At 39.9% G+C, this 268593-nt stretch overlaps 1 protein-coding gene across 2 annotated transcripts; it reads right to left on the bottom strand.

Annotated features, from left to right (window-relative positions):
- Positions 1-75023: 75023 nt before the first annotated feature.
- Positions 75024-265481, bottom strand: GPR158 (G protein-coupled receptor 158). 2 transcript variants are annotated; one of them, XM_077788579.1, is made up of 12 exons: positions 264499-265481; positions 250703-250808; positions 180853-180955; positions 173364-173581; positions 156400-156468; positions 128382-128491; positions 98853-99091; positions 87493-87631; positions 83541-83646; positions 81478-81624; positions 79882-80704; positions 75024-79755 (listed from the first exon to the last, which is right to left on the bottom strand). In XM_077788579.1, the coding sequence occupies exons 1-12, from the start codon at positions 265368-265370 to the stop codon at positions 79250-79252; spliced, it is 3438 nt and encodes a 1145-aa protein (XP_077644705.1). In that variant the 5' UTR covers positions 265371-265481; the 3' UTR covers positions 75024-79249. The 2 variants fall into 2 exon arrangements, with proteins under 2 accessions (XP_077644705.1, XP_021388787.2); XM_021533112.3 differs by having other exon boundaries at positions 75024-80704; positions 264499-265462.
- Positions 265482-268593: the final 3112 nt, after the last annotated feature.

Raw genomic sequence — 268593 nt, 5'->3', positions numbered from 1 at the left:
TTATCTGTGCTTATCAATGCAGTCAATTCAAATGTTAGTGAGATTTAAGAATTGTTTAAAACTTGGCTGGCTCATTCAGTGATACTCTTAAATTTCATAGTCTGTTTAATGTGGGTTAGAAAATCATATCAAATCATCAAGCTCATCTCATAAACCCTATAGAGAAAGAAATAATCACTAGAGAACCAATTTGATATCAGGTGACTATTGAATTAATTAGAACAAGAAAGATGAGTATAAAATTTCCACTAGAAATAATTTCTACATAAATCAATAATATCAGTAATACATTGATCATACAAGGAAGCTTGGTTTTATAAACTCCTGCACTGCATGTTGTTTCAGTTGAAAACTTAAAAGTGTTTTTTCAAGCAATTAAACAAATATTTTTGCTCCATGTCACAGAGTGTCATTAGAAAACACAAAGAAAAGTCTAATGCTGTCAATGATACAGTGAAGTGACTGTATAATTTTGAAATATGAATATAATACAAGCATGGGCTTTGAAACCATTTTAGTTAGGTCCTGTGTATGCCATCTTGAGTGCAGTGACATTTTCTGAGGACTTTGAACTCAGCAAGGAAGTATTTTGGCCACATATATAGGCATGGAAATATGTACTTACATTTTGGTAGTTTTTATAATTCTCTACTGAAAGAACAAGGAAGGAAAATACTGTCATTTTCTCATTTGAAGGAAAGGAATGGAAAGGGCAGACCAGAACAGACCAGAAACAGACAGATTTTTGAAAGTGTGATGATAAGAGAACTGCAGAGATGGATGATTTTTATTTTCACATTTAAAAATCAGATATTAAAATTATAATTGTGTAAATAAATTTATATTGTTCTGATACCAATGCAAAAGTGAAAACATAAATAAAACCCCCACCATTTTGAGTCAATCTGTCGGCTTTTTTTAGGCTAATGTTTTGGATTTTTAAAAAATTGTAAAAATGTACTGGGTTGCAGCCAGCCATTATATATTCACAGAACTGACAACTGGCACCTACCTGCCCACTTCTCATGTGGAATTGCCCATTCACCAGGCCACTGTACTCACAAAGCTCTTTTTTCCTGATGTGTCCCCAGCTCCTTCATATTAATCAGAGTGATTCATGTCATGTCAGGCCAGAAGAAACTCCTTGCTATCAAGTCCTGTATGTCTTGTGCAATACAGAGCTCTGGTGGATGTGCTGACCCTGGAGATGTGCTGTGTGGAGGCTGTGCCAGTGGAGGTCAGCTGCTTTAAAAACACATGGACATCTGAGGCTGAGAGGTTGGCCCTGAAGTGCTTCATGTTATTGTACAAAATACTCTTTAGAAGAAAAAAGAAAGATTGAATCTGCATTTATGCCTGCCCTTGATTTCTCAATTTGCCACTCTGTAAGTCCTGGACAGACAGGCCTCGCAGCAAATATGGCCTGCAGCAATAACCCACACTGTTGACAAACCGTGTCAGATGTGGCAGATCACAGAAAAAAGCTAATGTATGGACTGTGGTAGTAATCTGCTACTGAGAATATCTGCTCATGGCATTTGCAATTTAAAGATATCCTGGCTTCTGGGAACTTTCCTTTTTACACTCTTGAGTGCTCTCTCCTTTCACAAACTTTGGTGGTCACCCTCTATTTTGTCCTCTTCCTCTGAACTGTCAAATTGCCTTCAAAGAAACATTAACAAAAGTTCATCCAAGGGATTCAGCTCAGGATAATTCAGTCCCTTATGTCTAGGGCAGAGCATGTCAGTCCCAGCATTTTCATCCTCTACTCTGGTCATCCTATGGTCCATTTGAAACTTTGCACACTTTGCACCTCTTCATGTAATGTCTATTGTGTTCTTATTGCTGCTGAGAGGGTGATCATTAAACTTTAATTTCCAAGTATGACTTGCTCTGCTATGTGTATCTCCTCAAATCTCAGCAAATTACATCTTCCACCCCAGTTCAACTGGGGACACATCCAGTGGGGAGTGTGAGCCCCTCCTCCACGCGGGCTGGCTCTGCCCTTAGGGCAGTTACCAGATGGGCAACAGACTCGTGACACAGTTCAGGTGGTCTGTACTGTACCAGGGAGATACCCAGAGTCAAGAAGGAAAGGTCCACACCTGATGAGGATGACTGCTCAGAAAGGACAATGCAAACAACATGGGAATGGTGAGTTTGGACCATTGCAGAGAGAAAGGAGGGGCAAAAAAGGTAAGTGAAATGGCATGAGTGAAAACACTGACTTTCCCATGGAGTATGGAAATGTCATGGCTGATCCAGATAAAAGTTACAAATATTAATTAAAAAATAATCTGGGAAGCAACTTTGGGCAGAGTAAGAGGTTCCAAAGCTTTGCATCAGGTGATGATATCACTCTTGGTATGAACATATTTTTTCATTGGAAGGAAACACTGAGTATTTCATACTGACACTAAACCTGAGAACAGTTATTGCAGTACACTGGAACAGGCACAGAAACATGTAGGCAAAAACCCCTGTTAGTTTTATACAGTCAAATACTTAAAGTCTCTACTAGAAGCTGGTTGACTCCCTGGTTTTCACACAAGGCTTACCCACAGGCAGTGAATCAGGCTCAGTGTTTTGCAGTTGCATTCTACCTTTGAACTTGGTAATTCTCTCATCTCTTAATCTCCTTTTCTGTAGGAACTGGCAGCTTGCCTGGCTTTAAGCAGCAGCTCAGGCAATGATTTTGAATTTTTTGTGGTGGGCGGGTGTTTTGTTTTTGGTGGTTTTGGTGTTTTGGGTTTTTGGGGGTTTTTTTTTTAGTTTTTAGAGCACTGCTCGATCTTGAATTTTGGATCTCCCTACTGATATTAATTTGCAAATACAGGGAAGAAAACATGTTACAGTCAGTCCAGTCTGTCTCACAGACAGATGCAATTATTCCCCAGATTCCTATGAATTGTATGATTTCTTTGATTGGCATTTGGGAAAAACAACAGTGACAGCTATATATCACAGCTATCTATTATGGCATGCTGAACAGTTATTTCCAAGGATCACAGCTGATCCCTGGGATGTTGCATACAAGATTCAAGGTATCTGTCCTCTGATTAGATGTTGTGCTCTGCTTCCTCCTGCACAGAGGTGGCAGACACAGGTCAGATATGTCCATCACACATTTGGGCTGTCCTTCAGGTTCTCCCTCCATGTTATAGCATAAGTTTTTGATGGCAGGTTTTTAAGTGTATGTTTTGAGATGTAAGAGAAAATATGGAACATCTGTGAGTTAAATCATAATTGAGATCTTCCTTACTGAAGCCACCAGTTTTTGAACACTAAAGCAATGGGTTTTGTTAAGGAAGTTCATTTTTTTTTTTCCTCTTAGGCATCTGGGCTCATAATACTTTCCCCAGACTATTAGAAAATAAGGGGAGAAATCTTTTATCACACTTCTTCTGTGGCCTCTGAAGGACTTTGGCACATTGCTGCTGGATAAAATCTGTCTGCTTCCTGAAATACATCCTGACTTTGATGTGGTTCCTGATTCCATCCATCCAGTAAGGTACCTGATCATTTTCCAAGCAGTGCAGAGGAGAATTTTCAAGGGTATGAAGAACATCTACATCACTCCTGCAGTATCACATGAAGTACACTCTTAACAGAAATACTGTGGATGAAAATAGCATTGACTGTACGAAGTCAAAGTGCTTTTGACCTTGGGATTTACTTTCCTAGTCTTTAATGTTCCTGCTCCTTTAAAGTGATAAAACTATACAAAATCCTTCACTATTTTTTATTTCTCTTTTTTAACATAATCAGCCACATATCAATGGTGGACATAAAAGACATCAGGCTCACAGGAACTGAAACGTCAGCCTCATGGGAAGGTTTTTGTTGCTAACTCTTCATTATAGGAATTATGAATCGACAGCTTGAGGCTTGGGGATGATACAGAAGTTGCTTAGAAGGGAGAGATACAGCAGTTACTTAGTAAGAATTAGCTTGGATACTTGTCCACTTGGAAACTTGGAATTTTCATTGTGATTGATGAAGGTGTTGAACAAAACTAGTCCAGAAGTGGTCCACACTTGTCCTTATCTTAAAAAGGGACTGTGTTTAACAGTGCTTGCTTCTTGCTCCTTATTCAGCTTTCAATCTGTTAGAAGGCCTTCACTGCAATCCTTTCTTTAATATTTTTGGGCAACAAACCCAGGCAATACAAACTGTCCAGATGCTGGGACTGACAGGTGGATAGTGTGTTTGGTTCTAAAAAATGTGTGTCCTGTGGTGATGCATGTCTTGCCAAGTGCCAGGTAACCCCAGCACAGCAGGCACAGTAAAAGCTGTTATTTTTGTGGAGCTATGAAAGAGGGCCAGTGACACAACAGAGGAGACCTTCATTGAGAAGAAGAAAGCTTTATCTGCCATCCAGAAAAGGAGGGAAATGGGCAAAGAAAACTGTGGGGTTGGAAGATGCAGCACGTAAAGTGAGTTAGAAAAGCAGCTGCTGTCATTTACTGATGTGCAGGTCCCAGTCAGCCTCTCTGGCACTGTCTGAGGAACCCATAAGGAACAGTAGATGAGCAGGCTTTGTGCACTCTGTAATAAACAAAAATAGTTATTTAGAACAGTTTTCCTTTGAAAATTTCAAAGCCTTCATGCTGTGTCAGCTGCAATGGGACACCACCTTGAGATTGAGACATATCCTACCAACAAAGTGAACAATCCTCCAACATCCCTAATTCCAAATATTAGAGCTTTGATTTTTTTTGGCTATGCTAATTGCAGATAACATAAAGCAAGTCATCAGTGAGAGATGGCCTGAATACCCCTTCTCTGAAAAGGGTAAGCAGAGATCCAGCCAAATAGAGTGATTTTTTTGAAAGAAGCAGATTTAGAAGGATGCTGACATTGATAATTCTTTATCACACACATCTGCATAGATTGATAAAATATGAAAAATGGTGAAAAAAGAAGTCAAAGGCAAAAGTCTATGAGATTCATTAATCATGATAAGGAGTGGAAGGATATAAGACAAATGAAAAAGCACAGAATAATGACTTTGACACTTTATCATGTAAGACCGGTATATTATTTCATAGTAAGCAAAAAAAAAAAAAAAATGTAAAAAACAAAGAAAAGGTTTATATTAACGCAGTTGACTCCTTCTGGCATAAACTGTGAGGAGTGAAATAACTATTCCTGCAACAGAAAATGGGGCTTTTACTGGTGACTGGGTGGGCAACAGTGGAAAGGTCTCAGCACGTGCAGATATCAGTGATGTAATAGCCAAGAAAGACAGAGATACAGAAACCCATAAGAGTAAATATTGTTCTGTAGTTTCCATAGGGTAACTGTTGGCAGCCTAGAGAGGAGATTGAAATTATGTGTGGTTCAAAAGATGGGTGTTTCAAGAAAAAATATTAGTCAAGGCTTCGAAGAGTTGTGTGAGAGAAATAAAATTAACAAAAGGTGTGTATTAGAATACTCCTACACCTGTGAAGAAGTTTCCAATGGATTGGTACTTGTGCCCAGATGGCAGATTGCAAATTAAATTATGTGTTTTAAAGGTAGAAAGAGATCACCACTCCTTTAGTTATGACTTCTTGCATAATATAGCTGCAGACTTTCATTCAAGAAAACCTTTTTAAAAAAACTTTTTTAGTAGTCTTAGGATTTCAAATAATTGAGAAACCACTACCTTTCTGTTGCATAAACTTGAATTATTATCTGACGCATACCATGAAGGACACATACAAAATAAGAATGGCATGGATCTACTGGAAGAAGTGCAGAGAAGGGCCCCAAAGGCTTCCAGAGGCTGGGAGCACCTCTCCTATGAGGACAAGCTGAGAGAGTTGGGGATGTTGAGCCTGGAGATGAGTCCCAGGATATCCTACAGCAGCCTGCAAGTACCTATGAGGGGGCTATAAGGAAGATGGAGAGGGACCTTTTACAAGGGCATGTAGTGACTGGACAATGAGGAATGGCTTTAAACTGAAGGACAGTAGGTTTAGATTAGATATGAGGAAGAAATTCTGTACTGTAATGGTGGGGAAACACTGGACCAGGCTGTGGCTGCTCCATTCCTGGAAGTGTTCTAGGCCAGGCTGGATGAGGCTTTGATGACCTGGTCTAGTGGGAAGTGTCTCTGATTGTTGCAGGGAAGTTGAGCTAGGTAATCTATGAGGTCTTTTCCAACACAAACCATTCTGTGGTTCTTATCAAGTTGACATCATCCAGTTTTAATTTCTCACTAATAGAGGCATTGCCTCTATGTAATATGAAAGTTCTACTAAATAATTCTATTTTCTGAAAAAAATGAACCTGTGCTCATACCCTCCAGATGTTTACTGACAGGAGGCAAGTCATATTCAGTTGTATATGAAATTCAACAAAAACATTTCAAAAATATTAATGTTCCACATTGTTGTATTTGATAACTTAGTTGACAGTGTTCAGTTCCTGGAGATAAAATAGCTTTTCTCTCTTACTTTTTCTTTTTTTCTTATGTAAGTTCTCTCTTGGCCTCTTGTCCAGACTTTCCTTATAGAAAAAAAAACCAACCAAAAAAACCCAAAAAACACCCCCCCCCAAAAAAAAAAACCAAAAAAAAAAACCAAAAAAACCCCAGACCCAAAATAGTTTATTAGTTCATCATCCTGTCAATATATGGTGAAAACTTCCTTTTGTCAACATGTTTCTGGGTGACATTTCTCTCTGAGTCTGTAACAGTGCAACCAGCAAAACCTTCCTACCTAGGATGCATGAGTACACTTTCTATGCACAGAGGGTAAAGAGAGGGATGTCTAAAGTAAAGTAAACTAGGTTTCTAAATCTAATACTACTCTTTTTGCTTTTTCTGGAATCATCTTCTCCACAACTTGTTGCATCCATTAGAGTCGCAAGCAAACAAGTCAGCAAACATCTTTGCTCACTGATTATCTTCTCTGATTATCTTTCTCTTTAGAAACATGAACAACAGAAATATAAAATAATATAATATGATGGATATTATATATATATATATTATATATATAATATATATAATATATATATTATTATTATATATAATAATGATATAATATAATATAATATAATATAATATAATATAATATAATATAATATAATATTATATTATATTATATTATATTATATTATATTATATTATATTATATTATATTATATTATATTATATTATATATAAATATATAAATATAATATCTATGTTATATTACCCTGTACCAACCTTCTCTGCCTGCCCTGTCTTGCACAGAGCACAAGTGAACATGACTCTCAAATACACCTGCTATGCCATCACACCTCCCACTGACACCTAAGTGCTGAAACACACCTTCCTTCCCAGCCAGCACCACCTTTCTCCTTCCCTCTTCCTCCCTCATCTCTCTCTGCCCTGCACCACAGCTAACTCTGGCCCTAGCCCCTTCACACCTTGGTTCCTTGCTGCTGAAATTCCTCTTGAAAATGCAAGCCCTGGAGAAATTTAGTCAGTTAATAATAGTACTTACATAACTAAGTGGATTAAAGTTATATCTTTTTCCTATTAATGTCTTATTTATATTTGAAAAATACGTAGACCAATCAGAAAAGGAAACCTGCCAGTGATATGGCCTTGCTGGCAAGGCTATTCCTCTGCATATCCTCAGAGATTATAGGCAATTCCATAGAGGGGAGTTCAGATAAATCCTATCCCTCAAACAGGAATCACCTTGAAGGTCTAAATATCAAACAGATTTCTTTAGAAGACAGTCTCAGAATGAATCTCAGAATGCATAAGGAAGAACTTTCAAAAAGTGTATTAGAAGGAAAATATCTGTATTTGGATTACAGGTTAAGAACGCAGTTTATTATTCAGTGTAATTTAATTGCTTTGTTACTAGGGGACACCCAGTCACAAAAATGCCCCACAGCAGCTCTTTACAGGGGAAAGATATGAATATGAACATGCAGCTGAACTCTTCCATTTGCTGCTGGATGCCCAGATACTAGAAAAGGGAACCACAAACCCTGCTTGACACACAAGCCCCTTCTGGTAAAGGAAAGCCCTTGTTTATCTAAATACCCTTTTCTGGTAATTTGGAAGCAGCTGCTAACCACAAGTGTTTTAATTGCCATCACACTATTTCCATTACTAATTTTTGAATTGTTCCCATCTCTCTATGGATGTGTTGCAAATTATTATAATTTGTTATGATGGACAGCATTAGAATAGCATCTATTAGCACTTCTATAGATGAAAGACCTTCCTAATGTCTATTAGCAGCCCCTGCAGGTGATGACAATGATGGAGGGGAGGTACACCATCATACATCTACTATAAGCAGTAATTCAGCCGCTGAGTTCTGAATAGTTAGTTCTTTTTTTAATTTGTCTGGGTTTTTTCCCCCTTTTGTTTGTCTCTCTTCCAGACATAAATATTGAAATGTGTAAGTAAACTCAGTCATCCTAAAATCCCAATAGAAAGAGTCTGTAGTATTTTACTACATTCAAATTTATTTTAAAATCAAGCATTTTGCAGACAGTGAGCTCCTCATATACTTAATGCTAAATTTTGACAATTTGTTTCGAATATTAAAGGGAGCAAGTTAGGATTCTAAAAGGTAGCAGGAGGCCTATTACACAGTGGGTGGCAACACAGAGTGGCATAGGAGAGAGCTTCTCTACAACCTTAGTGACCCCTGCAAGCTGCAAAAATCAATAAGGGAATCCAACCAATTAAGGCGTACTGAGAAGTTTACAGGGGCTGAAAATGGAACTGAGGATACAGCCATTGATTTATTGTCATAGCGTGTTCCCAAATAATAGATTTATAATGCCATTGTTTGCCACTGGATTCTTTTTCTTCTTTAAAGTAATCAAATACCAGGCCCTCTTCTGATGCAGGTGCATTAGGTAATTATCCTTATGAAAGGTGCTTTTGTCCTCCTTGCTATTTAAAATACTTGAAGATTCACTTCGAACCAAAAAAAAAAGACTGGAAACAGCATATGGGTCAGCAGATGAGAGCATCATTCTCACTTCATTTCTGTGTGGGTGGAGGAAATGTAAATGCTTTTTAAAAAAAAAAAAAAAAGTGTTTCCTGCTATCACTCCTTTGATAGTGATAAATACTTTAGAGAGTATTCTCCTGAAAGTTGTTATGGTCTTGGATCCATGCAGAGGATGGCACTAAACCTTGCTCACTTCCATGACATGTCCATTCTCCTAAATGACCCAGCAAGTGTCACACCTAATCCCTCAGCTGTTCTGTGCTCCTGCTCCCTCACAAGACTCCTTTTTTCTTCTATGTACCCAAAAAAAAGGTGGTTTCACTCTGAACCAAAGGGAACATCCTGCAGCAAAGGAGGTGTGGGGCTTTCAGGACTCTCTAATTACAACAATACAGGACCCATGACTTACTGCAGGTGTACTGGTCCAGGGCACTGGCTGTCTGATGCTCATTTCAATGCACATCACTGGTACAGGGCTTCCCCTTCTCTGTGTGTTTGGCTTCACACTGCAGAAATCTGACTGCTTCAATTTTCATGTTAAATAGATAAACACTTGAATGAGGAGGCCCTTCCCTCGGTGTCACAGCTGTGCTATGCAGCAGTGACAGCTGCTTGCAATCAAGGTATGGAAGTCAGTACACAGGGCAGCTGCCTCAGTTTGCTTTGAAATACACCCATATTGTGGAGAAATGTTCCAGAATTATCTCATGTTTCAACCTCTCTGGCATCCCTCCTGGCTGTCCATTTCTTGGACAATGGAATGCTTCAGCACAGCACAGATACTTTCCTTAGAAGGGAATTAATTTATGTGCAGCCTTCCTTGTATCCCCAAACTTGAAGATTATATGAGATACAGCTGAGTAATTCAGGATCACTTTGGGAAATTAATGGTTCCATCATTTGCAAAAGTTTCTTTCTCCACTTTGTATTTCATTAGAAATGTCTAGTTCCACCAAAGAGGTAAGACACAATTGTGTGATCCATGTCTCACTACCCCCTTTACTCTGCTATATCATAAGGGACTCTGAACCTACATCAAAATGCAATTTCTACTCGAAACTTTTTCTGAACTCTGTTCCTTCTGCTGCCTTGCCCATGTCCTTTATCTTCCCAAACAAGATCTATCTGGGAATGCAATTTCTCTGTCTTGCTAACACAAGAACAGGGTGCATATCACACATCATAGCTGACAATCTTGGTACAGATAAATTTAATTATTTAATCCTCCTTTTAGGGAGAGGGGCTATGATGGTATTGGAGAAGCAACAGAATGAGGATAAAGGTAAGGCTGGGTTTCAGAATGAGGAAAGAGGAACAGTGAGAGGTCCTTAGCACAACTGCTCTGCTGCTGTGTGAAAGAGGGCAGTTAAGTGCTTCTGGGGAAATATATCCAGGTGTTTTGAAAGTAACTGCTTCTCTGCCAGTCTTGGCATCTTCCTTCCTCAATGCCAGCAGTTGCCATGCAGGGCTGGAGGGCTCAGCACAGTCAGAGCAGGCAGGAGGGCCATGGCTGGCTGACAGCCTCACACCAACCCAGGCAATTGCTTACCTTGTCTTTGTGGGTTCTGAAAGTTGCTCCTAAGGACACAGAAAGTGCACAAAATCAAACTTGTGTGTACGGAGATATCACCCTACATAATACAGTTTTCTCTAAAAATCAATCTGAACTGTTTGCAGACCCTTAAATTTTACCAAATACATGCAAATTCTGTTTTAAGGGTCTAGAAATCACTTTAAATTACTTTGGCTATTATGATGGAAAGTGCTGAAGATTACTTAGTTAATCTTTGCAAACACTTTAAAGATAAAAAGTGTCAATTGCATGCTACTAGTACCAATAAATATATCCTTACATTACTGATTTTAGTAGAGATACCTGCATTTCAGTTAAAGCTGAGAAAGTAAAGGAGAAGGAGCACCGTTGGGTGAATTGTTATCAATTGCATTCCACTGCTTTGCCTTTACAGTCAGCTGAGATTTTTTTTATTCATCTGTTTCCTGATTTAACTATGTGACTCCCCCAAAGCCAGGCATCATCACAATAAAATTCTGATGCATTTCCCTGACAAACTTATCCTTAAATTGCTTCTTTATAACTTACTGAAATATAACCATGCAGAGTCAGTTCACTGATCCCAGTGACACTGAGGAGTTTCAGCCTTGCTAGCAGCTAAGTGGCATTAATGCAATGCTGAATTTGGGAAGCAATTTATTTGCATGGAAGAGCTCATTGCTCAGCTGCAGTTTGAAGTCTGTGGAAATCCAGCAGCATCTACTGGATGTAGAGGCCCATAAGCTTTCTATTTTTTAGTTTTCACAGAAGAGCTAAAATAGTTGCCATATACTAAGTAGTTTCACACAGCCTTTGTCCAGCATTGGCATAATCCTGTTTATAAAAAGACAAATAAATTTGGTCATTTGTAACATATAAATGAACAGAAAAAAAATAAAGTATCCCACATTCTCCCAAACACACAAAAATAATTAAACCCACCTCTTGAAATACAAATATTTTACAAAAAATGGGGCTACTTCTTGTTAAAGCAGTTCAGGGTTGGTGATACTATACAAAATGAACAGGCATAGCATATTATACTTGGCTTGGTGATATCATACGAAATGAACAGGCATAGCATATTCCTGGTGATGAACTATTTACTTTTTTTTGCTAGATATTAATAGTGGTATACTTTTTTCCAATTAGAATGATAATAGCTATTCATTTAAAACTGTCTTAACATGACTGATGCAATTTCATATTGGCTAATAATATTCCTCCATTTGTTTCTCACCTATTTCTGTGTTGCCACTTAGTGAAGCGTGACCCTGCCAGATGTGCCTGCAGAACTGAAATGAGTGCACAGCAGCAGTGAAAGCCTTGCAAGCCCTTCAGCTAATTGACATTATTATGTGTGCAGGAGGATGCAGGAGTAACAGCAGAACAGCAGTTTGTTTCTTCACCAGACTTTCACTGCAAAGCACAGTCATGGTATTGACAAACTAAAAAGCCTTTGTCAGGAGATATTCCCACTGGTTTAGTGTGAACTTTTAAAGATTCAAATTCTTTATTGACAAGAGGATCTTAATCTTTACCATATTTACATGTTTTATTAGAATCCAAGCAATTGTCCTGGTTGGGATTATGCAATTTAACCTTATTTGGATACACATTTTGAAAGACAGGGCATAAGAATGATACTTTCCTCCTTCCACACACCCCTCCACATTCAAAGGCTACCTTATGGGAGAAAATGTCAAATAAGACACAATTTTTTTAAACCAGTATAACATACAATTGCCTAACTTAAGAGACTTTTAAAAATATCTTAGACAAATAGCTAGCTTTTACTTTACATTACAAATACCTGTGGATGCTGATGCTTAAGTCCAGAGGGATTATTCACTTTAGGCAGCAGCTCCTCACAGAGGCAGCCCTCAGTTCCAAGGCTGAGGTGGGTCTGAGTCCATGCCCATGTCTCAGAACTTTTTGGTAGCACCTGGAAAACAAATTTCTTTACTACACGCATTGCTTTGCTCCAGATATTTAGACCAATAATGCCTCAAGAATACCCCACTGGTGAACCAGCTGGGAAATTGTCTAGTCCCCTGTAGAGATAATGCATTGCCTTTACTCTTGCTGTGGTGCTCAGGGAAAAGAGTTTAATCCTCAGACTACTTCCTTTCTGCTCAATAACTTCATGTGTTTCATGTGGCATGGGCACCAAAGACCAGGAGTGCAGCAACAAACCAAGTCCAAACATGGCTGAGTGCCATGGAGAGGATGAGTTGGATGAGGCATTGGTTGGACATGGATGGGGCAGCCACAACAAGACAATCCTGCAGCAATCCAGGATGACCTGACTGCTACACAGATGCAAAGGTGAGCAGCTGAAGTGCAGCAAACGGAGCAGTTTTGAAATCAAACCTTTTTTAAGTAGGGAGAGTAATAATCTATGGAACAAAACTTTACATATAAAATATGCTGCCACCACTTGAAAATGTAAAATCTTGCATTTCTTTTTGAAATATTTGCCCTGCTTCCTCCAGCTTTTGCAGGTGCTATGATTGACATTAATGATGGGAAGTACTTTTCTCCTTTGCAATGTACAACAGCAAACACAGCAGTCTTGCCCTTACGATAGACTGGTCTGTCAGTCCTGTGACTCCTACCAGTTACATCTCAAAGTACTTTCAGTTTTTCATCTATCATTTTCCTGACATGAGGAATGAGTATATAACTTCTCTCTTTTTTGGCAGGGAGAGTGGCACGACAGAAGCAGTGGGTGCTGGGGGCCAATTTCCATGCTGCCCACAGCTGGTGGCCACTTTGAGCATTCTCCACTCAGGGCTGATCAAAGCACCTGAGATGTTCCTGCAAAGCCCAACTTCTGCTCTGTTTCATCCTAAAGGGAGACACTTTGCAGGCTCTCAGATTACCTGCATGGTAGTGATGATTAGCTTAAATTGCAGTCTCATGGTCAAACCACAGTGCTGATGGGGATACACAACCACTAACAGGGCACAGAAATGCCCCAGTCCAGGAGAAGCCTTGACTCTGATAATAATCAGCACTGGGTCCTCAAGAAGCAGGAAAAATCACATCTTGTGATTCCCATGGCCAATTGTGTGACACTTTGATATGGACTTTGTCTTAATCAGTTTTGAGATGATAGCAGGATCTGGCTAATCTCTAGGACTAATATGGTTTAAGTCAGTTATGTAAAAAGAAAAATATTTGCAACACTAGAAATGCTGAAACATACGGAATATTATTTCTAACAACCTGAAAGAAAAAGTTGCTAAATAACAGCTCTTGTCTTCTCTTTAGCAAGGCTATTCTTAGTCTTCATTTGTTTTCCAAATGACATTATTATTCAGTAAATAGAATGTGAAGCCAAGGAATTGAAATTGCTCAGTTCCTGGCAAAATTTATTCTCATCTTGCTCAATAATCATGATTATAATGATTTTATTCATAAGTCATATTAAGTTTTTCCCTATGGTAAAATTAAATGCAATGGAAATTGAATGATCTGTTCCCTAAATGCAAAACTAAAAGCAATACTTCTTGCTCCTACATGAAGCAGCTATATTTATGCTCTGGATAGTCAATGACTGAATCAGAAATAACTATTCTGATGAACACTGGTATTCAATTCTTCCTTTTCTTTTTGTTTCATAGTAGAAGAAAATGTCAGCCTAATAAATTAGAGCATTGATATCTCTATCTATGGAGACCCCAGAATGTCATAAAGATTGATACTAAATGGCTGGGTGCAGAGTAATCAATGCCATCTGGGAGATCAGAATCCAGAAGTCAAACATGACACTGAACAGATTGATTTGTGTCATGTTTTATTATAAAACATGTGCCATCAGCTCTTTACACTTCCATCAGACTGAAGGGGACCAACTTTAGGACTAAATTTGGTGTGAACATTGTGTTGAATTGGGATCTCCTATAAAACCAAAGGCTGGAAAAAATTTGCTGAGATTTTGGTTTAGTAGAAAGTAATTGGAGAGAAACTGAAAATCATGCACGCAAGAAAGTACCTGGGCCCTGAGGTTAGCATGCAAAATGAAAGCATCCTCTTGGTTCACTATTGGCTAGTGAAGATATACTGAGATGTGCCAGGACACCTTCTGAAGGAAGCAGGCTAACTGCATGAAAGCCAAATAGTCTTTTCCCATTGAAGTGAAGCAGATGATTTTTGGAAGAGTACGGCAAGAAGAGCACACTCACTTGGGGCTTGACACCATCCTAAACCTGGCAAAGAAAACAGAGAACAAGAAATAGGCAAAGCTGCAAAAACTTAAAAACCTGCAGCCTTGGGAGATGAGTGACTGATGTATTTGCAAAAGGCATTACAATGTTTTTGCTTATATTTTGCTGTATTTGCTTGGCATTTATGAAGGCTCAGTCTACTGTGTTTATACTTGTTACATACAGTAAACTGTGAAGATTTGAGGGAAGAAAACTTAATAAATCTGCTAAGACTCTATCTAAAAGATTCTGTCATAACAGTGGCAGCATTTACCTGAGATATCAGGAGCATTATTCTATAGAAGTGCTCCCATAAAATTTATGGTTGTGATTTCCAGCAGCTCACCAAACTTAAAACAAGTTTGATAATGGTTGAATATTGTATATTGATTTAATTGAAGCTATGGCATGTCCACAACACAAGTCTTGGAGAACAAATGTCCTCACCAGCATTTTGAAAGCAAAATTAGTAAAATGCTGAGCATAAAGAGGTTGTTTTGTCCTATCCAGGTGTTGTGGTTTAAACCCAGTCAACAACCATGCACACACGGCTGCTCACTCCCCCACCAGGGATCGGGGAGAGAATTGAGAGGGTAGGACCTGCAAAACTCAGGGTTAGCATAAAGACAGTTTAATAGGGAAAGCAAAATATGTGCACACAAACAAAACAAGGAACTAATTCACTTCTTCCCATGGGCAGGAAGGTTTGCAGCCATCTGCAGGAAAGCAGGGCCCCATCATGTGCAATGATTACTTGGGAAGAAAAATGCCATCATTTCAAATGTCCCCCTCTTCCTCCTTCTTCCTGACAGCTTCATATACTGAGCATGATGTCATGTGGTTTGGAATATCCCTTTGGTCAGTTTGGGTCACCTCTCCCAGCTGTGTCTTCTCCCATCTTCCCATTCACCCTTAACTTTCTTGCCAGTGTGCTCATGGGAAAAGCAGAAAAGGCCTTGGCTCTGTGTAAGCCCTGCTCAGCAATAACAAAAACTTCTCTGTATTATCAACTGTGTTCAGCACAAATCTAGAACACAGCCCTGTACTAGCTGCTGTGAAGAAAATTAACTCCACCCCATCCCAAACCAGCACACCATCTTAGCATAAGACAATAATAAAATTTTACTGGAGAGAAAAGCAATATAACTAGACTTGCTACATTGTGTCTGCCTCACAAAGCATATTTTCTGGTGTATGCTGAATTTTTCTAAAGTTTTGCCACAGAGATCCTTTTTAGGATTACTTTTTGATAGCTTGGGAAAATCTATGCCAATTTCCTTGGATAGTTTGAGACAGGAGGACTTATTAAGGTAGCACAGGAGCACACCACCACGTCACCTGATCTCCTATCAGTAAACACAGTGGACAGAAGCAGCTCTGGCAAGGCAGATGTGGGCCAGCCCCACCTGAAATGTGTGGGGCTAGGAGGCCACTTAACCCCTAGGGGCTGAAATGCCCAGGGTAGGCAAAAGGAAACAAGGGATCAAAACCATCAAAACCATCAAAACCACACTGGGCACTGAGCAGTCCTCCAAAAACAATAGCTTGGTTTGCTCAGGACTCTGTCTTTTGAACATAAACCTAAGCAAATAATGACATCTATTTCTTTATTAATATCTCTCTCTTGTTTAAAGTGCACTAGATATCAAGAATCCATGCCTGTCTAGTTTATGCTGAACTTATAGGCAAAGGAAAATGTGATCAGTGCAGAAACCATATTCTCCCAAATAACAGAACTAATCCTGTAATTCAACAAGAGCACCATGGAAGCAGCACATTTAAAATAAAAGGCTTTTATAAATGTATTTTCATGTATTTGCATGCATATGGGTACATAGTATGTGTAAAAGCTTATGCTTATTTACACCTGGCATGCCTGTGGTGTACCAGATAGTCCCTTGCAGGAAAGAATATGTCCTCTTTTTTTTTGCCATGAATTTACCTCTTGAACTACAGATGGAAGAACATTAAGATTTACAAAGCTATTACAACTGACATATTAAATTTCATGGGGATGTGTATTTTAATTGATAGCCATAAAAACAGTGCAGTAAAGGTTATATTGAAACTATATTTGGAAATCACTTTCATAACATCACTTAATTCCTCTAGAAGATATTTTTAATCAAAGAAAATCTCTGCTGATATTATTACATATATTTTATCTGAAAGTGACCCTATTTTGTCTTATAACCTTCTCTTATGCATGATTCAACAAGAATAGGAACTCATTTACTTCCCACAGATCCTTTTACTTCATATATCCTGCATAGATTTTCTATCCCCAAATAGACCAACGCAAGAATATAAATGCTAGCTATGATACACCAGAATCCCTGCTCAAAAAAGAGCTGGCATGTAATGGTGCAGCTGACTACAAAATGTTAGAAAACTGTGACAGAAGGCTGATTTTTTCCTCCTGTTTTTGTAAAATAAAGATTTTTTCCTCTTGTTTTCACCACTAAAAATAGAAGAATATAAAGGCTGTGCTTTTTAACTGTGTCATGTCTCTCCCCAGCTACCAGTGGAAGCCACATTTTGCCATCAGCACAGTCTGTCCCTCTCTGCTATCAGGCATCCGCAACCTGAATAAAGGTATTGTGAGAAACACCAATTTAAAAACCTCCCTAGGCTGTGTAAGAGCATCACCATTTCAGGGAAGTATAACAGCTTGGAGGGTGATTTGACTGGCAGTGATTGTTACTCTTTCAGTCTGTGTTTTCCCTCCTCCCATATTAAAACACAGTCTGTTCAGCTGTGCTTGGCTGTGGGAGGCTGGGGTTGCAAGGCTGCAGGGCTGTCTGTAAGGGTATCTGCAGGAGTGCCTGGGATGGAGGTTGTGGGGATGTCTACAAACATGGCACCTTTTCCCTTTTTTCAACATGACAGTTACCATATTCATTAAACAACTTACCCAGTAGTCAACAATGAACAAGTGTGTGTTAAGAAATGTATCCATATTGTTCATGGAAGCACAAGTGTTAGAAGCACTTACAAAAATGAGACAGGTGTGAAATGGGAGCCCTGGTAATGCTCATGTTGTTTTACCATCAGTGCTCTTGCACAGCATGTGCCCTAACCCACCTGTGCTCCAGATCCTGGTTTGAGACATCGGGCTGTGCTAGTGACACACATGTGCAAAAACATGAGTTTGCCAGTAAGCAAATTTAGGGAGAAAACATGGACAAAGCAAACTGCAACAACCTGGTAAGATCAGATAATTTCCAGGCAGCATCAATAGATCTAGACATTGACATACATGGTGTTGTGAATTTAGACACCCAAAAGTTCTTGGATAACTACTGGACAATGGGCTTGTCAAAGTAGTTCAGCTGAAAGGGAGGAAGAAAAATGGCTCTGGCCTGAATATGTTCATTGGTTTCAAGGTACAAAAAAGAGAATAAGTGACCAATTTTAACAGTAGAGGTGATTACGAGCAGGGTGAGTGATGCACCATAATCATAGACAACCTGGAAATGGAATGAGCAGGGAGGTGATGTGGTCTGCTGATGACACAGAGTTAATAAAAAAAAAAAAAAAAGCTAGGGCTGGTTGTTAAGAGCAGCAGAAGAACCTAAATGTGATGTTGGACTGGGCAAAAAAAAATTTAGGAAATTAGGTTGAATTCAGATAAATATAAAGCACAATGAAAACTTGTATGACCTGACAAGCAAAAACTTGGGCTATAAGTACCATATTAAAATTGCAAAGCCAAAGCTCAGCAGTCAAAGAAATGCACCCAACATGAAAAATTACAAGAAAGGAACAGAGAACAAACCAGCAAACATGGCTGTGTCTCTGTAGCAATGCATGATGTATTTGAATTTCACTTGTTTAGGTAGTTCTGGTCACAGGGAACATAATGGAACTGGAAGAAGTTTAGAAGAAGGGAAATAGGATGGTTATGGATAAAATGCAACTTCCATTTATTACACTAGAATGCATTTGCTTAACAGTAAAGGAAAGAGTTGCTCTCTAAGTGCACAAGTGTCCTGGACAAGGTGAACATAACAGTGAGGAAAAAGTAGATGGACTTCAGATGAAAAATTCACAGGCCCAAAGCAAATCAAATAAGGGGGCTTTTCCCCCATGATGTAGAGTAAAACTGCTATTCCCTGCTGCAGCATTATGTCTTCCAAGTGTCATTTCCACAGAACAAATGAGATAAATTCCACAAAGAAAAATCCACTGACAACGTGAAATATATATTTATTTGTCTCTCAAAAAGTTTCAGAGGTGTAATTTTTCAGAGGCTTGAATGGTAGAGCTTATTCCAAGCTTGCCCTGTGCTTTTACTGCTCTCTAGCTGCTGGGTAGTGCTCAGGGCAAGGCCCTGGGCTGCCTGTGGTTGTGATCTGGCCACTGCTACCACTCTTGTCAGAAAAATGTTGAACAATAAATACAGTTTCCCACGTTTTTCAGTAATTATTTAAATACAAATATAAGAAAATAATTTAAAAAGTGGTAAAGTGACCAATGTCTTACCATGCAGTAGTGGATCCTGTGGTAGTTGCTGTCCTCCTAGATTCTGTCTGGGAGATACATATCTATCTATATGTTTTGTTCATCTGTGGTAGGCTTGAACATGTTGACCAGTGGTCAGACTGACCAAACAGGGACTTTCTGTGAAGTTAACCTGCAGTGTTCAGCCTGACAAAGAGGTCAAAACTAGTATTTTATAACCAGCTCTGCAGCTCTTCTCTGCCAGCACAAAACTGATTGGAGCCTGGAGGACCATCATGCCCATATTAATTTACCAGCTAGGATAAATGAAAAAATTTTGCTTGTATAAGATAACCAAATTAAATAATTGCTGGCCTTTACGCTACTGTTTGCAGAAAGTGCACTGGGGCTTTGTTATTCGTCTGTTATTTCTTAGGATTAATTCAGATTAATCTGAAAGCTTCTGAAACCTTTACATAGTATTACAGAGATCACGCCAGTTCATCAGCAACTTTAGTCACAAGTTTTTTGACTGCATAACAAGTATATATTCTTCCACTAACCCCTTTGAGAACTGTACTTCCAGTGAATTAAACACATAGAGGCTGAAAGATTCTGAAAAGTAGAGATGAGGGGAAAAGAAAATAAACAAAATCGAGTGCCTGCTTACTGACTTCAGAAGCACATGATCTCCCTTTGGTCCCTGGTTAAAGGCCAGACAGTCTTGGTGAAAACACATCTGACTCAAAAGAGGAACCTGAGCATTGTACAGAAAGACACAAAGCATTGTGACACACCATTTGGGGGGAAGTGCATGGATTAGATATGAAGAAACAAGTGTTCTCCTGAGGCTGATGTTTTTAGTCATCTTCTGGAACCACATGCTGCATGGTATATTTAGCATATATGTTATCTTACAGTTCTGCATTCAAAAATCTTATAAAAACACATCCTACTAAATTCTGGTGTTCTTTGCTAGAAAATAATTATATCCACTTACAGTTGTTTCCTTGGTGTATGTCTTCTTTAAAGGTTTGTGGCTGACTAAAGCTTCCTTCTTCAAAAAACAGACATTGAGAAAACAGCACTGCCAAGAAATCCTAATCAAGATTTAGAACTGCCTGTTGCTATGGAAATAGCCATGGCATCCAATATGACTTCTGCTGGGCTAAAAATAGGTTGAAAAAACAAGAAAGTCTGGCCTGAGTAAAATAAAACAACAGAGTATGCAAATTGAGTGAATTACATCAACTATGCATTAATGGGGAAAATTTAGCCTTTATTAATTATACTTTCATTGGCTCATTTTTGTGTGCAGGCAGAGGAACTGACTCCCACCAGGCTAGGTGAGAGCAACATAGAGTACCCCAAGTACCCAAAATGAGTTCACTAATTTGCTGAGTACATGTTTAGTTGGTTATATCTGCTCTCACTCAACAGTGCTGACACTAAGGGTTGGGAAATCATGACTTAAGGCTGCAAAAAATAATGCAGTATTTGGAAAACAAAGGCTCCCTGCTCCAGGGCACTGTGTGAATGGGGACTGCAGTCAGGGCTCCTGATTATTCTCATGGATTGGCAGGGCCCCATAAGGTCTCAGCCCCACAGAAAGCCTGAAATTTCTACATCCCAAATTAAACCAGGTGCACTGCACAGGTATCTTCTCTGTCCCATCAAAGTCCAAGACATGTTGTCTGCATCTCCAGTCCACCCATCTGATACCCCCGCTGTGACAGTTCTGTCCTTTCAGCTCCATCACATCCCATCCATTGACTTAATTTTGAACTTCTATTATTCAACAGCTGTGCCACTCAAAGCATCATGCTGCAAGGAAAAATTGACCACAAGTTTAGGAGTAGCAGATGCTGATCCTGAGTCTATTGCAACATCAATTCTTGAGACTCTTGAGGCCTTCTTTTGTTTAGTTTGGTCCCTAGTTAAAAGATTACTGAAGTTGAAAATACAAATTATAATTTGTGCCTTGCAGGTGAATCAGGATGATTTGAACCTCTTTCTGGTTCTGGGTCTGGATATTTTCCACTCCAGGTAAATTTCATCACTTTGACAATGCTCAAGAATGTGGAATCGATTTAAAGATGAAAGCTCAGATGATGGAACAGGAGCTGAATGGCTCATGCCAAGGATTATGTGTAGCACATCCATTTTGGGGCTGTTCATAGACATATGGAGATTATGGGTACAATGGTGACTGAATTCTTTATGGAAGTGGCTTTACAACACTTCCACATGCTGGGCAGGATTGCCTAGCACAGGTATAGTGCAACTGCATGTACAAAGTGCAAATTCTGCTTTTCTGTCTCCCCTGCACATGAATATCTGATTTTAGACCTGAGCAATCATCTGGCTGCTGCAAAACCTTGCTGCAAAACTATATGCTTTTGGGGAAAAATGTGATATTTGATGTACAACATGGAAAAACCCATATTATACAGGGTGCTTAAACCTGGTGCTGGGAGGTGGATCTTGGAAATCTTTGGACTGTTCATTATGAATCCAAATCTTAATATCCAGCTGATCCAATGCAGCTCTTTCTAAGCCATCTAATGCCAGTGATGACTACAGTGGACTAGTTTTAAAAACTAGAACAAATTTTTCTAGTTATTTCAACTGAAATGTTCACCTTTTAATTTAACCTGATATGGCCTCAGGATCAAAAAATAAACAGAAAGCGTTAAGTCCGATGTTGGTAGAAGGACATGCTCTAAAAGCCCGATTATCCAGATGGAACAGATAAATCTGTTACTCTTTCTCTAAATATCAACACTGCATAATTAGCAGCTGCTAAAATAATGGAAGCCAATTGAAGAAAAACATGGTATAATCTACATTCATTTATTAAATACCTTATGTTTCCAAACAGAGCTTTTCATATTTGCTGCAAAACTTGGTAGCTTCATGCTTTACACAACTGAGCAAAGATGACAGCACTGAAATGAGCTATTACTATTTCCATCAGGAAGATATGGGGAACTAGTCTGTGTCTTTGAGGTGAAAATATATATTCATCAAATAGAAAAGCTTTAAAAAGCAGCACTATCTAAGATATCAGCATCCCGTCTCCCTTGGAGACAGCTAAACCCCATATTTATCTAAATTATCTTGGTAATATGACAGAGTGATTGCTCACTAATGGTCAGTAACAGTTTTCTTTGTCATTTTCCTAGTCATTACCTCCTCAGAATGAACTCCAGAATAAACTGCTGATGCATCGTGACTAGAATATAAAGCTTACCATCACAACAGAAACCATTTCTATTAAACTCACAAACCTGTACATTGGACTTCTGACATTTTCATTTACAAAAAATAATACCGCTCTGTTACAAACTCTAGAGATGAGCTCTAGATGAGCCTAGAGATATCTTATTCTTAAAACAGAAGTAAAGTAATATTTATTTTGCACAGCTGTCTTCTATTATCTTTCTTTTCTCCTCACAGCTATTCATGCATGGGAGCCACATTCTCTGCAAAGAGCACAGCTCAAACCAGGCTAGCTTTGTAGGTACTGTATTTCACAGCCTGTTCAGCTGCATGCTTTAATTTGGATGTTTAAGTCTATCTGCCCTTTTTCAGGAGCTGGAAAGAATCACTGATTACACAGTCTGCCCGAATCTCATTTTCCCTGCTGAGTCTGAGAAAAGCCCTCACAGAAGGCTTGTGCACGTGGCAGCTCCTTGACTCCTTCTTCTCCACTCAAAGACTGGAAATTTTCAGTGCTGACATCCATTGTCTTTATTTCAAATTAAATGGAGCTGATTTTTTGAGCTGCCAAGATGGAGGGGACAAAAAACTCACTCAGAAGGAGCCAAAGTGCTGCCCTAGGAAGCTGCCTGACTTTGACATAGTGCATCAGCCTAGAAAAACAACATTAGGGTGACCATAAAGCAGGATTGTATCTTTCCCAGTGCTACAACAAATGGATGTGTACTGATCCTTCAGGGTGTCCTAAAAGCCAAAGTGCTGGGGAAATGCTGTGGAGCTCTTTCTACACTGCACTATCTGACTTTCTTTTCTACAAGAGACAATCCTGTCTGTTTGATGAGCAAATGGTCACTGGCATCATGGGCAGCCACAGAATGACAGAGGTACTTCCTCCTGTGTGCTGTCAAATACTCTTCTAACCTTGCAAAAAAATTACACAAATAAGCTATGTGTATAAAAAGCTTCCAATACTACTTATAAGCTCTGATGTAATTAGGAGGGAGAGAATCACAGCACACTCTGACTCCTAAGGAAGTGGGACCCACCTAGAAAGTCTGATATTTCTAAGTCATTAGGGCACAAGGAATCAAAGAGATCAAATTTTTATTTCTCTTATAATAGGCTACCAAGCCGCATGATTTCCCTTGAAGTAAAGAAAATTCTGTTTATCTTTGCTCCAGTGCTTTGGGGGTAGGAGCATTTGTGATGTTATCAGGCAGCACTTTTTGGAAAAGCTTGGATGCATTAATCACTGCCTATTCTTGGGGGTCAACTATGAAAGGCACCTCAGGAAGTTCTATGCCTTCTTTTTCTTTTGCAAACGATGCACCTGTGGATTAGCTAAACTGAGGACATGACCTGAACTCCATGGTCATGAACTCCAACACTCTGTCTGACCTGAGCCCACGGTCAAGCTGACCTCCTCCATGGTCCCAACCTGAACTCCATGGTCAAGCTAGGTTAGCAGAGAGCTCAGGGAGGAGCAGCCCTGGGCTGGGCTTCCCTGCTGAGCCACATCCTGGGGCTGAGCAATGCTCCCCTCAACAGGGTTTGGGCTTCATCGTGACAGTGGATGATGCAAAACACTTCCTGCCAGCAGCTTTCAGGCACAACTTTGCAAGAAACACAGATATATTCTTTCTTTTTTAAAGGGAGGGGAAAGACATGAATCTGAAGTCTGACCATGATTAGATTTTTCAAGTCCAGGTTGCTTCATTCCTATTGCCTTCTCTAGAACCCAGTGATGAAGATTTGTGTATTTCTGTCTATGTGCAAAGAGTAAATCTCCTTGGCAGGCAGCGTATTTACCTGATAGGGCAATGAAGGACTGGCACAGAAAAGAAACATTTTTCCCTGACAAAGTCTTGGTGCATCTCTGTTCAACTTCTGCTTTCTTATTTTCAAAAAGCCATCTACCATCTGAGTGCAAGCAGTCTCCTTGAGGGCTAAGAAGCAAAAAGGTGAATTTTTCACTTGCTGTGAATGGGCCATGAGGATAGGACTAGGAAGTTGTCCTGAGCCTTATGTGTCCTGCTCCCATGGAGAGAGGGAGTTATGCCTTCAGCATCTACAGGAAGAATTCCCACTATACCATGGATTAGCATGAATTTGTTATCTATTAATCTGAAACTAGATTAATTTTCCAGATGTAGGGTAAGAAACACAATAGGAACCTGAGAGTGTAAGATCCAATAGGCTGAGCTGGACAAAAGCTCAAGTGAGCTCATTGCCATATCTCCAGTACCCAGTATTGCATAAGTATCCACATTGGGCATTTTGTGGCAGCAGCTGATCCCACAGTTTCTTTATGGATTCTGCAGCAAATTGCTTCATCTTTTGAGACTTGCTGGAAATGTCATTTAATGTCCTTTAGTTGATTTTTCGTGAGAAACAGTCACTACCTTTTCACCTTCTCTATATGTGTCTCTCCCAAGTCAGGAGTTTTAATCTGATCTTATATGGAACATATTCCCACAGACAAGATTTGAATGCTAAACAACTAATTTGCAAATCAAGTAACGTAATGAAATGTTTTTAAATAAAGCTAATACGCCTCAGAAGAATACGTATTTTAAGATGGAGATCAGTTCAGATTGCACTGAGATATGTAAGATTATTTCCCCGTTTGATCCTTTGCTCTTGGGACAAATTAAAACATTCAAATATTTGAAAATATATATATTGCAATAAAGAAGCAGTAAAAATATCAGCAGGAACTACCTAAGTAGGTGTGGGAGAAGTGAGAGGAGGCAGGAGGAAAGGGAGTAGGAGTTTAACCTAGCATAGAAAATTCCCTCCCCAAAATAATTTGAATGCAAAAGGAAATTAATCTATTCTATAATTTCCCATTATAATGAATTATTTTTGCTTCAGGCTGCCAATCGTTTCTGCTGACAAGGACTCCAAACCTTCAGATATCTTGCATCATGCTATATTGCATGAACTAAAATTAAATGCAAAAGATGGTTAAAAATAGATATTGAAAATTTTGCTAAATTTATCAGCTAGAAAAGTGGCAAGGGCTATTTTATAAGAAAATAATTTCATTCTCCAAGGTGATTCAGTCTATCTTTCATGACTGTGTCTAAGAAATAAGCAGACTATGTCAGCAAAATAGCTCTTTTCAAAATGTGCAGTAGATCTGCAGACAGATGTTTTGGTCCTTAAGGGGATTTTAATTCATGTTTGCACAACCCTGAACCCAAGTTTTCAGGTGGCCTTGCCTGAGGGGAAAAACAAGGTAGAGGAAATAGGAACACATGAAAGAAATTCCATTATCCCAACTTGGTGAAGGGAGAAGTCTCATAAGAAACCAGCCCCATGCCTGGGATATTCCCTGCTGGTGACACCAGGGTGCCAAAGGGGATTATCACCCAGAAACAAAGGCTGGGGTACCTCAGGGCATCCCCTCTGGCAGTGAGAGCACCCAGTAATCACTGCTGATCACATGTGGGGTGCTTCCCTTACCAGCAGGGCTCTGAAGTGGACAAAATATAGCCTAAATTTCATCATCATCATCATCATCATCATCATCATCATCATCATCATCATCATTATTATTAATGTATTTACAGGGAGACAGAAGTTTTAGGAAAAGAAGTTTTATTATTTTAAAAAGGAATGGAAGGTCTTTTTGACCTTAAATGACATGCACAATTCTCTAATCCTCTCAGAAGCAGCCTCGTCACGCCACACAAACCATTTAGAGGAACTCCAGGCCACTCTAAAATCGGGGGGCATATGATTAGCATTAAACCAAAAAGCATTTTAATCCTGATGCAAGATTAAAAGGGTGCTGAAAAACAAAGTGGTGTTCCTGTTTCCCTCTGAACAAAATATTTCATAGCAACAGGAAGGTCTAGAGAAGAAAAACCTGCACATTGAGGAAGATGAGCATATGGCTGGAGGACTTTTCAGCTTTTATCTATCCATCTGTTAATTCCAGGGCAGTTGCTCCAAATCTGCATCAGTATCACTGGAAACCACCTCTGGTCTCCAGCCATCAGACCTTGCTCAGTTCTCAAATGGCTTATCTGTAACTCCCTAATAGAGAGGCTTACAAATAAGTGGCTCAGCTTGGTAAAAGCCATTTTATAAGCTGCCTACTACAATACAAAGCTTCCTTCTTTGATTAAAAGGTACTAAATTTATGGGAAGACAGCAGTGATGCACCTTCCTGACACTTACTGAGAACAAACTGATTTATGGGAGTAAAGAATCCAATAAAAATGCATAGATTGAGTCAAAACCTTTTTGGCAGAGCTAAAAAATATGCTTTTAGATATTTGTAAATGATGAACTGCTTCATGGACTTAGAGACATAAACTGAACACTTTTAAATATCTCTCCCTACTTAAAATCTGTAAACATGGGGCTTAAATTATCCTATTTAATTACAACACCTGGCTGACCATCAACATCCTGGGTTATCTCTTGGTGCAATGGGATCAGAAGTGCTCTGAAAGAGATTATTTCTTTACTCAGGACTGAGGGATCCAGGGTGATCAGGTTTCTATTTTTTAGAATGCACAAAAATACCTGAAACTCCTAAATCCAGACCATAGGCTGAAAATATAAGGAGGCATTACTGCTATGTTGTCATTCCTTTGTTATTTTATATGTTGAATTTGGTCTTGAACCAAGACTGGAGAGGGATTTGCCCTTACTATCCATCCATTTGTTCAATATCTACAATACATGCCATGATAAGAAACAAAATCCAGAGTGCTGTCCTAAGATGGAGCCCCTATATTTATTCTCTTATCCATTTTCCATTGCTTGTGTCAAATTTCCACTCCAGTTAGTGGAAATTATAGTACATTGATGGAAGATGATTCAAAGTCTGGAGAGAGAGGAGACAGAAAAATCAAAGGGAAACTTGCAGATTCAGCATCTTTATTACAATATAATAGTATCAGAGTGTATATTTTCTTTTGAAGACAATCCATTAACATGTCACTTGCTTTGGATTCTTGGATTTAAGAAAAAAGATCTTAACCAGCACTTGATGGAAAATGTGCTGCAGGAGAGCCTGGTGCTATGGTAACAGAGCTGCATGCCCATGTGAGCTGCGCTGAAGCAGGAAGCATCAAACACCAGCTCTGCTCCCATCGAGTTCCACTGGAAGAGCCTCTGTCGTTTCAAGCATCATGAAATCACTCCTTTTGTTTCTGTATCAATGCAGGATCATCTTTCTCCAGATAATTTCCTTTCAACATGAAGTTTTTAAGGGAGCGTGCATAGAAATGATGTCAGTTAAAACTGAAAATTTCTTTGACAACACCCCCTTTACTCAGGGTTGAACACCCAGATACCTACTTCTGCATCTTAGATTTACTCATGGTTCTATTACCCTACTTTGCAAATTGTTCATGAAATACAAGGATCTAAATGTGTATGCTGAAGATCTGAAAACAATAGACACACTTTGCCCTGTATTTACCAAGCAGCCAGTGGCCTTGCAAGTCTACATTTCTGAGGTCTGATTTCAGGCACCATAGTAGGTGTGTGCAGGCAGATAGCAATTCCTTCATATTGAACTTCAACAACCATTACTTGTTTCTGAAAATGTAAGCTGCTGACTATGTGCGTACAAGTGCTGGTGGGATCAGGGTGCAGTGGTGATTGAAAACAGGTATCTTTTAAACAGACCCAAATCCTTAAGGAAGATGCCTGACTTGAACTATAAACCTCTGCAGTTATTTCTTAATTTGCACTTACTTTAAGACCCTTGGATAGTTTAATTGATAACAAACAAACAAACAGACTAATTATGCTAATTTTAAATTGATTGCAAATGCAGCAGTAAAACTAATTATGCCTAATGTCCTAACTCGATAAATTGGTCACAACAGAGAAGAGAAGGAAGCTTTGTGTTTCTAGAGAGACACATGTGTGAGGTAGGCCTATCTTCACTTTAGGAGTTTAATTTAGCTGCTGTGTCCCCGGAACTCTAGGGCAGGGATTGTTGCCTCTCCCAGCTTCTGTATCCCATGGAGAAAGGTGTAGGTAAAGACCTGTCCCACCCCATGTGAGAGCCTCACTCCCTGCATTGATGGCTTGGGGAGTGCAGCCCAAAGAAACCTTCAGAGCAGGCAGCTGTTCCCTGTTCCCAGCCTGGCATGCTTCTCACTCATTCATGGGACCACGGAGTCTGGAAGCTGAGACCAGAGGACCGCAGAGCTGAGCAGGGGATAAAGCACAGCTATAACACACCTTGTTAAATAGAAACAACCACATGATTTTAAAATTGTCCTAGAGTAAGCCTGCTTTCATCTTTTACCAGACAAGACAATAATGCTCATTTTTCCCCTTTGAAAGAAGAAAAATGGAGACTGCAAATAGCACTGTAGCCCTTTAAAAAAAAATGAAGGCACAAACATTGAACAGATGTACTGAACAGCACTTCAGTAAAGACATCCAGGTACGTGAATACCAGACCCAGTGTGATGTTAAACACAGTTAAGAAACAGGATTAATCTCTCTCAGAGAGATTAATTTCTTTTTGCTTTCAAGTTGCTCCTCAGAATGTTGTGTCCAGAACTGCATACCACTCCGGGTGTTACTGCAACAGTTTCCTCACAAGTGAGGCATTCCTTGATAGCAAGTGTTTACACATTTAACACGCAATGCAGCAAGTATCAATGCAGAGGTGCAGAACAATAATAGGATATTGCTGGTCCAACTTCCTTCAAGTGTTTTTGAATGTTATTAGATCCTGGTGGGACTTGCCATTTGATAAAAGTTAGGCAAGTGCATGGATTACAGCAAGAAGTGGGCCCATGTCATGGTAAGACTACAGGACATCTTGAAGATATTTACAATGGCTTTCACCCTGCCTGTGTTTACAACAAGGTGCTACCCTTGCTGTCCTCTTCTCTCTCTCCTGCAGTGCTCAGGCAGCCATGGCTGTCCTGGCTCTGAGGAGTGGAAACCCAGAGGAGTCATTGCAGGCAGCAGCATGCAGCTACTTCAAAAACTCACTGAGAGACAGAGCAGCTGAAAGCAAGCTCCCATCAGTCAAATCTGTGTCTGATGTGCGGGTCTAAAAATAACCCTGCACCGTCTGTGAGAGGTGAGAGCCCATTACAGCGTCCACCTTGCCTTTGCTCAGTGTGTCCTCACAAGGCACAGAGCAGGATCACTGGAGCTGACCAGGGTGAGCCTGCCTATGCCCCCACGAGGAAAACAAGCAGCCATTGAAAAATGAAGGCAGATCCTTGTGTGGGGTGGTTCTGTGCAAATAGTTGTCCAGGCAGCAGCCTAAGGCAAATCAATATCTGTAATAAGGCTCATCATGCTCCAATAGCCGCTGCAATCTGCATAGGAAGACTCATGCTGGATGAAGGCGAAGTGTGTGTTCCTGAGGGAAAAGGCACTTAAGAGTAAATTCTCATTAAGTGAAAATTATTTGCTGATGGAAGATTAAGCCAGTTGGCAACTGGACAAAAGATGGGTGTATGTCAGGGAAAGAGCACATAATGCTTTCTAGTAGATTCAGCTGAGGTTTGTGGTGGCGATATTCAATGTAAGCTGCACTAAAAACTGCAGTTATGGTTTCAAGCATAACTGCTTTTTAATTCCTTTTTAAGAATTTTCCTAATATTTCCACAAAAGAAAGCCAAAACAGATCTATTGGAAAATAGCTGGAGAGACTATTTTTATATCTTTAATTAAATATTATAAGGAAGTACACTTCTGAGAAAAGAAAAAGTTATAGTATGGGGTTCTTTTCACAAATATGTATTAGGCTGTTAGAGATAAGAGCATTTATGATTTTCCATATAGATCTGATGAAACGGCTTCTTCATTTACATTTCAAGGAAGGAATTGAATGCAAGAAAAGAAAATAAGACGGAAGAAAAAGAAAGAAATCAAACGTGAAAGGAACATCATACAGCTACAAATATCTCCTAGAGTTACCCTGGAAAGAAGAGTGTTCACAGCTCGCTGTAGCTTCATGCCTGACAAACAGATTTTGACCATTTTACTCTGGGAACCAGAGCATGCATTATGGTTCAGGGATGAGGGGGAGGGTTTCAAATGCTTTTGTTACAGAGTATTGGCTTCACACCACTAGTTAATGGCTCTTTAGACGTGCCCTGGCAAATAACCCTTTCTCGCCAAAGCCGAGGAGTGGCACAGGCACGCAGACAGAGGCTGGCTCCGGGCGGTGTCCCTCGGCTGTCCCGCTGCGATGTCCGCGGCACTGCGCTCCCGCTGTGCCCGCCGGGGCTGCGGGCACAGCGGACGGGCAGATTTGCGCTCCCAGCGCCTCTCCGGGCACAGTCAGCAGCTGAAGGCCAGCGTGGGAAGGTGTCTGCCTCGGCCCTGCCTCCTGCCGCCGGATCTCGCAGCCATCCAGCCCTTCCCTCCCTTCCCAGCCAGCAGCAGGGAGAGGCAGCGAGCCCCAGCTGGAGCGGAGCGTGGCCGAGACAGAGTGAGTACGATGATTTAAACGGAGCGAGTTGGACAGTTGTCAATGGAAAGGAAATTAGTTGGAATCTAAAGCTAACTAAAAGAAACGACCCAGATTACTGACACCGTAAATTGGATTAAAATGAAATCCTACAGGAAAATCGATGGGAAGCGATAAGCAAGTCAGAATGACAGCAGAAAAGAGGCAGACGCTCCCTGAGAGCTTATTCAAGAGAACCAGTCAGAAATAGAAAAGAAAATTTAATTGAGCCAATCCAAATCTAAATGGTAGAAAAATAAGGGGGAATTGGAAGAGATTAGAGAGAAAGCCCGAAGAAAATATTTTTAAGAAGGTTATAAATCAGTACACAAAATAGAAAATGGGAGGGAAATTAAAGAAAGGGGAAAGGCAATTTTAATTATGTCTTAAAGTAAGTGAAATTACGTACCTGGGAGTAGGTTTTTCATTTGTTTACATGGAAGTAGACTTTAATTGACATGAAGATGTTTTTCTGAAAACTGGCTGCTTTTTTTTTACCTGTGTGTGTGCTGTTACAAAACCTCTGAAATGCATGTGTCCTCACTCCGTGCTCTGAAAAACACCAGTTTTTTTCTTTCTCTCTTTTCCTCTGCAGGTTCATCCCTTACAGAGGAGCTGCTCAAGGCAGTGGGCAGCTGGAGCTGCCTGCCTCCTGCCAGCCTCCCACGGTGGACAGGGAGCCTGTGCCAGCGTGAAAAGATTTACCTTTCCTTGGTTACACCTACAGTACCACTGGATGTCACTGTTGGTTCATAAAAGACAAAAAATCTCACTCTGATCTTTTTGACAGATAATATTTAGTACATAAATACATGCATCTCTTTCCCGCAAGTTTTCTGCACAAGGATTGAAATTACAGAAAGCCTGTGCAGCCCCCTTGATCTCACTCACATTTTGATTACTATTTTTATAGAGACTGTGTTTATGGGTCCTTTTGTGGCACTCCTAGAGGCATCTCTTCCATAAAGGATTGCTTTCTGCTGTGGTAGATGTAGAATGTGACAGAACTGCCACAATAAATTTCAGTTGTTTTGAGGTTTCTTTTCTTCCATTTATTTTATTTCCAGGGAATTATTTCAACTCACCTTGGCTGGACTGATTGCAGCAGTGTTGGGGCAGAGGTGTGAGCTGCCTATGAGCAGCAGCATCTGGTGCTGTCTGTGTGCAGCCCAGAGAGCTGGGCACTGCCAGGGTAGTGCTGCCCATAAATCAGGATTACCCTGGAGGTGTCTGCTTCCCTCCACTGTTACAGAGGGTGCAGAGACTGACCCTAAATCTCCTGCACCTACTGTAATGAGAGTCAGTGAGAAACTCGGACCCTATTCCTTACAGAGGAAAAAGCTCTTTTTTTTCTTCCCCTTTGGTTTCCTGGACTTGTATTTAGCTGGCCAAATGAAGACAAATAACTCTCTTTAGAGTCAGTGAAGAGAAACAGGCAATTCCAGGAAAGTGATTCATCCCGTCTGAAAGATCACTTTTAAGAGACAGGTGAGGCAGGTAAAGGCTTTTAGGCATCTATTTCTGCCAAGTAACACTGCAGAAACCTTCAATGAGCAGTCACACAAGAAGATTCCTACCCATTTTTCCTGGTATAGGCACTTCTACAGCAGTTTTTTTGTGAACCAGTAGACAGACCTTTTCTACATGATCTCCACTCCAGTATTAACAATCTTTGAGGCAACCTTCTACCCCTAATGCTGAATATGCCAGAAAGGGCACACGATGCCCAGTGACTCACCCCGAACTGCCCATCAGGAGCTCTGCTATCTCCATCCAGGGACTGGGAGTGAACCAGGAGAGCCCTCAATGGCCCTACTGAAACATGCCAGGAGCAGACCCAATTTGGCAATATGGACAGGGCACTGCTGTGCCCAGCAAGGCTTCTGGTGCTATTTCATAATCAGTGCTGCAGCTTAGGGGAAAAAAAGAAATCTGTTGGTGGCAGCTACATAGACTTCTGTTTCAGTCTTCAGCTCCCAGAGGTTTATCTGGTACACCGAGGAGAACAAAACTGCTGTTACATATGACAGGACACGAAATGCAATGCTGAGAAAGTGGTTCTCCATTTGCATGAAAATAGTTCAGCTCTGTAAACTGTTCTTCCTCTCACACCCATTTCAAGCAACAGCGTTATAGACTTCTTTAAGACATCACTGACCTTCCCCAGTATGACTGGTCCATGCAATGAGAGAGAGAAGCTGTGGACTTCTGTACAGAAGCAAAGTGTGAGAGTCCAGCTCCTCTTAAGGAGCTCTTAAGAGGTCATGCAAGTGTAAATAGGGTAAATAAGGAGAATAAGAAATTTCTGACAGTTGCCTGTATCACTTAATGGGAGAAAATCAAAAGAGACAAAGATTGAGAATAAATGCCTAATTATTCCAGTGAGGAGTTAACATATTTGGGGCTAAAGGTCATGAATACCAACTAAGAGAGATTTGCCAATTTTAAGTAAAAATTATGCTAAAACAACAAGGAGGAATAATGTGTGCTGTGCAAACTGAACAGGAGACTCAAGCCCCGGCTGTTTCTAGCAGCACTCTTTTAATTTCCTATCCATAAATAAAGGAGTGTGGAAAGATTGCTGTCATTTAATATAGCACAAGCAAAATGTCTGAATCATGCAAAGTTAGTTTCAGGAAATCGAAATGATAAGACATTTCTAAAAATAAAGCTTTATAGAATAACTGCTCTGAGAGGGGCTCCCCTGGGGTGTGATAGGCAATTCCTCCATTTCTCCACGGCACAAACCTCTGCCACCACCTGAGTCTTTGGGCTACTGACAGTGACCAAGGCAGGAAACTTGTCTCCCCAGTGTGTGCATAAGCACGCTAGCTGCATCTTCTAGGTCTTATTTTGACTGCCACCAGGAGGTTTGTAGCTGCCAGGCAGCCTCGGGCACTCCTCGGAGGTGCGCGGTGTCCCGGGGCTCCAGCCCGTGCTCCACGGGCGGCCGTGGGGCCGAGGCTGCTGCGCTGCCTGCCCGGCACAGCCCGGCAGGCAGAGCTGCAATCACATTACGTGCACAAAGTGAAGCAGAGTGCCCAGAGAGACGTGCGAGGTGTGGGGCGGGGTGAGGTCGCACCCCGCTGCCTCCTGCAGTGCTGCGCTGGTTGCATGTTGCCCCGCGGGTGCAGGGAGCTGAGTAACATCCCTGGACCATCACTCCGTCCCCAGCTCCGGGACTCCTCAGGACAGAGGGCAACACTAAAAATATCAGGTTTTCTATATTTGTCATTGTATGAATTTTCCCCTAATTTGATGCTATTATTCACATCACTCAAAATCTGACTAGTGATTTACAGAAGGTGGAACAAGCCTGATCCTTCTGGCATGCGTTTGCTTCCCAAGCTGTTTAATGGTTCCCGTCGTAGAGATCTAATCTGCTTCACGCTCGGGCACTTGGAGATTGTCACGGGCTGGGAGCCTTTGTTCCTCCACGCTCCGCAGCACGGGGAGGCTGGGAACAGGCACGGGCCCGTGGCTCAGCCGAGGCGGCAGCTCCTCCTCGCGGCTCCGAAAGGGGAGCCCCATTCCCGCTGGGAGCGCTTCGAGGCGGGGGAGCGGCACCGCGGGAGCGGGAAGCTGGCAGCATCCCTGTGCAGCATCCTTTTAGAAAGCTTTTTGCATCTGCTGTTATCTCCATGAGTCATATGTATGCAAATTAAACACGGCTGGTAGCAGCTAAATAGGTATTTCTTGCCAAAAATACTTTCTCTCGTGTTTGCAAACTGCATCAGATGCCGCAGAAGACATCCTCCAAAATGTGCTGACAGTCATACTAGTATCAGGCAAGAAGTTCCCATCCCTCCCCACTTTTTCTCTTTAATCTTTTTTTTTCCCTCTCCCCCTCCCCCCACCATGATTTTAGGTTTTTACTTTTACATTTCTAAGCAATTAATTTTTTGGCTCCCATATAAGATCAACAGGTGTGGAACGACTGATACGCTCCATCTGGTTGGTGCTGATAAGGTAATCCTGGGAGTCGAGGGCGATATCTCCAATAAGCTTAAACCGCAGCAGTCTAATCTATTTGCAAGGGAGAACAAGCCCGGCAGCCAATATTGTTATTTCACGGGAACAACTGGGCACAGACAGCGCTTTCACAGAGAGGTAGGAGGGTTTTCACCCTCCTATTTCTCCCCTGGGAGTGATGATTCACTCAGTGTTGTCGTACTCCCGCTTAGAAAAAGGAAAAGCTTTGCTTTGAAATTTGCCCCCCAGGCCCATGATTTCTGAATCAAATCATCGCTTTGCTTCTTTACATCCCACTCACGGGTCCTTATTTAATCTTCCCCAAGGCAATGGGAAACTGTTGGCTTTGGCTTGATAATAAATACTATTTTCTGTAACTTCCATAAAACTACGATAGCTGTTGAGTTCTGATGTGGGGTGTGATGAGAGCAACGGGGTGTGCTTGGGGTGCCCCCTGCAGACGAAGGGCACTGCCATCTCCGCTCAGGTTTGGGTTTGTGGTGACAGTCAGGGACTGTCACGACAGGCAGGCACACTGAGAACCGCGCTGCCTTCCCTTCGGGCGCTGCCCGAACCACGCAGTGTCGTGCCGACAGCATCACAGACCTACGCCTGCGCCTTTCCTGGCGCCCATTTAACGGGATTTCAGCCAACAACTTTGGGGTTTATTTATCGATGATTTCTGCTCTTAGCTCTCACTGTGTTCTTACCCTGTTCAAATACCTCCTCGAGTTTCCCCGGAGCCAAACTCCTGGCGGGGTCAGCATCCGAGCCGAGCCACGCCGCCGACAGCAGCCAGACAGCCGTGCCGCAGCTTCCCGGGGAGCCACGGCAACGAGCCCGTGCTCCTTCTCCGCCGGGCCGCGGGAAATGCAGAGGGGTTTTTAAGGCAGTGTGTTCTTAGAGAAAAAGCGGGCAGGGCTGTGGCAGACGCGTTTCCCGGCGCGCAGCACGGGGTGATGCCGACCCAAGGACGCGCCGGGGTGCGGAGCTGCCGCCCCGTGCTGGGCTCCGCGGTCCAGTCAGCAGCACCAGCAGCGTCCCCGCAAGCTCGGCGCTGATGGCGTCGGCGGGAGCCACGGCATCATTGCACCGCACAATTTTATCTTTGCTTCTGTCAGCCACAGCGACCTTACAGCACCTGATTTAGACAGCGCTCGTCTGTATCCGAGCGGGCAGCAGCCGGCATCAAGCCCTCAAACTGGGGGTGGGGGGGAAGGGGGGAGCATCCGGGTTCTCCTTCATGAATAGTTAAGCTTTTCCTGTTTTATACCTCGAGCTGCTACTGGTGTCAGACATTACCCCATCTGCTGGTGAGCAAAGAAAGAAGTTTGCAGCAACGAGGGAATTTCTACATCTTGTCCTCCCTATCATGGACAGGGTTGTCTCGGCCATTTCTGGTGCCCGAGGCTCCCCAAGGGCACTGGGAGCCTCGTCCTGCCAACCCACTGTGACAAATCCCTCTGCCTCCGCCTGCTGCTCGAAACCAAACACATTTTTCCTGCCCCCAAGGTTTATGTCATTCCTGGTTTTACCAGATGAAAAGTTATTAAACATACATAGCTGATTCTCCAGGGAGAGGTTCATCTCTGTCACCTCCCTTCTAAATTCCCAAGGACACAGAGACAAGACTTTCAGCTCCCAGGTAAGAAACAGGGTTGCCTCTGCCAGTGCTTTTAAAACTGACCCTTAAGAGAAGTGGCTCTTTCCCCTCCCTGTTGTCCTCCTAGCCAGCCACGGGCATCCCCAGCAGGAGGGCTCTAGCTGCACCCAACTCAGCATCCCAGTTTCCCATGACCCTGCTGACTCTGCCACCACTCATGTGCGAGTGCTCATACTGGATGCTCAGCTGAGCTGCTCCTGTTTGCAGCAGACAGCAAGTGAGGAAGCAGTGAGCTTCAGAAATTACATGGAACAGTTCACGTGATGCTCACACACGTGCCTTTTGGGACAAACACAGGACACCGAGGTGATGGGAGGGGTCTGTGTGCCATCAAGCCATCCCAGAATAAATGAATGAATAAAACCAGCATCCTGATTACTTCTGCACCTGGGTAGCTTTACTGGTCTTAATTACCTAGTGGAAGTGGGGGATCCATGTAAGCAAGAATCACATCAGTCATTGATATTTAGCTCTGGCTTCAGGTCCTCTCTATAGTGTTGCTTCTGTCGAAGTGAAGAATGAAACAAAGAGGGGAAAACCTAAATAGTGATTAATGAAGAACAGTCCTTTTTTAATCACAGCTTTCAATTCAGACTTTGTAATTTAAACTTCAGCAATTGTCTTCACAATTTTGGCATCTGCTCATCTCAGCCTACACACTATCTTTGAACTAACAGCACAGCTTATCTTTGCAATTAAGCATTCAATGTAGCAACAAATCTTCAATTTGGTGTGAGTCATTCAGCTGCTAAAGCAAACAATGTGTCACTAAACAAACCAGTTTCCTCCTGACCTCACAGGATGATAATAATGACTTGTGAAACCATCTTGAGATTTCCTTGGTATAATTTGCTGGTACTTTCTGACACATTCCTTTTCATAAATATAAATGGGTTCTGCATTAGAAACAAACAATTGAGAGTTGTTAATATCATGGAAATGTGAAAAACTTCCCTGAAAACCAGTTGCTAAAAAAGCAAAATAATTGTCTCCTAAGTAAGAGCTGTAAGTACAGGGTGAGCCAAAGTTACAACTGCATCAGCCTCAGTGGGTGCGTGGGGATCTGGACTCCTTTTATGGGGGTGGGCAGTGCTGGCTGGACAGGGTGGGCACTCCTGGTGAAAATAGGAGCCCATGCCTCCATATGCCTGCTGCTCTGCATCACAAATCTTGGTATTAGAATTAACAGAAGTAATCAATAATCTTCATCTCAGTGTAGTCAAGATGACATTTGGTGCCATAAAGTATTTAGAAAGTGCATTTCTGCACTCAATCAGAGAACAGCAATGCTGGGGCTGTTGTGATGTGCAGTCCCAGGGCAGGCTGGGCTCCCAAAACTGACACCACTATTTCATACAGGTGAAATTTCTGAGAGTCTGGATTTGGAGTCATGGTGGATGCAGGTGGTTGCTTACATATCCAGCACTGCCTCATTGCAGGATAGATGACAGTCCTCTGATTATTACCCACTGCTGATACTCCAGGCTGGCAGTGATGAGACTGAAAAGAGGAGTGTCAAGGCGATCAAAAGGGAGTTTAGGGCACTGGGTCAAGTGGTTGATAGGACAGGGGCACAGGTGGTGTTCTGCTCAGTCCCTTTGGTGGCAGAAAAAAAAAAATGAAAGAAATAGAACTCACATCATTAACAAGTGGCTCAAGGATTGGTGTCATCAGCAAAATTTTGGATTCTTTGATCATGGGGCAATGTTTACAGCATCTGCACTACTGGAATCAGATGGGATACATCTCTCTGTTAAGGGCAGAAGGTTTTTAGCTCATGAACTGGCAGACTTTGTTGAGTGGGCTTTAAGCTAGGTTTGAAGGGGGACGGGGATGCAGCTGGGCTCTCTGGAAGCAGGCCCAAGGATGGTAAGACTGTGTTAGGAGAGAAATCAGTAGCCCAGCTGAGGTGCATGTACACCAATGAACACAGCATGGGCAGCAAACAGGAAGAGCTGGAGGCCAGGGTGCAGCAGCAGAGCTATGATGTAGTTGCCATCACAGAGACATGGTGAGATGACTCACATAGTTGGAGCACTGCACTGGATGGCTACAAGCTCTTCAGAAGAGACAAAAAAGGGAGAAGAGGTGGAGGGATGGCCCTTTATATTAGGGGAGTTTTGGATGTCACAGGTATTGAAACTAATGACAATGAAGTTGAGTCCCTATGGGTAAGAATTAAGAAGGCCAACAAGGCTGACATCCTACTGGGAATCTGCTATCATCCACCCAACCAGGGTGAAGAGGTGGACAACTTATTCTATAAGCAACTGAACAATGTTTCAGGATCATCAGCCCTTGTTATTGTAGGTGACTTCAACCTACCAGACATCTGCTGGGAACTTAATACAGCAGAAAAACAGCAGTCTAAAAGGTTTTTAGTGTGTGGATGATAACTTTTTGTCACAACTGGTGGGCCAGACCACCAGGGGAGGGACTATGTTAGACCTGTTGTTCACAAATAGAGATAGACTGGTGGGTGATGTGGAGGTTGGAGGCTGCTTGGGGCACAGTGATAATGAAATTATAGAATTCTTGGTAATTGGTGAAATAAGGAGGAATATCAATAAGATCTCTACATTGAATGGAAGAGGGCAGACTTTGGCCTATTTCGGAGACTTATTCAGAGAGTCCCTTGGGAAACAGCCCTTGAAAACAAAGGGGTCCAGGAGAGATGGGTGTGCTTCAAAGCAGAGATCTTGAGGGCATAATAGCAGATTGTTCTTGTGTGCCAAAAGATGAGTTGATGAGGCAAACGTCCAGTCTGGATGAGCAATGAGGTTTTGAAGGAACTTAAAAATAAAAAAAAGATGTATCATCTTTGTAAGGAGAGACAGATTTCTCAGGAAGTATTTAAGGGAGGTGCTAGGGCATGTAGAAAAAAAATTAAGGAGGCCAAAGCTCAGTTTGAACTTAACCTGGCAACTTCTGTTAAAAATACTAAAAAAAGTTTTTACAGATATATTAATGGTAAAAAGAAGGGTATAACCAACCTCAGTTCCTTATTGGATGAGGCAGGCAACCTAATAACTAAAGATGAGGAAAAGACAGAAATGCTTAATGCCCTCTTTGCCTCAGTCTTTAGCGGTAAGGCAGCTTGTCCTCAGGGGTTGATAGGTGGTGCCAGGGAGCAGAATACCTCTTGTTATCCAAGAAGAGATAGTCAGAGAACCACTGGGACACTTGGATATTTATAAATCCATGGGACCAGATGGGATCCACCCTAGGGTGATGAGGGAGCTGGCAGATAAGTTGCGAAGCCACTCTCCATCATTTATCAAGAGTCATGGCTCACTGGTGAAGTCCCAGATGATTGGAAACTGGACAATGTGACACCCATTTACAAAAAAGGTAGGAAGGAGCTGCATCCAGCTGAGGTCAGTCATCAGTGGTGTCCCTCAGGGCTCTGTGCTGGGGCCAGTTCTGTTCAGTATTTTTATAGACGACATGGATGAGGACATCGAGTCCTTCATTAGTAAATTTGCAGAGGACACTGAGCTGGGAGCTTGTGTTGATCTATTGGAAGGAAGGAGGGCTCTGCAGAGAGACAGGTTGGATGGTTGGGCAGAGTCCAACAGCATGAAGGTTAATAAGTCCAAGTGCCCAGTTCTACATTTTGGCCACAAAAATCCCCTACAACGTTACAAGCTGGGGACAGTGTGGCTGGACAGTGCCCAGGCAGAAAGGGACCTGGGGATGCTGGTCGACAGCTGGCTGAACGTGAGCCAGCAGTGTGCCCAGTGTGCCCTGGTGGCCAAGAAGGCCAATGGCTCCTGGCCTGCATTAGGAATTGTGAACAGCAGGAGCAGGGAGGTCATTCTCCCCCTGTGCTCGGCACTGGTGAGACCACATCTTGAGTGCTGTGTCCAGTTCTGGCCCCTCAGTTTGGGAAGGACGTTGAGATGCTTGAGCACATCCAGAGGAGGGCAAAGAGGCTGGGGAGGGGCTTGAACACAAACCCTGTGAGGAATGACTGAGGGAGCTGGGGTTGTTTAGCCTGGAGAAGAGGAGGCTTAGGGTGACCTTATGGCTCTCTACAGCTTCCTGAAGGGAGGTTGTAGACAGGTGGGTGTTGCTCTCTTCCATTGGGCAGCACTGACAGAACATGAGGACACAGCCTCAAGCTACATCACGGAAGGTACAGGTTGGATATTAGGAAAAAAATTCACTGAAAGAATAATAAAGTACTGGAACTGTCTTCCCAGGGAGGTGGTGGAATCACCATCTCTGGATGTGTTTAAAAAAAGGCTGGACATGGCACTTGGTGCTATGGTCTAGTTGAGGTGTTAGGGCATAGGTTGGACTTGATGATCTTAAATGTCTCTTCCAACCTCATTATTCTGTGATTCTGTGAATCTGTGATTCTGTGACAGTCACTACAGAAAAGGCAATTACTTAGAGAGACCCTGAAAGGATGACAAATCTCATTTGTTTTGCTTATGTGGATTTTAAAAGCTTGGTTTTGCAAACCTGCACTTTCATTAGTAGCACTGACTTCACCGGCTTCACTTCAGCAACCCAGGCTTTTCTGGAACAGAGTCCCCTCCCAGTCATTCTGAGCCTGAAAATGCTGCAAAGTTTTTGAACCATCTCATTAACAGACAAAAATGAGAATGAGCTAACTCCCTTTACAGTGGAAGCATGATGGGTATTTTCAATTTTGTACCTACAGACTGCTCTTGCATTGTGTTTTTATGTCTGTCTTCACAACTGCAGTTATTTTTTAAAAGGTGAAAGCTGAAATACTTGTCAATCCTACATCTCCAAGAGCTGGTAGAAGCATGTTATGATAAAGACAGGTCACACAGCCATAGGACTGCTCCTGCCATGACACAAAGTCCTAAGGAAGTGGTACTACATGGATCACACCTTTCCCAAACACTTCAAAGAGATAATTGAAAGGCAGTTCCTTCCAAACTCATGTCAATATTTTTCAGTAGAAAACAAAGTAATTTCATCCAACCCCCTCCAGCCAAAATTAGTTCAACCATTATGCATAGCAGGTTTGGGTTGGGAGGGTGCTCCAAGCTTCACTGTGTACTCACCCAGGCCACCATGCCTGGTGTGGGACAGGGAATCATGAGCAGGTGGGTGGCTGGGCAGTGCACACCCTGACACCAAAATCACATCCTAGTTCAGGTTTTTTCCCTCCCTGCACATGTTTTATCCACCATCTCCTCCTGAATGTTTCTAGGAATGACCCCTGGTGGGAGAGCTAGCCTTGGGAATTTGGGGATTCACGAGCAGAACTTCATCAGAGACCACATGAGCGGCCTCTCTACTTCTAAAGAGACATAACTTTGTGAGGACACTGCCTCTGTGTGTCCCACCTCTGATATTCACTTTACAATTTACCTGCTGGAGAAAATAGAATGGCTGGGAGATTTCCTCGCAGAGCTATGGTTGTAGGCACAGGGTGCAAGTGAGCCTTCAAAGCAGTCCTTTAGCACTGCCAGAAGAAAAGTGGGTCAGACCTTGCAGCTTAAGTCATCTGGAACTTTGCCTTTGATTAAAGTGCTGCCATTACTGCTTACAGATTCCACCCCATGGGGGGGAGCTCCTCTTCCCTGGCTGCCTGCACAGAAACTGCTCTTGTGAGTTTATGAATCTTTTCAACTGATGCCCAAATGACATGCCAGGTGAGATGACACAAAAAGGACTTGCCTTTATGCTGCTGAACACAAGGAAGATCACCAGAGAGAAATGCCATGTCATCCAGGCAGCTTTACCTCCACGAAGTCTTGGCTTTGGCAGTGCATGATCCTGGGAGGTCCCTGTGGAAGCTACCAAGCACTGCAGAGCAGGGGAACAAGGTGAAGTCCCAGTCTCTTCAAGCATAAACAGATATTTCACCACAAATTTCCATGGCAGCTATGTAATATATTGACTCTTAATAAGAAAGGCTGTTAAGTGTCTGAGGGCAGTAAAATGCTGACAGGGAGATGTGTGGGATGTTGGAGCTGGTGGCAGGAACTGATGTCACAGTGAGTGATGAGCTAATAGATTACCTCATTTTCACATTTACAGGAGATGGATATGACAGCCTTAAAGAAAATAATTTCATCTGCTTTATGCAAAACAGCATTTTGCTCAGCCTGGCAGAGTTAGTACAATTTTACCTATCTGTTTATGTAGTGTTCTACCTATGCCAACTCATAAGTTTTCTGCTTTCCTTTAATATATTGTGTTCGTCTAAAGTGTCAGTTCCTAGAGATAAGGGGCATCCTTAGCATTCAGTTTCTGCTTTATTTTATACATTTAAGCCAAAAATAATTTTTTCAAATCCTCAACTTCAGTATTTGAGCTCCATTCTCATAATTTGGAGGATGAGACCATATGTTTCAATAGTTAACTTTCAAAATATTTATTGATGCTACAGAAAGGACTGAAGTGCTCAAATGTTGTGACTTACATGCCAAGTATGAGTTTTATGTCCTGGATGGCATATACAGCCTTGTGCAAGTGTTAGTTTATTTCTAACTAATCTGTACTAAGTAACTGCCATACCACTGGTAACTTTCCCTCCTTTGGAGTTTTTAATTATCCTAAAGTTCTGTTCATTTGGAAAGCACACATTAAGTCCAGTCAGCATTTGAATGAAGATGATAAGCCTGAGAGTACCCTCAAATATAACAATAATTTACAATTTTTATTTCTTACTCAGAATGAAATGAAGTTTTTGGTAAATCATGACCAGCCTATCATGATTATCTGAGTGGAAATCCAAAACTTATAAAACCTGTATTATTAGGTAATTTGAGTTAATTGCCCCTGTGCTGGCTGGATGGTCTCACAGCTGCTCAGAGGCAGTGCTGCCCTTGCCCCAGGGGACATGTCCATGGCTCGTGTGCAGTGTCACTCTCACAGCTCTGCTGGGTGCTGCAGCAGGTACAAGTGGTCTTTCAAACCTCACAGTTCACATCTCTTCCCACCTCGAGGGGAAGGAGAATTGGCACCTTCATGAGTGGTTATAACTGCAGTTGGCTCTGATTTCCTCCCTTTGCATCCATAAGCGTGAAGCAAAATGCCCTGGATATGGTGGACAGATAGATGCTGCTTAAATATCAGCAGATGCTGCCTAGTTTAAGAAGAGGAAGGTTGTTGAGCTTTGTGTGATTATCACCAGTCTCACTGCTCAGTCACATACACTGCTCACGTGTGTATGTGACTGAGCTGACAGGTTTGCTGTGATGCACCTTTGGCCAAAGAGTAAACAGGTAAGTGCCATCAGAACAGGGACAGCACACAGCAAGGGCAGTGCTCTTACACCTGCTGGTGGAGTACAAGAAGGAAACCAAAATGCATCAAAAATCTGTAATGTAGAGTTGCAAGGCACCCATGCTCACAGCTGGCACAGTTCAGGATGTTGAATCTCTCAGATTGGATACCCGTAAGGATAAGCAAATTGGTGATTACAGCACCTGATTTAGACTGTCACCATGCCACATGTCCTAGAACATTTAGTCACCTACTTTGCATTTGTACAGAGATGCACCAATTTTAGGAACAAACATTTAAGGTGGAGCTTTTTAAATTATTATTTTTAAATGAGGCACAGCACAGCAGACAGTATTTGTGTTTGGAGCTTTGACACGGCCTGTCAAAAGGAAAAGCTAACAAGGCTGGCTCCATCATAGTGGTAGCATAAAACATATTTAAGATATGAGATAGAATTTAATATCTTGGGGGGCTACTTTAAAAAGATGATCTAACAGCCAGTTAGTCTATTTTGCAGCTGGGATCACTTACACTCACTTGGCAACTGTGTTATGGCCACGCTGGCATCTCCTCAGTGTAGCAGCCTGCCTTCACTTTGTTTTTTTCTGCAGCTTTTTTGATGAGGAAACCAATTGCAATTTGGGTTGTGGGTACAGGTGCATCAAGGAGAAGGTCAGACAAGGAGAAGAACTCATCCTGTTGTCTTCTGACAGTCACTCACCATTGGGAGTAGGTTAATATGCACTGTGTGCAGGGTATCCCAGTGTCAGGTGAAGCAGTCATGATCAGACTTGTGCTGTGCAAGGGAGAAAACACATGGCATAGGCCTCTAGATTTCCTCGATGCACAAAGAAACTGCTGTATTTATTCTTATTTAAAGGGAAAATAAAGAAGCCCTACAGCTCTAAGAAGAGTTTCCTCATCTTTTATGATGTTGTTACATTAAGCTGTTCCAGTTATCCTCTCCTAAATTTGCAAGTAGCTCCATAATTAAGCTGGAAGTCAGTGACTTGGTTGTCTTTGACTACCTGGGTCTTTGCACATGGTTGAATTCAGCATGAGAGTAATCTATATCTGTATGCATTTATGTCTGTGAGCTAAGCTTGTGATCCACACTACAGCAGCAGAAGTCAAAAATGTTGGTGAAGCATAGGGTGTGACTGAGGCAGTCACAGATTTGGTTTCCCTGGCAGAGTGGGCTCCATCCCTCTCAGATTCCAAGAGCCAGACTACCCACAGCCATGCTGGTTAGCTGGGAATCTGGCCATGGGACTGGGTCAGGCACCTCTGCTCTCCCTCACCCTGATGCAGCTGAAATTAGTGGAGCCCAGATCTCACTGGCTACATCTACATTTCATTGTCTCAGACAAAAGCAGAATCCCACTCTGGATGATGTGTAGAGCTCTCCCTTCTCTGGAAACCTTGCAGGGCCTGGGTTTCACAAACACTGTACTGCTGTGCCTCCACCTGGGGCTGTAACCGACCAGCACCCCCCAAGGACCAAGACACTCCTGGACATTCCTGCTAACTTCCCTGGCTCAGAGGGGGCTTCTGGCATTGCACTGGTTAAATGAAGGCTTTGTGCTTGCCTGAGGCTGCATCTGAGCCTCAAGTGCAGTTATCTTGAACTGAGCATGCACATGATTAGCTGGGTAGCTTTAGCATATAGCAAGCAAAATCTTATGCTGAAAATAACTGGTTAACAGAATGATCTAAACATTAAACAGAGAAAACACTACTTAAGCAAAATTATGTAATTTTCAGTCTTTTGGTGAACTTTACCATCTACTGTGGTGTTTTCACAGGGAGTCACCCCCCTGCCTTCTGGGTTTTGTAGAATACTATATTTTTAGGAGCCTTCCAAAACTGTGTAATTAACAAAGTTTTCTCTTTCCCTGGCATTTGTTTAGCTTTATAGTCAGTAATCAACTGGCAGTGAAGTGGCCTGGACTCAATTTCTAAGTACTCCAATGGAAAGCACTCAATTGATACCAGTTGAAGACTCCATCTGGTCCCCAGGGAAGCCTGCAGTGCACTGCAGAGCAGTGGTGCTCACTCAGCAGCAAAGGGCTCCAGTGTGCACACAGCTGGACTGGGTGTGCATCTGCTGGGCCACCATGGGCCTGCTGCTGCTCACCCAGGAGCAGCAGCCATGCCCTCCCACTGGTGATCTGTGGCACTGGTGTGCTGTGATGGCATGAATGCCTGTCTGGCTCTGAGAAGACATGTAAAGCAGGAATGTTTTCTCCAAAAAGGTTCTATGGGTTGTACCTGATAGCAGGCAGCTTCCAATATGCACAACCTTATATCTGGGATGAGTGTCAGTTTTCAAGGCAATTTATATTTACTACCAGACTAGGCTAAATGCCTCCTAGCTAATTTGATTTAGTCTATCAGTAAATTTGCCTACACTCCTGAGGAAGTAATGCTGAGCTGGCCAGACTGGCTTCCTGCATGAAAAATCTCGATCCATATACTATCTCTCAGTTAGTGACTGTTCAGAGCAGTCAATGTGGGAAGATGTGGCATTGTTAGTTCCTCAGGGGCCATGCTAAGTTTTCAAAGGAAGAAAATGTCAATTTAATGTTGTCATTGACTGTTACAAGGGGGAGCTTGTACTGTAACAATTGATTAAATTCCAGTTTTGGATTAGGGGAGCAACCAATGGAGCAATTTCATTGCTTGTCTATTACAGAATGCCACAGGAGGGCAATCTGCAAATTGTAATTTGTGTTGAGTGATGGTAATAGAAGGGTAAATGATCATCCATAAATAGAGACTGTAGGTATCACAAATGTCCTCTCCATGTGTACTGATTTTGGCTGGGATGGAGTTTATTTCCTGTGTAGCAGTCCAGATTTGTGGACTGTGCTTTGTATTTGTGACCAAAACAGTGTTGACAATACACCAATGTTTTGGTTGTTTCTTAACAGTGCTTGCAAAAGTGTATAACTTCTATACCTGTTCTTTTTGTCATGCTCCTCCCTCAGCAGATATGCTGGCTGGGCTGGGAAAGAGCTGGGACAGCTCACCCTAACTGACCAGAGGAATACCTCATACTGAATTAAGTGGTTCTCAGCAATAAAATCAGGAGGTAAAAAACAATACAGGAGGGAGATTTGGTGCTTGCCTTCCCAAATAACCATTATGTGTGATGAAGCCTTCCTTTCTTGGAAATGAGAAGTTTGACTCTGGGATCTAGGTATCAGGTACAGGAATTTCTGGTCTGATAGAAAAAGATGTGCTCTGTATCTCAGAAGAATGCACTCACAAAGGCCTGTTTTTCAAACAAAACAAAACTTTTCATCTCCATCCACATCTACACCTCAAAAAGATGAAGTCAGAAAATGCATAGAAGCTCGAGCTCTTTAACCCTGCTGGCAACAGTGGGTGCTGGATGGATTTCTGTGCTGGGGTGTGAGTGAGCTCAAGCAGCAATGTCAAATGATGTTTGTACAGTGGCTTGTGGACACATTGTCATCTACTAGTTTCTGTGTCTTTCAAAGTAATTTCTTGGCAGTGTTAAAGATATTTCTTTACATTGTCACCAGTTTGTTAGCTTCTGTGAAAAAGCCAGGGAGTTGGATTTGATGTGGATTGTAGAAAGCACAGAACTGACTGTTTTTCTTCAAATCCCTGGCAGGACTGACTCTGCCAATGGGCAACATGGGCAAACATAGCAGGAGGAATGGCCAGAGTCCTGTCCTCTCCCACAGCCACACAGGCTCCTCTGCCTTCCCTCCTCACTCTCCCCCTGCCTTTGGACACAAGCTTATTTGTGTTTTCTCAAATATTAGGATGGATCTTTCTTTGAGTGGATCAAAATGTGAACAATTGCATCTATTTGAGAAAGTCTAGTTTCTGATGGGCCTAGTGTTAATCTTTTCAGAAATGAAAAAGATAGAAATATAATAGAGTCTGTCAGTACGGAGTATTCCTGCACTACTCTTGTTACAGGAATACTGTAGCCTGTTTTATGTTATATTAGAGAAAGACAAGAAATATTCTAGAGTCTTGAACTTCAAGCTGCTGTCTGCATCTGTGCAGTCATCCTTGGTACTTCTGTCATGTCCATGTCTGTTCCTGCACTGTTCTCTGTCTGTCCCTGGGATTTCTCCTGTGTAATTTAGGAAAGTTAAAATGCAAATATTTCAGCTTAAGTAATTACCTCAGTAAAAAATCAGTGGCTTAAGACAATCCTTAAGAATTCACTCCTACCTGAGGCAGGCATTTGCAGAGCACAGGTAGCTAACCCCTCACCACAGAGGCTTCCTGTTTTGAGGTGTGAGCCCAGAGTCTGGGGACCTGACAGATGCTTTGTCATTTAAAATATTTCAATCACAGCATCAGGAGGTGAAGTAACATTCCTGAAGGGAGGCAGAAGGCAAACCAAAACATATTGCCATCACCTTATGAGAGTGATGTCTACCTGTAATAACAAGAGTGAAAGAGGCAAGTTCACATGTTATTATGACAAAACCATGTCAGATTTCACTAGACTTTACCTTCTAAACCAGATTTTTTTGTTATTTGAATGTGGTTTTGTCCCACTACTGAAATGGGAAGGAGCAGAAGTGTCGCTGTCGAGGCAGGACAGGAATGAAAAGACTCTGACCAGAAGGCTGTTGAGAGTAAAACTCTGATTTATTCAAAATACACTGCTCTTTTATACAGAGCTTCATGAGGACCAACTTCATTGGTTCTGAAGTGAAAACAACCCACAGCATTGGTGCAAAGTGCTTGACGCACAGTGATAGAACTTAACTATAAACAATGTGAAAAACAAGAGAGATAAAAATTATTTACATTCTTCTCCAGGCCTTTCCCAGGCTTCTGCCTGGATAGAAACTCGTGTTTCTCTCTTTGACTGAATCTGAGTCCCACACAGAAGATGGCACATAACTGTATCATGATTTTCCCCAGATCCAGAGTAGAGATATTTCACATTTCAAATGTAAATTAAAGGGGCATCAGGGAGATGCTGCAGCTGCCAAAGGGATGTGTGGCATCCACATCCCTTCCCCTGGCAGGTGTTCTGTGATGCTCTCCCATGTCAGAGCAGAGGGAAAGCCTGCACTAGGCATCCAGGTAGGGCACAACTTGTTTTACTCACTTCTCTCCCCAAGGACCAATGGAGACTGATTTTAGGGAACACCTCACACCCTCCTGGGCAGTCACATACATCTACAGTGCTTGTCCTGTCACATAACTGCTTGTCTCTGTAGCTGTCATGTTGTGGAGTTTTAGTGGCCTTTTAAAATTGTTATATCCAAGTATTCGTGTTTGGTATCTGAATTTATAAGGATGAAATATGAAGATAAGAAATTGTGGTTTGGACTAATCTCAGTCTGGCCTCTTACTGAGCTCTCAGCTGAATGTCTCTTAGTGAAAGATTCCTTTCAACTCATTGAAAGAGGCTGTGATCTGCCTTGGCAACATCTCATTAGAATACCAAGAACAAGATCAACAGCTGTGCTGTGATTTCCATTCCTGTGCTGTGTCTGACATTTGCTCACTCCAGCCCTCCTGCCACCACACACTGGACTTCTGAAGGTCCCTTCAGCCTAAATGAGGCTCTGATTCTATGGCTGCTCAAGCACAGACTTCCAGGCACAGCTCTGCAGCTTGAGCTGAATTACTTTCAATGAGGACATTTGTTAAACACATCCTTTTAGGGTATGTCAATGCTTTCTGGTTTCTTTCCATAGACCTTTCCTTGAATAAAATATCTCACAATCTTTATTTTAGTTACATAAAAGATTTATGCACCTCTTTTTCTGAGATGAGTAAATAGAGGCATACTTTATGAAAACCAGAGAATGACGCTTAATATATTTCCTGTTTTGTATATTGAAATTAAATCTAGTAAGTATTTTTACATTTATTTTATCACTATATTGCTTTAGTGCATAGAAAATTTAGAGACCTTTGCCACTCGGTATCTAATTTCTTCCTTCCCAGAAACTAACATGTATTTCCATTGATCTTTCCTCACCACAAGAAAATAACTTATGCAATTTTAACCACATTTTGGTGTCTCTTTTTCATGATATGGTTTACAACAACTCAAGGTCAGGGGGCAATTTTTCATAGGGAGGCACATCGACTGAAGGAGGAAGAATCGGTATGCTTAGAACAATTTACTTTGCAATAAAGATTTGGAGTATAACTATGAGGGCAGATTGAAGGAAAATTAATATTCCTCATAAGTTTTCTGTGGAAACCCAACTTCAGAGGTGACTGGATGGACTTGTCCTAAGCCCACTTCTCTCCCTCAAAGCATGACTGAAATGCACATTGTCTCATGCTCTTTGCTCAAAGATGAAAACTTGAAACTCTAAGAAATACCATCTCCTGATCATCTGGAACCTCACTGAACTCTCTGGCTCCTTTTGCTTTCCTGGAGGCCAAAACTCACACTGCAAAGGTTGTGGGCTTCCCTGTCACCTCACACAGAGTTTTAGTTCCTCCTTGTGCACAGCTCAGCTGACAGCAGCCCTGCAGCTCTGCCAGGGCTGCCTCTGCCACCCAAACCTGTCCTTCTCCCTTTTATATAGCATTTTATATAGCATTAAAACATTCCCATTTTGCTAATTTCATAGTAAGTGCATGTTTTGAAACTGAGGCAGAAAGAGAATATAATAGCTATGAGAGAAACAGCTGCCACTATGAAAAACAGTGCCAAATCCACAGGTTGAATTTCAAATATGAAGAAAATATGTGTGACTCCAAGGGTTTTGGCCATGGGGAGGAGCAACGACTGCTGCTCCACTCTCCTGTGCTGTCGTTCCCACAGTGGGTGAATAAAAAAAAAATTAAAGACTTCATTTTAAGTCTTTTGTGTACATATTTTGCAGAGTGACTCCCAGCTGTTGCAGCCCTGCTGAATAACTGCTCACCCTGTAATAGCTGTCACTTATAAAATGCTCTAGCAATTCTCCCTTTGATCATAATGTTTTCAGTGATATTCTCTTCAAACAGTAGCTGCTACATACACTGATCATCTTAAAGAATACCTTTTTAGGCCTATTTTGTGCTTTTATAGTGTGGGGAAAGAAGGTGGCTCCAAATTTTACAGTATTTACACTGTGACATGTGGCACTGCCTCTTTTAGTTACTACTCTCCTGCTGTTAACTCCTGAATATTTAATTTTCCTCTTTGTCTGCTATCAGGAATAGGGCTGAAGTTTTTCTAGGACTCTGAGAAGTTTTTCTCCCCCTTATTCAGGAGCCATTTTCCATTTGCAGCTTGTATTTTGTCTCCTGCTCACCTGTCATTCCTGCAGCAAGGGTAAGGCATGGCCACCTGCACAACCTGAGAGGATCATGGGGTCCCCAGCAAGGTCTGGCACCTCAATGCCATCAGCATCCTGGCATCAAAACTTTGGCTATTTATTTAAAATTAAATCCCCCATTTTTCAATCCTGAATTTGTGCTCACTAACTTGTAGGCTAAATGCCCTCTTGGAGTAAGAGGATGAATATGGAAGTAATAAGGGGCTGATGTGTCCCAGCTGTTATAGCCCCATTTTCTCTGCTCTACTTTTCATTTCTTTACCCTGTGCATTTTGACAAAGACCAGCCTCTGCTTCTATGATGAGAGCCCCCAGAGCTGCACATAATGCTCAGATAGATACTGTTCCTTTTCCCTCTGCATCCACTTCTGTTTGAGAAGATGAATTTATGGGGGTAGAAAGTGTGGTGCTTGTAAGCCCATACCTTAGACCCATCCAAATAGTTAAATAGTCCCATCCTCCCACTGCCTACAACCAATATGACTTTATATCTCTTTGCAGACACATTATCCTGAATGTTAAACATTTGTGCTGTCATTCTTTACTTGGAGGATCTCAGAATGCACAAGAACATGAGTATAGATGCTGTGGTTTTGTTTTGTATGATGAAGTCCCTTGAGCCTCACATGCCTTGCACCCAAGCAGAGCCCAAGGAGTTCACAGAGTTGCTCACAAGATAAAAAGAAGAGTATTTTAAGCCCCCACCTTCATTTTTTTTGCCCTGTTCTTTACCCTTTGCTGTCCAGTGCTTGTAAACCCAGAAATATGCTGTGGTGACTTGTTCTTCCCATGCCCTGCCTGCTCAGAGGGGGCTGCCCCATGGGTGTGATGAGGTGTTGCCCACACAGTTCTCTGCACCAGGGCTGCTCTCAGTGCCTGTGCCTGCCCTCTGCAGCCTGGGCTAAGGGCAGCCCTCGGGGAGGCTGCTCCACTTACACTTTCATCACCTAAAACCGAGGTGTAAAACACCTGTCCTGGAAGCACAGGCAGTTCCTTTCATTCTGATTACCAAAATGTCTCCTGGAAATAACTGGGCAACACAGTAAAGAGGAGAGGCATAAATACTGTATAGCATCCTTATATATTAACTTATTTACCTTGCCTCTCTCTTTTCTACTGTTTTGTAACCATCATATAAATAGCAGAACTTTTCCTGTCACTGCCATCCGTATCTTTTACTTTATGTTGCAATAGACTTGGAAACCACTTGGGGGAACTTTTCCCATTGTAGTTAATTACAGGTAAAAGACTGTATTATCAAAAATACATACTGATCTGACTCAGCTGCTTTTATGATCGCTGCATATCACAGAAATCCATCAGACTTCACTAAGAAATGTCAAATGTTTAGGACATTGGCAGATAAAGCATTCTTTAGGTTTCTTACTCTGATCGTATAGTTTGAGAAAGTTTGATATGGAGTGAGTGCCTAATTAAGCATTGCACTGGCACTGAAAGACCTCTTTTAAATTCTTGAACCGTATCGGGACCTACGCAAATGGGGAAATATTATTTAGTTGCAAAACAGGAGTTGATGAACAGTTAGGGTAACGATAGAAACCGCCGGGCACAAATCAGCGCGGACCTTGCATGGTTCCCGCTGATTTTGCTTTATTAAATCCATGTTCGGGCGCTCCGGGACAGCACAAATCAGCGCGGACCTTGCATGGTTCCCGCTGATTTTGCTTTATGAAATCCATGTTCGGGCGCTCCGGGACAGCACAAATCAGCGCGGACCTTGCATGGTTCCCGCTGATTTTGCTTTATTAAATCCATGTTCGGGCGCTCCGGGACAGCACAAATCAATTCGGACCTTGCATGGTTCCCGCTGATTTTGCTTTATGAAATCCATGTTCGGGCGCTCCGGGACAGCACAAATCAGTGCGGACCTTGCATGGTTCCCGCTGATTTTGCTTTATTAAATCCATGTTCGGGCGCTCCGGGACAGCACAAATCAGTGCGGACCTTGCATGGTTCCCGCTGATTTTGCTTTATTAAATCCATGTTCGGGAGCTCCGGGACAGCACAAATCAGTGCGGACCTTGCATGGTTCCCGCTGATTTTGCTTTATGAAATCCATGTTCGGGAGCTCCGGGACAGCACAAATCAGTGCGGACCTTGCATGGTTCCCGCTGATTTTGCTTTATTAAATCCATGTTCGGGAGCTCCGGGACAGCACAAATCAGTGCGGACCTTGCATGGTTCCCGCTGATTTTGCTTTATTAAATCCATGTTCGGGCGCTCCGGGACAGCGGCGCGGAGCCGCCGCGGCGCCGCCAGGGGGCGCTCTGCCCGCGGCCAGCCCGGGACCGCTCCCGAAATCCCGGAATTCCTCCCGAAATCCCGGAATTCCTCCCGAAATCCCGGAGTTCCTGCCGGCGGGCGGCAGCGCCCGTCCTGCGGGACCGGGAGCGGGCTCCGCGCTGCCTTGGCGGGACGCGCCCCGTGCCCTCGCCGGCCGCCCTTGCCCCGGCCGCGCTCCCGCTCCCGGCGCCGCCGTGTCCAGCCCGGCTGCCGGAGCCCGGCGCTGCCCCCGTGCCTTTCACCCATCGCTGGCTTCTGCCCCTCCAATGTTCCCTCTCTCCTGCCCGCCCCGCTGCCCAGTCAGGCACCAGCCTCACAGCACTTCTCACGCTGGGGTTTTTTCCTCCAACACTCCAGCGCAGAAATCCAATACGCTTCTAACAACGGCAGGAATCAAAAATTACTCAGTATGAGGCCCAGTCGCATCCATTTATGGCACAAATTATGTCTAAATCCAGGAACAACCAATTTAAATGGTCAATTAAGGCCTTTGTGCATTTTTACAAATATCTAAATACTTTTACCTGTGGCAAACCATGGAAATATCTATGTATGTTCCAGTTAAATTAAACTCACTAACTGGTCCGTGGCTGAGGTTAAGCATGCAGCTGGTTGCTATCCAGGACTGGGGCCCTGATCTCTTCCTCTTCCTCTTCCTCTTCCTCTTCCTCTTCCTCTTCCTCTTCCTCTTCCTCTTCCTCTTCCTCTTCCTCTTCCTCTTCCTCTTCCTCTTCCTCTTCCTCTTCCTCTTCCTCTTCCTCTTCCTCTTCCTCTTCCTCTTCCTCTTCCTCTTCCTTCTCACCTCACGGGGCCATGATGGGAAATGCTAGCAGAATCTTTCTTTGTGAGGATGTTGAATTCTGTGGCAGAGGCGCCAGTGTCAGCCCCGGGGCCAGTGCCCAGCATGCAAGTGACTGGAAGAAACGGATGGATCTGTGTGGGAAAGAAAAACAGAGAGGAGATTCAAGGTGAGGAGAAGGGAAGGGAAGGGAAGGGAAGGGAAGGGAAGGGAAGGGAAGGGAAGGGAAGGGAAGGGAAGGGAAGGGAAGGGAAGGGAAGGGAAGGGAAGGGAAGGGAAGGGAAGGGAAGGGAAGGGAAGGGAAGGGAAGGGAAGGGAAGGGAAGGGAAGGGAAGGGAAGGGAAGGGAAAGAAGAGAGAAGAGAAGAGAAGAGAAGAGAAGAGAAGAGAAGAGAAGAGAAGAGAAGAGAAGAGAAGAGAAGAGAAGAGAAGAGAAGAGAAGAGAAGAGAAGAGAAGAGAAGAGAAGAGTAGTGTCTCTTCCTAGACCTGTGAATATCTTCCAAGAGCCTTGTCAGACGGTACCAGAGGGACCACCAAAGTCTGTTTCTCCCTCCTGTACCCCCCAGGGACAGAACAGACCTGCAAACAGGTGCAAGGAGTAATAGTCACAGAGGATTTTGTTGTACGTCTTTGCTATAAGGATTGACTCTCCAGCATTGAAAACGGAAGACTACTAAATGCAACACATATATACAAAGATAAATCCAGTGTTTAGTTTTCATTTTCCTTTTTAGGTAAAGGAAGTCTGATGTTCACTTGCACTAATCATTGCTTCCCTGGGAATTGTGTACCTGCAGTGTAGCTGAGACATTTCATGGTCTTTTGTTAGTGAACCTGAGGCACACTGTTGTGCCTAAGTGCTGTTGAATAATCTGAGGGTGTTGTGTCAGCTTTTTAAAGGCAGAAGAGCATTTCTTTAGGCTGTGATGAAAGGCTTTAAACCACAGTCACTGATGCAAAAGAGACTTACTAGACCTCACTGACAGCCACAAGTGGGGGAAAAGCTCCCCAGAGGGAGCAGGGTGGAGGCTGGGCATCAGCAAGCACACACATCATTTTAGAGTAGGGAAGGTTGGAGAGCTGGGGGGAGGAGTATCTGTCACTTTGCTGCTATTTTAGCACTCAGCATCCAACAGCCAAGCTGATCAGAAGCAATCAGGACAGGGGTGTGATGGACTAAACTGCTGCTTCTGTGGAAAGTGGATTTCATCTGGGTCTCCCACCTGCCTGGCTGTGGGAGATGCTCTGAGAGAGGGACATGCATGCAATCACCACAGAATATTTGGCCCTCCAGACTACTGCTTTCCTTGCTGAAGCCATGGCAGCATTCTTCTTTGCACTTCCCACAACAGAGACAGCACTCCCCAGGAAGGGGGAACGCTACCAGGAATGCCCTGTGGTGCCACCTTTTGAACCATGACCAGTGCTGATGGTCCTTTCCTCTGGCTTCTTCTTCCAAGACTATATATATATTAATATATAAAAATATGATTATATGTACACGCATATATATAGATACATAAATATGTTTTTGTGGTCTCTGTCAGGTCATTGGATAAACCTCAAAGAGTCAGGGCAAAGCTGAGCTTACAAAGCCCACCCCACCTTGGTGGAAGGTCATGATTGGGTTTAGTAGAAATTTGCACTATAAAGACTTGTTTTTGACTGGACCATCAGGAGATTTCTCCCCAGGAAAAACAACAGATTGGCACTTGGTATCTCCCTGGTATGACTTTACATAGTTAACAGGAATCAAAAGGAGCTCAGAGTCCCAGAGCTGTCTAACCAGCTCTTGCCAGGATTCCAGTTTGCTCAGCAGCACTGGGAGAGCTGTAAAGAAACTCCTCAGCTTCTGACTGGGACATCTTGAGCTTGAGGATTTATATCACCCTTTGAAATGTTTGAGTCACAGCAAACATTATTTCTATTATGACAAATTTTTGAATAGAGATTGAAATGATAATTTTTCTTCTTGCTGTAGGAGTACACATTTTCCTTTGCCTCCTAGTCTAGAGGCTTAGGGTTGCCTGGTTACTCTGACTCAGAAACTCTGTAAGGTGTCTCTTGGTGAAAAAGCAGATACAATTTGGCAATTAGAGAAGCTTGATTTGTCATCTAAATGTAGAAATCCTTAGGAAAAAATAACCATTTGAGGAGCAGTTGCACAGAATCCACAGTGAAAAAACTCTCAGAATGTACATTGGTACCGAACATTGCTGGTTTGCTTGTTGTAGATCATGAAGGTCGTTAATAATATATGCAATAATTAGGAATGTTTTTCAGTGTTCAATTAATAGAATCCTGTTCTTAGCATATATGAATTGCAAATGTGATCAGAAAAGCATTTTTTGTTGGAGAATTTCCCCATGGACTAGTGCTATAAAAAGACTCAATTCAGCCAGCAATCTGTTCATCTCAGGCTGGAGTTAAAGGTACATGATACATTCAGGTGAGGGCCCCAGTACAGCCAGCACAGCCAGCTAAAGCATGTCTTATCTGCTTGAGTGTGGACATGGCTACATATATATTTTTATACAGAATATATATGTATATATTATATCTGTGTGCCTATAAATGTGTGCAGATATTCAGATATTCTTACAATTTTGCATTCATGCTGATTTGGAAATTTGTGATTGTAGGAATGATTTTACTTTGTGAAATTGCTTTAGAACTGAAGTCATGTTGTTTCAACAGTTGTTTCATAGATGCCCTTTAGTTGTATGGATTTTGATGCATCAGAAAACTTCAAGAACAAGGAAGGTTACTTAATGGTCAGGAAGGTGAGAATGTTTGATGAAAAAGTCAGATCTGTGGACCAGCAGTTTTGCTATCTAGGGACCAGAAAGGCTCAGCTAGTGTAAACTCTAAAAGGTCAGAATTTGATTTAATGAACTGAACTTTCAAGGCAAGCAGCGTTTTTCATACAGGATATCCCCTCAGGCTTGCTTTATTCAGCGAGCAAAAAATGCAGAACAAATAGACTGACAAAAATGTCCTGGTTTGTATATTTTGCATGTTTTTAATCAAGTGTCACCACTATACACTTACGGTTAAATGTTGGATACCTCATGCTGTATTTAGTAGGGGTAGGGCATTACCTGTTTGCTTTATAGCCTTACGTTGTGCTCAGTGCTGTGTCCCACATCACCAGGATCTGAATCATTGTCTGCACCACGTCTGCTCACAGTCTCACTTTGGACACGGCCCAGTTGCAGTGGGCTTAAACACCTCCATGCTGTCGGGATCTCCCACTCCTCAGTTTGCTTTTTTCAGCTCTTAAAATCTAATGGCTGTAGTAGGGAAACAGAAAGCCACAGGTGTCTGTCCTTATTATTAACAAATAGGGATAACTCAGGAAAAACATACATCACCCAGGGTTATTTTCAGAGGTATATAACTCACTGTAACAATCATTTAAAAAGTGAAATGGTGAAACTGTTAGGTAGTCATGGTATCAGGAAGTTCTTGCCAGAACTTTGGTAAAGAAAAATGGTGGCTCTCTTATGAAAGGTTTTAGGTTTGGGTTGTTTATTTGTTTTGGTTTCTCTGTTTGTTTGTTGTTTTTTTTTATTTTCGTGGGGTTTTTTGGTTGGTTTTTTTTTTGTTTTTGTTTTTACCAGAGTCAATTGTAGTTAATGAAAGAATCGGAATACATACATTTTCAGCCAGGCACAAGGTAAACCTACAACATTCTCTACAGAAATGGTATGGAATCTGCTGACTAAGTACTGTGGGAAAAGTACAAAAAAATGAGATCATTTGCAGAGAATAACACTGCCCTCCAAAAATGTTGACATTAAAATATAAGATGTGGAGAACAGTTCAGGAAGCCTTACTGCAGCAAAATTAAGTGAGCAATGAGGTGGGACATGCCTTGCTGAGAGTGGTGGTTGGCAGGAATAATTGGAGTTTGTGTTAATCTGAATTAGTTCTGCCAGTTAAAAACTAGGCTTGCAGTGCAGGTGCTTTTGGGGGATCACGGCTGGCCTGTGGCAGCTCCTCTGCTACGCTCCTGAGGGGCCCTCCAGGCTCCACAAGCTCCCAGCAGGACAGGCAGGGCCCCAAGCTTGGCAGTGGCTTTCCCACTGCTCAGCATGCAGTGGCAGCAGGGAAGGGAACAGGGAAAATTAGATTAGGAAGAATCATAGAATGGAAAAGAAAATGGCATAAGAGATTGCACTGGGAGTTTGCTTTTGCAGATCACAAATTGTCAATCTGTGACCAGAAAAATTAAAATCTGGTCACCATGACAAAGCAGGATTTAACAACGGGAGAGTGAACATCAGGATACAGAAATTGTGAGTGGGGGCTACCTGCTGACAGGCTGCTCATTCTGTAATGACCCATGAAAGCAACAACCTATTTGTGTTCTCCCTCTAGGATTCTCCACTTGGTTCCCTTCTGAGAACTTTCAGTCAGAGGCGTATTTATGTTTCTATATTAAGGTTCACTCATGTTAAACATTATTATTCCAATCACTATTATAGTTTTGACTGGTATAACTTATGTTCTATTTTCTGAAGATAATATCCCTGTTAACTCTTGGAATCACAAAATAGAAGGAATTTCATCAACCTATTTTGTACGTTTTTACTGACCTCATGTGTGCAATATAATTTGTCTATACAGATAGTTTATTTAGGAGGACTTAAAAGAGAAAACTGCAAATCAGAGATACATTATGTTTTTATTCCTGTCTGTAAAAACTATTTATTTATTTATTAAGAATTACATATCTTGAGTGAGAAAATTGTCTCACATCTTTTACCGGTCATGTTTTGACTCTACAGTAATTGCCATAGTAAAGAGAGACATTGCATTTCCAGGTTGTCTTTCTCCAGCAAGTGACCCAAACATGGTATTTATAGAATTTTGGTGCTCCCTATTGAAGGAGAGGAAGGAAGCTATAACACCCAAATGGAAAGCCCAAGGATAAGAAGGATCTGTTTCTATCCCAAATTTCTCAGAGCACCAAGTGCTTTTTTGTAACATGGTGCTTTGTATCATGGTGCTCCAGGACAATTTGTTTAACAAAACCACCTGAAATATACACAAACCCCATACAGAAAAAAAAAAAAAATCAGATTCAAACTTGGATATAAAGAAAACACAGTAGAGAGGAGGCTGACTTCTCAAGCCCTGATGGACTGGCAGTCTCCCATCCGAATGAAGTAAATTACTGTATTATTTTAAAAATTATAAATGATAAAAAATACACTTGCTTCAGTGTTGGCCTAAACTGCAGCCCTTGGAACAATTAGGCTGGTGGCAAGCTGCTCTTTCCTGCATACCTGATTTAATTTTAATACAAGAAAAGGGATTTTATTATTGCTCCTTCTTGCCTAATGAATAATCTAAGTTTTTCACATCTTTGGATGGAAACATGCTGGGATGATTTTTTTTCCCTAGTTTATGCCCACTGTTAATGCATTCACATATGAATGCATTCACAGCCTCACAGGGGGTAACATTAGTTGAGGCTCAGAGAAAGAATAAATAAATTAGTAAGAGACAGCTGTAAATACACAGCCATATACATAGCCGTAAGGTTCTGGCCTCATAATTGGAGATCCTTTTTAAGATTTTTCCACAGCCTGGTACCCTTCTGGCTTCCTACTGTGAATTAGTTTACCCTTTTTTAAAAGTCACTTTGTTACCTATCTGGTGCATAATATTAATGATGTTCTCAGCAAATGAGGAGAATTATAAACACCAGTGATGATGGAGAAATAATCAAGGATCAGGAAGTTTCTAATGGGAAAATGGAGCCTCCCACAGAGAATTCTGCTTAAAATATCATCTTTTACTAATTGGTATAGTCACTGGTATTGGAGATATTGTTGTTTTGCACCTGATTTAAACAGAGTTCAATGAATACTTTAATCAGACTAGGAATCTGAAGTGTTTACTGTGTTTTTTTCCTGAAAGAATGTTGTAAAGAGTATTTTAGACATGCTGAAAACTCAGCAGCTAACCCAGTGATGCCCCAGCTGTGTGGGAAAGGGCTGGAACAGTGCAGTTTCATATTGTTAGGTGGCCTAGATACTCACCCAGGTATATCCATCTCTGCATGAAGGAAAGATTTTGATGATTGCCTGAATTGTTACTTCCCAGAGACCAGTGCTACTGGAAAAGGAGGAGGAAAAGAGAAGAATTAACTCACCTGTACAGTGAAGGAGTCCTTATGAAACCTGCAGTGGGGTGGGCCTGGATTTATAAGATTTCTGAAATGTAGCAAAGTCCAGGCTGAGTTTCCCAGGCTCCTGTAAAGGATTAAGGGCACATTGCAGTGGATTTTCTTGTGTGTGAAGCTGTGAATGCAGAGTGACAATATTCACACAGGACCTCTGGGACCCTGGAATCCATTCCTGACAAAAAGTAGGCTGCATGTATGTGTTGCTGCATGTAGGAGTTAGCTGCTTCTCTGCCGTGGAAATATCCTCCTCAAAGTTATTTTTATATAGCCACTCTTTCTCTCAGTATGTGCAAAGCCTAAAGTTTTAATTGCCTCTGATGTTTGAGCCTTTAGGATTCATGGTTTTATGGTCCTCCTTGCAGCTATTTATTTCATATAAATTCATGTAAACAAAAGCTGATCTTTTTCCAATTAATAAAATCCCTTCATTTAAGTAAGGAAACTAAAGATACACATTTCTATCAAGGAACTATTTATTTCAAATGTCTTCCTGCATTATTACTTAAGGATGTAGGAGGAGGAGGAGGAGGAGGAGGAGGAGGAGGAGAGGGAAGGAATGCATTATCTTGATTCAACCACAGAGGTGCAAAACCTAAGTGAAGCCGCCCCTCCAGCTCCCTTCCTAGCAAACAATGGTTCTTGAACACAGTTTTAAGATCACTTTTTCATCTTATTGTTGACCTTTTCAGCATTGTTGACTTCCTCAGCACTAAGTTTGAGGAAGAGAAGTAATGCCACACAGAGATCTGGCTGAGTGGGAGATGGCAGCAATAGCTACAGGAAGCTTTTTTATGCCTTTCTGAAAGCAGCGTATCAAAGGGTAAAAGCTAAGCTACAGAGGCTGCTTATTGTGCCAGGACAATAGCACAGACACCCTCACTTGAAGATGGTTAAGGATTATTTTTCGTGAAGCCTTTCATACAGCTGCTGGAAAATGCCATCCCATTGAATGTTTTGATGACAATGTACTGCTGTACCTTTCCTCAGCAGGAGCTTCTTGAATTCATAATGTACACGTGGTCAAACAAGAGATGGCAACGCTTCAGGGTGTTGCCATGATTTCCAAGATGCAATCACTCTTCCCAGATTTTTTTAAATTAAGCTTGAAAAAAAAACCAAACAAATAAGCAATAATGATACTCTCCATAGAACAGGGTTTTTATTTCTGCAGCTCTCCTTAGTCCATCCCTAATGGCAACACACTGTGTGTCCACTCAAAGTACAGATATCTCAGAGAAGCTCTGTCAGAAAGAAGTTGGATTGCTGTTGCTAGAGGGGCTGAGCTGGGGTTTCCAAGGTATTTTAGCTATGCATTGCTTTACTTTCAAAAATGCTCATGTTTTAGATTTCAAAAAGAGGATGGATCCATAAGCTGCTACAGGTTTTCTTGTAACTTAAACATTTTAGTTCTCTTCAGGCTGCTGCCACATATAATGAACCTTAACCATGTTCAGTACAATCCTAATTTTTTTAATCCTATATTGCCAGCATCAATCAAGACTAGCACTGCAATACTACAGTCATCTACAATAATAATGCACAAATATGCATGCATTTTGTACACTGGTAACCTCTGAATGGGAAGGTTAACACCGTCAGAACCTTCGTCTACTCTGGAAAAAAACCACTGCCAGATATGACCAAATAAACTGAGACAGAAACTCCTCTCATGCTAGAGTACATTGGAGTAGATAGGCTTCTTTTTACATTAAAGGATTTCTAGAACAAGGCTGATGTTTCAGAGCTTCTTGATATTTCAGTCTCTTGTCTAAAGGTCTGCCTGCAAAAAGCAGCAGTTCACTCCATAGTGACTCACTTTAGTGGATAGAAAACCTCCCCAACATCACTTCATTCTGAGTCACAGTTTTCCAAAGTAGCATTTATTCAATGTACATGGACTGACTGTCATTTCACTTGATCAATTAAATTCTGAAGCATTGCGTAAACATCTCTGAAGAAAGGTGCAGCCTGATGGATTTGCAGCTACAGTGGTGATGGGATACATCTGCATAATAAGAAAGTACCAGCCTCCTGCTTTTAGAATTTTGGTTAGATTTAAAAAAAATAACTGCTGTTTTATGTCAGGGTCTTTAGGCAGTGCCTAGGAGATAAATCAGGGATAGCTGGATATAGTTGTGTATGATTCTATGTCTGCCTATCTGTGTATTTAAATGCGCATATACACACACACACACACACATACATGTATATACATTATATATATAAACACATGCACAATCTATTTTCCCACATAAATTGCTGAGCATTTTGGTTGCCTATTCATGAAAGTATGGTACAAAGGAGCTTGAAGACTCTTGGCAGAGAGTTGTGACCCACTGCTGGCCACCTATTGTCAATTCTCCCAAATGGATTCTGGCTGAAATCAAAGCAGCCTTCATGGGGCAGCAGAGCACAGCACAAAGCCCGGGGTGGCCAGGAGGCAGGTGGTGAGGGACTGCAGGCACAGGGACAGCACGAAGAATAAGGACTTCACTCACCTACTGATAGCAAACTAATTGCATTGGTGCAAACTTGAGACTCCCACAAACTTCTGTGAAGTGTTTCAAAATAAGATTAAAATGGATAATTATAATTCTGGAATATTGGGGGAAAAAATACAGTATACCCAGTAAAGTTCAATGAAATTTAGCAATTGCAGTTATTGACAAACCTGACATGCAAAGAAGTTTTTACTCATAATTATGTAGTAATCCTGCTTAACAGCATTCTGGGAAGAAAATGTGGCTTTCTAAGTAAACACAACAGTGGGGCTTTTACCCCAATTAACCTTTAGACTTGCACATGGTCAGCATTATTGCTTGAACTTGAACCGTGACATCCTTCATGTGCAAGAGAGAAATTAATACCATCACAGAATCATTTAGGTTGGAAAAGATACTCAGGATCAAGTCCAACTGTTGAACCAACACTGCCAAGTCCACCACTAAACCCTGTCCCTAAGCACCACATTTACACATCTCTTAAACACCTCTAGGAATGGTGACTCAACCACTTCCCTGGGCAGCCTGTTCCAGTGCTTGGCAAGACATTCTGGGGTGTGTTTTATTTGATGTCTTAGATATGGAGTTTTAGAGGAGACTAATTGTGTCCCAGACTCGACTTTATTGATTCTATGTCAGTAAAGGGGACCCAGGGAGACTCACAGAGATGCTGGCTCTTACTCAGATACTATTTTGGGGAGTCTTTGCAAAGTAAGTTGATGATACTTCCCAGGTTCCCACAGTTCCCTCCCTCATCCCTCCCACACATCTTTCATGGTGGAGTTCTCCATCTTGCTGCTTTTTTCCCCAACCCCTGCAGCACATGAAAATCATGGCTCCTCTTGGTTCCCAGCAGATTTGGCTGGAATGTGCTGTGAAGAGTGGTTCTCTCCGTGCCCCATTGTGATCTGTACAGCAGGTTTGACAGAAAGCTCCATTTCACCTGCCTGCACTGGGCTCAGCCCCTTCACCAGGCCATGATGCCAACCCCTCCTACATTAGGTGTGCTAAAGAGGTGAGAAGAGCTTCTCTGTGCACTGTGATGACAGAACACACCCCAGGCTGTGGAGTCCTGCTGCCATTCAGAAACATTTGGAGCCATTATTGTATTCCTTAATGAAGACACTGGCACAGGTGAGCTGTCCTTGCACATTTAAGCAGAGTTAAATAGAGGGTTTTAGGAAGAAAGTGTTTGGAAGGAGGTCAGTTCTTGTCTCTGTGTTGTGGCTCTGGTGTCTGTTTCTTGAGTCAGTGAGGTCATTGGGAGAATGTGGAATCATGATGCTCGACCGTGGTGCATTACTGATGCAAATAGTTACTACACTGATGATTGCTATGGACTGCAGCTATAATGCAGGGCAAACCTCAGCGTCCGTGCACAGAGAAATGTATGGATATTCATGTCTCAAAGAAAGAATGTTATTTTGTTGAGTGGTGTGGAAGCTTGGCTTCAACAGCAAGTAGACCAGCTATGTATCTTGGGAAGTGTGATCACACTGCATATATCACACTTGTGCTATGGCATATAAGTTTCTGAGGAAGAGAGAGAACTGAAATGGCTAAGTAGATGTGCTGATTTACCTCGGTGATAAGTGACATTTCGGGGGCAGAACAAAGGGGTGGTTGGATCTCTGAGTGGGTTGGAGTATGATGTACAATTTTTACCCTCACCATTGATACAGTGAATCTCAGCTACTCCTCATAACTTCACAGTAGCTGGCCAGCTTTCTGCCCTTGTTTGTGCATGGGGCATCTTTAAAGCCTCATCTCATATTAAGCATGACCTGCTACAACATTAGCATTATAATCCATATACTTCATGGATGTTCATTTTCACTTTCATATCAATTTTCAACCATGCAAATTATAACCCCAAATTCATCATATCCACATTTAATGGTTTCCAGTGCTGGAATGATAATGTACTACCTAACACTTCATACCTATGATTAATAGCCTTAATATTCATCTCACTATACACATACATTTTACTTGATACTGATAGTATGCTGACTCCCTTAATTTAGAGTGTTATTCCAATGTTTAAAAACTATATCAGTTTCAAGTGAAATTGCAATCCACACATTATTTAAATCATTTTAAGCTTCCAGTCACTTTACATGACATCATTTCAATTACATCTTTGATCAATATAGAGAACATTTAGTCATAAAAGAGAATGAGTTAGTCAGATGTACAGAGTTTTCAAGGTCACTGTATTGTTAATAAAACTTGTTAACTGACACAGGCATTAGTCATAAAGCTGAGTAAATGTAATGATTAAGACACTCACAGCTCCTCACCATTCTGTAATATCCTGTTTTCTAAAGAGAGAACTTTTATTGTGAGGCCTAATTTAAACCTACTTAAGTCAGTGGAAAAACTGCCTGTGGCTTTGCTGGGCTTCTATCAGACTGCCACTAAATAACAGAAGCACACTCATGAAAGGAGCAGACAACAGGCTGGTAACTCAGGCAGACTCCTACACATCAGCTCCTGGCACAGTCTTTAGCTGTAACGTTCATCTCAGCAAGACAGATGGAGCTTGACCAAGCTCTAGGTGGAACTGTAATTACATTTTATTCCTTCATACAACTCTTACTGCAGAAAGCACAACATTTTCCCTGCTGCAGAAAGAGTGCAATAATTACTGTTTGAACTTGTTGGGGGGTTTGGTGATCACCCAGTGGTAGGCTGGTGCCCACTCGCTGGGCACAGGGGACCAAATGAGGGTACACATACAACATGGAACCATACAAAGTGTGCAATAAACAGGGTGAGCAGTACCCAAATGGACAGACTTAAATTTAATGAAAACCCTATTCAGCTCCTGGGAGAGATTACAAAAGATAGACTCCTTTTTAATGATAAGAAGTGCATTATTTCTGTGTACATGACCACTCCGTACTGAATACTATCAGGTACAATGGGTTCTGTTTAAAGGTGAAGGATTTTTTTTTCTGGCCTGTGTCTATTCTGCATTACTCAGATGCCACCACTGATGTAAGATCAGGCATTTGAATTATCCTTGCCTGATGAAAAGTTGGGAGGCTGGAAAGAAGTCTAAGGCATTGGTAGTGTGCCAATATATACAATATAGGATGAATCACATCCTATGTGGGATCCCACATCTCACCTAGTATGAGACATCTTGGATATCTCTAAAGCTGAGATGATAATCATCCTAATCTCCCTCAGAAAATGGATAGATGGAAACTACCTCCCTTAGTCTTTAGTATGAAAGGAATTACACCACTGAATGCATGGAATATACTGAATAAATCTCCATTGACCATACAAGGACCAGAAGTAGAATCACCTACGTATAGGTTTCTACATGGGGAGATTTATTCAAGGCAGTCCCAAACACCCAAAAGCATCTGCTGCTGGATACTACAAGGCAAGAAAAAACATCAAGTTGCCAGTACACAATGCCACCAAAATGGACAGAATCCCTCCTTGGCAATGCCAAACCATGGCAATACACACCTGAAGAAGCTGAGTCTGCCACAGACACTGAGGGAGCACAAAATCCTTCAATGACATGGACTGTACACTGCAGTCCATGCCAAAGCTCCCTGTAGGGCTCTATGCAAGAGAAAATGTCCAGTTAAATGGACAGCTTGGTAACCACAAACATACTTACATGACATGTATAAAAGCTGTCTGCTGACTCCAAAAAGCAAGGCATTAAATTCACTGCAAAGTAGCAGGAAACAGGCAGTACCTCATCCAGAAAGCTGATCTGGTTGGGAGCAACAAGGCAGAGAAGTCTGGCATTACAGAGAGCTGGGAACAGCAGAGTGTGTGAACAGCATCACCAGAGCATCACACAGCAGAGGGACGACAGCAGCAAGGGCAAGGGACTCCTCCTTCTGGTAGTAACAGTAACAAAGGAGCATTCAATACTAAATCCAAGACACTCAAAGGATATATCTGGAAGGTACAGCTGAACAGCAGCAGAGACTTTGTCCTTCAGCATGATTAATTTAGCAGAACAACAGCCCCTGCTACAGCCAGCTGCCACTGAAATAGTTTTTTCTAAACAAAGCAAATCCTAATCCAGCATGGTTCAAAGAAGGGAAAATCATTGGTTTGGGAGCTGGACCTGAAAGACACAGCAGTCTGTGCACATGGCTACATTGCTGTCAGGAAAGCATTTAGAAAAAGGAATTCAATCCAAAATCAATACAAAAATCAGTCAATACAAAATTCTCTTAATAATCTGTAGTTTATGTAAGTAAACAAGTATGGAGCCTTCCTACATTATTGTAGAGTTCCTGGTTCATGAATCAATACGGATACATGCAGAATTTAACTTCGTCAGTAGAATAATTTTAATAATCTAAAATTATTTTTATCTCTTTTGTATTCTACTTTTCCCTGAAAAATACCCTTTATGGCTCTTTAACAATATCTTAATATGCAAATATAGCTGAAAAACTGAAGAATATTTTTTTAGTGTCAGTGATGTGTTCATTATACTCACGTGATAGTCATCCCTCTTCCTCTTTTGCTTTTGTCTTTGTCTTCACATAATCGTAGGCTGTAAAGACTAAAAAAAGAATAAAATTGGCACTTAATTTTGCATGTGCATTTTTGTACAGTTCCCAGCACAACCTAAATGTATGCAATGATGCTGTCACTCTTGCCTGTGCTGCTCAGGGAATTCAGGAGAACTGGGGAGGGAGGATGAGGCAGAGGGGGGTTTGCTCAGATGGGCAGCAGTGTCTGGAGCAAAACGTGTCCATGGGGAGAGGAGAATTCAGAGCAAATGTCAAGGTGATGGGTGATGAATGTTTGGGATATCAGAATGGAGCACATGGTTTTTGCTGGCAGAAATTATTTTGAAGCTGAAAGAACAGAAAAAAATAGGGGACTTTAACAAAGGCACAAGCACAGAGCTAGTGGAAAAGGCAGAGGAAAACTGTAACACTAAGTTTCTGTGTCTGATGGAAAACCTGAGAATAAAAGACAAGGACTCATGCAGGAGAGATGGGGAAAATAAGATTTTTGAGAACACCTTAAGGCTTCTAAGTGTCTCTTGCTTTCAGTTTCCTACTTGGAAGCAACAGGAGCTGACAAATGCCCCTGAAGGAGAAGAGCTCCAATCAGGCCAAGCAAGAGCTGGACATCAGGCACGTGAAAGGGGTTACAATAGAAATATGCAGATCTAGGAGACATCTGTGCATCTGAGCCAGTGTTGGTACAGGAGCTTGTGACCACTCTTTGCAAGAGAAGAAGGGGAGAAAATGCAGCCCTTGAGGAAGATCAGTAGAGAACTCTAGAAAGGAGGATCAGGAAATGCACCTAAAGCTGTCTTCAAGATCTGACTTACTATGCATGAAAGCTGTCACACTGACATGAAACACAAACAAACTGGCCACTTAAAACAGATTTGATCTCCACATTGTGCCACAACTTGCTTTTCTTCTGAGCAGAGTCAGCTCTGTTTAACATAGCCCAGCTATTTTAGTTAAGGATGTAAAGAGGAACAGACTTTGATATAATTAATTTGAGTTTACCTGGCTCCACAGAATTGAACAGCGGCGGAGACCTGCTGAAATTAAACAGACATACAGAACTGTACCAGATGTACCAGAGACACAAATACCCAAAATCCTCCTGGTGACATTTGGATAGTATTTGAAGAAGCAAAGAGTATTTTTAATTTGCTCTTCATGTGTACACAGGAATGCTGCAATAGCACCAGCAAGCTGTGCAGGTGGGCAGGGGGAATTCTGGAAAACTCCTGCAGTAGTGCTAAAACCAACAAATATTCATTTCCCACATCTAAACAACTCAGGAGACTGTATTCATTTTCATATAGGAAAAGGTCAGGGCACTTCAGCTTTGAGCTCATCTGGGTTTTATCTATTTTGCTAGGAAAAAATGCAAATTATTAATGAGCCAAGAAGAAATTTCATACAGTTTAAAATGGCTTTCAATAACCAAGTTCCATAGCCTGAAAGTTAATAATAACCTGCTTTGTGAATCACCTTTTACTGTCATTCAACACTATATACTCCTTTCTCATGTAGAAGTTGAGGAGCAGTATCATACATGGGTTTCTTAATGCTATCAAAAGTACCTGATGACTGTAAGAATTTATCTGCATCCTTTTTCCCATCAGTAGGGAGCAGTCACACAAAGAGGACACACAAAGGTCTTCCTCACACAAAGATGGAAAATCAAGGCATAGGGAGCCTGGGAGCCAGACCAGTACCTATGTAAAAAATGTGCCCCTTAATGTTTTGCCAAATATTACATTGGGAATTTATGGCTAGGCAGAAAAGTGGATGTGTGTGGCTTTGTCCTGGTTTCGGACAGGGATGAAGTATTTCACAAGGATGGCCTCAGTCTGTATGGTAGCATGTTTTTTTTTTTAAATAAAGTGGAATGTTTGAAGAAGATGAGGATAATAGTACTGCCATCTGCCCAGGACTTGAGCTGGGGAAAGTGATTAAAGGGAGCTGAAGGGAGCTGAACAGCCAGGAGAAAAAGCTGAAAAGAGCTTTAGTTTGCAGCACAATGCTTCTGGCCTCTGGCTGAAAAGAGAGCAGAAGCAAGCATAAGCTACTGCGACATTTTCAATGAAAAGACAAACCCTTTGTACTACCTGCAGGGTGACAAAGGGCAGTAAGCACCTGGTGGGACCACCAGCTGGAAAGTAGGGAAGTGAAGGGGCAGTGGCAGCTCTTGGAATGATGAATGCTTTTTTGTTCCTTAAGGGTATTGTATCAGGTGGATTGCTGACAGCATGTTTCTGTTTCCCTGGTATGAATACGAACCAGATCCTGACTTAACACAGGCCAGCTTATTCACTGGCCTAGTTTGTATGAGCCTGTGGACTCTCCATCACAGTCTGGCTGAAAAGGTGTTTATGCTGTCAAAAGTCTTCTTTCCTGTTTGGCTCTAATAACTCATTCCTGGTAACGCAAAATTAATTCTGGATATTGTCGTGTGTGGTCCTGTGTGTTGTTACCAACAGTTTCCCATGCCAAGAATTCACCTGGCTTCCCACCAGCTTGTTTCTCCAAGGGGCTGTACAAGGGAATGGACTCTATTGCTGATTTTGCAGATTTGTTATTGCCATTTGTAAAGATTCGTCCCGGCGTTCAAAACCAATAATCAACCAAGTTTTCAAAGAAGCCGTTGAATTCAGAGAGAACTGGAGACTAAATTCCTTCTCTGGTGACTTTGAAAATCAGTAATTTCTGAGAATTAACTTTTTGTTTGCCTCTCATTCAGTAACTGATAACCTCTTTGTCCCATAGGTCTTCTTTTGGGTCACATTAAGTTACAGTAGAAAATATGTTTTCCATGTGAGGAGACAAAAAAATGAGCAGAGAAAAGTGGAAGCTCTGCCTAAGCAGACCCTAAAATGCTGCAGTGGTTTTTTTGTGTATTTCCTTTTATAACCTACCTGCTTGACACTTCAAACATGCACACAATTTTTCAAGAAACAACATCCAAATAATTTACTTCTAGAGAAAGGCAATTTCCTGCAAGGTAAAAGCAGGAACAGCATAAAATAGTGTATAAAATCCAAAAATCATAAGCAGGCATGGAGCTTATATATATGTGGTTTCTGCATCCTCTGTTGAAATCCCTCTCCACTGGGTATTTTTGTTCTTAGTAAAAATTGAGTTTGGGGCAAGAACTACAAGATGCATACTTGTTTCAGCTGAAATCACAAGTATTTTAAATAGAAGGAATGTACACAGCAGTATTTGATCAATCATCAGAAATGTACAAGTTTCTCTAAGCTTCTTAATACTATAATAATTGGTTCTAAATGTGGAAGTAATAAAATAAAATCCTCATTGTTTTGTTCTGTTTTCTTCCTCAGAGAGGCCAAGGTTTTCACATTTTCACTCTCACATTTTTAACAAAATAATGAATTTGTAATTTTATCCCATCAATTTTTGATTGCTATCTGCCTGCCCATTATATTGAATTATAAAGTTGTTTTCAAGGAATTAAGAATACTATCTACATTTACAAGGCAATGAATAAAACACCAAAGCAAGTAGTTTAGCTTGTGTGTAAAAATTATTGTCATACATGGATGGGATAGCAAATCCAAAACCCAATCCCTACCTAGGTAATGACTGTTTGTAATATGACTTTGCAATTCTAGTTATAATGTAGACAACAAGCAGTTGCATGGAAAGGTCATGGAATTGCAATCTACAATTCTTCTTAAATCCTAGAAGGAAAAATGCATTTAAATGACACCTAGAAAGTAAAGAATGTAGCTTTATATTACCAATTCTTACTTACTGCAATTTTGTTGTTCATGAAAATTGAATAAATAATTAAAGTAATCAGAATAAAAATAATGAAATCTATATTTTAAAATATTTAACTATTTCTGAAGGAAAATTCCATGAATTGTAAAACTATTCTTTCTGACTTAAAACACAAATAATTTTGTGGGGATAATGCTGGTCTTTCAATGGAGCAGCTGAGATACAAATCAAGGTTATTACAAGTTCCTGTAAAAGAATAAAAAATCATCACAGTGACAACAAAACTCCTATAAACAAACCTAAATGTTGGGAACCAAAAGCATTAAACAGAATATAAACATAAAATACATTGCATACAGAGTATCACTAACCAATTTTGCTGGCTTACACAAATGCTATGCATTTGCCAAGCACTTCATAAAACATGATGTGGGAACAGAGCTGGACAGGTGCTTCTCCAGTGCTGCCATGATTTTCCTTTGATGATGTCTCCAAGATGACTGCTTTGGAACCCCACAGTTCTTACCCCCTGCAGATTAAACAAACTTTCATGACAAAGACATCATTATATGATGCTATTTTTAGCATGAAGTATGTCAAATAAACCTGGATTTTCTCTGTAGTGCTGCAGTCAGTCTAAACTCCCTGCCAACATCCTCTGTCACGCAGTACAACTAACTGCTCAGTCAGGCAGCCTCCACCCTGCCCCTGCCCCAACCCTGCAGTGTCCCAAGCCACCCCATGGGCACTGCCCTGTCACCTCTGCAGAGCAGCAGGGGAAAGGTACAGCAGGGAGCCACCACCAGGGGTGTTTGCCCAGCAGATCAGCCAAAACCAGGTTTTAAGGTCTACTCCATGATTCAGCATCACTTGCAAAGGGCACAGCAGGTGAACTGTAAGCAGAAGAGCAAGAGGTCACACATGTGGGCATGATAACCCACACTGTGGTGGGACCAGAGAAACATCTGCATTTGCTCTTCCTCTGAACATCTCCCCAGCAGCCAAGAAGCAAAGGCACAGGCAAGCCCTAACTTCACACACATTTTATACCCATAGATCCAAAAGACACCCAGCAGTTTGCATTTCATTAAGAGACTCCCATTATGCAGGCTTAGCAATTTTCTCTTTTAATTGCTTCTAAAAGCAGCTACTTGTCTACTGGAAAACCTTGCCTTCTGCAGCTACAAGGCTGCAGGAATGATTCTGTGCCTTCTATATAAGATATGTATATCTATATTGTACAGAAGATCATAAATGCACATTTCAAAAATATATATGGCTATTTTGGGTCCAATGTAATGTTTTTTTATGCTTTGACACAATGCAAAATCCAACCTAATTCATATATATCCAGAAATCTAAAATCCACTAATTTCCTGGTAAAATGTCCAGGGTTCGATTTGTTTGTACACTTTCAGTGACTAAAAGAACTAACTCATAAATAAATGAAACATAAAAAAAAAAGAAAGAAAACTCATCTGCATAGATGGAGAGACAGTGTTTAATCTTCCAGGAGTTAAAAGAACCAGAAGATTGAATAGTGCAACATGATGACAGCCTGCCAACCCAGTGAAATAATCACTATCTTTTACTAAATTTCAAGCATTTCTAAAGCGAATTTCTGAGTTGATGAAAAAGCTCCTACAGAATTGGAAAAAGTTGGCTTCAACCTGTCAAGAAATCCTATTTTATTGTAAAAAATCAGATTCAGCTTGAAATAACTTCTCTGCAGACAGGCAGGCAGACCTGTAAGCCTGAATCAAATCAACTGCCTTTTTTAAAAATTGCATTCACAAAACCCCCCAAAATTTAGAATTTATAAAATGATTCCTTCAGAATCCAATCCAGCACTGACATTAAAAAAATCCTCAAATCATAAGGGAAAAAATTACATTTTTAATAGGGTTTTTTTCAACTGTGCACCAGCTCAAGTACTTACTAAACACAGGCAGGAAAACTTCTTCCCAACCAGCTCTAAACAAAATTATTTTCCTCGTCACTTTATTACCATGGTAACTCTGGGCTGTGGGGTCAGAGAAAAAGCTAAATACCTTTTTATTTCAGCAGCTGGTGTTTGTTAGGAGAGCTTGCCCGGAGGTCTGTATGGTGTAAATGAATGTGTGTCCCGTGCTCCTGGGCAGGAGCTGGAGCTGCCTGGTATCTGCCTACAGGCTTCCAGAGGATGATTCTTTGTAGGATGACAGGATCATGCAGGAGGCCTCCACTCCAACCTGCTGCCCAAAGCTACAAGATCAGGGCTTTATCCAAGAAAAGCTCAGAGGATGGGAATGGCATAACCTTTGAGTAACCTTCTCCACTGTTTGACTTCTCATGGTGAAAAAGTTTTCTGAGTATTCATTCTGAGCCACTCTTGTTTAAGCCTATGCCTGTGTCTCTCTTCCTCCCACTGTGCACCACAGTGCAGTGCCCATCTGTGTTCTCCATACCCTGCCCCTCCCTGAGAGGTGACAATGGGACACCCCCCACGCCAGCCTCTCATGGCTGTGCAGGTGCAGCCACACTTTCAAGAAATATAACAGGAGAAGCAAGAGGGTGTGTGAAAATACATCTCTGGATGATTTCCAAAGCCACAGAACTGTGCAAATAATTTCCTTACTTCTTAAAACATCTTCTTAAAACCAGTGAAAACTTTAGAAGTGGGGTTCAAAAGGCACCCAGCACTTGAGAGAGCAAAGCTGCCCTCCAAGCTGAACACCCTGAGGTAGTACAGTGAAAAATCTCCAGGCCCTATTTTTCTGGTATCTGGACTTCTTGCTTTCAAAGCACTTGTATACAGCTCATTTAAAGAACCTAAGTAATTTCCTTCCTTTCTTTCCATCTCATGTTTCCATTACACCTGACAGCTTGACTCAGACTGGTTATCCAAAAGGCAGCTTTCTGACCCAGGAGACCCTGGGAAAGGTACATGTGAACACACACATATGCAGGAACCTACCTGGACTTGTACATCAATAATCAGTCATTAAAAATCACCAGGCTGACAACTGAAAATAAACTAAGTGAGCCTAAACTATCTGTATTTATGCAGATGTAAGAATGTACAGAGGTTGTGCTAGATGAAATGTTCATGCAGCACTATATTGAGCACTAGGTGATTAAGGTGAGAGAACTGGGTTGTCAGAATTGGGATTATGCAAAGAGAATTATACTATTTATCAGCCATCTAGAAGTTAGGGATTTAAGAGTTTTCTATCCACCATGTTCAGGGATCTTGATGGATTTGTCTTCCATGACCTCTCCAATGCTTTTTGAACCCATGATATGCAGAGCAATCTATTAAAATGAGCTCTACAATTTATTTATGACATATGCAGAAGAAAACTTCATTTATTTTAAGCTGCTGCATGATGGCCACCCTGGGTGTTCTATAGATCCTGCACAACAAAATCCAGAAAATTTCAGACTCCTAATTACCTTTGAATCATTCACGATTTTTTATAGCTCTCATCCCTCTTTCTGAGTCATCCCTCTCCCAAGGTAAAGAAGCTGTACTTACACAGCTGCCATTCTCTGTCTCTCATCCTTTTTGTTCCCATTCTTTGTATCTTTCCTATACCTGATAGACACATCTTTGAGATGAGGAATACAGGCATGTGCACCCATAGTATAGATGAGCTATAGGATTTTACAATGACATCGTAAAATGTGGTCTATTTATTTCCCCTTATTTTCTAACATTGTAGTTACCATTAAATTCAAAAGAATACAGAACGGACTCTACAATTTTGACCTCAAAATTGCAACCACTGAGAAAACAGAGCTATTTCTCTAACAAGAAATCCTAAACATACATATCTGTTCTGATGAAAATATAATGAAAAATCCAGAAAATTATAATGGCATTATCTGATCCTAGAAGCTGTAAAGTTAGTTACTTTACAATTTTGATGGGAAACCCATTCAGTTTGGATCAATAATGACTTCAGAAAATCACAACACAAAAGCCTGCTGACAGATTTAATATAAATGTGCTTTATTGCAGAGAAGTTACATTATTTACATGCTGCAACACATTACAACATAAATCTATCAAGTATTTCATGGTGGATGCTGTTGGTTGCCAGATAACATTGTCATAAGAACCACATTATAAAGTGAAGAGACTTACAGCTTTATATGCTCTACAACTTGGAGTAGCTAAAATTTTAAAAGTCAAAGGCAGTGTTTGCTCAGGCCTGCCTGTTGTCATATGCATGCAAAAGCCTAAGGAGAGCAAATATAAATGTCTTGTCTGGTTTCAGGTCTATGATGCCACCAAAGCTGATGATAAGTGTGTACTGATTTATATTTTAAAGCGCATAATCTTGCATAAATTATACAAGTCTAATAAGATTGGTATAAATCTAATTACTTATAAACCATGGCTTAGAAATGAAGGAGAAATGCAGCTTGCACATGCATTTAGAAGGACAACCTAGCAAATGTTTGTGACTTTTGTGTTTATTGTCTTTTCTCTTAACAGATCTGCTAGAGAACACATTTATACCATCTTTACTCTAGAGTTGCACTTCTCTTGGCTGAACAATGACAGTGAAATTCCAGAAAAAGACATCTAAGCAATCTAGTCAATATATGCTGGTGGAGAAAAATCTATGAAATACAAAACATATTTATGTCTAACTTAGTATGTCTTCATTAAGCAATGCTTCTAGCAGCATCATAGTGAAATAGGATAGTTGAGTGAAGTTTGGCCCCTCATTTTCTTAAATATGAAATAATTTAAGTCCTAATTGAATCTGTAGCCCAAAGATCAGTTGCTTAATAAACTGGGGAAAGCTTTTTTGTTTTCTAAAGGAAAGTTTTCCAATTGTGTCAGTCTTAGGGGGGGATGTGACTACAATGAGCCTAAAGAACCACAACAGACAGTTTTTAAGAAGTGAGGGAAAGGGTCAGGATGAAACAAATCTAAACCAAATGAGAATATACAAGCCAATGCCTTCTGTGGTTAACCAGCCATTGCTTTTTGCTTTCTGTGCAGATGGGCTGTTTTACACCAGCCAAGGAGTGGGCTTTGTTTCTGTGTTTCTAATGAAGTTATCTTTCCAAACAGAAAGAAAGGGAACAGAAACCGAGCAAGAAGAGATACACAGCGGTGGCACAGACACAGTCATGCACGAAGGGCTTGATCCTGCCAGGAACACAAGGGGCAGTGGTACTGTGGGGACACTTTGCCAATGTGGATCCCCTCGTCCTTGGTGCACAAAGCACCCTACAGGCTCCTGCAGAGCAGGGCATGGGCAGTGTGGCCTTGCTCAGCTCCGAGGTAAAGGATGGAGGGCCAGATGAGCAAGGGCACGAGGGCTGGTACCTGCTCCTTGCAACCACCTGTCTCCAAGAGGCAGTGAGTACATACAAAGACCTCCTTCCACAATCCCTTTGTGTATGTCCACTTCTAACTCACAGTGGGGCTCCCGTAAGTGAGCCAGGGCAGCCTGCCATAAGCTGGCCCCCCATCCCAATCCCAAAAACTACTGCTGAGACTGCAGAACTTCCCTTCAAGGATAGGAGAGGTGTAAGATTGTCACCTTTTCAGCAGGTTTAAAATTGTGTATTTCTCTGCACACAGGGTCAGTGTGCTCTGTTCCTAGGATAGACTTCTTCCCATGGAAATTTAGGGTTATTTTCTCTCAAAAAAGCTGATCAAGTCCCACTGAAGCTGACAAAACAAGTTACAGACAAATCCCATGAGTATCTGGGACTGGGAAGGGAGAATCTGAGCACACCAGGTCTTAATCTCAACTCTTTTCCACACCAAGGACAGAGCTGGATTTGGGCTGCACATAGGATGCCAGTGGCCCTGTGTGTGCAAAGTGAGTGCAGTGATGTCCAAAGCACACAGACTCTTATGCCTGACTCCCTTTCATGGGAGGAACAGGGATTCTGGATTGAAGGGTCCCAGTCAGATCTCCTAGACCATAATTATGCCCTACAAAAGGTGTGAGAGAGTCAGACAAGCCCAGGGTAGTAAAGACCTAAGTCAGCACATCCCCGTGGTGGAACTGAGCACTATCCTGGATAACCAGGTTGGCTGGGGCAGTTTAGTCACTTAATCTGGAGCTAATGAGCAGAATTTGTAAGTGAGGTAACATGTTTAGACAGCACCAAGACCTGAGTCAACTTGTCCCCAGCTGGCTCAGGTGCTGGCACATGTCAACGTTTGGGTTTAGCAGCGGCAGTAGGAAAATCAGATCCATCTTGATCTGTCAGTCTACACATGCCCATAATCTCCTCTCCTTTTTAGACAGAAAAATCCTCATGCCCAGGTTGTCTAAGTCCCTCTGCTCATTGCATTTTATCTTAAGCCACTTTTTCTATGATGCCACAAAAATCAGTTTATACTACATACGTGTATGTGCATGTGTGTATTAGATATGACATTTATATATATATATTAAACATATATAAATATCTATTTTTATATATTATATATATATTAAACAACACATTCTATTCAATCATCCACATTTCATGTTCTTCCACCAAATCCCATCACTTCTCTCAAATTGCACAAGTTCTTTAGGACTGAGCTGTCTTTGTTTTGGAGTACACTATGTATGGCCAATTCCTGTGAACAGCACTTTACTGGTACTGCATTGAAATGGCTGGGGCTGTTTAATTACTGCTGACACTCCTCAGAAGAGTTCAACATGTCCTCAGGCTCTGATGGTGAACTGTCACTAAGACTCATAGTTGTGAATGGGCCACCTATGAATTAAGCTCATATGCAGGATGAGGACTGTAGCTATTGATGAAAAGTAGCACTGTATCAAACAGTAACTTTTACTGTAAATGTACATATAAATTTAAAAAAACTCAAAGCATTTTGGACAGTTGGAGAGAGATGCCATCATTTCTGTTCCCAGTATCGCTTACATTTGCATATATGGGGGAAGAGTAATATTTTGGAGTTCTCACTCCAAGAGCCAATTTTTTGAGGTTTGCCAACAGGGATAAACAGTACAGTGTTGTTCCATAAATAAAGTACCTCCCAGAACTGTCTGGTTTTAGTAAAACAAGTGATCATTTCTGGGGTATAGTCATTGTCATTCTTGCTTGTCTTATTTAACAGGATAGGTTCAGTATGAAATACTGAACAAGATCATCGCCATCTATGTTTAAAGTAAGATTTCTCGTCTCTTAGATGATGTTTTTCAATTAGTAACAAAAAACCCAGGTAAGTTGTCCTACCAGTATAAACAGCTAAGACAACTGAATTTCCACTATTAACAAAGTCTATGAGCATTAACAGGGAAGTGCATAACTTACTGCATATAAAACCCCTGAATAATACTGTATCAAACTATAAATATAAATAACAGAGAGCAAACAAAAAAAAAAAATCAGTATATAAATTACAGGAAAGAAAAAAAAATAATCTCCAAAGCCCAAAAGAATTTCCCAGTATGAACTGTGGCTTCCATAGCCAGTGAAAGATTACTGCAATTCTATATATAAACAAAAAGGTCTACAGTAGGTATTTTAACTTGCAATTAGAAGACAGTATCTGCAGATTGCATAAATATGTTGTTGTGTCACATAATATCAAAGTTATTTGCAAAAATTATACAATCTGGAATGCTTTAATATGAGACACAACAATGTACTTAAACACACAGTAATAAGAAAATGAAAGCAATCATTTTATAAAATATTCTTGGGATGCATTGAGTTAGCAGTGCTATTTATATTAAATATGTAAAGTGAAAAATTGTCACTTTAATAAGCTGCTCATTGGTACCCCTTTTTGCCATCAGGACATTTTCTGTGTCCCACTTCTGCTGGATCTTTAAAGTCCCAAGGGCAAGTTACAGCCAGGTACGGCATCCAGAAATAATTTGGTTAAGATCTACACTGTGTGTTTGTTATCATCTTATTATTTTTTCTTTTAAAAGACAATTGATTTCACAAAGGCAGATTTCTTTCATTGACACAGTAAAATCCTTGGAGCAGGGACCATATTCTGGGCACTGCTAATCACATTGTTGGCACTCAAAATATGAGTAATAACAACAATAATGATAATTTACTTTGCTTAACTCCTACATATTTGTAGTGCTGATTCCCTTGATTTAAGTGATGCTCCTTAGGAATTTTCAGATCCTTATGGCCTAAGTCCCCTCTGTCTTTCCTGTTTTCTGTCTTCTCAATGTTGCTACTCTCCTCAGTCCAAAAGCCTCTTATTTTCGAGATGCTGCTGTTTTATTTGCACTTATAGCAGAGGTGTTCAATAAAGCTACACTTCTTTCTGCATTTGGTAAATCTGCTGTATCATACTCCCAAGGGCAGACTTCAGCTCGAGATGCTAAAGGTTGCTGTACGTAACTACTTGGCTTATGGGAGTTAGATGAAAGCACATTTCCCTCGGAAGAGGCAATTTTTTTCTGTTCAGCCAATTTATTGAGGTTTTCCTTTTCTGCTGTTTTCTGGGGCAGCTCGTCCCGCTCCCCAGCACGGGTATTAGGTGTATTCCTATTAACATTCTCACACTTCAGCCCAGGAGAAACCTGGGACTTGGAATTTGACTGATTTTTCTCATTTTCAAAGATCTGCTGCTCTTGTGTCTCCTGAGTGGCTGCTTCCACATTCTCTGAGCTCTTTTGATTTGACTGTTGGAACCCCTCAGGTGTCTTCAGCTTATGATGAGTCTTCCCCTTTGGCTGGGAAGGGTGGTTTTTCTCTGGCTCTGAGGAAGCAATAGACACATGTTTTTGAGCTTTAGAGTCAAAAGGCACAGGACCAGGAACTTGGTCATATATCTCCCAAGGACAAACTTCTCCTATGTTGAAATTGTCCTTGTGCGGAGACTTACCTGGGCCTGTGTCTGGATTTGCAGGTATTTGACTAACCCTTTGCTGTTTTATAATTCCAGATTTATGGGTTTTCTTTGCTTCCTCAGACTGGGTAGAGTTTTTCCGGTGGGAATCCTTATGTTCCCCTTTATCGGAGGCTGAGTGCTTTTTGCTTGCCTCCTTACCCTTCTGCTGAGATTTATGAGATTTAGTGCTTTCTTCTAGACTTTGTGTTTTACCTGTTAGTCCCAGAGTCTTTTCCTTGGCACTAGCAATAACACTGAGGGATTTTTGTAACACAGATGTTCTTGGATGCAGAGGCTTCTTATCGGCACTTAAATTATGTGCACTTACTGATTTGCACACTAAAGGGACCGATTCAGTAGAGACAGCTTCAACTTTTTCAGGAGCATTTTTGGTTAATTTGTTATCATTCAAGGAGTCCAGAAGTGTTTTCTCAGAAGCTATAACTTCTGCACTTTCTGTAGTTAAGCCATTTGGTTCTTCTGTTTGATCCCTAACATGATCGTAAGTGCTGTGGGACTTTTTTAAGGAAAATACTCTGTTTTTCGAAGTATCTTCTTTTGGCTTTGGAGAACTTGTGGAATCTGGTGGGTTTTTCTTCAGTGTGGCCAAGTTCTTCACAGCACTGTGCTCCATCAGGTCCTTCTCATCCCTGGAGCACTGCCTGGTGACTGTCTCAGGGATTTCTGTAATGCGCCGCATTATCGAGCGCCCCAAGCCCTTTTTAGAGCACCTTTTTTTCTGGAGATGTGGATTATTAGCAATCATCTTTTTCCTTTTATAGATTTCAAGCTGAGCATATAGTTTCTTCAACTCATCCTGCAAAGCAAATTGAATGGCAATACTAGTATTTATTTACACAGTGACTACAGTCAAACAAGCAGCTTGATAAATACAAGACACATTGCTCTAAAAAGGGCATTAAACTCATTTCACTGTCTTTTGTAATTCTTGAATATGCCATTTCTCCATCAACTTGAATCCCATTTTTTTCCACTTAAAAAGAATTCAACTCTCATGCACAAACAAGTTACTTTCCACAGCATGCACACTTCATACTCATTTATGCTGTTTCAGATTTCACAATGCTGTAGTGTATGATTTCCTGATGAACTCTACAGCTATTCTAACTCTATAGTGTTTTGTTCTTAGAACACAAGGCCTTTAATCATGTAAAATAAGAATAAAGTAATTTTCTCAATTAATCAAGTTTTTAAATTTTTATATATATCATTATAGTTATATATGCTTATGTATATGTTACATACAAATGACTAATTAAAATGAAGCCAAAAACTGTTTGCACTTCAAAATAATTCAGAGAATCTGTGTAAACTAAGTAACAGCTCTTGCTGACAATGATTCCTTCTCCTTAACCACCACTATGACTTTTACTACAACTAGTAATGCAGCATCTCTTCACACTAGTAAATTCTGAGACTTTACATGACCTGATACCACAATCATAAAAGATCTAAGCTGGTATTTTTCAGCTGATATCTGCAAAGAGAAACAAATGCATGCAAGTTGGAGTTTTCTTATAAGAAAAAGTGTTCTTGAAAACAAATGCTATTTAAATGAGTTCTATGTACCCGAATATCTTCAGGATCCAAACTATGTTCACTCCATGCTGAGTTGATACTGCTGTTCAGATAGGATCCAGACCGACCCATATCAAGCTCATCTTCATAAGCTTCTGTAGCTATATCATCTCTTGGGTTATTGCTTGAATGTGAAAACTGCAATAAGTATTCACAAAAAAAAAATGTTGCCATGAGTGCAAAAGTTTACTTCAACATCAGTGTAAGAGCTTACAACAATTTTTATGGTACAATGACCCTTGTATAGATTTGACTTGATTCTCAAACTCAAAACATTACTTAAACTTCATTGACTTTAGTAGTGTCCTATAGAGTCTCAGTATTGTATGGAAGGAACTCTTAATAATGATGGCATAACAGGATAAATCTTAAAGATTTGCATTATTTGATAGGTATTTGACCCTCTTCAAATGGCATTTCAATTAAACTGGCATGAAAATAGACTTTCAAACATTATTTCCAATAAGGCTGCTGAAACAGTAAGACACTATTTTATACAATATACATTTTAATAATCCTGCAAAAAGCAGTTGTCCTATTTTAGATCCTAACCCTGCAAATGAAGACATAAGGTGGGGAAAAAACTAACACAAAAAAAGAAAAAAAAAATAAAGGAAAGAAATGAATGAAAAAGTAGACAGCTATTTCCTTCTATGTTTCACCATATCCTTAAATCAGGAATTGGAGTGAGGTTGTCATTGTTGTTTTGTCCATATTGATTCACTCATCTGAATTTACTATTGTCCACATAGTCATCTGTCTTCAGGACTTTATGAAAAAAACTAAACCTTGTGAATCTTAATTGTCTGAATTCTTGGTGTGTTGGAAGAAAAGTCTGTGCAGTCTAACAGAGATAAAAAGCTAAAAATGAAAATGCTGGTCAGTAGTTATGAGTCAGCTTCAGAAAGGTCAACAAATTTTCTAGGCCAGTTTAATTAGATGTCTCTGAAGACATGTAATATATCTGAAGATATGTAATAAAGTATATGAATATAAAATAGAAGATATAATATTATTGCTAAAGTCCAGAAAAGTAATTTAAAATAAAACAAGGTTATGCAGTATTAAGGCTGCATCAATGGGTCCCTTGTTACAACTGTTCAATGTACATATATTTGACAGTCATCAGCATACCCTGTTCTGACACACAGGAAAAAGGCAGGCATGGCAGCCTCATTAACCTGAAAATTCAATCAACCCGAACTGCTTAATGCTTTTTCTTCATATGTAGCTTTCACCTTTACTGCTATTTTGACTCTTGAGCTTTTGATTTATATAATTAGTCATTTCAAGGCCCAATACAAAGTCATTCCTTTTGCTGGGGTACTGTCCTAAGGAAGTTCCACTCCATTCCTGGGCACTGTTGCTAGGGACAGGAGGAGCCACTTGCAGATCTCCTGCCCCTGGTGAGATGGCACTGGGGCTTCCAGGAGGTGTCTGGGCTGCAGCTCGGGGGCTGCCTGTGCTCTTCCCCAACTCCTGCCATCACCATCTCCTGTGCCCCAACACACCTCTCTTGGCACCCAGCACCGCTTCTGGCTCCCTGCCATGGCCACGTCTCCTCCCAGTGTGCAGCACTCCCTGCCAGTGCATGTCTCCTCCTGTCTGTCCAAGGCTCTGACTGGCAAAGGCTTCTCCTTTTTCAGCCTGGTTTAAATCCCTACCTCCCCATCTCATGGCTAGTCCAGCCTCCTGATCCCAGTGGTTCTATGCCCTTGCTTAAACTCTTTGTTCTCAGCTAACTCTAGCAGCAGCATGGTCATACAAATACCTAAAAAAAGAGTACAATTAGGCAGGATTCTTTCCTTCTTGTATTAATCATATCAACATTTTAAGTGCTTTAAACTCCTGGAATTTTGAAAGCTGAAATAATGAAACTTTGAAAATGTATACTTTTTAAAAATAAAAACAATACAACTTTCAAGGTAAAATAGCCAGATTTTACATCCTCCTTTTCTATCAGTTGCTGCTAGATTTACATATAAATGTGTCTGCATGACAACATTTATCTTCCTCTGTCTTGGCAAAAGAAAAGAGACAGCAGACTCAAATACCTTAGGGATCAGAAGTAGCCCAACAGTGACTGTCACAGTCAAATGTGTGTGTGCAAAGAACAGCATCAGCATCCAGTCAGACTGAAGTCTTGAAGAAAGAATGAATCTGAAAATAGAATTCGAGGTTGCAATTCATGCATTTCTCCAGTGCATTAGATTTAATATCTTTAGTATTCCTTAGGTTTCTTTTCACTGAATGGCCAAATACAACTGGTTTTGTTCTATACTGCTTTCATACAGACTAAAAATTACATCCACACACTTTCCATATATGCTAAACTTTCAAAACATCTCTGAAAAAAAAAATCAACAAACCAAAATATAAAAAGAAACAACAGACTTTAAATTATACTGCTTATTCCATATTTCTCACTCTATTGAGCTGTCTCTTTTTGTTTTGTGTATATTGTCACAGTTTCTTTGGCCTGAGTTACGGTAGCCTACATACATTAAGGAGCTGAAGGGATGGTTTTAGGTTAAGCACATGTGCTATGATGAATTGCAGTGCACTTTATAAACACAGGATGTCCACAGATCACAGCTATTGAGTGCAGCTGATAAGCCATTCAAGGAAGAAGTGAACTGAAATGCATTTTAGCAGGGAGCAGAGAAATGATCTTTATAGCAGGACCACACAGCTCACTGCTGCGGGATCCAAGAGCCGGTGAATGCTTGGAAATGAGTGGCTGAACTTCTCAAACAAAACGGTTCCTTGCTGAGCTTTCTAAAGGAGAGGTAGAAGAAGCAGTGCAGTTAAAGCTGAGGCATGCTTGGCTTGTCTGCTTTAGTGAGCTCCCAAAGACAGGAGCAGTAAGCAGTGCAACGGATGAGCGATGTGCTGCTGGCTTGCAATTTCCAGGTTTACAAAAATCATTCAGACAGAAATGACATTTGCAACTTATCCAAGTTCACAGATGCACATTTTGAAGAAGCTTTTGTTAACAGAAATAGTTTGGCATGAAACATTGGCTTACATGCTGTAATAATACAGTCATAATTACTTGTTTAATACTTTGTAAATGCAATGTTTTATGAACAGAACAAAATATTCCAATTAATTAATTCCTAGAGACTTCCTGTTTTGGGGCATGAGAGAACATGAGGTGGCTCAGGCCTGAGATTTAGCAAACTGAAGACATCTGCACTGATGAAGATGACATGAGAAATTGATGGATGTAACAAATAACAGAGCAAAAAGTGAACAAAAGTTATAGACAGTGCTATAAGGGATGGCAGGATTTCACAGGTGGTTAATAGGGAGTCATTTGAAAGATGGCCAGACTTCACAGGTAATGAAGGAGGGAGCAGAACTTGCAAGGTCAGTGGCACTGACCATATAAAATACATAAACAGCAGATAATATTGTGATTACCTAGACAATGGCATCACAGATGCCAAATTTGAGTACAGATGTAGGAAAACTGTGATCAATAGGAAAAAAAATAATGAGGGTGGGTTGTTTATTTGGAAGACAAGGACTGGGACAGATAGAGGATAAGGTAGGTGGGGGGGGGGGAAAAACATGGAAAGGAGGGGGGATAAAATGGCTAGTGACATGTAAGCAAGTTCTCACCGAGCTCTGTACCTGATGTATCTCCCATCTCCTCATTAAATCCTTGTTATGTGTGATACCACTCTCTGCATGGAGATCTGATGGATCTGGCCCCTGTGGCCAGCCAGGTGCTCTGTGACTGCCCCAGTGTGGATTTGCTCAACTTGCAATGGAGCCATCAGCAGCCAGATCCATCAGACAGACTGGAGAAAGCACTCACATCCTGATGACCACTGCATTTTGTTAACCTTCAAGAGATCCAATCCTCAGATTCTGTGAAGGGTTTTTTGCTTGCTTTATGCTGGAGACCTTGACTGATTAAGGTCTCTATGCCATACTATGCCTCTGAATGTAAAATCACAGTTTTAGTAGCCATTCAGACATAGCAAAGATGGGATTATATTTGAATGAGATTTTTTTCCATATTAATTTTGGGTTTCTCAGTAATATAAGAAAAAGAGAAATGCAGGAATTTAATACTATGATGATCTGAAGATAATCCAGAATCCTGTTTCTGAAATCAGAATACTTTCAAAGGAAAACAAAATGCAAACACTTCAAGGTTTTATTTAGTGCTCACATCAATCTTCTATGAGCTTTGGGAGTTTTCAAAATGGATAGCTGCCTTGTAGGTGTCCTTCAAGGCTCCAGTACTTTCAACTTCGTGACAATTCAGGTATGTCATATAAATCTAAGTTTTACATTTCTGCCCTTTCAGTTGCATCCAGAATTTGGCAGGGAAGATGGAAGAAAAAAAAAAAAAAAAAAAAAAAGGGGAAATGGATTAAGAGTTGTGCATGCAGAAATGGACATAATCTCAGGAGGGATCCTGGACATTTTTTTCAAACTTATCTATAAACACTACACAATACTTCTTCAACAAACCAGCATATATCAGACAGATGGGAAAGAATCAATACAAAATGTACATTAAAAAAAAAGAAAAGAAGGAAGAATAGGATCAGCAGACCTTAGGCTGCAGGCACAGGATTGTCAATAAGACAAACTGAAAGACTTAATCCCTTTGTGTCTCCTTCATAAGGAATGTATTAAAATGCCACATTTCTCCCTTTTCCCCTTTCTTTCATCCAAGGTTATTTGCCTCCTGTTCTATTGTTAAAAGAAACTTGCAGCCTACAAAAATACCTCTGAACTGTATCTTCTAATATGGCTCAAAACACAGTTTAGGAATATAAATTAATGAGGGAAAAGCTGACTGAGAAGCCATCATATTGGCTCTAATAAACTCAAAAGTATTGTAAATGAATTTTACATCTATCAGGAATGAAAAGGAAAATGCTGCCATCAAATAAAGATTTTAAACAATAACTTTGCAGATGTTTGTGTTAGGGAGTATAGATTTTGCGTGTATGTGGATGTTGAAATACAGGGTTAGGAGAAGGGGAAGGAAAAACAATGACATGCCCGAAAAATGCAGTGAACTGTGTAACAATGATAAGAGAAAAGAGCACCAGGAAGGAACAGAGATGAAGGATTTACTTTGCTGATGTTTACTCAGAAAAAACCATGAAAGAAAAAATCAAGCAGACAAGGAGAGATGTTAGTGCCAAGACAGACCAAAGAACAGAGAACGGTATTTGAAGACTGTCAATGAAGTAATGTAAAAAAAAAAAAAAAAAAAAATCTTAGTAGATAAAGTCTTTTAGGAGGCAAAAGAAAGTTTGAGAATGTCAGAAGAAAGTTTTAAGAGGTTTTACAGGATGAGATGAAACTCATGTTTTCTTGCTCTTTTGCATTTTCTAGGACCGATTCATTTCTATAGGGTACTCTGTAGGAAAGCCAGATTTAGTAAATTTTCATGTAGCCCTAGCAAAGACCCTTATTTATTTGTTACTACCCAAATAATTTAAAAGTATGAAATGCAAAGCTCATTATAGACTTCAGAAGAAACATGGGTTTTATATTACTAATACAGCATCATATGTGTAACAATTTTTTCATGTCAGCATATAAAACACTATGCTTCATGCCCAAACCAGTACAATTATCTTAATATATAGCTGCAGCTCACCAATCTGTTACACATCAGCAAAAGTTCATACAAACCAACATTCTTACCTGCTGTTTCTCTAGGGATACAAAACAGTGAGTGGTATGTAGAATGACTGAAGACATATAGTTGTTTTGCTAATTTATCATATATACTGAACTTTGATCTAAGAAAATATCATCTAACTATACTGGCAAAAACCCTAATTATAAAATTTCATATTCTTGGATCCCATATGAACAGTTTTAAGTTTAGTAAGGACTTAATTTGCAGAAACAAATATTTATAAGACCTTCCATTATGCATCCTATCCCATTCACCCACTCTAAGTTGCACCATATGAAACCTGAAAAATAAATGGTTAATTACTAGATCTACAGATCACTTGCCTAATTGTATGGAATATAGCAGAGATAATGAGCTCATTGTGAACTGCAACAGCCATATAACGTGGCTCATGAAATGCTGATGGGACTGTCCGCACTGCATAGCAGAGATAAACACCCCACAAGAGGAATAAAAATTCAGCTGTGAGAAGAACAAAAAGAAATAATTTGCAATTAGTTTTATAGATGGAAGGAAATTTGAAGCACTACAGTATCTTCTGTATGTGTGAGTATCTATGCAAAGACAATACATATGTATATAAGTACATACATAGACAGTCAAATTCTTTTGGATATTGTCACTGTACATGAGATATTTGGTTTTAAGTTTACTCACATCAGAAACTCTTGCGTTCATGGTATTTCAGTTTTTTAATTGACAAACTTTGAGACAATGTCTAAAAATGTCTTGCTTGCCTTTATAATTGGTACTACAGAAGTCTGACATCTCTTCAAATAACAAGTAGTTTTAATTGTAGCTCTGGTTCTTATTACATAGGCAGATATAGTGCTATGGCCAAACTTAATGCTTTTTAAGACAACACTTTCATTTCAAAGGTTTATAACTTAGATAAAACAAGATATTTTGTGTTAAAAAAAGTCCTCTGTTCAAGACAATTATTTCTGCTGGTACCCATAATATGACAAGTCACTTCTGAGGGTCTAATCCACTTAAAGCAATGATGTGTTTCTTTTAGGAGAAAAATGAGTGAAGGTAGAAAGGAGAAAAAGTAGGGTGTCTGGATCAGCCTGAACTATTCAGTTAGAGAATCTATCTGTACCTAGCAGTACACTGACTTCAGCTTCCAGTGGACAGCCTGATGTGACATCATTTTGACCTTGATATGAATGATTTCCTAAGCACCTCAAAAAAAACTCCCAGAAAAAAAAAAAAACCCTACAGCTCTGTCATGCAGTTATGAACAGAGCTGGTGCCAGTCCCTCTTGCCTTGCAGTCTGGGTTGACAGTGGCTGGAAGTGTTTGAGTGTCACCCAGTAATGTGCAGTTCCATGTTAGACCCCCTACACTGCCAGCACTGCTCCAGACCAGCTTCAGAAACTGTGATCCCATTGTTACTCATACACTGCTTTTGTCATGTTGAATTTTTGCGACAGAAACTACAATTAAATGCAGCATAATAGGAAAAAAATTATTATTCAGACTTCTTTTTGCCAATAATTTTTCTGTACTGTAACTAAATCTGGTGATCAGTGACATCACCCTGTGGAAGTGGTCAGCAAATAATTACTGGTCTGGTTTCACTAATGACACAAATGCTTGTGAACCCCACCATTAACAACAGACTAAAATCTAATGTCAGTACTGGATATCTCATTAGAACACGCCCTCCAGTTCCTCCACTTTTAGGAGTCCATGACTGCTGTAACTTACCTATAATATATTGTTATACCATTTTGAAACTTCTACTTTTGCTGTTAATTCCAGATAAAATGAATAAAGACAAGTCTGGATAAAATTAATACAGTCACATAGATCTCTCTGTGCAATGACAAGAGTTCAGTTTGAACTCAGAACAATACTTTGCAAACTTCTTAATGAAAAATACATGTCCTATCTCCAAGATCCTAATTTTACTAGAACACATCCTTCATAGACCCAGCAGTCTTACCAGTTACATAAACCCAAACATCTGAAGGGGCATAATCCATCCATATTGATGGTTTTGTGATCTTCCTCACCAAATCCCAACAATAATCAGCTTTTTGCTCTATTGACTAAGTTGATTTGAGGTCTTACTGAGTGTCAAAATGAAAAAAATCTTGGAATGAATCTTCTGAGACTGTGTGTCCCAGCCTGGTTTTGAGCTCAACAAAAGCACACATGCAGGTATGTTTTTCCCAAGTTACTCATACACTTGGGCAAACTGGCTGCTACTTCCATTTAATTTCTAGAAAATTAGCTATGCTATAAACAAAGTCTGTTCTGGTTTCTTAAAAACTCCTGCACAGAACAACTTACAAAGCTTTCTTGATCCTGAAGTCTTTCCTGACCAAGTGGAGTATGAATTCTGTTTCAATAAAATAAGAATAAAGGTGTTTTACAAATCTTAGCAGTCTGGGTTTTTTTCTTTAGGTAGTTGCCTCACATATGCAGAATCATGGCTCTTAAATGTATTGCTCTTCAAATGACTGTAATTGACTGCTTTAATCGCTCCCTAATGATTTAAAAGAAATTGAAAATCAGAAAATGGTTAGAATTAGGCTGCTAAAGCCAGATCAATATATCTTACTGTCCTGTCTTCTATGGAAATCCCTCATATGAACACTGTTCAACAGGGCTCCTCTAACATGCCAGACAATGCCTATTTCCTCACATTTTGCCTTTCATCCAAACTTCCCCTGCACCCCAACATGAGCAGCAGAACTGAATAGATGAGCTAATTGTGAAATAACAGGCACACTCCACAAAACTACCCATGGTCTGTTCTTCTTCCTCTTTCTCATCTGAAGCAAGAAGAGCCCCCACCTTTCTTTCTGACTGAAAAAATCAGTTACAAATGCTAATAGAAGCTGAGAGTTTGAAAAGGTTTAGCTTTCAAAGAAATAAAAAATCACATGTAAAATTTGCTGAAGGTATTCTTACTTGAACTAAATAGTGAGGGCCAAAATTTGCTTACTTTTAGAAGAAAACAATAAAATTGCTGTAATTTTGAATTAGTGGGTTTTGGTTTGGTTTTTTTTTTTTTTTTGCATGCAGAGCAAATGAAAAGGAAGAAACCATACGTCCATTAAAAAAAAAAAAAAAACAAAAAACAAAAACAAAAAAAACCCCAAAACAACAAAACACACAAAAAAAAACCTGCAAAAAACCCAAAACACCAAAGCCTTACAACCCAAACATTTTAATTAGCTAGGCTAAGTAGGAAGGCAGGTAACATCTGATCTCCAGATCTGATTAATTCTGAAAATTTCAGTTTTCAGTTTAACAATCATAGTTACAAGGAGTTCTTAAGACAAGAAGCAATTTCAAAGTATTATATATATGTATATACTGGAGCATAACAGTAATTGGTACCATTCAGTGCATAATGCTTTTAGAAAAGCTTTACATTTAGAGCAGAGTTGGCATTCCTGTCTGCAGATAATAATTAGTGACATCTGGTATGGAACACAAATATGGAAGAGCTCTTAAAACATAAGGTAAAATAACAGAGTTACTTTACTTGCTAAGTCCAACATTACCATAATTTCATCAGCAATGACAAAACAGACTGATAGAAAACCGATTTATTATCTAAACCACTAATTAAACAAATAAAATGTATCATGTAAAAGCTGTGTTTGGGGGGAAGTTAAGTTCCCATAATTAGTTACAGATGGTTAGTGCAATTTGCAACAATAATCTGAAGGTGTTATAAATTTTTGCTGTATTTTTTTCCTACGTGTCCTTTTTACATTCTCAATATAAAGTAAGGTAACATATTAATGTATGTACTGCAATGAATAACAGATATAACTAATGACTGAGATAGATAGATAGATAGATAGATAGATAGATAGATAGATAGATAGACAGACAGATAGGTAGATAGATAATTGAGTATATCTGGCCTCTATGCAGCAAAATTCTAATGTACAGTTCATCTCTCTCTTAGATTGTTTATGAGACACTAGTGACTGCTTTGCACCAGATATCTTAAGTAGTCAATTTCTGTGAAATGTGATATGAAATTCCTATTTTGCTTGCTGAATAATTTTCCACTAGAAGTCTGGTGTGGAAAAGTGACTAAAGGAGTATCTTAGCATACTGCATGCGTATCAAAAGCAAACTCAAGGCTCAAAACACATGATCTTGTTCCTATGATTTAGCACAAGGCTTATAAATTATCCCATTTCACATATTAAGCACAAAGCCCAGAAAACTTTCCTGTCCATTTCCAAAAAATATTATGGAAATTCCTAGGAGAGAGAGCTGTCAATTGTTCTCTGGACAGAAAATGCATAGTCAAAACAATAAAACATAAAAGAGCTCTGAAATAAACCTTGCAGTAGTTCCTCAATAATTGTCCAAAACAGGCATTCAGATTTGGGAGAAAATCTCTGATAGATAAGTGGTTAAAAAAAGGCACAGTTGCTTTAAAGGTATAAATGGGTGCAGATATGAATGGAAGGTAGGAGATGAAAATATAAAGTGACCTCAATATGTCATGTGCACAAATGAATTAGTCTTTAAATACCTCTCTTCTTAGTCACTACCTACTTCTTATCCACAGAACCTTTTATCTGGTCTTCGCATTATCTGATCAACCTGCTTAGTATATTTATTAGTGCTTAAAAATCAGGATTCTTCCTTGTCTTCATGATGCTGACTATATTTTTAGAAAATGAAGCAATTTGGAGCACTTAGCTTGATCATCCAATACACTGGGCCAGACTCGCCCAGTGCCACTGTTCTGTCACAACAAAGAGTGTGCCATGTCCACTCACTTGAGATCTTTTTAGGTCACTGCTCATATTCTGCATCTTCTGATAATGAAGGACAATGATATATATCCATAGTTCATGGTTCTGTATGATATATATCATAGTTCATAGTTCTGTATCTGCTTTACAGAAAAGGATGGACTTAGGGTTGTTATTACTGACTATATGAAACTTTCTCAAAAGATCTGGGTTAATGTATTTTCTAGGTTTTGCTAAACATGCACTGGTTTGTGTTGCTCTGAGCAGAAGCAAATCCCCACGTTAATCCATTGCTGCTTTCACTCCTGCTATGCAGATGTCTGTACTTCACCTAATCAAGGCTGCCTGATGAGGAAGGCTCTGCAATTTGTTGCAAATGACATTTGGATATCTAGTGAATGACAGGAAAGACTGCAAGGGGGAAAAGTGGTCTAGCACACATGCACAACTGACTTGTAACTCTGCTTGTGCCTCAGACTCATATTCTCATGTTCTATGAATACGAGAAAAAATTAGGTCCCCATTCAATCCAAACTTTGCAGAGATCATAATTTTTTGCAGAAGAGGGAGCTTTTTTTTTTTTTGCTATTTGGGTGCCACATACACATTTTTGCTGTGATTTGCAGTAAAAATAAGCATGCATGTATTTGTAGCCAGTGAGACCATACAAATGTTGCAAATATATTTGACTAAGCTCTGTAACTGAGCCAAAGGCATTGCAACATGGACAACTATATTAAATGGACCATATAACCCTAATCTCACTGTGCCTCAGCTCTGCCCGTGTAAAATGGGGATAATATCACCCTGCTATTCAGGACAACAGTGGAAATAAATTTTCCCGTATTTATAAAGAGCTTAAGTCCTGAACTGTGGATTTCCTTCCTGCCATGATCAGGAGAGGAATGTGAATTATTTCAGACTGTCCTGGTTGCTTCCCAGCCCTCCTACCCTGGCAGAAATGCCTTTTTGTTCATTCTCTTTTTCATGCCAGCCCCTTGGTGAAGATGGCTGTGGGCTCTCTGGAGCCAGAACACCCATTCCTGTGCTCACTTGCACTCTGCTCTCCAGGAGCTACTCGCAAAAAGAAGACAGCCCTGAAAGATTAAAGCAAATTTTCACAGCTCTGAATGGAGCTTTATGTCTGACCACACCTATTTGTTTAAAAAGCACCACCACAGGCCAAAACCAGGCCACTGCTCCTCAGGGATGGTGACATTAAAGCTGTGACTTGCCTAAGTTCAATTGGTATTCTGAACTCTACACTCTTGGTAAAATAGTACTGTTCCAACAATTATACCAATTTTTCCCCAGGTTTTAAACTCTAATTACTGATTACCACTCTACTTACATCTATAACACAGCTACCACAGCTAATCTATTTCTCTACCACACTTGACTACACTTTAAATCCCGTTTACTGAAGTGAAGTCAGCAATGGATCTGGAAGCGCAGCTCTTCCATCCGTTCATTCACTCAGGGTGCCAGCTGGAGCTGAGCATGCACCATTTTAAAACTGGAAAAAAACTGTGTCCTCAATTGCTCCTGTGCTGCCAGCCAACGCAATCTCTTTCTGCATCGCTGTGTCCAATCTCCCCACCTGGAGAGTTGTACCATGTCATAGGAGAAGCTTTTTCCTTCAGCTGAAAGGATTTTCATATATTTCAATGAACTGTGATTACAAGTCTTTAGTGTTGAGTTATTCCTAGCAAATTATAAATCACCAGAGGTTTATCTGTCTCCCACCATATCTCAGCATCATTTTAATTAGCTATGCACAGAAATAAAGAGAGCTATTTGTGGTAAAAGAATTGATGGTACCAGATCAGACTTTTTTTCCTCGCAGAACTTCCATGGCTTGTGGCTGTGAAGGCTGAGAGAGAAGAGTGGGGTCCTTGAGTTGGTGGGAGGCACAGCATACTTTGTCCCCACACCATCATGAGGCCTTGCAGGTCTACTCAAAGTGATGCAAGGGCCATGCAGACCATGGCATGTGGGTCCCATGGCTTCAGGGTGCCCTAGAGATGGCTTTTGCCAGCAGTGGAGAACATAACCACTGACTTGAGTGTGAGCAACAGACCTAGGAGCCCCACTGAACTAAACACATGCCAGTCTGAGGTCTCTAGGAGCTCCTCTCATTTCTGCACTTCTTTTAACCCTTATACTACAGCATTTTCTTACTTCCCCTGGAATTAAGGCTGTCCTGCCTCATGACTTCCATAGCTTGCTGTTGTTACTGAAGTCAGCTGGACACTTTTCTTGTCACTATGTGCCCCATCAACCTCTTCACTTGTGTGTGGATGAAAGAGGGAGAACTGGAGCAGATGAAAACCAACTGAGTATGGGGCCTCTTCTCTCATGTCTTAAAGAAGATGCAAGCAAATGCCAATGGCATCCAAGGTACTTAAAGTGTTGAAAAGATTTGGAGCAGTACCAGTAGTGGACTCCACCAAAAAGAGTGGTGCAAAGACAAGAGGAAGTCAGAATATTTTCCAGCCTCTCACAAACCACAGGGGACTTGCAGAAGCAACTAAATATGGCATTCACCAATACACAAACACATGGCCCAGGCAATACAAACATGGTTTCCCGAGCAGAAATATTTTGTAGAAATCATGCCTAAGTAAAGGGTATGGGATTTCCCTTACCATGTAACAGGTAACAAGAATAAGTAACATTAATGCAGAGGTTAATGCAACCCAAACTGCTAAACCTGGGGGTTCCAGCAGCACTCCCCATCTTTGGTGCTGTCCCTCATCCCCTTCCAGATTTACCTTATCCTAGAGATAAGTGCCATAAAACTGCACAGAGTGCTGGTGATGCAGACTGTGGAAGGACTGCTGAAGAGCTGTACAGGGTGGCAGGAGGAGTGGATTACAAGCAGAAAAGAGACAGAGCTGAAGGTACTTTGTAAAACACTGTTCTTTTTTCTATTTCTGCTGCAAACATTTTATACAACCCTGGCCTTATCACTTAAAATAAGCTTTTCACAAGTGATCACTATTTTTACATGATGTATTTTTTGAGTATCCAATGTGAGAAATGAAGCCAGATCCACACCAGTGCTGAATTCTAAGCATCTCCTGGCTGTGCTTTCCACAGAGGAGGCTATAAACAGTACTCTGAAAAAACAGTCCCTCAATGTCTCAAGACATACACTGAAAATGGATAATTTCAGCTTTAATCTTTGTACATTGATGCTAAGGGGAACATGTTTAAAAATGCCATTTGGAAATGAACAGTTCTTTATTCATTACATGCTCTGAACAACACACCCCAAATATGGCATATAGCCACATCAAATGGGCATAACAAAAAGAAATAATAATCACTCATTCACTGAATGCAGCAGAGGGCCTGTAGAAAATTTAATAAAAGTGTCTCATAAGGATGTATTACAATGTCCTAGCTCAAAACTGTACAGGCAATCTTGATGCCCAATTTGTCAGAGCCTGTCCTGGCACCTCATGCCCTCTTTAGATGCAAAGATTATGTATGTTAAATATCAACAAATGAACAGTGGTAGGGAGTTCTTCTGGGAACAATCCAAAAATACTAATTTTGTTCCTTTTCCTGGCTGAGAGCATGCAGTGATTATGAGGAAGTTTCATATTTTAAACTTTCCTGATGCCCAAGACCCAAAGCATGTCCTACACATGTGTGGGCCACAGCAGCAGCTCAGCGCAGTGGAGCGGCATTGTTCCTGCCAGCCAGAAATCAAACAGGTGCAGGGGAAATACATCTCCTTATATTTATATGTTTATATTTATATATTTAAATATAAATATAAATAAATACCTAAGATACCTGTCATTCACTTCTGGTTTAAATAAAAACTGAAAAACACACAGAGAATGTATGGGGGACTTTAGAAAGCTTGCCTATCCATTTGGGGAGAAACTGGCCCTCTTGAAGTCAGGAACATCCACCTGTCAACATTTCTCCTCTGCTTTTTGTATGTGCTTGTGCATGCATGTTGATCTCTCTGCCTGCCTTTGTCTCCTCCCTGGGGCTTTGTTCATTATTATATTGTCTCTTTTCCCAGTTTCTGGGAAGCTCTTCTATAACCTGGTATAATATTTGTTACACTTATAGGATGTTTTCCTCTCAGGATAAAGAATAGTAGTTTGATTTGTGATACTGCAAGCCCTTAGGTAGCAGAAGTTTATCACTTGGAGTTGTTTCTAAGTCAAAATCTGACTGTGACAGGTAGAGGTATAGAATATATTTAGGCCATAGGAAAAAGGCTTTGTGGGTGACTATTTTCAAGGCCTCAGGTCTTTCTTTGCAACCTCAGACTGTCAATCATGCCATGGCTTTTCAATGAGACAAATGCCCTGACCTTGAAAGGGATACAGAAACTACTTACACACAGGAAATAAAGGAATAAGGCAAGTAACAAACAAGCTACCCACAAGTATCCAACCCTAAGGAAAATACACAGTAATTTACAAACCCAAAGGAAAATACACAGTAGCTTACATTACATTATGTAGATAAAGTAAAATTTACTGAATGCTAATTTTTCTCATCAGCATATCACAGAGTACAGAGGCAATACTAGAAACAGTGATAGCCATTGTGTATAAGTCCCTACATCTCTCACAGAGACCATCCTCTTAGACTTAATGGAAATGTAAATATAAAACATTCACTGTAATAAAAGTCTCCGGAGATAGAGTCTAAGTAGCATGATTAGTATGGGAAATGCTTCATAAATCCCAATTCCAATAATCTCTAGTAGCATAAAGGATTCATCTCATTATAACTTTCTAGCAGAGCCTTGTTAATTCTCACTTCACTAATCTGTGACCTTGAAAATTTCCTGTCTGCATTTCAGTGAAGTGTTGACAGCCAAGTGAAATAGGGAAGTATTCCAGCAAGGGCTACAAGTGACAGAATATATTGCAAAACACTCACTAGATTTATATAAAATAATGTGCCTGAAAAAATTAAATTAAATAACAAGTCTTTAATAAATTACCATCAACCACTTTTATTTTAGCATTTGAAATCAAATAGCAAATCTTTTTACTTACTTATAATTTATTACATATTATATTTTGCAAGGTTGCTGCCATAGGAATAAAAGGAATTCTGTGCTAAGGATATTACTTCTGACACATTTCTGAGATGAACTATTTTAAGTTTGGGACTAGTTCCTATGGATTAAGATTTTCAGTCTGCTATTAGCAATAAAACTCTTGAACTCACATGCACACACAGATACACACATATAAATATATATATAGACCTCACAAGTTATCACAGTATTGTAGGTGTACATCTCCTGGTACCAATAATAGGACTGGATAGTTTACTGAAGAGTTGCATAATTCTGTTTATGGGGTAGTGTGGATAAGAAGACAAATTGACTGAACAAAAGAAATTCTGCCCTATTTTCCAGGCTTGAGAGCTCACTTTGCTTCTGCTACCCCTGAGCGTATTTTGAAACACATTAAAAACTCTTCTAAATGTAAATATACCTTAAAAAGCAATCCTTGCTTTTTTTCAAAACTTGGCAGATACCAACTTACATGATTTTTTTGCCAAAATATATGATTGATCAGAATTGGGTCTTAAGATCTGAATTATTAATCCCTACACCACCAGAATTATAAACCCCAGAGACTAAAAACATTTGTCGCCATTAGGCAAAAGCCACCACTATCAAAATATTAATAAAACTACACTGTCAAATGCACCAAAATTTTTATCCAAAATGGGTTAGTGCAGATGACATCAAGTGTTTCACATTTAATTCTTTTTTGTTAATTTTATGACATCTCTGGCAATGCTACTATTCCATTACTGCAAAAAGAACCAAAAAGGACCCAAACTGAGAAACATTTTAAAACATGCTCCTTTCTACTCTTTTCTGCATGGTTTACTAGTGAGCATATTGACAGATGGGGTACCCCTGTGCCTGACTGCCTCTGAGATCTTACAGAAAGGTGAGGAAAGCAGAGGACAGGGACACCTTGGAGCCATGGCAGCTCCTCTGTGAATCTGGCAGCAGTGTTTTGTCATACACTGACTTTCTGTATGCCAGACTCAGAGAAAACACTTCTGTCCATCTCATCTGCACTCTCATGTGGAGAAGCCACCATTACCTCTCCCTAATCCTCAGTAGCAGAGCTCTGTTGATGGGATGTCCATGAGAGACATAGGGAAAGGGAAGAAAAGTAGGAATTTATTTAATATTTCAAAACACTATAGTATTTGAGACAGTGGGTGGCCAGCCTGGGCTGTACAAGCAACACTGGCTCAAGGTGGAAGCACTGTGTGGGAGAAAGCACATCACACTGTTTCGCTGAACCCTGGCACAGGAACCCACTGCTTCTTACAGACTTAAGGAAACAATAATTAATCCTTTCTAGCTTTATACGGCTTCTGCAGGGTGTCATTATTACTCCTGCCTATTCCATGCACTGAAAGCACATCTAACAAATACATCAAGTTGGTGCATTTGATGTTCATTCCCTATTCCCTGTATTTTGATACCAATTTCTGTAAGGTTATGAATGAGTGGTGTTGGAATTTCTTTCCCTCCTCACACAAGAACTCTGGCCAGTTCTGTGGTGCAAAACCTTCATTAAATTAGTCACAATTTCTCACTTCAACAGTAGGAAACCATTGAAAAGCTCCAATAGTAGAAGAGCTACTCCTTCCTACTGCCTTCAAAGGTGAAATGTCTTGAGCACCCATCATTTTGCTACTACAATCCAAGTTACAAACCTTTGAAAGTCATTGAAGTGTTACCATATTTTGTTTTACTTCTCAGCCCATTTAAAAAACCTATATGCTGATATTTTACTGCTGTACTTCTCACATATTAGGCAGACTGACAAAACTTTAGGATATTCTAAAAGAAGAAAAATTAAAAGGCAACCAAGCTTTATTATAGAAATTAAAGACAAGCTAGAAAATTAACCTACCAACAGCCATCATGTAATCCCAGCGGTCTATGAGGCACATATTGAAGATCAGATGGTCAGATGTTTGCCCTTGACCAATGAGTGGAATGTTTCTCTCCAAATTTTGGGTTATTGCAGAAGTCCAGCCAATGAGAAACCAAAAGACTACCAGAAGAATAACAGACAGCATCCTCATCACTCTCCCACCTGTCATATATGGAATACGCTGAGCCGTTCGGGACAGGAATACCTTCAAAACCCTGAAAAATTCAGACAGTGCAGAATTGAGAAGAGCAGTAGTAGTGTCATAGGAATTAGACTTTCATTTTATTTCAGTACCAGATTATTTAAAAAACAAATCAACAGTCTTTACTGAGAGTACGTACATGAATGAAGTTTGGAACATTATTACTTTCATAGTAATCATATTTAAATGGAACTGATTGCTGCCCAGAGAATGTTACGTAGCAATAATAGAAAATATTAGCTATGCTTATGTTAGAGACACATTTACAGGCTGTCTTGTCAAGCTGTTTTGTACATTCCATCTCCCAGTGGAAGATTTCTGTTTTTGAAAGATGAAAGGTCATTCCATAAACAAGCAACCATGTATGTGAGATTTTATTCTGCTTTGATGCTGTCTGCTCATCAGCAATCCTGCTATTTCTGAAGAACAAATTAACACTTAGATTTTTTTTCCCACTGAGTTTGGTGCTGCTGAGACAATAAGCTACTCATTGTAGAAATAACTATAGAAGGCACTTTGCTAATTAAATGGGGTTTGATTTGTTTAGAGGCAACAACATGTTTTTTGAGCTAGGACAGAGCCAACATAAGAAAAGCCACACCACACATCAGCACTTATATAACAGCTATTGAATGAACATGTAACACCTTAAAAATAATTGCACTTACTATCAGGATAAATTTATTCCCACAAGAACTGTTCAAGGAAATAGCACCTGCATTTTCTATTCATCACCACCCACTAATGCAGAAAAAGTTCCTCTTAGGAGCATGAGAACAACCAAAATTTGAGGAAATCCCCTTGGGAAGAAGGAGTAGTTTGATTCTTCATGTAGCACAAAATATCTCTCTGCGCTGCCTGCACCATGGGATCTGCCAGAAGCATCTTCTGGGAGCACTGCAGTGCTCTTGCCTTGGCCCTGCTAAGCTAACAAGGATGAGCACTGAGGAAAGGCTGTCATGGAAGTTTTTATGTACTTTGACTGTTAGAAGCAGAAGAGCTGAAGTTTAAAGGCTATTTTAGACACTGGGGTGAGAACAGAATTCAACTGTTTCAGTGATTTTGTCCTCAAAACCACAGTGGTTCCTGACTCCTGAGCATGAGCATATATATGAAGAGACAAATTATCATTGAGGTTTCAGTATCATGATTATTTTTTTCCTAAAGTTTATTTATTAAATGCCCTTGTCAGCTCTTAAATTATTTCAGTGTACCAAGCATCAAGCCACCTCCCAAGGTCAACAACCAGGCCTGCCTTTCCAGCAATACAAAACCACACTTCAGATTAACATTTATGCTTATATTTTTCTGACAAAAGGCAGAAGCAGTGCTGCCTCTCAAACAACTTATAGAGCAGTGTCTTAAAGGCAGAAGCACAAAAGGTTTTCTACATCCATAACAATGAATCAGCATTTGCCTACAAACACAGCCTTCACAGTATGCATTAGGTGAAGTCAGAGATCTGAATATGTTCAACATTATTCAGCTGTTTCCCTCCCAACAGTCACTCCACAGGGAGTCACAGTTTTTGATCTTCCCATGTTTGATAGATGTTCTGCTCTCCCTTTACAGATGCTAAGTGCTTTATGTTGGAAGCAGACTCCCAAAGACTTCATCCAGGAGAGACAGAAAACTCTACAGATGCAAGGCAGGCTACTTCCCTCTGCATTGCTCAGCCACAGCACTACTGTTTCAGGGCAGCACTGGTGAACCCTCATTTTCTAAACACTAAATTCCTGATTTTTTTCTAAAATCTGGAAGCAAAGGCTTCCCTTCTCCCCGTTGTGAATGCTGGTCAATAGTTAGCTTCTCCAAAGGGAAGAAAAATGTATTATTTTTGTAATGAACTGGAAAATTTCACAGCTATAGTTTGTCATTTGAGAAAAATCTCATCACACATTTTTATGAATGTTGACTTATTAGAGAAATCACACAAACCAGCTGAGAACTATTAGAAACTTTTTGTATTTTGTCTCCAAATTAAATTCTTGATGAGTCTGCTGAAAGTCAACATGTGAGCCTATTTTGGGCATAATAAGGCAGAACCCATTAGATTTTTTTTCATTACTAGTTCATTAACTGCTGCCTGTGAGACAGCTTTCTAAGGGAGAGGTGTGGGCTGCTGTTACATTACTTACCTAAGCACAATGAAACAAATAATACTTTGCAATACAGCAATCAAACTCTCTCCAATTTAGATCAAATCACATTTCCTTTTTTGCCCTCTTTTTCACAAAAATAAACATCCCCCACCACAATAATTTCTATCTTGGACTCGTAGGCTTACATGTAAGCCAACCTTTATGCTTATTTTTTCAAACATACTTTTTCTGAAAAGCTGTGAAGAAAGTTGCATTAGATCAGTAATGTTGCAAATCTCCTTTTCAGAGGTTGTGGTATAAAAGCAGTCAAGCAGAACACAAGCTCCCAAGTTGCAATTTCCTCTTTCTCCTGCCACAATGAATCCAGAAGCCTCATTGCTCACCACCTCAACACTGACTTACATGCTCTGTCTGCTCTCATCTTCTATGTATTATTGAACATGTATCAAAGCAGAGACAACTGCCCAGGAGTTGCTCTCCCAAGAGCACACCATCTCACCAGACTGGAGGGTCATTATCTTTCCTGTACCTCTGACTCATGCAATCAAAGTTCACTGTAAAAAAGTTGAATTGCTGTAGTATGAGACCAGACTGCCTCAGCAACCACAGGGTGTTTGATTACTGGTACCTGGGTCATCCCTGGCACTGAAGCCAACTGGCAGAGAAAATACTATTATTCTCAGCATTACAATTCAGCAGGACAGAGGATGGAGTCCCAGTGCCCAGGAATGTTCTCAGATGATACTTAATTTATGAATATAGATGTAAGAGATTCAAGTTCCTGAGCAAATTAAAGTTTAATTATGAGTATCAAGTAAGACAAACCGGAGAGACTCCTCCTTCTGCCCTATCTACAGCCAAAATTACTGGCAGTGCCAGTCAGTGCTCTGGTAGAAGCTCAGGGGTCTGTTTGAGACATATGGTCTCTGATCTAAATGAAGAGAGCCATATTCCTCAGCACCTTCCAGCTATACTCCTACCTAAAACCACTCAGCATCTGCAATTCACTTTTCTGCACTGTTGTTGGATAATTGAACAATCATTTCCAGTGACATGTCATCAGCTCTGTTTACAGGCAGATCAGACAGAACAGTGCAATGTGTTTTACCTGCTTTTCTGGAAGACACAGCTGCCTTCAAGCAATGCTTTGACTCGCAGACAGCTACAGCCAGGATTAAAGCTGATATGCAATAGCCATCCCTTTTACAGAGTAAACAGAAGGTGCAGTTCAGGCTGAATGAGCTGTCTGGAGACCACAGCACATAATCCCAACTCTGCTGGCTGCACCATCAAGTCTAGGGAGAATTAAGCTACATGGTCTGAGGATTTTCTTTGGGGTGCTTGGCTCCATATAAATGGAGAAGGGGAAGGCTTGGCTGCAAACACTGAGAGCCAAGGGAAGCTCAGCAGCTGGGAAGGGAAGTGATGCTGCAAGAGGACTGGCTGGGATCACCAGCTTGGAAATATCAAGTGAAACATATGGCTGCTCCTGTAGTTATGAGCAGATGTAATGTGTAACCTTAGAAAAGAAATAAAATCATATTAAATTGTCATGTCATATCAACAAAAAGATGGCCCCCAAACTACCACTGACTGCATAAACAGCAGGAACTACAGGTGAGGGATCCTGCTTTGACAGCAATGACCTGGCACAGTTTGTTTATTTTTTATTTCTAGCATCTGTCATTTTGTGACTCAACTGAGTCATTCTGTCAAACTGCTCTGTTCCAGACTAGTGTTTTTTATTATGATACAAAAGTTACATCAGAAAGATAATGGGTCAAGCCCTTTGGAAGTATATTGCCCTCCTACAGCACAGGAATTTTGTCTTAACCTACTTTTCTGGACTAACACTGAATATGCCACTAGTTACTTTGAGTTAGTAAACTGATGTGATTCTACTAAAAGTGAAAAGGTACCAGTGGGACATGTATGGCACCATGTCAATACAAAAGAGTACCTACACTTCACACTTGACACACAGACACATACACATATACCGAGTGCAGGTGTCATTTCCACATCAGGAAAGATGACTGAATAAAGAGTATCAACACTTAAGGCCCAAAACTTCAAGAATTATATTTAGATAGACTCATACCATGAGTTACTGGCTCTCACTGGAAAGAATAAAACCCAACTGAGAAATGAGCAGCTTTCTAAACAACTTCCCAGCTGAAAGTGTCCAAATTAGTCATTGTCTGCTTCCCAAGTGATTTCTCAAGACCTCAGCACAGAACAAACTCAAAGTGCACCGCTGAAGAGAATAGTCTTATGGGATGATCTTTTCCTTTATTGATTCTGACCACACTGAACCTGAGCAAACCTGGACTGAGAGGCAGGCCAGGTCAACAGCAGGGCAAGATCCGCATCATATGCATCATGTCCTGTCCAGTGAAAATATACAACAACTGGAAAAATAAGTTTTGGCAATTATGTGGGTGTATGGATACTTCTGAGAGTCCCCATCTTGTGTGTAGCCAGCAAACTTGGCCACATATCACTGACAGCCATCAATTTATCTCAGTTTATCTCAATTCCTTCACACTACTCATGCAACACCTTACAGTATAAATATGAAATCTCCCACATTTTTTGGAAAAGAATTTCATAATAGCAAATACATGTCAAGAACACTGCCATGAAAGACAATAAATGCTTAGAAGAATTGACTAACCCATCCAAATGCACTGGCTTTGTAGTGGGTAACAGAGCACAAGTATGTCTTTGTGGCCAAGAATGCCATTGGTGTCCTGGGGTGCATTAGGAAGAGCCTGCCAGTGGGTTGAGGGAGGTGATCCTGCCCCTCTGCTCAGCCCTGGTGAGGCCACATCTGGAGTGCCATGTCCAGTTCTGAGCTCCTCAGATAAGAGACGCATGGGGCTCTGGGAGTGGGTCCAGCTGAGGTTTCCAAAGATGATTGAGGGACTGGAGCAACTCTTTTATGAGGAAAGGATGAGGGAGCTGGGCCTGTTCAGCCTTAAAAAGAGATGACTGAGAAGGGGCCTCATCAGTGTCTGTCAGTATCTGAAGGGAGGGTGTCAAGAGGATGGATCCAGGCTCTCCTCAGTAGTGCCAAGCAATAGGACAAGAGGCAACTGATGCAACTGATGAGGCAACTGATAAGGACAAGAGCAGAAACTCATGGCCAGAAGTTCCACCTGAATAGAAAGAAGAAATTCTTCACTGTGCACGTGGTCACACTGGAACAGGTTGCCCAGAGAGGCTGTGGAGTTTTCCTCACTGGAAATATCCAAGAACCATCCGGATGCAATCCTGTGCAATGTGCCCAGGGATGACCCTGCTTGAGCAGGGAGGCTGAACCAGATGACCGCTGTGGTCCCTTCCAACCTGACCCACTCTGTGATTCTGTGAAGGCTGGTCTGCACACTGAGGCCACTAATGGTATCATAGACTTGCTCCATAGTTACAAGGTAAAGTACAGGTACCAATAGTACTGGAAACGGGGAGGGAGATCATGCTGCAGAATTGTTTCCCCTGTACTGGAGGTGTACCTGACTTCAAATCCTTACCTGGAGGTCTGTGTTCAATAAATGACAATATTAATATGTGAGGGTATCTTAACAGTACAATGAAACTTCCCAATCAGACAATTTTGTGCATTGATTAATGAGAGAAGCAGTGCTATTTCTGAAACATTTTCAGCAATGTTTCTGCTGCAGAAACATTTTCTGCGACAAATTGTATTTCTCTTCAAAAATGTGATTTTGAAAGTAGAGTTTCCTTCACATCTTCCCTAGAGTTTTACAGTGATTTGCTATTGTGGAAAATTAATGCAATACAAATTTATAATGTATGGCTAGAATAACAAGCTGCGAAGATGTATTTTACCTCAGTGCCTGGTAAAATCTACCTCTAGTAAGCAAAGAGACATGTCATGCTTAATGCTAACCTACTCTGCACAGTGGTTTTCTAGATTATTAGTTTAAATGCTACACATATAAAGGTAAACCTACAGTGCTTGAATCAAAGTTCCCTTTCTGGATAAACACTGACAGAATTTCCAGGAGTTTGAGCAGACTGAGGAAGGTGGGAGGGAAACCACATGCAGTTCAAGGAAAGGCTCTGCAGACTGGGAGGCTTCAGGACAACAAGAGATTTCCCACTGCAATCAGAACCACTCACTCACTCACTCCCATGTAATCAGCACTGGACTAACATTTTCTTGCATATTTAATAATATAGAAAAGGTCTAAAAATATTATTTGCTTTGATGAAAGTTTATTCATTTGAAGTAGCTTTTGTCTGCCAATCTGTAGGCTAAGCCAATCTGTAGTGAGCAAACAATGTTATTTCTTTAAGCATAGCCAAGAATTGTGACATTTTTCATGCTATTCATAGGTTTTATTTTCTCCTTTCACCTACAGGTCTAAATTCCCATCTGAGAAAAGCTCAATTTCCTGGTGGATTGTAGAACAAAAAGCTTTCTCTGCCTGCAGGCAGTTCCAAGAACTGCAGCTGGAGTCTTTTGACAGACCAGCCGAGCTTTGCTTTTCTGCAGTGCCTCCTTGCTCCCCAGCTCACTGCCCTGCTGCCTGCATCTGTTCCAGCTGCCTCCCAGCTCCCATTGCAGGAGATATTGAGGCTCCTGCCTGTGTATGTTTGTGTTGCTTTTTGAAGAGCAATATCACCATATCATCCAGATAGGTCTCATCAGAAATGGCCACTCCTCACAGGATTTGCCATCCTGAATGTGTGCTGATGGATGTATTAAGCACTGGGGAGTTGAGAGGTAAGAAGGCTCAACAAGGGGACTTTCCATGTCACGTAACTAGGTTTCAGTGATGCAGACCAAGTCTCCTTATTTATTAAATCCTCATCTGCTTTGTGCTAATTATCTCTTCTAATAAACCACTTACTGCACTAATACCCCCACGAATCCTGCTGAGATTAGCAGAACTACAGAGTGCCAGTGAAATGTCTGACACACCACTGTCAAACTCTGGTGAGACAGAGCTGCTACAGAGCATACTGTAAACCAATAAATAAAAAGCCGACTAATCTGTCCCCAGACAGCTAGCAGTGACATATCACACAGTGATTTGGTTTGGAAGGGACCTTAGAGATTTTCTCATTCCACCCTGGTGACATGGGCAGGGACATTTTCCACTAGACCAGGTTGCTGAAAGCCCCATCCAAGCTTGAACACTTTAATGTCTCCTCTTTGTCAACTACTTGGGCATAAGGTTACATCACTTTTAGATGCCTAGTTACATCACTTCTAGATGCCTAAAGTTCTGAAAATCTCAGGTCCTTGGGATAGGCATAAAGCCATCTCTTTCCAAAGTCTGCTATTGAATGGTTAACATAACAATGTCAATACTTTCCTCCTGACAGATATGTTTAAATAACCACATCCCTCACTCAGTGAAAAATGAGGTCAGCTCCTCAGACAATTTTCTCCATAAGCAAACCAATCTTGTTGAAGTCTTTCCTTTATTCAGATTTGTAGTGATTTTGTGACAAAAACTTTACTTCAGAGATCCTCAAGACTCCTGCCACTAGTAGTTTGGTCTAAAAATTCAGCCTATATAAGGTCTGGCTAAGTTAATTGCTTGCTTTTTAAAATTCATCAGGTGGTTATTATCTTTTTTGCAAATCAAAAGCCATTGAGTTCTTTACCCTTATCAAAGATTTTCAGAAGAGGCAGTACAAAAGATCTCAAGGTCAATATTTATCAGGAAGCTTACACTGTGAAAACAGATGCAAAAACTGCCTCCTGGTAATCTTTTCCTACAGCAGATCAAGAACATTTTCAAGGCTTTCATTCTAAAATTTCCTTCATAGACTATTGTGGAGTTGAATGTACAAAAGGCACCTCCCCTTGTGAACCTGGCTCACAATGTTTCATTTAACAAAGGCTGATGAGTAAAACCAGCTGGGATGAAAAATTCCCCTCATAGTTAGTGCTGCTCTATCTAACACTGCTCCTCTACCACTGAAAATATTCAGACAATTTCAATAACCTTTTCAATTTTCAGAGGCATTTTTATACCATCATCAATAAGGTAGGTAGGCAAAACTTCATGCCAAAGCTTGCACTTTTGTTCTTAATGTAGTCATACTACAAACAGGGAAAGTCTTGAAATGGATAAAACCCGAATCAAAACCCAAGTAAATTGGAGAGTGGCTTTTTATATTGATGTAGACAGATCATGGTGCTAATAACACCAAGGATGGGGTTTCGTCCCCTCATGGGCCATTCACTTGAGAACTGGACTTGATTATCCTTGGGGGGTCCCTTCCAGCTGAGAATGTTCTGTGATTTTATTTCATTTCTTCTACTCCTTAGGTTCACTGGCAAGCATTGTACTTCTGATCAGAGAATGATAAACCCCACTTTAAAAAGGCAGTACTTTTCCAGCATTTTTAATGTGGCCAGAAAACCAAAACACCTCACTCCTTTTAAGCTAACGATGATAAATATTCTGGTCCATTTGCATGATGTGAAAAGTTGCCTCTTTAATAAAGATGTAGCAATCCACTGCAGCTGTCCTATGTTTTTCACCACTCCTATAAACGTATTAGAATAATGTATTCAGGTACTATACAAGAAGAACCAAAGGCTTTTCACTGGATCAAAAAATAGTGAATAAAAATTTACTGGACTTGAGTGAATTATAATTCACTCTGCTAGCAGTCATTTATTCTGGACTGAACCATAGCATATTTACAGATCACTATATTTTGTTTTTTGAGAACAGCACTAAACATTAGTCAGCAGCTGAAGGAAAACAATCATAATTTCACAGATAAATTTTTTGTTTTCATGTTCACAGATAGATACCATGTTGTTTTACCCTTTGTATCAGTGGTAGGCACATTCTTATCTCTTTCAGGATTTTTCATAGAGGAGCACAGAGGAAAGAAAGAGAAAACAATTTCTATTTCTGTTCCTTGTTTTTCCCATGTGGAATGTGCTTGGAGAATTGTTTACCTGGGGTGATTGCTTGATTGGATTCTGGTGAGGATTGTTTGAGCTTGATGGCCAATCCAAAGCACCTGCGACTGGACTCTCACGGGAGGGCCAGGAGTTGTGAGTTAGTTAGATTTGGTAGTTAGAAAAAGTCAGTTTGTAGATTTAGTATCTCCTTTAAATAGTATGTTAATATATTATTGTATACTTATAATAAAGAAATGAGTCAGCCTTCTGAACTGGAGTCAGACCTAATTTCTTCCCACTGGATTCACCTGCATTTACAATATGTGTCCTACTTCACTGGTGGTTAATGTGATACTGTAACTGTTAGTTTGGGTGTACTACATTGTGGATTTGAACAAGATAAAAAGCTTTCACTAAAAGTATCTCCTCCTTTACTTATTTTTAGTCCTAATTACATAGCAAGTTTCTACACCAAAGCAGAATAAAATGAAATGTGCTGCTATGTGATCTCTTTTGTCTTACTAGCTGTTTTAACAAAATTAAAAACTATTTAGTAGTTTTCTAATAATATCACACAACCATGCTACTGAATTTTCTAGAGCAGCATCTGAGATCCTGCAGCTTGCAGGGCAGATACAGCTCTTCATTCCACCAAGGTTGACAGGTCATGGCTGACATCCCTGGGATGTCATTAATGCATTAATCCCCATTAATGCACAGAACAGTACAGGCATGGTCTCCACATCCCCAGCAAGGAGAAGCTTCCCAACCCTGCTCTGAAGGAACAAATACATTGATGCACAAGATCTAACCACAGAGTTTGTATTTGGATTTGTCATCACAGAAGCTAATGATTTTTTTTAATATTCCAATTGCAGGAGATGAAAAGCAGGAAAATTTATTTCTCCTTGGAAGTCAGTTTGTGTTTCTTTTATAAAGCTTCTCAGGATTATGAGATTTTCTTGTGGATCTTCAAAATCCATGTGATGTCTGGCATTATCTATATTTGTAAGACATTAAAGATACAACTTTTTAGGAAACAATGGGCTCAGTAGATTTCTCTGCTGGAAGTGCTTTTTCTCTGTTTATCTACAGACTACTGAGCAAGCTCAGATCTGGGAGACAGCAGCAAGTAACAGTAGGAGCCCTGGAGCAGATGCAGGAATCTGGAAACAAAATTCCAAAAGAAACTGAGAAGATTGTGGAGAATATGATGCAATTTCAAAATTCATGAAGCCAGATCAATTCAAGACCACCCTGCAAGAGCACAGCACACAAATCAAGAATTAGGCACAAGCACTGCTACTTCTGTTCTGATGCATCTCATTGCTTTGAGGTTTTCCATTATAAAAATGACTCAATCACCTGATTGAGTCATTAATCATATTTTTGGAGTTTTCTCTTTGTCTTTTCAGAGGAGGATCCTGCAGGAGCAGCTGCACACAGTGCAAAGGTGTCGCTGACTGTGAGTTCAGCTGCAATTCCAGAGGATGTTCAAGAGAAGTATTTTTCAAAATAAACTGGTTTAAGTCTACTGCATTTTAAAAAATCCACTAAAAAGAAAAAGACTAGGAAAAGAACTGTATCTGTGAAGCACTGACTAAAGCACCATACACAAAAACTTTTTGCACTAAACGGTCTCCTCACAGATTTTCTTGCAAGCACTTACTTCCTTTTCTGCTGTGCAATGTGGTTCTTGCACACTACTTTAAAATGGCAATTCATTATTAAAGATGCAGGAAGCAAACATCAGCAGTCAAAGGGACAGGAGCCTGTCTTGTCCTTATATACCACAACAAGCCACCATTTTTATGCCCTTTTATCTTTTGGAGTGTGTTTTTGTCCTTTCACTTCTGTCAGAGTGCTTCAGTGCTGGAAGTTACTGTGAACTGGCTAAATTGCTTCCATTTTGAATGACCAGAAGCATGTACATCTTTAAATATCCAAATGAAGCCATCTAAATTTCACTTTTTAAACACATTTTCCTACTACTCTTATCACTTCATTGATAATTGTAAATATGCATTTCTTTTGAACCATGAGGACAAAGGAGGAGGATACACTGAAAGGTCCAGTCTTTGATGAGTTGTGCTCTCAGGTAGATACTTTCATTGCCATGCCAGACAATTAAACAGCTCAGATGTAGCAGAAAGAACTTGTCTTGACTATTTTATTTCCTTTAGGTGTGAGAAAGAGTAATAATCACACCCACTGGATACAATCCTTCCCTCAGATCCACAGTGCAGACTGCTGGATTGCTGTATTGCCAGCACCCTTATTATATGACGCTAAATTGACAGGAGTTAATGAAATGTAGTACAGAAAGACATGTAACTGCATTATTTAGTTATAATATTTTTTGCTAGTTTTGTGCCCATTTTAATGAAACAAATGCTTGCCAATTTATAATGTGATTGACAGGCAGCAGTGTTTTGTATCAATTCTACTGCAAAAGAAGCTCCTTATCAGCATTGTGTTCTCCTGCCACTTGTGGAATAAATATTAACTTTATCTTGTGGTTGTGCTTGCAGGTATCATGGCTAAGGCCTTCATGCATATTTGAAAGGAAAGTTTATTCTTCAGCTTGCCTGCAAAAGATAAGATTCAAACCACTTTTATAAAAGATAAAATCAGGAACATCTCCACCTCTCACAAGATATAGCAGTGTTAACCAGTAGAAACTGAAACCATAAACAATGTTAATTTCATTGAATAAAATTTCCATGTTATAAAATATTGTTATTGTTAAAATATTCCTCTGTAAATGTGCACCTGGAATAGCTTACGTGGAACGGAGTCAAAATGCTGTCAAGTCAAAATGCCACATCAGGCATCTGGGGAGTTAGTACATCTCTTGTTCACTAACTCACAGGACAGTCAAGGCTGGAAGAAAGAAATTGAGAAATTCTCTGACACAACCCTGATCCAAGCCACATCAATGACAGCAGGTTACTGAGGACCCTGTACAGTTGGGGTGTGATTTAACAGACTATGTCCAGCATCTCCTACGGAGGGGAAAGCAAGAGACCAGTTGCTGGCATGGAGGAGTAGTGACTCTGTAGAAGAGAAAATCTAACATGAACTTAAATAGTAAAGGTTTCCACGGAAGCTTCATGTCTTTCACTGCAAGTTCCAGGATCTCAGGAGATATTTAACATGAAGGAACAACATCATACAAAAATATGTCTCTTATCTATCAATAAAGAGGTGCAGATATGTCTATTAGAGGCTACAGTACTACTACAGAGCTCCCCTTGCTTTGCTAGTTATCTTGTTTTATATTCTCTGCTCTCAAAAGCAACAATGACAAAGGTTCCAAGCCTTCATTACTTCAAACTCCTGTCTTTTCTTCTAAATACAGATGATGCAGAGGACAAACAGACATTAGTTCATAACCAAGCTGAGAGTCACATGAATTTCCTGACAAATTGCTGAACTTGTTTCCTTCACAAAGAAAATTTAGGGAAAAAAAAAATCTACCGTAAAGGTAAGCAGACCAAAATAGAATTTTTTAGGTACTTTAGTATGCCAAATACCTCTCCTGATGGAAGAAAAAGTGCCTGTGTAAGAAAATGAATATCAGTTTGTGCAAGACAGTTTCTCAGCTAAAGTAGAAAACAAATTCTGGTCAGAACAAAGTCAAATACAGAAGAAAGAGAAGAATGCACTTCTTCAGTTTATAATACCATAGTAACAAAACAAATAACTAGAAAATCTAGCAGTCAAAAAGCCCCAGTTGTATAAAACTGACACCTGATAAAATTCATTCCTATGGATTCCTATGCTCAGATTAGCTTCAGCTTGATATGTGCAAGCAGCACGGTACACAGCAGTACAAAAGAACACCATTTTGGCATATAAAATAAAACATACAAAAGAAATGCATATATAATAAGTGTAAAGAATAGTAGTCTGGAATTATTGCATAGTGTCAGCAATATCTGAGGAAAATTAATTCTTTAATAAGCTTCCATGACCTATTGCCACATAAATGCTCAATCAACTATGTTTACTCTCAGTATGTGTAGCAATCAGAAAAAAATGCAAATTAGGTTTATCATGAGTACTTCTGAGGAAGCTACGGTTTCTTGGAAACTGGTTTCCAAATGTCTGTCTGAATTTAAAATTTGTGAAAATAATTAATGTCTTGATAATTACTTGCTGGGCAAGAACAATCCCATGCAGCAGCACATTCTGGGGCCATCTGGCTGGAAAGCAGCTTTGCAGAGGATGACCTGGGGATCCTGGTGGACATCAAACTGACCATGAGCCAGCAGTGTACCCTTGTGGCAAAGGCCACCAGCCTTCTGGACCATACCAGGCAGAGCATGTTCAGCAAGTTGAGGAGGTGATCCTGTGCTTTACTCACAGTTGGTGGGACCAGAGCTGGTGTGCTGTGTCCAGCTCCAGGCTCACCAGCACAAGAGAGACATGGACATCATGGAGATAAGCCCTGTGAAGGGCCACAAAGATGACTGAAGGACTTGATCACCTTACAAAGTGGGAAGCTGAGGGCTGGGACTGTTCATCCTGGAGAAGAGAAGGCTCAGGGAGAAACTTATATAAATATATATAAATACCAATGTATATAAATACCTGATGGGAGGGAGTAGAGAAGATTGAGCCAAACTCCTGAGTGGTGCCCTATGTCCACATAAGAGGCAATGCGCAAAAACTGAAATCCTGGAAAATCCATGTAAACCTAAGAAAAACCTTGGAGAAATTCAGACTCTGACTGTAAATGGCACAGAGCATTCTGATCTGGCTAAGCCTGCTCTGAGCAGGCGAGTTGGACTCTGATCTCCAGAAGTCCTTCCCAACTTCAACTTTTCTGTGACTGTAAGCTTTGTACAGTTGATATACAGATGTATAGATGGAAGAAACTATATTTTATTAGTATGCTTTCTGTAACAAACTTTTTAATCAGACCTTAAATCTTAAGATTTAATATGCTTTAGAACTGTGTTGGTATTAAAACCTCAACAGTAGAAGCTTTTTTGTATAGCTTGTTCTATGATCTTCTTCTGAGCTTTGACTGAATATTCTACAAAGCATCACAAATTATGCTCTCAGGGGCCCACTAAAGTACACAGTCTCACTTTTATTTTTCAAATTTATCACTATACAGTACTGTCACCCATTCTAATGAAGAGGACAATGCAATTACTCAGACTCCTTTTCATGGTTATATATACATCCCTGCAACATACAACTTCAATAAATAAATGAAACATTCTCTTTATTTGACATTCTGCAATAAAATACGCACGTTAAAAAAGCCAATTCCAAGAAATACTAACTCTTATCTTCTGTGTTTTGTCTCAAAGAGGAAGAAATAGCATCATCTGACATCCTGAATTCCACGAACTGTTGTTTTCTGTTTTCAGCATAAAATAATGAAAGGAATTATAATTTAAATTGCAGTTGAAGGTTTAGTTGTCAAGAAAAACAAGAATAATGAGAGCTAATCTGTGGAGTGGCACTAATCTAAATGCCACAATTTTCAGGACAAAAGAGCAACAGTTGATTGCTATGAGATAGATAAAACACTCCTGTATTCTCACTAAAATCAAATGTAAAAGATGTTAAAAATACAGACACAGGCAATATACCCACAGGCAATCTAGAGCAATTATTGCCCTATTGCCAACAACATGGACTGAACAGAATGGGAGTAAAATGCAGTAAGCTTGAAGCTCCATAATATCTGCAAAGATAAACTAAGGGCAGAGTCCCATCTTCCCTTTGTGGTCACACACACACATTAGGAGTGTTGGTAACCAAGCTGCTTTTTAGAGAGTAGTAGTTTAAAAATAAATATTGCAATTAGAGACACATCAAATAGTGCTAAGAAATGCACTGGCAATGACCTTGCTTCAGAACAAATAACCCACGTAAGAAAACAGGGGGAAAAGGGGGGGAATTAATAAGACTCCTTTTGAATTAATAGTCAGACATTGACTCAAACTCAGACTTGGTGACATCCATGCAACACAAGAAGCAGATTTAGTCTCTTGAATATAACAAACAGCTTAAATGTGGTGTTTCATGTAGCATGACGATGAAAATAAAACAAATAAGCCTGGTCTAACTGAGCATGGAGATAAAAAGGAGCAGAACACACACTTTGTTTTCACTGAAAATAGTCTTGAGACATAATTTGGTTTCTGTATTCTGTCTGATAAGTCTTGCAAATGACATTGATGCCTCTGACTTTTCATGCTAATGATGCATGATGACAGACCTGAGGCTGTCCAGGGCAGGGCATGCTGCCAGCTCTTCATCCACCCGAGCCTGCTAGGGCTGCATCCAGGCTGCAAGCCTAGGAAACAGCTAAGCTTCAATGCTCACTGCATTCTGAGAAGACAGCTACAAAACCTTACTGGCTTTGATTTCCAATACCTTTCAGGGTACTCAGTTTTGCTGCTCTTGTCAGTCTTGTGTTTATTCCACAAACTGATGAGTCCACCCAGGAAATCCTTCTGGGATTTGGGATAAATAGGATTGTTTGGGTTTGCAGAATGACCTTTGTCAGTGACTTTACTATGTCACTGTCACTATGCTTCTAGTAAAAAGGTGCAGAAAACAACTACACAGTTCATTGACTTGATTTATAAATATTACCTTTATTCTTACAAAAAAAAAAAAAAAAAAAAGCCTCACAGCTGAAGTGTCAAGGGCTTTGGGTAGAGTTTTTTGTTTGGTTCTGTTCAGAAAGCTTGTGCACTTTGGCTGGAGTGCAGATATCACAGATAGCACATTCTGGCTGCCCTGTAACTCTGTTCAAGAAGGTGTTAGCTGAGGGGACCTGCATCTTTAGGAAGGTGTGGCAGAGAGCTGCTGTAGCTGGTGGCTGTGCTTTGTGCCTACTGGGCAAAGCAGACTTTGGCTCTGCATGATTTCTGAATGCTGCAGAAGGAAAACAAATGAAACACAGACAACTCTCAGTGCTCTCTGTTCAATCTACCTTTCTCAGCTCAAGCATCAGGTTAAATGCTTCAATGGTGCCTGGAGTTAGTTAAACCCAGGCAAGCTGTGCATGTGCAAGCAGGAGCACTGAGGTGTGGGCAGCAGGCACAGACAGTGGCAGCAAGCTACAGAATTGCTGCACTGATATTTCAAAGTGCAGGACTTCCTTCACAGGAGTGGTATTTCAAACAGACAGCCCAAAGAAGGAGGGAACAAGAGAGTTTGTAATGTACCTATGAGAAAGAATTGGTCTTGTCATTAAGGTGGAGAAACTGAGCAACAGACCTGGTTGTGGCTGACATCCAATTGAAAAGAACTCAGAAAGGAATTACTGGGATCCCAGAATTAGCCCTTCAAACAGCCACTAGAATTTGTCTAGCAATTAAATTACCCAAACAGAACTTGGGATCAGAAGACCTGTGGGGCAAAAAGGCATGTGAAAAAATCTACAGTAAAACTGTACTGCACCTGATGGTGCTAGACAAGACATTATATTCTTCAAACACCAGTCATAGTGTTTCAAGAAAAAAGATGCCTTACCTAGAGTTATCCCTTTTGAAGAAAGACTGAGGAGTGACACAAGCCTACCTGCTCTTGCAGTCTGCACAGGACTAAACCAGCAATGCTGCTGGCTCCACAGGAGTGATGAAGCTTCTTAAGATTAAACTTAAGCTGATCGAGGGTTCACAAGTCAAAATGGTAGCTGAAATAATGCCTAGTGCTCAAAGTAAATGCACAGCTATGTAAAATAAGTGTCATTTCAGAGTTAATTAGTGATCAAACATCCTGTAAGCTACCAAGTTAAATATGCATATAGATAAATAGATAATTGGAAATTACTTGGTTTATAGCTTTTACCATTATGTATGAATTAAGAGGAAAATAGCATGCCTCATTCTTGGTCTTGCTCAGCTTTGGAGAGGCAAGGAACAAAGAACTGAGGAACATCCTGGCAGAATACAGGACATTCATAAGAGTCCAAATGACCTATAGTTTTATGGTGATTTATGCTGCTTGCCACAGGTCAACAGCTTAAATGGAGAGAATCACTTGGTGCTCTGACAAACAATCAAGGAAGTAGGTAGTTCTGGCTCTTCAGAAGGGAAATAAAGACATCTAAATATACAACCCGGCCTCTGTAAGGCTAAATACAAATAGGAATTTGAAATGTATGGGTGCCCTAATCAGGGAAAACCTGGAGGAGATGGACTAGGCCAATGCTAAGGCAACTGTGCAATACTCTCATCTTCAAGAGACATATTATGGGTATGGCACAGAAATGTTGCATTAGCAAAAATGCACACCAGTATCAGGACTGGAAGCACCATCCCTATGTTAATGAGATGCACACCTCAGCTATTTGTTAAGAATTAGGTTTTTTCTTCAGTTTGGCTTCAAGTTGTGCCAAGGGAGGTTTAGATTGATGATTGAATAGTAGGAAAAAAATTCTTCCTGAAAAGGATTGTCAGGCATTGAAACAGTCTGCCCAGGGAAGTGGTTGAGTCACCCACCCTGAAGGTATTTAAAAGATGTCTAAGTGTGGCATGCAGGAACATAGTTTAGTGGTGATCCTGTCTGTGTTAAGTTTATGGTTGGTCTCAATGATCTTAAAGGTATTTTTCAACATAAATTTGGCATTCTGTGGCAGGTTTCTATAGCCTTTAGGTACCTGTACGATGTTGTATCTTGTGAAAAAAAGTCAAGTAATAGCATTTGTTTGGGTAGACCTGCTCCATGCTTCTATGCCTGGCACATACTCACATTCTCCTTTAGGCAAGACAGTTTATCTTTGGCAAACGAAAATTTTCAGCCAAAAACATAAAAGCCATTTGTTAGCACAGAAACCATTCAGGAAGAACTCCAGGACAGTTATAATAGCTGTCCAAGATCCTGAAAATCTCTGATGAGACCTAAGAGTTCTGAGCAAAGATAAACAAATACCAGAATGCCACATGAGAGAAACAGTATGCACAGAAACAAAGTTCAAAGACGAGTATAAATAATCATTGGTCGTTACCATCATGTTTGCCACCCAAATTAAAAAAAGCACGAAAACACACAGAATGGTCAGCACGGAATTTTTGCCTTGCTCACATCTGTGGTCCTGATGGTGCAGCTGTGCGGCATATGTGAGTGCAAATCTCAACAAAGAATGCAAAAAACAGTAGGATTTTGTTGACTGGGTTTCCAGACCTGAGGCCACATCTTAGGAAGCAAACAAACTGAGCACCAGCCAGTATTTCTGAGGATACACACTGACAAAATTTCATTACAAGAGACTGAGCCAGAGACAAACCTGAACATTACTTATTATATGTTCTTGCAAACTCCTACATTTTCATATGTTCATATATGGCAAACCAGTCAGTGACTCTTTTTCCTGGGTACAACAGTGTCATGGTTTACCAATCAACAAAAATAGGCTTTTGGTTCTCACAGGCCAATGGCAGCTGACCAGAAGACATCAATTGCTACTTTAACACAAAGTAGCATCACACCCTACAAGGATCCCAGAGCAACACACAGGCCATTTTCTCAACTAGCAAAGTAGCATTTGCAAATTGGCTAGAAACTTAGAATTGAGATTTGGTCATTGCAGCCACATTCTCCAAAGCATTTGAAAATGTACAGAGGAGCAAAGTCCAGAGCTGATTATGTTAATCCGATTTAAAAGAAAAAAAAGACTGTCCAGTCTAAGATAGAAGGCAGACTTATTGCTGAGGCAAGATCCTGCATAAAGCAATTAAGGCTTTTACAAAGGGATGGCTGTGACAGTGTAATTCCAACTCTTTTATCAGTTTCAAGCCTCTCACCACTATATGGAATTTTGTTCAAAGCCAACAAGAGAGTGATTTCAGAGGTGCTAGAGAAATATCTCAGGAATATATGATGATCATTTACAGACTGAAGGAAACCATAGGGGAACTAGAAAATATATGGTTTAAGAAAAATAATTTAATATATCAAGTTTTAATACTTAACTTCACAAAACAGTAGCATGAAAAACATTCTAAAAGCTTGTCACATGCAAAAACTAGAAAAGCAAGTCAAGGAGAACAACAGAAGATTTGTAAAACTGTGCTTACAAATTTGATTGCAATATCTGGAACTATACAGTTTATAGATTTTTAGTCTTGTTTTAGTGAGTGTTAGTAGCCCTGGTGAAGTTACCACAATACCATTCCTCTTTGTTTAGGGGCCATGAATTTATGTCATATGAACTGAAGTATGATTTCAGACATGTAATGCCTATTTGCATTATTCACAAGTGAACAGTAGAAAATAATATCAAAGAAATGCTGAAAAACATCTATGACAAAGGCCCTGATCCACATACAGCCACAAGGCAGAACCAGTGAATCGCCGGTTGCCAATGCCTGACATTTTTTAGAACAGAATGGTGAAAATAAGAACACGTGCACTGGTGAGGACTGATACCAGTCACAGAGGCTTAATGGTGGTATAAAAAGGCAGGCAAGGAGAAATAAAAAGTTTAGTAAGATTTGTGGGCACAAGAGTGGCTGCCACTTCCCAACAACTCTGTGCAAACCAGTGCTTGAGGCACAGCCTGCCAAGAGCAGGGGCCTCCCCACCAGCAGCCCTGCACTCACACGGAATTGTAGCCTCACCATGGCACACCTGGGAGGAACAGGTAGCATCTTACCAAAATCCCAGCAAGGGGGAGAAGGATTTTTTTGCTCAAGATCTCAGAAGAAAAGCAGATATTGCTGTAGCAGAGCCAAAAGCAGAACATGGCTCCACCAGGACAGCTGTGTTGCCCTGAACCACCAGAGCATAGCACTGCTGATAGCTGGGAAGAGACTCAGAGACCCCTGAGTAATGGAGCTCAGCATTAGAACTCCCAGCTAACTTAATTCACACACTGGAAACAAAACTCAAAATTTTACACTGATTATTAACAGCTAGGATTTTTAGATTTGCCAGAAACAGAGGCTCCATCTTGAACCATATACAGTAAATAAAAGTATGAACAGAGGCTCACAGTGCGCATGCAAAGAAGGTAGGACTCAAGAACATCCAAAACTTGGCCTGTACTGTAATACTATAGAGCAGAAAGACAGTTTTAATACAGTTTTTTTGGTTAGTGAATATTAAGTGAAAATGTTACAGATTAGTTCTAAAAGGAATAGCTTAAAACTTACAACTAAATGAATACTGAAGCTTTCTGCAGGACCTACTGTATATGCATGCCTGAGCTTCAAGCAGTCAAGTCAATATTATCTTGGTCTTTCCAGTTGGATCACGGATCCAATATATTGTATGTAAGATTTTTAGAGCATCTTGTGCCTCTTTCAGAAAAGCATCTATGAGGATAATTCACCAATGTGCACAGCAGTGCAATGCTAAATGAACTTTACTACTGTGCATGTTACAGCAGAGCAACACAACATTTTATGTCACCAGTGGTTGGTTACCACTGATCAGATACTCAATTATTCAAGAACATAATGGCAATTTTTTGCCTTCATAGAAATCCAGAAAATAGTAACTAATATGTGAGAATATTTGGTCCAGGGAGTGGTTTCCCCAGTACTTAAGATCTACATTAGAATAAGTGATCAGGAATAATAAATATCAAAGCAGCTGGTACACTCTAGCAAACAGTACCTCTATATGTCATTTCAGTCTAAAAATATGTTTAATATCCTAATAGATCAATACTATAAAGAATGGTTAAATATAGTTTGTATTATAAAGAAATATTCTATAATTCTTTATGAAATAAAAGCCAAGTATTGGACTAACCATTCAATTATACAGGTTGATCAGTTGTATAACACAGATCATTACATGCTTCAATTAAAATTCTTACCATTTGTAGTAGTATTTAACTACAAAATCTTCCAAGAGAGAAATCATTCTAGAACCAAAAGCAGCACAAAATTTTCATTGCTCCTCCAATCTATTTCGATTTTTAATAGCTAAACACCCTTCTGAGAAAAATGTATGCCAGATTGCTCATTTGAATTTCTCTGGCTCTGGCTTCCAGCTACCAGATCTTATTAAACCTCAGTCCAATAGATTAAAGAGTCCTTTGTGACTACTTTTCCTCTCCCTGCTTGTTTATAGACCACAGAAGAAGTCATCTCTCAATCTTCTTGTGAATCCAAAAACCAGATTAGCTTCCACTGTATCAAGGATTTTCCCAGCCCTCAAATACTTTCTGAACCACAACCACCTATTGTGTACCTACTTTAAAAATGCATCTCAATAGGGCACACTGCATTTATACAAGTTTCAAATATGTTGTCTCCTGTTGTAAAATCAATTCCCGACTGATTAACCTCCTATTCTCCACAACATTTTGTCTTTAAATAGTCCCTAGTTATAATTTGCCCTTTGGTTGCACTCAAATGCATCTCTTTGACTAAGACCATAACATCATGGACATGGCAGAGATGTTTAATGCTTTCATTGGCTCTGTCTGCAACACTGATGATGGGCTAAGAGGGTCCCAGAGTGCCCTGAGCTGCAGAACCATGGCTGTGAGCATGAACAACTCCCAGTTGACTCTGAACTTCTACAGGATCTGCTGTTCCAGCTGGATCCCTCTATGGAGCTTGATGGGATTCATCCAAGAACACTCAAAGAGCTGGATGATTCATTGCAAGGCCTCTTGTAATGCTTTCTGAACAGTTTTAGGAAGATTTGCTTGGAAGATGGCTCATGTCCCAATGTCCCAAAAAGGATGACCCTAGAAACTACAGGCCTTTTAGTATTTCTTCAGTGATTGGTAGACTTCAGGAGATTATTCTGAAAGTTACTGAAAGACACCTGAAGGACAACACACGGTCATGGGTCAGAGCCAACATGGCTTCACAAGGGGAAAATCCTGCTTGTCAAACTTAATTTCCTTTTATGAAAAGTAACTCACCTAGTTTATCAAGGAAAGCCAGTTGATACAATCTTTCTGGACTTCAGCAAAACTTTCAATACTGTCTCTCACAGTATCCTTCTGCACAAGATGTCCAGCTCACAGCTGGATAAACACATCATGTGATGGGTAAGCAATTGGCTCATGGGTCTGAAACTGAGAGGAGACACCATCACAACTTCTCTGTGATGGGAAGAGGAGGGTCAGACACTGATCTCTTCTCTGTGGTGACCAGAGACAGGATCCAAGGGAACAGCCTAAGTTTGTGTCACGAGGGTTTAGGCTGTATATTAGTAAAACTTTCTTTATGCAGAGGGTGGTTGGGCACTGGAACAGGCTCCCCAGGCCAGTGGTCATGGCACCAAGCCTGTCTGAATTCAAAAAGTAATTGGACAATGCTTCAGGCTTATGGTGGGATTCCTGTGCTGTCCTGTGCAGGGCAGGAGTTAGACTTTGATGAATCTTGTGGATCCATTCCAACTCAAGATACTCCATGATTCTAGTAAAAAATACTTTTCACTACTAGGCTTTCTGAAACAGAATTTACTATTTCACTAAGCTTCATTATCCACAAATTTTGTGAGTAATCATTTTGTTCTTTGTTGTTCATTTCAACTGAAAATGCTAAATAGTATCAGGCTTACTCCTGATCCTTCACAGTAGGTCATCAGAAGCATCCTCTCCAGTCATGGTTCTTCACTGACCATCAGTGGATGTGATCTGCAAATCTCTGCTTCCACTGTGATCAGCCTGTCTGTGAGTCACATACTTCATGCCCTCATACCACTCCTCCACAAATAGCTGTAAGTCAAGTATTGCAGTGTAATGCCTGGTTTCTCCTTTATGCAATAATCCCACCCACCAGAGATACCTTGTTCCACTGACCAATTCCATCCTTCCCATGTAATGAGAAAAAACAGTCTATAAAGCTATTATTACTGGTATTGCAATGCATGCACAAATGCACACCTAGCTGGAAGGTATTGCCTCACAGCACAAAATTTTGCTAGACTTGGATATCCTTGGAAAGGACAGGTTCCACTTTCAGCTCTGAAGCCCTTCTGCCATCATGCTAACCTGATGTACAAAACCAGTCCTTTCTTACAATATCTGCCTGGGTGCTCTTGCATGCCATTAAAAGACATCTGAGAGGTCTTGTAATACCTGTGGATCATTACAAAGTACCTTCCACTTCCAACCCACTGATGTTTTTCTTCTAATCAAGATAACAATGTAATTGAATATTAAAACATTAGATAATTTCTTTATCTTCTCTTTGAACTTTCCTAGCCAAACTCAGTCTGATATGATATAGCAGAATGTTGGCTACATTAAGGTGATTAAAACACCAGCCCATGGAACTGTACAGCTGTATCCACAACAATTTCTACAAGTTAAATATTAATAGGAATATGGATGAGCATATTTTCCAGGATCCCAGTGCTCTATTAATCTTAAATACATTATATGCTGCTGATTTTCTTGCTTTAAGACAATGTTTATTAGTCCCACTTATACATCGAGCTCCATCAAGATTAATTCTGTTTTTTTAACAGCTGTGCTACATTTTGCTAGTTTATAAGAACGTAGATATTTTATTCAGAAATATGAAACTGAACCATAATACTGTCTAGTTAAGGCTAGATATTGCTTGAAAATGGCAGGGATACAAAAGAGCTAAATAGGATTTTAATAATGTAGGTTTTATTGAGAAAAAAAACCCACAGTGCAACAATGTGACTCATTTAATCTAGAAGAACTGCAATAATAAGAATTTCATCTTGAATGTGCACCATGCAAGAATGCTATATGGAGTTTACTGCCTAAAGCCCTGTTTTGTTGTATACCATTAAAATAAGTAAGCAAAGTAGCAAAGGTTTGCAGCAGACATGAGGCATGAATTATACTAATGAAATTAATTAATTAGGTTAACGCATGCTAACAAGAAAACAAATTTTTCCATGACTGGTCTAATTAGTGAAACTTCATTTCTTAGGAACTCTTACTGTATGTGCAGACACTTTTTCAGCAAGCTCAGCATCTTCCCTCCCTAACCTGCATCCCCCAGCCTTTCACAGCCTTTCACTCTGTACCCAGCCCCTAAAATCCTCATTTCTCTGCCATTTTCTCCAGGAGCCAGACCTGAGGCACCAGCACTGTGTGGGAGCCACCAGCACAGTGTGTCCACTGACCACCCAGGGCAGACCAGGCAAAGAAGGACCCACTAGTGCTGTAGGTTTCAGCCTTTGCTCTGTGGGAGCATGAGTAAGATCTGTTTTCTGCCCCAAAATTGTTTTTCACAAAGCTTTGTAGGACTCAGTTCATACAACATCAGGTCCCAAAACATGCAGTTTCTAGGGAAGAGACAGACAAATGGTTGGAATAATTATGGAAAGCCCCTGCAGTGTAAAAATCTCTACAGCTTGGCCAAACCACTCCTTTTTCTGTATTGCAAACACTGAAATCCTGTGAGTCAAGCTAAAGCAGTAAAAACCCAAGCAATGGGTTTTTGCTGCAGTTAAAGCAGTAAAACACCAAGCAATGGCAATTCAACAAAGGCAGTATCAGACCAGCACTCTGTACACTGAATTTCTGCAACAGTAACATCTGCCTTGAAAACAATTTTTCCTCCTTTTGTTTCATGTGAGATAACAACAACTTCAGAAATCACTGTGGACCACATCCAGCGGCAAAATCCAACCATGAATGCATCTGTCTAAAGGCATTTCACTCTCACCATCCAAAAGAAAAAAAGATAATTCAATAGGAAGTAAAGCCTCCACTTTTTTTGAGTGCTCAACCAACCAAAACACGAGGGCCTAACTCATTAAAAAAAAAAACAAAAACCACGGTGGTTCACCACTACAGCCGATGCTCATCTCGCTTTGCTTGCCAATTTAAGTCAAGTTACACAGTAACCCTCCTCCAAGACAAAACTTCTCTCTGCAGTGCTTCATCACCAGTGTCCCATTTCATGGAACCACTGGGTAGGGGTGTATTGGCAGCATGGAAACGTCACCTACAGCCCTATGACCTGTGAAATATTGGCCATGCAATAATCCAGCTGTAAGGGTTTCAATTGATGAGATACCTTTTTCCCCCTTCTGCACCACATTCCCACCAGACAATTTTAGACAAGATCATCTGTATCCTCTTTCCCAGCCCTAGATGACCTAGGGGAGGTCATACATGTCATATGTTGTGGTTAGGAATGGTATTCCCAAGTTCAGTGTTCCCACTGTAAAACCCCAGACCACATGCCACTTGCTCACTTCCCCCCACCTCCCCCTGTGGCAGGATGAAGAGAAAAAATGAAATTACAAAAAGATAATCATGATAATCTTGTCACATGATAAGAACAATTTAGCAAAACAGCAATGAAATAAGAAAAGAAACAGTAACAACATACAATACTAAAACCGGAGTGTACAAGTGAGACAAACAATTCACAGGTGAGTGGTCCCCATGTGCCACCCATCCTCCACCCTCAGTGGTTCCCTGCACACGAGTGAGGCAATACCCAATAACCCCAGGGCCCTGGCTGTGCCCATCCTACCTGATGCTAACTTTTACTCTGTCCTGGCTGGAACATGATGTTCCACCATATCCTCACCACTGATGCTTCAAGAAACAAACTGACATCTTCTTTGGGTTCTCTGCTTTGAGTGTCCTCTTCAGTAAGATACTGAACCACAGCCCAGAGAACCGCAGAATCATTTAATTGTTTATGCTGGGAAAGACCCTTAAGATCATCAAGTCCAACCATAAATCTAACACTGCCAAATGAGCCACTAATCCATGTCCCCCACTAAAACATGCCTCTAAACACCTACACACTACCCACCACTGCTTTTCTACTCCTTTCTTTAGCACCTCCAAAACCTGTAGGAAGGTCCGCTACTTGCTCCAGCTGTACCAGATGGCAAAACACAGCAATATAATCCTAGCACAGCATTCAGCTGAAATGCAGAATTGCATCATAGTGTTAACATCTTGTTTTCCCACTAACACTCCCATCTCACCATCACTGCTTACAAAACAGCAGAGATTATGTCATTATCATATTTCTCATACCTGAAACATCACTTTCCCCATACCTTCTCATTCTCCTCACTTTCCCACTCTACTTTGTTTCTCATACTAATATCAGAAATGGAGATTCCCATAACTAGAGACACCATTCCTGGGTTTCCTTTTCCTAAAATATCAGAAAACTATCCTATGTATACACACACAAGTGCATACATTTGTCTGTATATATGTTAATTTGTTTCATTCTTATACTTTAGTCCAGAATTAAGGATTCTGTATTAATCCTGACATGAAGGTGACAGGAGTTCACACAATATTAAAAATAATGAGATAAAACACAGGGGGTTTTGGACACAGAGAGTCTTCAGTAACAGAAATTACTGAAAGGTGCAACATCAGCTCTTTTAAACCCAAAAGGTTAAATTTGAAACATCATTATTTTTTGAGAGAAGTATTTTGAAAAATTCATTGTTAAGGAGAGTATTGTATTTTACGTTCATAGCTCTTCAGCTAGATTTCTTAAATTAAGCTCATTTCCATGCCCCCATCCTTCCACCCCCATAAACATCAGCTTGTTATTTAAAAAATGCACAGTGAATAAGAAAGAGGCAATTAAGGATGAGGCACAGTAGAAATTGACTGTGACAGGTGTTCAAAGAATGAATCAGTACATGACTTCCCTGTTCTTTTACTCTTCTTTAAGCATCTGCTTTTGACTTCTTTTCTGATTTCCCCCTGATACCTGACCCTAAGAAAACCTCTGAGACCTCCTTAGAAAGTGAGGAGCCACAGGAAAATTTTAAAAGCTACAAAAGCCCTAGGCATGTCCAGTGACTCCTACCTGGCTTTGGTTCACCTTCAGACTCCAATGCTACTGAAAGCATCTCCTTTGTTGAGAACTATAGCATTTGACTTTCTCATTATCATTAATAGCTACCTTTAGACAATATTGGTTTTCCCATTTAACTCAGAAAAATCACAAGTTACTTGCTGGCAATTGGTTCTTCCCCCAGGCAGGACACAGCCTAGCTGCAGGAGGGAACCAGTGCTTGTCAGAAGTATCTGTGATGTCTGCAGTAAGCCATTCCTCAATCCTGCTGATTGAATTAGATCTGCCAAAATTTTCTACTAATTTTCTATTAACATTACATTGTTCCTAACAGTGTAACTGCTGTGAACGTATATAATAATATATATATATATAACTTTACTCTGTCTTTTGCAAGGCATACTCTGGGACTGATACATTCAAACCCAAAAAAGACCACAATATCACTAATGTAAGAAAGGAATGGTCAGGATATCTGAGTGGAAAACAAAATACAGACTCCTAGACAAAGTAATTCTAGATTGACATACTAAATAGGATTTTTTTCCCTCTTTGAGAAATACAGAATTATTCAGAAGGGCAGCCAATGATCACAGCAGGGTTAACAGTGAATCCAGACCAGGTTGCTCAGGGCTTTACCCAGTTGGGTCTTGAAAGCCTCCAAGTATGGAAATTCATAACCCCATAAGCAACCAGCTGCACTGCTTAATCATCCTGACACTGAAAATGTTTTCCTCATATAACATTGATATTCATTCAGACTGCATAAAGCTGAAATCTCCTATTTCAATTTGTCAGTGTCTTTTGTTCTCCCTCTATACACTGCTGTAAAGAACCTGACTTCACCTCCCTGTAAGTGTTGGATAGCTCATGTTAGGTTCCTCCAATGCCATATTTTCTTCATGCTGAACAAGCCCTGCTATCTTGGCCTCTTTTTGCAGGACCAGTGCTCCAAGCCCTTGACCATTTTGATGGCCTTCCACTGAACTCATCTAAGTTCGCTGACATGTGAACACATCACTGCAGATATAGTCTGAGTAAAGGAGAATGATCACTTCCCTCAGCCTTCAGGCTGCTGTCCCATTGATAAAATCCTGTCTGTTGCTATCTTTCATTGCTTTGTGATGATCAAGGATGTACTGCATTCTTGGTTTCTTATTAAATTTTGTCTTATTTGCTGGCCCTGTCAGCACAGGTGCCAAGTAACACCAAACAGCTGAATGAACAAGCAGAAGACTTTCTGCCCAATTTTGCAGCCTATCCTCACTTAATACGAATGGAAGATCAACTGTCCTGTCAGGATAGCTACTTCCTCACATCATGTACAATCATACAAAGAACCTGTTAGGATAGCAGAAGTGCAATGACAACATGAGCCACCCACAGTCTCAGGCTTTTTATCTATCTGAGCTATAGATAACAAAGCATTCAAGCAAAGTCACCAGCTCCCTCTCTTCTCTACTGCTCTACTTGTTTTACTTTTTGCATCAGAAATTGTTCATCCCAGAAAATATTATGGGGGTGTGGGATTTTCTTGGTCATTTCCAATGCAAAGATGTGGCCAGACACAGCATTTTACAATTACAGTTTACTAACCTAAATATACACTTGTAACCAGGGACATAAATTAAAGGGAGCTGCAAGAAGGAGCTCTGTTTTAATGGGAAACCAGGGGTTTCCACATAATATGTGACAAGTCAATAATGCATCAAGAAACACAAAATATTTTTAGTTCTCATTCAGTTTATGAGCATAATACCAAACCTCCTCTATCTAACATGCCAACACACAGTAATGAGACTAAGACAAAAAGATGAGTGACCATACTTCATCCAATATGTTCAGGTATCAATATACTGCTTGTCTCTTTGTTTGAATAAAGATACTTACAGAATGTATCAGTAATTTTATTCATTAATGTTTAAAGAGGGAAAAGTATTAGGATTTTATCCAGCATACAAAGAAAAGGCTTCAATTTTTAAGGGGACTGTAGAAGGGGGAATTTCAGTTGGGCCTCTAAATCTTAAATCTCTGAGTCACATATGAATGCACTGCCAACCCCATGGAACCCAGAATCTGCCTCAAATTTTTGCTGGCAAGTATAGATGCTTATGAGTGTGTAGCTTGTTTACCTGAAGAAAACAGCTCTTAAGAGCCATAAGAAAACACAGTAAGTACACACACCATAGTCTATTTCTTTACCCACCATTGCTGTGTCTAAACATTTCAAAAGCATCTCTCTATGAACACTTCACAGGGAAACTTTTGAACACTCTACGAATACTTTATTTTTTTATATTCAAGGAAAACATATTCACCTCCTGTGAAAAGGGGTTCTTGCACAATTTAACAGTTAATGTATATATAATTTTCATCATATCCTGTCAGCATTCATAGCTCTCAACTCAGATTAGTAGCATATAATTTGAGCAGGAAAATTGAGGAGAAATACATGGTGGGTTTAAAATCAGAAATTGCACTTGTTTATGATAATATTTGCAGCTTTTCCATCTAAGTACCCACACAGATTGCACATACTCCCACAGAGATGGAAATTAATATGTGAAATACCTGTGCAGCTTGAGTGTCACAGTTCCATAAACAGTAGCAAAGCCCAGAAGACGAACCCATCTTAGGAGAACACAGCGAAATATACTTGGCTCAAAATACAAAATGACAACCTATAGAACAGAAAGATAGAGAGAGCTTCAGTACTGCTTTCATGAGAAAGTAGTTCTTCATTCAAATGCAGAATAGTTGCAAAACAGGACAGCAGACACATTTCAGCTCGTACTGCTGTATATTTAGATTTTCTAGTAAAGCATTGGGATGATCAGATCAACCAGCTGGCACAGTTCTAGGCACCAACTCCTTTTTGAAGAGAGCTGGCAAAAACCCTGTGACAGACTGTGAAGTGACAACACTTTTAAATGCAATTCCACTGACTTTTCTTAACTGAGTGAAAACATGTACCAGAGAGGAGGATAGAACAGACAAAGACTTTTTCCTTGAGCAATTCAAGTGATATGCAGCTGGTTTCATTCTGGTTTGATAGGCTGTATTTACTAGGTTACACTTCAAAGTCACTCCTAATAAACCTAGCAAAAGGATAACTGCTCATTTTTCTCTGCCAAAATAAAAATAATTGCACTGGCCTCTTTCTATCCAAAATATGAAATATTTCTGACACATTTAACTCTTTCTTTGCCATACATTTCACTTAAGCTATATCAAATCTCCCCGTGCATCACTAATTTATTAAGGAAAATAACCTTTTTGTTCACCTATGCATTTCTTTAACCACAATAAAAAAATGTCCTACCAGCCTTTTGCCCTGTCTGCCAAGGATCCTGCACAAGGACAACACTCCATAAGCAGTCAAAGAAAGCTACTTCTGTAGGTATAATGCATATAGAAGCTTCACTATCAAGTAAAATACTATTCTTCTCTAAAACAGGGTTTCTCAGTAAACTCAGTCACAATTTGAATCAGGAGTACATTTCTTCATTCCAGCAGACATTGTCCCTGGTGTCCTGAGTGTTGATTCCATATTCCTTCTCACTCATCTGGTCCCCCTAGGAGCCTGCTGCCCCAGGAATTTGTTGGAAAACTGTCCCTACCATACATGTAGATCCTGCTTGGTCCTGAAAACTTAGATCCAATGCATTCCATGTGTCTGACCAAAACCTGGTAAAACAACCCAATGCACCATAGTAAAAATTAATTAGGTAATCCTGGTCTAGAGAAAGCAAGCACTGAAACATTTCAGGCCATCTGTCACAGCTTCATTTACAGTCAGTACATTCTGGCAGCAGAGATAGTATTGTGTCTACTGGCTGCCACACATTATTTTCCTAAGTAAATGCTCTACTGCGTGGGAATTCAAGTTCAGGATATTGGCCAAAAGCCCAGGACTACATCCTTTGGGTGACATAGACTTCTTTAGAAGAGTAGGGGCAAAAATGGCAGATGTGGGCTGGGAGAGATGGAAGCTGCTGTGCTTCATTGGAATGCTTTTTTATACAGCAGAATCAAACTATTCCTTTTAAAAATATCATTTGCTGAATCAAACTGTACTGCAAAATTTTATCTGCTTTTTTTCACTGTTATTAGACTGATATGGAATCACAGAATATAATGAGTTATAAGGGACCCACAAAGACCATCAAGTCTAACTACTGGCAATGCATAAGACCACCCCAAGAAACACACCATGTGCCTGAGTCCAAATGCTTCTTGAACTCAGGCTGGTGCTGTGACCACTGCCCTGGGGAGCCTGTTCCACTGCCCAACCATCCTTTAGGTGAAAAACATTTTCCTGATTTGGCATGCTTCAATGTAGACATTTTCTGGGATTCTGACAAACTGTCCATGTAAGAAAGGCAGCAGCTTTTCTCCTTGGAAAATCAGTTGGAAACCAAAATACATCCAAATATTCATTACCATGCTTAGGCAAACAGAGCATCCAGCAAAAAGTTCCTCAGGAAGACCTGAATGGCAGCAATGACCTCTTATCCTAATATACAGTTACATAGATTAGGACAGTTGCAGAACCTGAGCGAAGTCTGTAGCAGTAACTTGTCTCCTGAGGTTTGCTGGGGGTAGAAAACACCATGTTTCATCTTTGATTCTTTCAAACAAGAAAATCAATGTCCAAAAAAGACTGGCATTTCAAAGTTGATTTGAAAGCAGAATTTTTCAGATAATTGAAATGGGAAGGTCTGAAAACTCTCCAGGCACAGAATTTTCTGAACAAGGGCAACAGCTCTCTTTGCCATGCAGTCTGACACAGCAATTTCATCTGCTGCTGCTTGTTGAAACATTTAACTGCATGTGTCTAGAAAATATCATTGATTTGCATTGTATCATTTGTATGAGCAGCTGAGGAATTTGGCTAGATATCAGCCAAGAAACCACCACTTCAAATGCACCCTGGTGTGAGCTGGTGCGACAGCCCACTGTGAAGGCTGTAGAGGCAAGGCTCTGTTGGAGAAAACTGTTCCCATTTTCCCATTTGAAATAGACATATTTTAACTTCTCCTTCACCCCCATGATGAAAGATACTGCAGAAGTAAGATTTCATCCAAGTTTGAATCTTCTGTGTTTATACGATGGAGAATCCTAACAGTGCCTTCACAAAAGTCAGTGTCCATTTCTGCCTATTCTTGCACATGGTCTGTCATGGATCCAAGCTTTGAAGAGCCAGAATTGCTATATGCACATTTTGCTTTCTTCTTAGGCATTGCAGAAGGTTATTCTAAGCATATGTCATCCCCATTCCCATCAGGGTTCACCAGAATGTTCAGGTGACTGCCCTAAGCTCTTATCAGAATTACATTGATTATAAGCACCATGAATTTTAGAGGCACAATTTTTAAATGGAACAATCTTTAATGGATTGGAGCCAAGGGGCTACAGAAACACTGCCCTGGAAGCCTTGCTCTATTTTAAATGCAAGAGGAATACAGTTCTTGCAAAGAATCTGGTCCGAAGTATGACTGCTACACTCCAATCCTCACTCTCCCTAGCAAAAAAAAAAAACCAAAACCAACAAAAAACAAAACAAAAGCAAAAAAAAAAACCCAACAAAGCCAAAAACCACAAAACCAAATGAAAAACAACAACCACAAAATGAAACCAAATTAAAAAAAAAAAAAAAGAAGAAGAACATAACACAGAAAAGTCTTGGATTTGTTTCATATCAGCCTCTTCTACCATATCAAAATCCCCATTCCCTAGTGTTATCCCAGAGCTCAGCCTTCTTCAAGTGACAGCAAATGTGCAGCAAAAGGTTGCTGAGCTCCAAGTGAGGAGCTTAGGATGAACACCAGATTCACCCACACATCCAGGCTGCTCTCAGCAAAACAAGGGAATCCCTCAGTTCTAAAAGACTACCCTGCCCACCAAAAATCTGACAATATTTCATTTTCTCTTTTTGCATTTACAATGCAATAGACCATGATCTTCTTAAAAATGCTGGGAGGTTTTGCTGATGGAAGGAAACAAAACATCTTTACTCTACATCAAGAAATGTGTTATCATCAGTTTTGCCAGCTCCTGGCATGCACTAGACATCAGTTTCTGCTACTTAAAAAAAGATCTGGGGAAAATTAATTGGAAACTAGAAGATAAGCCAAACAGTGGCTGTTCATGTCCCAGTTACTGCAGCTGTGCGTGAGACTTCACGAACTGTGACTCGTCTTTGTCATTTGGACAAATGAGTTTAGATGTTTGCTTTTAAACTCAATGTGGTTTAAGCTATTACTATCCTTGCCAAAACACTGTGCCAGTAGTCACGCTACCACTTGTGGAGTCAGAGATGAAAAGACTTCCTAAGGTCACCAGCTAACTGTCAAGTGTGTTTAGAGCTGCAGACTTACAGACACAGAAGAGGGACTTAACCTGCTGACACAGCAATCAGCCAGCTTAGTTATTCATCTGACATGAAGAACAGGCACCAGATCCAGGCAAAACTATTGAATAATATGCACTTCCCCAAGGTGCAGTGACTGGGAATCAGTCTGCCTAAATCAAACATATGATTTCTTCCTACACTGTTGTAAGGGGTCTAGTAAATCAGGCCTACTAATGCAAATTTCAGATAACCCAGGGATAAAAACAAGAACCTTGAGAATGTTCAGCTGCAGCTGATTGGACAGGAGCTTGACCTAAAGGCTTCAAGTACACATGTCCATTGACTAGAAAGGCACTACAGCATTTGTTTTAGGGCATATGCTTCATTATATGTCAATTAATAATCTGTATTAGGAGGACCAAGCCAAGCACTTTATAGCCAGCTGTAACAATTTTGTAATGTATTTAAGACAAGCATTTTTAACTTCAATTCTTAAGCTATAGAAGTCACATTAATAGATCAAAAACTCATCTTCCTCTACAATCATCAAATTGCTATCCTTCATGTTGAGAGGAAATGGGCAACACCATAATGTCTCAAGAGGTCAGAAGCCAAAGAGCTTTAAAAAATACATGTATTGCCAGTGCTAAAAATCCTAAAACTAAACAGAAAAAAAATTGAGCAGGACCTTAACTCAAAAAATCCCAAAGATTTTCTCTCCTTTTTGCCCTTGGTTGTAGAATCACATTAAGGTTTAGGTTGAAATGGATCTTTAAAGATCATCTAGTTCCTAGTGCTGTGGACAGAGATGTTATCCATGTTATATGGATGGAAATAAAATTAAGAGCTTAAAATTTGAGCACCAGCATCATCTGCTAATGGATCTGAGGTGCAAGTCATGCACTTTAGACAAAAGTGATGCCAAAGTAATATTTTTTTTCTCATTTGCAAATAACCAAATTCGTCTTTAAATTTTGCTCACTTAAACCAAAGAACTTTACAGGAAAACTATCTACTTTTTTAAATTGAACTTGAGAATTTTCTGCAAGTACTCTGCACAGTTCAATGCAGGACATGACACAGCCATTCAAGATAATGCCTTTTGGGCTAATTCCATTAACAAGCATGTAGGAGATACTGTGAAGAGATCCATATGATCTGTTCCACTGCCCAACACCATCTGTCCTTGCCTGACTGCAACAGCTGTCTAGGGCTGTCTCTAGGCAATTCTGCCATGCAACAAGCCATCAGACACTTCCTCTCAGTGTCCTGCCGTGCTGAGGGATGGGCAGCCTTCCTCCTTCTGCCATGTTTCAGTAGTTTCTTGCAACATGTCAAAAATCCTTCAGGGTACATCAAGTCACCTATTAATGTCTCAGCCCTAACGCTGAGAAGGGATTTCCTGCAGCAGAGATGCTGTTTGCAATGTTAGATAAGCTTGCCATCCAAACTCATAACAGTCTGGCACTGCACTTCCTAGGAAAGGGACCAATCCACTTCCGTGTGGGCACAGTGCCATCTCAACAGATGGGATGAATGAAGGTATTCATGAGCCTGTGCACACTATGGGCACCACTGCTCGAAACATGAGTCACAGCTCAGATCATCTGCTTAAATATTAGCGAAGGCACAGCTCCTTATCCAGCCCTGTGCTATCCACAAATATTTCCGCTGCAGCTACACACAACATTTTAGAGGTATGATAACAGCTGAATATATACCTAGCCTAATTGTGTAAGAACATTTCCTTCCATTTCCATCCCTTTTTTAAAACCACATGTGCTTTTTAAGACATTACATCTTACTATAATAAGCCTGTGAGCACACAATACCATCAAACCCTGCTATGCTTGCAAATCTCACCATTTTAGAGCAGAGCTGCATTGGATCATTAACTCAAATGCCTCTGTAAAGCACACATTTGCTGCACAAAACCACAGCAACTACTCAGTAGGTTTTATTCTTGCCTCTGAATTGGAACTGAATCAACCTCCCAGTAAACAGCATTGGAAGCACTTTGCTGCTAGGGGCAATGCATTTCAGGTAAGGTGTATGGCTCAAGCAAAATCCTTGCAGCCATTTAAGAAAGATCTTCTGGATTTCCTCATTAAAGAAGACAAATTTTTTCCTCATCACCCTCACAAAGTCCAGCTTGAAATTCTGCCTACTGAAATCCTCTTTCCCTCCCACTATATTTTAATCTGTAGATATTGGTGTTTCTTTCATTGCCTATCATATAATATCTATTAATACACATTAAACTTCTGTCTGTGTTTCAGCAAAGACATGTCTTGCCTGTAAAGTTTTTTGGAAGACTATGACCCAGTATAAGCACATAACCACCAGCACCAGTGTAAAATGAAAGGGCAGATTTCTAGAATTTCATTCATCAGAATGCTCTGCTATCACTAGGTTTTATTATACTATGGATTCATCCCCATCAGGCAGTAACAACAAATCTCTAAGTTCTTTATGGAATACATATTTTACAGTAGAGCTCATTTAGCCCCCTCAGAGATTTAACTGGAGATTAAGCAGACAGAACCTTCAGGATCATTCTGGTTTGACAAAAGACTGCATACTTAGAATGTCTTTTTACAGATATATATTCAATTATTTTCTCTCTTCTTTTTTTTTCTTCCCTGTTTTCATAAGGGAGCTCTCAAGGGGCTGTAGGAACTGAGGTGCTGGAGGTGGAAAGTCCAGTAGCTGAGGGGCAAATGTTTGTCCAAGAAAGGTGTCTTCTTGACCACTGCATGTTATTGCTCCTGTAGAAGCAGTACAAGACAGGGGTAAGACTCTGAGGCTCAGAAATTCCACTGGGACAATGCCTAAGTGTAGCACAATTAACAAACAACCTAACACTGAAAAATCCAGGCTGAAAAGAATATCTGTTAGTTTGAATCACGTCCCATGTAAGGCAGAAGAGAGTCTGCATTGCACACTATGTTTTCCCTGTTCTCACTCACGTGCACTTCTAACTCACCAGTACAATATAGCAAAAGAAGCAAATAAATACTTTCCAGGGAGTCCAAAAAGTAATGAGCTTGGTTGGCCCAACTGAACTTTTTACCCATCTGCTTTGATGTGCCAGCTATTTCTCTGTCTTTGGTACATGTCTATCCCTCACACATATATTTGCTCCCTCCTGACACTCTCACAGTTACCTAAAAGTAGCCTGAACAGCCTCAGAAGTCAGTCCCTGAGGACTTGAGATTTGACTCATCTCAGCAATTCAGACACTTGAACTGGCCAGATGTGGACTTCGCTTTATGTCTGAAGTTTCCACTGAAATCAAGACACTGCCTCAGAAAGTTTAAAATGTGTTTAAAGAAGATTAAACAAATTCTTCAAGTTTAATCCAGATTCTTCAAAAACAAGAGTAACTGTTGTGTTTGAAAATTTAAAGCTTATCAGGATCTACCAAACTGTGTACAGAGCAAATTACTTTTCCTGACCCATGTAGGTCACCAATCACAGACTGAAAGCACAAAATTAATGCATAGTAATTGATCTGAATTTAAAGACACTTAGGGGCTAGTTAGAGAGTCGAAGCTGTTAACTTCACTGAAAGGCAACTACACAAATATTTTAAAAATATCTGTTTTCTTGTCTTCAAAAAAAGTGCTAAAAGCAGTGTATATAGCCTGATGCTCTGCACTCTTTCATTCAATGTTTTTTAAACTTATATGAAAACGTCTTCGATTTCTTTCCAGTTAAATACTGAAAGACACATGAAAATATGGGTTTCCTGATCAAGCAAATGGTCAGATTTTAAGTGAATATTATTAAATGTGATCTGCCAGCAGCAATTAAAAGCAGAGATGAGCAGATGAGGCATTCAGGGCTTCAGCTTCATGCACACTAAGGGTGAGAAGAAAAGCACAAGTGAAATACAGAGGAGAAGCTGAGCTCCTTAATCATTCAAAGCTTCTATTTTCATAGTTTGCATTACATTCAAAAAACATAATTCAAAATTAATAGAAATAATTTCATCAGGACGTTTTATCTCAGCAATGTATAGGCACACCAAAAATTGTTCATGCTGATGCAAAATTTAAAAGTGGAAATTCAAAGGAAGCTGAAAAGTGAAAATATCTTCTAAAATATTTGCTGCTTCTGCCAGTTTACTTTTATAATCCAATTGCTTCTTTCATTTTTTCAGATACATTTTCTTCCATGTGACATGCCACTTGGGTAAATCACAACAGTCAACTGAATGTCCTAGTTTACCTACTTCATATGTGAAAAAAAAACCCTCAATTTACTTACTGGGCGCATTACAGCCTCTTTTCTTAAAAGAAACATAGTAACCAAAGAAGCAGAAAGAAACATTTTAACAAACTGAACCAAATCTAATGAAAAACACTGACATTTCTTCATTTGCCAAACCACTGACACATTTTAATAATAGTTTTGAGGATATATACTTTCCTTATTTTATTAAAACCAAGGAAAATCTAACAATTAATTTTAAGACCACACCTGTGATTTTAGGGTAAAGGAATCTTTTGAAAACATAATGGTAAAGTAGTCTATATTAAAATAAATCTTGCAAGAGCTGCAGCTAAATCAAGACATAATAGATTAAATTATTCAGAGCAATTTGTCAAGTATACTTAATGCAAGACACAGGTCATAAAAGAGTCACACAGACTTTTATATAAATAAAGTTTTATATAAAAGTCACACAGACTTTTATATAAAAGTCACACAGACTTTTATATCTTGTTACACTATAGCTGAAATCCCTACAAACATACAGTGTAAGGTGTGTGTGGAGGGGGTGTTATTTGAGTGTTTCCAAATAGTGACTCCTAACAGGGGAAAAGAAAACATGCAGTATTTAGAGTTCCAAAATACTTATCTCCTTGTCTTAATCTAACAAAGCTAGAGAAGTATTTAACACAAAATATGTGGGGAAAAAAGCTAACCATTAGATAATGGTTTAAATTCTTCAGAAATACCTCCTTCCTTGCTGCACCTGCTCTCTCTGAACTACATGTTGGCAGGTTCATGAGTCAAGGTAGGAATTTTATTGACATCAACTTTTAAGATGATTATTTGGAAAAGGTAATGGGGACAGACCAGGACTTTGAAATACCCTGCTAAACCACAGCAAAGAGCAGGACAGCACTGTCTGCTATCCTCCTCAGGATAATTTTTGTTGGTATTTATTTTGACAACAAACAATTTAGAAAACTCTCTCCACTAAAATACCAGCCGGACATCTCAATCCAGTCAGTGCTGATTAGTTTACTGCAGACATCTCTGCTGGAACTATTGACTTTTCATTTTCAGCTTATGCACCTGTAGCAACAGCAGCAGTGGGCACAAGCCAGAGACCACAGCATGACCAGCCTCCAGAAGAAGTGCTGGGAACACTCCATCTCCTCATGTTCCTTCATAAAGACTGGATGTCTGTCTGATAAATCTGCTTTAGGTAAACCGAAGCTACCAGTAATTGGATGAACTGCAAAAATAAGTGACATACTCTGCTGGCATGATCTACATTAATTTCTACTAATCATATCAAGCAAATTATGTTATTAACATAATTAATTCATTATGGTTAATTAATGAAGTCCAGAAGAAGCCAGCCACATCTGCAAACTCAAAATCCACTCCACAGTAGAAATTAAGGAAATAGGAATGAAACACTATTTTTCTTCTCAGTAGGAAGACATTCTTACAGTTCTTAAATCACATGATATGAACATTTTTACCTTCCAAAAGAATTGTTTGGACAGTTCACTTGACTAAGAGGGCCCGAGTGCTCATACTTTTTTGGTCTATTTAAAAGGGAAAAAAAAATGTTTAATAGAAATCTATGCATGAAAAATACTTATACAGTGTTGATCAGATGTTGAATAAATTTTATAACTGAGAAATGAAAACAAATTTAGCAAAGTAAATTTCTATATTCAAGATGATCAGGTTCTTCTGTCATTTTATTTCAATCACAATGCTACCCAGGTGATTTTTAAAGAACAACATAAAATTAATTCCATGCTTGTATAAATATTTGAATACATATATACTTAAATACAGAAATAGATTTGGTGCATTTGTTGTGATAGAGGGTGGTTTGATATTATAATCCATCAATTCCTATTGGGACTAGATCTGGAGCAGATGTTCTACACACCTGAGCCAGGGAAGGCAAGTGAATCATTAAATTCCAGGACAGTCCAAGTTCCCTCTGTATTCAATGGGGAGCACTGTAGGCAGAGGCCAAACCACATCATCCTTCTACAGGCACCTGAGTGCTGTCCTCCAGAAGTGCCTACTTCCCTCCACAGACTAAAGGGAGCCTTCACTTAAAATATGATGTTCAGAGTAAAAAATAATTTTAAAAAATGTAATAATAATTTTAAAATCCCTGTACTGCAAATAGCAAAGTTTTGCTCAGAGTTTTTAGTACTCCCTCTTTCTCAAGTACAGGCAGTACCTAGTAACCTGCCAGACCATGTAAAGCCCATCCCTCAACTCTGATATACTAGAGAAGAGAACAAGCTGGAAAAACCTCCAGAACTATTTAGCCTTATTTAATATTTATTGCTATTTTAAGCTAGGTGTCTCAAAGAAAGAAAAGAACTTTAGAACATTGAACTAATTTAATGAAATGGACCTAGAACAAAAGTTATCTGTCATGGATTTTAAGGCAACTCTTGAAAATGCAGAAACTCAGAAATAAGATTGTATAGAAAGTAATAGAGACATTAGCACATTGAGGGCCATGTTCTTAATAGACAGGTAACATTTCCATTACAGAAGAAAAATTTAAAAAGTGCTAAAATGGAAAGCACTGATCTCAAGATTAGGCATACAAACTGTCATGGAGCAATCTCGAGCAATGTATCAGCACCAAAGTTGGATGGACTGAGAGGAGTCTGAGAAGGACTATTCATTAGAGACCTCAGAAGAATATTTCTTTAAGAGTTTGAGAACAACATATTCAACTCTGAAAGAGCAGTCTTCAAAAGCTTCAACACATGTAGGTGGCAACCAACTAAACAGAACAACTCAGAACAGAAAACTCCCCTTGCAAACTGCACAGAAGTGGAAAGCAGGAGAGATGAATCTTGAAGCAGATTTTCAGGAAGTTGAGTGTAGACTCAAAAAACTTTAAAGAGTCTGTGAGGTCACTGCACAGTTGATCAGAAGTCTGAAGTGCAATGATGCAGGAAAGAAGGGAATCAGGTTGCACAATGTGAAAATATTAACTGGGAGAAACTAAGGGTAGCAAATTCTCCTCCTCTTGGAAACAAAGCTTCATGACACCTCCACGATATGTATAGCTGCTCATCAGCAACAGTAAAATCCCTTAGGAATAACAGGCACATCTCCAAATATTGCATTTTCATATTGCATTTTCTAGCCTTTGCATACATTCAAGTTTTCCAGAAAACTGCATTACCAAATGCACTTATTGATGAATTCCTAATTATTTGACATGGCAATTTGTTTTTCAAAAAGAAAGAGACATGACAAAAACATTTGAGATGTAAGATTGCATTAGACAAGCATATCTTTGATATTTAATGTACTTTTCAGTTATCATTAAAAACCTGATTAATTTTCCCCACATGATATCAAGTCTTTTCAGGTCCTAAAGATTTGAGCTCAGATAACTCAGAACAACCGTAGGACTCCTAGTTTGTTTTGCTGTGTTATGCTCCCTCTGTAACTTAGGGTTTGTGATTGTAATGTGATTGTAACTGCAATTTATTTCAAACATATATATTAACTATAAAGAAATTAATTGTGAATAAGGAAAGAAACCTCAGAGGAGCAATTTTTTATTATTTTGAAAATTCAGTGGGATTAGACAAAACTACACACCTGTCTGCAGTGCATCAATTAGCAGGTTTCTGAGGAAAGCTCTTGACAATGAATGATTTAACCTGGAGAACAACCAAATTCAAGCTACGTTTTCTCGGTGATAACAGTTGAGACCCATATGCTACTTTCTGCTCATACCTAAAAATAACTTAACCATTCCCTGAAGCAGTTATGAAGCCAGGTCACCTCATTTTAACCAATACATAATCCAACCAATGGGTACAACACCTTTCCTACCGCTCTATAGTTGGATTAATACTTGTGCTTATACCCATTTACTGCTGCTTAAGGAGCAATGTGAAATAGAACAGTATCAGCACAACAGGCTGAACACCTCGCATGCAATGGAATCCTAGAGACAAATCAGTAAAACTTTCTTCAAGGTGGTATGAGTTTGTGTCTTCTGAGCCAGAGAGGGGAACAAGACCCAAGTGTCACATCCAGAAGGAAAACATTGACAAGTGGGATATTGAATAAAAATGCTGTCTATAGGCTGGGGGGTTTACCACCTGTACTTGGTAAGAAAGTGAAGACTGCATGGTGTACCTGAACAAAGAGTTCAAGACTTGCCATGATAAAAATCGAAGGTGTATGAGGAAACATGTTCGCTATTAATGGCTAAACTATTCAAGCATCTTTGGTCTCCTCCTTTGAGAGACACCAACCAAAATACCTACAACCAACCTGCTGGTTCCCTCCTGCTGCTGCAGCTGCAAAAAGAAGGCATTAGAAATAGCAGCCTTCCCAAAGAAGACTGCTTATTTGCATTCCTGGCACAGCTCACTTGCACAGTCCACAAAATGCATTCATTGACAGATAACAAAACAGCAGAAGGAGGCTTTCTTCAAATGTTCCACTCCTTCCTGAGCACAGGGGGAGTCCTCCAAACATTTCACTGATTTATCAAAGAAAATGCCCACCTTTGAGCAGGAGCGACATATTCCACTGCATTTCGTTGCTAAGCAGTCCTCTGCATTTAACTGCAATTATTTATTTATATGAACTTCCTTCTCCACCCTCCCTACCAAGATGCTTGTGGTGTTGAATAAACAACTGTACAATAAAAAGAGCATAAAAGCAGAATGGCAAAATATTTAAGAGCAAAATTAACAGTTGTTACCAGAACTAAGAATGAGATGGCAAAGAGAAACCAAAAATAACTGAACTCCAGGGGGCCAGGGAGAAACAGTGACTTTTTAAAACAGAGGTCTATCTGCTAAGATAGATGGAGAGATAGCAATGAGATAAACCAGCCAAGTGGTGAGACCCCATATGTGAGACTGCCCAAAACAAACATTTCAAGACTCATATTTAGTTGTCGAGCTCTGAGTACTCAGAAGGCCATGACCTTCTTTTTCTTCAAGGTCCTTGAACATTTACTATATATAACACAAGTATTTATGATTTAAAACAAATCCATTCAGGCAGATTTTGACAGGATTGCTTGTGACATGTTTGAGAAAAATGCATTACTTTAAACAGTCTGAGGAAATAAACCTATCAGATTCAGTGTATCATGCAACAAAATGTCATCTACTTTATGAAAGATATACATGGAGGGTAAAAAAAGATCATTTCTTTGAGCTTGCTTAGGTAACTCAAGATAACTCAAAATCCCAAGAATGTCTGCTGTGCTCTCTAGTCCAGTACAGCACTCGGTGTTTAGCAACAGGGACTTCTCTGTGCTCAGTATAGTTTTCTCTCTTTCACATTGAATGCTTTCAACTTTTTTCAAATTCTTTCTGTTCCCTAACCTATTTCTTAATGATTTAAGGCTAAATATTACTTGAAGTTAGATCAAGGTTCCAAACTTCTTGCATTTGTTGAAAGCAACTGAGAACTTTTCTCCACTTTACTGTTGTCTCAAGAATTAATTCTGCAACTTCTTTGTTTAATCTGATCCATCATCATCATCATCATCATCATTATTATTATTATTATTAGTAGTAGTAGTATTAACAGTCACATATACTAATTATTATATCAAATATCATTAGTTATCAATTTCATGTCTACAAGTTCTTGATCACATCTGGTGTGTGCTATACACACTGGAGAGACAAACCAGAAATGACTGCCTTTCACAACTACATCATTTGATACGAAAGGCTTTTGATGTTAACAGGTTAGCCCAGTTCACAAACACTTGTGAAAAATATAATATACTATAGGTTTCCTTTTCAAATGTAGTAAGCACCAATGTCCCTTATCCTAAACAGACAAAATATCCTGCCTGAGAAAAGAACTCATTATTTGTTAATCCCACAACCAACAGCAGTAATTGCAGCCCATATAAAGACATCTCAGCTCAGGATCAAGATAGATCAAGTTTCTTGTCCTTGGAATCTAGTAACTTGGAATGTGTTTTGGTTCCAGAAAAGTTACATGAAGAGCAGCTAAAATAGAAATTTTTATTTATTTATATATTCTTGGTTTTTAATTTTTATCTATTCTTTGTTTTTATGTATTCTTTCTTTATCTGAAATTGGCAGATTATTGTTGGCAATAATTAACTTATTAATCTTGCTTAAGAGTTACATGCTAAGCATTTAGAGTATGTTTCTGATTCAGCTATCTTTCAAAATTTCTGGGTCATCAAACAACTGAGCATATGATATTCTAACAGAGCCTTACATTGAATTAATGGTTAACAAAAATGTTCCTTAGGGTTTTAAAATACTTGTTATGACAGCATTTTGCCTTCTTGTAGCAACAATTGGTGATTACTTGAACAGAGAGTGCCTGCCACTATGGCAGTAACTTATGTTGATTATGATTTCAAAGATGTAAAAACGCCTTAAGGTTTGGAAAGTAGATACAAGTTTAATAAATATGGATATAAATATATGACTAAATAACCCACCACACAGAATTTTATAGATCCATTTGCTACAGATTTCAAGGCAATGCCATCAATAAAGGCAGAAAAAAGGATGAGCTGACTCTAGGGGCCAGCAAGACCTGTCAGATTTTTAAAAACCCCCATGTTTCAAGTGTTCAGCATGCTGGTGATGCCAGATTAAGAATTTAAGAGGGAGAGTTGAACATTAAGAATACTTGCTCTGTTATCTAGCACTCCAGTATGTGCCGGGAATTAGGTTGTTAACAAATTAAGAAAGATTTATGCATTCAACAACATACTGCTGGAATATATACAGTCTTTTTTGATTCAGACTAATGTAATGATTTATGCACTTGGATTGACATAGAAGAAGAGATCTGGAGATTAAATCATAGATCCATGTTTTAAAAACTATGGTTATTCAGAACAAATTATTTCCTATAGAAAATCTCAATATTTAAAAGGAAGATTAAAGTTTAAACAATGAAAGAAAAGTGGAAAGAACTTCTTTATGCCAACATAACTTCCTTTACCATTCTTCCTAAAACTCACAGAATCACAGAACCACAGAATATGCTAAGTTGGAAGGGACCCACAAGGATCATGGAGTCCAGCTCCTGGCCCTGCACAGGACAGCTACAAGAACCACACCATGTGCCTGAGAGCATTGTCCAAATGCCTCTGGAACTCTGTCAGGCTCGTGCTGTGACCACTTCCCTGGGGAGTTGCTCCAGTGTCCAACAACCCTCTGAGTGAAGAACCTTTTTTTAATATCCAGCCTCAACCTGACCTGGCACAGCTTCAGGCCATTCCCTCAGGTTCTGTTACTGGCCACCAGAGTGAAGAGATCAGTGCCTGCCCCTTCTCTTCCCCTCACAAAGAAGTTCTAACTGCTCCCCTTAGCCTCCTCTTTTCCAGCCTGAACAAACCAAGTGACCTCAGACACTCCCTTCAAGACCCTTCACCATCCTCATTGCCCTCCTTTGGACACTCTCTAATGGTTTAATATCTTTCTTATCTATCTTATCTTTTTTATACTTCTTGTATTGATTTCATCACAGTCTGTATAAGTACCAGTATATGCTATACAAAAAGCATCCCTGTGTGATATACATGTAACAGGTTTAAACATCTTTTTCAGCGAAAATGATAAAAATGCCTTGATCATACATGTATCAATATAAATTAAATAGGAAAAAAAAGAAGTTAAACAAAGAACTATTAAGATCCCTTTATGAAAAAAATCTTTCTTATCCAAATTTTGTACACACCACAAAATAGACCCTCTCTCTAACAACCTCTCAGTCAGCAAACACTGTCAGAGATGAAGCACTGCTGCTGGAATGGCAGCCAGCCATGGCAGCACATAGGGAATGTTCTTCTGTCAGAAATTCCTAACAGAACCGTATTCCACCACAAAGTACCAAGATTGCAGCACACCCAGGGAACACATTTGGCCTTTGTGGTGCACCATGTGCACCAGTGCAACATATTCAGAATATGTCAGAATTTATATGTGTGCATGCTATGACTATGGTTTGCATTTCCCAATGCATTTGACCCTTCAAGATTACTTTTACAACCAATGACCCTGACACCGATAAAGTTTCCAGGTATTCCAAGTAAATGCTTAGGTTTACTTTTGCCTGCTTTTTGCCTCACTGCCTTTCTCACCAGCCTTGAGTCAATCTCACACAGGACCCTCTACTGTCTGCAATAGATAAGAGAAAACCAGAGAAGCAACCCAATAATCATTACTTGCCAAGGGGTCTAAGGACTAAAGCTTCAAGACTGTTTGCTGTAAGTCACAAAATCCTTGTCTAACCTAGCGTGTATCTGAACCCTCCCAGCTCGTGCCAGTGCCAAGCTACGTAACACGTAACTCCCTTCTGGGCCCTCCTCAGCTGGTAACGTGTACGATCCAGCCTTGCTGGCAAGGCCAAGCCAAGGGACTGAGTAACTCTACTCAGACCATGGGAAAACAGTTTTAAATCCCTGGTTAGTTTGACAGAGTCCCTTATGTGTAAAGGCAGCTCAGGGATGTGAAGCTGGCCTGGTTTCAACCCACACCCACAGAACTGCTCCATTTATATGGAATGCCTGAATGCATTCCCTGGGATGGTCTGCACCTTTTCAGCTCAGGTCAGGCCCCTAAAAATGGACAAATTCAACACTCCATGTCTATTCAGAAGAGGACAGAAATATTCATTTGAGTAAAACTGGAACCTCACCTTAAATCCCACAGACTGATGGTTTCTACTGAGCACAACAAATTTTCTTCTACTATTTACAGCTGCTTTGTTTATCATCTAAGGCATGTCTTCTCATACAAGTTGGGTGCAGCTCCATAGAAATTAGTAGAACAGTTTCTTGTGGAACCAGTATTAGGCTTTTTCTATTAGTATTTTTATAATTTAATATTTTCAAGCATAATTCAAATATTCTCAGAAAATTCTCATAAACTACCTATACTCTCTAGAAGTATAAAAACAGTTGCTTGCTACTAGTCCTCTGAAGATATGAGAAATTCACCATTAACTGTGTCCTTGCTCACACCTTTAATACTTTTAAACACTTTCACTGTTATTATTAGTAACAGTCATTTGTAATGTGATTCTTACTCATTGATCAGGACCCTGCTGTGCACAGTGCAGCAGTGCCAAACATCCCTGTACCAAAGGCTTCATAATTTAAGTATGAGATGAGAAACCACACATCAATACAGAGAAAAAGGAAAGAATAAAAGATTTATCTTCCACAATTATGTAAGTGGTGTTCTACGATAGGAGAAGAAAGCTTGCAAGGAGTAGTGAGAAATAACTGTAAGCAAAGAACAAGCACTGAATGTACAATCTGTGGTTTTATAAATATCTTCTATAACATGCAGTCGTGACAATAAGAGTCCTGACTGTATAAAGGTACAAGATGTCATTTGTGTCTTGTTTTCATTTCTATATTGTTTGGTTGCTCAATTTTGGATTAATTTTCCAGTTCTTATATTGGACTTTTTGCTGTGTTTTAATTCTTGGGAGAAAGTTTTCTATTCTATTTTCTCACTATCATTCTTTTTCCTTTTCTCTTCACATTGCTTTTACTGATTAAACCATATGAAATAAGGTTCTGGCATCCTGGCTTGCTTAAAATATTAATATCAAATAGTAATGAAAATTGTGAATGATTGAAATAATTTAAGTCTTATAACTTATCATGCAATGATATGAGAGAGAACTGTATAAAGCGTTATTTTCTTCCACTTAGAACCTTTTGTGCAATGAAAGACTAATTTCATCCTTTTATTTTCTGTAGATATTTTGTCCATATGTATTACCTTTGGAATGCCTTTAAATTTTTTTAGCTTGGAAATCCTGCCATCCATTTCTGACAAGAGGTTTGATCAAATTGGCGTATTTTTCTTTGTTATTTTTCTTCCCCCCACCCCAAAAAATGTGTAGAACTTACTGCATGGCATCATGCCACTACAAGAAATTTACTTTAGATTCAGATTTCAGAGAGATCAGCACATGGATACTGTATATTGATTATGAAGGACATGATATTTCCTAATACTTTCCTCCAAACTTGCACATATTTGCAGATCTGTGCTTAGTCCCACACAAAGGCAGAAAATCTAGAAATTAAAGAGGTTGTATAATACACTATTTGCTGAAAATAGTGCTTTTTGTGATTCTAATAAGCAGTTATATAGAAGAAAAAAGAAAGTCCGTATCACATAGGAAAAAGCTGCTTTTTGTAATGACTAATTGCTTGCTGTAATGAATATCTTTTGTTGCATCTGCAGTACTGTTGCTACTTTTAAGAACAGAAATCTCATCTCTCCCTACTTGATGTGATATAGATTTAGACCAGGACTAGACATTGGAATGTCTCATTTTCAGAAATCCATCTGGCTAATTAGCTCTACATGTAAATACATGGCAAAATTTTGACCTGCTGGCCCCTAACTCTTCATTTTTTAAGCCTGGCAAACTAAAATTTTGATATTTTTGTCAGATGACTCTACTATTATCAATCCTAACAAAAATACAAAATAGTTTGTACACTGGTATTTGTTGATGTGTTTTGATAATTTCATATTGCAACTTATATCTTGTATTGTAAACTTGTCTCTACTCTCATAAGTGTTTATATTACTTTTTCCAGTTCCTCTCTACAAGCAAACAGATAATTTCCTATTTACATCAGATGATATGTGGTCTTGGGTTAAAAGCACTGATTAAAATTCCACTGATCTCTTACCTCAGAGTTTTAAAAGGATATGTTAAGAAGTGATACACAGTAATAAAAACTTTGCACTATCAAAGTATTATAGTAAGTATTATCACAGTATTATAATTCTGTAAAGTTTTTCCAGTGCAAAGATTTCACTAGTTGTCATATACTTTTGCCTGCAAACTGCTCAGCTTCTAGCTGTTGATATTAAAAATCATGAAGACACCATTGCTTGAATCCTCTCAGTTCTCAACTTGTAGAATGACTATGGGCTGGGCAGCCTCATCTTTGATGGATGAAATCTCCTTTCTTAAGGATCTCTTCCAAGAACATCAACTCTTCTTTCTCCATTGTGCTGAATTTCTTACCTCTCCTAATCATTAACCATTAATCACCCTTTATGATGCAACACTTAAAATCTGAGTAGATGGTTAGGAAATACCTAATGCATTCATACATAAAATAAGAGAGACTGAGAAGAAAAACCAAAGGAGGAAAAAACCCATAATTCAGCTCCTGTATTATTCATGGGGAATAGGCTTTGAGATGGAGACTCTGTCTTTTCTCTTTCCTCTGTGTGGATGCATCGTCTGTCAAGTGACAGGGAAGATGATCGGTAGGATATAATGTTTTATCACTCACCTGTACATATTATACTGACCAATGTCTTATCTCAACCTCATATTCCAAGGCATGGTGGGTTATAATATTGCCAGTTTCCCCTGACAGCATTGGTTTACAACTGCTCCAAATTTCATCCCAGAAACAGCATGGAAGTATCAGCTCATCTAACTTGTCCTGCTCAAGCATGAACAGCTTCTGCTTTCATTCTGCTTCAGATTCTTGTTGATGCAGATCACAACAACCACAAAGCAGGCAACAGCTGAATCTAGCAAGTCCAGCAAGATTAAAGACAACCTACAGGCCCTGCACTTGACTATAGGTGTTGTTCCTTGGGTCTTAGGTATGAAAGCATGAACAAAGAAAGAGAAAAAACATTTGATGGGAAAAAAGGAGCATGCCCCCAACTTTCACTGAAAGACATTGGATAAGTGAAAAAGAATGAGTGAAAGTTATCTCCCACCAATATGCAGTCTCTCAGGTGTTAAACTAATGAGAGAAGGTAAACCACTGGTGCAAGGACTATGCCCTACTGAAAAATATATGTGGTGACTAAAATTTTTAATAGTTTCCTTTCTGGCACAGTTCAATCCTCACTCATTTATACTATCAAAACCTCTTGCCTCTTTGCTTTTACAATTTAATAAAAATGTAATATTCTGTCTTTCAATATCTTTCCTGTAGAAGTTCTATCATATATTTTGAACTAATACATGACAATGCCTTTTTTATGTGTAAATTTTTTCAAAAATTTAAGTCACTAGAGTAAAATTCAAACATATTCTAAGCATCTTGCTATTGACTCAGTTCACTTGCCAAATTATCAATGTGGTTATCAAAAGGTTTGGCTGAGAAAATTATTCCTTTCTAGCTTATATGTACTGAGACCCAACAAGAATTACATAACAGATATATAAAAAACTAAACATAAAAGAGATATAAAATACTTTCTTCCTGTTTTCTAAATCTAATTCAGCAGAAAAAGTGGTCCAAGTGAAGGCTTTCACTGATTAATTTTTTTCAATCAGGTGTTCCTCAGGAATTCTTTGGCATGGAAGTGGCCTTGCTGTGGTCTCCTGCTGGAGTGCTTGCCAAGCACCAAAGGTTCAGCTTCAGAGAGCAGAGCAATGAGGATGGATTATTAGAGCATGGTTCCAGGTAAGGAATATACTATGAATATGCCCCAGCATTATTTTCCTTCATTAGAATGCACTCACATTTTACCCTCTGTGTTTCAAAGCTTTTTGTGATCAGAAAAGAGTTTCCCACACTTTCAATTTTCAAATTAGCACATTTTTAACTTGTGCACATGCTACTACTCAAGCTGTATGAAAAACATTTTAAATCCCCTGTCTAAAAATTGTGCACTGTTTTTCAGGACTGCAGTCTGGTTTTACAGCATTTATTTGAAAAGAGTATATAAATGTAGAGTTTTATCTATGAATTCTTCTATGTGTAAGTTTATTCATGCAAGTTACTTCAGTGGAATTATGAGTAAAGAGGAAAGACCGCAAGATCTTCCTCTGCTCCCCTCACTACAAGATTAATTTCTCTGAATGAAGGGCTGGCAAGACTGTAGCACATAAGTGCCTGCAAGCTGGCAGTGCAAGATATTAATTTCAAATAAAAGGGTCAACGAAAACCCAACGTGGCAGTTGGCTCAGGTCACTGGCTGCTGTCCTTTTATTTCCTACTTTCAAGCCCTTCTCACACATACTTGGCTATTCAGTGAACCCAGACTCTGACAAATTTGACCTTTGAATTTAGTTCTCAAAAAAAGCTTTCAGAGTAGCAAAAATAGCAATGCCCTCCTCTGCAATACCTACTGCACCTTCAAATCCATGGAAGGGGAAGATTGAGTTTTGTCATGGTATCACAAGGTACCACAGGGATGAGCATGGGAGTCCAAGATGTGAAAGAATAGTAAAATCAGTACCTGCACCTTCACTGACCTATCTTCAGCCTGCTATGTATAAATCTCGTGATATGTTCCAGCAACATCCCATATTTTATCACTATCCAAAAAAACTACAACCATGTGACTTTACTGCATGCCTGCACACTGCCTGTCTGGGTAGTCTGCATCCCTGCAGGTTTTTAAGACATATAGCCCTTAGTAACCTTGTCTTGTATAAAGTCTTACAGCTGACTTTCCTTTGTGCAGAAGTTGGAGTAGAGGCCTCCTGAGGTCCCTTCCAGCTTAAGGTAACCTGGGAATACAGCACACAGACACACACACACAGAGAACATACACAAATACTCCTCGCCAAACTCCACCTGTATAATCTCTTAGAATTTATGATGTCATAGCTCTACTATGCTCTAGCATAGCTTGCCTGAGTTTCCAACACCCTAAACTTTTGTCATATACACAGAGATGCTAATATCTACCTAAGATCAAGAGACATATAGCTCTGCCTAATCACAGTTCTTAATGTGGATAATCACATATACAACAGTCTCTAGTTATCTCCCTGACAGTAGCTGCCAAATTTTTTTTAAGATAGCTATGTAGATTAGTGACAACAGAGCCATGAAGAAATATCACATTTATCTTATTTTTCTGACATTTTAAATAAATGTATTCAAAAAGCAGAAAATATTCAGTGCTTGCTTCCTATCAGTAAAAGTAGTCATAAACATTTTTCTTAGCATGGTTCAGGGCAAGGACACAAGTGTTTCCAGTACCTAAGAGGTTTCTGTACTTTGTGTAGCCTGTAATGCAGAGGCTGTATCAGCTGACTTCTGGTTTTTGCATTTAAAGCAAGCTGGTTCTCAAAAAAAAAGTATTGATTAACTGGTTGCATGCTAACACCAAAAATGTTATTTTATGTTAATTTGACAAGGACATTGACCAAGAGAGACTAACTACTGCATCATCTTCTGCCTGGCTCCCTCACCTCTATGCCCAAGCATACAATGTACATACATATAAAATCTTTGCAACAGGGTATGTAAAATATGCCTTTTGCATTGGCTGGATATCTAATCCACTGTGATCCAAATAAAATGAAAAGACCCCTTCCTAGAGTACTGTGAAAATCTGCAGTGATTATTTTACAGTAGATATTTACATTGTGTCCTTGGACTTCAGTTACATGAACACCACGTGTGTTCTTTACCTGAACAAGAATAAAATGATGAGTGTTCATTCTAAAAGTTTAAAGACTATTTTGTGAGTAAAGGCAATGTGGTTACATCCTGACAAAGACTGAACTTGAAACATCTGGGGTATCGGAGCAGACTTGCAATGCTAAATGTCTTGGAAGAAGCAAATTTTTCAGTTGGCCTCAGTTCACATCAATATATATGGAATAAACAGTGACTGTGCTTTTGTAACACATCCCTTATTTGAGGGACAAATGCATAAGGGTATTTTGCAGTGTTCTATTTTCACATTCATTAATGTCAAAAACAGAGCTTTCCATTGACCTTGCTCTGGTCAGGTCTGTTATCACTAATGCACTTACCATGGTCTCATGCTCCCAAACTTCACAGCTCATTTTTTCCATGTTAATGCACATACAGACCATTTGAGAGGAAAAAAACCTCCATATCCATATCTAAGCTCCATGACTCCCCACTTTCTATTACTTCTCGTAACACAAAAGGGTAGGTGATTTTAGCTTGAGTGTGAAAGAGGGAGTAAGACAACCCCAGAAACACATCTTAAAACTTAACACATGCAGCAAGCTGTATGAGCACAAAGTTTATTCCAGGATTCACTACTGAACTATTTCATGAGGATTAGGAAGTCAATGCCCCCCAACCCACAGTTCCATTTCTCTATACTGAAAACAATATTGCCTTTTTATAATTTGCAGTTTGGAAAAACAGGGGAAAGCTGTAATGAATTTAGATTTTTTTTTCAGCCAAAGAAAGAGTGAAAGAAAAAAATCATAAAGTTTTTAAAAAGATACTCTGCAGCCTCCAAAGCTAGTCCATCTTATGATCTAGCTGACATCACTGTTACAAGATTCAGCCTCACTGTCTGACAGCTTTCACTTGCTGGAATTTAAATCTAGTAAATCTGCTATATCAAGAAAATGGAGGAGAAATTATTCCCTTAGTCTTTGCAGCATCACACTCACTTTACTTTAATCACTCACTGTAGAAATTCTATCATATTAATATATCACACAATCCATTGCATGTATTTTGGAGTTTCAGTCAATGTAGACTAGCAGTATGGGAACTATTTAATATATCAAGCAATCCTTGCTGCCTAGGGTGGAATTCATCCCAATTTGAGGCAAATACCTCAAACTTCATTTATAGTCCCTGAAGTGTTTGCCATGACGCACCTCATCTTCAAGTCCCAAGTCTAAAACAAGTCATAAAAGGCCCAGTTCCTCTTCAGGATTTGGTGAGCATAGGATGACTCTCTCAGCTATGGATGCATATATAAGAAATACAAAATCACAGTATTTCATTTGCAAGGGAGCTTTGAAGGTCATCTAGTCCAAAACTAGGTCATGTTGCTCAGACCTGGGCCCAGTCAAGTCCTGACACCTCCAAATATAGATATTTCATAAACTCTGGACAAAAAAAAATTGGTAATTGAAAATCCTCACAGATAAACAGTTAAACAAAATTTTTCAACTTGTGACCATTACAGATGTCTAACATCACCTGCGATCTGACCTCTGTAATGTAAGTAACAGTCTACTCTCTTACAACACTGTGATACTTTTCACTTTATTTGAAGGTCTTTGTAACAAGTAAAGAGTTTTTAAACTTGTGGTAGTGTGTTCCAAGCATCAGCAAGACAGAGAATTACGAAGGGTCTAAAGGTTTCAAAATAGAGTTTCTGGACAAGGAAAGTAATGAGATTCCTCCCCTCAGAAGCCAAGTACCGAAATTAAGGGACTCATCCATATGACGGTTGGGGTTTGGCTTTCTGTTTAAAATCTAAGAACAAAGAAATATAAACAAAATCAATGAGAAAGTCTAGTGTTCATCTGGAGGAGATCCATTGATAATTAGAAAGACTATGCAAAGGTGAATTAGAGATGTTACTATAAGATTACAGAAAATATAAGAAATGAGAGCTTCAGAAATGTGAGCTGCCCAGCAATTTCTGTGTAAAATCTATGCATTTGTAATAGACAAAGCTCATCTGCCTGCTTATAATTCAGGAAAGATCAGTGTTGTTATGAGTATAGCAGAACTTGAATAATAAATTTAGGTGAAGACCATCATTTGCATTTCCCATTTGGTTAGAAGGGCATTGAAACAGCTGTTTTTCTCCCCAAAAGCAGCTGACTGGTGATATTATTTTTCAATTAATGATATTACACTATGAATAGATTACTGCATGTAGGCATGAAAACAACAACAATTAGTGAAAGAAATTCAACAATGTAACAAAGTATGTTTTGGTTTTCATTTAATTGGAGGGTAGGGAAAGTCAAAGATGGAATAAACCCCTTCTAGACACAGTGAAATTTGTATGCTGAATGCTCTCAAAACAATCCCAGCCAGGCTGAGTAAACAGATCTAGAAAAAGAAAGAATCAGGCAAGTGTAGAAGAGTGGAGAACAAAGATGACAAAGACTTAAAGCAGTGTTGAGAAAATCAAAGGGATTTTGTTTTTTCAACAGGATTGTAATTTTGCACTGAATCCTCAAATGAATAGAGATTTCAGTTATTTAGAACTAAAATGCCATCCCTAAATATCTTTACATTGTTACATGCACTAAGCCAAGCTGTGTAATTCCACACTTGGTTGATTGTGAAAGTAAAGCTTTTTAGTTTTACATTCCAAATCACAATAGAATAAGAGATGACACCAAAGGAAAACAGCTTTATGTTAAAATACACCACCCTGCTGCAGTGGTGCTTACGAACACCATTCCACATGTTAAGTCACATTTCATACTATCTGTGGAAAACACAGCCTAATTTAGGTGTATAAGATGTGAGATCTATTTTAACTAGTCTTAGAGGTCTAATATACTCCTCTAGCATAAAAGGAGGACCAAATCAGAGAGCTGAAACAATGACCTCTGGGCACATATTACTACATCCTTAACCACATCTCTAGGTCACAAAATATTCCCAATTCTTCTCGAAAGCAAATAAAAACACCAAATAACATGAAGGGGTAAATAAATATGACCCAGGAGAAAATAAAATCTGCTTTGCAGGTACATGACTTATTACCAATACATATATTAATAACATATACTGTACACCCTGCTATGAATGAATATGTGTGTGAATATCAGCTGGTGAAAACAAGACTCTTTTAAAGCTCAGGTTTTCTTTCTTGTGCCATTCTGCTCTGCTTTGTGCTCTTTTCTCAGATAATAAGCAGGTGAGCACATTTCTATTCTGTCCATGTACGGCAAAACATCAAGAGTTCACATTCCAAGTATCCACCCCTCACAATTCGCACCTTTGTAGCTTTTCTTTTTTAAAAAGACTATGCCTTATAGCTTTCACACATTTACTGTTTCACTGTCTTGCCCTGAATCAGAAATTGATGAAAACTTCCTTGTAGTGAACTGAGGGACAAGAATATTGGAAAGCTGATCTTTCTGATCTTTGATTTTACAAAACTATATTTTTCTGGTTGGTGAAATCAGGATTCATTTCTCTGTCTGAAAATGCAAAGGACCTCCCACTATCACATTTGCTACATCCCTCCCCTAAAGCCCTCAAAATAGAAATGATAAAATTGCTCTCTTTCTTTTTCCCAAGTCTGTAGGAGTAACAGTCTGATTAGTAATTCCCTGTATAAGAAAGAAGAGTGTCCCAGCAAAGAGCGTGGGAGCATTAAAGTGCTAGAAGAGAGAAGCCACACTTTGCCTATTCATTTCTAATAGAATGTGTTCTCAGGGGACAGTTTTATATAGTAGAAGCTTGAGATTTGCACAGAAAGATAAACTCTGGTCAAGTATGTGCATCCTATCTGGGACATAGTCTAATCAGGAATTTTCAGCAAAAATATTTTTCCTCATAATATATCAAACTGTCATTTTGCACTCGTTGTACATTTAACATCCTTAATGTCAGTGAAAAAGGAAAAGGGACTTAAATGTCAGTGAAGAGCTGAGAGGATGCTTTGGTTATTGAACTGCTCCCTCCCAGGACCACTTCCTTTCTTCTCCCTCTGTATTTACAAATTGTGGATGGTCACCAGCTCTTGCATGCAAGTCACCTGCTGAGAGAAGTCTTTTTCCACAGCACTATCTCAGTGTCCCAGGTGCTGAGCACCTGAATCCTGAAGCCAGCCACTAAGGGATGTTTGTCCTTCATGAAGCACAACAAATGGAGCACCAAGTCAAGAACCAGGAAATGAACTGAAGGATGGGTGAGCAAACTGCACACAATTTTGATGAGCTATGATGAGGCTTCTCACATTTTGGATCTGAGGCTGCACAGATACTGACTGGTCCTAACTGAGCACCTGCCTGGGGAAGCCATTGCCTGGCCCCAGGGTTCTCTGAGAAAGCAAAGAGAAGACAGCTATTAAAGGAAACCCCTTGCATCATCCTTTACGCTACGAACTTCTGTAAACGCTCCACTGCATCAACTGAGCAAGCAGTGCATGGGCTTTCTGTTCTGTTCCCTGAAAAGAAATATGAAAGAAGCTCTGAGAACTCATGGGAAATGTATTTATTGCAAGTTGTAAAAAACTTTTGTCCAACGTGAATAAACCAAAAACTTTCATTTCCCTGGGTTCTGCAAAGTAAAAGATGAAAAAATATATAAAAGTATCCTAGAAATGCACACACATTTTCTTTGGAACTTGAAAGGTCCACAAAATTCAAAAAAGAATGTATTAAAATTCCACCCGAGTTTGTGTTTATATATAGTATTCTTCACACATTCTACTACAGTTTATTTCCTACTTGTTCTGCAGCTACTGAAGTGTTTTGTTATCTAGCTGATCTTTTAGTAACTACATGATGGTCTATAAAAGCACAAAAAAATCTGACTACTGAGGAAAAGAGAACATAAACATATTTTAAAATAGTCCACAACTCCATCTTTGGATACCTCCCAACCTGTATGCTTTCTATCAGCTTTGTTCAATATATACTTTGATGTCTTGCTTTATCTAGCCTTTTTTTGGGGGTTTGTGAGGCAATTAACAAACTCAGTTTTTCTGGGACTTTTGAAAAGAGAATGGACACATATTTCTATGAGTTTTGTGATATATTTCTCATGTGACTATGAAATTACTTTTTTTTTTTCCCACTTACAGAGTAAGGGGAATGCAATTTAATTTTCCTGAAGACATAGTATTGAAGATCCCACATACCTTCAGAAACATCAAAATTCATGCCAGTAATGCACTGAAATAATTAATCTCCTTTATACTACATTCCAGAGAAATATGTGGTATAATCAGTGTCTTCCTTTTACATACATGCTTTTTTCCCCCATACCATAGATTAGGGAGATACTGTCTTTCAAAGCAAAATCTCATCTTAGCTCAGAAAACCCAAAAACTTCCAATCAAACACTGGCAATTTTTATCAAATTGAAAATGCAGAATTATTACAAGTATAGTAAAAATATGAGTGTTTTTATGAATATTTGAAGATCACAGCACATTTTGTAGTCAGATTAAACTAATAATTAATAAATAGTTTTTACATTTATATTTTCACCAGAGTCATTCATGCAATGTTTTAAAATGTCAGCAAGGGTATAATTTTTTTTAGAAGTTATAATTGACTTACCGGGAAGTACAGAAGAAGCGATCCAAAAAGAATGGTTTCCAACAGCACCAACCCTGAAGCCCTGATACTCTAGAAGACAAAAACCAACACACAATATTAGAAAATTCTTTCTGTGTGCCATTTTCATAAAGGTACCTTGACTTTTGTCAGTGTAACACTTCCACAGTAATGTTTATTAAGCTGTCTGTCATGCATGCATGCTTCACACTCTTTAAATCACAGGCCCATTACAATGGTTGTGTTTTACAAAATTAAATTTAAAATATCTATTCAACAGACATTACCTGGATATGATCTGAAATTGCTAAATTTGCTCTCAAGTGTCAAGACTGAGGGATCATGGGAATTACAGACATGAACTTAACTGTAAAATTTGTTCTGCATTGTTTAAATTTCAAGAAGTCCCTAGAAGATTTTTGCTTATTTAATATTAATGACTTAGCTTCCATAATAAGTATGAATAACCTAAAACTTTATTAAATATAGTGTGCTCTTAGACTGCAAGTGCATTTACTTTTCCTGAAATTCTTGTACAAAGATGTCAATTTATTAACTTGTAAGGATTGTAAAATACTACACCATTTCCTCACCACATGTTGGTTAAGAAACCAACATGGTTTTCTTAAATCTTAAAATTAAAAAAAAAGAAAACAATTATTTTTCCTAATACGAAGAGTATTCCAATAAGTCTGATGATTTATGTACAGTGCAACTGTGCCTTACCTTAGAGACAAAATAGCAACACTTGTGAGAAATGGAAATGTTAAATGAAGATCAGAATTGATCACTGCAAAAGCAGAATGCTTTGCTGATCTGTGCAAGGTACAGCCCAGGTGCAGAGGCTGTGAGCACCAGAGGACAACCACGACAAATCAGCTTTTGTTTAGCAAGAAGCTGGGTTTGAGTCACATAAGGGAAGAGGTGGGATAATGCTTTTTATCATGCCAGCACCCTCCCTTCCATGAGTGGCTCCAACGTCATACAAGACACAACATCATACATGGTAGAGGTCAGTGAGCTCACATCTCTCAAGACTGAAAAATACTCAAACCACTAAAAAATATTTTGTTTTCTTATTTTGTACAAAGCATCCCTATATACCAGAATGACCAACAAAGCAACTAAAATGAGCTCCATATAGAGATGGAAATTAACTAAACCATCTAAAATCCATTCAACTCCCATGTGGACATTCTTTTCTAAACAAGTCTTTCACATCCTGATCAGTCTTTTCTTTTCAAGTTTGTTGCTGGGCAGCATGATTATAAGATAACCTACTGGGACAAAGAACTTCAGCTTTTCCAGCTCTTCTTCTATAATAATAAATTATCCCATGATTTCTTCTTACCTGTGTTCTGATAGGGACCATTCTCTGCAAATTCTATCCATGAGCTTCTGCTTCCTGCCCCAAAAGAAGTGTGGCTTACAAAGCAATGCTGGAATTCAAAATGGGCTTGAATCCAGGTTTTGACTATACTTTCACCTCAGTCTTTGGTACCACGACAACAGGAGGTTTCACCTAATGTTTACAGATATTACTGCTCTTCTAAACAGGATTCCTTGGCAAATAGAATATACATTCTAGCAGAGATGAGTGCTATCCACAATGATGAATAAAAGCTCAAAACTTCCAATGCAAAATATTACAATTATTTTTACATAAATGTAGAGAAAATAAAAAAAACAAGTTGTAAACTGAAGTATAAGAATTCTCCCAAACTACATTTTTGAAATGGTTGGTTTTCTTTAGTGCAAAGAAAAAGTGTTATTTTAACACTTGATTTTAAAATATTTTTATTTCTTCCATAATGACCACTATAGCCCAAGAAGTCCAGGACAAAAAAATTATCCAGTACTGAAACTTTAATAACAGGGATTACCAAAAGAGAAGACAACCAAACTAAAGCAGAATATTTCAAAATTAATTTACTAAAAATATTTTCTTAGATAGACAGGTATTTCCAGAAGTCTGTGAGTAACAGTGTTTCCACCAAAAGCTGAATCTTCCACTGTACAGTCTTTGCAAATTTTGGTCCCTAAGACATGGCTGGGGGCAGAATCACAAATGCTTCACTTTCTGGGCATCTACAACATATACAGCAGTGAATATGCCCACATGCCTCAGGAAAAAATGCCCTTGCTCCTTCCTCATCTAAGAAAATAAGCAAAAGAAAAGAAAGCGATGATAGACCAAAGTGGGTGTCCAGCTATACAGGCTGCACAAATAAAATTTTATGATGGAATTCCCAGAATTTAGGGCATTTTAGGACACAGCTCTGAGATCTCATGCTGTGGGAATTTCTTCCACTTGGGTGTAATATTTGTGTGCTTTTTCTTTCTTTTTTCTTTTCTTTTTTAACAGCTGCTTGGGGTGTTTTGCATCTGTCTTGCTTGTTGGCATTTATTTTGCTTTTATTTATTTATTCCTTTGACTGTTCATCTTGTGTTTACTTTGCTTATTGCCACTTTGTCTGTGGTGTTCATGTCCCATACAGGATTTCATTTCTATCTTTACTTATTTGTGTCAGTATAACAGTCCTTTCTGGATTTCCTTGTCTCACTCAATGGTTACACATTGCTGACACCTAAGTAATACTGCAATTTATTTTGTTTCTAGCTTCATACTACCTTTCATACTTAGCTACCTATACCATTCACTTATCTAGTCTGCAAAGAATATTGTTTGTGAAGGACTGATTCATGCCTTCATCCATTCTATCCAGGCCACATTAGCAGCCTTTGAGATAAACAGTCTTTCCTTATCCTTGAATGTCAGAAAGTAACACCATTTCCATGAAAATTCCCATTAAGAAAGGAAAGTCATATGTGCCTCTCGGCCACTGCTAAAGGGCCATAAATAAATGTAAAATAATTATCTGCACAAGGGCAATTTTAAAAAGTGCAGCTGCCCAAGTTGCATCAAGCGTAACAAAACAAACGTTGAATTAATGTATAAACAAACACAGAAGATATTGCATTTCATCTCTCTGTAGTCCTAAGCAATCCAGGAAATACAACAGCATTAATTAGCACTCAATTTCTGAATGTCATCACATAAATCAGTGATATGAGTGTCATAGTATTTTCATAGTGGAGAAAGAAAAAATAAAATCCAAAATAAAATTTAAGTCATCCTGTATCAGCTACATAGCGTAATACTGATTTAACTGAACTGCAGACTTTTGGTGTCAGTCCAGGAAGACTGCAGGTTCCTCCAGGCCACATGTCACTGTGTACTATATGAGCACGGTACCATGGAAACCTAGTGGAGGGAAAAGGTTGGCACGTTTTGATTTTTTTTCACTTCTGTTAAATAGTTCTGCCATTTCTGTAATATAAAGAATGACCGAAGAGGGCTGTGATTTACAGAAAATTTCCTTTTACATAGGTAGTTTCACCAGAATGTGAGCTTGCCTTTCAGATAAATAAAGCATATCAGAAACCATTAGAGGAAAAAAAAAAATCAGATATACTTCTTTTTTTGATCCTAACTTCGAATACATTAATATTTATTAAACCGGAGAGTGTATCTACACTCCATATGTAACTGGAAAGCACATATGGATACATGACAGAATGGAAGAGAAGCAAGGAAATATAGAGACTAGAGACAGGTTTACTCTGCTGTGCTAGGCTGATATATTTGAGGAGACTAGAAAAACTACTATGCAAATTGTCTCAAAAGAAGTGCAATAAAAAGTGTAGCTAAAGGCAGATGTGGAGGCAATGTGCTCGCTCTGCAGTGCTCCCAGGAGGACCCTTGTGCTGCAGGTCTGGCAGATCCATCCCATTCCACATGAGGACATGGGAGATGTGATGAGACCTTACAGGACTGTATTCCCAAATCTGCCTCTTACTTCTCTGAAAACCCTTCCTGTTCAAATTATTTTTATTCATGGTAATAAAAGGTGGTTCTTTAATTCTATTATATTAAAGATGTGAGAAGATATTTTTGTCAAGTTGAAAATATGTGGTCTTAAGTGGAGCTGGTTGAAATATTTTGTTGCCAGTTGCTTTTCTTACTAAAATACACTTCCCAACAAATAAATATTTTTTCCAGTATGACTATATTTTTGTCTTGATTTCCATGAGCTGTTTTTCTAAAGCCCATTGAACCTTTTTCCTCTATCTTATCCCATATAACTTTTGCCAACCACAAAGACACTTATCTTTCTTAATGAAAGAGCTGTGTAGAAAAACTAAATTTCAGGAATTTTATCTCAATAAAAGTTTGCTTTTAAGAAATAGAATGCACAGATTCTTCTTTCTGCCCCCAAGGCTGAGCAATAGCAAGATGTTTGGCTCTTCTGTTAAGAGACAGAAGCTGGACTTCCAGTTCCCAGACATTGATATTAAGAGTGGCAGAAAAAAGTGGAACAATATTTCATTTTGGTGGGAAACTTAATACTATTCATACCTGTAAGAGGAGTACTGGGGACTAAAGAATGGGCATAAAAACAACTGGAAGGAGTTCTCTGAATCCTCAGTTAGTACCCTATAACAGTAGTGTCATAAGTTATTTATTGTCTTAATAATAAATTCAGGGACTGATTAGGACCACTGCCCATGAAAATATAAATGTTTTCCATAATGAAAATGAAATGTTTCCATAAAGAATTCCATAACAAGGTTTTGCTTTGATTTTATTATTGTTGGTTGAAGTACAAAATTCAAACAATGCGTTCCCACCTAACTGCAGGAAAACCTCTTCAATTCAAGGGAGAAAAAGTTATATCTCTTTTGGAAATTTCTCTGTAAAATAATGAAGAGGAAATTGTGTGTCCTGCTCAACTTTTCCTCTAACTAACAAATACTTTTAACCTATTTGAATCATAGCCTCCTAACAGAATACAGATTTCAAATACAGAAATATTCACAGCAAAGGCAAATTTTACAAAAACAGGCCTACAGTTACAGTCTGCCACTTAAACCGTACTGACAAGTTGTCAGTATTTTCTGGCATTTGCAGGTTTTGTGCAGTATTCCTAAACCAAATAAATATAATCCTCATGTTCTTTCATTTCCCTTTCATGCCTTTGAAGGAGACTAACATGAAGGTCAATTTTTTTTCTATTACTAGTTATAGCTGAGCTCAAACAGAATATAATTATTAAATTTACTTTTTACTTGGAAAAAAAAAGTCAGGAAAAGCAAAGGCCATTAATCACAAAGCAATTTCATTACCAGTACACAAGATTGCAGGCATCCAAGAAATCCCAAAATATTTAATTTTTCAATTCATGGGGCCCTTGATCCTTTCTGTTATACAAGTAACAAAATCTGCTGAGATGTATCATGATGAAGGTAAGGTGTTCTGCATTTAGAAACATGGGCATTGCTGCACTACACCACCTAAAAGATAGACATTTGAGAAAACAGTATTTGCTGGTGAAGAACCCTCACAACAAAAATGGTTTATCTCCCAGGGACATCCTTTCTTATAAGGGCAGAATATTCTTCCTTGGGGACATACTGTTTAGATCAAGACACCTGCTTCTCATCAAATAGTGGTGAATATATACATCAAAGAAAATCAGTAATGATATAAATACCTAAGTTCAATTTCAGTCTATTCACAGCTTTATGGTTAATTTAAAAGATGAATATGTACAATGACAACCATCAAAAATATGGATCACTTAAAGTATCTGTTTCACTAGGTAATGCATTAAATTAACATAGAAATTAAATGAAGGTCCAAAGACATTACTTTCAAGACTAAAATGCACTCTATTATTGATAATTGCCTAATCACCAAGAGATTAACTTGAATACACAAAAAAATCTCATTAAATAGGAAACCAAATTTCAGGAGCAGGAGGTAGATCTGTTTAGTTTACAAATAGCTTCAGAACACCTGAACTAAATTTTAGCTTTCTTATTCAACATGGCCTCACCTATTACAGAAGATAAACCACAGCTCAATAAAATTGTCTGTATAAATTGTAGTTCAATCACACAGAAATAAACAGTTTATGGTAAAAGGATAAAAAATAACCGGACTGCAAAGTTCAAGAGTCATAACATCTCAGAGGAAACAAACTGAAAATTATGTGAGAAACATTAGAATAAATCTGATTGAGGTAAAAATTCTCATTGTTTTTCATTACTTAGAAGGCAAATTAACTATAGATGAAAATCATTATAATAATTTCAGATCAGTCAAAACCTCATACCTCAGAAGGTTTTAAATCCAACTTTTACTTTACAAGAGCCAAGTGCTAAACCACTCAAAATTAATATCTTATGATTGCATCTGAGAAATCCTAATCCCAAAAATGGTGAGATTTTTTAACTCTTCAGAATTTATTAAGTAATATCTCATTAAGTTTAGATCATGGAATGCATGTTTCACATTTGTTCTTGAAGGAAATACTGCTCTGCATAATTATTCTTCCTACCAATGTATTGCTGAAAGGCCCAGCCCAGGGAAGACTCATGTACAGACCCTGGACAAGGAATAAGTTTAAATGGCTGTGCTATCTGCACAAAGTTAGGAGTTTAAATCAAGGGACAGCATATGGATAAGGGCAGATGAGAAGAACAGTGGAACAACAAGGCAATATCACATTTCAGAACCAGCAATTAGTAGTTAATCCCAGCCTATCATTATCCCACTCTTAAGTCAAATACTTTGTCAGCACTTGAATCTGAAGACATAATATGGAGAGCAGGGGATGCTCTCAAAAAGCCTCCACCAAGCATGAGGAAAGTATGAAGTGAATAAGGGGTGCTTTTTGAAAAGGTAACAAGATGAGGCTGGTGTTGACACTTCTGCATCAAAGAAATACCATTAGGAGACAGAAAAAAACTCATGTGGGAGTTGAAAAAAAACAGAGATACACAGCTCATACGTGATGTCAAGAGGGAGATGCAGTGAGGACAGCAGAAAGTGGCAGAGCAGTAAATCATGGGCAACATCACTTCAAACAGACAGGAGCAGGCCGTGCCTGCATCTGCCAAGGCCAGCTGAAAGGACATGGCAGTAGTCAAGACACAAGACACCAAGCTGAGACAAACTTAGGGCTGCAGACTGGCAGAAAACATTTACTAAAAGGGAGCTCAGAAGCATTTTGGCAAGGCTTAGACACAGCCAGAGACCAAAACGACCTTTGGTAACAAGCAGGTTGCTACAGTAACTATGAAAGCAGCAGATGTGACATCCTAGAGGGAAGCAGGAGGAGATCAAGGCTTCTTTTCTGCTATATACTGAAGTTGATGAGAAGATGTCAGAGAAAAATGTCATGACTTTATTCCAGACAGGGGGAGGCATGGCTGCAACAAGGAAGGCAAAAAGCAATGTGACTGTGTTCATAGCACAAAGTTCTAGTGAGAAGCTGACAGCATGAGCCTGCTCCTAAAAACCTTCAACTTTTACCCAAAGAAATGAAGAAGAGCATTAAGAACAGGAATATGTTTTAGTCTGAGCAATTTGTATTCAGTTTGTACCACATGATACAGCCAAAACCAACCAAACAACCAAAATACTAAAACCAGCACAAAGTTTCTCTGAACACTCTACCATTAACTAAAAGTTTTGCAGTTACAAATATGCAGTAAAAAATGCAAGACTTTTCCTAGAATAAGGTTTCAAATAGAGTTTTATTTATACTATTTGAAAATTTTCATGCTACATTTTTTTCTGGTGTTTTCATTCCCTGTTTCTTCATTTACGTAACTTCTTTCATCTCTTTGGGTAAAACTTCTAAAAAAAACCACCCTATTTTCTCATCTTCATGAGAGCTTCTCCTTAGTTAAATTGGATTTTTGACATCAAAATAGGGTCTTACTACTAGACCCTTAAAACAAAAAGAAAGCTCTGCTTCAGACAGAAGTCTTCTCTTGGAGAGGAAGGCATGCCAAAGACCTCATGCAAGCCACCAGGGGCTTTTCTATTGCTATTGATTGTACAAGGAAGGTTCACAGCAGGATACAACTCCAAGACAAATAGCAGGATAAATAAATAATGTCACCGTTATTCTGCTGACACAATAGCAAATCTCTTCCCAGCAAATCTGTAAATGCCCACTCAGGAACCAAAATGAAACTCCACATAAATGCAACTGTCCTGAACTTACTGCATCAAAGAATCAGTGGGGAAAGCTTATTACCATTTGACAGACTACTCAGATACCCTAGAAGGGCTATAAATATGAGAATCAGCAGGAATCAGAGAGGAACAGACAAGCAAAAATCTTAGCAGGTTGCTCCGTTTAATTGATGACTCTTAAAACAACCTTGGAAAAACTCTTCTATGAGTCAATAGTTGTCATTGTTGGAAAATATTTGCTGGAATTCAAGAATTCAATTACTTAATTTTTCATATTTTATTTTTAAAGTGAAATAATTGTCTAAAAGAATTAAATGAACACAGGCTTTCAAACTTGCTACAGCTTTTTTTTTTTTTGTTGACAGCTATATCCTTGCTAGCACCCTACACTTAGAGTGCATTACCAGCTCCATTCGTTTGAACTTTGAGGCTCTGTACTGCAGAGTTTTGTTGAATACTGGTAGAACAGAAAGTAACAATGATTCACAGTCCACAAGGTCTTATGCAGCAAAACATTAAGATTAAGAAAGCAAAGGCCAGAAATCAGTTTCAATGTCAAAGTGGAGCAAATGTGTCACAATCTGTGGCTGATTGACATCACTTTGAAGGCAGTAAACTCTTTGAAAAACCATGAATGTTTTCCAGATGGCCCCCCTAAGATGTTGTGCAATTCAACTTTGTAGAGACAAGCACTGGCTTAATATAAAGTTATACAGAGAAGATTGCAGAAGATTTAGAGCTACTGCTGAGTATTGATGAAAAGTCATTTTTATGACCTACTATGTCCATTAGGAGTAGACTCTATCTAAGAGCACTTTTTTCTGCTTCCTACCACCCTGCTTTTCTTTAAGATCTTCTTTACGAGGCTGAACTGAAATCAATGAACATACTTCATATCTAGATATTTATTTTCTTCACACTTCAGTTTTCATTAGGCCTAAAGTATCTGTAATTTATTTTTCTCTTCACAAGTACTTGATGCCTCTAAACTGTGTATTAAAATGTAAAATTAATGTGAAACCTTTGGCCTTATGAAGTGAATATACACAATACCTTGCAAACACTGCAGCCATGCCTACTGTCTTTGGGAAGTCCAGCAGCCCTGAAGTTCTTTGGGAACTCCATCCTCCCTGACACTCGAGAGTTGCTGCAGGCTAACAGCCCCTCCACTTCTTATCTTGCCAATATGGCACTTTTAAATTACTTATGTGGGAGTCAAGAAAGTACAGCACCCCCAAAGGCACATCTAAACTACACAGGAAAATGGGAAGGGACATGCAAATAAAGGAAATGAGGATTCCACTAAAACAACAGTTTTGAAAACAACATCAGCAATGTCTTTAAACCTGCACACCTGAAGACTACAATAAACTTCCTGAGAAATCACAAGAAATTAGGTTCTCACCTTAGGACAGGATGAAAAAAGGGTGTCTATTGCACTACATTGAATGTATATATGCTGAGTGAACTATCAGGTATGCCCACCAGCACAGCATGTAAAGGCAGCTGCTCCATCTGCGCAAGATCTTCCTTCTATCAAGTTTCCACTTCAGCTGAAATGTCAGAAATTGTTGTCAAGGGAGAAAAAAGCAGAATGTGCACCAAAGATGAAAGCCATCCAGGCATAAGCACATCAAGATGCCACTGTGGAGTCAAAAAGGGAAAGGGATTGGCTGATTTACATTAGAAATAGAGGTATGTTTGCAAAGCCAGCATGCTTTAATATTTAAAGATGTATCACGCATCAATAGCCTGTGATTACCTCATTCTGAATTACTGTATCCTATTGCAACTGCAGTAAGGGAGAAAAGACGTTCTTGATTTCTCAATATTAGAAAGGGGAACTACAGCATAAATTTGCATGTTGCTTTTCCAACTATGTGCAGTTCTGTGCAGTGTTTAAAATTGCACTGTTTAGGGACTATCTTCACAGTTTTGAAATCTTATTTAGCAGAACACTTCAATATATTTACACTAAATAAAAAATGGGAGAGTGGTGGCAGAGTGTATCTAGCCACCCTGAACTCCAATTCAAAAATCTCTATTTGACAGAATAAAAGCCCTATAAAATCAGTCTGTATTCTATTATTTGCCACATTTCTCTCAAGAATGGGGAAAATTATTTATTCCTGTTGATGATTAGGCATATGCTCATGTTAACTATATTTACCTTGACCAGTGTTCAAGATGTATATTTTCTTCCTCTCATTAAAAGTATATATATATTTCTGTATTTCCAACAGTTCCCAAATGTTCATAAAAGGGGGGTTGGGGAGGGTAGGGGTGGAGAAGACCAGTACAATAAAAATCATGTAGTTTAAAATTTCCAGTATTTGAGATTCGAAATGGTCTTGAACAGGGCAAAGCCCTTCATTCCAATGGGCTCTATCACAGTCCTTCATCATTGTTAATGCCATATGACAAAACCATTCCAAATTACTGTGTTGAACTCTAATCATTTTTCCCACTATTTTTCAAAGCTGAAAACAACCCTTTCCAAGTGTGCTCACTACTACCAATTTTACCTTGACATGCTGTATTTACATCCAGAGACGCTGGCCACAGGTGCATCAGGAAAACGAAAAGACCAGATCCCCATGCTCACTCTCTGTTCCCCTATTTCCAGAACCTGGCAGCACCACAAGGTGGTGAGATGAGGGCAAAGTAGTTTGGCTTTAGCACATCTACTTTGAAGCCTTTAGCATTGATCTGAATGAGAATTCCCAGCAAATAAGCCCCTTCTGAAAAGGTCCAGCATGAGTCAAGGCTGGCAGCACATCCTCATCTCTCCTTCATCACAAAGTAGCAATTAGTCTCTTCCACTCTATGGCTGAGATCAACTTCTCTGCTCTCTTTGCCAGTAGAGGTTCTTGGCATTTCTTAAGGGCACTTACAATTCCTCACAGCAGTTGCATTCTACCCGAGAGCTCCCTGTTTGAGGTGGTAGGCTGCTATGCAAAGGTCAGTTATTTTCAGCTCTTCCTTCCAATTCATTTGAAAAGGCAGCCTTAGAACTGATAAACCTTTTAGGTTCTTTGCAGGTAATGACCTTCCACAGTCCAGTACTTTTACAAAAATATCATTACAACACAGCTAATTTTCTCTTTAAGGCTCTGGTAGATTTCTAGCCCTATGTTAAGTCTGATTTTTTTTTTTTTTAATCTGATTTTTATTCATAGTTATTTAAATGTTCAGTTTCTTTCCGGTAGCTTTGCTGGTCACTCCCTGTTTGACCTCTCCCTTGGTCCACACAGCACTCCTCACACAGATGAATTCTACTATTTTGTTTATGCTTTTTATTACAAAGTCACTGTTCAGCTTTTCATTTTTGAGAATATTTGTTTTAACATCCATGATTTCTGTCCTTGTCTAAATAGCTACTTTTGTTTGCTTTGCCTTATACTTTTTGGACATGTTTTATGTAGTGATGTTTTCATTATTAAATCAATAATAATGCCACAGCACATAAAGATGTTTGCCTTGCACAGTATCACCTTGAGCTGTTTTGTTCCTTAGTTGCTCAACTTAGAGAATGTTTCCCTCCCCATATACAGCCATGAATATATCTGAATTGGTAAGGCTGAAAGGTGTTTTGCAAGATCCTCAAACTCAAAGCCTTGGAAAACCAAGGAAATAAGAGGAGCCTGTTCCTTTACAGACTCCTTTGTGATTGATAAGACACATAATACGATTATCAACAGCACTGAGCCTTGTTCCTTGCTTTGTATCCAGCGTCCCTTTATTTCTCTGACACTGCAGAAGCCTCACCATCTTCCCAGGTCATATTCAGGAAAGTCACTCTTCAGAGAAGTCAAAATAGAATTCCAACATTTTCACTATTGAGGAAAGATCTCTTTTTCCCAGGCTTCATCAATTCCCTCAGTGGCATTAAACTGGTACTGCCAGGTGCTGTCAGCTTTTGTGATGGGATTTCACAAATTTTCATCTCCTTTGAGTTTTTGAGCCTCTTGCACCTTGTGTCAATACCAGGTTCATGGCTTCTAGTTTTCACTACTGATTGGCATGAGAGCTGTCCACAGAAAAGATTTCTTTGAAGTGATAGACACATCTGATTTCCCTTCTGTATTAGCTATGAAGAATTTTTCCTCTTTTGTCTTTGTTCGGCACATTTCCCCCATTTACTCTCCTGCTTAAATTCTTTGTCTTTTCACATTATAGCAGTAGTATCTCCTCTTCATTTATTATATTTTTCATCTTTTTCTGTGTTTCCCTACAAAGCTTTTCACTAGTGGTTTAGCTTCTGCTAGTCCTTCTGTGCCTTCTTCCAAATTTTTTTTTTGTTCCTATCATTTTGGAGTTCTTCTTTCTCTTGGCAATGGGCCACATTTTCTGCCTATGACTTTCTCCAGTTATGACTCTTGCAGTTAAATAACATTACTGCTGATCTGATCTCAGGGCTGCTGAGTCACTTTTACCTGTGTTTGACAAAGCCTCAAATTAATTCCACAGAATTGATTGGAGCTTTGTCACGGTATCTTTTTGCCATTCCATTTTGCTCTTTTGACCAATTTCAATGACTGCTTGAAGTCACTACTGTGCATTTACATTTACAGTTTGGCAATGGTCAGATTGGTCAGTGGTACAAGTAGTATCCATCAATTGTGTTTTGGATTAACAAGTTGAATTTTGTTTTGTCACCTATCAAATGTGCAAGTCTACATGAGTAACTACAAGGTTTTCAAGAAGAGACATGAAATCTAACTTAATGACACTTTGCCAAGAGATTAAAAGATGCTCTGGTTTAGACTCCAGTGTCCTACGTCACTTCATGGCCTGTACTGTGTTATTAAAGAAGCAGAGAATGACCCTTCCTGATCTATCCTCCAAGTTTCAACCAATAAAATTATGACCTTGAAGAATCAGATATTTCACCAAAACCACTGCGTTTAAACACCCAAAAATACAGAAATGTATATAGAAATATATATAGAGAGAGAAATAAACCTCCATGATTCCTTCCTATCTGAATTGCTTTATACTTTGGGATCTATGACATTCTTTGCCAGTGAGTACCAAAGCAACTAAAAGTTTTGTAATGCAACTACTTATTTTTTAAAAAAAACATTTGAGAGATCCCTTGATCCTAATCCCTCTAATGATACCCTAAGAAGAACCATGAATATATATCTATGTTTGCACATCAACATCTCACTGCTGTACATGATTTTATAACATTTCCTGCCACCCCTTGATTACCTACACATATTGCAGCTCACCTAGTCCCTTGAGACCAAAATTTTAAGAGTTTTTGGTGGCAGACCTTGGAAGAAGCACTCTCATATCTACATGCTTATAACTCCCCTTCACAGAACTACAAATACATTTGTAGGGCATCACATATCTCACAAAACCCCACTTCCCATATTTGCCCATGGACCCAGTAATTCTGTTATTTATTACCATTACTCTGAATTCCAAAGTGCAAAAGTTGGACCTATTGATCTTAATTTCTTGTCACTATTATAAGGAGTCTTCCTATCTTCCATTGCTCCTCTACTGCCATTAATGTAAACTTATTACACAATTAATAGTTCAGCAGTTTTCTAGATAGAAGTCTGAAGAGGAGTCTTCAGAGGAACCTTAAGAAGTTCTAGAAGAAGAGACTTACAGCTTCATAGACTTGTAAAAGCCCCTCTAAAGAGAAACCTGGCTTTTAAAAGCCAGTCTTCTGGCTTGCTATTGGCTTTGCCTGTTTATTACCATTCATTTTGTCAAGATATGAGCAGGACCTCACGAGATGGTATTTACCAGGTTCAATGTAGAATCTTATTATTAGGACCTAGGTGAGTAATAATGATTGTGTCAAAATGAAAGTTTGATCATCACATGTTTTCAGTAAGACTTTGGCAGTAATTGTCAAGAAGGTCTCTGTTCTCATGGCTGTGCTCTGTGGCAGTGCTCCATCTTTCACCCGTGGTTGGCATTTCAGCAACTGCCTTGGTTCTCGCATATATTCCACACTGTTTACAAAACTAGGCTGGTGGCAATTTTCCACTGTAAGTACTGTTTGGTCATAAAAAGTTCAACCAGTGTGATCTGAATAGCTGAAGTATTCTTAATTTCTCTAAAATACTTATGATCTGCATCTGCTCTTACTGATACATTGACCTTTTTTAATACAAAAAATGTCATGTCACTTCCATCATAAGCTGAAGGATGCTTAGGGACCTTTATCATTCTTTGTGTGAATCATAATAAATCACTGCCGAGGTGCCTGGGGTGTTTCTTCCCAAGTGCTTTCTGTTGGCAAAACTTAGTTTTTTGAAGGTAGTAATTACCAGGAGCCTCCATGAAGTACAAACATTGAGAAGCCTTCTGCAGTCACTTTTACTAAAGAGGTAACCTGATCCCATTTACCTTTTGATTTTACTGATCAACAGACAGATCAAAATGTCATATACCTACTCTTCATTCCTTTCAGGACTGAAAAGGCCTTAATTTAACATCTTTTATTTTCAATTTCAACTCCCATCTTTTGCTCCCTTGAACACTTTGAAGTTTGCTTCTTGATATAGTAGCTGTATGCTGTTCTTTCTGTTAAAATGTTGCATTCAAAACTATTTTTTGCAACTATTTGAATATTGTAGCGCTACACGTGGGAGAAAATCCAAAGATACGCTCTCCTCTGACTCCCACACAGCGCAATGGAAATTAGCAGTTTAACACAGCAACTTTAATCACAGCCATATATACTAACCTAATTGTGGTTTGCTTCATTAACAGTTGGATATTCTCAAAAGGGCAGATATTTTGAATCTACTTCAATATGTGTTCTTTCATTTTCATGATTCTACCTTCTTGGCAGAGAGTACATGGTAAACTCCTAGTTTTCTTCCTTCACTCCAAATTTCTGTCATTTCCCAATGTAACTAGGAGTTTTCTTATGCAAATACTCTGTTCCCACTATGTTTGCCCTTCATACAACTTCTCATGTCATGGTAAACACACAAGATCTTTTTCATGCTATACAAACAAGACAGAAACCACTAAAGGAATATCTAAGTAAAACTCAACTGATTGACATGAAAAGCACTGGAAAATCTATCAGTTTCTGTTCCTTGAAAACATCAATTATAATGGAACGGTTTGGTAATCAACATATTATTTCTTTTGTCTCATGTTTCCTTCCCTTTTCCTTGTGAGATACACATTTAGAGAAAAGTTAACTTTCCTGTAAGGTACCAAAACTGTAATTGAATCCATCTCTGGTCAACTGAATGAACTGCAATGTCTCAAGAGCATATTTTTTCTTTCAGGGAAAAAGAATGCTTTGTTTTATGACTGATTATTACTCATTCATGTGTCATGATTACCAATGGCAAGAGAGAATCTGGAAAAAAAATAAGCACAAACTTCTTCCTAATAACTGAAAAGCACTTCAGAGACCACAAAAGATGTGTATATGCCACTTCAGCATTGCTTTGGTATTAAAGGTTCAGATTCCATGTATTTCTTCACTCATAGACTACTATGGAAAACTGACTAATTATCACAAATGTAAAAATGTGCTTTTCATCACTAGCAGGTTTTGTGAAGCACAAGATTCCTGTGTAATGTCTAATAAAGATATATCTTTTTACTCTAGCAGATACCTATATCAGAACATATGCAAATGTATAAGTGCAAGAGTGAAAACTATTTCTCAGCCTATTTGTGAAAAAATATAAATATTCCCTATAAAACAATTAATATTGTGTAGTGTAAAAAAGAAGACAAGCCAGGCTTAAAATAGCTGCATATCACTTTCTAAATCTCGAAATAGCTTTCACTCACAAGAAATGCTTGTCATGATGTTGTTTATGACATTAAAAGTGAGTAACATTACCAGATTAAAACCTCACAAAATCAGAATGAAGTCCTTCTGCTAAGTTAATGTCAAGCAACTAAACAGATGCCTACAACAAACTTTTCATAACAAAAAGACTTTATGAATACAATTAAGTCTGTAATTTGAATAATTTAATATAATATCATTAAATACAAAGACACTGTCAGAAACAGAAGAGATAAAAAAAAGGAATGCTCTTGCTCGTTCTGTGATTTCCTTGCAGGATATTAAACTCTTTCAAAATGAGCCATGCATTTGTAACACAGACACTGCAGGATCAGGAAGACTGTGGGATCAAGAATTCCAAAAACCAAAATGGAAATACTTATCTAGTTATAGAAAGTGGATGAAGCTATTAATTTCAATAATGTAGCACACTGTGCGCACACATGTTTCTCAAATGTAGGTAGTGAATATATGCCATCTTCAGTTAATTTCTTTTTAGTAAATTTGAAATTTCAGAGAATATTCTGCATTTACTGACGCAACAGTGAGATTCCAAGAGATATTACCAGATTTTCAGTGAGGTAAAAGCACAAAGTTCATTAGCATAGTACATAAATGCTGCATCAGCAATTTACAGATACTCCTTAGTATACTCTTGCTTTAGTGAAAAAAATAATAATGTTTAACTACAGAATCACATTTAAACTCTCTAGGATCTAGAATTATTCAGAAAGATTTCTCTTTGCCATAATTACTTTCCATCTAGTCACTCAAATATATTGAAACCAAACATCATTCCCAGCAGTGGTAATGCAGAAAGATCCCTTTAGATATGTGCATAATTAATTGGTCTGATTTTCCAAAATTAATTAATATTTTCCTTGATTTGCGCTGAACATCTATAAAAGCAAGCATATTTCATTGGAAGACACAAATTGCTCAGCTTTTTTTTTCTTCTTCTTCTTCCCCAAAACCACATAAACAATTCAGGAAAACATTCCTGTTTGGAAATCCCATCCTTCTTGCACTGACGCTCAAATTGGGAAGCTACAGAACCAAGACAAAGGAGTGTGTAGCACACGGTGAGGAGGAACACCCAAGTAAAACCCGCGGGTTTACCTTTGCCTTGCGGAAATGGTAGACCACCAGCATGCTGATGAAATCCAGCAGCATACAGAGCGTTTGGAAGGAGATGATAGCCAGCCGTAAATACTTGTCCTCCTGTGCATAGCAGGGAGTATCATCTGTGCAGAAAGAACACCCTTCTCTGCAGGGCAGGCAGGTGTAGACTTCCTCTGACAATTCACCACCAGAAAAGCGATTTTCTGCATCCTTTCCTGGAAGTATCAGAAGAGGGAAGGGAGACACCTTTAGCTGTAGGGGATGGGGAGTTCATCACCAGTCCTCTGCTGGGCTTCCTTTACCTCCCATTCTTTCTTAATAGGTTACAAAAAAGCTTGGCTTGCCCAGTGCTGCTTTTCTCACTAAACTGTCCTTTGTAACATTCAGAAAACACAGAATGATGAGGGAAAGTGAGCTTATTAAACATCAAATGCTTTCCTGTAATATTTAAAGTGGGCTAAATCGGCACAGGAAATTCTATGAAGAATTTTGAATGAGGAAAAGATTACATTAAATATTTGGGAATAAGGAATGGATTTTACACAGAGAGATGATGGGCAGACCCATTAACTACCTAATGTTCATAGTACAAGCTCTGATCCCATTTTCAGATTGTTCCTCAATTTTATAAAAATGCTATCTAGTGAATTAATGAGCTTCAAATTAGATGAAAACCTTCTTAATTAACATTTGTTCAACAGGCTGTTGCATGATTGCACTACTCAGTTCCCAAAGCAAAACAAGTACACTTAGAGTAAGTATAGTTTTCCATTGTTCACATAAGCACACCAGGAAGTAGACACCCCTATTTGTCTAGGAAAATCAATGACTATTGAACTGACATCTCATCCATCAATGTGAACCCATCAAGAACACACACAGAAGGAATCCTAATTTTTCTGATCTATGACCCTTGCCCATAAACTCTTGTAAGGCTGCTTACACTACAGGCCATTAATATAATTAAAAGGTAAAAGACAAATGTGGGGGGTGGGGTGGGGGGTGGGGGGAAGAATATTGTTAAATAAAAGGAAAAAAAGAATTTGTTGGAAATGTTTGTTATAGGCAAGACATCCTTAGGAGCTCACAGAAACAACAAAATGTGGCTGAAACCAAATCAATGGGTGTGTTATAATGTGTGATAACTCCTCTCACTTTTCACAATTCTAGAGAATTGCTTCAATTTCTTTGAACAAAATTTTCCTTCTCTGTCAGGGAAAGTAGTAAATCATGCATTGCTGAGTCCCTCAAGAGACAACCTATTCCAACTATGCTGCACATACACAGAGGCTTATGCAACTCTCTTCAGACCTTTAGATTTAAGCAATTGAAGCAGAAGGTTTTCTACAAGGGTAATTACTTCTTGCTTTCTCAAATCCATGTCCAAGTGCATGTGAGCACACATTTGCTGCCAGGCAAAGCCTGGGAAAAGGACAGAGGCCATGCTCCTTGTCAGTGTAGGATGCTTCACTCCCACATCCCAGAGTGAGTAGAGAACAGGATGGTATTTCTCATGCAGTTTGTGAATTTCTCCTTGGAGCTCTATTCTGAACTAAGATGTCAGAAACATGAATATAGCAGAGTAGTACTGACTCATATTGGAAGTCAGATTTTTAGGTACAAGGAGTCAGCAAAAAGAGGTCTTGTGCTTTTTTGACCCAGACTGTGTGAGGATCTGGGTCAAAAAAAAATTGAAATATTGGAAAACTGAAATCTTGGAAAATAACCATGCTTGGGCATACCAAGCATATTGAGAGCTCTAAAGAACACTAATGTTGAAGATATTCTAGAACTGGAACTTCTCTTCAGAGCCCACACCCATGAACCTCAACCCATTATCATTCCAAGAGCTTTAACAGAAATCACCTTCTCCATATCTAACACCAGATTCCTGCATTCTTAAATTCTAGAGCAACAGACCCACACTGTCCTCTGCCAGGGACAGAAGTCACAGCCTCTCACGTCTCATCTCCATATCCAAACCAAGAGTGCATTCCCTACTGTCCGAGTTTTCCACTTCATTTCCTCAACATTTAAGCTCATGTCACCCCGCTTTTCCACCACATATGTTTCTTTATCATTTCTATAGCTGCCCTTCAATTAGCCCATCTCTCTAAAACCTCACATTTCTGAGCACCGTAAACCATTTGTTAATATATATTTATTGTGTCAACTAAATAAATTATTTGCAGCATAAAAACTCACACACAGAAAAATATAGTTCAGGACCCACAGTTGTGAGATGGCTTGTCACAAATATAATCTGAATATGGCTTGATAATTTAGCATGATTCTAAACTTGATGCACCTTATTTCTGAAATGTTCAACCTTGAAAGTCATTGCAAATACACTATATTGCATTTTATCAAGCAGTTTCTTATCAGAATCATGTGGGAATGTCTTCTTGTGGATGCCCATCACATACTACAGGGATAACAGTTAAATAAAAAGTTGCATGTTGAAGTGAATATCCCACAGATATGACTTCATAGCACAATAGCAAGCTTTTCTTTAGACGTGTCTGGTGTCATGTTTAGAGACTGGGATGGGCTGCACAGGGAGGTGGTGGAGACTCCGCCCCTGGAGGAGTTACAGAAAGACTGGACATGGCACTCAGTGCCATGGTCTAGTCTATGGCAGTGTTGGGTCACAGGGTGGACTCAATGATCTCAGAGGTCTTTTCCAATCTATTGCTTCTGTGGTATTGTCTGTTGTATACAAAGGAAGATCCCTGATGCACATCTTCTGCACTGTCTGCACTGCCAGCCAGGACTGATTTTTCTGTGAATATCTTTTGACTATCAGATGGAGGTGCCAGCTGGGTGTGGCACTCAGTGCTCTGGTCTGGTTAACAACGTGGGGGTTGCTTACAGGTTAGAGTCAGTGATCTCGGAGGTCTTTTCCAACCTACTGGATTCTGGATTGTTCTTTATAGCTAATAAAAGAAAGATCAAAAAAATATTGATCTGCATGAAATTTTTCATACTTCAATGAGGAACAACTAATAATTCCTACGTGTTTGTTTTTTGTTTTTATTTTCTGCTTGAAAAAAAGAAATAACTTTTTTCAGACCCTCTGAAATAAATTCTTAGGGAAGAACTTTCCTTGTATATACCGCTGACAGGGATCTTGTCCACACACACCCTTGCCATGACTATATGTCTCAAGGCACAGCTGCCCAATGCATAGTTGAGCATTTCTGCCCTTTTGGTCTGGTCCTGTCTCCTCATCAAAGTCAATGTAACATCAGTTCAAGACACAGACAGCCCAAGCCAAGCCTGGAGGTCCTCTAACAGAACTGCTAGATGTTTCATTGTGCCTTGTCCTGTCTCAGCAGTTCTTTGGGATTACATGTTTCCTGCAGTGAATAAAAACAATTTTTCCTCTTCAAAAGATGTCAAAAGATTCTAGACATGGTAAGGTAGATGAACAAGAAATCATTCCTGCTTTGTGTAAGGCAGTTTCAGCACTGTCACAAATGAGATAGAAGCAAACACTGTGCAGCAGAAGTTAAAGCTGAAAATAAGCGAGGTATAAAAAATAAAAAAAAGAAGAGAAATAAAATGTAATAACCAAAAAATAAAAAGGATAAAAAGGAAGAAGAAAAGAATTGAGCAAAGTAGGTGGAAAGTAGGAATAGGGACATAAACTAACATGAAGTATAATAAAAGAAAAAGCTTAAATGTTTCAGCTATTTCCACTCCACCATACTTTTTTCCTAGCTCTTCTCTCTTCTATCCCAGCCTTATTTTTCTGTCTGATTGGCCCATCTGTTTTTGAAATGCTCTCCTGAGGGTAACTCTTCATCAGCTTCAGTTCTCCTAAGGACACTTTGCCACGCAAGGGATGCTTCAACAGCTGCAACATCACCAGTTGAGACCTTCCTGCAAAGTGAGAATGGCACCACAGACTGCTGAGAGCCAGGGCAGGGACTGCTTTGTCCCAAACCAAATCATCCTGCACTCCAGTCAGAACTCAGCACATGAACACAGAAAACACAGTGCATGCTGAGCAATGAGCAGAACAAAAGACTGATTCTGCTCCTTTTCTATAATAAATTAGGGGCATTCCAGTTGCATCAGTGATGTTCCACTAATTTGGTGAGAATGTAACTGGACCTTTTGGCACCAAAACCAGGCCATCTGCCATGGTCATAAGCCTCACCCTGGAAAGGAATTACTGAAGTCAGTGACAACCTTCCTACATGCAAAGATCTGCATGTGCAGGTTCTGTTGAAGGAACAAAACCAAAGGGCAGGTGTAAAAAATGAAAGTTCCTGTTGAACTGGAAATTCCTCTTGGAAAGTTTTACGTGATCATGGCAGTGTTAAAGATAGCAAAGTCCCATATTCAAATGAAAGAACCACTCCTGGTGCAAGTAGGACAGGTTCCACATCCAAACAGCAGGAGCTGGGAATTTCTGCAGTATATGGATGATACATTGCTAAAGGGCAAAAGGATGAACAAAGCACCATTGTTCTGCTAAAGATTTTTCAATGAAAACCTGATTACTCCATAAGGCAGAGAATGTTACAGGAATGTTAAAATACAAGTAATCATCAGTTAGTCTATTCTATCTATACTAACAGTGTTACCTAAAAATGAGCCATTAGGAGAAAATGCATAACCACATAGTCAAGTACTTACAGGTTAATACAGCCTGTGTACATGAAATGTGTTTTTTTCTAAAATCAATTTCCAACCTCAAAAGACACCCTGGAAGTATGGCAATAACTTTGTCCCCTTCTAGTACCCAAGATCCTCATTAACACATGCAGAAAAAATAGAAAGGTTTTACATAATTTGGCTCCATCAGTTCTGAAGAACACACAGACTTGGGAGGGAAATGCCCTCCTACCTGGCTTCTTATTCAGCAAGAGAACAGCCTGAATTCCAGCTGTGCCCCTGTCCCACACGCTCCTTGGGAACCTACAACATGTGCAGCCTTCCTGCAAGCAGCAACACCATGCTGCTTTAAGACAAGAAAGCAACTGATTTGGAGAATCTTTCCTACACAGACACTGTTTATGTCACGTTGCAGGTTCCCACAGAGCCAATCAGTAAACTGTGTGGAGTGTTCAACATCCCTGCAAAGCTGCATTATACAGTTATCTTTCAGACTCAAACCAAAACATTAATCTGGGCCAAAAGCAGAAGCTTTCCCCCATTCAAAAGCTGGACACTTCAGACACAATGTGAAACTGTAGTTACCCATATTTTGTTGTGGTGTAAAATCCCAGCAACACTGAGAATTGCTCCCATTTCAAGACACAATACAAGCCAATTTTTCAATTGAGTAAAGTACAAAGCTGGTAATTTTTTTCTATCTATCTCCTTTCTGATATCTTGAGACCTGTAAATCTTTGCTGCCTCTTTATTTTCTTCCACTAGGAATACTTTCTAAATTATTAACATTTCTTTTCAGTTTCATCTCTTTCATCATCAGATTTCACCAACCTAGTTCCACAAAGAGATCTCCAGGTCAGACAGCTTCTGTCAAAATTGCTTGCAGAATTCGTATCTAGAATTCCTATGTTAACATCATTTTGAACCATCAATTACATACTACAGCCATTATAGCCATGTCATTTTTTCCTCTTTTCTTTTTACAGAATGTAGCTGTGCAACAGTGCCAAGTTTCCTTTGAAGCACAGGCTTTTCTCATTACTTTAGTAATTTCCAATCTCACTGTTCACTTTTTGAAACCATCTATACAACTTGACAGATGAAGCTGCATCTGGATGAATTAAAAAAGTTCTTCATTACCGTTTCAAAACTCAGGTTACCTCACAGCAACAAAGGCTCAAATCAAACTGGTCCCCTACATTTTACAATACCAGCCTTTGCAAACTTCTTGAGACAAATTTCACTTTGTTAGAAGCTAAATAGCCATTTTAAGGCTCTTCATTCTATAGCAAATGGAGAAAAGATGGAGGTATTGTTTTTCCATCTAAAGAAAAATCACTCTCCAGGGGAGCCATGCTCTTGATGCTGACAGCAGTTGAAACCTTGGTGACTAATACATACCAAGCACATATATTTTGCAGAACTGATATGAAATAAAGTTAATCTCATCCCTAATGATCAATATTGTTTTGATATCTAGCCACATTTTTTGTGTGTGTTCTACGGCATTTGGTATGAGGTCTTCTTTATATGCTTTCTCAAGGAATTAAATCCTTACTCCACCAGAACTCACTGCACTTCAGGAAGAACCAAACATCCTCCTTAGTCTAGCAACAGATTCACACAGCCCAGAGAAACAGCACTATCACAAGGCTGCCTTCTGCAACACTGTACTATATGAAAAGACAAGGGGAACACTCAGCAGATAAACTGTTGAACAAACTGTGCTATTTACTCTACAAATATGCACAGGAGACACTATATCCCAGATAGATAGATAGATAGATAGATAGATAGATAGATAGATAGGATAGAGGGATAGAGGGATAGAGGGATAGAGGGATAGAGGGATAGATGTGGTGTGTGTGTGTGTAAATTAAATTATCATTAATACTAGAGGTATTTCTCTTGGGAAACAGAAACAGCTGTTTTCACAGAAGGCAGGAGATAATAGATGCAGCCCTGGACCAAGATTAGTTGAAGACACTCATTGCCATTCCCTGGATATCTCACACAAACTGATCTCACAGTGAGAGCTGATGACATGAACCTCTGGCTAAAGGACAGTGCAAAGAAGCTGGGTATGAGGTGAACCTGCAAGCAGGAGGCAGAGAAGGATGCCTGTGACACCTCTAAGCAGCAGCTTTGCACCTGTGACTGCAGCCTGAGCTCTGTCAGTACAACTGCAACAATTTCAGCACAAAATCCATATAGAGATTTGGTCACATGATGACAGTAACAGACATCAGCTTTAGGGATGCATTTTGACTGTCTTCCCTAATATCATCCAAGTTCTGTTTCTCCTGTTGTGGGCAATTCAATCTAAGAATTGGGCATGTGTAGGATGTATGTGTAGGATGTATGTTATCCATACATCCAGCCAAACAGACTCCCAGGCTTGAACCATCTCTATTACCTCATCAGCATGTATTAGAGTTTGGACACTCCTTTGTATTGTCCTTTGCAAATGGACTAAAATGAAAACAATTAAAGCCCTCACAAAGCCAGAGGCTAGGGCATTCTAATTTCCTCTGGCTGAACAGAAAATGAGTAGATTAATTTCCAGAATACTTGTGCATGAACACAGATGCAAGAAATCTCTATTTCCCCTTAGCAAGGCTTCTTTTCATGTTTTTTAATTTATTTACAAATCAAATATTCTTCAAGTGGGTATGTTTTACAGGATCCTCAAGAGTATCGTGAATGACAAACCAAAGGACCACTCCTTAAGTGATTATATAATCAGAGAGTGGCAAACCACTGGGATTTTGCTGTATAACCCTGATAAGGAAAAAAGCACCCCTGCATTATTAAAGCTAGATCTGTGTTCTTTTTTTTTAACTCAAGCAAAGGCACTTACTCTGAAAGCTGTTCACTGAGAAGATGTTGGGATGATAGAATCCAGCCTTGCAAATACATTTGTAGGCTCCAAGCACAAATCCAAGGCCTTTAATTGGCATGCACTGTGAGAAAGGGAAAAAAAAGAAAAGTCATGCAGATGATCACACAACTGTATACTCAGATGTACATTCAAGCATAAAAACATTACAAGACACTGCACAGACTTCCAAGAACAAACAAGCACTCTTTCCAGACTGACAGTATATCCTCAGCAGCTTTTCTCATAGTCATATATCACTCCAGCTTTTTTGTCTTGCTGTTCATCTCCAAAAAACAGCAAAGACAGCTATAATCAAAAGCCTGTCCCACTGAAAAATTTACCAAGTGACAAATTTGACTCTTGAACATTTGATCCAGGCAGGACATTAGACAGGTGTGGTTTTTTCCTGAAGGGTTTCCAGCACTTTTCCCCAGCTCAGCAGGTGGGTTTCAGACAGCTGTAGCTCACACTAGGTGAGGAAGAACATGAACACCTGCAGCCAAGGCCAAACCTTCTGCTAGCAGCACATGCTGGTGCCCCCACAACAACAGAAAAGTGGAGCTAGCCCAGCTAAGAAAAAGACAACTACTTATTAGAGAAAATGGCTGCAGACATAAACCTGACCTGGCTGAAAGAGAAAAAATCCATGCCAACAGGAGCCCCCTGTTTTTAAAATATCTTGTAATTTTTTAAGGTAGCAATACGTGAATCAAGTTTCATTTAAACTTAGCTTCACTCTTGCTTGGTTTTGACATCAGGTCAGCTACAGCAAATTTATTACTATGACAGAACATCTACTGTCAGAAGATTTCTGTACAACAAATGGACTTTGCCTAGTATAGAGGGAAGAAACAGTCCAGCAACATAAAAGTAGAAACACTTGCAAAATGATGATTCCCAGTACAGTTTGTTTCACTTCATCAGATGAAAGTAGACTACTAGACTAGATGCCTTTCTCATGAGTGTATCTATACCACAGGTGCACCATGAATATGAACTAGACATCAGCAGTTCCCCAATAACTATTGAAATATTTAACTAAAACAGCCTCTGTCCTCTCACCTCCATATTTTTCACTTATTTGTGACTGTCTGTGACTTTAAGGTATACTTCAATATCTAAGTGCCTGTGACAGGGAGGAAGATGCAGAGGGTAGGGCTCAGTAAAAAAATGCCTGAGTATAAAAAAATCAAATGTACACCAAGAGAGGACAGTCTGCACTGTAGACACAGTCTGCACTGTAGACACAGTCTGCACTGTAACACTCTAGAAAAACTCAGGGGAAAAAAAAAAGTTGAGAGTTTCTTATTATCTCAAATTTCAGCTTTGTGACATAATTCTGCCTGATGTTGGGGAAGCACTTTACTTTTCTTTGCCTCAGTTCCAGACAGCACCATCTCTTCTTGCACCCTTTGCCAATCTGATGGCAGTGCTATTGGAAACAATTAAGAAGTAGGAAACTGGTATGCAAGAACACTGAAAATTCATTCAACCTTTGTATAAGCATGAAAGAAGAGAAAAAAAAAAAAAAAAACCAAAAACTTAAAGAGAAGGCCCAAAACTTTTCCCCCTACATCCCCACACTTTATCTTCACCCTGCAGAAATGTGACAGGGTGGAGGACAGGACAAGTTGAAGTGGGATGAGAGTATGTGCAAGTCCAATGACAGCCAAGGCTTTTTAACCAAGCACAGAAAAGTAGTTATAATAGTAAAAAGACATTTTCAGATAAAAATTCTCTTCTGTGTTCTGGCTCCTTGCTTTCTAGGATGAAGGTACATGCTGTTGTAGAGACTATATTTTCTTTTTGAAGAAAAGAAGTAGCTCCCACTGTATTATGTGAATGCTGCAGCACTCCAAGTACTGTATTCATAATCCTTTGCCACTGAACAAATTTATAGAATCACAGAATTGCTTGTATATCAACTATCCTGCAGGCTCGTGAATCTGTTCTGCATTAAAATCAATGCTTTTCTGATGAATCTTTCACAAACATTAAGTATTCATACCAAATAAACTGTAACTTATTTTATTGTCTCTGACCAGTCTAGAACTTGAAAATGGACAAAATACTTCAAATGCTGTCATCTTTAATTGGTCTAAGACATTATACTTTTTTTCCAGAATTTGGCAGCTGTAATACAGTTTAAAAACCATCAGTCAAATTGTTTCTTGCGGTCCACATGATCCCAGGCAAAAAGCAAAAGAGATCAGAATATCATGTTGACAGGTGGATGGAGAGGAGAGAAAGAAGCCTAGACCCCCCTAGATGCAATTTCAAACTTTGAAATTCCACTGTGCTCAACATTGCATGGAAACAGAACTATTTATAGCCTGGCTTTTTAAAATAAATTGCAGCATTTAGGCAGAATAAAGCATTAATACTATAACGCCAAAAATGGGAAAAATACTTTCTCTGGAAAGAAAAAAATCCATTCTTTTTACAAAAGATCTAACAGGTTATATTTTATTAACCAATGGTGACAAATACTATGGTGAAAAACGTAATAAATAAACTGTCTTCTGCTGTACGGAAAGAGTTTAGCAAACAAAGTCCAGATTTTTTTGTCATGCTGATTTACAGATAAAGGCTTTTCCTGGCTGTCTGTAGGTGAATCTACATGACACAAAGCAGGCACAAGCCAGCAGCTTTTGGCCTTGCCCTGCCAAGTGGCACCTGGATCCAGTGGCCCTTGTGGCAGACTCTGAGCCCAAGCCTTGCAAAGCTGGAGTAGCTCAGCCCACAGAATTGACCATGGGCTTCAGCCCCAGGAGCCCAGGAACTGAGTGACACACAACAGCCTCTGTAGACACAGCCAGTAAAATATTAATCTGCTGCTAAGTTGCTTAAGATTTGATCTATATAGAACTTAGCATTGAATAAAAGCAGATGTTTGGAAAATACCTGCTTCCACATAATAAAAAAAAAAAACGGAAGCATAAAACTGACCTGGATTCAAATTTCATTACAAATGTGAAAGCACAGTTCTGGGAATAAACCCATCATATTCCTGAGTATTTTTACCTCATCAGTAGTCACCCGCTTTTAAAAAATCATACTTTAATCAATTCATAAAAGCAGCTACCTTAGGTTGGATCAAAAGCTCCATTTAGGCTTGTAGCACACCTCCTATGTGCCAGCAGCCAGTGTTGAGGCAAATAGTGGAAGATGCAGGTGGCTACTGAGTGATCCCTCACCAATATGCCCTTCAGGACACCACACTCCTAAATGGAATTTGTATCACTTTAACTTCCCGTTCTTATGGATGGATTGGTTACAATTAAGATCAGCTTTATCATCATGTTTGCTAAAGAGAGAGTAATAGATGTCTGTAGAACTCACAGATCGCACTTGTCTGTTCCACTTTTCTGTTCCCTGGTATTATATTTTCAGCTTTATAGTATTAGCATAATGTAATGACTATGAAGCTTTTTATAGTAAGCTTTAAATCATATGTTCAGCTCAAAAAAACGTTAGATATTCTATGAATATTTAGCTGGAGATTACTTATAAACAGATAGCTCTTGAATCAACAAAAGATTCTAACATATTTAAACACAACATCTAAACCAGTTTTTTAAAAGTCTGTATTGGTTTAATTTTATGCTGCGTGTTGTAAAGGATGAAGTTGGTAAAATCTAATGCAACAAAGATTACCTCTGTTGGAAAGAAAATAAACCCTTCAAATAACCTGTGCAATTGCTTTGGAAGTCTGTGTCAAATCTTCTGGCACAAGAGAGACAAAGCCCTTCATCAGATGTGATTAGCCAGAAACGAAGTGACAAAGTATTCAGCAGACACACAAAGCAGGTGAGACATTCAGAAGGGGAGAACAGGGCAAAAACAAACAAGTAGTTTAAGAGAAAGCATGTGGCATCATGTTCCACATGTTATTTAGAAACTCAGATAAAGGACTAAACAAATCTATACTGTGGCATTCTGGAGTACAGGGAGTGAGGCAGTAATTTTACAATATAAGAAAAAAAAAGAAAGAAAATTAAAAAAAATACTAAAAATACAGCCAGCGTTGAGTTGGGTACTTCAAGTTTTTCAAAGAGCAGCTTTCAAAATCTCTATTTCCACATGCACACAGCAATGAGAATGTCTCCCTTTTCTAAAGTCAACTCCTTGTTCAGAGGACAAAGTAAAAGCAATGTCATTATAGATAAAGCTCAACAAAGATAATTCAAGGAAGCTCATGTTTCTTTGCTCTGGTTAGGGGCAGCACATAAGGGATTTCTAGAAAATGCAATAGAGTAATTCTAGAGTAATTTTTATAGAATAATTTTGTACCTGGCACACAATAGCAGCTGGAGCAGGTTGGTGTCCTGCAAAACCCCAGGAGGATTTTTCTGATACTGTTTACTACTCAAGTGAAGCACATTCACTCATTAATTAAAAAAAAAAAAAAAAAAAGGAAAAACAAAACACCAAAACAAACAAATTTCCCTACAACAATAAGAAATTTTTAAAAAGTTAAAATTTAAAAAATCAATGAAATTAATGAAATTTTTTTCTAAATATTTTTAAATTAGTTTTTTTAAAAAGTTTTTAGAAATAAAATAAAGGTGATAAAATCTAAAGTCTCTTTGTGTTTTCAATGACAGCTTTGTCATTGAAAAGGCTTTACCCATTGTTTTTTCTCACTTCATTTACCCTTCAAGACCAGAGTGCTGTATTACAATGTTTGCAGCCTCACAAGCCAGCAGTGAGCACATCCACATGTCCAAGAGCCTTGTGCATCACCTGGAAGGCCCTGCTTGCCTCCAGAGAGCTTGGGAGGCAGCCAGCTTGCCAACCACACACTCATTAACTCTCTTCTTTTCAAACACAGTATTTTGGTTCAAAGAGACAGGACAGGGCTGGCCACTGTACTTTTACTGTAGGGTAACTTAGACCCCTGTAGCTCTTCTCCTCCTTCCTGAATGCACTGGTAGAGTTAATTACTTTTTATATTCAAGTTAAAAATGGTTTTTCCAGCAACAGGAGACTTAGAATAACATTGAGTTGTTTAACTCTGAATCAATCAAAGCACAGCATCAGCTGATCTGATTCAGCTTAGAGCAAAGGTAGTTGTCAGGACAATATATGTCTTTGTAGTTTGATGCTTTGCTAAAAATTCTTCAATGCTTATTAATTTGATTTTTTCATTATTCTGATTTTGTTGAGCACAGGATGAGAATAAATAGTGATGGACAGGAGCCTCAGCTTATTCACACAAATGCTAAGTGACACATAAATACTGACAAACCATGAGCAGAAAAGTAAATGTCATTCAATAAATATATGGGACTGTAGAGTCTTTAACATCTAATTAACCTCTGTTGAGATGTGGCTCAGTTTGGTGATCAGGCTTGTGCTTGAGGACACACAGGATTGACTCCCTTGTGGTTCTCCTTGTCTTGAAGGATGATGAAGTTATCAGCCCAGTGGTGGACAAACACTATAAATATGTAAGTGCTAGTGAAAAAAAATAATGGTGGAAGTAGAGCATTTTGCAAAGAAATGAAGAGAGGAGATCAGAAATAGTATCTTCTTGGAAGATGGTGGAAAATAAAGTTTACTTGAGCAATGTTTGAAAGCAGGTTACATGGGGGCCATGGTGCGGCTAAGGAGAAAACAAACTCATCAACAGCTGCTATCCTGCACATGGAGAACCCACAGTAAGCTTACAAACTGAGCTTCTCACAGTCAGGATTCTTTACAGACAATTCAAAGTACAACAATTACAGCAATTTTCAGAGGATGGATAGCTTGGACACTCATAGGTTCTCAGCAATTATATTTTTAAGGCAGATTTTTCATTATTGCTGAAAATACCTGTGCAATTTACCATCAAACTACTTTAAAAATAAAAATCTCTTTATTTGATAGTCTGGAATTGACATTGATAACCTGAATATCATTTAAGAACACATTAAACTTCGCTTCTGGTTAACATACTAAATAATAAGATTACAGTGTCTCCTCTTCTAGAAAACTGCACTGCAATTACAGGGGAACCTGTTAACAGACACCAAAGGGACTGAGAATTTTATATCCATTAAATAATGCAGTGTAATTAATTCAAAGGAACTTTCTCAGGGCCAGATATCCTTGGCTTTGAAGATGAGTTAGGATATTTTTCACCATTAGCATAGGTTAAAACTTCATTTAGAGCAAAGTTTAGTTCACTTCCTCAGTGTCTTAATTGAGAAAGAATTCTCCTCATACTGTTTCTGTACCCCTTCCTTCCTATCACTAGGGTAATTCCAGGCTCTACACATGGGTAACACGGGAAATATCGAACATTATCGGCAGTCCCAGAAGCTGTCAAGTAATATGACAAAACACACAGAGGTCCTTTACCTCTGGTTCTGCCAGCTAGATCTGCATTCATCTGTAGCTTGGCAGCAACTGTTGCAAAGTTTGCCTGGAAGATGAGCCACACAGTGAGACAGGGGATTAAGAAAGCATGCCAAATTCTGCAAGAATGTGAGTCATCTCCAAAATCACTGGGGGATGGGGGGGGGGGGGGGTCTGGGAAGTAATGCTGTATCTATTCCTGATCCCTACAAAAGATGCAGTGTTTTCAGAAATGCAGAAATCCCTAACTTTGTATTGCTTATTGATGTCAATTTTAAACCAAACTTGCAATTGGTCCATCTCTGCCAATAAATTAAATTAGTGGCCTTATGATAATGCAAACTAATTCCATTCTGAAATCCATTTTACACATTTATAAACTTTATTAAAACTATTTATTTACAGTACTAAAACCAGACTTTCGCATTTTCTTCCAAAGGCCAATAGAAAAATACCAGAATAGCCAATCCAACCCCGTAACTCATCAAGACAATTGTGGTGCTTAAGCACAGAAAATTTATTCAGAATAGGAAAGAGTAAAAGGGATGGGGGTGCACGGGAATTGCACAGCTCATCCCACAGAAGGGCACAGCCAAACGTTCAGGAGGCTGCACTGTTCTTTGGAAAGAGTCTCACTGTTGAAGTGCTTCCAGCTTGGACAGCCTGCTGGCCCTGCTAGCAGGAAGGGGAAAAACATTCCTGTGGCTCATCCGAAAGCTAACAAATAGCTGCTATAATCAGTAGGTAATTTAGACACATAATTCAAGGAGGGGAATAAAATGGTGGAAAACAGTGCATGACATCTTAATGAGTTAACGTGGACAATGTTGCTAAACCAACATTTTCTAGCCAGCAGATATATCTGTCATTTCTATTGCATTTCCTAGCAACCATTCATGTAATTACTTCTTTATTCCTAAAACGTGATTTTTAGGCTGATTCCACACACTAGCAATACATACATAACCACACTGAAAAGATCTGCAACACTTTGTATCTGTTTTCCCAGCCCACAGTCACTTTCTGGACTTACTGCCTGGTTCCAGACAGTGCAGCAGGAGCCAGAAACTTGCTAAGTTCCCACAAGCTTCATGACAATAACATCTTCCTGGAGAAGAGATATCCTCTGAGTATTCCTGCCGAGGGGGAGACTACATTATGAGGACATACCTTTTATTAGACACCAGAGAATGCTCTTTGAACATGCCACAGTCACAAGGAGAGCTTTAGCTGGCACTGGTGCCATCTTAAACATCAGTGAACAGTATAACATCCTCATAGACAAACTCAGGAAGTGTGGACTGGATGAGAGGACAGTGAAGTGGAGTGAGAACTGGCTGAATGGCAGGTCCCAGAGGTGATAATCGGTGGCACAGGGTGTAGCTGGAGGTCTGTCACTAGTAGGGTTCCCCAGGGTTCAATACCAGGCCCCAGTATTGTTTGTCTTATTCATCAATGGCTTGAAGGAAGGGGCAGAGGCCTCTTCTGTTCCAGCAAGTTCACAAAGCTGGCAGCAGTGGCCGATACCCCAGAGGGCTGTGCAGCCCTTCAGAGGGACCTTGACAGGTTGGAGAGATGGACAGAGAGGAACTGTCTGAAATTCAGCAAGGGCAAGTCCTCAAGAATCATCTGGACACGATCCTGTGCAATGTGCTCTAGAATAACCTGGCTTGAGCAGGGAGTTTGGGCCAGATAACTTACTGTGGTCCCTTCCAACCTGACCTATTCTGTGATCTGCGATAATATACTAGGAAACAAGGCTATAATAATCTGATGCTCCTATTCCTTGGTATTCAGCCCATCTTTAGGACTCTGTCTATTTTTCCAGAGGTTTTGACTACTCAAATGGAGTCTTGAGTCCAACTGGATGAAGTTGAAGTTACCCTAAGTAAGCTGTGTTCCTAATTACAAAATTAATTTTTACTGCAATTCTACTTGAGGATTTTGTGTGAAACCTGGTTGAAAAGACAGCTATATAAAGGCTCCAATTTTAATATATTTGGTCAATTTTACAGCATTTTTTCCCTTTTATAGGGATGTCACAGACAGAAATTGAAGGAAAATACCTACCTCACTAGTACTTGAATGAAGACAAAGCATTTTCTACTAGAGAACGGAGTCTGACATAATTAATTGCATGAGTCTTTCTGTCTATTTGCTGGCCATTGGTAAAATAAAACTCTCTGCTATGTTCTGTCCATCAGCAGCATGCATTTTAAAAGCACATTTCTTTCATTTGAGAAGACAGCCAAATCCTGCATCAGAGTGCTTACTCTGTCCACAACTTGGTCAATAACCTCTCATTAATTTTGCTTTATTCTGAACTGTAGCCTCTACAGTTTGACAATGTGTCCATTCATCAGGAAAGTTAATCTTACATAAAGATACTATCAGAATATGGGTTTTTCTACCTGTCAAGCATTTTCAGGCACAAGTGTCCCATCCTCAGGGTTGGAATGTCCCTCAGAATTAAAGTTCAGAGCACAGTTTCTGGATTTAACCATGATTCAAGCTCTGTTAAATTACAAATTATTCATTATTGCTTTCAATCCCACAGTAAGAAGCACCATATTGTTGCTGTCAGAAAAAGATCCTCTCCAAATCCCACTTCTTGACAGCAACACCTTCACACTGATCTCCACAGCCTGGAGCTGCACACTCACTCATTATGAGGCACAAGTTCCACAGAGGTGCTGCATGTCCCATGAACACCATGAAAACAGAGCACCCACTATTTGCCAGCTATTTGATAGCTCATTCCACCTCTTCTTTAGCACTAGGCAAGCATAAGAGTTTTTAAAAATGCTTTGGGAAAGACAGTTAAACATTTGGGCAACAAATCAGAAAGAAAATGTTATAACAACCTAATATGAAACAGCAACACACTTGACAAATTAATATCTGTCTAGTTGCTTACTGCTTCTCATTCAGGACACCTCAGAGATCAGCCAGCAAAGTGAAAGTCTGCTTTTTTCCTCTGAATACTTGCTTTTCTCCTGCAACCTTTTTCAGATCTGATAAAAAAATGTCCTAATTTTGAGTAGTAACTGTTCCATAGACAAGTCCCCACTTCTAGGTCTAAAGCTAGCTAGAGGGCTGCTGATCAAGCCCCATATATGAAGGCATCATATTCTAGACAGACATCTTGAAAATATTTCTTGTAATCTTCTGCTTCACTTATTTCAAATCTAGATTGTTACTTTTTTCCAAAGCCAATGTAGCCTTGATGACTCATATTTCACTCCTCCATTGCCTTCTGGAGATGAGGGGTTTGGCCACGAATGTAAATTCCTTAGAAGTTTCATTCTAAATGGATGCTTTAGATATTTAATGATGCTTCTCTCTGTCCATCATTATTTTTCCTTCTTCAGGTTTGAACTTATTCCAATAAGGCTATTCCTGTGCCCTGGTGATTAAAAGACACTTTTCCCTGTTCTGCTCAACTGCCATTTCCTGCCCAAGCTGAGCTCCTCCTTCATACAAGGTTACAAACTTCCCCCATTTAACATTAGGGAAAAAAGCTTTTTTCTGAAGGTCACAGTGTCACATGAGCTTTGCTACAGCCCTGTAAGGAGCATTCAGACTAAGAATAAGGGTTGTGTCCAGATATCCATAGGAATGGGAATACTCCCTTGTTCTGTCTCCAGCAGGGAGTCCCTGTGTCACAGTCCTCTTGCATCCACAGGAATTCTAAGATGAGCTCTCTGCTGGAGCACATCACCCACAGTTTAACTGGTCCCAGAGCCCTGCAGCAGCTTTGGGACACTGTTATGTCAGGGAATCCACGGAACAGTCCAGACTCCTAAGTGTGCCAAGGTGGCTTAAAACCTTGGTAGCAGCCATCCTCCATTCTGAGATTTTTAAGCAGGACAGCTTTCTTCTTGTGAAGTACAGATTCCTGCATTGCAAGAGCTCCAACCAGGACAGCTTTCTTCTATAGTATAACTAATCTTCACCACAGAAGCGCAGCCACATTTAATCAATCTTCTGAGATGTATAACACTACACATTCTAAAGTGATGGTTAAGTTCAAATGGAGGCTGGAAGAATGAAATATACTTTTTTTTTGCAAATTGTTCACTATGCTGTTTTCCCTTGGATCAGCAATGCCCTGTTTTTGAGCCAAGGTCCCAACCTTGGGACAGATTGCCCAATCCCAAAATGAGTTCCCTGCTAACCCAAACAGCAGATGGCCACCACAGAGATATACAATGATGTCCCGGCTTGCAGCACGAAGTTGAAGCAAAGCATCAAACAGTCTCTGGAACCAGAAACTCTGGGACTTTGTATTCCTTCTCCTGACAGGGTAACTACTGATAAGACTATCTGAAACACATGTGACTCTAAATTTGGAAGCGAGTTTCCTAGAAATCATTAAGAATGCCAGAACATTCAGCAAGTTTACTTGCACTGTAATTATTTCTTACTCAAATGCTGGCAAGAAGAGTCGTAGAAGAGTAACACCAAAACTCAGGAATCAAAGTAGCCTTCAGGCAGTACAGTACCTATCACTCACCAATTCTATTTAATGAACTTGCATGAAAACAGGGCTTCATGAATAACAAGTAACATGGTACATCATCTGAAGAGAAAGCAAGCTGGAGTTTTCTCTCTATTATTCAGCAGCTGCCAGGAGCTGATTCACAAAGCATGAAGGACTGGATCTTTTCTGATATCATTAAAATTAAAAGTGAAATTGTTTTCCATTATTAATTATAGAAATGTCCCTTTTGTTTTCAGAGCTCTCAGAAATGGTGAAACAGCATCTGGTAGCAGTACACTGTAGACATATAAAGCTCAGCAGACAATAGGATGCTTGGAAGAGTTTGCCTCAGACTGAACAAAATGTCAAGTTTACTTTCCATGTGACAGAGCAAATCCATTTTTATTGGAAGCCACTACAGAAATAGCACCAAAGACCTGCCAGCCTTAATGTGACATGGGCCTGTGCACACAGGCATCTACCCTGACTCTCTAGCATTACATTTTAACTCTCATTTTGCAGTAACTTGAAGATGTGGCAACAGTTACCACTTCTATCCACTAGCAAAATCCTGGGGACCAGTGAAGCTACAGCTGGGACAAATGAAGGCAGAACAAGTCCTTTCCCACCACCATAGATTTTAGTTGGTAGCACGTAGATGTTGTAAAGTTCACAGTGGAAGAGGAAACAACTTACAGATTAACTCGGAAAATTTCTGGTTAGTAACTTCATTAACCTGCACTTTAAAGGCATCAGATTTTGTTTCACATTTATAAATAAATACTGCTCACAGTTCTCTGGGCTTACAATTCCAGAACAAGAATATTATAACACAGAGGCATGTAAAATTACCTTACTACTATGTGTTCTGCTACTGCTTTCCCCTCTCTGTCCTTTCATCTCTCATTCTGCAAAATGCAACCCAACACTAAGGGCATGGGACTTGTGTCCCAGCTCCCCAGAAAAGCCTCCCACCTCATCCCCAGGAACAACACAGACTCTCCATTGCCTCACTCCAACAGACTACTATTTCAAACACTTAGGAAGCAAAACACAGGTCCAGGAACCAGCTCATTTAGTCTGAAGAGCCTTTGCAGGTCAAATACATCGACCAGTAGTTTTGCCAATTTTCTAGAAGTGAAAATAGGACACAAACTGGGTCTTCCAGACTTCTATCCTAAGACTTGAAAAATTCTCTCTCAACCATTCACTTTATTAAAACAAACAAACACAAACAAACACAAACCACAGGTAAATTGTTTTAACACGGTTCTGTATGGTAAGCAAATTATAAACCAGTCAAGTTGGTAGACAAGAGTTTCTATTGAATTTTCTTGAGTCTGAGCAAACTTTCAAAATGTATTGTCATTGTTTCACGAATTCCAGAAAGTTCCTGAATTCTATATACTAACGAATTGTAATTCTATAATACAGTAAATACAATCCCATAATATGGTAACTATATCCAAAAGTTCAATCTTAGTTCTTATCATAGGATTGCATTCACTGTATTACAGAATTACAAAACTGCATGAATGGACCACAGCAGAAGCTTATGGTGAAATCCTACTCTCTCTCACATCAACCTCTTGAGTGAGTCAGCTGCAGAATATGTAATGAAAACCCTAAAACCCGGAGGCAAGGTGTTGAAAACTCAAAAAATTCAGAAACATCAGAGAAAAAGCAAAACATTCTCTGTTGGCAGCTCTGCAGAGCCTGCAAGCTTCCAGGTCAAGTTTGGAGGTTCTTGGTTAGGATCAAAACGTTCAGAAGTTCACAGGCACGGCCAGTCCAGGACAAATGCTTCCACAGACTGTCAGTGACTAGCAATCCTTACTTATCTCTCACCAGGGAAATGTTTCCTTTAGTTATTTAAAGGCTTCTTTCTCACTTGTCTTGTAGATGATGCTTCTTTTCCTTATCTATGGGCTTCTCCAGGGTAGGGAGCTTTCTTTTTTGATCCCACTTTCAAATTCTCATGACATCTCAAAATTGGGGATTTTATACAGCCTTGTACCATAAGAAATGTTTTGGTGAAGTAGTTATATATACCAGCTTGTTTAGTCAACATCATACCCGTAGGAAAATATAGAAAAAAAAAAAAAGAGAAAGGTTTCTTGCTCTAAAAGTAGTAACTTGCTCACTCTAATGTAAATATTTTTAAAGTATTCCTGTGACATACAGAAAGTCACTTGACAAGCTAAATTGTACTTGGGTTTTGTCATCTTTTGAGACTGATATGCTCAGATGTTATGCAGCATATGCTTATAATTACTCTGATTTGTAAAAAAACCACTCAAACAGTTAATGTTGATAGTGATACTGGTACTGACAGAGCAAGTTACAGACACTAAAATTAATTCCATTCGAACTAAAGCAAATTTGGGAAATGCATTGGGATGCACTCAGCATTTGGCTACATTTTAAATTACAATCCACCATTTTTATAGGCTTGAGGTACAGAGATTAGTTTTGTGAGCATGAAGTTCCCTGTATAAATGGAAAGAAGTGAGTGGGGAATTAAACAGCTCCAGCTACAGAACACATCCCTCCAGCAGCAGCCAGGGGAGTGCCAGTGCCTCCAGCAGTGACAGGTGAGACAGAAGGGGTGAGCCTGCACCCATCAGGCCTTTTCTCCTACAGTTTCCACAGCTACAGGATAGGTGATTTAACACAGAAACTACCTTCACCTGCACTCTGTAGCACTTTACAAAATTTTACCCAGATATCCTTACAAAATATTAATATTGTTAAAACTGTCTTTCTCTCTAGAAATATGTTACAGGCTCCTCAGTCACATCTCCTAACTCCTATTATAAAACTCCAAAATAAATACACGGAGAGTGAAAAAAAAAACCCTCATCTTGTACTAATTTCTTACCAATAAAAGTAAATACTACTGTTAATTTACAATACTAAATATGAATTATATAAATCCACCATATAAAGTTAATATTAAAAAGGACCCCATCCAGTATTTTCCTCATACTTATTGTAATCTCTAAATCTTCCTAGCAAAGCCTTTTATCCTGTGCTGCTGAACCCCAAACTAGAACTGAGGAAACATATTTGAAAGGCAAGCCAGCTTTTAGTGGCATACCAAAAGCAGCTGAAAACACACAGCAGTTCATTGAAAAGGACAATTCTTCAGGAAATGATTAGTGGCTATTTTCAGAATCACAATAACATGATAGGGTTGCACAGAACAAAAGACATATACAGTCTTTGTCACACGAGGTCTATTGTAACAGACACTTGAAAGACAAAATGAGAAGGATCAAATTCTATTCTCAGTTGCCCTTATTTTAAATAAACCAAAATTCTAGTGACTGCAGTGTTTCCAGTCACCTCACTGAAATTACTGGATAATGATGCTTGAATCAAACCCACTTTGTCTCCTTCTGCTTTTATACTTTCATTTATATTCAATTTCTTTAATATAAATTCATTTGTTGAGACAATTAGGAAGGTATAAAACCTAAAGAATGAAGATAACCTCAGCATTAAGGGCCACCTTTGACACCAGCTTCCAGCAGATTCCAGAAGGATGAGAAAGTAGGGCAGCCCTGCTGCTATTGCCAATTAGCAAATAACATTCATTAAGCTACGTGACTTTCCAAGTCCCCATCAAATTCCAGCTTTATCAATGAATACTTTCCTAAAACTTTTGAAAGCCAAAATCTTCCTTTTCAATCCACAGCTTGAGCAAGCCCCTCTCCTTGCTGTAAACTGCAAACTCGCCTTAAGGTGACAACCAATTGCCAAGTTTCATCAAAACAGCTGCATTTCAGTGTTAGCAGGTGGGCAAAAAGTCCCTGAGCTATTCTTGAACTCAATAAAGTGGATTGTGGGATCTTTGAGGGAGGAAGAGAGTTATACAATTCTGTGAGTGCTTTCCATGAAAACCAAAGACCCCTTGGAATATTTATTTATAGCATCGCTTGAGATTACAGTAAATGCTGGCTCAGAATACAATTGCAGAATGGTTAAGGTTGGAAGGGGCCACTGGAAGTCTCTGGTCTAACCTCCCTGCTTAAGCAGGTTTCCCTAGAGCACGTTAATTGGGCTGTGACCAGATGGCTCTTGAGTATCTCCAGTGGGGAGACTCCTGTTGCCTTCAGGGGAAGGCAAGGCGACCTGGTTTCAAGGAACAGCACGGCAGCCCAGTCTCCCCTGGGCCACTCGGGCCAACGACACACGCAGGCACCAGTGTGGTGGACGGTCGAAAGCCTTTATTATCTTATCTCATGGGTTTAAATAGTCTTGGGGGACTCTGCTACGTCAGGGGGGGTTGGTAGGGTCTCTAGGGTTAGTCAGGAGTGGAAAACTACTGGGTTAGGTGTGGTTACATTCTTTGGGGTAAATGGATAACATGTTGCAGGGTGAGAGGGGGAAGGGGTCTTTCTTTCCGTCACATCCCGAAATCTTCCGTTCGCCTGTCCCTATCTACTACATCTCCCCCCTCCTTTTCATAAGTAACATGAGGTAGTCGTAGATATAGGCACTGGAGTGAGGTACAAACTTGTAACTTGGTAAGGAAAAAAGGGTTTTTGGTAAACCTGAGTAAATCTCGCAAGGTGAGTTTCGAAGGCTTTTGCAGCTGATTGTGTTCGCACTTTTTGGTTTACAGCATTTGTTGCTGGCCCACGAACAGAATGTTTGCCCGTTCTAGACGGGCCTGAACAAATGAGACTAGCTTGTTCAGCAGGCATGGTCCTATGGTAACAGCTAAAAGCAGTATTGCCAGTGGACCTACCAGGGCAGAAATTAAAGTGGTGAGCCAAGGTGATTGATTGAACCAGGATTCGAACCAGCTCTGCTGGGTTTCCTTGTCTCTCTTTCTTTGAGCCAGTCTATCTCGGAGTTCTGCCATGGAGTCTTTAACGACTCCTGTATGATCTGCATAAAAGCAGCATTCTTCTTTCAAAGCTGCACACAGTCCTCCTTGTTGCATGAACAAGAGATCTAGTCCTCGCCTATTCTGTAAAACTATTTCTGAAAGCGAAGAGACTGATTTCTCTAGATAGGAGATGGATTTCTCGATTTTCTGCAGGTCTTCATCGATGGTCATTTGCAGCTGAGAAAGTCCGTGCTGTTGGGTTGCGATGGCTGAGACACCTGTGGCTGTACCAGCTGGTCCTAGGCCGAGTAGCATTGCGATAGTTATACTTGTGATTATTTCTCTTTTGTGCAGTCTGTCAGGTTCTTCGAAAAGGTGGTACACTTCTTCATCTGAGTGGTATAGGACCCTAGGAACAATCAGAACTTGGACACAGAAGTCAATAGAGTCATTAAATTTGGCAAGGAACACACAAGGACTCACTCCGGATCGCTGGCAAACCCACATCCCAGATGCGGATGGGACCACCCACTTATCGATTTTTCTGTTGGGCTTGACAACTTTAGTGCAGAAGTTGCCTTTCTGCTTTGCTAAAGTTGCATTACCAAAACATTTGCCTTGTCCTGTGATTTGACTTAGGGTGATTCCTCTGCGGGGAGTGTCCCATCTGCACTGGTGGGGGGCACTGGCTGTGGAGTAACTGAAGGGGGTGTCTAAAGCAATGCCTTCGTAGAAAGGGGGTTTAACATCATAACAAAGCTAACAGGAGTTAGTCAGGTTCGGTTTGGTTTCGTTTAGGGTTAGAAAGGTAGTTTCTAGTATATAAACACAGGGGTGTTCCACGGGCTGGTGGAGGGTTCTATGTGACCCTTTTGCAGCTCGAGGTCGACCAGTTCTAGCAAGGCTGCTATTCGAGGCTTTGACAGGGGCCACTGCTCGACCCATACGGGGTCTGGTGATTTCCAAGTCAGTTTGATTGGCAGCAGTGGGTGTACGGCAGTGGCCCTTATTATAAATTTGTAATCTTGACTCTTAACATAGCAAGGATGTCCCTTCCTATCAGGGGTGGAGAGTTTTGCAAAATGTAGGGGTGGATTGCTACTGTTTGTTCTGGTCCCTTTTTTGTATGAAGCGTTATGGCTACTAATTGGGTGCTTTTCCAAGCTCGGGACGGCCCTCCCGCTCCGTTCACTGGGGGGACTTCTTTGCATTGCCAGTGTCGGGGCCACAGTGCTTGGGGAAAAATCGAGCAGTCTGCTCCTGTGTCTGCCCAAAACTGAAGCCCTATGACATGGGGGTCCTGACTGCCATAAAGGCGGCACGTCCCCCACACCTTCGGTGGCTCCTTCCCTATTTTCATGGCCAGGGCCACCCAGGGGTCCCGTTCTGGGGCGTCCCCTGCTGACCCTGCGGCACAGGCGCTGCTTGCGGCGGTAGTGGGTACGAAGGTACCGCAGGCTGTGTTGCGAAATTCGCTGGCGAGGGTACGAAGCTGGCTGCCTCCCGTGGGGGTATGGGGTATAAGGGCGCCCCGTCCCACTGGGGGTTGGCATAGATGGGCTGCCTTGCATTTGCAGCGGGAGGAGGCTGGGTGCAGCCCGCACGCCCCCTCCCTCTCCCGTTTCCCTGGGGCCGGGACCTGCATTCCTTGGCCAGATGCCCCTTCCTCCCGCAGCTCCAACAGGCTCCTCTCTGGCGTGTTTGGGGTGGAGGCGCCGCGGCGGGCTGCCGTGTCGGCTGGGGACAGCTCACCGCGATGTGACCTGCCTCACCACACTTGAAACACGCCATGGCACTGGTCAGGGTGTGGACGGCTGCCTGAATGGGTGTCAGGTGTTCTTCCCTCACTACATGTCTGATCATGTCAGCCAGGCTGGCTCCGGCTGGCAGGGAACGTAAGATATCTTTGGTGACAGAGTTGCACTGCTGGCGCAAGCAGTCAGCTACCACGGGGCCCTTTGCCTCTGCCGGCAGGGTAGAGGAGTCTATTGCTGCCTGCAGGCGATCCACAAACTGCGTGAAGCTTTCGCTCTCTGCCTGCCTCACGGTGGACCACGGCGACGGCTTGGCTACGACCCGGGAGGCTGCACGAATAGCCTCCCTAGCAGCCTGAGTGGTCGCCCTGACCTCCTCAGCCCGCATCTGCGTGGCTTGTTGCTGAGGCGTGATCATATCATCGTGCTTTCCCATAAGCCTGGATAGAGTCGATCTGTGTAGTGGCTGCCTCGCGCCAGATGCTTGGGCTAATAGCTTTGTACAATTATCCTCCCATTCTTGTCTAAATACAATCATTCCCGCGCCATCAAGTATCATACGACCTATTCGCTCGATATCAAAGGGAAGCAGGTCGTCATTACTAAAAAGACCATCAATTAGTGTAGAGACCATGGCCGAATTGATTCCTTTTTCTGCAATGGCTTTGACAATTGATTGTACATCTTTTGGGTTTACCGGGGCATATACCCTCTGCTGGTTCCCTTCCGGGCCGGTGATCCTCACCGGGAAGGCTTGTACGGCGGCCGCTGGGGACCATTCAGCACAGGCTATTTTTATTTCTCCCCAGTCGGTAAACTGGGCTGGTTCGTATTGTGGCTGCTTTTCGGTGCGGCTTAAAGCTTTACTTGGTTTTGTTTTAAATTGCATTGGCTCTATTCTCTTTGTCTCAGAGTCCCAGCCGGCTCCCGTCAGCTCTTCCGAGCCGCCGGAGCTGCTGCTGGACTCCGAGTCGGAAGTCGAATGCCAGCGCACTTCCGGGGCTCGGTGCCGTTTTGCGCGGCTCCGACCCCGCTCCTCCCCCCGGGGGTGGCGCCGCTGCCGCCCCCCGGGCTCGCCCTGCCTCCTGCAGGGGTGGGTTTCTCCCTTATATGGTGGCAGCGTCAGGCGCGGCTGCCGATCGGCTCCGAGCCCTCTGCCGCTCTCCTCCTCTTTCTCCCGCACACGCGCATTAGCGAAACTCCGCGCCTCTGGGCTCTTCGCGCCGAGACTGCCCGCGCCCCGCCCCTCCCCTTGGCTGCCGGCGCCATTTTCAAAGGCGTATGGAGGCGGCGTGGGCAAGATCTCCTCCCGAGCCGCGGCTCCCGCGGCTCTGGCTTCCCCCGCCAGTCCCTGCCAAAAGAACTCTGCGCGCTGCTGCACCTCCGGTACCGGGTCACTGACCAGCGGTGGCGGGGCGGATGGGGAAGCCGCGGATTTTTGGGAGGTTTCCGCGGGGGGTCCCGGGCCCCGGCCCGGGGAGGGGGGCGACGCGCCGGGCCCCCCCGGATCCCCGCTCCCGGGCGGGTCACCTTCAGGGGTAGTTTGCGTTGCCGCTCCTACCCCTAGCTTGGGTGTAACCAATAAACACGTACGCGCTGCGCTCCATGTCTCCTGCTCTTCTATTGCTCTGCGCAGGGCTTTCTCTACTTTTCCCCACGCCTTAAGGCATTTGCTGCTGCCTGAGGATTTCGTGTCCTCGGCCAGCACGGTTGTGCATTTTTCCCATATCTCCGGATGCAAAACATCCACAGGGCGTTCAATTGCCCCAAGCTCAAGCAGCCTTGCTATAGCAAGATAAAAGTCTTTGAGCTTACACTCAATTCCCCATTGCTTATGAACCTCACTTACGACCCTGGCGATGGCATCCATGATGATCGCGGGTCCTGGGACGTCTCCCTTGCCGAGAACACGGTCTCACCGGTCTGGCCGCTGCTCTTGTCCAGGCGACACCCGCTGCCCGAGCGAATTATTCCCGGGTTTCGGCACCAGTTATGTTGCCTTCAGGGGAAGGCAAGGCGACCTGGTTTCAAGGAACAGCACGGCAGCCCAGTCTCCCCTGGGCCACTCGGGCCAACGACACACGCAGGCACCAGTGTGGTGGACGGTCGAAAGCCTTTATTATCTTATCTCATGGGTTTAAATAGTCTTGGGGGACTCTGCTACGTCAGGGGGGGTTGGTAGGGTCTCTAGGGTTAGTCAGGAGTGGAAAACTACTGGGTTAGGTGTGGTTACATTCTTTGGGGTAAATGGATAACATGTTGCAGGGTGAGAGGGGGAAGGGGTCTTTCTTTCCGTCACATCCCGAAATCTTCCGTTCGCCTGTCCCTATCTACTACAGACTCCACACCCTCTCTGGGCAGCCTCTTCCAGTGCATGGCCATCACACAGCAAAGAAGTTCTTCTCATATTCAGGTGGAACTTTCTGCACATCAGTTTCTGGTTGTTGCCTTTTGTGCTCTGCCTGACTCCCATTTTATTAGACAACCAAAATAGGTATTAAGTTGCAAAATACTCTATCTTAAAAAAGCAGTTTCACTGCCAGAACTGATAGCCCAGACTCTTTCCCTATCAGCAAATTAGCTATTTTTTACACAGCAGTAACACTCACCTGAGCTGTGAGAATTTCCCATTTCAGTCATCACTCAGATCTCTCTATGGACAGCATCCTCACCCTTTACTGTGTAAATCCACTGTGCTTTTCATGCTCTAACAAAGTTTTCATGAGAGCTGCCTGCTGGACTGGAAATGCCATCTGCCCCACAGCACAGGTTGGGTTTTCCCTCTCCCCCTCCTGTCTGCAGCCCATTTGCTGCCTTGGGAGGTTTTCCTACCTGCACAACCTGAAATTGTGCCAGTTAAAACTCTATCCTTCCCACTTCATATAATTCTTTGTTCTACTTTTAAATTCAGTCCAAGACACGCTTCTTAATTTATACAAAAAATGAGGAAAAGTGACTAAACATTTTTAGGCAACCACTCTGGAATTCATATTCCTTACACATCTCCTTAACTGGATGTGTCAGCAGCTCCTTAGAAATGAAAATAATTGGAATATTCTTCCTATTAGGATCACACTTCAGATTTCAGTCAGGATTCAATATTTCATCCTTTACAATAACTTTGCAGAACTCTATTAAATCCTTTCACAGAAGTAAGACTCACTCTGCACTTGAAGACACTGACTTCAGATAGATTTTCTCCTCATTTAAGACAAGTAGGTGTCACGGCTGCATGTATCTTATGGCTACACCAGAAATTCTTTCTTTGCATGGGAGAGTCTGCCACCTTCCCTATCCTGATTTACTACTTATGCTGGAATAAACCTTTGGATTCTCATGATTGTTTTGCTGGTGTAAGAAGCTACGAAAAAGAGCAAGACAAATAAAATACAACCCTAAAATAAGGTGCGTAAAAAAGCTGTTATCCTGTGAAGATGTCAAGCATTTCTCAGATTTTGGAGGAATCATTTATACAAATATTTAAGCCGTCAAAGCCAAAATATTTACCAATCATTTAGACATAATCATCTTGTCACTTACACAGAGCTCAACAAACATGCCATTGGGGAAACCCCACAGTGTAATTAACATTGCATTGAATGACAACTGAAGAAAAACATTATAAGCAGTCTCATTCAAACCTGAAAGGCAGTGTCTACTATGTCAACACTCGCTCCACCAGGAAGATTGATTTTCCCCATTATTTCTCTTAATTGTACACATGTAGCTTTCAGTTTGATCTCACTATTTTAGTCATAGCTTTGAGGTTTTCTGTTAGCAGTGCAGTCCAAAGTTTTATTCTCAAGAAAGCAAGAGATCGGGACACATTGCTTGATAGTACACTTAAGAGATCTGATTATCAAAATGGAGTAGGAAGAAATGAAAACTTTTTATTAACTTTCATTTTTGTGGACAAAATTTTCAGAACAGTAACCAACAGTAAACAAACCAAACAAAATAGTAAATGCTGGCTCCACTCGAATAATCATTATACTTTTCTAAATGTCCTGTCCAGTCTTCTGAAGGAACTGTAGCCCCACAAACCTTTTACTTTTCTGTCAATGTTGTTAAATTTCACAAAGTGAAGCAAATTGCAGTCAGGTTTACCTAGGTTATAATACATTTCCTCTACATTGACTGCAGAGATGCAAGCAGAGCTATCTGTCAATGTACCATTTTAAAATATAGCCACAACTGTTCTCTAAGCAGTATAGCTTGAAGCTCTGAGATGCAGCAAGGTCTCACCAGCACATCTGAATTATGCGTAAAGTACTATTAGTATCTGATTAAATATTAATTAGAAGAATGCAGTTGAACAGCCTTTAACTGGGGAAAGGCCATCAGCAAATAGCAATTTTTCTACAAAAAAATACCTAGTACAGGACTAAGTTACTTTCTGCCCTATTTAATGTGGATCATAAGAAGGTAGTAAGTGTCCTGACAGCATCAGTTCCACCCAGTGGCAAAAGCTGTGGTCTATAGCCCTGCCTAGTTTAACCAGACAGAATCCTGCCTAAAAAGCCTGGGAGATGTGAGTATTATTTATTTCAACAAGAGCTAGAGGAAAACATTTAGTTCCAAAGAGAATTTAAGCCAGAGATGTTCAGAGATGTTCCTGACCTCCCCTATGCTCCCCGTCCCCTCCTGTCCGACGAAGGTTTGGGCTCCTGCCCTCACACCCAGCTGCCTGTTTGGGGTCCCTGCTGACAACACAGGGACCACGGCCATCCTTCCTCAGGAGGAAAGAACCATCTCCCCAGCTATCCGCACACATTTTCTGCTGTCATCCTCCTCAGCAGATCAAACTGAATACCAATCCCACACCTGTCATGCTCAGCTGCTTCATGCCCTACCCCATGGATGTGCACCAGATCTGCAAGCGAGTGCTGATGGCAGCAATGCAGCTGTGACACCAATTTTTCCCTAACAAACGTATGTCATGTGAGGGATGCATCACAAATACTTGAATTCTACTAACTGAGGAGAGCAGAACCAGGCCTCCACTGAAAAATGGGAGCTGATCCTATTTTGCTAACTTACAACTATGAGATATGAGCTAAAGGAAAGCTTTAGCACTACCTTAAGTGAGGGCTGAACAAATACTTTTCAAATATTATTTGCAAAATAAGAATTGTCTGGGTCATATTTAAATTATTTAACTGTCTGAATCCACTCCAGTGAAAAAATACTGCTGAGGAGAGGGAGAGCTTAAATTTTGCATGATTAAAACACTGATTCAATAATGGCTGCAGAACTGGTAGTTTCCAACTAGGCACTGAAAAACCAGGAGAACCTACACCTACCATTGAACTGTAGGCATCACAGGTCCTTCTCTTGTGTTGAAGGACCAAAACTTGCATCTGCCATCCCCAGAGACTGCTCCAGCACTCATAATTATTCTGGAAGTAGTTTGTCTCAGATTCGATAGAACAATGTAAAATAATGATCTCTGGGCCTTTTAGTTCAAGTGTTTAAATATGCCTTAGAAAAAACATCTTATCTCTCAAATGCACCCTTTAGCTACCAGGCAGCTAATCCATTCACAGCTCCTTGGTGCTTCCATGCCTCATGGCAGCACTCTAAGTAATTTATTAAGTGCCACTTAGTAGGGGATAGTTGAAGCGTCCCATTTCCTCACACCAAAAGCCCCATTATGTTTTTTATCACACACTCCCCTCCTCAAGGTGCCCTCTCAGTTTTCATGTTTCACCAGACCACTGAAATATTTTATAGCACTCACCAGAGCACTGGATGGCAGAGACACATGATCCCTGCCCAAGGAACTCACAGCCTGGAGAAGCAGGCAGGGACAAGGCAGTAGGATAGCAGAAGCAGTGTCAGCATTTCTGAGCTCTGGGATATGCCCTTCCCAGGCTTCTGCCTGGGAATTCACTTAGTGCTGCCTCCTCTCCTGTCTGCCTCCTAGAGCACTTGCCTTTCAGAAAGAGGCATCTTCACAGTCTTGAGCTTCATCTGCAGAAATTACTCTGCTAACTTTTTTTTCCAATTTTTTAATCTCCTTCAGAATATTTTTCTGCTTCTACTTTTCCCTTCTTTTCAAGTCTATTGTTAGACCAGTTTGATATGATTACCACTTCTGATTAATGAATGAAGGACAAACTCAAACACACAGGTCACATGAATTGTTCAAGAGTTAAGAAGTCATCAAGAAGAGGCTTATGTGAGCAATTTTGCAAAGAAACTACACAATCTAAAAATAATGGCAACTCAGAAGGCATATTTACATTGGCTGGAGAGGTTGGGCATCCTCCAGCAGGATGAACCAGCTCCCTACAACCCCAAACAATTTCTGTCCACTTCCCCAGACACTTAGTCTCCAGAGATCTGTATCACACTTAGAGCATTCTTGTGTCATCAGAGCAGCTGCTAATGGAGGGCTGGTAAACTCCAAGGGAAATAGAAACAAGGCATGCGGGCTGGTAGAGCACCCGCACACAAGTGCTCCCAAGGGCTCTGTGCAAAGTGCTTCTCCCACCTGGGCTTTGTAAGAAACACTGCTGCAAATAGCACCACATGCAGAAGTAAGAAACAACACCTGGGGACAGAATTTGAGAATGTTTTTTCAGTCCACTCATTCTTTGCTTGCAGCTGCTGGAAATCCACATTAAATTGCTCCATGTGGTCCAACTTCTTCAGTTTCTACACTGGCTTTTAGAGTAACAGAACCAGTTGAGTGTGTTATTTTTTATTTTAGCTGTTGTCTCTGCATTAAATAGGTTATGTTGAATGCTGAGGGAGAATGAACAAAAAAGATTTCTTCTTAAAAGCTGTCAGTGTAAGATTAGCCTACTAAGAGATGAATGCCAAGGAATCTCACACTGGCCAGCCTGGATTCAAGCACTCTGGAAATGCAGATACCCTGGGAGAGCAGAGGCTTTTCACTTCAGATACACTAGTTTACACTTCTTGTTACTTGCTATTATTTGTTACTGCCCATCTCCATAGAAATGACAGGATTTACATCTTTTTAAATAACTGTTTTAGAATTTTCAAACATATCTTACAAAGGCAATTTAAAGCATTCAGCCTGTGTTATTTAAACTGCTAAAGCACAGAAGCAAACAAACCAGTATGATTCCTTTCTTTTCCTAATGCATTTCTATGTTCTGCATACTTCAATTTTTAGCAATACACTTTTTAGACTGATAAATGGAGATCTGCAAGAACTATTTGAACATTACATCTAAGACTACTGCACCATTTCTCAGGAGTCACAGGGAAGAGTTTAAATTTTCTTCTGTAGTGTTGCCCTCCTTTCCTTTCTTATGTTTTTCAACTTTTTACTGTGGAAATTTAAAACAAAACTGACCAAAAAAGCCCAACAATTAATTCTAGGAGCAGTGATTGAGACAGAAAGTTGGTTTAATAGATTTAAAACAGGCTAGAGCTCCAATGTCCCTGTCTCACACAGTCAACAGTCATAAATTCTAACTCATTCTTTGAAATCAGAAGCAGGTTGCTGATGCAGACAGATCCAGTTACACCTGGGAGGTAATGAGGTGAAGTCATTGCATGGGAGAGAAGAAAAATACATCCAGCTGACTATGCAGCATTTAACTCAATGGCTCCCTAGAGGGAAGCATCAACAGCAGGGGTGCAGCTGACAAGTGAAATGCTGCTTTGTGTAACACTTTACTACCCATTTGTGTGCCATAGGAATAGCAAATCGTCAAAAGGCCACAGAGGAACAGAGCTCCATCAAAGCAATCTGTAGAGCTACCCTTTGTGGTTAGTAGGCAAGAATTCAGCAAGCTCAGGGACCGGCGCAAAGCTTTGTCCCTCGAATTTTGTTAGAAATTACTTTTCTGAAAAATGCCTGTCCAGGTTGTGCAGTGCTTTATAGTATTGACAGAATATAAAGTCCCTGCTTTTAGACCTTAGACTATATAAAGGGTGCTTGGCAATAGGATTTAACATCTCTCTTGCTACTCTGGATGCCTTTGTTACCACCTAAAAAAAATAAAATCCCTACAGTCAGTACAATGAAGGAAGTCTGGTTTCTTAACAGATGTACCTCATCTTTCACTGTGAGCTCCACTTCAATCATCTCACGTGGCTGGGACTCTGACAGCATCTCCTGCCTGAAACACATGAAGTCACCCCTTGTCTTTCACCTCATGGAGAGCTTCCCCTTTCTTCCCCTCCTTTCTCTTCATAAAACACACAAGACCAGAACATATTTGTGCCTTCACTGTCATATTGACAAACGGCTCAAAATTTTCTGTGAGATGACCTGGCGGTCACAGAACATTGTTGGCATCCAGACTAAAATTACAAAAGAAATACATCCAACAGTAACACAGACTCCCCCCAGTCCTGTCACTCACAGACCTAGCTTGTTGTGCTTATTACCCACTGAGCTATGGGACTGCCCCAACTCAACCAGGATGGCTGACCTCTGACATACTTCCAAGCCAAATTCCAGTTTAGTAAAATTGTGATATTGGAATGTGCTGACAAATTTTACAATGTCTAATTCTCTTTATCCCAGGGCTGCACTGAAGACGATTAAAGAGGGTTCTATTTCAGCACTTCTTTGCTGTTGACATTGTAGATTTCTGGAATCACAACTTCGGCTGTGCAACCTGGATAGAAAAGTGACTGTAGAAATATGGAAGTTTCCTACATCTTTGACATTTTATCAGTTTAAAGAAATCATCAAGAAAAAACCCATTCTTTTTCTTAGAATTTCTACCATAACTTCCACATTTTGTAGAAGCACTGCCCTGGCTGAAGATTGGGTCATCCCACTGCAGCTAATCAAGAGCATGTCTCCTTTGGACAGCACCACCATTTGAGTGAAGTACATCAGATAAAAGTCATTACATTGGCACACTAACAGCTGCTGCAAGTACCCAACAACAGAAAGAAGATGGGCACCTACTGATTGATGATATCTTGAAAAGGCAGAGAATTGCCCAAATCTTTGGAAGACAGAGAACTGCCCAAAATGTGCTTTCTGAGCAAAGGAATTATAATATAATTTCCAACCATTTCAAAGGAGCAATGAAGCAAGGATCATTATAAAATCCAAATTGCTTATCGATCGTTAATCAATTTATCAGCAGCAGAAACCAGTTTCCTGAGCAAAATTTATCCAACAGTCTCACCATCAGATACCCTACCCTTCCCTCCTAAAAAAAAAAAAAAACCAACAAAAAAAAAAAAAAAAAAAAAAAAAAAACACAAAAACATTAATAATTGCTATAATTGTTTCTTTGTGAACCCTTCCCAACCAGGGTGGGCACTCGTCTGCAGTATAAAAGAATCTGTCCTAAAATCCAAGTGTCCAAAGATAATACAAGCAGCCTAAACAGTTTGGTAAGTACCACTTCCCTACCCCCAGCCAAAAAAATACATTAGCATTTGATCCATCATCTGCCACCTTTGTAGCCTTACAGCAAGCTGAGGAGCTTTGACCTGCATCATACCAATTGGAAAATCACTGGAAATTTGAGAATCACTGGAAATTTCCTCACAGCTGGGGGACTGCTGCACCTTGTTGAGACAGACCTTGTTAATCAGACTGTCCTCAATCTTATCAAAGCTGCAGTTGCAACTTTACGGATATGAGAATGAATTACAGAGAAATGCTTATGAACAAAAAAATGTACTTTCTAGTCTTGTTTTCGTGATGCATTCAAACCCATTCTGGTTTGCTATGTTTAAAAGCAAACACACAGCAAGAAACCTATATTCTTTCTCCCACATATGAGGAACCTTGATTTGCTGTTCCCCAAGCAAAGCAACAACAGTGTCAAAAGATTTCTAGGAGAAATAGAAGTCAGAGTCTAGGACACAGCAACATCTATTTTCTTTTTCCTCTTATTAAGTCTCCAGAGTTTTAACAATTATTAGATGCCTTCACTAAGGAAGAGTTTCAATGTCAGAACATAAACATGAATAGCATGAAAACAGGAATTGAAATGTCAATTCACTATGGTAATTTTATAACTTAAAAAAATAAAATAAAGTTTGAGGTTGATTAGATCACTATTGGGTTTTGCTATTATCCTTACTGACAGCTAAAAATGTCTTTGATTTATATGCTGCTACTCCTTCCAGTGAAGATGTGGGTAATGCATTTGCATTTGTGCTTAGCTCTCTCTGTTTGAACTCAAGATTTGCTTTTTGGTGTATTGGGAAATCCCAATAACACTAATATGATTTCTAATTAGCAGATATGTGTTTACACTTTCAGCTAAAGTAAGGATTTTTTTTTTTTGTCTGGGAATGACATGATTTTTCATTTAATTTCTCAGTGGATGTGGACTGAAAGTGCACAATGCTGATACTTCTCTAGAAGTCACTATCATTAAGATAATTTTATAATATCTTCTTCATTCTTGGTTGTACAGTTAAAAAAAATATTTAGAATAAAGTGCTTATATTAGGACCATTGTACTGCTCTCATACATAAGTCATGTTCTCTAACTTTCTATCAGTATAAATAGCTATCATTACAAATATATATTATCATTATGACTCGCAAGAATGGTTATAAATCATTAAATGGACATTTGATACCTTTTCATAGTATTTTTCACATAATACTGTGGAATGATTAAAAGCTTCAATAAATCTCCCACTATTTAAACTCCCACATATAAACAGCTAAACAGTTTACCAAAATAAATAATGGTGCAAATAATGAAAACCAAATGACAAATGCCTAATAGCTGGATATTTGTAAGATAAGTAAGAGTACAGAACATATGAGACAAATATGTTCTGAGAAAACCAACAGAGATTGCTTGAATTTGGAATATTACATTGTGGAGAAAACCAGGAAAAAAACATCCCTACAAAGTCAATTTCTAAAACCAACCTGTATGTTTTTCAGGGTTTTTTTTTTCAGTTCTAACTAATACACATGAAATAAAAGAACAAAAATTAAAAAGAGTAGTAAAACCCCTCTTGTCCTATTATAGCATTTGAAACATGCTTTAAGCCAAGATCAACATGAAGACACTACAGATTTCTGAAGAAAAAATAGTTCATATCATCCTGTTTTCTTTTTGTCTTACTAGAGAATCGGTTGCACAACATCTTTGCTGTTTGTTGTTAACTCCTTTCCCATTTCATCACTACTTTAGACTGCTAGATTAAGGTTAATTAAGTAGTGATAGTCTCCTTTTTTTATTTTTCTTTTTTCTTTCCCTCACAAGATTAATTGCATATTTATAGATATCATAAGTCTTTTCCAGACCATATGGGAATAATTTCAATCTGCCCCAGGATCATTTCTGTCATTATTGGCTACTCATTCCCATTAGAAGCTGTTATCCATCCTGTTATTCACCATAAAAGTGAAATCCAGTATTACCTATTCAAAGCTTCACAGTTATGCTGGGCTCTGAGTCCTGCCATTTGAGCAATTTGTGGCAGCAACAAGACCACCACCTTAGAAAGACTTCAGAGAAACTCTGCTCATTCAAATAATTCAAAGCAAGTAATCTCACTCATAGATGTATTTCACATAATTCTACCAACTGTATTATAAGACTGCCAGAAGAGCATGGAAACCAGGCCACGGAAACATGAGAAATCACTGGTCTCTCTGCCATCACTTCTAGACTACAAATATTATCTCCCATACTTAGAATGCTTTACTTGCAGAAGGCACGAGTCTGCCCCAAACACAGTTTACCCCAGCTCTGACCAGCTCTGCCGCAGCTTCTGACCGATGGGAAGGAGTAACTACTCACTGGGTGTTTTCGGTCCCAGCCCTGTGCCAGGGCTCCCAGAGCCCCTTGCTCAGTCACAGTTCCTTCCTGTGGGGGACATCAGCCAGCAAGGTTGCTCCTGGGAAAGCTAGAGGGAGCAAACTGCAGCCTCACTTCCCTCTTGTGATTCCTTTTTTTCCCGATTTTTCCAACACAGCTCACCAAGATGTACACCATGCCAGCAGGTAAGGACCATTCCTGATGACCATCTTGTGACACTCCTGAGGACATGGCAGTCTTGGTCTTGGTCCCCATTGCAGACTCCCTGGACTGCCCTTTCACAGCCCTGCCATTAGCTGCATTTCTGAATGCCCTGCACTGGCTCCTTTTCCTACCATTTTCTCAAGTTATGAACCATAAACATTACACATCTACTTGCTCTGAATTCTGTGACTGATTGTTCCATTACAAATCACATCCAGCAGTCTCCTGTTTCCATTTCCAGCTAAATTATCTGGACTTTTAATTTTTTTTTTTTTTTTCACATAGCAACAGACTTTCTATGGCTTGTCTGATCACATCTTCTACCTCCACCTCACAGTCCTGAAATTCTTATTTCTGCAACCCTTATAGGACTACTTTATCTCACAGCAGAAGCAAGGAAAGAAATTTAGGATGGCCCAGCAAACACTGAGATAATAAAAGAATCACATGATAGTGTCTGTAATTACACAAGTCCAGGGCTGTTGCCTCTTCTTCAGAGCACAGAGTAGATCTGGATTTGGGACAAATCTCAGTGCTGCTTTCTGATTAATTTTAGTTTTGTTTGCTGCTGTAGTTGAGCAGAACACTGAAAATGAGGCAAACTTTAGAGGGTTTGCAGGATGATTTAATGGTTCAGATAACTATGAAGATCAAGCTCCTGTTCCAGCCCGTGCTGTGAAGGATACTGCAGTCAACCTGACAGACTGGAGCTCACCCTGCCAGTGAGCTCATCTAAAACTCTTCACATCCAGAGCACAAAGCCCAGGCTCACATGCCCTGTGCAGGAAGTCAGGCTCTTGGCTGATGTAAGGTGACTAAAGTCAGCATAGTGAAGTATTAAAAACGGTACTTCTGCTGAGGTCTGTTTGGTTGAACCCCATCATAGTCAGGGACAGCTCATGCCCTGTCTCAACAGCTGCTGCAAGGAAGGTGTGCAGCTCAGGGCACTCCTCCTGACAGCTATCCTATCATGATGTGCAAAACAAGAGTTTTCCAAGAGGTAGAATCTGCTAAAGCCTGGGGACAAAGGATTTTGGTTAAACCAAGCAGCAGAGACCAGAAAAAAGAAAAAAGTGCCCAGGAGATGCCATTGGAATCACACATTTTTGCTGCTGCTGAAGCAGTCTGAAAACCACACATGGTATGATCAGCTAGACAGGAGCATGAACTAGAAAAGATGGCATACAAACAAAGATGATTAATAAAAAATGGAAAATAATTCCAGGAAGAGCTATCTTAATAGTGCCTCTAAAACTTCTAAATAAATATAGTCCTAAATAGTATAGTCCTTCAAAAGTTGCCTCATGAGAAATCTAAAATAAATGTTGGTGTCCTGGTTTAGGGCAAATCTGGGAAAAAACTTCCAAAAAGGGTTCCCCCCAAGAAGGCAAACCCCAACAGCCCCTCCTCCTAATCAGTTCAGGAAATATTTCCTCAGAGAGAAGTGGAAAAAACCTGTTTATTTAACAGGCAAAGCACTCCTCAGCACAAAAAAGATGAACAATAACCAGATGACAAAACTCCTTTTCTGCTCTGAAGAGATGACAAATTCAGAAAGTCTCTCCTGCGGTGTTGCTCTGTTATCAGTCCCTGCGGCCTGGGAAAGGCTGCTGCCCACAGCAGGCCTTGGGAGGCCACAAAGGGCGAACTCTTGGTGTTTCCCTGGCTCAAATGGATCCAAGAAAAGGGAAAGAAAACCAGTCCAGGGAAAACGGGCTGCCTCAGCTAGCTGAACTAACTAAAAAGCAAAGGAGCAAGGTGCTGTGCCCTGTCTGTGCCCAGACAACACAGTGGAGTTCTGTGTTCAGCAGCGTGGAGGAGTGAGTGCAGGCTGATAACAAACTCCGTGCTGCCGCTTCTTCTCCCCGCCTTCGCTCTCAGAGCCCATCTTGAAGGCACAGAGTATAACATCCAGCATAAACAGAACACATGACGGGATACAAGCATCATAACATCACCCTAGGACAGAGTGCTCTGCAGCCCACAGCTTTTCACAGAATGGAAGCATCCTGCAACGGAGCACCATCCTCACCCTCCCAGTCACACAGACCCTGACACCACTCAGCCCACTCACCCATCCCCTGCAAAAAAAGAACTTGGGTCATAGAGTACTGAAGGCCCTTGGTCTGTTGACAGAATCCCTTAACCAGGCTTTTACACTCTTTGAACAGATGCTGACACCTGAGGAAGGTGCAGAACTCAAGTACTCCTGGCCTTACTGCAGCTGTACCTGGCAGGCATGTTGGTGCTGACAGGAGCAGGTCCCTGCCCAAGGCAGCTGCTGCACTTGCCTAGTTGAGCATTTCACCACCCTCCACCCTTTTTCAAGCTGTTTTTGGGGTAGAGCACAGTTGCACAGGACACAAAGACATAGATTTAGGTCCCTCTTGGTCTGAACATGGTTCAAACTTGCACCATATAAATCCCAAGAAAAAGCATTAATCACCAGATTCTGCACATGTGACAGGAGATGAAGGAACAAGCTCTGCTGGCTTCCCTGCACAGCCACACAGTCCCAAAGCCCTCTGCACACACCAGATACATCTTGTGTGGAGGTCACCCCTGTCCCTGGCTGCTGCCTTTGCCAATGGATAAAAACAGATGCAGTTCTTCCTATATATTTATATGCAATAGTACTGCTCCACATATTTCTGCGTGGCCTAGCAAACACAAGGTGTGTTGCACTTGGTTTTACTTACCTAATGCTAGAGCTAAACAACTATTCCCAGCAGTGTTTTATAGATGAATTAACCTGTAAATATTCTAGGATGCACACTGCACTGGTTTATTTTTAAACAGGCAACAACTGCATTTCATTCTAGCAAGCCTTTCCCTTCATTCTCATTAAAGACAAAAGCTGTTTTCACAGGGATTCATAGAAACTGAGTACAGGATGCTATATATATCTTATGAATCCTGTGTGGTTCCCAGCTGTGACAACAAGCCTTCAGAGTTAACAAAACACAGGAAACACCCAGCAAACATTTCAAACCATTTAGGGGAAAAAAAACCCCAAAAACCCAGAAACAAGTGTTGGGTGTTCATATGTTCTTAATGGCTCCAACAATAAGCTTTGAATGATGCTCTGAACAGTTTGATAATCAGATGGAATGCACCAAGGTGACAAGAATAAGTGCCCTAAGACACAAGTCATTGTTTTTCTCCCACTTCTTACAATCTCTGAACCTGGTCTGCCATGATCATAGACTGCAGTTTTCTTTTTATCTAAAAAAAACCCTGAGAAGGTTACAATTGGTGAAGTGATAGTGCTGTAGATATAGCCTACTTCTCTTTTTGTGTGGCAGTTCTCTGAAATACTCATAAAATATGCATATTTTAAGCTTCTTCATGGCACTGACTATTGTGCTAGTTAGTTTGATGAAAGCACTGCAATAGATTTAAAGAGACACTATCAACTGGTTTGACTCAAATTCAGCATGTGGTTGGAAGTGTTGGATGTTAAGTCTAATAACTACAAAAAATGCATGTTGAAGCAAATAACTTTAATTCAGAATAAATTGAATTCCTTAAAATTATCTTCTACAATGTTGTGAAGCCCTTTCCAAAACATGACCATGACAAAACGAGTACATAGTAGAAAGAATATGCAAACTCATAATCAAAATTATATTACGTAATCAAAATTATGTAATTTTTAAAATTACTTAAATTGTTTTGCTATTTTTGCACAAACATTCCCAAGCAAAAATCTTTCTTTGCTCCATTGCTGCAATTTTATGAAGAGATTGCTCTAAAGAAAAGAAAATACTGCAGGGAAGCTCAAACATCTTGATTAAGTTTGAAAACTTCTTGGTCTCAGCGACACAACCTTCCCCAGCCTTCAGCTCTGCATATCTATTACCATTCAGGATGACATCCAAAAATGGCAGGTGGACTTCAACCTTAACACTCACCTCATTACTAACCCAATGAACGACCCACTCACCCATCCCCTGCAAAAAAAGAACTTGGGTCATAGAGTACTGAAGGCCCTTGGTCTGTTGACAGAATCCCTTAACCAGGCTTTTACACTCTTTGAACAGATGCTGACACCTGAGGAAGGTGCAGAACTCAAGTACTCCTGGCCTTACTGCAGCTGTACCTGGCAGGCATGTTGGTGCTGACAGGAGCAGGTCCCTGCCCAAGGCAGCTGCTGCACTTGCCTAGTTGAGCATTTCACCACCCTCCACCCTTTTTCAAGCTGTTTTTGGGGTAGAGCACAGTTGCACAGGACACAAAGACAGATTTAGGTCCCTCTTGGTCTGAACATGGTTCAAACTTGCACCATATAAATCCCAAGAAAAAGCATTAATCACCAGACTCTGCACATGTGACAGGAGATGAAGGGCAGGAGGAGGTAAGAGTGCTCCTTAGCCATGTAGCTGAAGTATTATTAAACACAATTAAAGATTCATTGTACAAGACACAGAAATTACATTTGCAGGAGGAAGAGGACAAGTTTCCTCCAGATCTAGTGAGGTCTCTGACCATCTGGCTCCAGAATAGAGGCACAACCCTTTTCTCCCATCTGATTCATCTTGGTTCCTTGGTTAACAAGGAACAAGTCAAGAAGAAGGTTAGTGTCCCACCTAAGAACAGCAGTAGCCAGGTGGTATACTACTTCTCTGATCTAGTGATTTTATATTAACTCAGAAAAAAAATTGGAATCTGGTCTCCTTCTTATCTAAGAGCTTTAATTACTGAGCTATCACAGCACGAGGAAACTAGCTGGAACTGTTACTCCAACTGTGTTTTAAATTAAGAGTGGGGCATGGTAAGGTTCCATGGGAAAACATAAAAAAAAGCTGCCCATAATGCAGGGGTGGGGCTCAGCACAACAGAAATAAACCTCTTTGCTGCCTTCAGTGACTTGCCAGAAGTCATACAATGGGGAACTGAATCCAAATCTGCCTCCTAATCCAGTGCCCTTTCTGTTGCATCTTGTGACCTCCCAACTTCCAGTGCTGAAGTAGAGCTCAGCCACCTGAGATTCCTCAGTTTTACTTCAATTTGCCTTGCAGGCTCCTGAAAGGTCTTCAGCACATGCAAGAAAAGGACAGAGGAGAGAAAAAGCCAAGAAGGGGAAGATTCAAAGAGACAACCTGTCCAGCCTCTGGGGAGCCTTTTCAGAGTGCATGTCTGTGGTCATATTATCAAAGCAAAACCCATTTTCACTGTTACCACTCTCCTCTAGGTCCTTTGAAGTGAAGAAATACCATCTCACAAAAATAGTAAATATTTACTCTTGTAGTTTATACAGCACATGATCATTATCCCACCTTGGCTTTTGCTATACCTGCTGACATGCTTCCTACAGCTACTGGAAGTTAGAAAGGCTTCTTATTTTCAGATATCAGCTATTTCAGCCTCTTAAAGATTCTTCTATCTCTTTCTCACAGCTAACTTGCAAACAAGTTAATTCTTTGCAAAGAATTTGTCATTAACAGTCTCCTGAACTGTTGTCCACAGAACTTGGCAGTCCAAGGAAGAGCATCAGCTAATGTCACCAGAATAATCTATACTTATCACCATCATCTTCCACTTCCTGTCTCCCCCAAGAAGATAAATCAAACCATCACTTGAAGATTTTCCTTCTCATTTGCTACCCTTCACTATTGCTTACTTAAAACTCTGTGCTTCAGAACATTTCCAGTGTACAGCAGATACACACTGATAGAGAGTAGGACAGTCTTAATGCCAGAAAATTTGGAGTGACTCATCTTCATGAAAGCAAGCCATGTGAGTCACAGCCATGATGACTCAGAAGCCTGAGAAGAAGGCACCTTTCTGGGAGGAAGAATTGAAATTGTCCTACTTTTCCAAATATATAACTTAGAGAGGAGCTTCCCATGGGGGCAGATTGAATCCGGGGGAGGGGAGGATCAAGGAGTGATGTGGAATTATATCATCAAAAAGTAAAGAGACAAAATGTATATTATTGAAACAAAAGAAACCACCATTTACATGGTGACTTGTAATATTTTATTAGATCTCCAATTAATATATACCTCCTTTTCTTGTCATGGGAAATTAAATGGAGTTAGGTTTTCTGTTGAAGTGCTTGGTTGCCTGACTCCATTGGCCCTTCAATAATGATTTCATGAGTGACCATAGGGAAAATAAAACTTCTAAGACCTGCAGTTCATTAAAGCTGTCAGCAGAAGTGGATAAATATGACACATTGAATAACAAATTTCAATGTTTTTAGATGTAAACATAGGTGGGAATTTATTGACTGTGCTTCACATGATGGTAGTAAAAGGATAATCTGAAACAGTATGAACTTATAAGTTTGCTTATCATAATTTACCTATAAACTAGAAATAATGTCTGCTTATCAGAAACTGTACAAAGATCTAAACTCACAATTTAAATGTGATGGCAGTCCTGCTAATTAGTCCAGGAATTAGTCCTGCTAATTCCCATCTATGGATCATATGTGATCCAGACTATGCAAACCACAATGTGCAACAGTTTCCTTTTCTAAATAATGCATTCGTTTTTTTACTGTTGTCCATGGGTTCTGCACTGCTGTTTATTAAAATGCCCTTTGAGTACTTCCAGTGTTAGAATCACTGTATTCTTCAAGATTTAGCCCTTGCTGACACATTTGACACTAGAAATCTGATTTTCTTCCTTCAAATTGACCATCATACCCATGGCTATTCTGGAAATGTCCTTAGGCTCACTGTCTCATGGACTAGACTAATCAATGGCTGTCTCTAAATCCCTTCTCTTCAACCTGCTTCCCATTCCCCTAAATTTCCTTTTTTATATTTCAATTCCCTGTATTTGACTTAAAGTTATGAAGTGATGCAGCTTCACTTAAAACCTCAGCAAAAAGGGTAAAGCTAATACATTTTACTTGGGAAGACTAGAAATATCTAAATGAACTCCTAAGGGCCTTCCAGACTGAATCACTCTGGGAGTCTGTCAGATTGATAGCCACAGTGCCTCAAATAAAATGCACCAGTCTGTTATCCCAACATAATTTTGACGTTTTTCTAAGACCACATCAACATTTGAAGGCACAGCTTAACAGCACATGCCTAAAGCACAGGCAGTCAGAGGGCTGTGCAAAAGGCTGGCAGTGTTCAGCTATTTCCCAAGGAAAGGAGGCACATAAACATGCTAAACAGACAGGTCTTGCAGATATTCCCCAGAGAACCTACCTGTTGTTAATTATCTAGAATATTTAGCCCGACAGTCAGCAGGGCTGGCTCAAGCTGCCAGTGACATTGCTTCCCTGGCTGTTTAGTTTGCTTCAGACACAGCTGAATTACTGATGACCTTATCATCATCAGCTGGTAAAGGTGGGTTTGCATTAAAGCTCAGGATGGAAAATCGATGCAGGTAATGTACCTGCCACAATCTCTTGGTAGCACCCTGTGGCAGGAGTCTCTGAGAGCAGGGACATACAGCAGGCTGGGGGTAGCAGTGCTTCAGTCTACCATATATAGGTTTGCTAGGGAATATCTGCCAATTCCCTGGACTTAAATTCAGGTAATTGTTTGCCTTCCTATGGATGCAGGTGGGGTAATGCTCCCTTCTGACATTTCTATTGCTACCTCAAAGGTATGTGTAGATCTTGGTAACATTTTCTACAGCAGCCTGTTCTTTGTGTTTTGATTCCAGGGTGCCTCAGCTTGATACACTTGAAAAAGCCCTGTTAACAAACAGACCAAGTGTCAGCTCTCTCCAAAAGCAGGTCATGGGGAGGAAGCTGAGCCCCCTAGTCCCTCTGCACTGCCAAAACTGTCAGTCTGTATCCCTGACTCTTCTTCATTAGGAGATCTATGGCAGGCATGACACAGCAGAATTTCCACTGCCTAATAGAAATTTTCAGACCATCTTCTTGCAGATTTTCTACTTCTATTGACACAGACATACTGCCTTTCAGTTCTCTCAGTTTTCCATACTTTTTGGTTACCTCTTAGAAACAAGCTTGAGGTCACACCACAAAGCACTTATCTTGAAGCAGCAGATAAAGGCAACTTAGAAGAAAAAGCACAAAACAGAAGTACAAAACAAGCCAAAGTGACTTGCTAATCTGTGTGTCTGTATGTGACTGCATGATACTGCTACTTTTTCTGATATATATTACTAGAATCGGTGGCTTGAGGGCTGTCTGCAAAAAGAGAAACAATTGATTAGAGATCCACAAAATCCTCTGACACAAGTGTGTTTATATTTGTAAATGTCCTATTTCCTGAGCACAGGAGGAATCAAACAGCAGGAGGCAGTGGGTGTGTTGATGCTGCAGGACGCAGTGCAGCACAGAGATACCATCTTTAAACAGGCTCGCTGGCACACTGGGAAACAGAGCTGCCACAGCAGCACTGAGTGCCAGTTTGGACCAGCACATCCACCCAAGGCATGCTAACTCCTTAAGATTTTAAAAAAACTTCTTTTCATTAATCCCTGGTTCCCTGACTGTAGTGCTAAAGTCACAGTCAGTGTGATGGGGGCACGCTGAAGCAGGTTGCAGTGGTGCTGTTCTCAGCCAGGGTGCAAACCATGTGGAAAAGGTTCAAGCAGTAGCAGAGGCACAGCTGCCTTGCCCATGCTCTTTGCAGAGCAGTCAGGCAGCACAGCCAGGACTGAACTCCAGGCTGCTCCAAGAAAGCACAAGTTTTCTGAGCCAGAGTGGCTCTTCCCTAATTTGGGTGCTCTTTTATATTTAAGCATCTTCAGTGTCACTGCTTGTCCCTCTGCTATTATTTCTCCCACTAGCCAGAATAACTTACATGAGAATTCCAGAGCTATTGCGAAGTAAGGCTGGGATGGAGAACAATGAAGTCACTGTAGCCTAGAAAACACACACCTCAGCAAGGCATACACATATTCTTAAGGAAAACTGATAAACAGAACTTCAGCAGCTCCGGAAGCTAAAATCTGGATTAGGCTCTTGGCTCAATCTGGGAGCCCTCCAGTCTCCCCATGCAGGAAACTTTGCTCTTTCCTCAGCTCTTGTCATTCCCTCTGCAAAAACTCACTCAAAGATGCTGAGTGAACAGTGAACACTTATTATCGCCTGCATCACACCCCACCTTTACAAGCTGTTCTGCAGGCAATTGATAAGATCCTGAGTTACATCAACAGAAATGGGAGCTGCTGCACAGCAGTGCTAATGCCTCTATTAATCCACAACCTCTCTGAAACCAAAGCCTAAATTCATGGTCCTTACTTACAGGACACTCCGGACACAGCTCAAATCAGACATAATTAGCAGACCCTGTATCTAATGATAAGGCATCAGTACTATTCAACACCAAAATTACTTCAAAACCTCACAAAGGCTGTATGTTTTAATTATGAATCTATTTATAGCTTTCATAAGAGGATAAAACTAAGTCCCTTCTGCCTATCCCTGGCTGCTGAGCACATGGATGCTAAAGATCTTCCTTGCATTCAGGGATCAGGATAACTCATCTAAATTCTCTAAAACAACATTGCTGACAAAACTAAACTCACAACTGTTGGCATTATGTTTGAATATAAATAAATAAATACTGCTAGAGACATCTGTCTATACCTTAGGGTACTAGACCAGTGTCATACTAAATTGGAAAGAAAAGGAAATTGTAAATGGTTTTCAGTGCTTAAGAACACAGCTCAGAATACAACGGTATGTACAGTGGTTATATACATAATACATACATAACTGTAAACATGTTCTGAAGAAAATTACAAGTAATACTTGTTATAAAATGTTCCTTACTACAAAATATGCAGAATTATATTATATTGTGATTTGGAACATAATATAAATGTATGTGGATAAAGGAACATATTTGACTATATCTTTCATATCCTAGATGTTGGGTTGCACTGCAACTGGAAGAATCTGTGGAAACCTTCAGTATGTCCTATTCAGAAGTTATCTCTATAAAACCACTTTACAGTTTATTAATTCTGACAAAGTAGTTGGCTGTACCAAAAATGGTGTCACCATATTGCAGGCTGGAATCACAGCATGATCATTCATTTGTAATCAGATTTTCAGAGAGAGAGAAGAGAGATGGGTAACATTAGGAAAAACAACCCTTCCCAAAGTATTTTCTATTGCAAAACATTCTCTAGCTCAGTATCCAGAAATTAAGAATTTGTTAATAGAGGAGTTACCAAAAGGTCAGGTGAGAATTAGTAGAAAGTAAAAATAACTAAGCACAGCAGACAAGGAAGTGTCTTGCTAAATTCAAAAGCCAGAGATGTGCCTTTCAAAATCCTGCCTTGCTAAGCCTTCCTGGATCAATAAAGAGATAAACACCTTGTCCACAATTCCCAGTTCAAAATACAGATTGATTCTGTAGTCTTAAATTCACACTTGCATTGTAAGACCTAACATCCTTCTCCCTCTACCCAGGAGTTTTGCAATTAGAGCTTCAAGAAATACCCTGCATGATGAGCAGAAGTTCCAGAATATTTGGATGGGACTGCTCAAATAAACATTAAGAACATCTGTTCAGAAAATTTAATCCATCTTCATGTTTTTATGGCAGTAATATGCTAAAAATGGATTGTAAGTGGCCAAACTGTGTTCTCCATCAAACTTAAACACCTTTGGTGATTTCAACACCACTACATAATTATCTCGGTTGATATGCACCACTTCTGCCCATCGGCAAAGAAGTTGCAATATTCACTATATTACAGGATGAGGTGCTTTCCATGGTTGATATTCTCTCCTTTCATTGTCTTTTCTCTGGTAATTTTATTTCCTGCTAGTCTTCAGTCTACTATGATTTAGACATTTCAGATCACTGTGTGAATTTTTCACCAAGTTAAGAATTACAGTTTGAAAAAACTGCAGTAGGAGAAAGGCAGAAATAGACAAAGGACAACATTAGCATACATTTAATCCACTCAAATAACTTCTTCACTCAGCCCAACAGTGGAGTATGAGCTAGTCACAGCCATGAGTGACAAAGTGATTACCAAAGGAACTAAGGAATTTCGCGATGATTAATCTTTAATTTCAGATGGTAGGTTTCTCTCAAAGATACTGAGTTCAGTTACAATTTATCAGACTTGACAGCTTTTACTTACATCTTAGAATAGATTAATTTCCTCCACAACAGGAATTACTGAGTGACATTTTGGGCTTTGAATTATGCAGGTGATCAGACAAGTTATTTTTATTTTCTCTTTGTGGCCTTGAAATTGGTGAGCCACAGCTGAGGCCATGATATGTGATTTGATGTGGCCTAGACTTTCCAAATTAATATTTCACTTTACAAACTGGTTGCCATTCTGAGCAATTTTAAGGTGGCACACTTCATCAAGTTACCAGGTCCTGACTGATCCCAACACCCATTACTCTTGCATAGGAACATGTTTCTCAGTTTTGGTTTAATCCATGTCCAAACTTAGGAAACATTTCATGTAGGCACAAGCCAGGGTCCTAAAGTAAATTAACAATCAAGTTTAGATTGTATGGGGGAAAAGAAAAAAAAAATCAATATTTTCTTTCAATAACATTAATACATTCATTTCTATAACTATTAATCTGCAATTATTTTGAAACAGAGGAATACTAAGTCATTTTTTAATCTTTAGCATATTACATTTATGTTTTTGAAGAACTCAAAGATTAAATGTTACACTGCAAGATTCAGTGAACTCAAATTTCCACAGTTCCCCCCAGAAAATCGTTCAAGGCTGGGAAAGTTAATATCTCATGGGCCAGCAGCAGCAGAACACTGCCTGTGCTAATGGAACACAGCAATTCTCAATTACCTAATGGTAGAAAGCATTTTATTCTATTCCTGGCAAGTGGCACAACAGCAGACATTAAAATCACATAACATCACTTTTATAACATTTTTACTTTCCTTTTCCCTTATTTCAATTTGGATGCAATATTAGCAACCAATAATTCAAGTGCAGCCAAAAATAGAAATCAGATACTTGTACTAGCTAAGAATAGCTTAAAAACATTTCAAAGGCTATGAAGCATTAACCTTCTCCTTTAATTTTTTAGAAAAATTGTTATATACTGGATCCTTAAGTTATATTTGAACTGGGAGGAGGCAAGATTAGAAGAAGATATGAAAGGGCCAGATCTCACAGTTCACAGTAAGTAAATACTCTGGCAAAGGCATAAATGATACAAGGTTACATAAGAATTTCCAAGTATACCTTAAAAGCTCTTTCTGTAGCAGCACCATAAAGCACTTTGTAACCAACTGCAATATACTCATTATCTCTTGCTATTACACTGCAGTAACCACTGTAATGAAAAAAATGTCATTAAGGCTAAATTTGACCAAGGCAAGAAAACAGAGACCACACTCACTCCCTCTGTGATATCACACTCCAGTGGCAGCAAAAGGGGATAAATATAAGGCTCTATTCAGGCCTAGTCTAGAGGAAATTTAAATTTGTGTAGTTAAATAGAACTGTCCCACTTTCTTGTCTCACTCTAAAGGAGTCTCAAAATTGACAAAAAAAAAAATTACAATCTCTTTTAAAACTTCATAGAAACAATACAGAAGTTGTAGCAATCTTCCAGTGATCCCACTACACATGAAACTGTAAGTCTCTATTTTTTCAGTATCTACATAGAGATTTTTTAAAAAACCAAGATTTTTTTATTTAATACTTTGATCTTAACAATCTTACCCTGTTCCAATGGTGGTGTAAAATGATATTCTGAATTTTGTAGTGTTACTGTCCAATCCAAGCTCCTGTGAGAAACCATGTCCAAGTCTCCTTTCAAACACAGTGCAAACCCTAGATCATAGGAGAACCCAGACTATCTCTCCATACCAGTGAAGGGATTTTGGCATTACTGCAAGGATCATCTTATGATCTCTTGACCACTTTCATCCAAAGAAACCACTTCAAGTGTCTGAGGGATGCTGCCAGCTGAGCATATGGGCAGTGGGATTTTTGGCTATGTTACTATGACAGCTCAGCAAGGCCTCAGTTTGATATTTTCATATATTAAAATAACATATAATGCACATGTCAACAGGCAAAATTGCTTTACACTGAGCAGGGACTATGGTAATTGCACAAACCTGTAGATGAGTTAACATAATAATGATGATCCCAGTAGTACATACAGGGTTGAGTAAGCAGATCTAGCAAAGCTAACAAAATATAGAATGCTTTCAATTAAACTGCTGTACATGTTGCTTTAACTGAAAATAACTAGATCTGGAATGACAGTATATCTTTTTTGAATACCATAATTATTTGAAACAACTATAAACTTTAGTTGTGCACAAAACATGAGAGAATAAAAGGAGCAAATTAGCCATATTTTTGCACTGGGCACAAATATGCACGTGGAACGTGAAAAATAGCAATTGCCTGACATGATACACTGGGAGGTGTATTGGATAAGAAAAGAGCTATAAATCAAGATGCTGGATAGCAAAGCTGAACCTGTGTGGGCTCCTGGAGGTGCTGCATCTGTGGGAGAATTCTGCTGTTGGATCATGTTCATGGCTTAATGGTCCTGAAATTGTGAATACATGGATTCTAAAAGGCAAGAGCAAGCTCACAGCTTGCCATGGAAAGCTGCATCATGCAGAGGTGCTGCTCAGCTCCAGGAAGGGAGTACCTGCACACAGTGAGAGCTGCAGACAAGTTACTAAGGCCTCTTGCTGGTAAGAGTGACCAGTTCAGGACAGGCTGCTCAAAAAAAAAAAAAAAAAAAAAAAAAAAACTGCAGAGAAAAGAAGAAATGGTCATCTACTTTGTTTTTTCATCCTGATGACCCGGAGTTGTGTGGGAAAGCCTGTATCACCTGCAGCACAGCCCCAGATGAGCAGACCAGTGGGCCAGGCATGCATTAGGAACCACTCCTGGCTTGAGGGACAGCACAAGCTGTCTGACTGTAGCAGAACTCAAGAAGCTATTAGCCATAGACAATCAACAGATAACCACATATGCAGCAGACCTAACAGAAAAATAAAATGTAACCATAGTCAGCAGAAAAATAAAATTTTGTAATCTTCCCATGTATTTTTGTGCAATTTGTACTGTAGATTTTCAATTTAACATTAATTTTTATAATGTTTCCACCTCTAAGACCTCCCTGTACAGTTGTGTGTGTCCTGTCTAAAATATGCTTTTAAGAAGATCACTTAAAAAAAAAAAAACAAAAAAAAAAACAAAAAAAAAAACAAAAAAAAAAAAACAAAAAAAAAAAAAAAAAAAAAAAAAAAAAAAAAAAAACAAAACAAAAAAAACCACAAAAAAAAAAACAAAAAACAAAAAAAAACAAAAAAAACATAGGTTTAGGATTCAGTAAGGTATGGTGATAGAGAACAAGGGGAGACTTCAGAAAATTAAGTAAAGGAGAGAAATTCACTAGTTTTTAATTCTTCTCATTCTCCATAAAGCCAGAAAGCTACACTGTGCCAACAATTCTCCTATTTTCTGTTCCATACAGCCAGAGACCTCATCTGGTGTTATTATGAGCATCCTTTAAAACAAATTGTCAAGAGAACAGGACAGCCACATTAAATCAGACCACCAAGACACTTAGCATCCAGTCTAGTCCCATGGCCAGGAGGAAATGTAAGAAAGCCCATATGGTCTGGATTAATATACAGTGGCACTCCTCTACAACACTCCCCCAGCTGCCAGCTCAGGGGGAAGAGGCCATATTATTGAATTTCATAATCCCCATTTGATTTATTCCCGATTTCATTTTGCTTCCCTTCATGTGTCCAGACAGTTTTTGAACATATATGAACTTTTAGCCTCCATGGTGCTTCCTTTCAAGGAATTTCAGTGCAGAACTATTCAGCAGACAAAGGAACCCTCTCTTCTTTTTGCCACGAGCTTGATGCCTGTGGTATCTTCCTTCCCAAATAGTCACTGTTATGGAAAGAGGAAGTATCTCTGGTACTTATTCTCTGCTTATGGAGGAAGGACCAAAAAAAGTATTATTACATACAATAATAAACCAAGTGTTGGAAAAGAAGGACAATGAAGGAGAGTGTTCTCCTAACACCCTGAAAAAAATAGACCTCTCTTCCCTGGGACAGAGCTGTATCCAAAAGGCTGCAGCAAACAATTAAAGCTGGTGGTTGTGATTTTAGTCATTAGCAGAGATTGCAGGGTTCTGCCTTTGTAAGAAAGTCAAGGCATTGCCACAGGAGTCACAGCCAGAGAGGAACCTGAATTGTTTCTGGGTCTCTCGACCTCTTTGGGAGTGATGGGAGGCAACATTATATACACTTAACAGACTAATCAATAAAATTACTCACATTCAAAGGAGTTACGTGCATGCTCCAGTGTGTATTTATAGCCAGCCACTTAACAAGAATTTTACAAAAATGCTGAAAGAATACTCCCAGAAGAAACAGAAATGCTCAACATATTTTCACAAGAAAACTCCTTCCTTCCAACTGCATTTCTCAGGTGAACATGGCAAGCAATTAAATAAATATGTGAGAGTCAATAAGCATGGGCTAAGAAAATTTAACTAATATTTTGCTAATCCCAAGGAAGGGAGCTGAAAGTAATGAGAAAATTAGCAACCTACAAGCAGAAAAATTGCAGAGCTTTTTGTCACCACAGGCATTCACTAATGAATTATCATCCTGGGAGACAGACAGTAGATTCTGCTTAAAAGTAACCACTGCTATGAATACACAGGGAGCACAGCTGACCTGTACCTGAGAGCCAGGAAAGGCACAGTCTGTCTGGTGGCACACGTTGGCACACTTTGGGCTTGGAGGCAGATGTCAGCCACCATGAGCATTCTTCCCCCATTCCAACAAGGAGTGCAATCCTGCACTTCTTACACACCACACACAAAATTCCCTATAGGCACCCAGTCCAGAACTGTTTTTAAAAAATCTCTGAACTTAAGAGATATTCACCCATTTTAAAAATAAAGCTCCACTTTGATTTTGCTGCATATCATGTTTTAAATTTTAATGTTTTTGCATTTTTTTCCATTTTGTTATTTAGAGAAAGGAATAAATACCCTTTTCTGTTAACTTTTCTTCAAACAACCATTTCTCCGAAATCAAATGCAAATTTTCAACAGCTCTTTTATGTACATATATATACACACATAGAGCCATGCCTTTTCACATGCACTGCTTTAAAGACACCCCTCACTCAAAATCAGGCACATTCCCAAGACAATTTTCAATACTCTATCCATTTAATGAAAAAATTGTGCTGTTTTCACCAATACAAAACAAGAACAGAAATATGTTCACCAGGGAATCCAAGATCTCTTCCCTTTCCTATTTACTCACCATCTCACTTGGCTGTTCATTTCACGAGCACCTCACACTGTGTTTCATCAACATGAAATTCAATTTAATGTTTAAATAACAAAAATAACCAGACATTCATAACAGGAACAACTTTAGATTTTTCATTCTGATTTTACTCCCATTTGATTTAGTTTCAATTATTGTCTGTTTACTTTTTTGGTAGCTGATTAAATTTGGGAATGATACTTGATGACAAATTGTGCATTCTGCTTTTCAAACATTATCCAGTGGGTTCTGCTGGTATTTACCATACCAGACATGTATTCCAAGTGTTTTCACTGACTCTCCAGCTTGGCTAAGTCCTGCTTCACTAGAGGTATTATTGATGCTTTCAAAATGACAGACACCAAGCAAATGAACAGAGAGGGGCAATTCACAGTTTTTTATAACACAGCTGGAAGCAGAAGAAAACTGGTTTTCCCCCCCCAAGATGTACTGTACCAAGCAGGGGTGAGGAACTAAGACTTTTTACCCCAGTCAAGTCAGCACTGGACTCTGATCAGCCTTGAAGGATTTTGTGTGTGTTGATTTTAACAGAGAAATCACAGACATGAATATTAATAAATAAAATCAGCGGTTTTGCTGTTCTCAGCATAGCAGAATATCAGATCTAGGAAAACAAAATTTCATAAGACCAAAGGCCTACATTTGTCCTACAGAGTTATCTTTCTATTGTAATGTTAGACACAGCCTAAGTAGATCATATTTGCTTTCCTGAAGTTTTGAAATGTGCCTATCAAAACCCATTACTACAGCAGCAGCCATTCCTACTAGAAGCCATTAGCCAGCAGGAAATAAAACTGTTCAGACACAGGCAAGAAAACAGAGCAAAAATTAGAAATGTGCAGAGACAAGAAAAGGCTAAAAATATCAATGAGCAGGTTTCCAGATAAAGCCAAAAATAGAGTCATAGAAAACATCCATTTTTCAGCAAAAGCTAGTTCTACATAGGCAATGGTCACCAAAAGCAAAATATATTACACTATACATGAATTGATTAAACTCTCAGAACTTGGTTGAAAAAGCTGAGAATACTTCTTAAGGTCACAGATCTACCCTTTCTGTGCTAACAGAGGCAGATCTGCTCCTCCCAGGCCAACAGTTACATCAGGATGAAGAACTGTCCTAACGCTACAGACTGTAAAGGATTCACCATTTTTCATATAGTTTTCAATTTATGTTTATGATTTATTTTGACACACCAGGTTAGCCTTTTGGAAATATTGAACTGTATCCCAGAGGAGACAGAGAGAAGCATTTGGATGACAAAAGTAGCCCAGGACAGAAGCAGGTCAGCATCTTCAAGATAATGGAGATCTAACTACTCTGTTTGGAGTGTGGGCCAAAATAGCTAGAAAATTAGAAAATATTTAGTCCTAACCAGCCTGTGGACTGTGGATCTTAAATTGTTCAAACTGATGGGAGCTTCAGCAACTTACTGTGATCTCTATGCTCCAAATTACTGGCTGAAGGAAAAGTGTGCATGGGTGTCTCTAACACAGAAGAAAAGGGTGATGATATGGCTACAGAGCAGACAGGAACAGGATGTTGCATCTCTTTAGTGACTCATTCATTTGGCTGGACCTTATTAATTTGTAAGTCTTCAAAATTAAATGCTGCCAATTTTAAAAGGCCATAGAACATGCAATAATCAGTTTTATCAAGAAAGATTCATAATGAACAGCAACAGCTAATATTTAGAGGCAATTCAAACATTCAATGAACAACCTTAGAAACACAAAGTCATTTCTTCCATTACTAAATGCATGTGCTTTTTCTTTACCTGTTTGCAATTTTTTCCCCTGTATTCCTTATGGCCACTTAGTAGATGTGACAGGGACCTGTTCTGTGGCAGGTTCCATAACCAGGGCAGTGATTACATTTCACATTCGAGCCCCAGAACCACTTAATTCCTACAGCTGCAGCTGGAGGGAGGGGAGGGGGGGTAGTTTGCAGAAAGAAAATTTAATCCCTGAGAAACAGCACAAAACCATCCTGACCATTTCCATTAGGATGTCAGGATATTCTGTTTTCAGAACCATTCTAGCTGGACAGGGATGTCTAGACCTATTACGTGGCTACTACAGACGTGAAGCCTCATCTGTGCCGTGGTTGCTGATGCTGCCAGGCTACTGCTGAAATGACAAAGGGAAGAGTATCTGTCCAATAGGCTACACTGCCCTTCTGCTACAGAAACATCTGCAAACATTTCCCACGTTTATGAGCAGGATGAAATTTTACCCAAAGTGATAATTCAAAATTCTTAAGTTGTGGAGAACAACAAGCATTAACTCCTAGAAGCAAGAAATCCAGGGCCAGCAGTCTGGGTAGCACTACTCAAGTCTTCTGATATTTAAATGAAAACTGGACTTGGATAGGCAACTCAGCTATATATTGAGGATACCTAATTTCATAAATTCAGCCACCTTCTTCCCTTAGCAGTAAATGCATAAGTAGCTAATACAAAAAAGCTTTCACAAGAGAGTAGCATACAGGAAACTCCTCCTGATGTTCTAGGAAACGTAGAGCCAAACTTGGAAAACCACAGTCTAAAAGGAAGGCATTATCAAGAAAAAGTGCTACCAAGACTACCTAGGAAAAATAGGAATTTCACAGCCAGTTAAGGAGGTTCCCAGAGCATGCAATCTGAATTTTACACCTATAGGAGTTAGATGAAGAAGTGTCAGGGAAAGCAGCTACACAGAACATGACTGAAGTTCAGGTCTTCAGAAAATCCACAGGAATCTGCTGACCACTGAACTTGAAATCGGCAGAAGGAAATGGTGAAGGACTTTTGAATGTTTAGAAATCAGTGATCAAAAACCATCACCAATTACTTTTGACTGCTATCACAGCAGAGTTAATCCTGACATAAATCAAGATGGGAATATTGCAAGAGTGAAGAGACAACATTAATATCATTGTGGCATTCATGAAGCCATAATTAAAAGGTAGCATCTTGTATTAGCATCCAAGTATCAGAAGATACAAGGACAAATAAAACAAAGAAGTCAAAACTGCTACAGGAATGAGTTAAAGGCTGGGAGATAATGATAATCTAATTTATTTAAAAATAAAGCAACAAGCAATTATTTTCAAAAATACTTTTCTGCTGAATAGACTTCTATTAATGGTTGCCTTTATCCAACAAAATATTCTGAGTAATTTCAATTATTAGAAATTGAAGTTACATAAGCTCAAAACGTAAATAAGTTTATTACTCTTGCCAGCTAGAGACTTCTGAAACAACCTCTTGCCTCCTGTAACTGGTAAGAGATGACTCTTAAGAAATTCAACCATGACCCTTTACAGAAACCTTATTGGAACCAAATGACTAATTACAAACATGCCATACAGACAGATGAAATTGTTTTAACTGAAGTGGTACAAAGCCAGTGGTTCCTCTTACTCCTAAGTTTCAAAATCCAGTGCATAAGGTCAACTTCATTGATTTCAGGTATTTTATCCAAGATTCACTTCAATACACCTGACATGAAGCTGATATGAAGCACTTGCACAGTCACTCTAAGTAAAACATCCTAGCTGACAACATCCAGTTCAATCTGAATTAGGAATATTTGGAAAGCTTTAAGGAAAAGGCATACCTAGGCAAGTTATATTGTTGAATACTGCCTCAGAAGGGTATTAAGTAAAATAATTGGATATTATGCCAGCTGCTATTTTCAGTGATACTTTTTAAGTGCTGCAAAATGTAATAGACATAACAGTGACAGGACAGGCCAATCAAAAAACTAATCACAGCTGGTTCAAGCAGGTTCCACCTGCTTAGGGAAGCATCCTAGGTAAATACTGGAGCAATATGGATCTGAAAATGCAGTTCACTTCAAATTTCCATTTCTTTTACTTTTTCATATCAGTTACAGATTTACAAACACTATACTTGCATGTAATTCACATTCTAATTTCTCAAGAGCATAAAAAAGCTGAGTTAAAATGTCAACACATAAAGAACTTATGAAAACCACTTCCTATTTCACTAAAGGCTCCATTCAAGGATACCAATCAATTTTTAAAAATTTCTTTCATAAGTTTTGATCCACTTTTAAATCAAAAGATGTTAAAACCTCAAAGGCAAACATTCCAGTCACCTAAAATACTAATAGATAACATAATACTTGACTATAATGGCACAAAAAATATCAAATAGTGAAGTAGGAATATTACATCATCTCTGAATTCAGCCATGGTGAAGCACATTCTGGGATGTGTGCCCATTCTTGGTGTATACATTTTGTGACAGATCAGTGGTACACACTAGAGTAAATCCAGAGAAAGACCCATAAAAATGAGCTGAATGTCAGAAAATGGGTTTTTCAAGAAGACTTACTTCATGATAAAAAGAGGCTGAATAGTTTAGATTGAAACACATTTTCACAAACAAAGCAAACTTCATTTGATTACCAACTATCAATAGGACAAGTTAGCCAACAGTAAAGGAGATACAGAATAAGAGACTTATTTTTGCTGAAAAACCTACCATGCCACCAAACAGTTCATTTTCCAATTGAAACCTAAAAACAAAAGGGGATTTCCCTCTCAGGAACATGGTGAGACTCTTGGGTCCCTTTATTTAATGAGAAATTATCAAAACTTATTTTTGAGCTTTTTTGTTGTTTTATCTTTCTACCTTCAGTCTCACATCTTGGCAGCCTTCAGGTTTCTTAAAATATAGAAACATTTTAGGCTAAAATGTACTTTTTGCAATCCTGGTACTAGCTGATTCCAAGAGATTCTTTGCTGAAAAAGTCAGACTCAATGATCCTTGAATGTCCCTTCCAACTCAGCACATTCTGTGAAGCTGTGCTGCCGAAGGGTGTTTTGGGTTTTGGCTTCTTTTCACAGGAAATGACTGCACTGAACTGTTTCACAAAAAATGTAGCAAAAAAAGCCTGGGGTACTCTCTTTCAGTAATAACATGAGAATGCTTCTTGTTCAGTCCCTATGCCTGCTACCACTCCATGATTTTTAATTCTCTCAGTAATTCAGGAGGTCCCTTTGATTTCTGTTTGCTTCACCTTGAAACACTTACAGTCTTTGTGTCCTGCAAAGGTACGAGACTGTGAAAGAGCAGCAGCAGCTCCAGTCTATTACAATAATACACAGTGAACACAGCCATGAAAACTTTCCTGAGAGCAAGAGAAAAACAACCTGAAATAAAAGTAACAGCAGACTGATGGAATATGCCTATTCCTTCTGTAAAAATGGATAGCAGAATCCCTTAGGGGTTTTTGACTTCAAAATATGTCTGTTTTTAATGTTCATGATAGGTAAGGCTAACTGTGACTAGGGTGACATTAAGAATAATTCATCTGAAGAAATAAATCAACATCACTATTCATTTAAAAAATAGATAGCAATAAGTTATTTTAGAAACCAAAGACACTCATAAAACTAGGTATTTTTCTTGCCCTTATGAAGCCTTAATGAAAAATTAATCTTTATCCAATGGCAAACCAACTGATCTTAATGAGAACAAGCTGTGGATGCAGAGGGCAATAGATCTTATCTATGTTAACCACCCAGTAAATATTCTTCTTTCCCTTTTCAGCAAGGAATCCCTTGGAATCAGCTAATACCAGACCTTGCAAAATGAACTGTTCAGCCTGAAATGTTTCTATATTTTAAAAAACCTGAAGACTACCAAGACATGAGACTGAAGGTGGAAGGATAAAAGAAAAAAAAAAGCTTGACAATAGCTTCCAATAGTTTCTCATTAAATAAAAATTGATGTTTTAAAATATACACTATCTTGTGTAACAAAGAAATCAGGATTCCCAGATTCTGCAACTCTTATGTTAACAGCACTTTTTTCTAATATCACCTTGCTATACCCATTAACCTGTGAATTGAGGTGTAACTAACATAGAGAAGGGCAATAAGCATCTTTCTCAGAAAATGCAATGGAAATTACTCTGTGTTTCATTACATTTGTATTCATCATGCTTCTAGCAACAAAGCTGTGATACAATTTACACATCATTCTGAGTACATAAAAAGCTTCCCATATTTCATATTTTCCATATTTCTACCAAGCAATTGTAGAGACAGTGGTTCTACATCAGTAAGAAAAGAAGTATTTCTTTCTGGTCTATTAAAACTAATAATCAATTCTACTACTGTGACAATGCTGACAAGTCAAAAATATGCAACTTTTACTCAGTAGGGAAGATATCATTTTTGCCAGAGAAAAAAGACTGAAAAGATTCTCAGTTGATAACAATTGAGAGCTGCAGGGCTCAACCCATGTCTGATTTCCTCAAACCTGATTTATTGTCCCCACCATGAAACAAACCCTAGATTATATATATAAGCACTCTCAGCATTCTTTTTATGCCTTTATCAGTCTTCAAATAAAAATGACTTGCTTTGTGTCTGTCAAACAAAATTAAATCACTTAGTGTTCAATTACTGAGACAAATGCTGACAAATCCATTTGATTACCACAGACAAGGCTATGCAGTCCATTGTGGTATTTTCCTCAGTTTATTTTTCTCTTGATATTGTTCATACTGGTTGGACATTACTTACAAGATATGGTGTCCTGTATACATTTATGCAACACTCAGGAAATCTTATCTTCAGCATGACCAGGAACAATTCAACTGCCTATACATAACCAGGCAGCATGAAGAACTGTGTGAATTGGTGTAAATGCCCCAAATTCTGTGCTACCTTTCTTTCTTTGCTACCACTGCTAACTGGTCTAGGCAGATGAAAGTTGTCTTATGGACAAACTTTTGTCACTTTTATCCTTACTGAAGTGTGAAAATATCTTTTCCTATCAAACAAAACCTTGCCAGTATTACAAGCCTCCTCCTGGAGCCATATAAAAAAATTACTACAAAGATGGGTAGCCTATAAATCCAAAGAGATGCTTCTTATATACGTCTCTTATTGAAGAGGAGTTTTACAGTGTGCTGAACTCATTTCTTCAGTCACTCCCAAGCCAGACTTTGTATCAGGAATGCACTTAAGCTTGTGCTGAAAATTAAGATGGCATTTCAATACCATTTAAGTCCTTCTATCCTGTTCCTAATGTGTTCCTGATCATGGAATCATAGAATGGCTTTGGGCTAGAAGAAATCTGAATGATCATCTTGTTCCATCCCTGCTGTCATAGGCAGGGACACCTTTCACTAGATCAGGTTTCTCAGAGCCTCATTCAGCCTGGCCTTGAACATTTCCAGGGATGGGATGTCCACAACTTCTGTGGGCAAGAGAGGTCTGACCTAGGACCTTGAATCAATCTGAGAAAAGTTTCAAGGTCAGTCTTCATTTGAGGATGAAAGCCAACCTCATTGTTGGCTCCTTTATTGCTGGTTCTCATTGTTGTTTGCACTGTTATACTGAAACAAGGCTTTTAAGGCTTTTAACCTTCCTAACATGGTGAGATTTTTTAAAATAAGGTTATTAAGGTCTTACTATCCTACAGCCTAAAGACAACACAGATAAATATAATTAAATCCCAAAAAAAAGCAATTCCTTACTTTTCACTACACTCATAGAAAAAGAATATTTAGACTACTCAGCACCTGTCACAAAGGAACTGAACTTTCAAAGTCCATAAGAGCTGAGCTCTGCTTCCAGAAACATGTGCATTTGTAGTCATGGTTTCTGACCTCCTTTTCTCATTTTCTGGTGGGAATACACAAACTTAAAAAGAAAAAAAAATGAATTTAATTATAGTAATGGTTCATAAATAAAAGTCCCATCTTGGTACAGTCAGCATACAGGGTAAGCCCTGGTGGCCTCTTCACAGACTACATGTACATATTAGTTTGCTTACCTTTCTTCACTGATATTGCTACCTAGTAATTAATTGACAAATACTGTAGGCAAAGAGCATAAAAATACTTGGGAAAAGCAAGTCCAAAACAACACCTAGAACATTAAAACACTGGACTGGAAATTGTTAAGCAGTTTATGCTCAGTGTTAAACAATACTGAATTGTTCAAATTATTCTTAAGTTTGGTCCTGCAATAGACCTGGATATAAAGAAAGTTCAGGAAATCTTTCTCCCTAATTTTAACATAACACACACACACAACCTCAGAGAAAAATGTTCTTCAAGTTCCTTAAAGACAAAGTAATTTAGTTTCAGCTGGATAAACAAATTTAATTATTATTTTTGAACTCAATCCTTGGTATCTATACAATACACTAATATGGTTGGAAAAACATAAACCGGATTTTTTCTCATATAAAGAAGACAGAGCACAGACTAATTTTGAAATCTTGAGTTTGAATGGGTAAGAGTTAGAGTGTAAAAAATCTGAAAAAATGAACACAGATATTAGGTGGTAGGCACAAATACAAAACAGCAAGAAAGGAAAGAAGCAATGATTTTAAAATTCTCTGAGTTGTGTTTTGAAACTTTTGAGGGAACTAAACACCTTACACATGCCAGTTGCTAGAGCAATGCCTCAGGTTGAAACAGCCCAGAAACAAGACTTGGTGATGAATTCACAGCCTAACTCAGAAGCAGTTCCTTGGAATCTGTGTAGTCACATTTAAGTAAACCTTGTGTAAGCAAGGGGAAAATATAACCCTTTATCAGCTTAGCAGTATTTATCTTAAAGTATTCTATCATTCCTCCCATCAAGGTAAGAGTGAAGCGTGAAACAAGCTGCAAGATATGTTCATTGCCACAAAGAAATTTAGTTGGGTTCTTTCTTAGAATGCCTAATTCTCAAATCAAGTGCTTCACATTCCATCCGGACATATAATTATGTATCCATTACTGACTGTAACAGTAAAACAAATCCACTGCTGGAATTACGAATTAAAAGTAGGTCCAGCCTTTTCACTTTGGGTAAACTGACCCTGACCCTGATTTGACATTCTTACCACACAGCACTGGCAAGAACACTGCAAAAATAAAAAAAGGGGGAAAAAAAGAAGAGAAAAAGAGTTACTTAGTGCAGGACCATGAGGGTTTTATCTTCTTCATTAAATGGAAGGAAATAGATCATATACAAAATGCATGAAATGGGAGCAACAGAGATAAATAATGCATCCATTACTTGCTTGCATAATGGAGTTATTTGATCTACTTTGACTTCTCAGGCTGAGCGAAACCAAAACATAATGGTTTTCCCACCTTCTTCCAAGAAAGTCCTCAGAATCTCCTGTCCTTTGAAAGGCCACAGGATGCTATAGAATACTGATGAACTTCCAGGTGTTGTAGGTATGGCTGTAAAATAGCACAAGTGATTTTACCCCCAGGGAAGATACCAATCACTGGGCACCTCTGCCTGATTGAGTGAGTGAAGCTCAAGCACTCAGGCAGGAAGTTGGCATACAAGTGTCCATTTGTGCTCAGATAGCAGAGAAAATGTGCACAGGGGAAAGAAGAACAAAGGTATTTCAGAGGGGTTATTTTAACAGGTTTATGGCCTTTTTACCCATAAACAACACATACTTTTGTGAACTTTCAATACAGAAATTTCTCTCCAAATAAGCATTTTAGAAAGCTCTGGAAACTTCTAAATGCTCTGAAATGTCTTTGTCACTACTTTATGAATTCAAAGGCTATTTGATAATGTTCAATCATTTGAACAGCAAAGTTTTGTAGTGAACAGTTCAGTTCTAAACTGAAGTCAAGGGCTACACCCTCCAATGAGGAAAAGTTAAACACCTGACCAGACCAGCTTCTGTTGACTTTACCTGTGCAGGTACACATGGTATTGCCCATATTTTTTCTTTTTTTTCCTTTTTTAATATTTTAAACTAGAAAGGATGACATTCACCAAAACCAAAAGACACTTCCTCTGTGGTTCCTCTGGCTAATTTTCTGCTAGGACATTCTGCAGTAGGGAAGGAATTTCCTGCTTCTCAACTGAAACTACTCCGCTGTCATAAGAAATTACAGCCAAAGATGAGTGACAAAGAGGTAAACCAAGACCTAACTCTTCAACCATAGCATATTTTTCCCCTCACTTCATCCCAAAACATAAATTATCAATTGCTAAATTTCTGAGCCACAAATAGTGCTTAAATTCAGTACACCAGAACTCAGAAGGTTTGGTCCTGCAGCTGAGCAGGGCCGCCTGGCCTTCCCAGACTGTTATAGCAACTTTCATGTAGGATTTTAAGGTGCAGACACATGGTAGAGTTGAAAATCCCAAGATCATATGTGGACAAACTAATTTTACAGGTCCAAATCATCATTGCAAATGGGAACAACTTCTTTTTCTGCTTTATCTGAAAATTGCTGAGGAATCCTTGTCTCCTATAATGACAGAACTATATTGGGTAAAAAAAAGTCGCATTACAGGACAATTTCAGCATTACTTTCATTCTAGCTAATCTAAAATTAATGTTAAACCCAGGGACTTACCAATAAAAAAATACTGCCTGATAGAGTTTTATATACAAGTCTAAATTTAGAGTCTAAAATGTAAGTTAGTTCTAACCTGCGTGTAGTAACTTTCGACAGAGTGCTCCACTAAATAAAAATGGTTCACTTGTTTAATAAAATCAATTACATTAATAGGACTGCATTTTTCTCAGTTTACATATTTAAAACTTAATAAAATGGCTTTTCTTCCCCCATCTGATTTATTTAGTTAATATCATCACTATATGCTCTCTCAAATAATTACATCTAGAAGTAACAGGCTCCTGTCATTTATTTTTCATCATGCTAATTTTTTTTTCTAGCTAATCTCTTTTCCTCATTACTTCTTATATATGAAAGCACCTTTTATATACTATCATAAATTTTGAATTCTAGGGTTTTTTTTTTTTCCTTAAGAGACCATCTTCTCATTGTCACCTAGAAGATGCTGAGCTGTGTTGTACAAAGCAATAGTACATGGCTTCTCTGTCAAAATTTGCTTGGATGCATTGACAAACTGGGCATGGGTCCTTTCAATATGCATTCAAAAATGAGTATTTTTTTTTCAGCACTCAAAAAATAGTGTTTTTTATCTATTCCTCTTTCTCCCAAAGAATTGTTTCTCTGTCAGAATGAGAAAGATACCAGTTCTAATGGTCCTGAATGTTGAGGCACCATCTAATCTTCACAGGGAGGGCCCTGGCACTGTTTCTTCAAGAGAAATGATAATGAGGATGTATTTTTGTAATCTGCCAGAGTTGCTCTAGTTCTATGAAGCTGTGGAAAGAAAAATAAGAACTCTTGCCTAAAATGCCCACTTTTACTGGGAAAGAGTGTGATGGGTTTTACATTACAGACATGTTTATTGTCACGAAAGTAAGTGCTCCTAAAAGCAATTGTAAATCAGACTAGAAAAGGTAACCAAGTATACTGTACTCAAGCTGAAGAAAAAGGGATAGGAAGCTTAGAAAGTAACTGCTCTTTCTTGTGACTTCAGTGAAAATATTTATGAATACAGCTAACAGTAGTTGAACTACCCTGTCAGCCTCTGTCCCTGAAAGGCATGCCATTAACTTAATTATTGTAGAAGGACAGTAATTTAAAAATGAGGTTGTACTTGGCAGTCACTTTTTAAACAATTTAAATATCTTTAGGTGTTTTGACAACTCAGCAACATTCCAATACATAACGTTTTTCTGTCACTCAGAGCACAGTTTCTTGAGTCAACTCTCACAGTATCAGTGCTAATAGTAGTTTAAGGCAGAACCTACCTCCTACAAGTAGAGAAAAATAGCATAAAAGAAAATTTAGTCCAATGCTCACTGTTCTGACCCAAAACTACTTCCTCACAGATGGCCACGGTGATTTGAGGTGAATGAGCAAACTGTACAAGCTGCTTTTAAAAAGCTGGGATGTTTCTTTTATCTATCCTGAAGAAGATGCACTCAATTTGTGTCTGTAGCATTTCCTCTGTAAAACCCAAACTGCCAGTCCCAGGCAGGCATCCAAAATCTAGTGGTTATTTTTCTTCTTAAAGACTATTTCCAGAAAGAGATGCGACCAGTCCAGTGGAGCTCCCCAGGAGAAGCACAGGGTGCCAGAGATACCTATGATTAAATGATTCATCATTTCTGAGACTTCATTGTATATTTTAAGACAAAAGCAAATGCTAGATGATACAGTTATGACCACCTAAAATAACAGACCACATGAATTCAAATGAAATATCTCTGTCTGGCTTACAGTGGCATGGGAATGGATAATAAGAGTTTTCCAGGAAGGTATCTGGTCTGCATTTAAACACCAGAGAGAGAAGTTGGGCCATATTTGTACTTGATTTTCCCAGTTAACAATGCAAATATCCCCAGCATCACCACATATTTGCACTCAGAACCATCAGGGCAAAATAAATAATCTTAGAAAAGCTGCAACTCCAAAGCCTTTCAGTGGGTAGTCAACCTAGAGAGGAGAAAAGCAAGACCAGATTTGAGGCAGAGTTGCACACAGGTAGCAGAGCTAAGATAAGTGAAGTCTGCAATTTAAAATAAGACTGCAGACTCAAGAAAAAAATTATACAGTTGTTCAGGGTTGTTTTTTTATTAAAAAAATGTGGTGTGGTATTTGACAGGGGGAGAAAGTAAAGAGAAAAGGGTATGATTGTCCCAAATGTGATACTATCAAAAGACAAAAATAATTATTGGTAACATTTTTTTAAAAAGGAAGCAGAAAAAGACTCCTTTTAACATGCACAAAGGTACTCCAGAAGTCAGAATAAAGGCCTTCCAGAAACCAGACTGATCTTAACAATTCGGGTCATATCCACAGAACTGTATTTATTAAGAGCATGTTGCTTATACTGATGGTTAAACTGAACATAAATATCAATAGAACTTGGAAAGGTGATAGAATGATCCCCTGAACAGTGAGCTGATTAGCCTTTGCTGCAAGAGGGAAGAACATATCCCACCTGCCTTCATTCTCCCTCCAGGACCTAAAATGTCTCTCTACAGAGGATGCACTCAAAAATGCTGGTCAGAGAACAAAGCACAGCTGGAGTTCTGAGGGACAACACAACAGGTCAGCAGCTCCTCTACTCTCTGCCAAGATCACAGATTACTGCCTCTGCTCTTCAGCATCAACAAGGATTCAAACTATATTAGTGAAAACTGTCTGCATGCTACAGACTGAAAGACTAATTCCTAATGTAAAGCTACTGCTATAAAGTCATACAGCTATGGATGATCTGAATGGATAATTGCAAACATACTCACACTTGCAACCCAAAATTATTTGGGACTTAACCAAGGCAAGAAATAATAGGGGGAAAAAAACTCAGAAAACACTAGAACTGTTCTTTGTATCAGTGTTTATATATTTGGAGAAAAAAAATGAAGGAAGAGCACAGTCAAATGCTTGATGCTTACAATGGACAAGTGAGGTATTCTTTCCTTTTAATAATAATGTTATTCGTTCATGTAACTCTTACTAGAAAGGTAAGTGTACAGCTGTTGTATAGAATTCATGCTTTTCAAGCCCGCCTCTTCTTCATCACTCTTTCCTGGATTGGACTTTGAAGGTTATGGTCCCAGTTCATAGAGACAGTTTCTGTGGCACCAGGGATGCACATGGTGCCTCCCTCCCACACCAACTTCCTTTTCTTTCCCACATCTGCGACCCATGGCAATCGTTTCTTGTGTTACACACAAATTCAAACAGAATTAATGTAAAGCTTATGGAAAATTCAGTGAGAAGTAAGGACTTCTCACTTATTCTCATCTCAATTATTACAGGTATTTCAACATTTTCACCATTTAGCAAAGTTACAACAAAGATACACAAATAGGTGAAACATTTAAATTTGCTGCAGCATGACAAAGATGCAAAATGTCTCTTCATACCACCATGTAATCACTGAAGAAAATATTTTTAGGTTACACTTGTAACAAAAATGACTGCTACAATGTATCATTTAAAAAAAAAAAAAACAATGTTAGAAAGCAGAGTAATCCACTTATGTAAAATTAAAAGCAACACTCAATCACCTGTGGAAATGAAACATAACTGAAATGTGCATTAAATATGCAAAAATATTTCTTCCTTAAGTAGCTTACTGAATAATACTTCATGAGAATTGCTTTTTATTCACAGCCTATGTAGCAATAAAGTGGTCCCTTAGAAAGCAATCATTATTATGGAAAAACCCAAACTTAAAAATTAAAATTCATTCTACTACCAAGAAAAAGGAAAAAATCAGTCTCACCATTTTTTACAAAAATATTCCCAAACTTTCATATGAGGATGACAGCAGCATTTTATTTAGACATTTATTTCAAGCAAGCATGTGTTAGTTATCCATATAAAAATTCTGTATAACTAAGCAACCAAGAAATGCCTCCTTCAGCCAGTGTATTTACTTTGAAGGGCAGTGGAACAACATGAATTATGGAGTTTAAGCTCTACAGAGCAAATATTTGCTCTCACATGCTTAAAACCAGTTTTCGCCATGTGCTCTATATATTGGAAGGTAATGATGTCTTATCATGGCTGGTAAAAGTTTACAAGTTCTGGAGTGCTGTTTTCTTTGACTTCCTTTCTTGGAAGGGAGATAAGATGCTTTGGCTGAGCTAAAATAACACCATGAATATCCAACAGCATATAATAAATATGATTAGTGATGGAACTGGACAAATTGTATCAAAAGTTTCTAAACTTTTTAAGAAGAAAAAAACAACATGCATCTGGGGGGGCTTTGACTGGTAGATTGGTTTTTAGAAATGCTCAATATGTATCACAAAGTCATCTGCCATTATCCCACAGCAGGACCCTCTCCAAGCATCTTTTTTTCATTTTCTCCCCACAAGAAATGCACATTTTTAATCAAGTTTTACCAGTCTTTCAAGTTATACAATTTCCAAGAGAAGCTACCTGAAATACTTGTTTTCATATTTCAAAATTACACTTATTAAAATGTTAATTCAGGAAAATGCACTGCTGGTGTTGCTTCACTGCATTTCAGGACAAAAACAAGTATCAGAATGTCTTAATTTCAAAAGAACCTATATCAATTTACTAAACAGCCCTAGCAATCCTGTTAACTCTAGGACAGTATTCTATACCTTATAGCATATTTGAAAAACTCCCAATTTATAATGCAGCATTTGTTGTCCAATTAAATGCACCGCCAAATCTATATTTTAAATCTTCCTTCCACTCAAAGATTTAACCATTAGATACTTAGATAATATATATGAAGGGATAAAAATATTTCAAACCTTGCACAAGTAGCAAGCCAGCATAATTCAAAACTTAATGTTATCTCTACTAAATCAACTTTCAGAGAAGTTTTGAAAGTAAGCTGAGATGCTTACAGCTATTATCTAAAAAAAAAAAAAAATAATCTGGATATATTGATTCCATTTCTTCTATTGTAGTAGAAGAAAAAAATCTTGATCTTGTTATAGAAGAATGGTCTAAAGCAAATGGTTTCTCAAAAAATTACATGCACATGTTCACATAGTTATCAGAAGTTTAAAAGAAAAAAGTGATGAGCAAAAGCAGATGGCAATGGAAGACAGTCTTTTCACAAATATAAATAAAGCAGAGTGGAAATGCAAAGCTCAGAAAGAAGGCCATGTTTTCTTGACATAGACAGGAAAAATGAATCATACAAAGGATGAAAGAGCAGCTGATCGCAGAATCACAGCAGCTGAGCCTGGAAGGTAGCTCAGAAGCCTGCTCTGGTGCCTGACTACCCTCACAGTGCAATCAAAAAAAAGGGGTTTTTACTGCTTCAGTTTGATGTTCTACCTCTTGCCTTGTCACTGTCTACCCCTGAGAGGAGTCTGTCACTCCTTTACGTAGAGAAAATCCCCAAAACCTTCTCTTCTCCATGCTGTACAGTCCCAGCTCATTCCGCCTCTCCTCATCCAACAGTGCTCCAAACACCTGATGGCTGTGGTGGCCCTTGGCTGAGCTCCCTGCAGAACATCCATGTCTCTGGAACTGAGGAGCCCAGGAGGGGACACAGCCCTGCAGAGGAAGCCTCCACCAGTGGTAAAGCTCTGCCTAACACAGCCCCAGGGGCTGTTGGCAGCAAGAGCACCCTGCTGGCTCATGGCCAACGTGGTGCCCACCAGGACCCCGTGAACCTTTTGCACAAAGCTGCTTCCCAGCTGCTCAGCCCTGCAGCCTGTGCTGGGGTGCAAAACAAGGAGCAGTGTCTCCCCCAGCCTCTGTAACATCTCAGCACAAAGCTGCTCTGGCAGAGTGCCTCTGTGCCAAGGCCCAAGTAAGTCACAGCTCCAAGCAGTCATACGTATAGATGTTCAGACACACACATTTATATGATGTTCATACATGTGCACACCTACACAGGTCCGCTGTAAACACACATTAATATAAAAACATACAAAAATATTTGAGGGTTGCAAATATTTCAGTTTATTAGCAAGAGAGAAAGTTCCATTTGTTTCTCAGGTCAAGCCAATTGAAGTAGTTTTATTTCTAAATGTAACTGTAAGACTATAACTGATTAAAGTGAACGATATGGGGTACACTTTGCTTAAATTAGAATGCACAGTTATACCTCTTCATGAATACATTTTCCCCTAGCCAACCATATTTGAAAGAGGAAAATTAAAATGTTTAGATGGAATTGATGGTGAAAAAAAAGTAGCTATGACATTCTGACAAAAAGAGTAGAGCTCAGTAAGAAAATCCTACTACCTATTTCATGCAAGTAAATGAAAACCAGTTGCCTTGAGAAAAGCCATGGTAAATCTGGAGACCAAATTAACTTCAGAGGGATTCTGATCCTGTAGCAAGAAGAAAACAGTACAGTATAACAAATATTGTCTGATCAGTCTCTAAACAATATCTACATTCCCTCACCGTCTTTTATAAGTTAAGGGATAATCAAAGACAACAAATACCTTGTATATCTTAGGAATTTTATATACATAGGATGTTGGGAAAAAGTGTATTTCCTTTCACTACTTTTTCAGTGATAGAAAAAGAATAATGTCTTTATAGATGAACAATAAAGAAATGCAGTAGGATGAAACTCAGCTTACAAAATAGTCAAAACACAAAAAGGCAGTAATACTCAAAAATTTGAAGATCAAAAGTCAAATGCTCTGCATTCCCATATTAGTACTAATGCTTAGTATATTCATTATCTCAAACAGCAATGCGCAAGAAAGTATTAAAGAAACACAAAATATAATTCTAAGTAGGTTAGTAAAGACTAAGAAATTTCCAGATCAGTCTTTGATAGCCATCAGTTTGCAGTACTGGCAAATGAAAACCAGAAGAAAAAGTCATACAAATTACTGAGGTTTAAACTAAAGCATAGATAAACCAAAAGCAGTCATTTTTCATTTGCAAAAAAGCATTTACCTCCTAACAGAAGTCACCAACAAAAAATGACTGTATTTGAATGTCTAGTGTTATAAAATTGTGCTTAAAAATAAAGCTAAATTAGTTTTTTTTCATTAAGATTATTACTGTGATTCAGTACATTGTTTTGAATACAAAGATTCAGTTGCTATTGTCCCCAGCTTTTCTTCATGAGAACTTTAATATGTTTTCAAGCTAACTTTAATTTATTATAGAAAAATGAATGACTTTTCTTCTCTAGGCTAAATTAAACTTGATTCTTGTGTATGTATGATGAAGTATGAAAAAAAACAGGAAAAACAGTTGCTACAGTTGATAAAAGATTTTTTTAAAGTAAGATAAGAAACAGTTAACCAATAGAAAAAAACTTGTCTAAGTCTTGAAAAAACCCAGTTTTTTTCAAAAGAAAAAAATTCACTGCAGTAAGTACATATGAGCAGAATTTTCCTATTTTAACTATGAAAAAACCCCTCTGCAGTACATTACTGAGTAAACTGATGGTTAACTCAAGAACAGAGTCTGCACAGTTCATAGGAAGCTGTGTCCTTTTCAAAGACAACAGTGTGTTTATCTAAGAGGAGTTTGGGTGACTTAATTTTTGACCAAAATTCTGCCACAAGTCAAGATCACTAAGAAAACTCTGAAGCTCATCAGACACAGGTTTCCAAAGTACATCAGGCTGCTTAAGTCTTGCTGGAAGTATCTAGAGCATGGTGTGGGAACATTCTGTGATGCATGGGGTTCAAAAACCCATGATTTCAAAACCTCATTCTGAAATGACCCAGCCTGAGCCCTGGATGAAGCACATGGGGACTCTCAGCTTACATCTTGGCACACCTCTCTGCAGAAATCAAACTCTGGAGAAGGTAATTCACACACCTGGAGATCACTCTTCAATTCTAGTCTGTCAGTTTAGAGATAATAATTTTGTCTGTGGCCCAGCTGTAAAATGGGGATAATAGTCTTTGTATCACCTCACAATATAAGCATGTCAAATCTCTCACAGAATGGACCAGATGCTTTGAAATTAAATTGCTGTGTATTCATCGAAATGTGTGTCTCTTAATTGTGCTTAATGCTACTAGAGGCATTTTTCAGACATTGTACAGGCCCCTGAACATAGCGATAGCAAATGAGAACTCTGAATGAAGCTGTGTTCTGTTTATGCCTGGGTTTGCTACACCTTCTGCCATTTCACTCTGGGAAAGGCAATTCACAGCCAGTCTGCCATGAGAATGGTGAAACCTGGCTACAGTCCCCAGGCTCCCTGTTGCAAGGGTTTTTGTGCCTCCCAATACACCCTGATCCTCCTTCTCTTGCCCCAGCCACAGTTTTTCAATCTCTCTCCTGGGAAGAGCTCTTCCCTGAACCCATCCCCCTCTCTGCAACTTCCCCTTTGCTCCCACCAGGTATATTTTGTTCACGTTCCACTAGCCAACTGAACTTCTGGGCCTCACCTCTTCCCTTCCCAAACAAAACAGGAAAAAGCACCAGTACAACTAATCAGCAATGCCTGATAGGATCATCTGAACATCTCTGTTCAGCAGAGAAAGATCCAAAACTTGCAGTCATAGATCTGAAAGAACTGGAAACAGATGTAATGCTACATCACCTGTCATATGCAAGATAAACCAAAAATCTCCTGGCTATTTTAATTTGACAGACAACATCATTCAGCCAACCATCTACCTCTTTTCATGTTTTAACTCTGCTTCTGTTTTTCCTTCCCCCAAATAGAACTGACCCAGATGAATTTAAATGCTCAAGTTAAGACTGCTAACTAGGATGAAAGGAATATTTGCAAAGGTTTTCTTCTTTGAAGAAAACATTGATAACCAAGATTAGCTCCTGCAAAACACAGACTCATTTAAATTTTTTGTCTTTAAAGTAAAGATGGTGTAACTAAGCAACCTGCCTTTTCCTTAAACTGAAAGCTGTTTTTCATAGCACCTTGTTTATCACTGAGAATTCTAACAAACCTCCACCTTATTTTATGTAACAGTGTCTGGGGGAGTGCCAGATTAGATCTGGTTTACTGTCATAAGGGGACTTTTCCTATGAACACAGATGATGCAAAAGTTATTTTTAAAATAGCATCCAAAATGGTTTTTTGTGTCTACTGCATGCTCTTCAAATACCCTAAGCTGTTGGAAAGAACAGATACATACACCTGTCTGTTTCTGAATCCAAGAAGTGCTGGCTATGTTTTCTTATACCTGCATACTGAAATTAGTCACTGCCCTTTCTGCCTTAAATTCCTCCATCAGCCCAGGATTTGATACAGCATTTAGTATTTTTTTTATACCACCAATGATGTTGTTTTAAGACAAAATATATCCTGACATGCTCTCTGCTCTGGTTGGGCACTGCTCCTATCCTTTTTTGAATGCAATCTGTAGCAAGAATAATTATTATTTCCAAATTAGAAGCTAACTATAGTCCACAAACCCATTCACTCAGACTGAATCACCAAACAGCTTTGATTTCAAATTCTTCTTATTCTGACTGCACTTTTCCTAAAGGATAGGACAGAAAATACATGCAAATAATAAGCAAAATCAATGACACTGAGTATGACCCAGTGGGTTATGACTTCAGATGCTAATCTCTTGCCAGAGTTCCCCTCCCACGGACTGTGCACATTAATAGCCTTTTCCCAGTCTGACAAGGGCACTGAAAAGCATTTGCTTGAAAAATGTGGAAAGCAGTGGGTTCCCCCAGCCCTCCTCCCAATTCAGTCCCCATTACAATTCTATTTTTAACCAGCCCCTGCCTTCCCCTTGTTCAGCTGCTTGTAACCCAAAAGTGGACCCAAAAGTTTTGCTAAACAATGAAAAAATATTTTGGCTGCACTGCTAATTTGTTTTCCTTTTTAAATTGGTTTTGTGTTTGTGCACAATAAACACACAGTAAGCCTATGCATCCTTCTACAAACACAGATATACAGCCACTGTTTATGCAGACAGCAATGCAGCTTTCTTGTTTACTCTGCTTCCCTCATTTCCTCTAGATATTTTTGCACGCTGTCATTTGTGGAATACTGTTAAAACCCAAAGGGATGTCAGCTGAGCCTGCCTCACACTGCAAGCTGTTGGAAGGCTCATTAAGGCCAGGGGAACATTGTGGAGTCTGCTGCCACTGCTCACAGACTGGCGCTGCTGGCTGGAAGGATCTGGCCAAGCTCAAGGGGCCACACCAGCTGATTTCTTCAGATGCTCCTGAGCCCTGATAATATTGCTGGTGGCTCCACAAGGACTCTAAAGTTGTTACTAGAGTGTCAGCAGCTGCTGTCAGTGTTTATGGAGAAGAAATCCAATATAGTAAAAGTCTTCAAGGGTTTCAAACAGGGTAAAAGTGCATGTTTTCTTACTCCCATAACCAGCCTTGACTGCGCATTGTACAGTACTGCCTATACAATGAAATCACTTTGCAGTTGTTATTGGGTAACTACACTTTTTCTGTTTGTTATTTTCAGACTTGTCTGCATGATTTTATGATCTACCCAACTTAATTATTTCTAACTCTGTAGCTATTACCTGTCATATTTGTTGCAGCCCCAGAGAATCCAAATATCTTGCCCAATAGCTTTTGGGGAAGCTGTTTCCTATTTGGGAGTCAAGGTAGAAGGCAGGAAGCAGAATGTAGCTCTCTCACAAAAATAACACTTGGCCATCAGCCTCTTTTTGGCTGATCCAGTTATTAAAAGAAAGGAGAAAAACGTAACAACTGAAATAGACTTTAGCCATGGCTGCAATGTGGCTTTCCTGTGTTAAGTATCACCTAACTTCCTGCTAAGTTGAGCCATGTCCAGTTACCCTGTGGTTAGAGGAGGTCACTCTTGTTCATCTAGATTGCTACAAAATCAGGCATGTATGTGTACTGTCCACAAAAGAGAAAAAATCAAGAAAAAAAATCCACCATATATTAGGAATTTAGGTAGTCAATTTAGAAATGGGGAGTCCAAAGTTCTTAGTGCTTGTTTCTGTTTTTTGTACTCAAGGGCACCATACATAAAGCAAGTATAAGATCCACCAATCATAAGGAACAACTAAATCTAAGGACAGATGAAGTTTAAGGAAGATTAGTACATCTTAGCATTTTGCATATTTGAGCAAAATATTCCTAAATCACTCAACCTGACACTATTTTTTTTCCAAGCAAGGACTAGCACTACAACTATTCCATCACAAGCAGGTTGTTCTTGATGACCTTCTAAAGACAAATTCCAATGCCACAGTTAGCATCATCTCCTAATACCTGCTGTGCCCACCTAGGTGAAGGCAATACAGTACTTTCAACAACAATTTCTATTTTCTGGAAGAAGTTGGATCCCATCCATACCTTCCCTTTTTTCTGTCTAGCACATACAGACCACTGGCTTACCATATGTCTCCATGCACCTCCATCTCCCTCATTTCCACTGATTTTTATTAAGAAAATAAACACTTCAGAACAGCACAGAAAGTAGATTTTGTCTGCCATGTGTCTAATGGATTTTAGCCACTATAAAAGCATTTTGATTAATCTATAACATTGGTCTTTTCCTCTCATTCCTGCATAAAGTCAGTATATTTTCATAGCATTAGGGAAGAAGGGAGCTGTATTTCCAACATTTTTAAATATTCTGAAATACTGAGCTTTATGCCTTTGGTTTAATGGTATTGGTGGACTGTGCACCAGGTATGGGCTATGCAGTAAACACTTACAGAGCCAAATCAGAAATTCACTATGGCAAAGGCTTATCAAACAGTCTGAACAGAGGCTATGCTGCAGTAAATACTCAAGTCACCTAACAAAACTGAAGTGTGCAAGGAGGGTCTAAGTAGAGCAGAACTGGAAATCCACATATCTCCATTCTCTTCCTACTCCACTGGAGACAACTTTGTAAATGGGGGCAGAGCATTGAATCATCAGCAGGTATTTAACTTCTCCTAGAGAGCACAGGGAATATGATTTCATTAACATTTATAAGCAAAACTGCATGGAAAATATTGTTGCACAGCTATGTAAATTACACTTATTCCACACAGTGGGTTCCAATGAAACAAGTATGGAAAGCAGCCCATGGGACCTTCTCCTGGGTTCAGCTGTGGTAGTTTCTGCTCAGTAGCTGGTACAGTGCTGTGATCTGGATTCTCTGTGAGGGTAATGCTGATAGCAACAGCCAAAGCACCAGTGTGCTAAGCAATGCTTACATTAAGTCAAAGGCTTTCCAGTCTCTCATACTCTGCCAGTGAGGAAGTGCACAAGAAGCAAGCAGAGCCAGGACAGCTGACCTGAGCTGGCCAAAGGGATATCCCACACTATGAAACATCATGCCCAATATATAAGCTGGGAAGAGTTGGGCAGGAAGGGTCACTTGCAGCTGGAGGACAGGACAGGCATGTGCATCACTGGTTGGTTCTTGGGTTTAACATTCCTTTTTTTCCCCCATCATTTTAGTAATAGTATATTTTATTATCATTATTACCATATTGTACTTTATTTCCATTATTAAACTGTTCTTTTCCCAACCCGCCAGTTTTGTCTTTTTTCCCCCAATTTTCCTCCTCAACCCACCAGTATTGTCTTTTTTCTCCCAGTTCTCCTCCCCATGGCAGTGGGGGCAGGAGAAATGAATGAATGACTGCATGGTACTTAGCTGCCAACTGGGGCTAAACTACAAGAGACTTAGGACTGGATTTTTTTCCTTTTATTCTTGGTTACAGAGATGCAGTTTACAATCCCACCCTTCTGCTAACATATTTTGCTCTTAAGACATTAGGAGGAGCACTTGCCAAAGTATATTATCACACCTGGGATAGCTAGAATGGATTAAAAAACAAGGTTTACCAGATCACACAGCAAACAATATTTTCTTCTAGGAAGAAACATGAGCTATTTAAAAAGTATCCCCTTCAATTCTGAAGTCAAAAAGTACTTGGCAGAGAAATACTTTTTTTCACTTGCAGAGATATTTTATCTTAAATCAGTCTTTATCAAAGACTTGATTTTGCATTTCAAGTTTATTTCATTTAAAAAAATCAAAGAAAAATACAAAAAAAAGATGTTTACAAAAATTCTGAGTTCTTCTTGCTCAAAAATGTTAGCAGCCGAATTCATCAAAACCAACTGTTTTTCTATAAATTTAGACTTGGCTTTGATAAATTGGCATTTTACAGAAAATTAGGCAATCGTCTGACTTCTGGTAGACAAATGTCAATTTCCCCTACACTTTAATTATTCTTTCCAAAAGTACAGAAGTGCACAAGGTACCTACTCTCACAGAAAAAAAAATGGGTGCCTTTGTAATCACCTTTATACAAGAGAATTAAAAGAAAAATCAAAATGTATTTTGTTTAAAAGTTTCATTGAATACATATGACAGGCCTAGCCGAATGAGCTATGATTTGCTGACAGATGGAATCAGACACAGACCTTCAGAAGAAAGGGGAAGCAGGAAGGAGCTGAGCACAAACATTTTAGTCAGCTCTGTCAAAATGTTGGCATTCCTACTAAGAAGGAATTACAGTATCCAATTCTGCCGGTTATTCTGTATCATTCTATCAAATTACCATGTTTTTCTGAATAATTACCATTAGCATTTCAGCTACTTCCACTACATTTTGCAAAGTTGTCCAAGCAAAAGTGACACTAACATTAAAATCCTATTTTGATTTTGAGCACAAAATAATTACTTGACTTGCAAAGCAGAACCTCAAATTATTTCTTTAGTAATCTTTTTCCCTGTAACTGTTATCTCGTCACAATAATTTTGCTTCTGTTTTAACAGCAATAATTCTGAAGTGCAGACACTCCTGAAACTCATGCATTCCGTAATACCTCACACAAAGATTCCTTCAGCCTTACAAACCACACTCAACATCTATGAAATAAATAACATTTATAGTACAGAACACTGCTCAGTGTTACTGAAGTGAGGTCCCCTAGGGACAGACATACCTCAGAATTGTTGAGATGACACCTGTGTGTCCCTGAGAACCATCCCTCGTTTGAGCACTGGTCAATGTCCACCTTCTGCAGATTGATGTCGACTTTGACAACACCTCTGAAAACAGAGAGAAACAGCCTTGAACACAACTACAGAAATAGGTTAAGCTTTTCTGTGATGCTGTAGCCTGAAAAGCAGAACTACATCTTCTAAATATGGAATTTGATAAAATGTCTAAAACCAGAAAAGTTTTGTGCTTCCAGAGCCATGGTCACAGAAACATTTTTAGATTTTACTGAGATGTACTACGGACAAGAGCTCAGTAAATCTTACGTATTAAGACTAGGGTAGCAGTTAAGAACAAGTTGTATGTTCAAACAATGTAATGCCCTTCACATTTTACTGTGCAGCAAAGACCCAAAATAAATACAGTGAAAGACCTGCACTATTTTTTGCCAGCAACCTTCCCAGCCAGTTCTGATGCAAAGTATCAGTGCACCTCACCCTATATCCAGCAAAAACTACTTTCTCTCCTTTGCTCCATGGAACCCCATTTGCCAAAACAACTGGAAAAAGCCTTTTTTTGTACTTTCCTCAGAGACAACCCAGCCTCCAGAGACATTCAGGCCTCTTCTCTGCAGTTCAACATCCTCCTCCAGCAAGCATCCAAAGCCCTCTCTCCACACCTCTGCCAGCCTGCCCTGCAATAAAACCTGATACAACATCAGAAAGCTGCACAAGCCAGCACAGGTCTGTGAAGACCACTGAAGTCTGTGAAGCCAAAAAAAAAAAAAAAAAGGCTCTTACATACAGATGTCCCAGAGGACCATCTGAATTGTCTAAGTCCTATACCAAGAAGTCTCTAGGTTTCATCATCAACAGTTTACCTCAAAAATTCTTTTGAAAGAAAAGTTAACAAGCCAGTTTCAAAGCTAACACTCTATTGTATAAAAAACTTGAAAATCATTAGAAGAAAAAAGGTACAAGACTATAGTTCTATAGCTTAAAAAAAATGCCTTCAAAGATTTACATATTCTTTAGAATGACCTAGGACATTTATAGCATCATTTTGTCACAGTATGTCATCTATGACTGCTTTGCTGTGGTCCAGATTTGACAAAAATGTCAATATGCAACTTCTAGTTGATAAATCACTACACAAACTCATTCATAGTGGACGAATACTCTGTGCTAATTTCTTGAATCTAGAATACCATTCCTTTCAAGTCAATCATTCCAGCCACTTGGGACAGATGTTTTCATTTCCCCAACTACAAACACCATCATTTCCCTTCTTTCAGGCTGTGAACTAACAAGGGCATGGCCCAGCCTCTATCTCAGAAGTACCTCATTCACCTCAAAGTGTGCTCCCTCTTTTAATTAATGCTCATAACACAATAATATTAACAAGATAGCTACAGAGCCATATATTTGAGAGGATATGTACAAGCAAAATCAGAACATAAGAGTGAGCGTGATCAAAATCAGGACAATACTGTTCCCTCATATCCGACCCCAGTACAGCAAGAGTCCACAGCAAGAGCTAAATTTGGACATTCATCTTCATGCTATATAGTAAATGAAAAAACACAACTACATCATATAAGTGGTCAGAAGAATGCATGAGAAAATTACATAAAACAGACAGTGAGAAGTTAAACAGGAGAAGTACAGGAGCACTCAATCCCACTCAGTCTCCTGACTAGAATCTAAACAATCTAATGCTGAGCCCATTTAGAAATTACTTGAAATATTTAAGTGCCAGTTCTAGCAAGTTAAAATTAAAATGGCACACACCACACCTCTGGAATATTCTGATATATTTTTAGTTTTTGCCTTTGTACACTTGTTTTGAGCAGCAGTTTCACCAGGGACTGCTCAAACCATGTTTCTACCCCAAGGAACGTTTTCTCCATGTTCCAGCTGAGCAATAACCTCAAGAGGAAAAACTGATGTACTGCACAGATTATCTCTTTAAAATGCTGATGTCAGTGGATTGCAAATTTAACCTGGCAAGAAGGTGCCTGATTCAGATGCCCATTGCAGTAGAGATAACAGATCACAAATCCAGTCATGTGTAGATCCCACCAGGTAGGTTTCTAATATTTTCTGGACCTTTATGAGCCAATACAAATATTAGTGTGTGGGCTTAGGACAGGACCTGTTCTGCAAATGAGTACTATCTCCATGGCTGCATACAGGCACAAAGCAGGCAGCAGGACCAAGACCAACACTACTCCTTGTTCTCCTAATTCATGCTATATACCAGTCACATTGGCAAAGCTATCAGATTAGCATCATCCTGACTACTCGAAAGAAATCAGTTTATGCAGCAGGAAAAGCAGTGATGATTCAACTTTAATAGAAATGCAACCCATTCACCTGAAGCACCTGATGGAAGGAGGTTTTCTTCCCCTTACGTGGAAAGTTTTTCCCTTTCATACTTTTGTTTTTAACTAGTAAGAGAGGAAACTCACCTTTCTCTCCTCAAACATTTCTGCAAAGAGGAGATTTCAAATAAAGGACAAACTAATCACTGCCAATAGAAGAAACACCTTTAAGAGTTTGCTGTGTGTTATCATGAGCAAGCCCTGTAGAAGCAGAGTGCCAGTAAAAAAGGATCTAAATATTTACCAAAGAAAACGTAGCTCGAGGTTACTCGTGAGAAAGACAACACACACAAGCCAGAGAAATTAGGGTTAAGTACACTGAGAAGGCATTTGAGTATGGCTTTGTACCAGAAGTGCTACAATTTGGAGAATTCATGACATGTTCCAATGGGACAAGCATCAGATAACAGGAGAGCATCCCAACACTCAGAGCCATGTACTGGAAAGAAAGGAATATACTTCTGGACTTCTCACATCAGAACTGATTAAAGAACTTGCATCCTTTGAAAGCTCTTTAATACAATTACTTTGTTAAAAATAGATGTTAAAATCAGATTCATACAGCAACTATCATTGGAAGTGATCAATCCAATCAGCGCAAAGCAGTCTCTTAAGTTGGAGGTTTTTTATACCTTCAATAATGGAGACTTCACCATCTCTGGGAAATCCAATCTAGTGACTGACCAAACTCAGTGTCCAAAAATAAGATCTCTGATGTTTAAATTAAATTTCTTGTATTTCAATTTTGCGCCTCTTGAGTTTTCCATCCTTTCATTGAATAAGGCTGAGAAAGGTCTGTCTCTCTTTTACACTTTTTCACTGGGTACTTACACATAAAATGCCCCTGGAGCCTTTTCTACTCCAGACTGAACAGTACCAGCTCACTCGGTCCTTCTTGCAAGTCAGAAGCTCCAACCTTTAATTATCTGTGTAGCCTTGTACTAGGTTTGCTTCAGCACATCCTTATCTCTTGTGCTGAAGAGCCCAGAAGTGGACATAGCACTCTTGATGGGGCCTCACCAGGCTGGGTGAAGAGGAAGGATCACTTCCCTCAACCCACTGGCAAAACTTCCTCTCACCAACCAGGAGGCTGTTGGCTTTCTTTGCCATGAGCACACATTGGTGATTCACGTCAAACTGGTGCCCACCAGGAGTATATCAAAAGTGGCTGACCTCCAACTGGTCACCAGCTATCTACACACGGAAGGCTGCTGAGTTAGTTAAATGCCATTTCCCTCTCAGAAATCCATGCTGACTACTCCCAATCACACATCGCCCCAACCTCCTTTCAGGCAGTTGTAGAGAGCAGTAAAGTCTCCCCTGAGCCTCCTGTTCTCTGGACTAAGCTCCCCCAGCTGTTTCTCACAGAATTTGTGCTCCAAACCCTTCACCAGCTCCACTGCCCTTCTCTGGAACTTGCTCCAGACCCTTTGATATCTTTCCTAAAGTGAGGGGTCCAAAACTGAACATGAGATTTGAGGTACAACCTCACCAGTGATGAGTACAGGGCAATGATCACTTCCTTGGTCCTGCTGGGCACACTATTGCTGATACAAGATACTCATGATCACAGTCAAGCTCAGAGTCTCCACATTCTTCCCAGGTTATCTGGCCCCACTTCCACCAGCATTTTCAATTTATGCTTAAATTATGTCAGGATTACATTTAAGTCATCCAAACTCAAAAATATTTTCATAATAATTCTTCCAGAAATACTACAAAATTCCTTCATTTCAAACTAAACTCATGTTCCTCTTACTTCTCTTGTACTAAAGCTTTTCTTACAAGAATGCTTGTCTTTCAGAAAACCCAATCTTCATGAATTCAATACAAACTCTTTTACCTACATTTTTCTCCCATCTGCAGCTCTTCTGTAGCACAATCTGAATTTTTGACATGGCTAAGTTATTCTGGTTTTCCCTTTTCTCAGAGCTTTGTGAGTTTTGGGGTGAAAAGCTACAAGAAGAAGAAACAGGACAGTGCAGAAACAGGACAGCAATCTCTCCTGACAGATACAAGCTGCCATAGGATTTCAACTGGTTCCCCCCATGGTGCATATTATTCTTTTTTCACTAGACCTCTGCAATATGTGTTTCATAGCAACATCACAGTTCTGAAGTAGCTCCAGGATCTGAAACAACCTGAGGACACAGCACTGTCAAAAACAAAGTTTCTTTGAGCATATATGTGGCAAAGGTATCATGATGGTACAAGACTTCTACTGTGTTCATTTGAGATCCATTTTAAAACCCCATCTCAGACTTGCACCCCACTGCTATTACACAGAGCACACTAACATGATATATTTCTGAAATTCATCTGTGATTAATACAGTAGCTGGCACAGCCTGTTTAGCCACCCATACTTTCAGTTATTTTTGATTCAGCATTCAGAAAATGTAACATATGAAAGAACACATCCTCCTAGAATGTATATGGACCAACTCCCCGTGTTATATTTATCGAACTAATTGGGAATAATTGCAGTGTTGCTATCTTGGTGTAAGCAATCAAGACAAATATCAAGGGTGTAAGAGTAGACTCAGCTTGTCAGCGTAACACATTCATCCACACAGGCAATGCTGCCTGGCTGAACACAAGCCACAGCCATAAGTTAACAACAATATTACTGGTAATTGTGGACCATCTGGCAGGTAAGCATATTTTGTTAATCTCCTTGAAACAATAGGTATTTGTTTCCTGACACAATTTTACAGTCCTTACAACACAAAAGAGATATATAAGGATTGCATGTCCATGTTAAACACGCAGTTAAGAAAGAATTAGTTGAATTATATATAAGATAATCATTGAAGAATGATGTCATCAAGGATTTTCTGTCAGGTCAGCGGTTTGATTTAAGAGGCTTTAATGCCTGTCTGTATTTCCAGTTCTGTTTGTTGGCATGCTGCTTGCCTTGAAATCTGTGCCAGAAATTGATTTAAGCTTATTTTCCCAAACTACTAGCTATCTTGATAGTTTCAGTAGTTATAATATTTCATTGTAACATGTTGTAAAACCTATCTACAGAATATTATTTTGCCTCTACTGTTACATCATTAAAAAAAAAAATCAGGAGGAATATGTTCTTTTCTCCTAGTCAGCTTAAGCCAGAACTGTACAAAATAATAGCCTGCCAATATTTAAATGGTGATAAACAGTATCTTTGTGCTCTAGATCTTCAAAAGCTTTTTTGGCACAGAGGTCATCTCAGCTCAGCTAAACACGCTGTTTGCCCTCTAAGTTTGTTCACTTACTTTTGTGCCTGTAATCATTGTGAGCACTCATAGTTAAGATATAAGGGATGATTATCACACACTGAAGTGGGCATCATCCCCCACATCTAAACAGCTGCTTAGATTCTTGCTGTCATATTCATTCAGCCCTCCACGCTGTCCTTCATAAGTCCTCTTTGCCAGAAAACAAGGAGATAAGAAAAACAATCTCTCTCTATGGCCATCAGAAATCTGCAAATGTCCACTCCTCTAGACAAATATACACTGTATTTAGCATAGTCAGTGTTATCAGAGCAGATACCTTTTTTGACCATTCTCATTTTGGAGGTTGCTGCTTTCAAGAATATTAAACTTCAAATACTGCATCCTACCTGACACCTGAGGCTCCTCCCGTGTACCATCAACTGAGCACCCAAAAATAACCCTGGTGCCAAATTCACAAATTAATTTCAGCCATAAGTCTTACTGACAAACAGCAGCTTCAGCTTGCTTTTGCAAGGTAAGATTTAGGATTCTGCATCACTTGGACAGTGTTAAAGTTGTTACCATACATAGCCAGCCAGGTTCACAAAAAGCTACTGGGACATGAGACACAGTTTTGGCCTGGTTACAGAGTTGCTACAAATTCCTTACCCCTAGGATATACACTTCCCCAATTCCTCAGCGATAGCATGACTGCTGCTTTTCAATCTTTTCATAGGGGAACTAACTTCCACTACAAATAAACTTAACTGAGGAGTAAGGTATAGCAGCGTAGGCACATCAATTAGGATTCATCTTCAAAGAGAGTCTCTCTAGGCCATTTGAAACAGTATTACAAGTGCAGAATACTTAAAGCTGAATTCTATTGTCTGAAGAATTATTTCAAATTTAAATCTGCCTTCATATTTACAGCATGCTGCCTCCCTGGGGATACCCCTGCAGTTTAGTCAGACGGTTCCTCAGATACTCAGAGTGAGGATGCTTTGGAGTTTTTTGGGGTTTTTACACTTCAGGATGCTCAAGTTGCTGCTAGCATCCTAACTCTGTCACAAAGCATCCCCTTGTATAGGAATGCCAGGTGTCGGTGATGGTAGAGTACCACTTAGATTATCCCTATGAAAAGAGGTCTTGGAGCCAAATTCAGGTTACTTTTTTTTTTTTAATGCTTCCATTACCATCCATGGGGTCAGATAGGCATATGGAAAAAAAGAGACCCAAGGAAAAGAGCACGAAATAAGAAAATACATTAGGAACACAAAGGGCTTTTGAAATAGAAGAATCCTACACAGCATAGATGATCTCAGCCTAACTATATTAAATCCTGTGACCCTGAAAAATTATTTAAAGATAACAAGGTCATTTTAAAACTCAAAAGTGGAAGCCAACCTCAAAAAAAAAAATTGAAAGGCATAAACCTGGGCAAGGAAGAACATACAAGTTACAAGAACGTAAGACAAAACCAAGATATTTTTAGAAACTGCATGATAAAAGGATAGGCTTTACTGAAAACATTTCAAATACCTCAGAAAGTGGAAGGCTGAAGTAGAATCTCTAACACAATACAAAACAAAGATACAAAAATTGCTCAGAGCAGAGACATTTTGGTAAAAATGAATTATTTTCATCAGTCTTGAAAGAATGAAGCAAAAACCAGCTTTCATGTGCAGGGAAGTTAAGCTGGACTTCACAAATGAGTGGCCAGTGACAAAGTTTGCAAGGGATAAAAATGTTTAATATAACCCACAACTAAACCTGGCTGATGCAGAAAAGATGCAATAAAACATTTTGGAAAACATTAATTCAAGAATCTGGGATCTCCCAATGAATTTAGATTCATGAAGTGAGTTTAAAACTAGAAAACTATGGAACCCACAGTAGATGGCTATAATGGAATATATAAATATATTATGGAATACAATGCTAAACTACACAGCAGAAGACAAAAACGTGTTAAAACATGGATAAGAATCATGAAGGCCAGTTTAATATGTACTTACTATCCAGTCATTCAGATAAAGTCTGAAAGAAGACAATTTCTTTTTGTTGCTGATCATTGGTAAATTGGACATAACCAGGATAGAAGAACTTGACATTTTTTCCTTCAGTACCTGCCAGAAGCTGCTTTTGGAGCAAGGGCCATGGAAACCTTTTATTTGACCTAACACAGCAATAATTTTTTTCTTACATTTAGGAACACTTCTATCTCAAATAGAATAGATGGCAGTCCTGGAGCTGAATCTCAGATAGTAAGGACTGCCACATGTCTATTCCCTTCAAAAGAGCTTTGATAACCTGTTGTGCTGGAACTCTGGCCCAAGGGCAATGGGGGTGAAAAACACAGGAGTTGGAAACGGAAGTTTGACCTAAAAAACCCCACAAATTTCTTTTAACTCAGCTATGTAATTGTGGACATGAATGAAGTATGTGTTTCAATCCTCTCACAGCCATATTTAACTTCTTTCTTCAAAGACGCACTTCTGCTTCTCCAATATTGAAGAAAGTTGAATCGTGGTTCTGAAAGAGAAATCCATATTGTTCCTTTCCTATGTTTCTTTCATCAACATCCAGTTTTCTATCCCTATCCATGACCTCATATGAAAAATGCTGGCAGGGACATGATTAATTGCCTAGAAAATACTTAAAATATCCTGAGGGTTTCCACAAATGGACAGTATAATAAGAGGCTTCTTTGGTTTAACTTCTTTTCAGGAACACAAATCCAAGACTTTCAGAAAGTCTAGAAAATAAATTATTCCTTTTAATTTTTGAAACCTGTTCTAAATCCACCCACACCTTCAATCAAGGCCCAGGACATGTTATAAAAATGTCAATCTCAATTTTAAAATATCTTCTGTATTATACAACTAATGTCATATCACAATGGCATAAAAAAATTTGTAAGTCTCCTTCAACAATTAAAATTAATTTTCTCTTAGCTCACTATTCAGACTAAAGAGATTGGGGGAAACTAAAAAGGAATTAAAGAAAAAAATTAAACCATGTCTAAAAGAAAAAAAAATACCCATTTTTAAAATTCTTTTTTTCAAGTCTACATTTGTTTGGGGTTTTTACCAAGCATTTTAATAGCTGTGAAATATTTAGCAGAATAATAAATCCTAGAATATATATATAATCCCTAATAAATTACTTATTTGTCATAAATACTTCTACTTCCACAGTTTAATCTGCCTTTAGTAATGCTTCCTTAACTAACGGTCCCATCATAGTCTAACACTGGAGTGGCCCAAGTAATTGCTAATGGTACAGTAGAAATCACTACATTACACTGCCTTTAGGGAAGAAACAGCTCAATTTAACTATGCAGTAAACATTATCTTTGAATCAAGGGATATCTTTCCAATAACTGAGAAAAGGAACAAACCTCTGGAAGACAGAAAATATTAAGATATAGCAAATTCTGGCCAAAATTCAGAATGAAGCTACATGTAAGTGATCCAGAACAAGACTCCATTCAAAATAAAATAAAATTTAAAAAAATAAAACCCAAAACAAACAACAGAAAAACACCAAAACCACCCCAAACTTATTCAGCTTGCTAACTTAGTACCTTTCTGCCAAAACAGACATTATTCCATTGGATTCCCCCTAAAAACATTAAAAAATACAGTAAATGCTATACTGCATTTGCAAAAACCTGCTGGAATACGGTGGGAGGGGGAAAAAAAGCCAATGCTTTGGATCCTGAAGACAATCTGATCTCCACAATGAGAAATCATGCGAGACCAATGACCAGTACCCAAAATGTGGACATATTTCAACACAATGTTAAAGAAAATGAGAACAGCACACAAGGGAACATTTTGAACTGCAAAAGCTGGAACTCATTCATCAGAGTTTGGGGATAATTGATGTCATTGCACAAGCCTGAAACAGTGCACATGAATCTGACTAACCATGCTCAGGAATTATTGAAACAAGACTTGAGAAGGGGGACCACAGGAACAGAGAGCTTATGACAGAGACTAAAGAAAGGCAGTTTCTGTAGTCAAGTAAACAAAGGTGGTGAAGGGGCCACTGCCTATAAATCAGTCAGGGCAGTAAACATCAGCTAAGGGCACTAAGTCAGATGGAAGACAGTTCTGGACCAGAATAAATGCATGAGAACTGACTGCGTGTGAATAAATTCAGATCAGAAATCAGGAGAAGTTACCCAACCCTTAGGTCCAGCATGCCAGTGAACTGAAGAGTCAAGAGGGAAACCCACCTACTTCAAGGTGGTGATTTGTCAACTTATGACATTAAGTGGGCTTGTGACAGCAGAAGACTGACTCAGTGACCCAGGATGACTTTTTTTAAGTTGTGTGCTCCTATTATCTGACTATTTAGTCATCTTTCTTCCAGATGAAAATGTGACCTTTCCCACCTGTCTCAAGGACTCCTAAAGCAATGAAGACCTTTCAATTATTTCTCCAGATGCCAAGAAAATGTTTTTAGAAAAGGAATCATAATTACAACATGCAATTTCTCACACTTTTCCACTTTCTCAGTAGGGCTGCAAGGAGGACAGTTGGATCATGACATGCCATAAAATATGGTTCATTCTGACTGTGCAATAGGCAGTAGCAGAGGAGGGGCACAGAAGATCTGTGGTAGATGCTACTGTGCTCTATCCCCTGCAGCACTACAGCAGTAGAGTGATTAGGCACATTAGGTCATGAATTTCAGCTGCAAGCCATCCGTTTAGACAGGGGGGATGGTTAACATCAAGTGATTACTTTAAGTCTCTATGGATCCTGATTTCTGAACAAGAGCCTACACAGCACATTATAAGCAGGTAGCAGTAATGTTCTCTCCATGCACTTTGGGTGGAAAGACCAACCAAATACCATCAAGTCCTGCTAAGAAGCTGCAGAGAGCCAGCACTGCTACCTTGGCATTGTACTAGGTGAATGTGGCCCTGAACAGCTTCTGGTACATTTATCAGTACAATCAAGTTGCCTTTGGTTTATCCACTTCACCTGAGCACTTGTCTACAGTGTTAGTAATGGCAAGACAACTTAACTATAGCAGTGTTGGGAAATAAGGTACAGGCAGCAGCAACCACCATCTAAACCCCACACTGCTACATTTAACCACATTCCCTCCTTGGCCTTCACTTGGGGCAGTTGGGCAGTAATCTCTTGGGAAGGGGGGAGGAGAAATTGAAGACACTGAGCTGTCTGCAAGAGCCCCCTCAGGCCAAAAGCACTGTAACTCTTCACAATGCTAAGAAGAAAGCTTGCTGCTTTGTGCTGCACTTTCAGAATGCCATTGACAACAGCACTGCTGTAGCAGCATGCACTGAACACAGCCAGTAGTAGTTACCAGTACTGCCCTCATTAAACTCTTCCCATTGCTACGCCACATGAACAAACCCATCTGTTGCTGTCACAGAAGAGATACCAAGAATGGGCTTTTCCTTCTGTAATGTGAAAGAACTCTCATGAATAGAGCATGTTCCTTAATGAATCTCACCCTAATGTACCATGCATTAAATCTAATGTGAGCAAAGAAAGTACAAAAACTGACAGAATAATAATAAGGAGGCATACACTAAATTAACATTAATGATATCACACCAGACTACTAAATGGGAGGAGCATGGTAACCGATTCATTAAAATGTTTCTAACAGATGGTTCAAAGATACATTTTGGGGAGAAGCAGCATAGCTACTTCAAAAGATGGAGGTTAACAAACTGTTTTTTCATATGGGCCTTAAATAAGAATTTAAATTCAAAATATTGTTTCACTCAAAGACTGATGGTGAGAGGAAGCTCACTTCAAGAGGCATCTTCTAGTAATTCACACACTAATTTTCCAATAACTAGATGTTACACTTTTCAATTCATGTTTCCACATGCTTTAAACCATTTTTTCTCTTAAAAATTCGCATTGAGGCTGTGTACCTATTAAGTATTAAAAACACTGTGTAAATATTGAGACAAACTACAAGTCTTGGAAGCATATTTTGTGCATACCATTTTCTGTGTAGCTGAGAAGCTACTTTCTCAATATCCCAAGTAATAACCTTATATTTAAGCCCATCTTTTATCTAGCATACCTCAAATCAGGAGCACAGGAACTATCGTTGGCAGAATGTGTAAGTATTTATAATTTTATTTCTTCTGTTTATTTAATAGTCTGGCAAAAAACATAATCCGTTTTTTAGAAATGCTTACAAACTTATCTCTGTTGATACAACAAATCTTTGTTGGTTTTGTCCTAATTATTCAGTATAACAGCAATACAACACTTTGAACTTGCACAACATGCTCCATCTCACTATCTTCTAAATAAGAAGTGGTTCTCCAAGCTTAGATGATCTCAGTGAATGCCCCTTGAAGTGTCAGTGTTATAACAAGTTATTCTAGTATTTCTTGAATGGAAGTGACCCCCGCGTGGCAAGCAGAGGCTGGGAAGATGAGGCAGGGAAGGCAGTGCTCTGCACTACATCCAGGAGAACATCTACTGGTTGCCGTGGGTGGCCAGGGTTACGCCAAAACAGACCTGGTGTGTTCTGCACCCCAAAGCTAGCACAGCAGAAACCTACACCACTGAGATGCTTCCTGGCATCACAGAATCCTAGCACAGAGCTGGGATTGGAGCTTTAGACTCTTTTCCTTAAAACGTGTGTTTATTTCCCCTTCAATTAAGTCAAGATTGAAGCTTCTTTGAGTTAAACTTGGTATCAAAATTTATATTCTCAGAGAGATGGTTTATGGCTGCCACCACACCTCCAGCCTAGTGGTTCTGCCAAACTTTATCCCCAACAAGAGAATATTAGCCTACATTAACTTTCATCCACATCCCGAGCTTCATCAAATGTTGAACATTGCATTTCAATGATCTCTGACAAGCTTCCTGACTTCTCTGGACTCCCTAGGGTCCAGAAGAGCTCTACAGTAGACCTATTCCTGGGTTTTAGTCTCGAGAGGAATTCAGCAACAAACAGCCTACAGCTGAGATCATTTTACCTTAACCCTATCATCCCCATAAGTGTGAAAATTTCAGGGCAAAAATTAATTCAACAGAGAAATAAGCAGCCATTATCCATTCAACAAATTTTGAATTTTTTCAAGGATTTATGACTGTACTCATATCTGTTTGATTGCACTGGATTTCAGACTAAGCCAAGAGAAACAGCATTCACAGACACTATTGCCTTGCTACTACCTAGGTGTGGCAAAATCTCTTTGGTGTCTGCTACATTCTTATCAATCTTTACCTACTAATATAATTCATAGCACAAAAGAAGTCTTCTGCTTCTCTCTCATCCTGAGAAATGCCAGCTGCTTCTGGGCAGTGCGCATTCCCCACTGGACAGAGTTACCTGTGAACCCCTTGCAGGAATGCCAGGGGAAAAAGTGGCATCTCACACTTCACAGGTTGCTCTCATTCTTTGAGCAAACCTCTTTGGTGTCAAGATACAAAGACACAAGAAAGGGCCTCTTTCTATCTTCATTTCTGTTAGCTGCAGTGCACTGGCAAAGTATATAAAAGCAAAAAAAGTATATAAAGCAATAAAAATTAAGCAAACCTTTACATATGCCAGGTATCAAATATAAAGCTGGTGGTGCAAAAGGAAAGCTCCCCTACTGCCACTTCAGGTTATAGCCCCATGAACTATGACAGAACGGCAGTCACCAGCACTGATTTACCTACAAGTGTACTACCACTGACCGGGCTCGAGCACCCCACAGTGGATGTGCTCTGGAGACCAGAAGCAGCAGTTTATCAGCACAACAATGTTATTTCCCAGCAGGTTAAAAGCATAGCTGGGGACCAGCTAGGTTCAATTTTGCAGTAGAGTAAAAAATAACAATTCAGAGAGTTGTTTCCTCTTGCTGACACAGATGAACTTCAACTGGCAACTGCTGCTCACCTCTCCCCACAAGCACACCAGGAATGTAACCCACATGCACGGCTGCTCCGATGGGAGCAGGTAAAGCAAACGCTGTGTTACAGACGGAGATGACTGTGATTCTTCTAAGGAGCCACAGCTCCCGAAGGCACGAAGGTACAGCTCAACAGGAAGGCCTGAGGTTGCTCTGCGGTGTGACTGAGCAGCCCATGAGGCAGGGCTTGATCAGGTCACCCAGAGACCAGAATGCCCTTCCCTAGGAGGGGGCAGAACCAAATGTCCATCCTGTTTCCCCCCTCCCTTTCTCAACAGAAAGGAAGCAGAACACTCCTCTTACCTGAACTCGGGCAGGAGGTTTGGCCGCAGCCCATAAAAAGCCGCCGAGAGGGTCACTAGCCAGCCAGGTTTGTAATTCCCATTCTCGCACTCCAGGTATGGCGAGGACCACCTGATGTGGTTCTTATCAGCAGTGAAGCTCTCCCGCCTCTTCCAACTGTTTTCCAAAGTTTTGGGGCCCGTATTTAAGACCTTCCTGTGCAGATGCGGCCTCCACTTGCGCTTCAAGCCGTGGAACCACTCTGTCTCCACAGTAGCGTTGGCCAGGCGGTGAGCCGTGGAGGACAAGTCCTGCAGGAGGACCTGGTTCTCGTGCCTGCTGGCCTGGAGGAAAACCTGGGGAGTGGAGGAGAAAGGCTCCGTGCTGAGAGTGATAGCGGCCCTGGAGATGTTGGGGTCCTCCTCCAGCAGGCTCCTGATCAAGGCGCGGTACCACTCCAGGTCCTCCTGCAAGTTCTGCTCCCGCGACTTATTGCTCTGGAGGATCATGTTGAGTAAGTTGGTGGCGTGGGTGAGGGTGCCCAGGGCACCGTGCAGGGAGGGGTGAGAGGTGAAGCGCGACTTGCCGGCGAGGCTGGCCAGCTCGTACCGCCCGGAGCAGTTGGCTCGCCGCAACTCCCGGGAGTCGCCCGTGTAGAGGAACGAGGCCACGTCCTGGGGCACCTCCTCGGCGAGCCGCTGCGCCAAGATGGTGCTCTCTGTAGAGCGGCTCCGCGGGGCCGGCAGAGGCTCCCGGCTCTTGATGTGGTTGTAAATAGGCTGCTTCCCTCCGAGCGCCCGCTCCCGGCGGCGCACTGCCTGCCCTCGGTCGGCGGCAGCCCCCAGCCCGCGCTGGGCGAGGAGCAAGAGAAGAAGGAGCCGGAGCAAAGCCATGTCCCCCGGTGCTGCCGGTCGCGCCGGCACGGCGAGGCGGCTGAAGACGGGCTGCGCGCAGGCGGCCGCGGCGCAGGGGTGCGAACGCGCAGAGGCGGCCGAGCGGCAGCGGGGCGGAACGCGACCCCCGGCCCGCGAGTCACCTGTGGCGGTGCCGCCCGCAGCCTCCCCAGCGCGGGGCTCCGCACAGCCCCACCGCCGGCGCGGAGCGGCGCGCAGCCCCTCCGGCGACAGCAGAGCCGAGCCCTCCTGCGCCTCCTCCCGCCGCGGCCACCGCGCTCACTGAGCTCCTGCCCGGCGCAGCGCGCAGGGGCGGCGGCGCCCGCGCCCGGCGCAGCGGCGGGTCCCCCCGCGGCGCCCCGCCGCCGCCCGCGCTCCGCCGCTCCGCATCCTTCGGGCGCCGCTGCCGGAGAGGAGGGCCCGTGGCGCGGGACTGCCACTTGCTGCGGGGATCGGCGGGCGGGGCCGCTGCTGGGGAGCAGTCAGCGGACAGGCACCCGCCTCCGCTCGGCTCTGCGAGAGAGAACGCCCGGCCGTGGGAGGACGGATGGTCACCGGGCGGCTCCGCCGCGGGTAACCCCACACCGCGCGGCGCTCCTCGCCACCGGCCCTTATAGGTGTACGCCAGGCAGCGGCCGCCCTATGTGGCCGCCTCGCCTGTCAGTCAGCCGGCAGCCACTCACGGGGCAGGAGGACGGCGCCGTGCGGTGCCGGGGGAGGCGGTGCTGCTGCCGCGGAGCGGCGTCGAGGCACCTGGCTTCACCTGCAGCCGGCTCAGCTGGGGACGGAGGCGGGGCGGGCGCCCGTCCCGGTGGGAGCCGCTCCGCTTTCCCGGGGCTCGGGAGTCGCGGGCGGGAATCCGCGGGGGCTCCGCCGGCCCGGGGGGCTCCCGCGGCGCGTGGCAGCGACACCTGGTGGCGGGCCTGGGGCGGCGCCGCTGCGCCTCCGCGCCGGGGGCGGGCGGCGGGACCGCGGGAGCGGCCGCGGGGCGAGCGCAGGAGCGGGGGGTCAAGATGCCCAAAATCCCCCTCTCCGTGCCTCCTCCGCCGCTCCGGGATCAGGAGAAGCCCGGCGCTGCGGGGGAAGGCAGTTCCAGCCAGATCCGCAGCGTGGGCTGATGCCTGTCAGGGCTGCGTGCCCTGTGGGGAAGGCGCTCCCGCTTCCAGCGTTTCCAGGGTGGGTGGAGGGGGCGCAGGCTGATCCTCGGCTGCCCCCGGGACGCGTGGGGCCTGCCGGGCTGCCCGGGAGGGAGGCGTTTGGCGAAGGGAACGACGTTTGTGTGGGAAAGGGCAAAGGCGCCTTCGGGATCTCCGGGCCCGCCGCCCGCGGGCGCCTCGCCTGCCGCTGCACGGAGAGCATCCCGCCGGAGCGGGCGCTGAGCACCTTCCCTCGCCCTGCAGCTCCGCTGCCTGGCTGGCTGTATTTCTGTAACCGTGGGCTTTTTCTCCCCTTAGTGTTTTAACTCCAAGGTGCTAATTCCTACAGCTGTTTTCAGAACTAAATCCTTAATCCAGTGGCTTTTAACACTGACCTTCAGAGCACCTGTGTGGAGCCGAAGCAGCACAGGCTGATCGCTCAGCTTTCCTCCTGCTCTGTGGAAACCCCCTTGGAATAATACAAATGCTTATCTGGATTTTCCAGATAAGGCATCATGATTACTAATGAGGATCTGGTTTAATAAAACATTTCAACATGTGTTTAACTTTGTGCATTTTCTTATGCAGAATTATGCACATGCTCATTATCTTACTAATGGATGAGGGATTTGTGACAGGAGACAGCAAAGGGTGAGTTTTGGAGGAGGTGGTCCATGGCAAAATCTCCTAACTACATTCCATTCCCATTTAATATAAAATTCCATTTTGGAATTCAAAAGTGCAGATGAAAAGAGTAGTAAAAGACAACCATTTTTTTTTTCTTTTCTCCCCCACACGCATGTGCATGCACATCCTAGGAGCAGATTTCAGTTATGCAGAATATATGATCTAATTTTAAACCACTGACAAGTTATATCTGTTTCTTAAAGCATAATCTTATTTTAGAATTATTTGAAATGACACTTGATGGCATAGTCACTCCAAGATAGCTAGATGTAAATTACATTTGCAGTCCATAGATCCCAGTGATGCTGTGAACTTTGTCTTTACCTATGGAAACCTTTAATAATTATAATATTGTTGGTTAAGAGAGAAATTTAGAAATTCTTTTTGTCTCTTGCTGCATGCAGTTGAAGAGGATATTCAACACGTAAGAACAATGTACTTGTACTGAACTTTCCCTCAAGTGAATAGTTTGTGAGATTTAGAAACTGCTTATGCTGAGAAGCTCAGAAGCTGGTATTTACAGTTTAGCACAGCACAGGGAGTCTGTATTTCCAAGTCTGCTCTGAGCAAATACCTAAAGATGCATCATTTGCTGTGGATAAGGGAGAACTAGGGCTTTTGACAGCAGCAGTTCTCAGGACTGAGCTAAACTAACGTAGGATCTGTTACATGGAGAGATATCACTGGCATAATAAATGACACATTTTTTAATGTTGTGCCTAGGCTAATTCTCTTTATTGACAGACAAGAGCTGCTGTAAAGGAAAGGCTGGTTCCCTGTTGAAAATTCATTTTCCCTACTTTAGCCTGACTATCAATACCTGTTGGAATTGCACTAGGCCTGCTCAATGGCCACATTCTCAGGATAATCCAATGGCCACATTCACACATTCTCAGGATAATCGACTCTCCCCTCCATGCACTTGCATGGTAAGTCCCTTGTGTTTCCTAATCACCTCATGGTCCTTCCACATACCCTTCTACAGTGGCACCCACCAATCCCCCTGCTCCTTGTCCTTCACTAGCTATGCCAGGAGCAAAGTCCCAAAAGGGTTAGTGCACATCTCCCAGATGCTGGAAGTCTCCCTTAATCTCAAGCATTAGAAGCCTCTCTTTTTGCTGTCCTATCAGTCTGCTCTGGGTGTTTGGTCTCTATGCTGGCACTTTTGAGTCAGAGGGAGAGGATGAGGTTTATTGAGGACTTTCTCATTCAAGGTGCCAGGAGCATGGCTGAGTCTTGTACAGTTGTATCACACAGGGTTCAAAGATGCCTCCTTTATCCTTAGGGCTTCCTTCTGCAATCAGTTCAGAGCTGATCCCAAACAGCTACTGTGTACAGCCAGGTCCAAAATGAGACACAAACTGATTTTAAGCCATTGCAAATGTGCATCTTCTTACAGC

This window comes from Lonchura striata, chromosome 1 (assembly GCF_046129695.1).
Source record: "Lonchura striata isolate bLonStr1 chromosome 1, bLonStr1.mat, whole genome shotgun sequence".
NCBI lineage: Eukaryota > Metazoa > Chordata > Aves > Passeriformes > Estrildidae > Lonchura > Lonchura striata.
This window is presented reverse-complemented; position numbering and strand designations above follow the sequence as displayed.

Excerpts from the sequence above, each read along its gene's own strand:
- GPR158 (XM_021533112.3), bottom strand. The coding sequence starts at position 265,370 with ATGGCTTTGCTCCGGCTCCTTCTTCTCTTGCTCCTCGCCCAGCGCGGG. Across the intron at positions 128,492-156,399 it reads CGCTTCTTCTGTACTTCCCG|GTTGTCATTTTGTATTTTGA; the intron begins GTAAGTCAATTA and ends TCTGTTCTATAG. Across the intron at positions 83,647-87,492 it reads GCTATATTCCATACAATTAG|ATTCATTCTTTCTTCAAGAC; the intron begins GCAAGTGATCTG and ends TTCTATTTTCAG.